At 46.3% G+C, this 232,762-nt stretch overlaps 3 protein-coding genes and 1 long non-coding RNA gene across 7 annotated transcripts; 2 read left to right on the top strand and 2 right to left on the bottom strand.

Annotated features, from left to right (window-relative positions):
• Window positions 1-23,536: 23,536 nt before the first annotated feature.
• On the bottom strand, window positions 23,537-36,538 carry EBP (EBP cholestenol delta-isomerase). Its single transcript, XM_069209546.1, has 5 exons — window positions 36,432-36,538; window positions 33,618-33,987; window positions 31,090-31,126; window positions 26,240-26,370; window positions 23,537-24,538 (listed from the first exon to the last, which is right to left on the bottom strand). The coding sequence occupies exons 2-5, from the start codon at window positions 33,934-33,936 to the stop codon at window positions 24,309-24,311; spliced, it is 717 nt and encodes a 238-aa protein (XP_069065647.1). The 5' UTR covers window positions 33,937-33,987; window positions 36,432-36,538; the 3' UTR covers window positions 23,537-24,308.
• A 29,445-nt stretch (window positions 36,539-65,983) lies between these two features.
• Window positions 65,984-142,133, top strand: PORCN (porcupine O-acyltransferase). 3 transcript variants are annotated; one of them, XM_069209542.1, is made up of 16 exons: window positions 66,006-66,118; window positions 69,743-69,871; window positions 70,461-70,702; window positions 72,720-72,912; window positions 78,084-78,127; window positions 79,108-79,289; window positions 91,707-91,837; window positions 104,081-104,098; window positions 104,234-104,248; window positions 106,182-106,307; window positions 109,362-109,462; window positions 112,917-112,993; window positions 114,891-114,954; window positions 116,801-116,886; window positions 117,503-117,613; window positions 141,186-142,133. In XM_069209542.1, exons 3-16 carry the CDS (start codon window positions 70,567-70,569, stop codon window positions 141,285-141,287), a joined length of 1,386 nt encoding a protein of 461 aa, XP_069065643.1. In that variant the 5' UTR covers window positions 66,006-66,118; window positions 69,743-69,871; window positions 70,461-70,566; the 3' UTR covers window positions 141,288-142,133. The 3 variants fall into 3 exon arrangements, with proteins under 3 accessions (XP_069065644.1, XP_069065643.1, XP_069065641.1); XM_069209540.1 differs by lacking the exon at window positions 69,743-69,871; XM_069209543.1 differs by lacking the exons at window positions 69,743-69,871; window positions 104,081-104,098; window positions 104,234-104,248 and having other exon boundaries at window positions 65,984-66,118.
• Window positions 142,134-142,786: 653 nt separating this feature from the next.
• On the bottom strand, window positions 142,787-161,157 carry LOC138260978 (uncharacterized). The gene is made up of 4 exons (XR_011199036.1): window positions 161,009-161,157; window positions 149,727-149,758; window positions 147,944-148,010; window positions 142,787-143,166 (listed from the first exon to the last, which is right to left on the bottom strand). It is a non-coding gene; the product is annotated as an uncharacterized lncRNA (long non-coding RNA).
• On the top strand, window positions 145,176-228,834 carry LOC138260977 (organic solute transporter subunit alpha-like). 2 transcript variants are annotated; one of them, XM_069209545.1, is made up of 7 exons: window positions 145,176-145,305; window positions 201,414-201,565; window positions 202,699-202,772; window positions 211,253-211,408; window positions 212,396-212,507; window positions 218,076-218,328; window positions 221,227-228,834. In XM_069209545.1, exons 1-7 carry the CDS (start codon window positions 145,290-145,292, stop codon window positions 221,787-221,789), a joined length of 1,326 nt encoding a protein of 441 aa, XP_069065646.1. In that variant the 5' UTR covers window positions 145,176-145,289; the 3' UTR covers window positions 221,790-228,834. The 2 variants fall into 2 exon arrangements, with proteins under 2 accessions (XP_069065646.1, XP_069065645.1); XM_069209544.1 differs by lacking the exon at window positions 145,176-145,305 and adding an exon at window positions 169,224-169,771.
• The last annotated feature ends 3,928 nt before the right edge of the window (window positions 228,835-232,762 follow it).

Raw genomic sequence — 232,762 nt, 5'->3', positions numbered from 1 at the left:
GCACCTGGTGTTCAAAAGTCTGTACTCTGGCATCGGATTTCTCAGCACTAGACTTATAGAACACCCCCTTAAAGCATCCATTTTAGGATATCCTAATTTCCACACTCCGCATCCCTATTTCTTATACCTGCTTCTCATCCATGAACCCTACTTCTCATCCATCATACATCAACCCTACGTCTCATTCATCATCCCTACTTCTCATCCATCCTACATCATACTTACTTCTCAGCCATCATACATCATCCCTACTTCTCATCCATCATCCCTACTTCTCACCCATCATACATCATCCCTACTTCTCATCCCTACTATTCAACCATCATCCTTACTTCTCATCCATCATCCCTACTTCTCATCCATCACACATCATCCTTACTTCTCATCCATCATCCATGCTTCTCTACCATCATCACTACTTCTCATCCATCATACTTCATCCTTACTTCTCATTCATCATCCTTACTTCTCATCCATCACCCATCATCCCTACTTCTCATCCATCACCCATATTTCTCATCCATCATACATCATCCCTACTTCTCATCCCTTATCCCTGCTTCTCATCCCTACTATTCATCCCTCATCCCTACATCTCATCCATCATACATCATCCTTACTTCTCATCCATCATCCCTACTTCTTGTCTATCATACATCATCCCTACTTCTCATCCATCATGCCTACTTCTCATCAATCATGCCTACTTCTCTTCCATCATCCCTACTTTTCATCCCTCATCCATACTTCTTTTCCATTATCCCTATTTCTCTTCCATCATTCCTACTTCTCATCCCTGCTTCTCATTCCTACTTCTCATGCATCTTCCTTCATTCCTACTTCTCATGCCTCAGCCATCATCCCTACTCCTCAATCCTCATCCGTAAGTCAAAGCCGCTGGCTTTTGGCATTTTGATTGTGGATACTCTTTGCTCAGCGGGTGATTCTCTGCGCTGCAATGGTGCATATTTTATGTTTCACCTTGGCCCTTCCTTGAGTGACCTGGATCTGTACCATTCTCTCACCCTTCACCCTTTACTGTTACACACAGCTGATGCTCTCCCTTGAGGCTTAAAGAGCTTAGTTCGAAAAGAGCCCCTATACCTCCTACTGTACTGCACCCAGGGAGGGTTGTTAAGAGGGAGCAAGAAGAAGGCAGAAGCCACATGAAAGCTCAGCCTGTTTTTGTCTCGTGAGTCCAGGAAGACCTCAAGCTGAGCCAGAGCCTAGCATGTGGCTCGAGCCTGGCCCGCGCCTTCAGTGTCTCACAAACCTCTAGTGGGATTGCTGTCTGTAGCTAGAACAGACAGGCAGGTATGAGAAGGCAGGAGACAGATCAAGAAGGAGGGATGAAGTCTGAGAGGGTAGGAGACAGCTTGATAAGGAGGAGTGAAGTGTGAGGACAGGAGACAGGTTGAGAAGGAGTGAAGTGTGAGAACACAGGAGACAGCTTGAGAAGGAGGAGTGAAGCGTGAGAGGGCAGGAGACAGCTTGAGAAGGAGAAGTGAAGTGGGAACAGGCAGGAGACAGCTTGAGAGGGCAGGAGACAGCTTGAGGAGGAGTGAAGTATGAAAATGCAGGAGACAGCTTAAGAAGGAGGAGTGAAGTGTGAGAGGGCAGGAGACAGCTTGATAAGGAGGACAGTAGTGTGAGAGGGCAGGAGACAGCTTGAGAAGGAAAAGTGAGGTGTGAGAAGGTAGGAGACAGCTTGATAAGGAGGAGAGTAGGGTGAGACGGCAGGAGACAGATTGAGAAGGATTGAAGGGTGACAGGGCAGGAGACAGTTTGAGAAGGAGAAGTGACGTGTGAGACGGCAGGAGACAGCTTGAGAAGGAGAAGTGAAGTGGGAGAAGGCAGGAGACAGCTTGAGAAGGAGAAGTGAAGTGGGAGAAGGCAGGAGACAGCTTGAGATGGAGGAATGAAGCTTGGGAGGGCAGGAGACACCTTGAGGAGGATTGAAGTGTGAGAGGGCAAGAGAGCTTGAAAAGGAGTAGTAAAGTGTGAGAACACAGGAGACAGCTTGAGAAGGAGGAGTGAAGTGTAAGAGGGCAGGAGACAGCTTGAGAAGGAGGAGTGAAGTGTAAGAGGGCAGGAGACAGCTTGATAAGGAGGAGAGTAGTGTGAGAGGGCAGGAGACAGCTTGAGAAGGAAAAGTGAGGTGTGAGAAGGTAGGAGACAGCTTGATAAGGAGGAGAGTAGGGTGAGACGGCAGGAGACAGCTTGAGAAGGATTGAAGGGTGACAGGGCAGGAGACAGTTTGAGAAGGAGAAGTGACGTGTGAGACGGCAGGAGACAGCTTGAGAAGGAGAAGTGAAGTGGGAGAAGGCAGGAGACAGCTTGAGAAGGAGAAGTGAAGTGGGAGAAGGCAGGAGACAGCTTGAGATGGAGGAATGAAGCTTGGGAGGGCAGGAGACAGCTTGAGGAGGATTGAAGTGTGAGAGGGTAAGAGAGCTTGAAAAGGAGTAGTAAAGTGTGAGAACACAGGAGACAGCTTGAGAAGGAGGAGTGAAGTGTAAGAGGGCAGGAGACAGCTTGAGAAGGAGGAGTGAAGTGTAAGAGGGCAGGAGACAGCTTGAGAAGGAGAAGTGAAGTGTGAGAAAGCAGTAGACAGCTTGAGAAGGAGTGAAGTGTGGGAGGGCAAGATACAGCTTTAGAAGGAGAACTGAAGTGTGAGAGGGCAGGAGACCGCTTGAGAAGGAGAAGTGAAATGAGAGAGGGCAGGAGAAAGCTTGAGAAGGAGGAGTGAAGTGTGAGAAGGCAGGAGACAGCTGGAGGAGTGAAGGGTGAGAGGGCAGGAGACAGCTTGAGAAGGAGAAGTGAGGGAGGGCAGGAGACAGCTTGAGAAGGAGGAGCGAAGTGTGAGAAGGCAGGAGACAGCTGGAGGAGTGAAGGGTGAGAGGGCAGGAGACAGCTTTAGAAGGAGAACTGAAGTGTGAGAGGGCAGGAGACAGCTTGAGAAGGAGGAGTGAAGTGTGAGAAAGCAGGAGACACCTTGAGAAGGAGGAGTGAAGTGTGAGAAAGCAGGAGACAGCTTGAGAAGGAATGAAGTGTGAGAAAGCAGGAGACAGCTTGAGAAGGAGGAGTGAAGTGTGAGAAAGCAGGAGACAGCTTGAGAAGGAGGAGTGAAGGGTGAGAGGGCAGGAGATAGCTCGAGAAGAAGTGAAGTGTGAGAGGGCAGGAGACAGCTTGAGAGGGAGGAGTGAAGTGTGAGAGGTCAGGCGACAGCTCGAGAATTAGGGGTGAAATGTGAGAAAGCATGAGACAGCTTGAGAAGGAGGAGTGAAGTGAGAGAGGGCCGGAAACAGCTTGAGAAGGAGAAGTGACGTGTGAGAAGGCAGGAGACAGCTTGAGAAGGAGACATGAAGTGGGAGCAGGCAGGAGACAGCTTGAGAGGGCAGGAGACAGCTTGAAAAAGAGTAGGGAAGTGTGAGAATACAAGAGACAGCTTGAGAAGGAGTGAAGTGTGGGAGGGCAGGAGACAGTTTGAGAAGGAGAAGTGAAGTGGTAGAAGGCAGGAGACAGCTTGAGAAGGAGGAGTGAAGTGTGAGAGGACAGGAGACAGCTTGAGAAGGAGGAGTGAAGCGTGAGAGGGCAGAAGGCAGCTTGAGGAGGAGGAGTGAAGGGTGAGAGGGCAGGAGACAGTTCGAGAAGGAGGAGTGAAGTGTGAGAGGGCAGAAGACATGTTGAGAAGGAGGTCTGAAGTGTGTGCGGGCAGGAGACAGCTTGAGGAGGAGGAGTGAAGTGTGAGCAGGCAGGAGACAGCTTGAGAAGGAGGAGTGAAGTATGAGAGGGCAGGAGACAGCTTGAGAGGGCAGGAGACAGCTTGAGGAGAAGTGAAGTCTGAGAGGACAGGAGACAGCTTGAGAAGGAGGAGTGAAGTGTGAGAGTGCAGGAGCCACTTTGAGAAGGAGGAGTGAAGCGTGAGAGGGCAGGAGACAGCTTGAGGGGTGAAGTCTGAGGGCAGGAGACAGCTTGAGAAGGAGGAGGTAAGTGTGAGTGGGCAGCTGACAGAGCAATAGAGACAGAGGGTAGACAGCGACAGACAGAGTGTCTGAGGCTGGAAAAAGATGGAGAGTGTAAAATATACTGATGTGAGGGAGAGGGGTGAGGGTGGAGGGAAGGTGAGATGGAGGAAGTGGTGATTGGTGAGAGCAGGAAGGCAGATGAATATTCAAAAAGGGTTGTGACAGAAGAGACGTCAGAGCCAGTTTTTGGGAAAGACAGAAGTAAGCTGATGCTGAGAGTCCCCCCAGCAGTAGAGGTGGTATTGTCCCCATAAATATCAAATGTGCCGCCATTGCTAGAATGTGCCTTTATTAGGGATATCTAAGCACTTGCATTGGCTCTGGAGGGAGGAGAGGGGACAGGGGAAGCAAGGAGGGAGTAGGAGAGAAAGCAACTGAGACAGAGGGAGTGTGCACGGAGGGAAGCAGGAGGAGAGTATGTGAGAAGCTGCATGACTAAGAAAGTAGACTGCGAAAGAAGACGTAGACAGAGACAGGCGAGAGAAGATTGCGAAGGGAGGATGAAAAGCGAGATGAAGGTGAAACGAGGAATGTGAGAAAAAAGGATACTAAACATAGGAGAGATTTAGAGTAAAGATAAATGAGAGTCAGAGAGGGAGGGAGAGAGCAAGAGGATGGGAATAAATACAGAGAGAGAGAAAGAGAGAGCAGTAAGAGGAGAGGGGAGACATAAAATGAGGGCAAGAGAGGCTCGTTGTTAGTGTTTCTATTACAGAACATGGTGTCCTGAGAGGCCCTGCTGAGTTCCTTCCTGGCTTTGAGTAGGTGAAGGTCTCTCTACATCTGAACAAGGGCTGCATCAGATAGGGTCACGTGGGATATGTAAGTATTACTCAGTACTAGAGTACCAGGGGATGCCACGTGACATGTTTAAGGTGCTCTGACTTGGCAGAGCTGCATGTCTGCTCCTGGTACTGCTGACTGATGGTGTCATCAGAGGTCAGGGCGGAGGTACATTGGCACATCTGCCCAGGCTGCTTTGATTTTGAGTCTTCTGGGTCAGAATCAGCCTGAAGATGTGATGATGGATAATGTGAGGTGGCATGGCGTTGATTATGCTAACACGAGTGGTCAGAATTAGATGGGCACCATCGAGGAGTGAAGATGGTAAATTAATCTAAACTTGCTGAAGTGTATCAGCAACAGATGGGGCAAGGAAAGCTGCTGAATGAGAATACTGCTAGCTTACACTGAGGTGGCATGGAGACCGGCATACTCCAACAGAATGGTGGGGAGAGGATGTATATGACACCAAAATGTTTAACAAGAAGGTGAACAGATCAAACACGGGTGGCTCATGTGGAAGGGGTGTGGTGGAACTTATAAGAAGGGACAATTGCAGTCTCGGTAACAAACTACAAAGTCCAGTCATGAACCAGAGATGCTGATAGTGCACTCCGGGAGACAACATCTACAAAATGAGCCTGGAAACGGTGGTGCCAATTTAGCTGGCAAAGGTTCGGAACTGATACTGATCTGTGGATGTTCATCCTAGGAACCATAGGTGTGCTACAGTTAAGTGCACCTCGATGTGACCAGAGGTGCCACTTATTGATATATAGTGAATACCGACTTTGTTATTCAGTGTTTCGCCCACACAAGTGTGCAGGACCTTACACAGCATAAAACTGTACATGACAAAGGGGGGTCATTCTGACATCGACGGTATTCTTTGAATACCGCTGATGCCATGGGCGCCAACATACCACCATGAGACGACCTTCCGCCGGCCAGATTATGGACACTGCCGGACTTCCGCTACACTTAGGGCGGAAATCCGGCAGTAGCTATGCTGGCGGACGGTGGTGTCCTGGCGGTGCTACCACCTGCACCGTCCGCCAGTAGGACGCCGGCAGCCGTATTAAGACCTTAAATACGGCCTGGTCGTGTCCTGCTGGTGGAAGGCTGCTTGCAATAGCAGCACCCCTTCCCATTCCCTCCCGGATGACCTTCTCCCTGGAACAGATTAGGTGATCGTCTGACAGGGGAGGGGGCTGGGAGGGTGGGTGGTGTTGTGTGTGAGTGTGTGGTGTCTGTGTGTGCGTATGAATGTGTGTATGCGTGTGTGAATGTGAGTGTTGTAGTGTATGCGTTGTTGTATGCGTGAGTCAATGCATGTATGAATGTTGAAGTGAGTGCGTGTCTGCATTTCAGTCTGTATGCGTGCCTGAATGCGTGTGAGTATGTATGAGTGAATGCGTGTATGGATTAGTGTGAGTATATGCGTGTCACACTAATCCAAGGTCCTGCACACTAATCCAAGGTCCTGCACACTTGTATGGGCAATACACTGAATAACAAAGTCGGTATTCACTATATATCAATATGTGGCACCTCTGGTCACATCGAGGTGCACTTAACTGTAGCAAACCTATGGTTCCCAGGATGAACATCCACAGACCAGTATCAGTTCCGAACCTTTGCCAGCTAAATTGGCACCACCGTTTCCAGGCTAATTTTGTAGATGTTGTCTCCCTGAGTGCACTATCAGCATCTCTGGTTCATGACTGGACTTTGTAGTTTGTTACAGAGACAGCAATTGTCCCTTCTTCTAAGTTCGCCTGTCTCTGTCTACCTCTTCTTTCCCAGTCTACTTTCTTAGTCATGCAGCTTCTCACATACTGTCCTCCTGTTTCCCTCCGAGTGCGTGTGTGAATAGGGGTGCGGGGGTGTGTGTGAATGGATCGGATGGGGTGGGGTGGGGGTGTATGTTTCCATCAGGGGAGGGGGAGTTTTGATGGGGGGGTTAGGTGCTTGCTGGGTGGGGATGGGGGAGCCGTCTACCTCTGACAGGGAAGGAATTCCCTGTCACTGGTAGGCCCTACTGCCATGGTTTTTGTGGCATTGCTACTGCTGCAGAAACCATGGCGGTAGGCAGGCTCATAATACTGCCGGCGGTACTCAGTAGGCCGCCAGGTCAGAGATGAACATCTCCGGCCCGGCGGTTCATACTGCCTTGGCGGTATGAGTGGTGATGTGGCAGGTTGGCAGCAGCCAACCCGCCACACTCAGAATGTGGTGGTATACACCGACAGTCTGGTGGCGGTGATACCGCCACATTAACCTTGGCGGTCAAAAGACCGCCATGGTCAAAATTAGGGCCTAAGTCTCTTTAGAGGGGTGTTTCTTACTTTGGGGCTCCAAGTGGCACCACTTGCGCTTTACTTAATTGCCCCTTCAAATTTAATGGTAAAAAAGTTCTTTGTTGTTAATAACCAGCTTGAACCGGACAGAGAAAGAGTCCCCGGCTGGATTTACATCCAGTGCTAGTTTTGCCACCTGGTCATTTTTTTACCAGCCAGGTCTACATTTTTAAGTCCAGGCAGCTAAAAGTATTGGGACGAGTAAGGGAATCGGATATTTGTGTCCTTGGGAGCTATTGCCTTATTCCAAACGTTCAGATCTTCCCATAAGGTGTACTTAGGACACTTGTAAACAGTGCACACAAGCAGCGCCTTCTACACTAGGAGAGTTGGTGTTCCAAACTATGAGCTTTCATTAAATGGGAAATTTGCTTTTTTCAACTTAGAAAGGGTCTGTAATTTCATCTGAGCGCAGAACAGGAACGTGAAAATCCATCTAGGACACATGGGCCTTTCGATGGTCATTACCTCTCAGCGCCAAACGACCCCATATTGCATATTTCCACGCTCCCTACGTAGTTGGTCTTGCCAAATTCCAATGTCTTCCAAAAAATAAAATGATAGTAAATCATATATTCCGCGTTAAAAGACGATGGTTTCACGTCTTCCGAGACTTCTCCAGGGTACGACACGCTGGTTGCCCTAACTTAGTCCAGAAGCAGCACGTGGCCTAGTCACTTCCATTATATCCGTCTACGTGTTTAATCACGATACAACACCCACTATATCATCGAATTACAATTCCATCCAATGGCCACTAGAGGGCGCTGTTGATCCACTGTGCCTCTTCAGTCAGAGCACTGCTATTTTAGGGCGATCACTTTAACTGCACCCCCCTCCCCTATCCACTTGGCAGGCTCTTCCAACACATTCACACAGCCACAATTACTCATAGATAGGGGCGCATTTGTTGTTATAGCCAGCATCAATAGCCTCTTTCTATTTCCTCACGTTATTCGAATTTGGACGGCTTTATTCAAATACATTTTTACTCTACCTCTCCATTTAATCTGTATGTTCTGTGTATTTGTACAGCACACTATCACCCGCGAGGGTATCTTGGCGCTGAGCAGGTGTGTGACCATAGCTTTGCCTATGGAAGGATGGTGATTTGAAAAGCCAAGTCTTCAGCTCCTTGCAGACTTCAAGAAGCGATGAGGAAGCCCTGATGTGGAATGGGAGGCTGATCCACCCTTAGGAGCGATGGAAGGAAGGCCCGTGCTCCTGATCTGGTTCTGTGTATGCGTGGGATGGTTACAAGTAGGAGTCCTGCGGAGCCGAGGTGTCTGGGTAGTTGATGGAAGGAAATGCGACTGTTCAGGTACGTGGGGCCAACGTTGTGTAGTGCCTTGAATGTGTGTGATGAGTTTGAAACAAGCAAATTTGTGTACTGGGAGCCCTTGTAGTTCCCTGAGGCCTGGTGCTGTGAGATGAGGTTGTCTGTGAGGTTGTCTGAGAGGTTGAGGATGAGTCTGGCTGTCAAGTTCTTGATGGTCTGTAATCTTCTAGTAAGTTGATTGGTGATCCGGCGTAAAAGGTTTTCCCATAGTCTAACCTGCTGGTGACTAGGATGTCAGTGAGAATTTTTCTAGTGTTGAGTGGGAGCCACTTGAAGATCTTCTAGGCATCTTCCATAACATATTTGCTTTCTCAAGCCAAGATTCTCCAAACATTTATTAACAATTCTCCACTATGAGAAATGGAATTGCAAACTACAAAAAAAGTCTTTGGCCCCACTTCACTAGTCCTAAGGATGTGAAATCAGTGCATGCTGAAGTTAAACTTACACAAGTGAATGCTTTCTGTCCCTTGCTATTATCCTTATTGTACTTTATTTTTTTAGTGCCAAAAATCTGGCAAATACAGTGCAAATTGGGATCATCCCCATATTTCAAAGGGGTCTAAAGAGGGGTATAGCAAAATAAATAAAAAATCCACAGGTGATAATATCGCGCTGTAGACATTCCTCTGTCAGTATAGGGAAACAGCAGGGTAACCTGTGTACTTATAGGGTGTTTGTGAGTTCCCACATATGCAGAAATCGATGAAAATCATAGGTAGAAGCGGCCAGGATGTTGAATTTTTGTTGCTGTAGGTGTATAGTTTGAATCCTTGTAAGGCCACCTGATCCTTTTATCTTTCGAAGGTGGGCACACTGAGTACCATTATACCTAGTAAAGGGAAACATCTAATTTTTACAGCATTTGGAAAAGGTAGAAGTGTGGTATGAAACACTGTACAAGAAGCATATGTTAATGAATTGCAGAAGAGGGAGAATTGGAGGGAGTCTGAAAAATGAGCCAACCACCAAATCTTTGCATTCCTGGTGTCCTACCTGACAAAATTAAAGCATACCTTTCCTTTCTAAGCATGGAAAATGCCCCGACCCCAAAACGAACCTAAGGATTGATATGGTGATATCTTATGAAAGTATGGACCAATGGCCATGTGGGTTCCTGTCGGATGACCAAAACAGCAACATGACAAACAAAAGCTGTAGTTGCAGCCTTGGTTGAATGAACCTTAAGGCCCTCAGGATGGTTCTTTTTGGCAAAGTCATAACAAGATTTGATACGAAGAATAATCTGTCATGACATGGTTTATTCATCAACTGTTTTGCCTTTCTTCGGACCAACAGCTCCAACAAAGAGCTGATTATCCACCGTGTACAAATTAGTCCTATGAATATGGAAACTAAGGGCCTGATTTGAAATCAAACCGCAGTAGCCTATCCTCTTCCTTATAAGGTTGTGGAGGAAGGAAGAACATGGGCAATGTGATGGACAGCCCGGCGCTGAAGTGTGACAGCAGTTCTGGAAGAAATTACGCAAATACCAGCATGTGAGGGAATAAGGTCGTTTATGGAGGATGGGTTGACAATGCCTGTAGTCACTTGTGCAAAATGAGGAGGTAATTGGATTGAGAAAGGTGGTCTTCAGCATTAGGGGCCGCAATGAGATATAATTACGTGAAAAGGCCACTCATCAGGAAAGTAAGGACTAAACTGAGGTCTCACTGTGGCACAATGAAGGGGGCAGGAGGAAACACGTGAAAGCACCTTTACAATGCTTCGCAAAGGGGGACTTGAACAGAGAGGGCTGATTCGGCAAAAGAAAAAAGGCTGAATAAGCAGTAGGCAACCATTAAGGGTACCCAGAGCAAAGCTTTGATGGGTCAAAGATAGCACATGCAAAATGACATCCTACAGCTTAGCCTGCATCTCCTCACACAAGGCAGTGAACTAGGCCCAAATGGCTGAGATCAGCTTTGTTTAGGGCGGCGAGCAGCCAATGGTATCCATGATCTCTGATGGAATATCAACACCTCTCAGCTGGTTACACTCAATCTTCTCACATGTAAGTGTAGATTGCTGATGTTCAGATGCAGTACTCTGCTGTATTGCTGAGATAGCTGAGCTTCTCAAAGAGGGAGCCGAAGAGGAGGGCAGAAGCTCAGGGTCCGCAGTTCAGAGTATCCGACTCTCTTGGTCCAATCTGGGGTCACCAATACCAGCTGAGCTTGGTCCTCCCTGATTTTGTTCAGGACAGCAGCATCAGCAGAAGAGGTGGAAGGGCACATAGGAGGCTGGAATCCAACTGAAGATGGAACACATCTCATAAGATACAAGAGGAGGAAACTCCAGCGTGCAGCGGGCCAGACACTGATCGTTTTTGGAGGTATTAAACAGATCTACTGAGGACATGCACCCCAGATGAAGATACCATGTGCCTCTTCCTGGTGTTAATACCACTTGTGATCATCAAGATAACACCTACTGGGTGTTTTATTTCTGATACTGTTAATAAAATAGGCAGGGAAAGCAACCCCAAGGAAGGAGCAGTATTGATATCCAAAAATATTCTAGTGTAGACTCTGCTTTTTTGCCAAATAATCCGTCCCCATCAAAGGACATGTCCACGAGTTAGGCTTAAACGTCAATGGAAATCCAAGTGGCACACATTCTTTTTTTTTTTTTTTTTTAATGAATTATTTTTTATTACCAACAAATCTCAGCATACAGTTGGAACACTTATCAATTTCACATAACTGCTTATACATAGATCACAGTAATATCAGGAAACTAGCGAACATTACATGACCACTGTACCTAAATTATCTCTTGTGCCTAGCCTTGTACCTCCTCCCCCCTCACCCCTCCCAAGAGTCTGCAGTGATGCCCGCACCTTCCCAATTATCCTACAGTTTCTCTGCATGGCACCCATTTTGACCATATTTTCTCGTATTTCTGCATACATCCCCTGCTCTTATATATCACCTGTTCCAGGTGGCACACATTCAAGCATGGAATCATGACAACGGTGGAGCTTACAGCAGAGCAATAGAATCCCTATTATCCAGGTCTGACTACAAAATATATTTAGCTTTGTTCTAGACACCCTGTGTAGGTGAAAGATGTGTATGTCTTTGAGTGAAGTAGGCAAAGCATCACTCGCTATATGCCAAAAAGTCACCAGGAGACAAACGGCACTCAAGGATAAGGTACTAAACTAGCTAATGAAAATACCCTCTAGCTTATAGGGTTTTTATTCAATTCTCTAGCTGGAGGGGCAGCTGTGCCAGGAATTTGGATAACCAGGTGCATGTCTGTGTCATCTTGCAACAGGGTGGCTCACTGGGGGGGGGGTGGAGCAAGGCTCAAACCAAGCTGCCCTGAGTAACTAAAGGCCTGATTCAGGAGCGGAGGACGGGCTACTCCGTCACAATGGTGACGGATATCCCGTCTGTCAAAATCTAAATCCCATAGGACACAATGGGATTTAGATTTCAGCGGATGGGATATCCTGTCCGCCAAGTTCTAAATTAGGCCCTAAGTCAAGGATTTGTTAAATGGCAGCGAGGGCTCTGAATTTGAAGCCTCAGGCTGCAAATTTCAGCGATTTGTCCCCAAACTGAGATTGGTCTTTGGTGATAGTGAATGACTACCTGGGGTACATCCTAGGCATTTGCAAATTGAAAGTCGGAGTTGGAAAAGCAGAGCCAATAAGTGAGCAAATGGTAGAGCCTGTGGCAAGGAAGTCAAGGCTCGGCCCGGCACGGCACGGCTTCGGAGGCAAAGAGGGACAAATTCAACATCAGAAGAGAACCCGCTGACTGAAACCCAAAGAGAGGCTCAGTGGAAGGCTGGGTGATCTGCAGCCATCTTAAAGAACTGACGCATGACTCCCTTGGAGGCTTGGATTTGCTGCAGTTGATGATGTCCCGGGTGCAAGGGCTCCAGAACTGAAATCGGATTTGAGTTGGACATCGAAGAAGGAGTTGCACCTTTGCAGTGTTGACTATCAGGCTTCTCCCTGGAGTTGGAGTGTTTAGTCGTTGAAGAGCCTCGCTTTGACTTCCTATGTTTTCTCCTTGACTTATCTCTCAACTTCGATGAGACTTACTTCAAGAGGGCGAAGGGGACCATGAACGTCCCTGCACCGTGGAGCGGGACCGACTTAGGGGGTCATTCTGACCCTGGCGGTCATCGACCGCCAGGGTCAACGACCACGGAAGCACCGCCAACAGGCTGGCGGTGCTTCCTCTGTTATTCTGACCGCGGCTGTCACTCAGCCGGGTCCGGCGGTTTCCCGCCGGATTTCCCCCGGCTGGGCTGAATCTCCATGGCGGCGCTGCTGACCCCCTTCCCGCCATCCTGTTCCTGGCGGTAAAACCCGCCAGGAACAGGATGGCAGGAACGGGTGTCGCGGGGCCCCTGGGGGCCCCTGCACTGCCCATGCCACTGGCATGGGCAGTGCAGGGGCCCCCTAACAGGGCCCCAGCAGGATTTTCACTGTCTGCTTTGCAGACAGTGAAAATCGCGACGGGTGCAACTGCACCCGTCGCACCCCTGCAACTCCGCCGGCTCCATTCCTCGTTGCAGGGCCTTTCCCGCTGGGCCGGCGGGCGCTCCTTTGGCGGCCGCCGGCCAAGCGGGAAAGCCAGAAAGGCCTCTGCGGTCTTTTGACCCGTTTCCCGCCCGGCGGGCGGTGCCCGCCGCCTGCCGGAGTCGGAATAAGGCCCTTAGTCTCTTGTGCTCGGCCACAGAGTTGGCTCTGTGATAGCTCGTGAATGCATCAGAGAGCATGTGTCACAGCACCTAGTCATGCATGGTACCAGCCTACCAAAGACAGAGGTCCTGCTGGTTTGTGAATGGCAACTGTGTGCCACACGCTGGGCACCCTGGTTATTTTTGTTTTGTTTTTAGAGGAAAAAAGTAAAAAGAGTAAAAAAAAAAAGCTATGACGAGAGAGCGGGATCCACTTGACGGTGCAGAAGAGGAACCAACATCATTATATTCCCTCTGCAGGCGTTAATGGTCATGCAGACCTGTGCATTATTGAGCTGTCAATCTAATACTGTAGGCACTTCTCTTGTGATGCTGTGGGTTTGTTACTAGTCACTGATTCTTCGTGTCTAATGATTTTCTTCCCATTTCGGTGTTTCATTCGCACTGAATACACGCTTTCCACGTTTTAGGGTTGAATTATTCTTTTTTCATGCGAATTATGTAGGTAGTTGGTCTTAAGGAAACATGGCTGTATCATGACTCAGGTTCTCTTTCCTGCAGCCCTTCTGTGAGTACGTAATTCGAGTGCACATGCTTTCCTTTGCTTTAATGCAGTGTTTATTTACATGAATGGACAAACCATTCAAGTGTTTTCATCACTGCACAGCTTCCCAGTCGGTTGCCAAAAAATCTATCTCACTACCACCAGCTAAATTTGCTCGAAGTATTGCTCACTCCGACCTGAAATTACAGACTTTGTGGTCTATTCGGCCCCAGCTTTAGTATAGCACAACTGCAGCTGACGTGGCACAGAACACTCAAATTCCCAGATTGATTGAAGACAGACCTGCGTGGCTGGTGGAAAGAATGTGTGGTTGTAGTGCGCCCTCTCTTGGAATAGCTCCGTCATCACAATTGGCGCTTGTTAAGACTTCTCAGATTGACCTGTGATTCATATCTGACTTCTGCAGGGCTGAAGGAAGAGCGTGTAAAACACGTCTGTTGTCTCCAGAGGCAGCTGTTAGCAGCCAGCGTGTAACCCAGGAGAGCTTTGCACTTTAGGACGTTATGGCTCACATTGGGGCAACCAAGGTTTTGATAAAGGCCTACCAGGTGATCTTGGCGAATCCAATCTGATGAGAGAGAAGCGAAGGCGGTTCCACAGACTATGCAAGAGCAGATGCTAAGAGGTACACCGGGCTCAACTGTGCGAGTATAAGCGCGTTCCTTGTAATGCGTGCACTGGGATGGATTCACCTCTCGGCGCAGCATTCACGAGGCACATCTGACATCGGACGGTCACCTTGAAGGAAACTCAAGGCAGGAAATGAGGGTTACTAACGACAACAGATTGAAAATACAGAATAATACTTCGGTGACATTGAGTAATAGGGATGTTCTTCACCTCTGGGTTCTGAGTGACATGAAGCAGATGATGACAGTAAAGCTCGAGATGTCTAGGTCATTCAAATCCCAGAGGTGAAAACCATCCCCGTTTTACACTTTTTTAACCATCTACAATTTTATGTTATGTATAGTCTGGCTAAATCATCAGCTACTGCAGAGGGCCAGAAGTTTTATTGGGGAGCCCTAGACAACGTGGCCTCACCTCCTATGAGTTAAAAAAAATAAAAAAATCTGACCTCTTGCCTCCCACTTCCTGGCAGAGCGTAGCTCGGCGCTCCCACATGAGCAGAAGCAAGGACGCGCGGACAGTGGCGGGCCAGCGGGCCTTGTTTTCTTGCATCTGCCGAGACCCGCGACAAGAGAAATACGGCGATTGAAGCAAACACGCTGCCTGCTTTCTCGCTCCTCCCCTCAGGACTGCAAAGACCTAAGAGGCAGAAAAAGGAGGGTAGCACCTACAACTGCCACCTTGCTCAGGCCTCTAAAGACCTGGGGGGAGGTACGGATCAAGGGGAGGACACCGAAGAAACAAATGCCTCATCCGGGGACGTTTACAGTGGGAAACAATTTTGCACGTCATGGTTGGGTCACAGCAGTGAATTCCCTGATTTCTATCTGTTATTCCTGACAAAGGCCCTCTAGGAGACCAATACTTTACTATGTAATTGTGGTGAGCATTATATCCCCAGTGTCTTCCTGCAGAACCTGCCTGCTACCAGACTTGCTAACCCAGCCAACTATCTGCAAAGCCCAGGAACCAAGAGAGTTGGAGTGTGGAAAGCACGCTGGAGGTGTGTTATATGGGCACAGATTTACAAGGCCGTCAAAAACACAGCACTCCGTCTCAATGCTTTTGGAATAAAGGTGTTGGAAATGGGTCTTTTTGCAGGGTTTCCCCTGTCTTTTTGCTTCTGACCTCCCTGTTTTTTAGCCTGTGCTGAATTTCGTTTTTGCTGCCTTTAGGGCTCTGAGCACTTTACCACTCACTACTGACCAGTGCTAAAGTAAAAGTGCTTCCTGTCTAAATTATATTGGTGATTGGTTTAGCCATGATTGGCATATTTGATTTACTACTAAGTACCTAGTATAGTGCATCAGATGTCCCTATAAATCAAATGCTACTAGTGGGCCTGCAGCACTGATTGTGCCACCCACATGAGTAGCTCTGTAAACAGGTATCAGACCTGCCACTGTAGTGTGTGTGTGTGCGGTTTTGCACTGACACTTTGACCTGGAAAGTGTACCCACATGCCAGGCCCAAACTTCTCCTTTTACTGCATGTACGTCACCCTTAAAGTAGGCCCAAGGCAGCCCCATGGGCAGAGTGCAGTGTATTTAAAAAGTAGGACATGTACTGGTGTTTTTTAATGTCCCGATAGTGAAATACTGCTAAATTTGTTTTTCAGTATTGCAAGGACTATCTCTCCCATAGGGTAACATGGGAATTGCCTTGAAATATCTTTTAAGTGTAATTTCTCATTGGTAGCAGATAGAGATATAGAGCCTGGGGTCTCTGAACTCACAATTTAAAAATACATCTTTTGGTGAAGTTGGTCTTTGCATTGTAAGTTTGAAAATGGCACATTTAGAAAGTGGTCATTTTCTTGCCTAATCATTCTGTGCCTCTGCCTGTCTGCTGATACATGTCTGGGTCAAGATGACAGTGGGCTGTCTGTGCATTCACTCTAGACAGTCACACAACAGGAGGCTGAGGTGTGCCCTGCATATCCTGGTGGCCCATCACCAGGCTGATGGGTCTTCCTGAGCTAGAGTGGTGGGAGAAGTTGAAACTTGCACCTGAATAGGGCTATGCTGTCCTCACACGAAGCAGTCTCCAACCCCCTGGTACGTATCTGGGGCCAAGGCAGGGAAAGGAAAGTTCTTGTGCACTACAAAGACTTCTCTTTGAAGTTTGCCTACTTCAAAAACAGAAATGGGTATGAGTACTAGACCTCTGACACCACATAGTGAGAATCCTTCTGGACTGAGGAAATTCTGCCAGGGAGAAGAGCATGATGCTGTTAGAGGGACTGCCTGTTGTTTTGTTGTGCTGGCCTGCTGCTTTGGTTCTGGGAGTGAAAGGATTGGACTTGGCTTTCTACATCCTGCTTCCAAAGGTTCTCTAAGGGCTTGGACTGAGCTTGACTCCTGTTTAGAAGTCTCATGGACATCAAAGACTCCATCTGCCAGTGGCTGAGCTCTTCTACTGAGAGTCCTGACTCACCAAGTGGTGCCAACTCCAGTCCTTGGGTCCTTGGTAGAGCAAGCAGGTGATTTGAATGCGAAAATTCACTCATTAACACGCTGCACCAAAAGAATCAATGCAGCACCTGTCTCACAGCTGCAGAATCGCCACAGCAGCTGTTTCATCATGGTCCCATCAACACAGCATGTCTGGATTTTCCACGCATCATCCCTGGGCATCAACTTTTCATTGATCCCGCACCGCAGTAAGGATCTGAGCTTACAAGTCTGAAAATCGGTGCATCACATTTCCTGCGAGGAAAGAATCAACGCATCACCTCCCCTGCCAGTAAGGAACCAACGAATCTCTTTGCTTTTCTAGTACCTCACCTCCCCTATGGCCAACATTGTCTTTTTTTTTTACGCATTCCTAGGTACTTTGTGCTAAAAAGATACATCTATTGATTCCTATATAAATGTGTTATCTTGACCTGTGAATGTTGATTTTTTGTTGTTTTGGTCTTGTTTTACTCAGATAAATGGCAATTTTTCTAAACTGATGTGGGTCTTTTTTGTAGTGTTGTCACTGTGTTACTGTGTGTGTGGGTACAAATACTTTACACATTGACTCTGCAATAAGCCTGACTGCTTGAGCCAGCCTACAAAGGGAGTGAGCTGGGATTATTTTAGTTGTGTGGCTCCCTTACCCTGTCTAGAGTGAGGGTCCCCACTTGGACAGGGTGCAAACCACCGTCAACTAGAGACCCCATTTCTAACAAATGGCATCACAGGCTGAGACAGAACCTCTCGCTAGGGCTCTGAGCTTCAGTTTCCGGTACTTTCATAGAAAGGCTGACCTGGATTTTCAGAGCTCAAGGTAGGATCTTAGACTGACTGCCCTTCCTCCTCCCCCCCCATAAGTTCCCAGTGGTCCCACCTAAGGCTGCAAGCTCCCACTGGTCTACCCTAGGCTGAGCGCCCCCATGAGGTCCTAATGTTTTTATCCAAGGTTGCCTGCTCTTATAAAGTCGTAGGGCTCTGTCCTAACATGCCTTCCTCCTTGAGGTCCCAGTGGTCTGCCCTAAGATGCACTCCACCATAAGATCCAATGGTCTGACCTGGAATGCTTGCCACCAGGAGAGGTCTTACTTTAAGCCCACATCCTCCTTGTCTGAAGGCTGGAGACCGTTGAATGTGTGAGGCTCTGCTCCATCCGTGTCAAAAGGCTGAAGAATGTATCATACACAGTCCTCCAATCCTTACTTGTCTGAAGGCTAAATATTGTAACATACATGGCTCTCTGATCCCTCCTTGTCTGAAGGCTGGAGATTGTTGCATGTATGAGGTTCAGCTCCTTCCTTCTCTGAAGGCTGTTAATGTAGCATGCATGCGCTAAGCTGCTACCTGGTCTGAAGGCTGGAGATAGTAGTGAGCAAGACACTTGTTTTCCTCCTTGTTTGAAGGTTGGACTTGGTAGCATGCAGGTCTCTGCTTGCTTCTCAAGACCGTTGCATGAACTGAATGTGTAAAAGCAGCGCTATACACCTACGCATGTGATTAAGTGTAGGCTGAAAGGGCTTCAAAACAGACTATGGAGATTGACAGTACAGAAATTTGAGTACACAAAAACCAACACAACAAACGTTTACAGTCACTGACTACCTTCCAGGTTTGTGGCGCACTTCCAGTGCAAACTAAGCAGAGCTAATATTTAAGGCCAAATCATATGGAGCAGACAAGTGGCAATCCATCATTGTGGTGGCTATCCATCCCATTTCAACTCAAACCCAGTCTCTGCGTTCCCCTACTTTAAATTTTTTGTTTTCACAAATTCTTTTAGCGAATGGCTCTCTCCTTCTTCCCACACTGTTTCTGGGTCTTCTTTGTCAAGGTATGTACAAGCATTTACTTACCTTTTGCCTGCTCTGATCCTGTCCAGCTGATCTTCTCTGGATCTTTTAGTCCTCGACTGGCATCCAGATCTTTCAGGTGCTCATAGTAAAAACTCCCACTGATAAGACCAGTAAGCGCCATTCAGCCACTCGTAGTACTGTTCTCACTCTTGATAATACTTCATAGTATATACATGTTACAACTTAACTTGCAGCAGGTACACAATTACATTAACTCCCCTCTCCCCAACTTTGAAAGTATCTTATTCTTCTTTGAGCCTGATTTGAAGAAGGTATTTGGACAGACAGGATCATTTTATCCTACTAGTGTTTTTGGAAACGTAATACAAGAGCTCATTGTTAAAGTACGTTTCTCTTGCTGGTAACACTGTTAATATGCTGTATTGTGCTATACCGCACCTGACTTCATCCCATTGCCTCCTGCAGAGCTCAACATGCTCTTTAGGCACCACTACCAAGGATGAACCCAGGAGGCGAAGAGACTCTTCTTTTGTTATGATAATAACAATAGAGTCCGAACGCATGGGGGGTTTGGGTAGTGCTCCCCTTTGGGACTACCTAGCTCTCCCTCATCGCCACAGATCAGTGGAAGCTGATAGGCAGGAAGTAATCAGAAAGAAGAAGTAATTTGTTGGAGCAATGCTGAAGGAGAAGATAAATACTAGGGCCAGACCTGCTGATACTAGAGTTCAATTCGAAGGCTGACAGGGCATACACTGGGGCCAATTGAAGAGACAATACCTTGGCCCAATCTCAGAGTGGGTAAGGGCCAGTGCAGACCCAATGTAGAATTTAAACACTGACATCCAAACCGAGGGCTGCCAAGAAGAAGGGCAGTTACTGGGGATAATCTCAGTGCAGATATTGAGGCCCAAACTGTACACTGTTCAAATGATAGGGCAGATCCAAGTGCCATTTTGGCCTCCAATACAGGGCAAAATCTGAGCGCCAATACAGAGGTGCAGAGAAGTCAAAAGCTACCGGAGAGCAGATAACGAACAGAGCATTTCGTGGCCAAAGCATTGGACATGTCAAGAGACATGTCCAATGCTTTGGCCAGTCCAAGAGCTAATACGGTCTCTCACATTGAGTGCAGATAAGAGACTAAGTAGTTACAGGCAATCAAATTAAAAGATTATTTTGGTGACCACTCTTAGAGTTGACAGGCAGATACCTAGGTTTTATGTAAGATGATAATACAAGAGTCTCATCCGAGGCAGATACTGCAGGTCAGTCAAGACACTTGGGCCAATCTGAGGGCATTTACATAGGAGCAGAACAGATACAAGCGCCAGTCCAAGAAATGTTATGAAGGTCCAGCCCAAAGGTGAGTTATCGAGGGATGGGGCAGATACTGGATCAATCTAAGAGCTAATACCCGCTTCTACTTCCCATGTGTTTTCTCAATAACCGTTGTATGTCTGCTTCAATTTAATGCAAACATGTCTTTGTTCTAGACAATATGCTACTTACAACACAATACTTGTCACAATAAATATATTGGCGATTATTACAGTTTCCACTTCTAATAGAAGAATCTCATTTTATGTATTAATATGTTGCACTACAAGTTTAACTGGGTTTGGGAGCAAGAATATTTCAATTTTTGTGGTTACTATATTTGACTTTTTAGTGAAGAAATACATTTACTCTGAGAACCGTTCTACTTAGCTGCAAATTTGTAACTTAGCTCTCAAGGGGAGAGCACTGCTCACCCTCTGCACTACAGACTGCTCTTCAGTCATCTACCACTGACTCGTGGTAATGATGGAGACAATTAAAGCAGTGCGTTGCACTGCTGCAAACAATATGTTAAAGAGAAATTATGTGCTAAAAAGATGCAAGGGCTTTGAAACTCTTAGATAAAAAGTGGCCAAGTTAACCCATAAATATAAAACTCAAGAACATTGTTGCACAGCCCAGGTTTAAGTTCAGGAAGCCCACTTTAGATGGTTAACTGTACACATGTTAGAGACCGCATCATTATCAACAGTCTTGTTGGCCTGAGAGGTGCACCCAAAGCGCTACCGTCATAGTGGCCAGAGGCTACTGCTTTCACCAGGAGTTAAGCACCATGGTGTCAGCATACCATGTAGTTATCAGTAGGAGTGAACAAATCCTTTTTAGGTCGAGTGTGCAAGTGCTCTGACATGTTGTAATCTATCAGTGGGTTTTTAAAAACGCCCACCGCATGTCCATCACTATCACTCGTTCATGGGCTTTCCTTTCAAAAATCCTTTGTTCTGATTGGTAAATGCTTTTTGTTTTTCCCTCCATGGGGTGGTTTTATTACCACCTTGGCCATCGACCCTGTTACATAGATAATTGCACGTTTGCCGATACGTTTGACTGTGAGTGAATTTCTTTTTCCTTTTGTGTCTCTCCTTCACGATCGCGCTCATGGTGGCCATGGCACTTTGAATTGGCTTGCTTATGTCAACTGTTTTCCTTTTCATTTTCAATTTGTGTGGCATTGCGTGTAGGCTGAGTGCATGCATTGGGTGTACGCGTCCCCGTGGATGGGATAGGATGGTACAATACAAGAAGGGTTCCATTTTGGGAGGTGGAGGCCTGCAAGTGAAACATGTAGAAGAGGTTGAGCGATACCCCCAGACAGATTTGTGTATTGCTGCATTCCTGTTAGGTGGGTTGGACACATACTGGAGAGAGGTAGAGTCAGGCTTCTCCTGTACACTTCAAAGGGTGCTCTTTGTCTAAGTGAGCGGTCACAAGGAAGGGGCCTGGGCAAATCTCAGGAAGGAGATGGGACTGATAAAAGAAACATAAAGAGTAGAGGTGGGGCCCCGGGCTAACCTTTTTATACACATATCGCTGTCACTGACATCCAGGTGTGAACTCTAGTCACTCCCATAACCTGTGTTAGAGTCAATCCTGCTGTGACAGACTGCTTTCAAGAAGAACAGAGAGCAGAGGAGTGAGCACTTCAAAAGTAGCAGACCCCCCCCCCCCCCCCCCCAACATAAACACCAAAGATTCAGACTCTAAATCACACTTGGGCCATCATTACAACCCTGGGCGGTCTTAAGACCACCAGGGTCGAGGTGGCGATTGGACCGCCGCCAATGTGGTAGTCAGACCGCCACATTACGACCGTGGCGGTAGCACAGCGGTCAGACCGCCAGCATTGCCACTGGACAGACTGGCAGTGCTGACTTTCCTAATCTGCCAGGGCAGCACTGCAAGCAGCACTGCCCTGGGGATTATGACTCCCCTCTCTGCCAGCAGTTTCAGGGCAGTAGCACCACCATGAAATGGTGGGCGGCGATGGGGTGCAAGGGGCCCCAATGGCCAGCCCTGTCACAAAGTTAATTGTCTGCCTCTGTGATGAGTGCTGGTGCACCCTGTGCACTACAACATTGCCGCCGGCACTATTACGAGCCTACAACAATGCTGTAGACCGTTTCCCGCTGGCCTAGCGGGTGGAAACTCTGTTCATAATGGGGCTGGCGGAGAGGTGGCCGCACTGGTGGCAATCTACCAGTCGGGGCTTAGGCAGCTGGACTTTTCTGTCGGCCGAAGTCATAATCGACCACTTGGTGTCTGGAAACAGACTGTAAGGAGGGGAGCTTGAGCCCCCAAAAACTGTCATCTGCCAAGCAGAGAGACAAGCTGTGTGAGGAGGGTGAGGGTTGCAAGACTGCTGCCTGAGACCAGGACTGGGGGCCAAGGCCTACTGGTTGGAGGAAACAAGGTTCAGTGAGGAGCCCTTTCAAGTGTACTCCCTTTGCGAGGTATGAGGAAACTGATGCTGCGCAGATCAGTCATTGCTCATGTGCAGGACTAAGTCGGTGACCCTCACATGCAAGAGGTGAGCCACCCAGAACTTAGCCATATGCATTACTGTGCCAATCTGGTCAGAACCTGTGCATGATGAAGAGCTGCAACCCCATATGCCAGAAGGGGACCTTTGCGAAGACTGTCGTGCTGTGAGGACTGTAGCCCTTGGGCTGTGGTGAGCCACGACCCTGTATGCCAGGAGGGGAAACCGTGAAGACTCTGCTGTACCGAGAAGGCTGGAGTCCATATACAGGGAACGTATGGTGAACCAACGTGCAAGGGGGAAGAGGGTCATCAGGAGCAAGAAGACATGCAACCTGATCTATGCTACACCCCCCAACCCCGAGAAGTGGCACCACTGTGTCAGAATCATCGCACCCCGACCCCTCGTGAGACAGACTGGATTCATACCTCACAAGGAGGAGCTTCAGAGAACCTCTGGTCACTTCAGTGTCGTGACTGCATGTGAGGAACCCTGCGCCAGCTGAGTGCAGCCTACCTGGGCTGAATGTAGTGATACTCACCTGATTCACCGGCTCCCGCTCCAAATGCCCGCAGAAGGGATGTAGTCAGGAGCGTAGGTGAAGCACATAGCAATACTCGCTCTAGTCTCAGTCATCAATTGTTTAAAAAATGTCCAGGCACTCTTACATATCCAAAAGAAATTGTTAATAACACCAATGACTTTTCCTGAGTGGGAGCTTTAATTCTCAGATATGGAAAGGCCAAATAATGAATCCTACATCCCAAACCCTTTCAAAATGCACTTTGGCCAATCCATTTAAACATGATGACTGAACCAGTTCCTTGCTTCTTGATCTCAGAAATAATGCTCAGAAGGCATTATTATGCTGTGTTTCTTGACGTCCTAAAAATCATGCCATCCAAAATATTTTTTTCTCCACCCAACTCGTTGGAAGGCACCCTAAGACATGTAATCTACTGCTGGCATGTCAAGTGGGAGTTTAGTCTGGAATGCTGGGGAGCATGTGCTCTCTAGATCACCCAAAGCAAATGAAGCGAAGACCAAGTGTTTTACCAGCACTTATGGGCAAGGAATGATCTAAAAGAAAGACAGGTTTTATTCTCAGACATACTTACTGGACAGAAAGCATGCATCCTCTTCCAGTGACAATGGATAAAATGCATGGGAAACACACTGCTCCTACATTAGGGATGATCTCTCAGGTTTGTGTCAATACTAAGCATCAGGAAAGTGAAAGTGTCCAATGGACCATCTGCAAAGAGCAATGGTCAAACACATAGGCAACCATAAAGCAAGTCTTACAGCAAAAAGACATCACAAAAGGGAGTAGTAAAACTCTTCCAGAAAACAGAGGGACCCTCTGATGGAAAGGCAAGGATGCCCCTGAGGGAAAGCCGAGTCCGCTCTCTGTCTCCCAACCATTTGTTACAGAAACTGAAGAGTTTAACAATCAAGCATTGCCCGAAATGCTTTTTCCTGATCAGTGGCATCAGGTACCCACCAGCAGGAAGCTCATGTCTTTGACCACCTTCAGCTCCTTCAGTGTACAATCTTGCATTCCACTACCCTCAGCCAAGAGGGCACCAGAGCACTTTATAATGCCAACTGCAATCATAGTAAGTTCCATGGAGGACTTTTCATTAAAAGGACCTGAGGAGTAGGAATGCTGCTGCACCTTGAACTTCAGCCTGGTGGTGCTTCCTCGTATGTGGGTTGGAGATGCCATAATTACATGAGCATGACTCGCCCTTTAAAAGCCAGTTGGCAAACCTGCCAATGCAGAGACTGGAAAGAGACTACATGCCCAGACACTCTGGGCCTGTGATGTCACTCTCACACCTGCCTTCAGTTCTTCTTCACTCTTTTGGGAGGTGCTCCAGATCCCGCATCGAGCACTCTCTGGGCCTGGCTCAGGTGACCCCAGGCATCAATAATCAAAGCCGAGGGGATGACAATCCAAAGCATGTTCATGAAGATGAAGTAAAACCAGAAGTAGATGGGGTGCCACATCTCACTGTGGCTGAAGCCTTCACGGTACTCCGTATAGAAGTACAGCACATCCCCGTACAGCTGTCCTGCGAATAGATAAGGAAGGAGTTAAAAAAAAAAAACTCTGTGCAAGCTTAACGTGCACCAATGCTGCACTCCCTTAAATGTGCGCCTTTTGAACCTTCTCCTACCTCCCAATTCTCATGTTATGGATAAACAGATAACATTACGCAACAAGCATGACGCACAGCCCTCTTACCACCACTCGTGATTCCATGAAATTACTGTTGGCCGAGGGGTATGGAGTTTGTAGATCTGTTGCCCGAGGGTCCTTCATGGACCTAACCAGGGTGTTTACCAGCCTAGAGAATGAGTTCTGAAATCATTACTGCTCCTTCTGCCACCTGAACTCCCACAGTTCACTGTATCAAGCACTCGGGTCTAGAAAATAACCTCGTGTTGGCTCAGAAATAACCATCAGATTGGACCCTAGTGACCAGCACTGCTGAGACCAAGGTCTAGTATTTATATATTCTGCGCTTTCAGGGCCATTTTATGAATGCAGACTTTGGTCTGGTCTGGTCTGGATCTCATTTTACCAAGTTCATCCATACAGGTCCAACCATCCTCATGGTACTTACCGCTGAAGAGTCACAATAGTGCTCTCTTTACTGTTAGTAACTTGCTCTGGTAAGCATTTTACGTAGCTTTTCTAAACCAGCGTACATTTTTTACACTCTTCTTTCTGATTGCATGATAGATTACAAATATTGCATCAAACCTGCATATTACACATGGTGCTCTTTTCAGCAGGATTTGTTTTCTTTTTACAGAGAATTTAGGATCCTCATTGGTAACACAACCTAGTACTGTAAATTAAACAGATACTTTAGGCCTTTTTTTAAATCTAGATTGGTGGCTCAAGCCGCTGTCAAAATATTGTTCTCCTGATGAAGACCCCAGTCTATGATTTTGAAATGGGGCCGCAATGTCAACATCTGCTCTAGTTACAAATGGTTATAATGTTGCATACGGATATGGTATCAATACAAATAATTGTTTTTCTGTAGATTGGTTTTATTGTATTTGCACCCAACATTTTGCACTTGGCTTAATGTGCTTCTTTAGTATGCAAAGGGAACAGTTCTGAAGTAAATATATTTCAGATACCTAAGCAGGATTTTTTTTCAGTAATTACGATCCTTATTAAGCCTTGTTGGATTTGATGTTCTTTAACAAATCACAAAAGATCTAACAAATTGTTAGTTAAAATTAATTCTGAGTGAGCACTTTCTTTCGTTTTACTATACACAAAGGTTGCCTCCTTGAGTTACCCTATAGACGTTAGTTTATATACCTAGAAAGTAACCATCTGTCCTACAGTTAGACTTTGAAGTCACTCAGTGCATGGACAAAAGGCATCCTCCAGACACCATCCATCATTGACAAAATCCCAGTTCTCACTAGAAGCAACACAGGGCCGAACAGAAAATTAAACTCTCCGACAACAACAACAGCAAGGCACCAGGTAATGAAACACATGAAGTCAGTCCGAGGGTGCCTTCACCTTACATCCTCTTTCACTGGACTGAACCAAGGGCTTAACAACAGACTCCCTCCAATCACAAGCCAGCACCACCTTTTTTGGTAAATCCTCCTTCCTCATTGACACTTATTATAAACATGGTGATGAGAGGCCAAGGTCTACCTCTGTGCTTCCTCTCACCTATAAAAGTAGGCCAAGCCTATACTTGAGGTAGATGGTAGCAGAGGTGACAGCTACTCACCGAGTGAGACGATCAGTTGGAGGATGAAGCGTTGAGGGTGATGCTGCAGGAAGGCTACCACCGTCCATACACTCATGGGCCCCCAAGCACAGGCAGTGATGGTTTCCATGCAGACTGTGAAATTATCCGCACTGCAGGCAAAGAAAACAGAACTGTGGTCAGAAGATACCACTCGTTAAGCAAAACAAAAAATACTGTGGATTTTGCTCTATTGCATGAGGCACAGATACACACAAGTCTCACCATCGTAAGAAGCAGATTCCATTATCTGCTATTTGAAATAAAGGCACTTCAAAGTTTCTAAACATTTAGTACTAAACCTTGCTAACCAAAAGGGATTTTCTGAACCAAAATAGTTACAGTCAAGAGCAAGAAACAAAAAGGAGGAACAGAGTAAATTGTGTGCTCTAGAGGTGTGACCATTTCCACATTTTAAATACTGAATCAAACAGTGCAATAGCGCAGGCAGTGGAATAGACAAAAATGAAATAGAACAGCAGAGATGTGAAATACTGGGGAGGGCATACTCCATAACAAGTTATATTATACATCCATTCCAGAAAATGGAGCAGGCTGCAGAAGCCGATCATAGTTTCATTTCCAGATTTTCGAGTGGTAGGTCAACCCCATTCCGCCCTCCAGCAAGTCACTCTCCCCCAGTGAAAACAACAAGGCATAACAAAAACAAGGCACGCTGGTAGGGGCAAGGCAATCCAGCCAAACCAATAAGAAAAACATGTGAAGCAGTAAGTTTGCCTTGGGAAGAACACAGGGTGACATGTGAAACGGTGGACTTCAGGAGCGAAAAGCTGAATGGTCATCCGCTACAGGCCACCAGCCTAGCTTCCTCAAATATTGTGTCAGACTAGGACCGAGGAGTCCCTTCTTGATCTCCTTAACACAGATGGGTGTTACATTGGAATACCACACAGTGTCAAACACTTAAGCCCTCATTATGAACACGGCGGTTAACACCACCATGTTCATGCTGGCGGTCGTTCTATTGACCGCCAGCTCCCTGGGACCCCGCCGGCCGTATTATAAACATTCTGCTGGGCCGGCGGGCGGAAACATTGTTTCCGCCCGCCGGCCCAGCAGAATGCCTGGCTGAGACATTGCCGGCGGCTCCACATGGAGCAGCCGGAAATGCCTCTGTGCGGCGGGTGCAGCTGCACCCGTCGCGCAGATCACTTCCCGTAAATCGGGCAGTGACCTGCGCGATGGGGCACTGCACACGGGGCCCCCGGAGCACCCCTCCCGCCAGCCTTTCCCTGTCGGATATTGATGCTGTTCACTGTCAGGCTGCCTGTCGGAGGCAGCCTTGCGGTGGAGGCGGCCCTCCCTGGCTTCATTATGTGGCGGTCTGGGCCGCCATGCCGGATGGCGGGGTTTCCTGCCTCCACCGGCATGGCGGCCAAGACCGCCAAGATCATAAGGAGGGCCTTCATTTCTATCTGACTTCAAAGATTGCAGAATCTGCTTGCTCTCGGACTATCCAGGTCTTAAATACAATGTTGCTTGCCTGAAAACACAGACCCTCTGTGCCTCAACTGACCAATTCTATTCCTTCTCCCCCGTGCTATCCGATACCATTACTCCTTGAACATGTGCTGATAACACTCAGTCTTCATCATCCCAAGAATCTGTGTCTCCTTAACAGAGTATTTGCTTTCTAGGTCACAGCTGTGGCACATGCACCACAATGTGTATGTGTACCCTTCCACTGCCTTGGCTATGAGAAATACTGTGCTTGCCCCAAATTCCCAAAGCAGATTACACTTGGAGATTTGGGCTCATTTCCCCTTGCTCTAGCAATGCATAATATATATATATATAATTATAAGTTAAATGGCATCAGCACTGGGGAAAGCAGTGCTCTTTTCCTTTGCGAATTGCAAATGAGATTAAATTGGACAACATCCCACATCTTGTCTGGCCCCCTCCATCATTAGATATTTGGGTGTATGCATAGATTACATGGCTGACAGTCTCACTGCTGGAAACCGCCTGGTGCTGGGGATTTAGATGTAGCTCCATAACGTTCTGGATACCCCCCTGCCCATCCTGGGCAGAGTCACCCTGGCCAAGATGGAGGTCATACACCTACTATTCCACTTAGTACTTTCAAAAGGTACTGAAATCAGAAATCCTTTCTTACTGGCCTCATATGAAGTGACGGCAACAGGAGGGTGGCCTATGACAAACTCAATCTGCCACCAATGGAGGAAGGACTGAGAGCTCCTGACATGTAAATCTACTATTTACCAGCACTGCTTACATTTGTGGTGAATTGCCCGGCAATATAACACCACACACACTCTTGTAACAAACTGAATCAGTCTTGTCACCTTATGGGAGGTGAGATACTGCTGGATGTCACTCATACCGGGTAGGTGCTTAATTTGAGCTGATGGGGCCACCAGCACTCTTTTTTTGGGGGGGACTGGTGCATATTTCTCCTCATAGACTTTTCTCAAGTGCCATAAATAAATCTGCCCCATATGCATTCAGGACAGACTCATCTTATACAGACCCTCTCGAAACCTAAGATCAACAGCAGCCAAGAACCTTCTGCTGCCCAGGGTCAAACGAGAACAGCACAGCTATGGAACTCCTTTCCTTTAAATCTAAAGAACTTCCCTGATTTACTGAAGTTCACGAAATCTCTTAAGTCCTGGCTCTTTACACAATAGGCTCAGGTTACTCTGTCAATCCCTCCCACCTCCTCTCTTTAAAAAGTGTCAGCACCAAGACGCCCTCGGGCATTCGAGCGCTATATTAAGCTAAAAATCAAATTAAGAAAAAAAAAAAGGAAGAAGACTGAATCATATGATGGGGGTTCATCAAAAGTGGTGCCCTTTTAGCATGGGGTCAGCCATCTTCATGACCAGGCCAGTGCACTACAGATGATCAGTGGTGTAACGAAATCTGAGGGAGCCCCCCCTGCAAAAGTACATATAGGATGCCCCCTTCCCTGGCCCACCATCTACCACTTTTGCTGAGGAGGCCCACTTAAGCAGGGCTCTCCTCCCACCCAATGCGGGGGGCTCATGTTACGCCACTGCAGCTGATTTAGATGACGCTACCCCATGAAAAGTCAAAGATAAAAAGGAGGTACTCTGCATTTCTGTGGATTCCCGAAGTATCTGGCGTCTTTATTTCCAGGGATACGACAATACTTCATTAAAAGACTTCCTAGCTCTCCTCCCCCATCCTCCACTCCCCCCACCTCCCCCTCCCCAGTTCTGCTGGCCCTGGAGAACTCGCCCAACAGATCATATTGGCAACTGGTCAGCAGTGTGCTCTAATATGCTTGAAGCTCCTGGTGACACGAAAACCAAAGAGTCCCACCTTATTTGAAGTCACTGTTCCAATATCTTTAAAGAACACATGCTAATTAAATAAAGGTGGATTATTTTTAAGGAATACACTGAGAACATAGATCTGAGGCATCACCTTGAATACAAAACACAACGGTAAATGTGATGCTGTAAAAAAAAAAAAAAGGAGGTTCAAGTAAAAAAAAAAAATAAAGGCACACAAAAAAAAAAAAAAAAAGCTTGAGTACGTATTTAAATCTGACTACCAAAGTTTTAACTTGCTTTACACATCCGATTATCTGCTTCATGTCTGTTTGACCTCTTTTCCGGAGGCTGAAACATGTGGAATACAGTGAATTTTATCAGATGGCTACATTTCGGTCTCGCAAAGAAGAAGAATTTTGTGAACAAAACTTGTGTTTTATCTTTTCACTGTAGCATCTTTTTATTTTTCTAACTTTGCCCAGTTTGACCAGCAGTGCAACCCCTCTTTCTCGAGTTGCGTACTTCACAAAAATGTCCTTGGAAAGACGGAGGTCCTGTTGGTGCATATTTGTTTTTAAAAAATTGTTGAAGTGGAAGAACCTGCTTCAACAAAGAAAACCAAACATCGAACAATCTGTGTTTTTATTATTACAAACTTAGAATTGGAAAACTAGATCGGATTTTGCAATTAAGCACATTTTTCACACTTAAAATAGTTTTGATTTATACTTTTATTAAAAAACTGAAAGTTTTAGGATTTTATTAAAAACAACGATGACTTGTAAATTACTGGGTTTTTTTTTTCATGCAACATGCACGGTACGATCCCTTGTAATTTGTTCCCTGCGCCGACTGGGCGATTTAGGCAGGCAACTAATGAAATGTAGCCACATAAAAATAATCAAAGCTATTTTTTAATGTGTACTCATCCTCGGTGGGTCATCTTTAATGCCGTATTTTGTTCCTTGTTAAAAGAGCTTGTGTGTGGCAAAGTGACATGCACGTTGTGCCTCCGGGGATCCCCTGCAGCGGCGGGGTGACACCAGGACCCACTCATGGTGCTAAGCACATGCAGATCTCAAGGACCCTAGCCAAGGCACACCGAAGAAGCTGCGACGCTTGAGTTCAGACGGGAAACAGGATGTGATCTAGTGGCCAAGCAGTCCACCTTGGAAAGTGGGTTAAAAACCCAGCCTTGGCACATGACCGAAAATTGGGCGATTCCGGCAAAGCACTTTATCATCTTAAAAGCTTAAAATGTAAGGATATAATGCACTTGTGAAATGTAACTGCATAAATGAGAGATATAAATTCTACATATTGACGCCTCCTAACACACTCTACCGCTCTCGAGCTAAGTTAACGCTATATTAAGATGTTACCATGGTGCCACATAAAAATCCACTGTAGCAAAATTGCAATAGTGCCCATGTGCCGGGTGTTCTCTGCACTCCTTAACCCTGACATGTAGACAGGTCACCATCAGACAGAGGCTCCTCGGTCCCTGGTACCCTCCCACTTACAGGCCACACAAGGCTTACTCACCTGACATATCTGCTGTCTCCTTTGGAGTACTCCTTCCCTGTGTAGAGACAAGAGTAAGAAAGCGTTACATAACCAGGTGGGACGACACCATCATAACATATGTGCATAGGGGGCTGTTTATTAAGAACATACTTCAGCCACTCGACACCTGCTGCCCCTGCAAGCATTCCGACATTTTTTTAAAACACAATCTATATTACTTTTTACAAAAGGAGAAAAACTCAGAGCAACCAAACCAGTCCTGGGGACAGCTGCGCTGCTCTGAGTATAGAATATATATTTGTAGGTTTGGATTGAAGAATAAGGTGCAGCAGATGATACAAAAGTAAAACTAGGCAAGGGGAGGACATCCTGATCATAGCTTATGCCAAGTGAAGGTTGGAAGAACCCAAGCAAAAGAAGGGCCGGAAATAGAAGTATGGCGAAAGAGAATACATGGGAGGAGATCAAACTGTTCTCCGCATTGTCTCTGAGTCTGGTAGAGAAGGTCCCCAGCAAGATGGCTTTCTTGGGTTAGAAGAGCACTCGCAAAACGCACCAGCAGTTGATTTGCTTCTATGAACATTGTAGAAATTACAAACGTTTCTTTCATGAAGGTGTCAGCAAATGGGCACTGATAGGGATTGGACTGTCCGAGCGGGTGCCTGCAAGGTTACAGTTCTTCCTTAGGGTCTCCAAGAGATTTCCTCTCCAACACCCTCCTATGATAATAATGTCACAGACCTCCTCGATGCACTCCTTCCAGCTCCTGAAGGTCACACGTTAAACCAACTTACGGACTAGTTTTCCCCCACAGCCAAGATGCTTCGTGTGATGTGGTTTCTGTACAAAGTTGGTTCGGCCTTTTAGGAGGACCTTCAGCCATCTTTTGCGCTCTGCAAATTGCTATATCTCAAGCACTTGCTGACAGCACATTTGAATGGACACAATTCTGGCAGCGCCGGGTTAGGTAGTGTGGAGAATGACTACTAAAGTGAGCCTTTATGAAAGAGTAACAATAGAATGCACGTTTTTTTTGTGGTCAGATTGGTCTGATGAGTGATTATGGTAGCGAAGGGTGCAAATGCTAGTAACACCTAGCAGGGTTGCACAACTAGCCACCAAGAGACCAAGGAAGTGTCCTAGTCGGATTTTGGTTTTATTCTAGGTATTCCAGCTCGCGGTAGAATGGTCCGTGATACGGAGTTCCAATGTACATCCCTTTTTATTCTGAAAGAAGTGGCGAGGTCTACGTGGATCTGGCTTCCACAACAGATCAGAAAGTTAACACAAGGTATTTTTAACAAAGGCTCCCTATTTAGACTGGACTGGGTTGCTGAAACTGTACAATGGCCTCCCAAAAACCACAAAGGGTCCGATTAAGCCTTGGCAGATGGGATACCCTGTCACAAATTTGACCGTTATCCCACCAGCCGTATAACAAGTTCCATTATATCCTATGGAACTTGTAAAACGTTGGGCGGGATGTCCGTCAGGTTCTGACGAGTATCCCATCCTCCAAGGACGTAATCAGGCCCAAAGACTCAGATATTGGTGACTAACCGTGTAGCAAGGTGTAGATAAAGTAAATAAATAACAAACAAAACACTTAACTTAAAGACTCTTTGCTTGCTCTCATGGGAGGCCAGGGTGAAATAAAACAGCCAGTCTAACAAGAACATCCTAAACTAAAACTAATGACCTCACACTAAAACTAACAATATGCTTACTCCCCGCAACTAGAGTCGGCTTACGTACCAGCTAGAGTCCTGAGATGGGCTGCCATTTGTACAATCTCCCATCCAAGTTTAAGTGGCAAAGGCAAAAAGACAGATTGCTCCAGTATCAACTAGACTCCTAAAGTCTCACATTTAACAGAGGCTAGAAACGAAGCTTGTTGAGAAAATACAGAAAATGCAGTATAGAAGACGCAAGCCTTCTTCCAAGGACAGCTTCCAAAGGTACAGTCAGCCACTGACACCAGAAAGAGACCGCCCTACTGCAGCCTCAGACACAAAAGCCACCACCCACGAATAGATCAGCCCATCTATCCACAACCATCTAAAAAGACCAAGGAGTCAGAAGTAAAAAACTATACTTCTCACAAGACTCTTGCATGACGGTACTGTGACAAAATGCTAACGGCAGCCACAGTGACTGAACCCCAACCCAAGTGAGCGGACTCTGCCTTTGGTGACAAATTCATCGCAGAGTTTTGTTCATTTTCCCTTCCATATTTCCCCATCATGAAACCAAGGGCAGCCTGGTATTGTGGATGCAAGAAATAGAATTGGTATGATAAGCCTGAAAACACAGAACCACTTACCAACCCTCGAGGTTTCAGGCACCTCGGGTGCAAATGCTTGTCCAACATTATATAAACAACATTTTTGGGGTGAACTGCACAGCACGATGGCCAGAGGTACTTACTCACTTCACAGCAAAAGCAATCCCATGCAGATAGTAACTCACAAACACTTCCAAGACATGGGTATCATATACTGCCCTCCCCACCACAAAACAATTTCACGACTCCAAAGTCCACTTACAGAGCTGTGAGAGGAACGACTGGTCAGCAGGAATGTCTGCGTAGTACAGGGCAAACCAACCCTCAATCACGCCGTGGATGAAGCCGCAGATGGCGAACCAACACACGGCCAAGCGTCGGATTGGGCCTAGTCCTGACACCCTGATTCGCCCACTCAGGACCCACACGGCCACCAGCAGGGCTCCCGACACCGAGAAGAGGAAAGCCAGTATCTTCCACATGGGTTGATTGTTGGGCTGGTAGCCCTCAATGTGCAGGTCACGCGGCCAGTAAGGGTGCTGAGCACCAAAGCTCTCCTCCGATCCCGCTGCAAGTACCATGGTCGCGCAAAGGGTTACTCCAATCACAGGAAAACCTCCTCAGGATCAAGGCTGCAAAAAACAAACAACAGAAATAGTCAGAGTAGATCTGAGCGACTTCCCTTTGCCCATGTCTTGCACAACTTATACATCTCAAAAACATGCAATGGCAATGCCTAAAGGCCTGGCTTCTATACAAAAGTGCTTCTTCGGTAACTGGTGGGTTTCCTCCCTCAAAAGACATCCTACATGCACTGTCAATGATCCTTGCACTCATGCATTCATTCATCCAGTTATTGGTACATTTTTACATTCATCCACTAAGTGAACCTCTCTCCCTCTTGATGTCCCTCAAGGTTGCTTTTGGGGTATCAGGCCTTTCCTCTTTACACTACTTCCCTTGGGAACATGAGCTCCTCATTGATCTCCTCCCATCAGCCCGGTGTTGACGACACTACAACACTCTGCCTCTCTCATCACCAGCCTCCGAGGGTGTAACATGAATCTGACGGCCCTCCCTTAACCTGCCAAAGAATCATCATCTAATTTCAGTCACCAAAACCTTCAGACTCAAGATGACGCCACTTCCGCCGCCAGCCACAATCTACTTCCTCGTGGTCTTTGACTAACAACTGGATCCGGCCTTGAATCTTTCATTCCAACCACAACTACTGCTGCTTGGCAGATTGGTAAAATCCACATCCACATTCCTTATCGCAGAACAAAACGCTCGCGAGGAGCCTTGTCAATAGCAGAATGACCAAGGGCCGGTGACTGCTGTTATTGGCCCGATCAGAATTAAGAGCCCACTTGTAATGAGGGTCTATGTATATAAAGCACCCTTCAAAAGCAGTAACCAGGTGCACTCAACTCACTATCTTCAACTGGCCGAAGTATTCCTCTTCGAAACTCCATCACTAGAATTCCCTCCTCCTGCCCTGCATTCCGTCTCTTCGTTCTTTCGAGGTAGACCTGAAACCTCACAGGATGAAATCTGATCCCCCGACAGACTGACTGTGTTCTTCCTTTTGCCCCTCGCCCTCTTTCCCACACTCCTGTTCACAGAAAGAAATATAAGGCTCTCAAATTTTCCCTGGGTCAGGCGTGAATAGCTCACCCAGTCCAGATCGGTCTCCATTCTCGGATTAATGGCACTTATTTTACAATAGGGTGAAGCAGACTACAGATTCCAGAATTCAAAGAGGCACGCTTGGACTGGTGAGTTACTCACACATGGGTCTGGGAGTCTTAGGAGCTCTGGAAATATGTAACTGTGCCAGAGATAATCGCCCTCACCCCACCTTAACCACCCAAAATGCTTGTATTGCTGTTTCCTGAAGTCTAAAGCATGTCTGTTAGAAAGAGTACTCAGTGGGCAAAACCCGAATGTCAACAGCTCCGCCTACAACTAAGGCAGTTATTAGTGTTCTCCATCCGAAGATAATTTACTGAACACGCTGCACTTCCAACCCCAGTTTAAGGCTGCTGCGTTAACTAGTAAGTAACAATACCCAGATCTGCAACAACTTACCCAGCAGGGAGGGTTGAAATCGGTGGTTAACTAGCAGCATGGTCCTGGAAGGGTGACAGCAATGCAAACAAGAAATACTGCTGGCCCTTTCTTGTTGCTTTTTGCACTTCTTTAATCATTAAGCAAGACCCGGCCTCCTGAACTATGAAGCAATGTCCGCCGACTTGCAGTGTCGCGGGGATGCATGCAAGCTGCCTCAAATGCAGGGGGCCGGGGGGTTCGAGGGGTTCATTCAGAAGTATGTCTGTGGGGAGTGGTCTTAAAGTAGCTTATGCAATGATTCTACAACTTATAAGTGCATGTAAAACAGGTTATAGTGACCAGGCTCAATGTATACTTAGAAAAAAAAATAAACACAGGGGTAACTCATCGTCATTCCATTAAAGTAACTCGACCATTAGTGGAAGAAAGTAGGAGATGTAATCTTAAAGCTGGTTGCACTGCTTTAAGTGGTCGCCCTGTCTTAGGTACCAGTAAATATCTGACTGCAAAGTAACTAGTTCAAGGCGGATGTAGCTGACTGGTCACTGGAGCACTAGCTTAAGTGCTGCAAATCTTGCTTTATAATGGAGCCGATACAAAGGGAGATCAAGAGATTGCCAAAGATCACTCTGGTGTGGCCAGGTATAGATCAGGATCACAGCACCATTTACTCGCTATGTTTTGATAAATATATGAAAAGTGGACTAATCAGGGGGTAGTAAGATATATATATATAAATATGCACATACAGAATTGCAATTCACGAAGTGGGGGCGGGGTTTTCTTGGCGCTATATAAGAAATGTTAGTGTTGTTCTTTCGACTGTATTCATTTTATCGAGCTATGGAGAATGAAAGGCTGAGCTGCTGGCAGGGTGGGATTCACCACATCACTAGTTTGAACCCTTCTCTGGGGGGTGTGGAGAGGAACCTCGTAGCGCCTACTCACTAGCCCTAAACCACCAAAGTCCCCTCGCGCACCACCGTCATCATAGGACACTCACCTCTGCCGCTGTCACGCGTAAAGGACTTCGGCATCCAGGCGGGAGCCGCTGATATGTGACCCGTCCACGCCCCCTCCGTGGGGACCGCCTCTTCACTACTAGGCGGCCACCTTACAAACGTACATAAAAAGAAGAACCAATAACAGTGCGGCTCGACTATTATGTATAAAAGCACAGCCAATTAAAGTACGCTCCAACTCTCTACCTCGCGGCCATTGGGTGAAGCGTCCTGGCTGTTATGACGTCTCGCCACATTTCTACCTGTCATTGCTGTTGTAGCCAATCCCAGCGAACGAAAGGCTCTCCCAAGCCCAGCCCACCTATCGCACGACTCTGGCTCCACCACCAAGATGTTCAGGGGGAACATCTGTTGGCTCTTCGCTGGGTTTTGGGTGGATCGTGGTTTCCATAGCTACGGGAATGCGGGAGGGCTGCGCCCCTCTCTGCTGACATGGCTTCTTTGTGACCTGCGCTGCAGCCATGCAACTCTTTACCTGCTCTATTAACCAATATCATGCTACAGTTACTTGTTTCCATACAAATACATCTCCGTTGCCATGCTAATTACCTGTAATGCTTTACGTAACCACAGAACATTCCTTTAAAGCCAGACCTATTGGCATTGTCAATGCTTGTTTGGATGTTTAGGGTTCCTTGCACCTTAAACCTGTATAACTTTTCCCACAAATGCGCCCTGTTTTTTCAACATTCTGGGGACTCCAAAGATACCCAGGGTTTGTATATTATCCTGGAGAGAACTGAGAAAATGGTCAAAATGCAGCTGAATTGTGTCTTTTGTGGGAAAACGGGAAATAAGTGCTTTGCAAGAAAGTGTATGATGTTTTTCCTAAAAATTGCACTAATAAAAGGTTTGCCATGCTAGGAAATCTTCCCAGCTATCAGGAACACACATAGTTGTATCAAAATCATTTTTGTCCACTATTAGCATTTGCTCTAAGAGGTAGTCAATTTCTTCTATTTTTTTGTGGTATCAACCTACTTGCAGTTTGTGGTGGAACAGTTGTGAAATCCATGGATGATGCCAGCAAGCTATACATTTCTATAAAGTAGAAAACATTTTGAACTCAGCAAGGGGTCATTTGTGTTGATCCCTTAAGGTTTTCCTAAAGAACCAAACTGTTGAAAAAAATAATGAAAATGAGTAGGGAAAAAACTGCCATTTGTGACAATGTTTTCACCTGTAATTATTGGCTACAATGGCTGATTTACAAAAGCAATATACCGTTAATTCTGATAGTCCCTTCAAGTTGCAGGTTTTTATTGGGTTTCTAGGTACTCCCGAAACTCACAATACCCAGAGCCAACATTTGAGATGTACCTTAACTATGTACCAACTACACAGCAATTAATTTGTAAAAATATATGGAAAGAAACATGGGTTGGAGAAATCCTAAACATTTCTGTAATGTACACAAGATACTAAGCTTAGGAAAAGTGGGTATTAATACACCTCTGGATTTATGGTTACCCATACTATCATATAATTTAGTGGGCATTTTGCAAAATGTCTACTTTTTGCACACTGGCTTACATTTAGAAGCCACAAATGCAGAAAAATTCAATTGAAAATAACAAATGTTCTACAATCTGGTGTTTCCACACGTCCCTCGATAAAAAGAGTATTATCCCACTTGTGTGGAAGGGCCTAGCATTTGCTATACAAAATGACAAACACGCAACATGGCAACATCACATTTCATCCAGCAAAGTCAATGTGGGTTTTACAATGTGTGTAGCTGCAGAAGTTGGAAGCTAGCTCAGCTGTCATCCAGGGAAACCTACCATACCCAGACCCTTCTGAAAACTAGACAGCCAAGGAAGTCCAGGTTTAATATGTGTGGTTCTCACAAGGTTCTTTTTTTAGACCTTGCAAACTTCAAACCTTGCCTAAACACATATTTTCTTCACATTTCTGTAAGGGAAAGTTCAAGAATCCACAAATTTCCTACCACCTAGCATTCCCACACATCTCTTGATTAAAAATAATACCACACTTATGCGGATAGGCCTAGCATTGCAACAAGAAGCAGCCCAAAACAACATGGACAGCTCACATTTTTTGCACTCAAAATCAATCCTTTTTTGCAATGTGGGTAGCTGTGAGTTTTAGGTTCGGTTCTGGCCATCACCCAGGGAAACCTACCAAACCCAGCAATTTCTGAGAACTATACATCTGTGGAGTCCAGGATTGTATGACTTGCATGGATTTCCCATTTGTTTCACCCAGAAGACCTTGCAAACTTTAAACTATGGCTAAACACACATTTCCCTCTCATTTCTGTGAGAGAAGGTTCTGGAATCTGTGGAGGGCCACACGTTTTCTACAATCCGGTGTTCCTGCATGTCACCCGATAAAAACGATACCCCAACTTGTGTGGCTGGGCCTTGTACCATGACAGGAAACACCCAAAAACGTAATGTAGAGACATTTACATTTCCTTTAAGAAAAATTACCTGATTTGACAATGCCAGTAGCAGTGGTATTTGGGCCCAGGCTCTTTTGCCACCCAGAGAAATCTACCAAACCCAGACATTTCTGAAAATTAAACTCCTGGGGGAGTCCTGGGTGGTGTGTCTTGTGTAGGTCTAACAATGTTCTCTTACCTTCAGTGCTCTGCAGACCTCAAAGTTTGCCTAAAATCACATATTTCCTAGTATTTGTATTTGCTTTTATAGGACAATCGCACAATCTGCATCCCAGGGAACTTTTTGGGGCGTGGGAATAGCCCTGGGCACAATGGACGCGCCCCTACCCCATGTTTTATTTTGTTTATATTCCCTGGTCCATAGTAGGCTTTCTGTCCCCATACCCAGTGGGGGGCAGAGTGGGGCTAAAGACCCACATCCCTCCCACAGGGGGAGCAAAATAAGGATACTGTTAGGAAGGTGGGGTGTGGCACAGGCACTTGCCCATGGGGCTCCTTCCCCTGCAAAAAACCCATGGTGTCTAGTGGAAACACCAAGTGAGTACATCCCACAGTGATCACCCAGCAGTTTTCAGAGAAAGGGAGGTTTCACTAGAAAGCTGAGTTTCCCAGCTTTTGAACAATACCTCCCTTTTGGCACAATTCCCTAGGAACATGGAGAATGGGCTGTTTCCGTCCCCTCCATGCTCCTGGAGAAACTAGGAAGCAGCTTTCTTGGTGCCAGTCCTGCCAATGATGTGATCATGTCACTGACAGGAAGGTCACAGCCCCTGGTCAGGAGCGTGAGAGGTTCATGTGCATAGATAAGCATTGGCAATTTCAATTGCTAAACAAGTATTGGGAATGCCAATTAGTTGGATTTGCAGGACTGAAGTTTTCAATTGTCTTGTGTGTGAAAGTACCATGTTTTCAGTGCAGTTTGGAGTAACACTCCTGTGTCTTATGTGTGACACCCTGAGAGCAGCTCAGAGCAACTGGGTCTAAGTTTTATTGCTAATTATAAAAAGACCTAATTTTTACAACACAAGCGCTCTTTCAATGCTAATATTTTAGTTCACATCATGTACCTCTGTGTCCCTGGATTTCTATGTATTCTCTCTTCCCGCTACTTTCACATAAGTTCTACACTCCATCCACCCAATCTGAGCTGCTCTCTGATCCATGTTTCCTGAACCAACCCCAAAAATTGTGACAGTCAGTCGTCTCTCTTCAGCAGTGTGAGGTTCTGCCACAGAGAACAGAGGAAAAGGAATGGGGTCAATTCCTCTCTTAGGCTCCTGGCTAGACCTGAGAGTTGGGCGGTGAAGGGGCCCCTCAGCTCCACGGGCCTCCCTCAGCACAGTACACTATGCAAGGCGGCAGTACGCTGGCCTGGGAGCACCTGACTGGGTCCAGGAGGGGGTGCCTCTACATGTACTTTGCAGGGTGGTCCCCTCAAGTTTTGTTATGCCACTGACCCCCATCATCAGGATGTGGCCCCCGTTCTGGTCTCTTGCAGCAAGAATTGGCCTACTGAGAATTAAGGTGCACTGCGCCCCATTAGTACCATGGAGCAAGTTAAGGGATTCATTAAGGGGAAACCGTCTAGCTGCTCCCAGTGGCAACGAAGACATCCATCACCGTGCCCACCAGGACGAAGACCACATAACACTGTGCGGGTCGCGCAGTCCACCTTGTCTGGGTGGCTGTGCGGGAACCAAAAACTAAGAGCTGTTGACTGGGCCATTTACTGCGGGATTGGTGCCAGAAAGCAACAGAAGATGCTGGATCCGTGTGAGGCTGGGTCCGGATCCAGGCTTTCTGTTGTTTATGCTATTTTCTGATGCCCGATGACCACGTGCCCAGAGAGTTGAGCTTTGTGAAAATGTGTTAATTGAGGCCTAGCACCGCGGAAGTTACATTCAGAGTATAATGTTACAATGTAACAGTTTGGACACTTAATTTAGCCCATAGCTACACCTACCATTCCAGGCATAGGAGAGTCAGGGTGAGCTAGGGTGACCAGCTTTTGACAGCCAAAAACGGGACATTTCGCAAAAAAAAAAAAAAAAAAAAAAAAAAGAAGAAGGACTAATTCAACTTGATCCAAGGGGCACAGAATATCAGCGCTCATCACTATAGAAACACAGAAGAGGCACGAGGGGAATAAATAAAAGTCGGTTTTAATACTCAGCAGCGGATGTTATGTAAATAGCTCTCTAATGACAGCCGCTAGCTAGTACTGCTTTGTAACACATAAAAACCTGCCTTCACTGAAAACCGGGACCGGACCAAAAATTGCAGAAACCTGCCAGACAGCTGTTGAAACAAACAGGACTGTCCCGGCAAATACAGGCGCCTGATCACCCTAGTGTGAGCTCATAATTGAGGTGTTTAGCAGCCAGCAGCGTAGTTTTTTGGAAGTGACTGCTTTTGTTCGTGCCTCGCCAATCCCCTAGGAGCTATGATGTGTGTGACTAAAGCATTTTAGTGCAGTGAGGCAGACACCAGTACTAACATTTCCTTAGTCTTACCCCAGATGCGTGCTACTGGACAGGATGCGTGTGTAGGAAGAGCAAAGCAACTTAGAGTGATAAAAAAGCTGTCTAATTTTGAGCAAGGGCTGACTTGGCGGAGTACATAGAGACCCTCATTACAACATTGACGGTAAGAACCGCCTACCGATGCGGCGACGGCCGCCAAAAGACCGTCGCCGCGGCTACCATCCGTCCGCCGTATTATGACCACAGCTGGATTTCCGCCAGAAGGATGGCAGAAAACCGGCTGTGGCCATGCCGGCGGATGGCGGTAAGGTGGTGCTGCTGCCAGCAGCAGCGTCACGCCAGTAGACTGCCGCCAGACATATTATGACCCATAATACGGCCTGGCGGTGTTCTGCTGGCGGACGTTGCTGCTGGCAGCAGCGCCCCGTCCCGTCTCCTGCTGGAGGACCCTGAACACAGGTAAGTGGGTGCTCCGACAGGGGAGGGGGTGGGGGGGTATTGTGTGTCTGTGTGGGGGTGTGTGTGAATGTTTGTGGGTGTGTGTATGCGGGTGTGTGTTTCGTGTTGAATGGGCATGCTTGTATGAAGGTGTGAGTGCGTGTATGTTGTGTTACATGAATGCATGTCTGCGTGTATGTATGAAAGTGTGTGCGGATGTGTGTGTGAATGGATGTATGCATGGGTGGATGCATGGGGTATGGGTGTGTGTATGCATGTGTGTGTGAAGGGGCGTGAATGTAGGGGGGTTTGGGGATGAAAGGGGGTGGGAGGACTCTGGAGAGGGGGATGGGGGTCGGGAAGACCCCTAGCAGTGACACAGAAGGCATTCCCTGTCACTGATAGTGCCTACCGCCATAATTTTCATGGCGGTAAGGAAGCCACGGAAATCATGGGGGTTCGGTGGGGTCATAATACCGCTGGCGGTACAGTGACGGCCAACGGCCTGGGGATTGCTATCTTCAGCCCGCCGGCTATTACCGCTGTGGCGGTCGGTGGGGTACATTGGCGTTTTGGCTTCAGCCAAACCACCTATGTCATAATATGATGGAAAGTACCGCCAGCCTGTTGGCAGTACTTTCCACCATATTAACGCTGACCACCAGGGTATTAATGAGGGCCATAGTGTCTATAACCAACAGCTGGAGCTAATGAGAAAGAAGGTTCGTGTATCATACGTTAATGATCTACCTAAAAAGTGCACATAGTAAAAATGCCGGGAAGCTTCAGTGAAAATAAACATCTCAGGAGTGCAGGGTGTCTTGGAAAAATGATTTAAACCTCTTCAGCTAAGATGAAGTATTATTGTATAGACAGAATATCAGAAACAAAAATATTGTGGGACAAGATACTGTGTCAAGAATATCAAGGACAAAAATATCATGGTCAGTTTCTATAGATGAGCAAAGTTTTACTATATATAACTCCACATCTATGTACTTTGATGATATATATATCTTCAAGGTACGTAGATGTGGAGTTAAGAATAGTAAATCTATACCTACCTATTTGCACGTACTTTCTCAATATTTTGGTCCTCGATATTTTTGAGACAATATTGTGGCCACACATCTGAAGAATCCATGTTTCATGATTTTTGTTCATGTTAAAATGTGTTTCGGCAGAAAATAAGCAAAATGTATAACATTTTATGTTGCTTTCATAGCATGGCAGTGAGACAGGGAAAGGCTGGTAGAACTTGTCACATTTTGAAACACACAGCTAAAGTTTTACAGATGAGTTATTGAAATGATCACTCTTGCAAAAAGTAAACATTCTTCCTTGCTTAAAAAGATTTGGTGTTTTTAAGTGCTTAAAAAACCTATTAGCGTTTTAAAGGACATTTTCTGAGGAGTCGGTAAATTGAGCAATATCAACTTTATAAAAAAAAAATAATAGTCTTTAATGCTGCATTCGAGCAGGACGAATGACAAATCTATCCATGGTGAAGCCTAAAAGTTCTTGTGTGTGGGTCAAGCAGAGAATAAGGAGGAAAACCACCAATCAGAGCAATGCATTTAAGATTGACATGAAAGCCATCTAATGTTGAGCAAGGATTGGCTGTATGCAATGCTGTAGTGGTCTTAAACAAGACCCCGCACTTATGCACACTTACTTGCTGCAGGCTACTGGTTTAAGCAGAAAATGTCTTGTGGGAGACTAGCTTGAGCAGAAATGTTCAATTGAGATACTCCAAAGTGCATTTCATGCATTTTACTCCTATTTTGCCACAATTTACCCAAAATGTTAGTGACTTATTTGGGAAAAATTGCATCTGCACATTCTACTCAGTAGGTGCATGGGTACAGTTGTTGCTACATGCAAAAAAATATTTCCATTTGGAGTGAAAATGGAAAAATGAAGGTGGCAATATATGTTTCGTCTAACCCTTAATGTGCAGGATATCTACCTACAGAAAGTCTACGGGTGTACAAGTAGGGAATAGCAGTGTATGTCTAGAAATCTACAATTTTCATAGTGTCCTGTGGGTAAACTGGGAATCAGTGGTCTCCAAACTTTTTAATGCTGACCCCCAGTTGAAAAATAAAAATCTTTGGGCCCCCCTTTAGAATTTTTCACAAATATTTTATAAAGATGGCAATGTTTAAATATGTCTAGATATATTTAAACATTGCACTTAAGTACTGTTGCCATTTTAAAAATGCAATAACATGTTTCTGCTTAAAAGAAAACACTGTTATCTGTGAAATGCTTCTTTTGGACGGAGCCTGGCGCCCCCCTGGGATCATTTGAGGCACCCCCTCAGGGGGCTCGCCCCCCTGTTTTGAAGACCCCTGATCTAGACACTGAAGTGAGGGAGACAGGGCTTCTTAAGGTATTCTGTGAGGCCTTTTGTGACTGCTGATTAATCTTCTTGAACACTGCCATTTGCTGGATGGTAGGGGTAAACGATAAGATGACAGACTCTTTAGTGAAAGGTGAGGAAGCCTTTTAGGTGAGGCCCGTCTTGTTACGTTTCATTAATTAGTCCTTCAGTGGGCTGATGACAGCCAGATGCAGAACCCTCACCCCTCCTTGTGCCTCTATTGTGGGTGTTCAAGGATAGACACCGCCCCTGTGCCGCCTGCTGTAAGAAGCATCACTGAACACAAAGGCTTGTCTGGGGAGCAGCCTGGTAAGGACACTTGATGGAGCCCCCCTAAAACTGGTTTACGTTTTAGGACTGTGGATCCACATTTCATGTCTGAATGTAGTGTATAAACGTGGAACCTAAACCACCCCACTTGCTTCTAATTCCTCCAGCACCAAGGAGGGGAGTGGTGCACAGAATACCAGAGGGCAGCTTTGAAACAATGGCTTGTGTTTGCCTGGCAGTCAGTCTCCCAGTCTGGATCTCTAGCTGGAGGAACTGTACACCTGCCCCGAAGCGCACAGAAGCCTGCATGCCTGCTGAGAGACACAGGAGCAGCAGGGTCCAGCAGGGTCCAGCAGGCCCCTTTGTAGCCATGGGGTGCCCAAATAAAGCAGAGAAAACAAGAGTGATCCAGGAGAACACTGGTGCCGGATCCCCCTCAGGAACTACAACCCCTGTGATTGTGTGATTGCCAAAGGCAAGGTCAGGATGTAATTGCATGACCGTCACAGGCCCGTGCGATGTTGCATCTGCTGAAATGCTGAAGGTCCTTGTGGGTCTGGATTTACTGAACTACTGAAGGACCATGCAGAGCTACTTCTACCAAAGACCTGAAGGCCCAATCTGAGGCTACACCTTCCATCCAGGCATCCTATATTTGGGCTACTATCTGCTTATACTGTTGCTCCAGTGCAAACTCCATCTTCTTCAGGGCTGCCAATCACTGGGCAATCTACTGCATTTGTCATATCATAGCCTCTTCATCCATGCCACTGGAGCCACAAAAGAAAAGCTAGCCAAGCGTGGTGCTGAATGTTGCCTTGTCCCTGGTGCCGAGGAAACCCACTGAAGACTGCTAGTGCACCACAGCCCTCGCAAATGTGCATAGTGATGCTCTAATTAGAAGACTTACAGGGTCATTAGGCAGGAACAGAACTGTCTAAGTCTCTCATAGGCTTAGTCCAAGGCTATAAATACAACCTGCACATGACAACATTCTATATTTATCACCCTCATGGGAGTATTAAAAAATAACATCATTACAAAATGCAAAAAGTATTTAGTTAATTAATCTATAGAATTGGCATAGTCATAAGTATCTAAATAGATCTGCAAATAGACAGACAGAGTTTGTCTTTAAAGACAAGTCCAAAGATCACTGTCTATCCTCCCAGATAGCACCATTTTTATAATGCATTAAGGAACAGGAGGCACGTTCATTTTCATAGCATGATATTACATAGAAGGGCTGGATTACAAATCTTTCATTCATGACAACCAATGAATCTATTAGTTGGTACAACACCCCTAGTAACTCCTACTTCCTAAGGCATCTTGTTGGTTAAAGCTGTACATATTTAATTAGGGAGATCAAATCATGCATTCTAAAACACAGGAATGAACTACATCGGAGCTCGGCTAAATCACCTTGGACTTGTAAAAGAAACATATTCGTCCCTCTAGTGAGAAGAACAAATATTATTATACATTTGTATTAGGACAGACTATGGCTGAGGCAGTATGTTTGTTGATTTTGTGAAATAGACTAAAGCACATTCATGTGGCATGCTCCCAGACCTAAAATAAACATGCAATTTTCTGCATTTCATGAGCTACTGTCAAGGTAGTCTGGTGCATCCTGGTTATGCTGACTGCAGCATGTCTAAATTAATCATTATTTTCTAGAAAAGTAAAACTCGTTTACGTGTGGGAGTGCTGCGGGAGCGTGAGTGGGCCCTGAAACGACCTTGAGAGAACACCTCCATCTTGCGAAGGGGTAAGACATGAGACTGGGTGCACCTTCTACTGTGGATCTTTGAACTGCACCTGAGTCTGATTCTTGCATCCTGGATGGAGGGGCATTTTAATCGTCAGACTGCAGCCTCACCCTTGCTTGCCCTCAATTTCTTTGACATCGGGGCTACGACTGCGACTACATCTGTCCGGAGGTACTGCGGCAGGCAGCCACAGGTGTGCCTAATCAGCACGCATATATCAAGCCTCTCAACACCACTCGGCGCGGGTCGCACATCCAGAACTGAGGGGCCTTTTACTTGGAGGACTACAGCCTTACCTTTGCTGGCCCCCAGTTTCTTTGTCATCAGGGCATTTCACTACTCTTGCTGTGTCTGGTGTACGACTGTGACTACAGCTGCTAGGAGGCACTGCCTCAGGTGACCACAGGTGTGCCTCATCAAGCCTATATCAAGGCTTTCAACACCTCGTGGCATTGACCGCGGCCAAGCATGTGCCCTGGTGAAATGCAGGCCCTTCTTTGCCCTTCATCAGCCAGAAGAGGCTGGGCCACCCCTCTTGGCTTCTGGTCTGATGAGCCCATATTGCACCAGTATCCCTACCTTATTTAGGGTAAGACATTTCAATAATCTTGCCTTCAGCGTCCGTCACTTTGCATGTTCTTGCTGATACAGCTTCATTCTTTTTCTTCTGCGAGCGAGGAATACTGTTCTGTTGACTACTCTGATATAGGCAAAATTGACTAAGTAGCCCCTCAATAGAAATGGGCAAGAGGAAGGCAGTAATCACCCCAAGGGGAGGGAAAAGCTACAAGAAAGCCAAAAAGTGTGTGTTCTCTGATCTAGATAATCTAATAGAGGAACTGGAGACACTTCTAGGAGACAAAATGTAATCTGCTCCAAAGGAGCTGCATGGCCAGGGAAAGATGGCAAGCTATTTGGAGTGTAAGAGACCTCCACTAGGAGCAGCACTGGGCAAAACCCTTTCTTGCCATGGGGATCATAGCCAGGACCCTCATCTTCCAACTCCTGATGATTTAAGCGACCCAGAGATGCCAGAGACTTCAGCGATTTCCCAGATCCCATGCAGTAATAGGTTTACCCCACTCAAAGCCATAGCCAGCTTGCAGTGTTTCCATGCCAAATCATCATCAAGGGATATGCAAACCCAAACATATGGGGTGGTAGAGCCCCGCTGCCCGAGTCTTCTGCAGCAAACACTCTCTTGGCTCTGCAGCTGCAATTGGAAGGGAATGACCTAAAGCAAGTGTTCCTTAGGCTTTGTGACACGTAGCACCTGCTAATCCTCTCATGCGTTGGGCCCACAGGCAGTGCAGGCTAAGCACTTTCTTTTAATGCACCTTGCAACCAAAGGAACTCTTGCCAAAAGCCAACCACTGCTCCAGAAGCTGCCGCACGACGTTTACTAAATATGGATTTGCCTCTAATCCCTCCCAGACCCACTAACCTGATAGGCTCCAGTGTTAACCTCCTGAAGAAACTCCCCCGTGGAATGTTAAACAAGCTAGGCACACAACACAGTAGCATGCACCCGAATCTGCAAACTACCAGTACTAGGCAACAGTGTTGTGTCTCGGATTTGGCTTCTGAATGATATAAGCTACCCACCTCCCAAGTGCCATCTTGTGGAACACATTTCTCCTGCTCTATTGTTATTCCAACTAGCGTGATATTCATGGTGAATGTTCCCGGGGTTGCTCCAGGCCCATGACCATCAGAATATGTCATAGACTCTCGCTGTGGTAGCGAGACTGCTGGATTTAGGGCATCAGCATCACCGCTTATGGGCGACTTAGTCACTCCCACCCCAGTTGGCAGCTGTCGGCCCAACCCTTTTGGCTTGCGAGCAGCACCTCACCTCACTCAAAAGGAAAACTGTGACTTGTAGCAGCGTATCACATGACACTCTAGTGACCTCTCAGGGAAATCGTGGTGACAAATCTTACCTCTTTCTCTCGTTAGCAAAGATCTCATACGCACACAGGCAAAGAAAGGGATGCAGGATGGTTTTCACTACATTTATTGAGAGGACTGCAATCTACGATAAAATATATGAGCTGCAATTATTAGCAAGATGAGGAATAACAGGGCCAGGACTGGGATGGTTAATGAGAACAGAATGAACAATCCCAACATATTGCAATAACAGGTGTTTAGAAATTCTACCAAAACCCTAGTGTCTAGCTTCTAGCGAAAGAATGGCAGTGATAGCCCAACCGGTCCATAATCAGTCCATGAGGTTAGCTGTAGAATAACGTGCAGCACAGACAGAAATCCAGGCTGGAACGCCCCCTCTGCTCCCGTTTGCCTACTTAGGGTTTTTATAGAGCAGTATGTTTATATTCTGCAAAGTGGCCTGATGTGGGCATGTACGGGCAGTGTTAGGCTGTGTGCGTGTTCTTGCGTGCTCTTGGGGCAGCAATACCGATCATTATCTCCCGGTAGTTTTGTACTACTCCTGTCAACCTTGGGTAAGGAACATGATGAAAATGTCGTGCCTGTTAATACTAATAACACGTTTGCAAAATAGCAGCTGATATGAAATATAAAACATTCCCGCTATATATGCATGTTTCAGGAAACCTGGAGGATTACCCATGCTTTAAGACTATGTTATAGATGCTGCCAAGTTATGGCAAAGTGAGCACCCGCATGTGGGGCTGCAGGAGCGCTGTGTACTGGGGCCAAGACCTCTATCCAAGGCTCAGTCAAAGCCATCCCATGTGTGTCCCATGACATTTTAATTTTAAGTATTGCTGTAGCTGTGGTAAAGAATTACTAGTTATCAATGTACATAATGACCTATTGGCGCAAGCAAATCCTCCCCCACCATGGTCTTTCCGAACAACGTTTTGAAGTCATCAAAAGGCAGCAACTGGGTGGTGATTTTAATGTCTGTTTTGAACCCACTTCCCTGTTGCATGATGTGTGTAAGGAGGAGGGTGACTACTGGTTGCCTCGGGAATTAATCCCCCCCCAGTTAGGCATCTTCAAAGGACGGCTCACCAGGTGATTGACGTTATTTATCCCACAGCATTAGGGCATGTAATGGGCGCTCCCATCTTGCCACGTTACGTGGTGGTTCATACAGTAGTCACCTAGAGCATCTCTTTATTAACCTTGAAGTTTGGCCAGGGAAGGTCCATTTCTTTGTTTCCCCACTTCCAAAGAGTGACCACGATCCATTAGTCCTTCTTTTGCAGGGCCCAATATCGAACTCCCTAGTATCTGCACTGGATATAGGAAATATCGATTCAGTTGTAGCAAACAATAATAGAACAGTTAGGAGGCACTCTCTTGGGGCTAGTGATGCTGTGCTGAATTCCATCAGAATTACAGTCTCTCGAACCCTTGATTTTCTTTGTTCTCCCCCCCTTAAAACTCAGCGACCTTCTAGAAGCCCATATTGTTCTTGTAGTAAGGCTTGTAAGCTCAAGTCTAATGACTGGTCCACTTTACAAAAACAAGTATAATATGGCTTGTAAGCTCAAGTCTAATGACTGGTTTGACACTAACTGTTGAGCAAGAAAATCAGCACTTCAAGAGGGGGTTAAGTTGGGAGATAGAGGAATGATTACAGATGCTAGGAACTGCTATAGATCGATACTACGGGCTGCGTAGACGGTATGGTATACGGCAATTATGGACGACCTGCTTGAGCAGGTAGAAGTAAAGATACCAAACTATTCTGGCACTTGCTAATACATAAAAGCAAACCCGATTACAAAAGATCTGATTCAACCATCTTACTCAGTGACTGGGATCTCATTCTGAGCCACTATACTCTTGCAAGGCAGAGCGCCCCTCCAAACTTCCTATGCTTTCTACCATTCCTCGTCTGAAGCACTCCAACCAATGCCTATCATTCTCGGTCACTGATACTGAATGAACCCTGAGCTCACAAAAAACTGGAAAGGCCCCCGGCCTTGATAAAATCCTGGCAGAGTTTTATCATTCAAACTATGACTTATGGGTACCTTATATTAACATCTTAAGCAATGCGATCATTCAGGGAAGCTTGATTCCGGAGACCTGGAAAGACACACAGAAATTGTACCTATTTATAAAAAGCGCTAAAGAGGTAACCCTGCCAACTACAGCCTAATTGGTTTAATAGATAATCTTCAGAAAATCTTTAGTAAGCAAGTCTTATACAAATTGACAGCCTGGATAGGGGAACATTCTGTCTTAACTGAACTCCAAACCAGTTTCCAACAAAAAGTTAGTACAGTCGATCAAGTCTTAGGTGGAAAGTGGTTTCCTTAGGCATTTATAGATCTATGTGCAACGTTTAATCTTATCCGAGAACCAAGTTGTGGGAAGCCTTGTCTGCTTTAGGGATGCTGACAGATTTATTGTCAATCATTATTAGTTTGCATACAGACAACTATGAGAGAATATGCGGGGGCCCGCAAGGAGAACTCCCCCCAAAATGAATGTCTGTAGAGGGGTGCGCCAGAGGTATTTCCTGGCCCTGAAGTTATTTCTGCTGTTTATAGATTCCCTGCTGAAAACTGACAATGATTCACCCATCCTGGCAGAGAAGATACCAGCGTTATTTTTTGCAGATAATACCCTTTTGATTTCAAAAACCTTAAGTTGATTGCAGTCCTTGGCAGATGAATTTGACCAGTTTTGCAAGCGAAGTGGCCTGGATATAAATACCTCCAGGACACAGTTTATGACTTTCAGTGTAAAGAACCCTAGCAGGTGCAGAATTACCGTGGACACCAAACCCTTGGAGCGAGTCAAGGTGTTTGATTACCTGGGTATCAGACTGCCTGAAAGAGAAGATTGGGGAGAACGAACAACCAGGAGTGTGGACTGCCTAAAGCATAGAACTACTGTTAACTAATGTTAGTACTAAGTTCTTTGCCAGCTTTAAAAACTTTCCAGTCTCCCCAGTCGTCGAGGTGTATCAAGCACAGGCCTTAAATGCAGCACTTTACGGTGCTGAATTGGGGGTCCACAGTCAAGCCGAGGGTTTACTTTTGCCAGAGAATCGTTTCATGAGAACATTGTGAAGGTCCCCACCAGCACCCCCTTATTACCCTTGCAAACGCACCTGCATCTTGAGAGGATAAGGGATAGGGCAAGACCAAAGCCTATTCTCTTCTGGCTGAGGATCTGGTCTACTGAGGAAATGTCGGCAAAGCATGTGATCGAATACACTGCTGAAATATTCTGCAGCACATTAGAAAACCCATTTCATCTTGGGTGGTCACACACATATTCATCCAATGAATGAGTCGGGCTGGGTATTTGGTACACGAATATTAAACAGCATTAAGTGTATTTAATTCAGATGCGTTCATGTTCATATTAAATAAATTATGTTGCTGATGGGTTTCTTTTAATATCACAGTTATCTATGAGGAAGGGGTGTCAGCCTGAAATCTACGGGAAGAATATGTGTTTGGGCTGCTATTATGATTTTTGCAATAAAGACTTACACAAACCATGGGTCTGCATGTATGTGTACGAATGCACACACACATGCAGCATCTTTGAATGTTTTTGTAGTAAGTTTTACAAACAGCATTTCCAGGATAGCCGCCCAGTTGTGCACAAGAATGTTTTACCGTAGGGACAGAAATGTCCCCTGCAAAGTATACCGGTGTATACCCCTTCCCTGAGTGACCCAACCACATGTGAAACTGGAATCTTATTCTATTGGCCCAGCGATGATATGTATGCTGAGGCCTAGGCTTGCCATTGTAGTTCCAAGGCCTAAAACCTGTTATGTGATTTGGAGGGTCACGACAAACATTATTCTCTTTGTTGACAGTGCTCTAATCTCCATGTCCTGAGTTGCGGGCATGAAACAACGGTGGACGCATATAATTTTTTGTGAACTGATAGAACTAAGCAGACCTTCTTCTCTGTTGCAAGGAGAGTGAGACTTATCGGCCCACTCATGTAAAGTTCTGCTTTACTGTTACACGCAAACCCTCGTGCTGACGTCCCATGTGTTTGTCAAATCCGAGGATGTATGGTATGGTTGGTAGCAGGACTTTGTGCTGTGGTGAGAGTCAGATTTCTGGGACCATTGGCATCCATTTTAGATTGACATAGCACAAGATGGGGGAGTGTTAGACTGTTCACACACAGTCCAAGTGTGGAGCCTGCATTCATTAAGCTGAAAGGAGAAGACCCAGTGTAGGAAGTTGGCTCTGTATGCACTATTTCAAAGTAAGAAATAGCATGCACAGAGTCCAAGAGTTCCCCTTAGAGGTAAGATAGTGGCAAAAAGAGATCATTCTAATGCTCTATTTTGTGGTATTGTGTTTGAGCAGTAGGCTTATCAGAGGGTAGTGTTAAGCATTTGTTGTACACACACAGGCAATAAATGAGGAACACCCACTCAAAGACAATTCCAGGCAAATAGGTTTTTATAAAGAAAAATATATTTCCTTAGTTTATTTTAAGAACCACAGGTTCAGGATTTACAGACAATACTTTAAATGAAAGGTATTTCACTCAGGTATCTTAGGAACTTTGAATCATCACAATAGCATGTACAGTTTTGACAAAAATGGCAATAAGCTACTTTAAAAGTGGACACTGCAAAATTCAACAGTTCCTGGGGGAGGTAAGTATTTGTTAAGTTTACAGGTAAGTAAAACACTTACAGGGTTCAAAGTTGGGTCCAAGGTAGCCCACCGTTGGGGGTTCAAGGCAACCCCAAAGTTACCACACCAGCAGCTCAGGGCCAGTCAGGTGCAGAGGCCAATCTGGTGCCCAAAACACATAGGCTTCCAAGGAAATAGGGGTGCCCCGGTTCCAGTCTGCCAGCAGGTAAGTACCCGCGTCCCCGGAGGGCAGACCAGGGGGGTTTTGTAGGGCACAGGGGGGGGCACAAGCAGGCACAGAAAGTACACCCTCAGCGGCACAGGGGCAGCTGGGTGCAGAATGCAAACAGGCGTCGGGTTTCAGATAGGAATCAATGGGGAGACCTGGGGGTTTCTTCAACGATGCAGGCAGGCACAGGGGGGCTCCTCGGGGTAGCCACCACCTGGGCTAGGCAGAGGGTCACCTGGGGGGTCGCTCCTCCACTGGAGTTTGGTTCCTTCAGGCCCTGGGGGCTGCGGCTGCAGTGCTGGTTCCAGGCGTCAGGTTCCTTGTTACAGGCAGTCGCAGTCAGAGGGAGCCTCTGGATTTCCTCTGCAGGCGTTGCTGTGAGGGCTCAGGGGGGTCAACTCTGGCTACTCACGGGCTCGCAGTCACCGGGGAGACCTCCCTGTAGTGTTAGTTTTCCACCGGTCGAGCCGGGGGCGTTGGGTGCAGAGTGGAAAGTCTCACACTTCCGGCGGGAAACGGGGGGTCTTTAAAGTTGCTTCTTTTGTTGCAGAAAGTTGCAGTTTCTTGAACAGGGCCGCTGTTCTCGGGAGCTTCTTGGTCCTTTAGATGCAGAGTAGTCCTCTGAGGCTTCAAAGGTCGCTGGACCCTGTTGGATGCATCGCCGTTGCAGTTTTCTTCGAAGTAGGGAGACAGGCCGGTGGGGCTGGGGCCAAAGCAGTTGTCGTCTCCGTCTTCACTGCAGGGCTTCAGGTCAGCAGTCCTTCTTCTTCTTTAGGTTGCAGGAATCTATCTTCCTCATTTCTGGGATCCCCTAAATACTGAATTTAGGGGGGTGTTTAGGTCTGGGAGGGAAGTAGCCAATGGCTATTGTCCTTGAGGGTGGCTACACCCACTTTGTGCCTACTCCCTGTGGTGAGGGGGACACATCCCTAATCCTATTGGGGGAATCCTCCTTCTACAAGATGGAGGATTTCTAAAAGTAAGAGTCGCCTCAGCTCAGGACACCTTAGGGGCTGTCCTGACTGTGGGGTGACTCCTCCTTGTTTTTCTCATTATCTCCTCCAGCCTTGCCGACAAAAGTGGGGGCAGTGGCCGGAGGGGCGGGCATCTCCTCTAGCTGGGATGCCCTGTGGCACTGTAACAAAGGGGGTGAGCCTTTGAGGCTCACCGCCAGGTGTTACAGTTCCTGCAGGGGGAGGTGAGAAGCACCTCCACCCACTACAGGCTTTGTTCCTGACAGCAGAGTGACAAAGGCACTCTCCCCATGTGGCCAGCAACATGTCTGGTGTGTGGCAGGCTGGCAAAAACTAGTCAGCCCTCACTGGAAGTCGGGTAGGTTTTCAGGGGGCATCTCTAAGATGCCCCCTGGGTGTATTTTTACAATAAAGTGCACACTGGCATCAGTGTGCATTTATTGTGCTGAGAAGTTTGATACCAAACTTCCCAGTTTTCAGTGTAGCCATTATGGTGCTGTGGAGTTCGTGTTTGACAGACTCCCAGACCATATACTCTTATGGCTACCCTGCACTTACAATGTCTAAGGTTTTGCTTAGACACTGTACGGGCATAGTGCTCATGCACATATGCCCTCACCTGTGGTATAGTGCACCCTGCCTTAGGGCTGTAAGGCCTGCTAGAGGGGTGACTTACCTATGCCATAGGCAGTGTGAGGTTGGCATGGCACTCTGAGGGGAGTGCGATGTCAACTTAGTAATTTTCTCCCCACCAGCACACACAAGCTGGCAAGCAGTGTGTATGTGCTGAGTGAGGGGTCCCCAGGGTGGCATAAGACATGCTGCAGCCCTTAGAGACCTTCCCTGGCAGCAGGGCCCTTTGTACCAGGTGTACCAGTTACAAGGGACTTACCTGGGTGCCAGGGTTGTGCCAATTGTGGAGACAAAGGTACAGTTTAGGGAAAGAACACTGGTGCTAGGGCCTGGTTAGCAGGGTCCCAGCACACTTTCAAATCATAACTTGGCATCAGCAAAGGCAAAAAGTCAGGGGGTGACCATGCCAAGGAGGCATTTCCTTACACACAGATACTGAAGTGTGGGAGGATGCAGATAGATCTCCCTTTAGAATTCTATATGGACTGCTGAGTGGTCTTTACTGAGCACTGCAATGGGTGGACGGTATTGAAGAGTGAGTGAGTCAGGAGATTGTGTTGTTAAAGGCAAGGAAGTTTCTAAGTAGGGCTTACCCATTTATCCTTTCCTGAATGCTACTTCAGGAAGGCTGATGATAGCCATATGCAGAATCGTCACACTTCATTTTGCCCATGTTTTGAATACTCTTGCCTGGAGCCAGCGTCATCACTAACACTGCGTGAGCCATCAACTTGCACAAAGGCTGTGTCTGCACTCTTGCTAAACAAAAAGACTGAAATGGAACCACCTCAAATCAGCTGCAGGACTTTGCACAGTGTATTAATGTGTATAAAGGTGAGATGCACCCCACCTCACTTTGTTCCAGTTTCGAGTTATTCTTCTCCAGGGAAGAGAGTGATCCATGAGTGTTCAAAGAGTTGCTGCGATTCGGGGTTGGTGCCAGTCTGACATCTAGTCTCCCACAGGTGAGGATACATCACCTGAAATCTGCACAACTTGCGAGAGAAGATGTGGGTCTGCCTATAACGCAGAAGTCTGTCTACCTCTCGGAAAGGGAAGGTGAGCACCTGGCTCTTTAGGAGAGACTTTTCAGGAGGAGATGCCCAGGCTTGTTCCCTGAATGTCCAGCACCCAGACGAAGCCAGCCTGTGTCAGGAATGTGTCCAGTGCAGGAGAAGCTGAGAGGGTCATTTGGCCTCCCTACATGTGCATTTGGCAAACTGTGTGAAGTAACAACTACAAGGTCCAGCATTTGAGGGACTATAAGACTATGTTTTGCACTGGACCTGTGTGTCAAAAGAGGCACAAGTGCCACTGTGACCACTACAGCAAGATACAAACTGAAATTACCGGCAGCTCCCCTTATTGTGCCAAAGAAACTTTGAAAAGCGTCACTGCTCCCTGGTAATAGCAAGGGCTTTCTTAGAGATCTTTTTGTGGGTTGGATTTCCCAATATGCTGATTTTCAACCTGGGAAAAAACGTAATCTCTTCTTAGATTAGTGAAATGTGGGAACCAGCTGGTGTTACCGGTCACTTGACTGTAGCATGCCGCTCTGAGATCAATGGTTGGTCCATAGTTTTAACAAGACCCTGAGGAACAGGATGGAGAGTCTGACAGAAATGCTCAGGAAAGAGGGGGTCGTCACCTGCCTTGCCTCTTACATCAGGATTCCACAGCATGGAGGTGGGTTGAGTCTCTTTGAAATTATTTTTGGACACCCAGTATGTGCCCAACTTATCTTAGTAAGAGAAGGTTGGGAAGGAACTTTTAAGTCATTCAAAATATATGTGGTGAACTATATGATTGCCAGGTGTCACACATTAACCAAGCAGGGTGTTCCTTGTTGTTGGAAATGGCCCTTTTTGCAGGGTTGTCCCCAAACCTTTTGCCTTCTTCCTCCTATTTTTTCAGGTCTGTTTTTACTGGTTTGTTGTCTCTGCGCACTTTAACACTGCTAATCAGTGCTAAAGTGCAAGTGCTCCCTAGGTAAGTTGTACTGTTGATTGGGTATCCATGATTGGCATATCTGATTTACTGGTAAGTCCCTAGTAAAGTGCACCAGAGGTGCCCGGGGCCTGTAAATCAAATGCTACCAGTGGGTCTGCAGTACTGATTGTGCCACCCACATAAGTAGCCCTGTCACCATGGCTCAGACCTGCCACTGCAGTGTCTGTGTGTGCAGTTTTAAACTGCCAATTCGACCTGGCAAGTGTACCCACTTGCCAGGCCCAAACCTTCCCTTTTGGTACATGTAAGGCATCCCTGTGATAGGCCCTAGGTAGCCCCATGGGCAGGGTGCAGTGTATTTAAAAGGTAGGACATGTAAAGATGTGTTTTACATGTCCTAACAGTGAAATACTGCCGAAATCGGTTTTTACTGTTGCAAGGCCTATCTCCCTCATAGGTTAACATGGGGGCTGCCTTTAAATAACTTTAAAGCGCAGATTCTCTTTGAGGGGAGATATAAATGTGGAGTTTGGGGTCTCTGAACTCACAATTTAAAAATACATCTTTTAGTGAAGTTGGTTTTTAGATTGTGAGTTTGAAAATGCCACTTTTAGAAAGTAGGCATTTTCTTGCTTAAACCATTCTGTGGCTCTGCCTGGTTGTGGATTCCCTGTCAGGGTCAATTTGATAGTTGGGCTGTTCACACCTCTCCTCTAGACAGTAACACAAAGGGAGCTGGGGTATAGCCTGCATATCTTGATGTGCCATCTGAGCTAGAGTGGAGGGAAGGGTGGTTGCTTGCACCTGAAAGGACTGTGCCTGCCCTCACACAATGCAGTCTCCAACCCCCTGGTGTGTGTCTGGGCCCTGGCCTGGAAAAGGAAGGATCTTTCAAACACTTGAGACTTTGCTTTGAAGTTTGCCAACTTCAAAGGCAGAACGGGGTATAAGAAGAAGACCCAAAACCCCAGACCTTTAGGACCTTTCTGTAATCAAGAGGAACCTGTGCAAGGAGAAGAGCTGAAGGAGGAGTACTGTCCCTTTGTTGTGTTGTTTTGCTGGACTGGCCTGCAGTTAATGCTTCTGCCTGAAAAGAGTGCAAAGGGTGAACTTTGCTGTGTGTCCTGCTTGAGAGAGTTCTCCAAGGGCTTGGAGTAGTACGTGCCTCCTGTTGGAAGTCTCAGGGACACCAAAGACTTCCGTTTCCTCTACCTACAGCACTGGGAACTGTGTGATTTGTGCTGTTCAAGAGGAGAAACCACTGCAACACCGCCAACGACGCCTCTAGCCTGCACCGTGATGTGCTGATGCCACACGGAGTCGCATTGCCCCGCTTCGCACCGCGACCCTGGTCTCACCAATACCGTCATCAGACGACTTCACTGAGCCGCTGCTCGCACCCCGACATATGGGCCTGTACTCTGGCATTGCCTGCTCACACCACAGCCTGGGCCTCCCTGACGACGCCACTCCTGCTGACAGCGCCGCCGCTGCCTGCACTGTGGCCTGTGGACACCGCTCGTGAGGTACATGAAGCACGGTCCCGTCTTGCTCCGCAGCTCCGATCCACCGACACCAGCACTATCGGCTCCAGTGTCGTCACCAGGCATCCCTGCCTGCACCACGGCCTGTGGACACCGCTCGTGAGGGTCACGAAGCAACGTCCCGTCCCGCACCACTGGCTTCAGCCTACCGACGACAGCGCTTCTGCAACGACGCCGCCGCTGCCTGCACCGAGACCTGTGTACATCTCACGTTGCACTGCCTGCCTTTACACCGCAGCCCTGGTCTCACCAACGCTGCTGGACACTATCACTGAGCCACTGCCTGCACCGTGACCTGTGGAACGATGCGATGTGTGGGCACCGCCCGTTGCATTGTCCTGCTTCGCGCCGCAGCCCCGACACCATCCACGCCAGCGCTCCTGACTTCATCAGCCCGGAGTTCGATCTGCAACGCATGTGACTTCAAGGGCCCGAAGACTGCTGCACTAACTCTGGAACCGACACCGTGACGTCAGCGATGCCGCTCTCCAGAGCTCACCGCGAGGATCACGATGCCCTACAAATCCAAGGTTCTGTGTGCGGGTCTTCCCGACACCGTAGCTGGCCTGCGACGCCACGGCTGGCCTGAACTGTTGGTTTTGTTGATTAGGATGCCGTGATAACCCCAGGTGGAGCTATTGACTTCAAGGAACTGTATTTTTGAGTAAATCATTCAGAATTCATATTTTTATTACTGTACTTTGGAATTTTTTTTATATTTGGCCTTGTTTTAAATAGATAAATATAGGCTATTTTTCTAAAACTGGTGTGGTGTCCTTTTGTAGTGTTTTCACTGTGTTACTGTGTGCTTTCACTGTGTTACTGTGTGTTATGTGCAAATGCTTTACACATTGCTTCTGAGATAAGCCTGACTGCTCATGCCAAGCTACCAAGGGGGTGAGCAGGGGTTATCTGAGCAGGTATCTCCCTCATCCTGACTAGAGTGAGGGTCCCTACATGGACAGGGTGCAAACCGACTGCCAACTAGAGACCCCATTTCTCACAATATAATAAAACAGACACAATATGTATTACAACCTGTTCGCATTTGAAGTTAATAATAATAATAACATTTCTAAAGTGCAATAGTTACTCCAAAGAAGTGTCCCAGCTCTGCATAGTCAGGAACTCTCAAGGATGGTTATGCAAGACTAAACAAAAATAGTTCTGTCTTCAGATGTTTCCAAAACAAAGCCTCTGTATCCAATTGACTAAGACAGAGAGGAGGAGAGTTCCATAACTTGGGAGCCAAAAAACTGAAGGAACTGCCCCCAAAGCCAACTTTCTTAACTCTGGGTATATGAGCCAGTAGCATCTACGGAAACTTAAGACACCTTGAAGGAGAGTATTCCTGATAATCGGGTGCAAATAACTGGCCCCTGTCTTCCTAAAGGCTCAGATGCAGAAACAGAGAGCCTTAAAGGAAAGATGTTTCTTAATCAAGGGCCAGTGCAATTCGATCAGAGCTGAGTCCATAGAAGCCCACTTGGAAAGATTGAGCAGAAGCCAGGCTGTGGAGTTCTGCACGCGCTGGAGTCTGATCAGCTGACACTGAGAGACTCCCAAGTAAAGAATGTTACAATAATCCAACAGGGAGATAACAAGTGCCTGAATCACCATTTTTTGGGCAGACTCAGCAAAAGGCGAATGGTGTCCTTCAGGGATTTTAAAATCCCAAAGCATTTACCTTCCAAGGCCGTAATTTGACTGTCAAATGTAATGTTTTCATCAACCAAAAGCCTAGGATTTTAATCCTAGGCTTTTGCAAAGGAAGGGGCCTAAGGTAGGTCGCCGCCAACTGGGAAACCAGATTGACGGTTGCTTACCAAAAATAAACACAAATGTGGATTCCAGCACCCTCTTCTGTTTTGGGGTACATATACTTTTGGTAATGTTGGTAGGTTTCCGGGCAGGCTGATGCAACCATCAAGTGAGATCTTCAGGCTCAGCAGAAAGGGGGTGGTGTTGGGTGTGCCCTAGCACTGGATGAGAACAACAACACAAAAAAGAGGGAATGGCGACCGAAGCAAGGCAGTATACACTTCTATCTTCAGTGAAAGTCCTATGGATGGTAAAGCAGGGTGCTGCCTTTGTAATGTAACTCAGTCCATCAACACTCTCCAACTACAGGCGCCTGGCTCATTTCAAAGGAAGGCTATGGAAGGGAGGAACTTCCAGACCTACCCTCAATAAACAAAGAAGCTGAGTAGGCCAGCTCCAGTCTCCATTTTGTGAGTCATCCATAGACAGGAGTTCCAGCATAGATTTCTATTCCCATACAGTCTGGTACAACACACACTATACACACACCCCGCTGCACAAACCCTGCGCAAACATGAATTCACAACCCATGTCTTATTTAAAGTCTTGCCTCAAGTGAAATGCAGGGCAGGGTTGCATGCTTTCAAGAGCCATGAAAGGCCGTTTCTGACCTAACATATGGCTCAGTCCATTTGGCCAGCACTTACTCCTATGTTATAGAAGAGAGGTAAACAGATGGGAAAGTTAATCTGCAATCTTATACTGTATCCTGACCTTGAGCCCCCACAGTGAAATCTAATCCCAGCAAACGGATGGATTTCTGGAACAACTTATGATTCTCTCCTTTCATGGCCATCAGCTACTTCAGGGATCTATCTCGACCACAATTTTAGTTCCAAGTATGTAGGGTTTAAATCTCTAAACCACTCACACTATGGTGAACCATTTTTGTTTTCAAAGGCATTCCAGTTCTGCTCCTTGAGGGATAGTCTATGGTCAACAAGCTAGGCGAGAACTGCTCAGCTTCCTTGTCCGAAGCATCTCTGTGCACAATGAACTGCTGATCTTAGTCAAGGGCTTTCTGCACAGTGGGCATTCAAATCATCAAAGGCCTTCTTAGTTCAGGCCACTTTCAGCTGTGTTTTTCCTGAAGTCAGGGTTGACTAAAGGGCTATTATAATCTAATAGTTCACCACAAAGTTTCTGCAAGTGAAAGCTCACCCCTGGGTCTGGGTGATGTAAATGTCCCAATCACACACAGCCTGTATCTTTGCATCTTAATGGCAATTCATCCTGTTCCTCACCTGCTGTCTAAGGCAAAGTACAGGGGACTAGACAACTTGACTTTTAGCTGTCTTGATGGTATGTTTGCCTCCCTGCATCTTCACCAGCCCCTGTTCCAGCTACTGCATGTGTCCTGCCATGACCTGTTGAAGACAGTAACAACAAGGAAGGCCTGGCAGTACTGTTCTAAGACTTACGATACATCGTTGAAAAGACTCTGAAAAGTGACAGAAGTGTTACTCAGTCCTCAAAGCACTACCCTAAAAGGGTAGAGAGCGAATATAGTTGAAAATGCACTCTTCTCCTTGTCAGCAGGTCCCAGGGATATCTGCCGGTAGCCACTGGTCAGAGCAAACATGCTTAGGGATTTAGCTCTACTCAAACTGCCCCCAAGCTTTCATCTTGGAGACAGGATGAGCATCCATCTGATGGTCTAGGACAAAAGTGAAAGCCCATTGACCCTTACTTAGGTAGGAACTCAGTTCCCCTTTGGCATCAAGGGTCTGCCTTTAGGCATGTTTGGGGGCTTCCACACAGGCTGAAACAGCCATCGCATTTGATCTGCAGAATGAGATGGAATGGGAGTGGTGTTGGGTCTGCCCTGGCAAACGATAAAAACAAAGACACAAAATGAGGGAGAGATTATCCCAGCCAGCCACTACACAATACTGGGCCTCTTGTACTGAACAATGTTGCAATTGCCAACCCTGTAATTCACAAAAACATAGGGTTTGTGACCACAAAGTGGCTTTTTAACATGTACTAAACCCATTTTGCGATTCAGTAAAAGCTTTCCATATTGCAAAATGTGTTCATTGATTCATTCCAAATCGCAAATAAGAGCGAGCGTGAGAGGGGCATCCACTCATATTTGAGTGTCAGTGCATTGAGACTACACGAGCAGTTATAAATCATTGATGTCTTAACAAACATGTGTCACAAACTCCCCATTCCCACTCTTTCCACGTCTAGAATTCCCAGACAGAATCGCATACCTATATGCACAAATATCTTGATTAGTATCCATGCCCTGATATCTAGCAACCCAAGCCATACTATCAGGAGCACCACAATAAACTGTGGGCCCCACACTCAAGTTGGCAGACCTTTTACCTTGATTTTGTCCAAAAACCTTGACTTGCTTACAGTATAACGCTCCTTGAACTCCTTCTGCCTGGTACAGGATAATCCACCTAAGGAGAACTAACAAAACAGGTAGTGAAGTAGCTAATATTTTCAAAGCATCATTATCCTGCACACGGAAAGACACCCTCTCAGCTACAACCTCCTAATCTCTTACCTTAAACATGGGTACCACCGCACACTTTAAAACTAGGATACATATCTTTTAGCACTCCCCTAAGTCCTTGACAGGAATGACCTATTTTTAAAAGAATTTACATACTTCCAGTGCTTAACTTGAGCCGGTGGTGTCCGGTGGGGGACTTATTTTTGAGGGCCGACACTTATTTTTCTGCATCTGTCCAAGATAGTGAAATCAGCCACATCCCTAGGCGCTCTACTGAATAGCTCTCCCACTCTTGATGGCTATTTTAAGGAAATCACTAAGGCTCTGATAGCGAGTGTGGGTTCTATTTAGTGCACCTGACAAACAATGATACCAGGGAGTACGTTATCCATCTGAAGTGATAAATAACACCTATTACAAGTTTTTGGGGAATGACAAGCGAAATCCACATGGTAAAGTAAATACTGTACGTTTCCTCTGTTAAATTTCTGCAGGACTGACCTGCTGAAATGTAATGAAGCACAAGTGGATGCGTTAAATACCTCCCACATCGTAATTCCAAACTGTGGGTACAGAATGGTTCACGCAGGGGATGGAATTAACCAACACACTCTTAATCAGGTCCTATGTGTGCTAGATTTCTTGGAAGCTCTTCCACTGAATAAGACCCAAACATTATTTCAAAGCCGCTGTACAGCCATTGCTGATATTTCACATAGGATACAAGAACTTTCTACCAACTGTAATACCTGTGTCTCGCAAAAAAACTCAAAATCATTCTCCACTCTGCAGCCAGACTGATCACTTGCGCAAGACAATTTGACAAAATTACTCTTTTTCTAAACTTCTTAAAATACTTAACCCATTATAAATCAGCTTGTGCCACGTGCAAAGCAATAGACATTAATTCCTTTCCCCTGACCTCGCACAAAAACTGGAACAGTCCGGTGAAAACCACAACCTAAAAAAAACTAAAAAAACTACACTTCTTCTCACAAAATGTGTTGCAAATAAATGCCCACCTTCTGAGGGCACATACCTAGGATGTGGAATATTTTTCCTGCTCATATTGAACTTGTTCTTTGTTGCATCTTTTGAAAACCAAACCAGAGCATCATCTACTAAACCTGCCCTAGCTTCGCTCATCTGGTTCGTGGTTACTGGTGTAGACGTACAACTGTAGAACTACCAATGTACTTGATAAATATATTAAGGCCCTCATTTCAACCTCAGCGGTCTCTGGAGGAGACCGCCGAGGTACCGCCGGGTAGAAGACCGCCAGTGTTGGCGGTCTTCCGCCAACCATATTATGACTGCTAGCAACCCTCCGCCCTTTTTTGGATGCTCCACCGTCACCGCTACGTCATTAGAACACCGCCCACCATAATAGGACTCAGTATTCGGCGTGGCGGTGTTCTGGTGACAGGATGCTGGCGGCGGAGCAGCCCCCATGGATCCCGTTCCCTCCCGGAGGATCACCGGAGCAGGTAAGGTGATCGTCCCTTAGGGGAGGGGGGTGGGGAGGTGTTGTGTGCATGCATGGGGGTGTGCATGTGAGTGTGTTGAGGGGTTGTGTGAGTGCGTGTATGCATGCGGGGGTGTAATGTGTGTGGTGGAAATGTAACTTGTATGTATGTGTGCATGTATGTCCGCATGTATGTGTGTGAGTGGTGTGAGCGTGCGTGTAGGGGAGTGTGGGGGTTTCGATGGGGGGGCGGGGTGAGGAGGGGGTTCTACTACCTTTGGGGGGTGGTAGGGGGGTCGTGGGTATTGAGGGAGGACTCAGGGGAGGGGGGAGGGGGAGACCCCAATCAGTGCCAGGGAACAAATTCCCTGGCACTGATGGTGCATACCGTCATGGATTTCGTGGCGGTTGAAAACCTCACGAAATCCATGGCGGTATGCGGGTTCCTGATACGCCCGGCAGACTAGTGACAGCCGCCGGGCTGGAGACCGTTGTCTCCAGCCTGGCAGTCATTACCGCCGTGGCGGACGGTGTGGGACATTGGCGGTTCGGCATATGCCAAACCGCCAATGTCATAATGGGGCGGTAATGACCGCCGGCCTGTTTGCGGTCTTACCGCCCTATTTGCACTGTCCACCAGGGTTGTACAGAGGGCCTAAATGTTTAAACCTTGGAAGCACCACTACTAGACGCCTTATGTCAAATTCTTATCACCATCCAGAGATTCATGTGCCGAGCAAATGTTCACTCTGTTCTTTTTAGCTGCTTATTACAAACATATTTATCTTACATAACTTGCTATTTGCACTCTTGTTCTCTATACATGTTTGGTTCATCATTGCAGACTACAAATGTATACATATCTTTTAAATACTCTAGGGCAGGGGACTTCAAACTGTGGGGCGGGCCCCCCGGGGCCTGAAATGATCCCAAAGGGGGCTCCAGGCTCTGGCCAAAAAAGCATTATGCTGTTAACAGGGCTTTGTTTTAAGCTGAAAAAAAGAATCAGTAAACCGCTCTGTAAAGGGCCATAACTAACGTGTTTTGTCATTTATATCCAAGCTCAGAGCATGTGTCATAAGGGAAGAAACTCCAAATACTCTTCAAAGCCCCCACCTCCACTTCCAATATTCACACTGGATACTTTTACACGTTAGTAAGGCCTGCCTGACCGGAGTAGTATATTCAGCATCATGTATTGGATTGCATTTTGAAAACAGCAACAGAACATGACTGCGATGTTTCAATAAGTGTAGACATATTTAAACATTGCCAATTTAATAGAATATTGGGAAAAATTCGGAGGGCTGCCCGATGATTTTTTTTTTCAAAGGGAGGGTGGGGGGGGGGGCATTAAAAGGTTTGAAGACCACTGCTCTAGGCTGCAACTAATACCAACCACAAATGCATACAGCTGGTGAGGTTATTATTTTTGGTTTTCTTCCACTTGCAGATGTTGTGCAAACTCTTTTGCAATTACCACGTAGTGTAAAGTCAACTATTTAGAAATAATTGACGCACTAGAAACAAGGCAAATATATAAACGTTTCTAATAATGAAAAACACGCTAAATGCAGAGATATGAGGACCTTGGTTTAAGGAAAGCCCTTTTAGATTGCATGCACGTCAACACTTTTCATCCAGGCGAGAAATTCCCACTTCAGTTGTAACTGTTTTCAGGCAATGTAACTTTCCTGCTCTTAAAATTTCCACCCACACCACCCCGACCCCATCCCACAAGATAAGCTATTCGAGAAACTAGCATTTTCTCCTAATGGTTGAGTGGCCACAAACATTTCCACACATCATACAGTGGGGATATGGTGACAGCAGCTCGGAGTCCCCCCCGCAGCGTGGGGTCGCCCCCCAGGCCTCGAGGTTCATCTCCGGGACAGAAGGAGGTACAGAGGGATATATCCTGGAGTGCAACATTGAATCTGGTTAAAGCTGGCCCTGGAAGCCCCACTGCCCCGGCCATTCCTGCAACACCCAGGTCCAGCACCACAGCTTCCCCCGCCTAGCCCTCCCATTGGCCACCGCTCAGCCCCGCCCATCAGCTCTTCGCGCCGCCATTGGTCGCTGCCATCTGCCACTCAAACCCCGGGGCAGGCAGCCCCTCCCGCCCCTTCCTCTCCCCCAGGCTTTCCATAGAGAGAGGAGGAACGAAGGGGAAACCCTCCCTCGTGCAAGGAGGCTGCAGCCAGGGACACCCCAGAATACCGGGGGACAGGTATAGTGCGGAGGCTCCAGCTGCACCCCGAGGGGAGGCCGGCACTCTGTCTGGGCTCATTCATTCCTTAGGTGAACCCTGGTAGTGGATTAGGGGGGTGCTTACTGCAGGGACCCCCACCCATGGCCCTCAGGGTGAGCTCGGGATAGAGCATTCCTTGTAAAGGTATTCCCCCAGTCGGGTGCCTTTTATTGGGGGTGGAGTTAAGGGCTCATTCCTTGCACGGTGGATCATGCATCCATCCATCCATTCACGCTTCCATGCATGAGAACACTGTGCGGTGCGCGGGCGGTTCGTGATGCTTTTGGGGGTGGTTGGGTCTTTCAGTGGGTATAGCACGGAGAGAGCCGGCATGGAAGATGATTCCCAGTATGGGGGTACATGGGGCCAGAACTGTTCTTAGTGCACATCTGTAGCTCACTGGTGACTCGAGCTTCTAGGTGCTGGGGGCTGTATGCAATTCACTGAAGGTTGCATGCAAAAGCTGTCACGGAGAGGTTTTTTTTTTATATTTCTGCTTGATAAAGATGCTGAATACTCGACAGGTACCAACTCGGGTGGGGGATTTCTTTTACCCCCCCCATCTAGGGTCCCAATCTACCTTACATACTGTTCTTGATGTTACTGTAAATACAGAGAAGAAGGGTTCAAGCCAGGGTCGACTGGCCTAAAGGGCAATCACGAACTACCAGAGGCCTGTTTATACTGGTGATTTAATTGCTATTACCACAAACACTGCTTGCAACAAGCTCAAATCCGTGCAGTCCCTCCCCCGTACCTTGCAAAATACCAATAAAGAGTGCATTAACAAGTTAAAAACTGCCCCGATTTGTAGTTGTCGGCCACTTCTTTAGGTATCTCATTCACTAACGGGGGACACTGTTTGTCCTGGCTTATTTTCTGTCCCAGTCCGCCCCTTTTTTAAGCTGGACTCCTTGAGGGTGGAATGGTGATTGTCGGTGGGTGGATGTGTGATTGATTCAGTATGTTTGGTTCGATACAGTTGCGTAGGAGTGAACAAAGGGTGAATGTAGAGATAGGACAGGTTCAAGTTGTGGGGCTAGCTTGAATGGATGAAGAGCCTGTATTGCACAGATGTGTGAACCAGATAGCCTCAAGGTGCTTTCTGAGCGGAAGAGAAGGAGGCACATGGGGTTCAGAGTACCTACTTTGCGTAGTGCTTGGTTTCCAAGGGCACCATCTTGCATAGCGTGCAGTCTAAGAACCTTGCATAAATCCTACCTCCTTGCCTAAAGATGATGTTACAGTAGGCGCTAGGCTAGGTGTAGTTGACAAGCATTGGACGCTTCAGTAAGGGTATAAAGAGGAAGATGAGCCAGAGAAGATGAAGAGAACAGTGAAAACAGCCAAGCACACGTTCTCAAGCGACATCTAGTTATTGTTGCATTATGGCCACCCTTACGTCTAAGGGTTTGGTGCTCGGAGTCCTGGTGACCCAAAATGAATGAGCATCTCTTCACTGATGTGTGTTTGTGTTCCACTTGTTATTGAGCAGTACTTTAGCCTTCTTTATGTTAGTTCTTACACAGTTCCTCTCTGCAGATATCTAGAAAGCGGACAGGCATATTTCCAAGAGCCGGTAATAGTTTAATTTGTTGGTAAATTGATAGAGTTGGTTCCACACCAAGTGGTCATCGATGGATTTTGACAAGAAGGTGCCAAGTTTAAACTGGTGACGTAAAGTAGCTTAAAGGACTTGAATTAAGTGATGGACAGTTCAAAACCTCTGCACCCCAGGAAGTCTGAAGATGAGTTGGTCCACTCTGTCACTTGGGGTTGAATAAAATTTGGGGATTTAGTTGTTTGTGTGATTATGTGGGTTAATTGAACGCCATACTGGATTCAGTCGAGTCATACTTTGCAGTCAGCTGTGTTGGCAGATATTTTTCAGTGTGTGGATTTGGTCTGTGTTGTATCTGGTTAAATGACTGGTTTCATGGGTTTCATTGAGTAATACAGTGAGCTGAAATGTATATTAATGGGTTGAACTCTGGATTTGGGTCTAGTTATGAAAGTATGTTGACTTGTAAGGGACTGGTTTGATTTAATAAGTGATTTGGGTTGAGTCAATATTGACACCTAGACCCATTTCTCCAGGGTGCCATGTTTCCACTCCTGGGCTTTTATATGCAAGCCTAATTTGTGGTTGAACCTGTAGTTATGCATTTCTTACACCAAACCAATTTGACTGACACACTGGATGACAACAGTTTTGAACAGAAATGGCCAGGACTGGAAATGCACTGTATGGATACCATGGAGCGAGGTGGCAATCCTAGGTATAATAGTGAAATTCGTGTGTTAAGTTTCAGTGTTTGGGTGTAGTTGTGACATGATTTGGGCAGAAATGCTAGATGCTCTCGGTTGCATTGTGGGATGTAGTAAATTGAACTGTTTGATTGGATTGAGTTGTGGTATGTATTATGGTGGGTTTGAGAATATTGCATAGTTTGTCCAAGGAGTTAGTTGAATTGTGTAGTGGGTTAATTTAACATACGAGTGCGATTGAGTTGAATTGCAGCATTAGTTTAGGAGTGTGGTTTTGTACAATTAGATGTTAAGGTGATTGGTTTCTTATGTTTTTAGATGGGTTGCCTAAATTATGGTGCGGGTGTATTGAGTTGAATTTCAATGAGGTTGTGGATAAAACTGATACATTGGGATTCATTTGAGTGGAGCTGGCATTCTTTAGAGTTTGGTATATTTGAGGTGGTAGTTGAGATCACTTGTGCGCATACAGGGACCATGGGGCCTTGCACTGAGGTAACATTGTAATCCAATAGGGCGTGGGGTTTACCAGGAGGGCACCTGGCAGTTTCTGGGAGACCGCATGTGTATGCTGTTCTCCAATTACAAATATTGGTCCCTTCCATTGCTTGTAATGGTGACCATGTTACATTCTGAAATAGGCAAATGGGGGCCTGTTGTCTTCCAGTCGGGTTTAGTATTTTAAAGTGGGGTTATGTTGCATTTTAGGGCTTGACTTGGTGCCTACATATGTGGTTCATGGTGCCTTTCAGTGGGAGCCATGCTCTTCTAGGGATTGGCCGAAGGCAACAACTGGTGTATTTGTGGTTGAAGAACAGTGTTACATTCCCGGGGAGGTGAGATGGTCATGAAGGTGTTTTCTATGGGGGAGGGGTGGGTCTAGCAGGGGTGGCTTCCACTTGGGGTATTTGTGTCTTTCAGTGGGCATCCTGTTTTGCTGTCCGAGGGTAGTCAGGCAGTTTGCCTTAAGCAAGTGGCATATTACCATCCCATGTTGAGGGTATCTTCAGATAGGTGTCAGTGTTGGGCTGTGAGCCCAAGTGGGTGGGATATGGGGTCTACTTTCCAAAGCGCCCTGTTGTTCAAGAGTGTGGGCTGTTCTTATGGAGAGCGTCTTGGGCTGAATTGAGAGACAGTTTTACTTCTATCTAAAATGTTCAGCTGTAAAAACCATGGAATGTGTGAAAGGGAGAAGTTGTTTATGCCCACAAAAATGTCAGCTTCAAGTGGGTGGTTCCTCTTAAAATAGACAAAAGCCAAAGTATCACTCCAGACATCTAAGTAAATCTGTTTGCTGTCTCCTCTTCCTGGTCTCCTGAAATCCCATTTCGCCAGATATACCGCCCTAAACGTGGGCTCCAGAAGAAACTGTGTTGGAAGAACTTTTCATGTGGATGACAAGTACGGACAGCCAGAAGAGTCTTCACTCCCAGCAAAGGCTTTCTCAGCCATTTGAGATTTCAGGTGATCTGCTCCCAGACTGATACCTACCCTTCACTTAATTGCAATCCTGCTGAATTTCTTAATAAGCAGAAATGAGTGCAGCGCATTGAACTGATCCACAAAATTCAGAAATAGAACTGGATTCCAGTTTCATCAGGAGTACCACATCCCTGTGTAACCTCCATGTAGGTTTTAAAGCAGTATTTAAAATTAGGTTTGTGAATGCTAAACTGGAACAATAAATCTGAGGTTCGTTTTTAAAGAACAAAAAAAGATTTGAACCCTCTATGAAACAACTTAAGATGGGAGGTGAAATTGACCTTGTCCTGAAGATGATAGGTGCAAGTTGAGCTGTGGATTTCTCAGACATGGTGGGACTCAGCTGCTGTATTATTGTAACACTGTGTCCTTTTGAGGTTTGTGTGGGATGTGAGTGTCAAGTTAGGGTTCTTTGTTCTACAGACTAAACATGACCCAGAATTGGTTAGAGTTGGGGAGATCTGTTCTCTCAGCAGTGCCTCCATTTGAGGTTCAGAAAGTAGGTGGCATGGTTTATTAAACACTTAATTGAGGGTAAAATATTCACTCCATGTATTCTCTTCCACCGCAGGGTTGAGGCGACTACCCATGGTTATTTGAAGGAAGACGGATCCGTCCTGCAGAGTGGCTCCTTTCTTTTCTGGCCGGGTCTGATTTGCGCAGGATCTTGAGGTGCCATGCCAGCCGTCAGCAGGAGGGACTTCTACGAGCAACTTCTCCATGGTTGCATCATACCGACGGCCCAACAGGGTTTGGAGCAGGTCTGGCTGCTGCTCCTTATCTGCCTGGGGTGCAGGGTCCTCTGGAGGCTGGGTAAGTCTGAGAAGAGCCGAGTTTTGTCTAGACAGCATCCGTCAGAATGAGGCATAGCATACTGCAGTCTCTGCCCCACACTTACTCTTTAGGGAATGATCAAATGTAGATTGCAGTGCATTCAGCTTGTCATACCACTGAGACCCAGTCTCCGAGTGCTTGTTTAGTCCTTGATCTGTCTTGTGTGAATTTATTATGCTGCGTTCTTCATGTATTAATAGTTTGTAAAGCAGCTTAGCTGGTTTACTTTTCAGTGAACAAAATTGCTCTTCATTTTGCTTCCAGTGGCTTTTGTAGTTGACATTTTGCTGCACGTGTGCTGCAAAACCGTCAAAGAAATTGCAAACTTAACAAATGTCAAATTCCCGAAGACTGCTTGCAGCCTAGACACACTCATTCCATGTGTGTACACTTTCTTGTGACAGTGCATGAGATAATGGTCCCTTAATCACAGTCCGATTCATTTCTTCTCTCCATCAGGTGCTGCTTATATATATGCACATATCATAAGATCAACAGCCTATCTCACCATGGACCATGTAATGACATTCACATCTTTGAAAGTAGTATGCGCTATCGAATGAGGCAATCTCATGCTAACAGAGCAGCAGCTAAACTCCACTCGGCAGACTTACCACTTCCATTCTTCTCTTAACAAAGCAATCCCAAAACTTACAGGATTGCATTCCAGGCCCAATTCCTTTCTTGATAAATCTGCAGTAGGTCTGGTACTAGCAGTATTGAAGTATCATTTAGGTCAAACCTAAAAAAGTGAAAAACCTGACCTTGATCATGGGTGAGGTTGATGCTTTGAAATCATACTTCTCAGAGATGAAGAGAGAGGCGGATCCATTGAAAATAGAGATGCAGAAGGGGGCAAGTCAAGTTATGAGCCTAACACAAAAGGGGTGAAAGGAGAAACTGACTAAGTGAAGAAGTAAACAAATAGTTGGTTGTGGTGGTTGTGAAAAGGGTTTGTGGACATGTTGAAGTGCACTTAAGATAATTCTGCAACATATGGAGCAAATGAATATCATACTTCTCGCGGGACGGTCACATGGCTCCAACACTGTCACAAAACCAAAAACACTTATCAGAAGTGGTGCTGATGCTTTATTCATGGTGACTGTAGGCATTTGCCTCGCAGCACCTGCGAAAGGAAGCCTCAAGAGGGTGCCAGAGTGCAACAAAAATGACTCTTGCTAGAAAATAGCGAGCACCCAAAAGGCAATTTGTCCCTTTTTCTGGGGCTTTAAAAATCCTTGCACCAGAGCAGCTCTTCAAGTTTGAGTCAAGCTGAGGTCAGATTGAGTTGGTACAGGATCTGAGTGTAGCATCTACGATACAGTTAGGTGCACCCATGGCAAATTAAGGATCATGGAGATATGTGCCCTCAAATATTTCTCTTTTATGTAGTCAAAAATACTGATGACCATGGAATACCCAGGCAAAGGATGAAAATGAAATTCTGATTGAGCTTTGCTGGTTTTATTTGAGAGAGATCTTCCTGCCCGTAGATGAATCAGGGATGCCAAAGACTGAAGTAGGCTGTGAGCTCCCTAGTGCCTCAAGTGCACATAATGTCTCCCATGCACGCCTGTTCTTGTACACACACATGAGGCATTTTCATTGTGCCCACCCACTTGTCAGTAATCTGCCTTTCTTTAGAGTTTCAAGCTCCTGCCAGGGGTGTTATTCATTGCCAAAGTGTTTATTTCCCAGTTTTGCTTGATATGAACCAGATCAATGTAGACACTATGTGGGTTAAAACAATTTAGATTGTAGTCCAAGTATCTGTTAGGACTGTCGTGATAACATGGAATTTAAGAAGAACAGAATAGTGCTCAGGTTTGTGGAGTGATTTGTTAAGGCTAGCTGGTATTGTTAAATTAAGCACTCTTGTTTTGATCCAAAAGCTAATTCAAAAGCTCTGCAAGGCAGCTGAAGTGTGAGTGCTGCAGTCAGCTGTGTGATCTGATTGGCTCCTGCCTTGTCCAATGGTTGTGTCTCCCACCAGGCCTGCCTTCCTACGTGAAGCACCTCAGCACAGTGGCTGGAGGGTTCTACAGTCTCTACCACTTCTTCCAGCTGCAGATGGTGTGGGTGGTGCTCCTGAGCCTTCTCTGCTACCTCGTCCTCTTCTTGTGCCGGCATTCCTCCAACCGCGGAGTCTTCCTCTCCGTCACCATTGTCATTTATCTGCTTATGGGGTAAGAAAAGAGATGGTACTGCAGCCGAAGGTAGAGATGAACCTTGTGTAGTTCGGAGTAATGCATCAGTGTGAATTCAGATGAGCTCACCTGGAGCATCTGGTGCTGTTCTGGCTCTAACTCCTTCTTCAATGGCAAGGAAATTCGGTTGAGTCCTGCATTAGATGAGAAAACACTGACGTGTAAGCATTGAGCGTTGTAGTGTGTGATTAAGTGTTTAAGGAGGGAACTGAATCGAGAAATAGATCAGGCATGTGTCTTCTAGTAGACATTTCCACGAGAAGAGTGCAAGCGAGTGAAGCTGAATGTGTCGGTGTAGCTCACTCCTGCAGACCTAACCACCCTGAGAAGCAGCAGACAGCCACATCATCAAGCGTGAAGGTTTTCTTTAATCTGCTTGTCAGACCCCTCTCAGGTGGTTGGGCGTGAGGGGGGCACAAGGCAGTTAGGGGCTACTGTGACCAACCGTGGTGGTTGACATACTTTTCACTGTTTTCATGGGCTCTGTGTTATTGTGGCTCTACAAACTGGGCCAACTACAGCCATTCCTGCACCTGGCTATCAGGGCAGCGAGGGACAACAATCACAGGCTTCTCAGAGATGTTTCAGCGTGAAGGGGAGTGCTTACTTTGAAACAATGGTTGCATGTTGCGTCTGCTAGTATCCATTTTTGGGTACTAGGCAATGCTTAATTTGTGCCAGTGGTTGCCGGTGGGGCCCACCGACACTCATTTTTGGGACCAGCATTTATTTTCACTTATTAGACACTGACAGAGGGTAAGAGAAGAAAAACACACAAAGGGAATGGAAGAGGATGAGAAAGATGAAAAAGCGACATAAAGGGAGAAACCAGGAACTTGGAAAAGTGAGATAATGTGTCTGGCAGTGAATTAAAAGAGGTATGAGGTGAAGTAAAGGCCATGCTGCTTAATATTTGGCAAACACTGACTGCAGGCTTCAGAGGCAAGCTTTGGGCTCCAGCATTCATTCTTTTATAAATTAGGCACTAGAACCACAACTTATATTTGATCAGACCAAGAACAAGAGAGAGAAATTCAGAAAAGGGGGAATGTATGAGAAATATAATGACTGAAAAACAGTGAAAAGGGGAGAAAGCAGGTGTGCATAAGAACATGCAGAAGTGAGATAAAGAGGTTGGGAGTATGTGGTGTGGATGAAAGAGGCCGGAGGTAGAAAGATTAGAGAGCCTTGGAATTTAACACCTCAATGTTCAGCAACACGGGCTGTGGGCTTCTGAGCAAAGTTTTGGGCTCTCCTTCTTCTTTCACAAATGTAATACTTGAATGGGCGCAAGAGCTAAGACCCCTAACAGTCAACCAACAGACACAGTACTTTACTGATTAGCCCATTGCTTGCCTTTTTTGTTAAAGAAATTACTTGAATCACACACAGAAGTATATACTACACAATTCAGTTGGATCAGCAAATTCAGGGTGGCACCACTAGTTAGAATCTCCGGGAAGCTCTGCACCCTCTTTCCCAGTACTCTGCCCCTGCCCAGTCAAGACTAGTAACTAGATTCTCTTGTGTTCTGTGTGCAGAGGCATGAGTAAGGCATAGGTCCAAATTACCTCTTTGACCCCCAGGTTAAATGGATATCTTGGTTTGATAGTTCTAACCCCAGATATTGGTTTGGGCAGAAAAACTTAGTTCCTTGACATGCATCTTCCCTGGTTTTGTCTGCAGGCTAGGGGGTGTGTTGCATTTTCAATGGTTCAGCAGATGATTGGAGGATTGGGCGCAGCCCATGTTTTCAGCTCGTTCGGCAGAATTCCTTTGGAAAAATAAGTTTAGCATGCAGGGTTATGCCTTGGCAGTACCTTGTCTTCAGCAGTTTCAGCTTTTGCAGCAGAGTATAAACTGGTCCTGAGGAAGCTGTGCATCCTTCACTTCCCAGGTCAATTTGTCAGAAGTGAGGTGTCTTCTGAAGTTGTCACTCTCAACCAGACCGTGCTCCACTTCAGTGGCAACACAGATTCTTTCTCCTCTGGCGGTGGCAGCACCTGTTTGCGGCCCACTGCGGCTGTCAGCAGGCATAATGGTAGTTGTACTTGTGAAGTGCTTTGGAGCAGTTCTCTGCAGGAACTGCATAAAGAGACCGGAAAACCCACTCATTACATGAGTCACTCCTCACTTCACTCTCTAGTCTGCTTTCTGTGGATGTTCCTCATGCCGGGACACAATGACCTTCTCTGCCTGCTCATTCTTTTGTCCCGCAGGATTAGGCATACTCCTTCCCTTTCTCAGCAGGCAGCAGACTTCCAAGGCATACTCTCAGCTCTGCCACCAGATAATGCAGACTTAAGATCATATTTCCTCTACTTTGTGAGACTGGTATCAGGCAGACCAAGCCTTTGTGAGACAGCATTCTTTCAAGTACTCTGCAGAACATTCCCTCCATTGGTCATGAAGAACTTAAAACTGTAAAAAAGTGGTGTGGTTTGGATCCCACTTTTAGGCACATTTCCCCACCAGCGGATGTAGAGCACTGTCTGTGGCGTCAGATATGGTTTCGTGTGGTTCCCTTTCAAGTGTCCTCAGGCTGCTCTGCAGACACAGTCCTTGTGTAAAGTGATATTTCTCACAGCACAGAGCAATCAGAGTGTCTCCAAGCAAGAAGTACACAAACATGGGCAAAATGAAGTGTGAGTTCTCTGCACCTGACTGTGATCAGCCTTCCTGAAGCGGTAACGAGAGACGGCGAATAGGGCAGGGCTGAACTAGAAACATCTTCACCTTGAACAACAGTATTGCAGTCTTGCCTGTCATCCCTACAATTTAGCAAATGGCAGTGCTTAATAAGAACTAAACAGTGGCCCGTCTCTAACAAAATCTTCATGGGATTTCTAAAGGTATCTATGCCTCCATGCTCCTCAGTCCAGTGTCTGGGTCTCCACCGTCCAGCCACAGGAATGCTGGCACTACACGTCCATTGTCTGAGGAAGCAATCCTTATTCTCTATCTTGTGCCTGGCTAAACCAGGGACATCAAAAAATGATCCTACTGTGTTCAGTACCCAGAGACTCACACACACAGTCCTGTTAGCATAAATGTATCACATGCTCACTATAGATACATAACCACTGGACATGCACACGGGGTGTCAGCACAAGGTTCTAGGTCTTGCATAACAGCCGAACTTTACTTGAGAGGGGTCAGTAGACCATCATGTCACTGTCAGAGAAAAATTTATGGTTATTCTACAAATCGAAAACACAGTACATTGCGGGCACCGATTTGTGTGTTACACCCGAGACAAGGACAGTAGTCCACTCTTCGTGGTGAAAGCATACTTCGTGCACCCCTTCGGGTCACAAGATCTGTTGGGTCCTCATGATATCAAGGGTAGGCCTAAATCTCTGCACCCCTGCTAGATTAGTGTGCCATCAGGGCCAAAATAAGCCAGGAAACCAGTTTCAGATGTAGTTGGACACGTCAAGCAGAGGTACATGCCCAGTTACTATGCAGATGACATTCCCTTTCCAACACTGCTTGTGTTCTAGTATCAGTGAAAAGGCCAGCATGAGCGAAGTAGACCTTGCACAGAGAAACCTTGTTCCCTTGCTCCTGCCTGTTATTTTGGATTCTGGTTGTCCCCTCAATGTATCGGGCAGCAGTTATGGGAATGTTTCTTGACTTTGTTGGATACACTGGGTCACCCATAACAAGATTTTGTGAGTTAAACTTCTAGTCTTAAACTTGGCCTTTGTAGCACCCCACAGCCAATGGAGGGACCTTTCAACACAATAGACAAGATCCAGCAGCTTCTAACCACCCAGCAAGCTTGTTGCAGTCTGTGCTACCAAAAGGGGATGCAACAAAGTAAGCCATAACCAGAGCAACTGTTTTCAAGGTCTGCAACATCGTGGTCAGCTTTGAGTCTGAAGAGCAGGATCTGTTTCACCCAAGCCGTGGAAAGAAAAGTGCCTTTACCATTGCTTCCTCCTCCATTGCGCGTTAGTATACAGGTGCACATTATGGTCACAAAACAACCTAGTGCAGGTGCCATTTGGTCTGGATTGCAAGCAGTACACGGGGCCGATTTGCACCTTATTTAGAATCTATAAATGCAGATTCACCTTCACAAATAGAATTCACACACATTAAAATCCCTTGCTAGTGGCTCAAGTAAAAACAGGCGTGAAGTCTGTTTGAACTTATCTGCTGATTAGCTCTACTGCTAAAACAGATGCAGAGGGCCCTCATTGTTCCAGGGATTCCTAGGTGTAAAGTTAAGAGTGGTGAAAGAAGCACATACATGTGCTGCAAGAGCCCAAGGACACTGTAGCCTTGTTGGGGTCCCAAAGAACATGTCAGTTTTACACACTGCTGGGGAAAAACACCTCCATGCATCACAGTTTTGAAAAGCCACTGACTTGGTATTGTGAGTGGCAGAGCAGAGTAAACAAGAAATCTTCTGGGGAAATGAGGCTAGAGGCATCCATTAGTAGAATGGGCGAGAGTGTAGACCCTCTGTGGACCCCACACCTTGCCACATATGAGGAAGGTCTGAATCTGATAGAAGCCTACCTGCCAAGAAACAAAAGAAGCTCTGGTACACAGACTGTGCAGGCCGACTACTAAAGAATGTCATAGTCCACCATATTGGATGCATGTTGACAAATCGAGCAAATTTCCTCCCCGTCTGCCGTGGCTAGGATCTTGACAATACATCTGTTGGATGATTCCAGACTCATGGCCTTGGTGAAATTCTGACATGTTATGAAACAGTAAATTATAAGCCTCTAGATTCTGTACCGAGCCATGGAATTTCTCCTGAGATAGCCAGTCCACTGCCTGTGCACATACACATCTCTGTGAACTGAAAGGGTGCAGTTCCTGTGTAACCTGACCACAAGCCTGAGCCGCACGAAAGGCCTTAGCAGATGCATTGCCAAAGGTAATTGTTGATGAGTACTTGAGATTTTTCCTGTCCTTCCCTCAACATATTTTATATTTAAAAAAACAGGAACATAAAATTATGTATGTGACGGCGGATGAGCCCAAACCTTAGGGCAAATTTTTTTTTTCTTCTTTTTTATTTATTTTAAGTTGCACTTTTCCCCAAGAGCTGGAACAAGGAGTGGTTATCCTAGCACTCCTGTTTCTTGTACTTGTTTATATTCATTAAAGGTTTTCTTTGTCTGCAGGGAGATGCACATGGTGGACACAGTCACATGGCACAAAATGAGAGGTAAGGGACAAGAATACAATAGCAGTGCTCATCTCTTCTCCTCCCTTTGAAGGTTTGTGCCCTGTCTTCAGTCGCTAGAACACAAATCATGTGGCGCAGTGCTGCCTGGTGATGTTGATTATTCTATAGACACCCCCCGCACCCTCCATTGCAGGAGTCTAACTATCTTGATGCCTCTTAGACCATCAAAGACCCATGGCAGAGCTATTGAATGTACTGCTCTTCTAGCCCTGCTTCCTTCGGTGTTCACACTTTTGGTATTTATTGACACAAAAGATGCTCTTCCACACTTCATGTTAGTGAGGCACACCAATGTCTCTATAGCTATTTGTCTCTGTTCTTCCATTTTATTATTATTTCACAGTCCTACTGAACCTCTGGCGTTCCATCTGTTTCCATTGGCCTAGTGCTTTCTCTGTTTTCATGCAGGGACGTGTCTATTCCCTGTTGCTTGTGTGCAGAGTAATGCCCGTCTAATGCCCCCATCTGTTTCCATGTAAGGATGTGCCTGTCCTCAGCTTCTATGCAGCTTTGTCTTTTTTTAATGTTTCCTTGTAAGAACATGCCTGGTTAGTGCTCTGTGTTTATGCAAGGACGTGTCCTCTATTCCTCTCTCTTTCTGTGGATAGATGTGTGTGTAGTGCTCTCTGTTTCATGGTTCTAGAGCCCCCCCGTCCCTGACATCATGACTTTGTGTTCACATTTATACAGTAGGCACAGTTTCAGGCCTCTGTTTAGATGTGGTGATGTTTGTTGTTCCTGCATTGTTCACATTGTCACCTAACCCCATATGATCCCATTAGATGGGCTGCATCCGAGGACCTGAGGTTGTCTATGTATCGATGATCTACCCACCCTAGTAAAGACTAGTCTGTACTTGTCTATCCCGCTCTGTGTGGCAGCCTCCTTTCTCACCCACTCGATGCATGTACCACCACCACCTGGAATAACCCTCCTGTCCTTTCTTTGACCCTTTGCAGGCGCGCAGATGATTGTGGCTATGAAAGCTGTGTCCCTGGGCTTTGACCTGGACAGGGGTGTGGTCCCGATCATTCCATCGCCGGTGGAGTTCATGGGATACATCTACTTTGTGGGGACGGTGATCTTCGGGCCCTGGATGTCTTTCCGCAGCTACCTTCAGGCTGTGGAGAGCAGGAAGCTGGTGAGCGTTTCACTTTTGTCCACAGAGGCTGGGTGGGTTTGTCAGTCAAGGAAAGCATGGTCGGAATTTTGTCACATTGGTCATGGAGCCCATTTGGAGTTTCGCATGTATGTACATTGGACATACAAATGCTTAGAAGGGGCACGACAACAAAAAAATCTTCAGAGGAGTGTTCTAAATGCCGCACTTTGCAAACCTGAGAGCCAGGAAGGAGGAATGGGTACCATAATCCACGCCTTGGAGCGCAGATATTCATTTTAACATATGGCTCTATAGCACAGATATCTTTCTTATACTATGTTGGGGATTGCTAGAAAAGTGTGCAAAATCATACAATAGTTTACAAACCCACAGGTTGATACTGTACATAATGCATACATTATGTTTTTAAAAACAAACATTATCTAAAAGATTAAAAGAAAAATACAAGTGTCAAAAATACTATTTAAATGAAATAGTCATCTGTGACAAAATGAGTGTCAGTGGTCACCTTGGAAAGGATGTTATTCAGATATTTTGTTTTGGAAAGGGATTTCAAGCGAGAACATGACATGATGGTTTCTTTCTTTAAAGTATTTATTCTTGCTTCTGGAGGTTCCCAGAAACAGGTTTTGCATTTTCAAGTTTTGACAGTCCTTGGCCTCTCTACTTCCCCATCTTCATTCATTCAGAACTGGGTTTTGCAAAATAAACAGTTCAATGAATGATTCTAAAGATCTCAAAGTGTCATCTCTTGAGCTGGATTACCAGAAGGAGTTGTTTTACAAGCCCTGAAGTGGTTTAAGTCGGTTTTAGTGGTACTGAAAAGGCCAATCAAGCATTTTGTGACTCTTTTGATCAGTTGAGATGGGTGATGCTTGGGAAGTTGGATTCTACAACCGGGAAACACTCAAGTATGTATGTTCTCTCCTTGCACGCGTGGAAGGACTAGCTGTCTTTTTTTCTGTAAGTGCTATTTACAGTCCTGCGTTTGTGCCATTGTTGTGACCCTCTGCTTCTTCCGTCACTATTCACAGAGGCACTCTCCTTTTTCTGTGTTTCTAGAGCGCTGAATAAATCTTCAAATATTCACCAGCAGACACCTAGTTTTCTTTTTTAAATGACCCTGCGCTCAAATTGTCCAAGAAATTGTATGCAAAAGAGCTTCACCCAACTTTATCTTCAAAAACATGTCAGATCTCTCAGAGTCTGTGTAATGAACCATGGATTTAATGGTGCGACAAGCCAGTATTCTTCAATAGAATCACAAATCCACAATTACTGCATAAAAAAGGATTTCTTCTTTACTCTCATTTTGCATTACAATTGCTCTGTTGCCAACTATGGCAGCCAGTATGCATCTTCCAGGGGCATAGGCTGTCTTATGAGTCTAGTTACATTTATATAAAAAGTTGAATTATTGTAACATTTTAACACAAATGTGCAACTTCAATATTAGGAATATTATTGTAGCCAATGTCCATGGTACCCATTTTACCAATCTTGGAAGTACTGTTAATGGAAAACTGGGGATGATGTCACTTTCTAGAAGTAGAATGAATAAGCCCCTACAGATCCTTGTAAGTTTGGTTCTGTCTTTGATTTGATCTAGGTTTGCAGTTCTGGTAGTTCTTTAGTAGAAATAACTATTTTTAGGTGTGTTAGACCTTTTGGTTCAAGTGAAGCAAATCTAGACTAGAACTCCTGGAATACTGATGCATAAAATTAAATCCAGGATGGGATCAGTGGTATCTGAGCAGCAGTCATCTGGTGACTTCAAACCAGTAAAAAAACTTTGTTTATGTTTCCAGAGGAAATAACAGCACTGCGGAGAGCTGGCTCTGTGGTCAGAGTAGAGATCGCGTATCATGAGAAGATCATACAAAGCCTTGATGTTTGTCGGTGGTAAATGGTAACAGTATTAAAGGCCAGGGATAGAGCTAAGCCTAATTAGATTTCAGCAGTCTGATTTCTAAGGGTAAAAGCAGTGCTGCATGGCCATGCATTCTGCTCAGTTCAGCTGCCTATGCAAGGAAATACCCTTTTTTCTAGAGCTCTCTTATAAAAGGGATCTTTTTAAATCCCTAAATAGACTCTTATACCATCATTGGATCCAGTAGACCACCATGCCTCACCTACTGACACAGCCGCCTCCACTGAAATACCTGCCTTCCAATTGAAATCAGGGTTCCAATGAGATCTTGCTAATCTTTAGTTTACCAAAACCTCTCCAGCTTCTGCGCTTTCTTTTACCACCTGCATGGCAGTTCTGACCAGTTTTTCACCAACGCATGGGTTAGCACCCAAAGCTCTAAACTCACCTATTGCACAACTGTCCCTTTGTCTACCTCTTTTAGCTTCTAATGAGAGATTTTGAAATGCTGGAACAGGATGGCTCAGTTCCACCGAGACGAGGGGAAGCGATTATATTCCATGCAGGCGGGAACAGGCAGAGATCTGGAACAACTCTTAAACGATGCAAACTGTTTTCCAAACAAAGCTGACATGATCGTCGTGCTCCTGCTTGATTTATTAGTGGCATTTAACACCCCAATCACCACAATTTAGTTAGGGGAATACTCAACTATGGTTTCATGTGGTTTGGCTGGAAGGTCCAGAAATACCTTTTTAAAAAGCATTGTGGAGGAAGCAATTTAACCCATCCCCTTTTGAGCACCCATTCACTCCGTTAAACCTCACTTTTGGGAAAATGCATGCTTTTCAGATTTGACCTGACTGCGCTGCAAATTTTGCCTAATAAATGACTGGACGCAGAATAAGAGAATTTTTGACCCAGGCTGTTGATCCGTGGAATCAATGTTCCCTCTAATTTTTTTCCACTGTGTGCGGCAGTGTGCGGTCTCTGTGCGCTGCAGCCAAGGATACGTGCGCCAAGAAATTGACCATTCACGCGCGCGCAGCGCATAACTAGCCAAGATCTTTGGCATTAGCCTCTCCACACCACTAAAGCAAAAAAGGGATATCATTGCTTCATGCAATAGGGCATCAAGGCAGTTTTGTGACCTGGTTGCACATCCCAAGGACATAACCTGTTAAGTGCCACCTACACCCCAGTTAGAGAAAACAGAAATCAGGAGGTTGAACCATTATGAAACTTTAATGAATACTCTCAGAGTGCTGCAGAGGTCCCCGCACATCAAATACAGCCAGTTGTACAATTGGTTAACATTTACAGTTTGATGAACACACTGCTGATGAATGCCATGATGCCCCTGCCAAGATACAGGCTGAGAAATGTTCCTACCCCACCCACTCACGGACTTTAGGAGAAGCCGCATAAGAGTTTAGACAAGCCAGGTGTCAACGTTAGATGTGTGACATGTTTGTTTTTCTCGCCGGTCCTTGCCATTTTTCCAGTGCTGATAAACTCGGTCTAAATCAACTTTCCCATTTGAGAGGTAAGCCTTTGTCCTCATCAGCATATCTAGGTGACTCTCCTCTAGTCTGTTTCTTAATTTGGACTTGATTGAGTTCATGAGGCTGAATCCTCGTTCGCAGTCTGCACTTGAAGCCTGGAAAGTTGCACAAACATCAACAAGCTGAGATACAACACTATACTGTGCAGCATTCCGCAGAGTGAAATTCACCATGTCTTGAAAGGTCCTAAACAATCCGTTTTTTATATGCGCTGCCACCTCATATTTATAATCTCTGTATTGCCGAACAATATCACCAGGGGTGTCACAATCACCCAGGACCAAGACCTTCTTTGTACATTCTCAGTCCCAAAATCAAACTGTGATTGTGTTGTTACTGTATGGAAATCAAAGCTTGTCCATTCCTTCAATTCATCTTCTGAGAACCTTCTTTCCATGTGCTCACAAAGAAGTTTAATGAAAGATAACATCGGCTCACTATCATACTCTCGGTCCTCTCTGCACAAAGCCATCAGATCTCTTAACTGTGTCGCTCCAAAAGACAGTGTCGCCCAAGTACTGTTCCTTTATTTGGGTAATTTTTGCTCTTGCATACTGTACAGCTTCAACGGTGGTCAAAGAGCTTTTCTGAAACAACTTGCACAAAGATGCAAGTTCACCCAGAATGTCATTTAGTGCTGCAAAGGAAATATGGTAGTTTGAATCCGATAGTTTTTTGTAGCAATATTTAGCAATTGGGTCATTCTCCTCAACTCTTTCATGATCAAAGTATTTGAGAGCAACCTCATAATTACGCAAGAGTGCACCAACAGCAAAATGCCTTGAAAGCCACCGCACCTCATTGAGTGGCCAAAAGGAGACCGCTTCACATTCAGTGACCAAAGCAATTTCGTCCAGCTTGGACTTTCTTAAAGGTGAGCGGGAGAACACAGTGTAGACAGTCCTCAGTAATGTTTCCATTTCCCTGATCATCAGCACTTTTTTCCAGGCATCATCAACTCCCAAATCTTCTCTGTGCGCAACACAGTGCTGCTCAACTAGATGAGGAATGGATTGTTTGAGGCGGGTAGCAACACCATTGTTCTTTCCCAGCATCACCGATGCACCATCTGATGTAAACATGACCATTTTCATAAGGTCCAGCTTATTGGCAGTGTGGAACTCTTTTACAGCTGTAGTGATAGCCTCCGCATTGCATGCACTCAGAGTTACAATTCCCCCAAACTCTGTTTTGTGCTCTGTTGATGTTACAGATCGGAACTTGAAGTAGAGGATGAGCATTTTTGTAACTGAAATATCTGTGCTCTCATCAATTATCAATGTGTGATACCGAGCACTGCGAAGTTCTGCCATGAGGTCAGAGCGTATTACGCTGTTGATGGCCTCCAAAAACTCAAAGACATAGTTCTTGCTCCTCCAGCTGTCTGGTATCTTCACATACAATGCGACGTGGTCATGGATGTCTTGAACAGATAACATTGATGTGTTCATTTTGACTGCTAGCAACACATTGTTGATGAGAATCTTTATCTCTTCAGGCAGGGATCTTTGCCGTTCAACTACTTCTAGTCTGTTTGCTCTGTCACTGGCGGTTTCCGTTAGCATGGTGCGCACTCCAAAACCCAGCCTGGCAGCAGCACTTTTATTTCTCAGTGTCACCAAAGCAGATTCATGAACTCTGCTACATAAATGGCGTTTCAAGTAGTCCAGCTTCCAGCCATCACTCCATTTCTTCCCAGTAGAAAAGTCCCCTGCGATCTTTGCTTCTGCAGATACTTTGCAAATCAGGCCTACTTCTGGATTGTATAGAAATAGCTCTCCCAGTTGTACGCAAACCTTGCTCCTGGACGTCTGTGTCTGTCTTCACAATTTCTTTCAGCCATTCTTCTTTGAACGCAAGACAGCATTTCTTCCTTTGTGGTGAAGCACTGCTTTCTGATGAAGTCACAGCTTTGCGCTTGAACATTTTGGTGGCAATCAGTCTGAGCCTACTGTGCCGCAAATCCTGCAAAAAAAAAAAGGACATTAATTAAAGTGATGAACATTATTTAAAGTTGTTTTTTATGCTATTGAATGCAATCTACCAGACAAGACTGAGCTATCTCTTGGAAAATGTAGCAAGCAATTACCTGGGCCTTTCTGTTTGATCTCACACCTGCCTGTCGATGTAACACTGTCTAAGATGTCTGCAATAGAAGAAAAAACATGGTTACAGCACATGCTTGTGTTCAAGATGTACTGCAAGGGAAAACTACTAAATATTTACCTGGTCTTTCTGCTTGTAGTCACATCTGCCTTTTCCAACCAATGTTAGAACTGTCTAAGAAGCCTGCAAAAGAACAAAAAAAAAAGGGTTTAAGAATGTTTTCATTTTATAATGTACTAGGTGCATCACAAGTGAAATCTACCAAATAATGACCAGTACTGTCTGAGATGCCTGCAGCAAAAGAAAAGATGGTTAACAGTTGGTTACATCATGTTGTCATATTATAATGTGCCAGGTGACCCAGATGGGGTACCTACCAAATAATTACCTGGTCCTTATGCTTCTACACATGTCGGTCCATTCAAATCTTTAACTTGCTCGGTCCGACAAACCTGTAATAGAAGCAAAGGTGTGGATCATGAACGGGATTTATGTAGAGACCCTTAATCCCACCTGGAACGTCTACAGATTTACCTGGTCTTCCTTGGTACTCGCACCTGCCTGTTCAAATGCAAATGCTGACTGGCTGTAATTGGAAAGAAGATATTTAGCTTAGGCTATAGGAGTTACAAAAACATTATGCATGAAAGTTCCAGAGCAATTGAGTAGTTACCTGGGCTTTCAGTTTAGATGAACTCTGGTTCCATATTATCGTCTGTTTGGAAACCTACATCATGCGTTAGCCCTTCGATGATGCAGCCTTTACAGGCCTCAAGTTATCTGCTCAGCCACCCGCTATGACTAATCGGATTTATAAGGGTGAGACATTTTTAGGCCTACTGGCTCGTTCTGGCAAGCGGACAAAAAAAAGTGTTCTGTCCATTCAGACGGTGAATGAGCAATGAAGGTGCCTTTACGTCTTGTTGTCTTGTCACATTTGCTGTGCATGATGCAGGGAGCGACGTTGCAAGAACGTTGCAACGTGCGCGCTTGCCAAAGGGGCCTGCGCGATGGGGGAAGGAAAGGTGCGCGCGCGCCTTACAGGGAACATTGCCCGCGGCCTTTAAACGCTGTTTTCATTGACTTCAATCCAGATTCAAATATGAGCATTTTCTGCAATAGGAGAGCACGACTATCGCTCTAAAAGGCTTATTTGCGCTGAGAAAGTGATAATGCATATAAACAACTATGAAGTATGACAATGATGGAAAAGTTGATAACAGCACATTTTCTACTGTTCTGAAGCATTTCCTAGCTCACTAACCATTCATTTTCAACATAAATATCACTTGCTCGCTTGTATGCTAAAGTACTCCAAATGATGTTTAAAACACTCCCCGCGGCCTTTAACCGCTGTTTTCATTGACTTCAATCCAGATTCAAATCTGAGCATGTTCTGCAATAGGAGAGCACAACAATCGCTCTAAAAGGCTTATTCGCACTGAGAAAGTGATAATGCATATAAACAACTATGAAGTATGACAATGATGGAAAAGTTGATAACAGCACATTTTCTACTGTTCTGAAGCATTTCCTAGCTCATTAACCATTAATTTTCTACATAAATATCACTTGCCTACAAATATGAGCATTTTCTGCAATAGGAGAGCACGACTATCTCTCTAAAAGGCTTATTTGAGCTGAGAAAGTGATAATACCTTACCTGCGTCGTGAAGATGTCCTTCCTGCTCGTCGGCGGCAAAGAGTGACCCTGTCCTCGCGCTGTGTCTGTTTTGTAGGCGCAGCGCGGACGTCCTCTCTGGCGCACGATGCAGGGAGCGACATTGCAAGAACGTGCGCGCTTGCCAAAGGGGCCTGCGCGCTGGGGGAAGGAAAGGTGCGCACGCGCGCACCTTACAGGGAACATTGCGTGGAATACCATCCACGAGACGTTGTAAAAGTGAAAGGTTATCCAATATGATTTAAAGACCTACATATTTTATGTGTTTACCTATCTATAGTTGTAAGAAGCTGGCTTGTGTGGTATATCAAGTCACTAGATACACCATGTGAAGAGTCCGGGGGTTTCCCATTGAGTGAACAGCGCTTGCTATGCAATCTCAAAGTTCTATTTCGAGGCAGTATGGTCGAGCAGCCTTAGGCTTAACACAGAGGAGTGCCAGGAATCCACACAATGGTCAATAAATGAGACACACGACTCAAAAAGGAGATCCACACCAATTTATAAAAATAGCAAGTATCTTTATATAAGTTTAGGCATTAAAGAAAAATCGTTCAGGTAAGTACGTTTTATAACTTCTTATCACTTTAAAATGTGGACACAGTTAAATTCTGAGTTCTGCAATGTTATCCTATAGGAGGAAAAACAAGTTATGCAAACAGGTAGAGTACAGCGACTTACAAGACCAATCTCCAGAAGTTAAGGTGAGTGGTGGACAGGGACCAAGGCAGCACAACCAGTGCACCTCTGGCGGCATAGGGTGGCCAGGTGCATGGTGCAAAACAGTGTCTGGTGGCCAATGCGTTTCAGTGGAGATCGGACACTGCATGCTCAGGCCAGGAGGCCAGTCAGGCTAAACCAACAGCGGGGCTCAGGCCTTGCGATGCTCGGGCACAGGTAGGCACCTTTGGTCCTCTTCTCCACGGCTCAGGGGTGAATGTAGCGGTTGCAGTAGAGAGTGGCGGCGTGCAGAGGCTGCATGTGTCGTCGGAGAGTCCAGGAAGGGTTATACCAAAATGGACTCGGACTATGGAGAGCTAGGGAACCTTGTTGGCACCAGTGGGCTACTTCAACTTGAGTCCGAGACAGCAGGTGCAGTGGTGACTTCAGGTGACTGGTTTTTGCAGTCCCAGAGGCTTCAGAGCCCCTTTGGAGTTTGCTGGAGAACAGGTCCACTGTTCACGGGAGGTATTGAGACTTTTTCGAAGGCAGGCAGTCCTCACAAGTTTCTGGAGTCCCAGCTTTTGACAAAGGATGCAGCCAGGCCTGCGGGGTTGGTACCAGGTCAGATGCTTCTTTTCTCTTCTTCTGCTTTTGCAGCTCTTCGGTGTCTTTGGGCCTTTTAGGACGTCAGGATCTGCTTCTCTGGTGACAGTGGCTCCCCTAAATACTGAAATACTTTCATTTGCGAGGAAAGCCAGATCTGTATACCAAGGGCGGTGAGCTTCTTTCAAGCTTCCTGTTTTGGGATGTAGATTTGCAGTCATCCTGTTGGGTGGGTGGGTGTAATGCCCCTCCCAGAGAAGGCTTTGTAGCCGACGGCCCGAGAGCAAAGGCTCTCATCCTGGGAGGTCTGACTCGTGTCTGGTGGTGGCAGGCTGACTCAGACTAGTCAGCAAGCACACCAGAGGCTGGTAGGTTTTCAGCGGGCACCTCTAAGGTGCCCTCTGGGTGCATGTATGGATAAATCCATCACTGGAATTAGAGGGGGCTTATCAATATGAGATGTTTGATAACAAACATCCCTATCTTCAGTGAAGCCATCGTGTAGCCAGGGAACTTGTAAGGACCAGTGTCCAGCACATGCATTTACAATGGCTTCCCTGCACACTTCCTATAAGAAATAGCAGGGGCATATCTCCTTTTGCAGATATGCACACATGTAATATAATGCACCCTGTATTGGGGCTCCCAGGCCTGATGTAGGGGTGACTTACATATGTTGCATACAATGTTAAGGGACATGGCACACAGGCTGTGTGCCTGTGTGCCATGTTGTGTGTTTGCTTTTGTCTGCAAAACACGCAGCCTGAAAGAGCAGCCTGTCATGTGCTTAGTGAGGGGCCCCTTAGGGTGGCACAATTCATGCTGCAGCCCTTAGGAACCCTCTTTAGTACCCCAGGTTCTATGTATCAGGGTACCATTTACTAGGGACTAAAGCATTTGCCAATTGATTAAACTACTGTTCAGTTTTGGGAAAGAGATCTGGCACTGGGAACCTGGTTAGCAGGACCCAGTGCACTTTCAGTTGACATCACATCATGTACCAGGCAAAAAGGTGGGGGGGTAACCATGTCAGAAAGAGCCACTTTCCTACAATGGTTTACAATGTTATTGGTCACATGATTCTATTGGAAAAGTTGGAACAATGGGTGGGCATAGCTGGAGTTGCTTCTTCTTGGATCAAATGTTTCCTGACCGACATCTGTAGGTTCAGGGCAGCTGAATGAGCACAATCAAGTGGTTGAAAACCGTGTCTGATGTTCTTCTAAAGCAGAACAATGGGTCTATGGAGAGATCATGGGAAAGCCAGTCTAAGTAGTTTGGTTGTCTGAGGTTTCCTGAAACTCTTGTGGTTGGGTTCATAACATCCATTTGAGCTGAAGGTGTTCCGCAGTCTAGGTTTTTGAACACTCATGGATCAACCACCAAGTTTAATTGTCTTGAAGGATTGTTGGTTAATCAGGTGGTCTAACGCTGAATTGAGGTTTTTGATGTACGCATTAAGAGGGGGCAGTTTTTTGTAGATATCAATAAAAAAGTCGACTGCTAGGTGAGCTAAATTGAGCTGTAAAATAGACAAGCTACTGCACTGAGGGTGTGGAGCACTAGTAGCATTACTGACCTCTCTGCTGGGAGCTACTCTAGTTGCCCACCACAATGTTGAAAATTGGTGTCTGGCACCTGGAGGATCCTCAGCATTGACAATAATGTAACAAAACTATGAAAGAACAATTGGTGAAATATCATGAAGACACAAGATACACTGTAGAAGCGTCTAATGCATCAGGCGAGTCGACATGGATGCACTGCTTGAGGATCCATTGCAGCAGTGCGTACCACAGCAGGATGCATCTCAGTATGGTCCATCGCAGCAGGAGGATCCATTGTAGCAGGATGTAACTCAGCAAGATACATTTCAGCAGACACCATCACAGCAGGAAGCACCATAGAAGGTCCACTACAGCAGCACGCATCAATGCAAACTCCATAGCACCGTGTTTTCACAAGTGGGACGTCCTTTCACAATAATCTCATTCATTCCAGTGACTTTGTTACTCGGGAAGAATGGTTGTTGTGATCTGCCTAGGGATTTGAAAGACTCTTTTTCGAGCCATTGCTGTGTAGGCCCCAGTTCCCCTTTGTTGACAGCAGTGGACAGGGATGGACTGTTTTACCAATCACTAGTCTTCCTCTCATGAACAATGAGAGGACTAGTGACTTACAATTAAATGATATGAGTGATTAATCATCTGCAGATGGCTGCCTTTCCAGGTAAAGAGCTCGCAAGAGGGACTACATGTCTTCAGACAGATACCCTCTAACTGTGAGACCCACTGACATATGCACTTAGGGTTGAATCTTCAGCAGTCCAACATTGGCCTGCTCAGAACTGTGCTGCTGAAACACCAGAACACTGAATGTTTTTTCAGAATTAAGATCATTGTGCATTATGTGTTTTTTTGGAACTACATGTTTTAAGTATACATATTTCATGTATCGTAGAGCACTGCGGCATCTGCAGTACTTTCATCTAATAACTTTGCAATATCAATACAATGTAAGTTGACTGCTCAATATCAGAGTCCCTCAAACAAGGTATCCTTTCAAAATATTTCATCAAATATTTTCTTCATACATGCACTAAATTTGTATAGTTTGCTTTGTGGTTTGAAGTGTAATCTTTCGATACCCTTCCCACTTAATGAATCATAGAGAGCCATTATGTCTTAGCTTTCTAGTTGGGTAAAGCAGAATACAGGAGTCAGCCAGCTGTGGCAGAAGGGTAGCAGGATTAGCATGGTGGTAGAGCTAGGTTTAAGCTGATGTCTAATTCAATCAAGAGGCCATGAAGGAATTTGCAGTTAAATGCGAGTCTGTGCCCGCTACCATAGGTCTAAGTGTACTCTCCGGAGTGAGAAGGTGCAGGCTTATAGGTTCCCCCTCTTTGAAGCAGTGCATGGTTGCATTCCTGGGGCACCTGTGCCCTTTCGGTTGTGGGTAACCCCAGAGACTCAAATGTAAATAACAAAACCAAAGTGCATTGTTGAGATCCTTGTGGCGTCACTGATGTGAATCTTAAGCACATCCTTTTCCACAAGTCTTGGTAACTCACAAGTGGGAAAAAACAAAAAGGGGTGACAGGTGGGGAAAAATAAAAAGGGGTGCATGAAACTTTAAAAAGTGGTAAAATTGACAGTTAGGAATTTATACAGTCAAAGAGCAAAGTCATGTCTTCTTAGGGCAAGGGTTAGTGATGGCCCTTCAGAATAAATTATGGAAGGATATAGGTGGGGGGGTTATAGCTATAGGGTTCAATGATCTAGTGTCCTTAAAGTTATTAAAAGTGTGACAAGGAAGTTCTAATGGCCAGGCATTTTTGGGTGGGGGGGGGGATGAGGTTTAACCAGCAGAAGAAAGGATGTTGCATTCTCACCCATGACACAGTGAGATCTCACCTGCAGTATTGTGTCCAGCTGTGGCCGTAGCTCCAGAAGGATCAATGGGATACAACCTTCAGGATAGTGATTGAGATGGTGCAAATCCTTAACCAGTGATCTGGATAGCGATGCAAGTCTTTACGGTGTAGCCCCAGTCTTGTGGCAGGATGTATCCAGACCTTCCTGCTGACCCACAATGTAGGGTTGTTTGTATTTTTGCAGTTTTCACAAATGAGTGTCATTCACCGAGGGATTTCCTGTGCTTGAATGCTGACCTGGATTAAAAGATAATATCCTCTTTTCCTTGCACTGCAGGCTCCCCTTGGAAGGAAACTTGTAAGAAATGAGCCAGGTTGCAAAGAATGCTGACCGGTGCATATGATGTGTTGCTTACAGAGAGCATCCCGTGGGTGGTCGAGCACAGGAAGAGTTCATTGGCTATATTTGTAATACTAACACATTAAGTCCAATGCTGCCCAAAGACTGTATTGTTATGAGTGACCTTGCAGCTCCAGATGGTTTTAGCACTTACGACTCTGTTTCTCTCTACAGAGCTTCTCCTGGTTCCGGAAGGTGGCTGTCAGCTTGCTAATGTGCCTGCTGTGCCTCGTAGTCTCCACCTGTGTGGCACCCTACCTCTTTCCATACTTCATTCCTGTGTACGGAGACCGCCTGCTCAGAAAGTGAGTGTTTGACACTGTACTCTCCTCACCCAATCAAGATCCCCAAACTTGTGTGGGCTAGATGTAACTCGTTTTTCCTAAATCCCTATTCTTCTTCCCCATCTAAACCAAAAGAGTTGACAACTCCTTCCCAGAGATGAGCCAATAGCGTTGAGGCGGGAACTACAATGAGCAGGCTAGCCCCTGCCCAGGAACTCCCATGAACTGGCAGCTCCTGCTTAGAGATGTGCTGGCAGCTCCTGCCCAGGAACTCCCATGAGCTGTTAGATCCCAACCAGGAACTCCCATGACCCCTTAGCTCCTCCCCCGGAACTCCCATGAGCTAGCAGCTCCTACCAAGGGACTCCCCCCAGCCGGCAGGTCCTATCTAGGAACTCCCATGACCTGGCAGCTCCTGCCCAGGGACTCCCATGAGCCGGCAGGTCCTATCTACGAACTCCCATGAGCCAGCTGCTCCTGCCCAGGGACTCCCATGAGCCGGGCAGCTCCTGCCCTGGAACTCCCATGAGCTGGCAGCTCCTACCTAGAAACTCCCATGAGCCAGCAGCTCGTGCACAGGAACTCCTGTGATCTGGTAGCTCCCACCCAGGAACTCCCATGAGCCGGCAGTTCCTGTGCAGGATCTCCCATGAGCTGGCAGCCCCTGCCCATGAACTCCCATGACCCCTTAGCTCCTCCCCAGGAACTCCCCTGAGCCAGGAGCTTGTGCCCAGTAACTCCTGTGATATGGTAGCTCCCACCTAGGAACTCCCATGAGCCGGCAGCACCTGCCCAGGAACTCCCATGACCTCTTAGCTCTTCCTCAGGAACTCCCATGAGCAAGCAGCTTGTGTCCAGGGACTCCCATGACCCTGCAGTTCCTGTGCAGGATCCCCCATGAGCCAGCAGCTCCTGCCCACGGACTCCCATGAGCGGGCAGCTCCTGCCCAGTGATGTGCCAGTAGCTCCTGCTCAAGAACTCCAGTGAGCCGACAACTCCTGCCCACTGAAGTAAAATTGTTTACTAAATGGGGTTAGTGTGATGTGATGCATGTTGATGGTGTTTCCAGTGCATAACATACGCATGTGGTCTGCCCAATAACAAAACACTTCATCTCTCATCAGCCTCATTCCTCTTCCTCTCTTCTTCCATCTCCTCACACTACATCTGGACTCTCTCCTTTTTTCAGTTGTGGCCGGATGCAGGCCTTGTAGTGATTTCACTGTGCTAACAGTCACAATCTCCGCGTTGTGTTATCTGGCCCTGAGCCTCTGCCTTCAGACAGACCTGCAGTGGGTTCATATGAAGGTTTTCTGGATTCACTTGACAGCCCAGGGATCCCAGGCTGTAAATGATTGACGATCTGCAGAAGGGTTGTGTATGACTGCACCATCGCCCCATAGCCTCCAGTAACATCTCGGTGAAGGTATCTCCTCACCTCTCCAACATCATCTGTTCTTACCGTTGCCTCAAGACCATGACCTTGCAGCATCATTACTTCTGCAGCATCATTATATTGTGCAGCATTACCTCCTAGAGAAGAGTAACAGTAATCGGTAATCTTTACCATTTTGATTTTTTACATTGATGGTGTTCTATGTATAACCTACTGGCGGTCACCACTAGGTAGTTGTAGTTAGGACCATGTTTCCATAGAAAAAGCGTTTTTTGACTTGCCTATATCTTTGGCACCGTTTGACGAATCTTCACAAAAGTTTCCCAAAAAGTGGCCCGCTGATTCTTGTTGCGCACAGGAAGTTTCGGGGTGATCCGTCAAGCGGGGACCAAGAAAAAGGGGGCTCAAAAAATGTGTGTTTTCTATGTTAAATCCCATAGGACCTGTCAACGTGTCTAAAGCCCGAACCACTGGAAGGAATTACACCAAATGTGGCAGAAAGCTAGCTGCCGGTACGCAGATTGTGCTTTTTGTTACTTGGTGTAAATCCGTTCAGTAGTTCAGGAGATATATAAGGGCAAATACATTTGTATATCTCTGGCCACGAATCTGTCGCTAAATTTGTGAATTTTACGAATACTGCAACCTGCCTAGAAAGTTGACAAGGGCTCAAGTTATAGTACCTTGGGGGAAAGTTATAGTTACTTGAAAGAACTCTAACTATAACTGCTGAATTTCTATGGTTTTGTACGAATAAATTCAGAACCTAACTATAATGTCCCTGTAATCTTTGGGTTTTTTCAGTGGGAATTTTTTTTATATATATATATATATATGGAAAATGTCACTTACCCAGTGTACATCTGTTCGTGGCATGAGACGCTGCAGATTCACATGGTGTGCGTAATCCTGCCATCTAGTGTTGGGCTTGGAGTGTTACAAGTTGTTTTTCTTCGAAGAAGTCTTTTCGAGTCACGAGACCGAGTGACTCCTCCCTTTCGGCTCCATTGCGCATGGGCGTCGACTCCATCTTAGATTGTTTTCCCCGCAGAGGGTGAGGTAGGAGTTGTGAGTATACTAGAGGTGCCCATGCAATGGAGTAGTTATGTATGTACTTAATGTCTATTAAAATAATATTTATTTATATATTTACAATTTTCATTCAACTAAAAACGGGTACAGGCTACCGGGGAGGTGGGAGCGCGCATGTGAATCTGCAGCGTCTCATGCCACAAACAGATGTACACTGGGTAAGTGACATTTTCCGTTCGGTGGTATGCGTAGCTGCAGATACACATGCTGTGCATAGACTACCAAGCATTAATCTCCCCAAAAAGCGGTGGTTTAGCCTGTAGGAGTTGAAGTTGTCTGAAATAATGTTCTTCGTACAGCCTGTCCTACTGTGGCTTGTTGCGTTGCTAACACATCTACACAGTAATGCTTAGTAAATGTATGAGGCGTAGACCAGGTGGCTGCCTTACATATTTCTGTCATAGGTATATTCCCAAGAAAAGCCACTGTGGCACCTTTCTTTCTAGTGGAATGAGCTCTTGGTGTAATAGGTAATTCTCTTTTTGCTTTAATATAGCAAGTTTGAATACATTTAACTATCCATCTGGCAATGCCTTGTTTGGATATAGGATTACCTGCATGAGGTTTTTGGAAAGCTACAAACAATTGTTTTGTTTTATGAAATTGTTGCGTTCTGTCAATGTAATACATTAGTGCTCTTTTTATGTCTAATGTATGCAAGGCTCTTTCGGCTACTGAGTCTGGTTGCGGAAAGAAGACTGGGAGTTCCACAGTTTGGTTTAGGTGGAATGGTGATATAACCTTTGGTAGGAATTTTGGATTGGTATGGAGAACCACTTTATGTTTATGTATTTGTATAAAGGGTTCTTGAATAGTAAATGCTAGTATTTCACTTACTCTTCTAAGTGATGTGATAGCTATTAGAAAGGCTACTTTCCAAGTCAGATATTGCATTTGACAAGAATGCCTGGGTTCGAATGGTGGGCCCATGAGTCGTGTTAATACAATATTAAGGTTCCACGAACGTACTGGTGGTGTCCTTGTGGGTATGATTCTTTTTAGTCCCTCCATAAATGCTTTTATGACTGGGATTCTAAAAAGTGATGTTGTATGTGTAATCTGCAGATAGGCAGATATTGCGGTGAGATGGATTTTAATGGAAGAGCATGCTAGATTTGACCTTTGTATATGTAATAAATAGCTTACAATGTCCTTTGTGGAGGCATGTAGTGGTTGAATTTGATTAGTGTGGCAGTTGCAAACAAATCTTTTCCATTTGTTTGCGTAACAATGTCTTGTTGTAGGTTTTCGCGCTTGTTTAATGACCTCCATACACTCAGGTGTAAGATTTAAATGTCCGAATTTTAAGACTTCAGGAGCCAGATTGCTAGATTGAGCGATGCTGGATTCGGGCGTCTAATCTGTTGTTTCTGTTGTGTTAACAGATCTAGTCTGTTTGGTAGTTTGATGTGGGGTACTACCAATAAGTCCAACAGTGTTGTGTACCACAGTTGGCGAGCCCAGATTGGTGCTATGAGTATTAGTTTGAGTTTGTTTTGACTTAGTTTGTTGACTAGATAAGTAATGAGTGGGAGATGGGGAAAATCGTAAGCAAATATCCCTGACCAACTGATCACATAGTGCATTGCCCTTGGACTGAGGGTGTGGGTACCTGGACGCGAGGTTTTGGCATTTTGCATTTTCTTTTTTTGCGAATAGGTCTATGTTTGGTGTTCCCCAGCATTGGAAGTGATCGTGTAGGATCTGGGGATGTATTTCCCATTCGTGAGTTTGCTGTTGATCCCGACTGAGATTGTCGGCTAACTGATTCTGAATACCAGGTATGTATTGTGCTATTAGGCAAATGTGGTTTTGAATTGCCCAATGCCAAATCTTTTGTGCTAAGAGACACAGTTGTGACGAGTGTGTCCCCCCCCTTGTTTGTTGAGATAATACATTGTTGTCATGTTGTCCGTTTTGACAAGGATGTGTTTGTGGGCTACCAGTGGTTGAAATGCTTTTAATGCTAGAAAAACCACTAGCAGTTCCAAATGATTTATGTGAAGTTGTTTTTGTTGATTGTCCCATTGACCCTGTATGCTGTGCTTGTTGAGGTGTGCTCCCCACCCCATCATGGAAGCATCTGTTGTGATAACAGCTTGAGGCACTGGGTCTTGGAATGGCCGCCCCTTGTTTAAATTTATAGGGTTCCACCATTGAAGCGAGGAGTGTGTTTGTCGGTCTATCAACACTAGATCTTGAAGTTGACCCTGTGCTTGTGTCCATTGATTTGCTAGGCACTGTTGTAAGGGCCGGGCCGCATGTGTAATCTTGCATTTGGGACAATGGCTATGCATGATGACATCATGCCTAGAAGTTTCATTACAAACCTTACTGTGTAGTGTTGCTTTGATTGTATGATTGATCTTACATTTTGGAAATATTTGTGGACTTGGAGTGGCAATTGCCCTTTGTGTGTTGAGTGTTGCTCCCAAGTATTGTTGTATTTGGGATGGTTGCAGATGTGATTTCTGGTAATTTATAGAGAACTCCAGTTTGTGTAGGGTCTGTATGACGTATTGCGTGTGAAGAAGACACTGTTGTTGAATGTTGGATTTTATTATCCACTCATCTAAATATGGGAATACGTGCATGTGCTGTCTCCTTATGTGAGCGGCTACTACTGCTAGGCATTTTGTGAATACCCTTGGGGCTGTTGTTATTCTGACCGGTAGCACTTTGAATTGATAGTTTATGCCGTGCATTACAAACCTTAAGTATTTTCTGTGGGAAGGATGGATGGGTATGTGGAAATACGCATCCTTGAGATCCAATGTTGTCATGTATTCCTCTTTTTTTAACAAGGGAACTATGTCTTGAAGTGTTACCATGTGGAAGTGATCTGATTTGATGAAGAGATTCAGTGTTCTGAGATCTAAAATAGTTCTTAACGTTTTTGTCCTTTTTTTAAATCAGGAAATATAGTGAGTAGACGCCTGTTCCTTTCTGACAATTGGGTACGAGCTCTATTGCTTGTTTTTGTAGTAGTGCTTGGACCTCTATTTGTAATAGGTCTAAGTGTTGTTGGGACAGATTGTGCGTTTTGGGTGGCACATCAGGTGGGAAATTTGTGAATTCTATGCAATAACCATGTTGGATAATTGATCGGACCCATGCGTCTGTGGTAATATGTGTCCAGTTTTGGTAATATGTGGTTAACCTCCCCCCCACTGGTGACAAGTGTTGGGGTGTTGTGACATTGAAGTCACTGTTTGGTCTGGCTTGGTTTGGTTGCTTGGAACTTTCCCCTTCCTCTTGGGAATTGTCCTCTATAGGAACCACAAAACCCTCCCCTTTGGTATTGTGCCTGGTAGGTGGGTCTGGTTTGAGAGGTGGAAGGCTCAGATGTTTTTTGCTGAAAACCTCCCCTGAATTGTGGTTTTCTAAAGGTGCCTCTGATTTGTGGGGAATAGAGAGTGCCCATGGCTTTGGCTGTGGCTTTTTTCAATTTCTCAATGGCTGTGTCAACTTCCGGCCCAAACGATTGTTCTTGATTAAATGGCATGTTCAACACCACTTGTTGAATCTCTGGCTTGAATCCAGAACTTCTCAACTGTAGGAAGTTGGCTCTGTATGCACTATTTCAAAGTAAGGAATAGTATGCACAGAGTCCAAGGGTTCCCCTTAGAGGTAAGATAGTGGCAAAAAGAGATAATACTAATGCTCTATTTTGTGGTAGTGTGGTCGAGCAGTAGGCTTATCAAAGGAGTAGTGTTAAGCATTTGTTGTACATACACACAGGCAATAAATGAGGAACACACACTCAGAGACAAATCCAGGCCAATAGGTTTTGTTATAGAAAAATATATTTTCTTAGTTTATTTTAAGAACCACAGGTTCAAATTCTACATGTAATATCTCATTTGAAAGGTATTGCAGGTAAGTACTCTAGGAACTTTGAATAATCACAATAGCATATATACTTTTTACATAAAACACAATAAGCTGTTTTAAAAGTGGACACAGTGCAATTTTCACAGTTCCTGGGGGAGGTAAAGTAATGTTAGTTCTTGCAGGTAAGTAAACACCTACGGGGTTCAAATTGGGGTCCAAGGTAGCCCACCGTTGGGGGTTCAGAGCAACCCCAAAGTCACCACACCAGCAGCTCAGGGCCAGTCAGGTGCAGAGTTCAAAGTGGTGCCCAAAACGCATAGGCTTCAATGGAGAGAAGGGGGTGCCCCGGTTCCAGTCTGCCAGCAGGTAAGTACCCGCGTCTTCGGAGGGCAGACCAGGGGGGTTTTGTAGGGCACCGGGGGGGACACAAGTCCACACAAAAAGTACACCCTCAGCAGCACGGGGGCGGCCGGGAGCAGTGTGCAAACATGCGTCGGGTTTCCAATAGGTTTCAATGAGAGACCAAGGGGTCTCTTCAGCGATGCAGGCAAGGGGGGGGCTCCTCGGGGTAGCCACCACCTGGGCGAGGGAGAGGGCCTCCTGCGGGTCACTCCTGCACTGGAGTTCCGATCCTTCAGGTGCTGGGGGCTGCGGGTGCAGGGTCTTTTCCAGCCGTCAGGATTTTAGAGTCAGGCAGTCGCGGTCAGGGGGAGCCTCGGGATTCCCTCTGCAGACGTCGCTGTGCGGGCTCAGGGGGGACAACTTTGATTACTCACAGTCTTGAAGTCGCCTGGGGGTCCTCCCTGTAGCGTTGTTTCTTCACCAGTCGAGTCGGGGTCGCCGGGTGCAGTGTTGCAAGTCTCACGCTTCTTGCGGGGATTGGAGGGGTCTTTAAATCTGCTCCTCTGGAAACAAAGTTGCAGTCTTTGTTGAACAGGGCCGCTGTCCTCGGGAGTTTCTTGGTCTTTTGGAAGCAGGGCAGTCCTCTGAGGATTCAGAGGTCGCTGGTCCTGGGGAAAGCGTAGCTGGAGCAGTTTTCTTCTGAAGGAGGGAGACAGGCCGGTAGGGCTGGGGCCAAAGCAGTTGGTGTCTTCTTCTTGTCTGAAGGGGTTTTCCAGCTCAGCAGTCCTCTTCTTCGTAAGTTGCAGGAATCTAAATTCTTAGGTTCAGGGGCGCCCTTAAAAACTAAATTTAAGGGCGTGTTTAGGTCTGGGGGGTTAGTAGCCAATGGCTACTAGCCCTGAAGGTGGGTACACCCTCTTTGTGCCTCCTCCCAAGGGGAGGGGGTCACATTCCTGTCCCTATTGGGGGAATCCTCCATCTGCAAGATGGAGGATTTCTAAAAGTTAGAGTCACTTCAGCTCAGGACACCTTAGGGGCTGTCCTGACTGGCCAGTGACTCCTCCTTGTTATTCTCATTATCTCCTCCGGCCTTGCCGCCAAAAGTGGGGCCGTGGCTGGAGGGGGCGGGCAACTCCACTAGCTGGAGTGCCCTGCGGTGATGGAACAAAGGGGGTAAGCCTTTGAGGCTCACCGCCAGGTGTTACAGCTCCTGCCTGGGGGAGGTGATAGCATCTCCACCCAGTGCAGGCTTTGTTACTGGCCACAGAGTGACAAAGGCACTCTCCCCATGTGGCCAGCAACATGTCTCGAGTGTGGCAGGCTGCTAGAACCAGTCAGCCTACACGGGTAGTTGGTTTAAGTTTCAGGGGGCACCTCCAAGGTGCCCTCTGGGGTGTAGTTTACAATAAAATGTACACTGGCATCAGATTGCATTTATTGTGCTGAGAAGTTTGATACCAAACTTCCCAGTTTTCAGTGTAGCCATTATGGTGCTGTGGAGTTCGTGTTTGACAGACTCCCAGACCATATACTCTTATGGCTACCCTGCACTTACAATGTAGGTTTGGCTTAGACACTGTAGGGGCACGGTGCTCATGCACTGGTGCCCTTACCTATGGTATAGTGCACCCTGCCTTAGGGCTGTAAGGCCTACTAGAGGGGTGACTTATCTATACTGCATAGGCAGTGTGAGGTTGGCATGGCACCCTGAGGGGAGTGCCATGTTGACTTACTCGTTTGGTCCTCACCAGCACACACAAGCTGGCAAGCAGTGTGTCTGTGCTGAGTGAGGGGTCCCCAGGGTGGCATAAGATATGCTGCAGCCCTTAGAGACCTTCTCTGGCATCAGGGCCCTTGGTAACAGGGGTACCAGTTACAAGGGACTTACCTGGATGCCAGGGTGGGCCAATTGTGGAATCAAAAGTACAGGTTAGGGAAAGAACACTGGTGCTGGGGCCTGGTTAGCAGGCCTCAGCACACTTTCAATTCAAAACATAGCATCAGCAAAGGCAAAAAGTCAGGGGGTAACCATGCCAAGGAGGCATTTCCTTACATCAACCATGCATGTCTGCGAATGGTTACAGCCGTGTTGACAGTTCGTGCTGCTGTGTCTGCCGAGTCTAGTGCGGACCTTATCTGGTTGTTAGATTTGGCCTGTCCTTCTTCCACTACTTGCTGGGCACGTTTTTGGTGTTCCTTGGGCAAGTGCTGTATGATGTGCTGCATCTCGTCCCAGTGTGCCCTGTCGTAGCGTGCAAGTAGGGCTTGCGAATTTGCAATCCGCCATTGATTGGCTGCTTGTGCTGTCACTCGCTTGCCTGCAGCGTTGAATTTTCTACTTTCTTTGTCAGGTGGTGGAGCGTCTCCTGACGATTGAGAGTTTGCTCTTATTCTTGCCGCCCCTACAACCACTGAGTCCGGTGTAAGTTGTTGTGTTATAAACACAGGATCTGTTGGGGGAGGCTTGTACTTCTTCTCAACTCTAGGCGTGATAGCCCTTCCCTTTACTGGTTCCTGGAAAACCTGTTTTGCGTGCTTGAGCATGCCCGGGAGCATTGGCAGACTCTGATATAAAGCGTGGGTGGATGCCAAAGTGTTAAACAGGAAATCATCCTCCACTGGCTCTGTGTGCATTGCTACGTTGTGGAACGTAGCTGCCCTAGATAGTACCTGCGTATATGCAGTACTGTCTTCTGGTGGTGACAGCTTTGTTGGATAACAATCCGGACTGTTATCCGATACTGGTGCATCATATAAGCCCCATGCATCAGCATCATCCTGTGTCATCCCAGTATGTGTGGGTGACTGCATTGTAGGTGTTCCCACTGGTGACAGTTGTGGTGAGTGCGGTGGGGACGGTTGTGGTGAGAACCTTGGTGGTGGGGATTTGTCTCTAACCACTTTTGCTTTAGGTTGCATTTCTGTCTCCTGAAATGCAAGTTTCCTTTTAGATTTGAGTGGAGGTAAAGTTTGTATTTTTCCAGTCTCTTTCTGGGTATGTAACCTCCTTTGTGTATGGCCCGGTTCTTCCATACCTAACTCTTGCTCAAATCTATGTCTTTCCTTGAATTGGCTGGAAAGTCCTTGCTCTTCTGTATAAGAGCTTCTTCTCGGCTCCGAAGCCGCTTTTTTCGGTACTGAGGTTTCTGTTACAGTCTTTTTTGGTTCTGAAGATATTTTCCTTACTTTCGGCGAATTGAACTCTCGATGTCGAGATCGTTTGTTGCCGGAATCTCGACCGGAGTCGGAAGTCTTCGGCAATTCTTTGGCCTTTTTCGGTGCCGATGTTTGGTCACCTTCCTTTCGGTGGGTTGAGCCATGGCCTGCTGGCGGTGGCGTCCCCATGGCCTTAAATGTTTTTGTGTGAGTTTTGGACAGGGCAGGTTTACTCACGGTTCGCTGCACCATCGAGGGTCGTTCACTTTCGGAATCGTCCGAGTCTGTCCCATGGATGGAGATGCTTTCCTCCTCTCCGACGTCGAGTTGTTCTTTCGGTTTAGACGCCATTTGAAGTCTTCTTGCGCGTCGATCCCTTAAGGTCTTTTTCGATCCAAACGCTCGGCAAGCTTCGCAAGTATCCTCCCTGTGTTAAGGTGATAAACACAGATTACAGACCCGGTGCTGGTCTGTATAAGGATACTTCGAATGACACTTAGGACAGAAGCGGAAGGGGGTACGGTCCATTAGTCTGGGATGACGGGTGTGGTCGGGCCGACCAGGCCTCGGTGAAGAGTGGAAGCCCCGAAGGTCCGCCGGTGCGCTCTTGATGTTGGTGCCGATACACTAACACTAACCCAGTACCGAACCATAACAATACTGTCGAATTTTTCAATAATTTAGCTAAATTTCCTGATTCGAAATACGGAGCGAAGAGGAACACGTCCGAATTCGATGGCGGAAAGAAAACAATCTAAGATGGAGTCGACGCCCATGTGCAATGGAGCCGAAAGGGAGGCGTCACTCGGTCTCGTGACTCGAAAAGACTTCTTCGAAGAAAAACAACTTGTAACACTACGAGCCCAACACTAGATGGCAGGATAATGCACAGCATGTGTATCTGCAGCTACAAATGCCACTGAACATATCTATATATCTATCTATCTATCTATATATATATATATATATATATATATATATATATATATATATATATATATATATTGTATTTTACCCCAATTATTACTAATGCATATTATACAGTGCTAATTGAAGGGACTAACACTAGGTTTAAGCTAAAGTTACTATATTGTTTCAGGATAAATTTTGCATTTGTTTAGATAATGACAAACTCAAAATCAGTTAGTGATCGCATTAGAGAGAGGGTCCCTTATCTGAATTTAATATAAATTATGTTAATGTAACATGTTTCTTATTGATGAGTGTGTTAGGAACAGAAAAAATAATTGGAAATGGATTTAACGAATCTAAGTTACATTCAGTTCTGATTCGACGTATAAAATAATTTAGAGTTTAGTTACCGTTAAGGATTCCATTCAGATTATGTAAATATTTTGTTTTAAATTAATAAAATAATGTAATTGATACTAAGTACCAAAAAATAAAATAATTGCTGGCACTGGAAAAGATGACCTATGAGTTACAAGGCAAAGGCAATAATGAAGAGGTGTTGAAGTAATGATAAAAATAATACCTTCCTGCTGATGAGCTAATGGAAGCTAGGATAATATAATTGAAGTTTTTGCAGGAGAGATAATGATGGTGGCAAGGTAATGGTGCTGTAGAGGTAAAGGCAGGAGAATGGATGACCTGCATCCCTCTCAGTGGTGTTTCTAGGATAAACCCATGGTCGTGTTGTTGTAGTTTCACACTGTCGCTGGCCCTGTTCACCACTTCTTGGCACCAGTACGTCTGTGACATAAATGCAGAGTTCTAGGTTGTCTGAAGTTAGCAGTCATTTTACTTTGATATAAACAGGCTATTTATTTAACGATTGGCTCAAAACTGGTGCTGTAATAGCGAGCGGTGGTAAAATGTCTGACCTCACTGGTATACTCAGCCAAGTCAGGACTTGAGCCAGTGACCTGCAGTTTACTTGTGGAGCTCTACAGCCATCTTTTAAATCTCTGAGCCATCTTGTCAGACTCCTGATGCTGCCCTGCGGCCATTGTAGCCCTCACTCAATGCATGTTCCCTCAAGCTTGACTTATTAAAAGTGCTGTGGAAATTAGACTCTCTCAGGGCTGGTAAATCCTTTTTAATAAACAAGTTTGGTGGCAAGCAAAGGGGCGCACTGGTAGTTTCTTGAATTGGCCAATAAAACAGCGGGGCTGGTGTTGATGAAACTGCCCTTGTGGCCATAGTGGCATGGTGTGTGCATCGGAGGGCTGCTTCACTGTCGGAGCCCGGGCCTCTCTGTGCGTCTTTCACTCTTGTACCAACTTAGCAGCACTACTGGACTTTCAGCAATTCACAGGAAGGCTTCTCCCTCTCACTCGTCTTCTATCTTCCCTCCTCCCTCTCATTCACTCGCCACTTCTTTCCAATTTTGTTGCCTTTCTATCTGCCAGACTCTCACTGTACTGTTTCTTGCATTCTTTCCTTTACCTGCCTTTGCACCGCTGACTCCCCCCGCCCGCAGCAAGAAACGGAAAGCCAGGTAACTGCTTCACTTTGCTGTTTCTTACTTCTAATTGCAATATTTTTTCTGTCTTTGAACTTCTGCAAGTGTCTTTTCTAATCTCGAGTGTTTTTCTTTTGTGTATCCTCTCTGCTTCTGGTGCACTGATGCTAGGGGTTCTGTGGTCAGGTGAGTGCCCACCTGCTTCTGATAGAGGCTGCCCTTAAAAGGGTGGGATGGGTGGGAAGGGTTAACAACGGGTGTTGGAGGGGAGTTGTGTGCCAGAACCAGTATTCAACAACCACTGCAGAATAAACCTAGCAGCCTTATATTTTTAGCTTTCAGCATACTAATGTAACTAATGAATAATTATCCGTGCTACTCAGTTTTTCACATTTCAATCAAAAATCTTCTAATATGTATACAACTAAATTTGTCTAAATGTCGATAACACTTAAAAGAAAGGTTTTCTGACATGCTTATCCATGTGCTATAAACACGTTATACACATTCTGTCTCAGGATTGCAATCTTCCGTGTATTTGGAGTGGTTGTTGGAAGAGGGCACTTTTAAACATGTTTTTTTCTAGGTTCTAGTATGGCCTCTCCATCTCATTGCTCATTTGTTTGTATGCAGAGCTGGAGAACAGTTTTCTTCAGCAGTGATGGTCTACAAGTGAAATTTTGGAAAATGAGCACAGATCTTTGGCATCAACTGTTGGCAGGTTCATTTATCTGAACTGACTGTGCACCTTGGCATAGAAGTTTGAAAGTACTTCATGACATGTCTGGGAGAGAACATTGACTCTTTAAGATAGGCAAGGTGTTTGCTTTTCTTGTTGGCATTGATTTTTTATTTTTTTCTGAGTTGCCTCCAAATGTTGTGTTTTCTTTGCAAGTGATTATGTTCTTCATTTTGTTCTCTTAAATGGTACAATAATCTGGAACTTTGAGAGCAGGTGGGCAAGTTTTTTTTCACTGACAAAGGTTTATTGTCTCGAGCAGGGTAATAAAGGGTCCCTTGTGGTGGGATATGAATAGAAGTCCCATGTTAAGTGAGGCAGCTGTACGCCTAGGTTTCATTGATGCTACGTTGCATTTGCTCGGTCTTGGTGGTGTTCAGAGTTGGCCAGCTCTTTCGTTCTTCATTGGATTGAACATTTAGATTGAGTGTGGGATGATGTCCACCCCAAGGCTTTCTGTTATGCTGGTGAGGTGTTGTATACTGTCTTTATGTGATGGAGTCCCATGGGTCAATCTAAACAGTGAGTCATGGAGGACCTCAATGCAAGGATTGAATTGCTGCATGTTTTATACTGAACCTTGTGGGACAACACCCATGTCAGGTCTTTTATTTTAAGTCAATTACCCTTATTTCTCTGGAGACAGTGTTGCTCACCATCTAGAAAATGGACGCAAAGTTGCCAGAAATCTGCTGCTCGGAAGATGAAAATGAATACCTAGTAAAAAAGATTTTTTAGATACCAGCTCTACTTGTGGACAGTGTCTCAAAGTTTTAGAGTCCATAAAGTTACATGCAAGTAGTGTAGCATCAGTGGCCGAAAGGTCTGTTCTTTGTGGATGCTTGGTTTAGAGTCTTCAAGATTGAGTGCTTGGGAGAAGAGGAGAAGACAATGCACCAGATGTTTTATGAAAAATAGCACCAACATTTTGTAAATAATTTGCAGGATCTTGTGAAAATCATGTAAGGGGCCTTTGTCTGTGTCAATGTAGGGACCCTGTGCAAGCATTCTTTGAAGAGCAGGTACTCTGTGCAGGGGCACATTTACGAGCATCTTAATTTTCAAGTAAGGAGTCTGGCTGTGTGGGTTGGTTTAAAAGCAGGCTTTGTAGGGCTGGTAATAGGCTTGATACTGTTTGTGCCTCACGCAGGCATGGTTTGCTGGTTAGGTTTTGTGCCTCGCTTTGTGGGTTAATTTTGCAGGCATGCCACAATCATGGCTGTATAAGAAGTTACTTATTGCCATGTGTCTTGCCAGCCTTGGGCCTACATTTCTGCAATCTGTATAGCATATGCCTGCAACACCTGCTTTCCTGTCCCTGCCGCCTGTGAATCCGTAATGTACTGTGCTTCCTGACCTACATTCTTTCCCTGTCATCAGGTGGCTGCGGGCCTATGAGAGTGCCCTCTCCTTCCACTTCAGTAACTACTTTGTGGGCTTCCTGTCGGAGGTGACGGCGACTCTGTCTGGAGCTGGTTTCACAGAGGAGAAGGAGAACCTGAAATGGTGAGGAATGAGGGGAGAGGTCAGGCGGGGATCCCCAGGGCCCCCCTAATGTACCGTACCAAGCCAACCCAAGTCTATTTAGTGTTTATATTTGTGTGGTTATAGTTATCACCCCAGCAGTTCTCCTCCTCCGGCACGTAAACCTTTGGTACCTGTAAACGTTACAGGCAGTTACTGGAAAGCGTCTGTGATAGGACAGCATATGTTACAAACAGCTAGGATGTGCTAGCGTGACAGTAAACATGGCTGATGAGATGGGAAGAAGTGCTTGAAAAATGTAGCATTACTAGAGAGGATTGAAAAGGGCAGCATCAAAGGTGACACTGAGGCAGTACTTTGTAGGAATGCAACGCAAGGTCCCAGTCCACTCTGTTCACACAGAGGATTCATCTGCTACCAACAAATTGACACCACGACTGCCGTGTCTCGCCTTGTCTCCAGCCACATTTGAGACTTCCCGTAGGAAAGATTAAGAGCCACTTAATATTACATATGGCCTGAAAACAATAATTTTGCACTGAACATTTGAACAAGCCAGTACAGGAGCTGAGTGTTGTGACTTTCTTTCTGCCCACCCTTCTCTGTCCCTGCCCACCCTTCTCTGTCCCTGCCCACCCTTCTCTCTCCCTGCCCACCCTTCTCTCTCCCTGCCCACTCTTATTGTTCCCTGCCCACCTTTCTCGTTCCCTGCCCACGCTTCTCGTTCCCTGCCCACGCTTCTCGTTCCCTGCCCACCCTTCTCGTTCCCTGCCCACCCTTCTTTCTCCCCGCCAACCCTTCTTTCTCCCCGCCAACCCTTCTTGCCCTTTGCTCTCCTTTCTCGCTCCAGAACAGGATTTCTGCTCACTGTGCATACCTATAGCTTTCTGTGCTTGCACTGGGTGCATTTCAGATATCATGGTGATTATGGTTAAGGTACTCCAGAAGCCTGCCAAAAGTGTCTTGGGGTGCTAAGTGGATTTGTGAGCTTGTGTCAATGGTTTTTATTTACCAATCCGAGATGTCTCTGTGATAAGAAATAAAACAAAAGTAGCACAAGGGGAAGCTGCAGCAGTTTCTTTCTGCCCCCCCATACCCCCTAAAAAATAAAAAGTAAAATATGTAATCAAAAAAGATGACGGGGTTTTGGGGCAACGTGGGAGCAGGTGAGGAGGAGGAGCAAAGGGATTGGGCTGGGAGAGGAGTAATTTGGCACATAACAGAGAGCAGCACAAGTGAGAAAGCAACAAGGAGCGCAGGGAGTGGCATGGGGGTGGGGAGTTAGACGGAGGAGAATACACAAAAGTATTTGCCACTTGAGGGAGATGGCAAAACAGAGTGAGGTGGGGTGATTTGGGGAGATGAGGAGCAAACAAGGGAGAAAGCTGGAAAATACATGCACTCTCATGGAGTGCTTATGCAAAAAGAAATAATTAGTGCCATGGCAGTGAACGGATAGAGGTTGGCCAAAGAAATAGTAAAGAGTCTATGCTCCAAGGGAGGGACAATTAAAAAATGGACAGGGTGAGTCAAGGTTAAACGACTGAATAAAAAGCAAGCAATTGCAAGTTACAAAAAAGTGCACCAATGGTAAGCAGTGGGCAGGCTGTAAGTCCCTGTAGGTTACTTGTAAGCCCACAGTAGGTCTTTGGCAACCCCACAACAACTTGCGCTGCCTGGTAGATTCAAATTAAAAACCTGTCCGCATTGTAGCTGTAGCGGAAACTAGGTTAGTTTCTACCTACTTAAGATATGCCTGCTAGTTTCATCCTTAATTTAAAGATTCCGTTTTCTTTTAATAGATGAGAAGAAACAGGGGAAAAATGAAAATGTACATTCATGTACTATAAAAATACCAAAGTGTGTTGGTTGGAAAAAATAAATAAGGCCCTTTGCAAAAATACTTGGTAGATAAAGGAACTGATCAGTACATTCCTTTTGTTTTCATCGTCTGTGCAGACGATGCACCTAATGGGCTGTGGTTTCCAGTTTCTGCAATGCCTAATGGGCTGTGGTTTCCAGTCTCTGCAATGCCTCTTGGAAGATCATAAATTGTACAGCTTCAGAAGCTAAAAAGGAACATCATAGTCTGTGTCACTGAACAAGAACAGTTTTCAGGTAGAGTTGGCTTTGTCAGCGTGATTAGGGCGGTTCGAGTCTGAGATTTTCTGCAAATAGGGTGGTGTACCCAACAAAAAATGACAGTGCAGCAAGCGAGTTGGGTACATCATGAATTAAATGTTTTAAGGTATTTTAGGTGAAAAAGGAAACATCTGTTTCTTTTAAACCTATAATACTGTAAAATGATATATTGGAGTATTTTCCATTGTCATAAGGGGAATTTTACCTTTGGCGGGACCTGCAAATTCTCATTCACCATAAGAGAATTTGGAAATTGTGACCACTGAAAAGTATTGTGAATTGGTCCCTTACTTTCCTGTTGACAAACACCAGAGCCACATATTTTGTAAAGTCTCTCCACCTGAGCAGTACACTCTCTTCATACAACTGAATACCACTGGAATCCTTAAAAGACTCCGCTGGAACATAGTATAGGATTAACAGCATTGTGCAGTCCGATAGCTGGCAAACTATGCCATCCAGCAGTACTAACTGCAGGCTGGTTTCCGTGGTGACAACCAAATTGCAAAGTTCTCTTCCACATGCACCCATCATCTCAGGTCACCATCGTTAAACAGCACATCATGCAGTCTAGTCTTTAATAGCAAAGACAGTAAGTCCAGATCACAGGTCATTGAGAAACCCCATTGCTATGTGGAATGGACACCCCAGGTCTGAACGTGCTATGAGACCTCACAAATTGTAGGAATATGCCATATAAATGCTGGTGCTAGTTACGTAACAATATCTTGCACACATGTGTACACGTCGATACATAAACGATACCAGCAGCATGCAGTAAAAATACAAGGACCGCTGATTCGCCCCAAAAGGCAGGGTTTAAGATACGTGAGTTTTCAGCTGGATGAAGAAACAGCCAGTCAGACAGGACTTTGATTTTCTTTGTAGATCTAAGGCTTTTGCTTTTGTTCTCTGTTGCCCTCTCTCCTCCAGGGACCTGACAGTTTCGCGCCCCCTGAACGTTGAGTTTCCACGGTCCATGGTGGAGGTGGTGACAAGTTGGAATCAGCCGATGTCCCGCTGGCTCCACTCCTGTAAGGCTGTTTCCTCTGTTACGTTTTCCAGTAGTCTTCTTATCTGCTGTGTTTTGTGCACTGGGTGGCATTGCTAAGCTTGGTATAGGATGGGCCCATAATATTCCACATTTCTCCACAGTATTTACAAAATGGAGCAGGTGTCTCAATTTATGTGATTTGTCTGTTTATGGTGGATCTTTGAGATGTAAAGAGTTCTCTGTATGTACACCCTCTTCTCTGCTTTATTAAGCCTGCCTATGGTGTACCCCATGGATCTCTTTCATTACATTATACATTGCCTATGTTTTCAGGACCTGTTTTTCAGAATCCACGGGCATGCTTCTATTCACCGTATGTCTTCATTGTCAGTGTTTCTCTGATTGATTGCATTGTCTTTTCACTGCCCTTAATGCAGCAGTGTTGTCTGTGTAGGACACAATACACAGTTTATAGCTTTTGCTTGTGTCTTTACATCTTATGGCTGTCTCTTTGCAGCATCAAGCTCTCTTAATGGTCCTAAGCCCACTGTACAGTATGACTTGGCCATAGCTGTTCACAGCCTGTAGCTTTTGATTTACACTTTATTTCAGCAGTTCTTAATTGTTTGGCCCCAGTAGACCTCCACCTTATAAAGTTATCGAAATTAGTATTTCATCAAATAAATATGCAATTGATGAAATAGTTTCATTCAAAAACAAAAAATATAGAAAAATCTAAATTTCTGTTCTATATCTTTGTTTGAAGTCTTGAGCTCTCTTAAGAATCTGTGACTCTCAGCATCATGTTGCTCTGTTTACATCATATAACCCGGTTAAAAAACATGAGCTGGGGGTCCTGCATTTGCAGTACTTGTTTAAATCGTTATCTCCAACTGTTGTACAGAGGTTTCCTTTACAGCATTGGTTCCCAACCTGTGGTCCAGGGACCCCTGGGGATCATGATCCCTCCTCAGTGGGTCCGCAACTGCTTAGAAAATTAAATAATATTAACACATTAGGTCCACAGCTTTTAGTAATGACTCAGCGGGGGTCCCCGGATTCCAGTGATGATAAAGTGGGGGTCCACAGAAGTCGAAATGTTGGAAACCACTGCTTTACAGCAGTTGTTGTCAAACCTTTTAACACCGAGCCCTCTTTGGGTTATAAAAATAATATCTTTGAATAACCTAACTTGCTAAAATGTGAAATGGTTAACTTTGTATACTGAGGGCACGTTAGAGGTTAAGAGTAAGAGGTGCCTGGGGTTAAAAAAAAACAGAAGGAAAAAAGTGATATTCCATTGTGCACAGGGGTGTGGGATTACAATTAATGTCCAGGACATGAAGTCTCAACCTTCTGCAACACAGTTCCTTTGACTGGTGGTTTACAGAGCCACAGTATGGTTCCAGGATTGTGTCCTGACCAGGCAAAATGTGTGTCCACATGTCTAAAGATGCAACTTTACTAAATGCAAGTACATGCAAAAAATGGAAGCAAGACGGGTGATTTTGTTTTGAAAACAAACATTGTACTCCAAAAATATTTGCAAGGGAAAAATATTCTTTCTGCAAGGAGGATCTCCCTTCCCACCCTGAAACAAGTTTTACTCCTGTGCTTGTCAGGAATACATTTCTGACCTTCTCTAGAGTGGGAAATCGTTGTGGAATAGTTGGTGAATACATTTAAACTTGTACCTTTAAGAGTGTATTCAAGCTTACAGGGCATTTCAGCGCTCGAACGATCACTCCCTGCCTTCCTGTGGCCCCTGTGGGTAGATCTGCTCTTGCCAAAATTTTCATGCGCGTAAATAAAATTATGAGTTAAAAATTAACTTTTATGTTTATAAGCCAAATTTAAATGTGTAGATAGTCTATAACATTTAGACTCTGACAAGACTTTGCAGAGATTATCTAGCTGTAAAGTGTAAATATTTAATCACTGATATGGCATTTAGTATGCACTCACAATTATGGTAAACAAGGGAACTGCGGAACAATGAGATGAAGTGATTCACCAAAGAGCTACGCTATATGGTCAGGTGGAGGCTGTTTGACCGGAGGCTTAGGATAGCTTCTTAATCCTTACTGGCAATCTAGACTCACCCACAAGTAGAGTCCGCGTTTATTTTGTGAGATTTTGTGAAATTTAGTGAATGTTTAAAAAAAAACATGCCAGAGGAATTCATTAGACATTTCCTCAGAACTTGAAAAAAGCAGTTATACACCCTGAACTCTGCTTCAACCAAAGCTCCTGCTGGAAAAAAAAACAAGGTCATGGAAAAAATGCATTCATTAATCTCAGCCTTGGCGATCGCTCGGGCTGCATTCCCGTCCATTGATTTTTATCCACTGCGCCACTCTTGACAGAGACCAGCTATATGCAAATCAGTTTTGGTTGCGCTCTAGTAGAAACAATCCAGGCCAAACTGCTGGGCCTTGTCCTCTGCAAACAGAAATATAAGCAACCCTGAACCCACTTCGACCTGCTTGGGCCTTGTCAGTGATCGCTTTCATTCTGTGGCACAGCGAGCATGCGACCCATGTGAGGGAGACCTGATGCACTAAGTGCATCCAGATGACTAAACAGCAAAGTGATCACATGAATGCTTGAATTAACCTCAGCCATTGTTAAGAAACTTATTGTCTATGAAATGCTTTACTGTAGTGACTTACCTCATTTAAGGAGTTTTTTAAAACTATTTAATGAATGTGAAAACTTGTAACTCTAGTATGTACCTAGTGCAAGTTAATGTACCTACCATTTTCTAGTGCCGGTCAGAGTCTACACGTGCCCAAACATTTTAGTTATAATACAACATTGTTTTCCATTTAGAGCAATATGTTAGTGCTGTTTAGTGCAGGCCACTGGCTCCAGGGTGTTTCCTATGGAAGGAATTAATTGGAATTGGCAATAAAAAAAGGAGATAAATAAAAATCCAGCTTTGACACAGTGAGAGAGGAGATAATGCATTTAGATGAGATTCAGACAATTGTACTGAGCAAGCGATGTGCCATGCCAGAGCCAGGAAGTGAGCTCCCCTCCTGATTGTATGCAGGAAGTAAAAAAATATGGATTATTCAAGCTAATGACACACTTTTTCGGCAAGAAGAATAATGGAAACAACTAGAGTGCAGTAGTTGATCTGCCGCAATAATAGACTCCTGAGATTATTGTATATCATAGCTCTATCAGGGATAGACTTAAGTCCAACAGTTATGGATCCAGCCCGCATGCTCAAACCCCAGTGAATTTAAATGCATTCCAATTATATTAATTGTAAGGACAGTTATCTTGCTTTGCTGTCCTGAAAATTTGACTAGGATCTGGCGCTCCTGGTCTTACGTCACTTCCCTACCCATCCAAAACTTCTTTCAATGTTTTTTCAACACTGCTAAGAGTACATGTTATCTCTGCGATGTGTAATGTACCTTTCAGTTACATTAAGAAAATGTTCCTCTAGAAAAATCTTCTATCACATCTTGTCTGTTTTCCAGATGTATTTAAAAATGCTCAGAACCTGGGGACATTCTCTGCGGTCATTGTGACCTACGCCGCCAGCGCGCTCCTGCATGTGAGTATTGACCACGGCACCCATCTCTGCTTTGCGCTGTTTGAGATCTCTGGGTGGTTCGTTTCGCTTATCACAAATGTCCAGTTATTTATGTAAGGCCTCTTTCATGCATTTAACCTGCTTCTAAGGGCTCCCAAGGGTTGCTGAATATGGAAACTCAAACACAGGGAGGGGAGGTCACATGTCCATGTTTGCACAGCAAAAAACAGAGTTGGAGGACGGATGGGAGGCCAGGTCTCCAAGATTCAAAGCTATATATTTAAGCAGTAGACTACACCCACAAATACAAAGATACTGAAATGTGGATGTAGGCTACATAACTACCCCATTTTCTTTTGAAACCCACCAAATGATTATCTCCATTTAATAAAGCACAAGTTAAGTGCTGGGGAAGGGCCATTGAGCACCACCAGTGAGAATATGGACATTTAGCATCATGGAGCACACTGCTGTGGAAGGGTCATGGAATACTGTGGACAATAAAGATGGGACAAGGGGCTTTGGGCACCATGGAGCAGAGTGCTGGGGGAGGGCCATTGAGCACCACCAGTGAGAATATGGACATTTAGCATCATGGAGCACACTGCTGTGGAAGGCTTATGGAATACTGTGGACAATAAAGATGGGACAAGGGGCTTTGGGCACCATGGAGCAGAGTGCTGGGGGAGGGCCTTGAGCACCACCAGTGAGAATATGGACATTTAGCATCATGGAGCACACTGCTGTGGAAGGGTCATGGAATACTGTGGACAATAAAGATGGGACAAGGGGCTTTGGGCACCATGGAACAGAGTGCTGGGGAAGGGCCATTGAGCACCACCAGTGAGAATATGGACATTTAGCATCATGGAGCACACTGCTGTGGAAGGCTTATGGAATACTGTGGACAATAAAGATGGGACAAGGGGCTTTGGGCACCATGGAGCAGAGTGCTGGGGGAGGGCCATTGAGCACCACTAGTGAGAATATGGACATTTATCATCATGGAGCACACTGCGGTGGAAGGGTCATGGAATACTGTGGACAATAAAGATGGGATAAGGGGCTTTGGGCACCATGGAGCAGAGTGCTGGGGGAGGGCCATTGAGCACCACCAGTGAGAATATGGACATTTAGCATCATGGAGCACACTGCTGTGGAAGGGTCATGGAATACTGTGGACAATAAAGATGGGACAAGGGGCTTTGGGCACCATGGAGCAGAGTGCTGGGGGAGGGCCATTGAGCACCACCAGTGAGAATATGGACATTTATCATCATGGAGCACACTGCGGTGGAAGGGTCATGGAATTCTGTGGACAATAAAGATGGGATAAGGGGCTTTGGGCACCATGGAGCCGAGTGCTGGGGGAGGGCCATTGAGCATGAGGACAATGCTGCTCAGGCTTCGGGGCACTGGGCACCACTGACTTAACATGACTGCAAAAACTTTCAAAGCAGCAGGATAATGGCTATTGGGACGTTGTGCTCTGTGACTGCGTAACCTGATATCCCACTATGGAATGTTTAATGGAGACCTGAGACACGGGTGTGGGACATTGCATAAAGTGGGTGAATGGCTTTGGTGGCTGAAACCTTTTGAGGACCTTGTTGGCCAAGGATAGGGGCATGCATTGAGTGCATTGGGTTCATGGTGTGATCTGTTGGAGCTTTCAGGGAGACCATAACCACGGGCAGGTGGTGCTGTGATACTTTACGTAGCACAGTGCGGGAGGAGTGAGCACTGAGTACAGAGCTTGTGTGTAGGATCATTACTGGCTGGAAAATGTTTAAGGATATATAATACTTTAGTGAGGGTAATGAATGCTTGACCTCGTGTAAACTTACTTGAGTACCTGCTGCAAGACTCTGCTGTTTGCACTGCTCACCCCATCTATTATTCCCTCTGTTTACTTTAGGGACTCAGCTTCCACCTGGCAGCTGTGCTGCTCTCCCTGGGGTTCATCACCTATGTGGAGCATGGTAAGAGGCTCTCCTGGTTCTTCTTTCCCAGTAAGGTTCTGTAGTCTGCACAATAAAGTCTCCAAACTGATAGATACTTTGCCTGATCCCTGCAAGCATCACATCACCACCCAGAGGACTTCACACGGTTTCATTGAGTATCCTCACTGTGCACCAGGTGAACTTCTCTGCTACACCAGTGGCTGCTGCAGCTGGTCTCCTGCTACAAAGAAACCAGATGGAGTCGCTGCCTCGTCCAGGCATTTCTGTTTATGAGAAATATTTACACTTGAATTCCCTGTTGTCCGTTTGGTAACAGGCCCACAGGGTAAGCCATACAGTGTGCTGCACAGTTGTACCACTGACATGGATAACACTGTACCCACAATAGCATTCAACACGCACCGTATCACAACAGCACGTCTAAACCAAACTCATAACTCCCAGTTAACACAGTCCCGGTAAGCCAGCAGGTGGGTATTTGAACTCCCCTTCACCAACCAATACCTCCAGCCATTTCACACATAAACATGCCTGCCTAGCTAAGAGCTCACCAAATATCCTAGTTTGCATTTAAGCAATGTTGCTACACATCCAGTTACATCCCCAAAACTTAAAACACATATAATTATTAACAACAAAACAACAAATATCCTCTGTCTGCTACTTGATACAACCCACAAACAACTCTGGTCTGCAAAGCTTTAAAACCAGGGCGTTAAGGTGCAGAACTCTATCTGTGCTGCAGGGACAAACCAGTGGGCGAGTGCATGCCACATGGATATGTACAACATCCGGTCCTGGTACCTTGAGAGGGAAGCTTGCGCTGCTGCTGTCTGCTCTTACCTGTGGTTTGTGTAGAGAGAGCTTGCACTTCTTCAACCTGTGCTATATCTACTCCACGAGAGAGAAGCCTGCATTACTGCACCTACTCCATGTAATGCTTAGCCGACTTTTCTTGTTTGAAGAACCCTTGCCCTGCTGCAGTCTGTGTTGTATTGTATATCTGGAAAGGAAATGTGCCCTGCTGTGTGTGTTGTACATGTTTCTTACATGAAGAAAAAGTACTGCTGCTACCGGTGATGCATGTACAGGGTGACCAGATGGTTCCCTGGCACTAGGGCAGCACTTTTCTAGATCTTTTCCAGTGATTATTTTCAAACAACCAGACCTGACCTCTAACCTCCAGAATGCACTGATTTGTCACATTAAAACCCAAGACTGGACATTGATGACCCTACTATATGTATCATGCGGGGTCTGGTGGCCCAGTGGATTATCCGCCGCAGGTATGTGTTTAGCCTCACAGTCACAAGGTCCAATTCCTAGCAGGTCTGCTCAGCCTTTCATCCTCCCAAAGTCAATAAAATGAGTACTGTTTAGTTGGTAACAATATGTTATTTCAGCACCAACATACCCTTTGGGGTGAATGGATGCTTTTTAAATACACGCTATGTTATGTCTGTAAGGGAAGCGTGCCGCTGAGTCGCATGCATGGTATATCCATGTTTTGCATGAGGGAAGCTAGTATGAATGAAGCTTGTGCTATAAGTAGCATGTCTTTACAGTACGCTTGTACTGTTACTACCTGTAGTGTGTGTATTATGTGTAAGACATATCCAGGGCTGTGTCTGCATGTGTTGTACTATATCTTTGTGTGAGGGATGATTGAACCGATACTGCCCATTCTACATGTGGTCCGATTGCCATGGAGAGTTGACCATTTAGCAGTCTGATAGTTTTCTAGAAGTCATGGGTTCTGCAAGCACTTGCTAGTGGGGGTTTGTGTTTTCCCTATGCCTTCATCCCCTTAGAAGCAGTAGTGTTCCATGCCTGTTGCTCATTGACTTCCCATTGGATTTTCCAGTTCTCCGCAGGAGGCTCTCGGTTATCTTCAATGCCTGTATTCTGTCCAGGCGCTGCTCCCCGGGCTGTATCCATCTTCACAAGACGGTAAGTGTCTGCTGCAAATGGGACACCTTGTAGAGCACAGCCTGCTCAAACATGGGAAGATGGGAGTGAGCTAAGGGAGGCTGCTGGATCCATGGAGAAAGAGCTAGAAGTGAAGTGATGTGTGTTGAGAGACAGGCAGCACTGAGGACCCTGAGATACACAAGGAGGCCACACAGGATGTGTTCATCCTGGGGTACATTGTCATAAAAACAGGGTGGGACCTAAAAGCCTGCCAGTACTTGGGAGTACAAGGGCATGTTCTTGCTGTCTGGAATGTAGAATGGTGGAAATAGATTGATTTGCCACATCATCTTTCAGTCTGGAGGATGGAGCTCTGGAAATGTTTGTGCGTATGTCTGGGAGTCATCCACTGTAGGGCTGGAAGTGGTCACGTGTGCAAATACCTGGTAGCGAGTGTGATGAACGCGTTCCAGTCTGGAGGAGAGCATGGAGAAAACTTTGGGTTGGTCAGGGAAGTTTAATAGGGTTGAACGTGATGTGCTAGACATGTTATGGCTTATCCAGAGCATCTGCCCTAGAGAGATACAATTTTTTTTTAATTTTTTTGTTATTTTTATACTGCTGTACCCACTTCTCCTCTTTTTTTTTTTGCCAGAATCTCTGGGTCCGAGGAGTAAATCTCTTTTTTGGAGCTCTGTCCATTTTCCATCTCACATACCTCGGCTCTCTCTTTGACGTTGACACCGATGATGTTACAGAGGAGCAGGTAAGAAGCTTGTTAATTTGTGTGAAGGATTCAGAGAGTAGTCTCAACTTTTCGTCAGTCTATCTTGAACCACTTACTCCCACAGTGCGATTTCAACAGATGCACAGAAATAAGCTGCCATCAATGAATGTGCATCACTGGGAACTTGTTTGCCTTTAAATGCTCAGCTGCCCTCATCCAGTGATTGTAAATTATACTCAGTTTCATGTCCATTCCCCTAGCTCGCCATAAAGAACTGGCCTTAAACAAGTGAAGCTTGTTGCCAAGCCACTGATGCACCTCTCAGTTTTCCATCAGTACCTTCTAAATTGCCATTTTCAAGGCCTTTAGAAATAAGGAGAAATAGAGACATAGTTAAGATAACCTCAGGCTTTGGGTGAAGGTGACATGCACATAACACAAGCTCCTTAAGTATTCCTGACTTAAGGCATGCCAGATACACACATGGACCTTTCAGTCCTAAAACCCAACAATGTCACTCTGAGGTGAAGCCAACGACGAAGGCAGTTGTAGCTCTTCTGGAGAGTGCTGCTTGGGGGGAAGGGGGCGCAGAGGGTCATTGGTCAGCATTTTTTAAAGGGAAATCTAGTAAGCTGCCATGAGCACGCTGAAACTTAAAATATGTGTTATTTTGATCAAAACTACTCTATATCTCGATCCTGGACCGAATACACAAATTTAACTTTGGGTAAATTTGAACATTGTTGCATATTTTAAGATCTAACCCTGTGTTTTTTGACTAAATTGGAAATGGATCAGATGTAAATGGAAATATTTTTTCAAATTGGTTTTATTCAATGATTACATTGTTACAACAACAACTTCCATCCCCATTCATTGAGGTCCAACATGTGTCCTTTGTTATAATCATTTAATACAGTTTACAGTGACAGTCTTGTTACAAACTTGTCTACCTATTTAGTTAATGTTCCTGTTAGTTTCTCTGGTATAAGTTCATGATGGGGTAAGTTAAGCTCCCTCAGCATCGGTTTCTTCTTTCTCACAGCAACTTTCTCCTCACTTAGCATTCCACTGTTACGCATTTAGTTAGGTGTTCCTCCAACTTCAGTGTTGTTGCTTTTTTCCATTCTCGTACAAATCTTCTTTTGGCTAATGTTAGCCTTAGCTCAACTGCTCAGGACATCGCTTGGTTGCCTTTCCCACGTGGAAAGAGCGCCGTTAGGCATATGACTGCAAAGCGAAGCCTCTTAGTGTATTTAACTTCGGTGTTACCATTATCCAGAAGCTCTGTACTCTACGGTGTATGTATGTGCTTGTGTTAATTGTGTATTTGTAGAAAGTGTAGTTCTGTTCAGGGCTGATTCTGTGCATCAGTTGAGGTTTCATGTATGTCCTGTGCAAAGAATTATATTGATTTTCAGACATTTTTGGTTACCTTTTGGCAGTTTGCGAATATCTTTTGCCAGTTCTGCGTATGTTTCTTCTCTGGGTCCCTGTCCCATGCTTCTTTCAGCCTGTCTATCTGTTTATTCTCCATGGATAAGCAAGCCCTGTATTATCTGGTGACTAATTTGTCTCCCTCTCCTGATTCTAATATTGTCTTGTTTATCTTGTAGTGAATGTCTGGTTCTTTAGGGGAGTCTGCCCAGACTTTCTGATTGGTCATTTCTGTACTGTCATATTTGAGGAACTTGGCATTGCTAATCGCCCATCTGGCATAGAGGTTTACAAATCCCTTTAATTGTCTCTTTTTGTGCATTTCTACTGGTCTCTGTGGTTGCCTGTTGCTGTCACCTTCAACTATGAATTTGGTTGGTGGGGACATAAGGCTGTGCACGATATCGATAATTGCAGTATGTTCATGTATTTGTGCCCCTTTTGTGCTACAGATGATGGACGGAATGCAGAACAAATCAAACATTCACCCCAGTCACAGATCTGGGTATAATCCATCATTTTGTTGCTTGCCATGCCATTCCAGTTTGGGCCCAGCCATATGCAAACCAGTCTTGACCCTGTACCCCATGGGAACAGTCTAGCTTGAACTGCACGATTTATGGCTGGGTGTGAGTGTTTGAAAAGTTTCAGCCCCCCATCCATCATCCTTTTGTGTTGCTAAAGTTGCCCTAAGTGAGAAGGATTTGCCCAGACATGGGGCCCGTGCTGACTGTGCCTCTGGATTCAAGCTAGCCTGGCTGATGAAGGGTGATACTCTGAAACCGGTCCCAGGATGCTTGTTTCCGTTCCAGGGAGGACCTGGCCTAGCAGTTCGGGCTGTACTGTTCCCATGGGAAACAGGGTCAAGACTGGGTCCAACCTGGGGGCGCATGGTGAGCAAGAGAACGATGGATTAAACCCAGATCTGTGACTGGGGATGAGTGTTTGAAAAGTTTCAGCACTCCCTCCATCATCCTTTTGTGTTGCTAGTATTGTATTACAGCCATGTATTATGGTCCTGTATGTATATGGGTAGTGATGTGCTCTTTTTCTGTGCTAGCAGTGGTAGGACAGTGGGGCAGTGTGGTGTATCATTGTTCTTATTAATTTAATAGTTGCATCCAGGGCTTCTTCTCTCAACCAAGTCACTATGTATTGGAGATGTGCAAATCTCTAGTTTGTTTTAAAGTCTGGAGATAACACCGCCTCACACAACAGCCTTACTATTTCTAACAATACCCCACTCTGCTTTCCCCCCCAAAATAGTGTCCTCATTAGGCTATCCTGTCTATGCAAGCAGGAGTCTGGCGTTTGTGTCAGCATATGCTGTAGCACATACTCTACTCAAACAGAACCATCATTTTGCTTAAAGTTATTTGTCCCATTAGGGGCATCGGGTATTTTAGCCACTTTTTACTGATTTTCATTACATTCTACTCACAAACTGTATCAAGATCCGCACAGTTCTTTCTACTCAGATAGTACCATGGCAAGGTTTGTACTGCCAACATCAGTCCAATGAATCGTTTCTGGTCAAGCACCCTTGGAGGGTATAAAGTAGACTTAGGTTTAGTCTAAAGTCACATGATGATCCCACTTTCCGTAATATAGTGTTCGGTGGCATGTGTAGCTGCAGATACACATGTTGTGCATAGTCCGCCGTCTGGTGTTGGGTCGGAGTGTTACAAGTTGTTTTTCTTCGAAGAAGTCTTTTCGAGTCCCGAGACCGAGGGACTCCTCCTCCTTTGTTCCATTGCGCATGGGCGTCGACTCCATGTTAGATTGTTTTTTTTCCGCCATCGGGTTCGGACGTGTTCCTTTTCGCTCCGGGTTTCGGGACGGAAAGATAGTCTTAACTACGTCGGTATTGTTTCGCTCGGTATCGGGTAAGAATAGAATCGACACCAAATCGTGAAGAGCTCCGGTAGCCCTTCGGGGTAATTTCGATCCCCCGTCGGGGCCTGGTCGGCCCGACCACGTGTTACATCGACACTGATGGAACGGACCCCGTTCCGATTCTGTCCTAAATGCCACAATAAATATCCATATACAGACCAACATTTGGTCTGTAACTTGTGCCTGTCGCCCGAGCACAAGGAAGAAATGTGTGAGGCCTGTCGTGCGTTTCGGTCCCGAAAAACGCTCTGTGACCGGCGAGCCAGAAGATTGCAGATGGCGTCCACACCGACAGGACACCGAGAGTTCGAGGGACAAGGAGAAGAAGAGGAAGCCTTCTCCATCCATGAATCGGACTCGGAGGAATTCGACGTCGAAGAAACCGTGAGTAAGACGTCGAAGCAAGCACCACACAAGAAAACAGACAAGGCCCAGGGGACGCCACTGCCAACAGGCCATGGCTCAACCCATAAAGTAGGTGACCGTCCATCGGCACCGAAAAAGGCCGAACCGGTGCCGAGATCGTCCGACTCTGGTCGAGACACAGGCACGCAGCAATCTCGGGACCGCGAAAGTGCTGCCGAAAAAGATCGACGCCGAGACAGCGGAACCGAAGCTGCTCGACGCAGAGACAGCGGCACAGAGGAAGATCGACGCCGAGAAAGCTTGACGCCGAAAAAGAAAAAATTATCCTTGGAGCCGAAAACAAGCAGAGACACAGTTTTGGTGCCAAAACGACCAGCAACCGAACCAACTGCCAGCTCATATACAGAGGAACAATCACTGTCCTCTCAAATGCGCAAACACAGATTTGAACAAGAGTTACAGACCACTGATGTAGACCACACACAAAAGCGGATCTTCATACAAAGTGGGACAGGGAAGATCAGCACTCTTCCCCCAATCAGGAGAAAAAGAAGACTCGAGTTCCAAACACAAGAACAAACACCACAAAAAATGGTGAAGAAGGTAACTCCGCCACCCTCTCCTCCACCTGTAACTCACACATCACCGGCACAGACTCCGTCACATTCACCGGCTCATACCCCCATGAGCCAAGACGACCAGGACGCTTGGGACCTATACGACGCCCCAGTATCAGACAATAGTCCTGAGTCGTACCCTACCAAGCCCTCGCCACCTGAGGACAGCACAGCGTATGCACAGGTGGTAGCTAGGGCAGCAGAGTTCCATAACGTTTCGTTACACGCAGAACCTGTCGAGGATGACTTCCTTTTCAACACCCTCTCCTCCACCCATAGCACCTACCAAAGCCTGCCTATGCTTCCAGGAATGCTAAGGCACACAAAGCAGATCTTCAAAGAACCTGTCAAGAGTAGAGCGATAACTCCAAGGGTGGAGAAAAAATATAAAGCACCGCCCACGGACCCTGCTTTTATCACCTCACAACTGCCACCAGATTCAGTCGTGGTAGGGGCAGCTCGCAAGAGAGCCAACTCGCACACATCAGGCGAGGCACCACCCCCGGATAAAGAGAGCCGCAAGTTCGACGCAGCTGGGAAAAGGGTCGCAGTACAAGCTGCAAATCAGTGGCGCATCGCGAACTCTCAGGCGCTCCTAGCGAGATATGATAGAGCCCATTGGGACGAGATGCAGCATCTCATCGAGCATCTGCCCAAAGAATTTCAAAAACGGGCAAAACAAGTGGTTGAGGAGGGACAAAACATCTCCAATAACCAAATACGCTCCTCTATGGACGCAGCGGACACAGCTGCAAGAACAATAAATACCGCAGTAACCATAAGAAGGCACGCATGGTTGCGCACATCTGGCTTTAAACCGGAAATACAGCAAGCGGTGCTCAATATGCCGTTCAATGAACAACAATTGTTTGGACCCGAAGTGGACACGGCAATTGAGAAATTGAAAAAGGACACTGACACAGCCAAGGCCATGGGTGCACTCTATTCCCCGCAGGGCAGAGGCACTTTCGGCACCTTCCGCAAAACAACTTTCAGAGGGGGGTTTCGGGGTCAAGCCACACAAGCCAGCACCTCACAATCAACACCGTCTACCTACCAGGGACAGTACCAAAGGGGAGGCTTTCGGGGCCAGTACAGAGGAGGACAATTCCCTAGAAACCGGGGAAAATTTAAAAGTCCAAAAACCCCTACAACCATACAGTGACTCACAAGTCACTCAACCCCTTCACACAACACCAGTGGGGGGAAGACTAAGTCAGTTTTACAAATCCTGGGAGGAGATAACAACAGACACTTGGGTCTTAGCAATTATCCGACATGGTTATTGCATAGAATTACTCCAACTCCCTCCAAATGTCCCACCAAAAACACAGAATATGTCAAAACAACATTTAGACCTTCTAGAACTAGAAGTTCAAGCATTACTACAAAAGGACGCAATAGAATTGGTACCATGTACACAAGTAAACACAGGAGTTTACTCACTGTACTTTCTAATACCAAAAAAGGACAAAACACTGAGACCAATCCTAGATCTCAGAACACTAAACACCTACATCAAATCAGAACACTTTCACATGGTCACGCTACAAGACGTGTTACCACTGCTAAAGCAACAAGACTACATGACAACCTTAGATCTAAAGGACGCGTATTTCCACATACCGATACATCCCTCGCACAGGAAATACCTAAGGTTCGTATTCAAGGGAATACATTACCAATTCAAAGTGTTGCCGTTCGGTATAACAACCGCACCAAGAGTATTTACAAAATGCCTAGCAGTAGTAGCTGCACACATCAGAAGGCAGCAAATACACGTATTCCCGTACCTAGACGATTGGCTAATCAAGACCAACTCCCTAACAAAGTGTTCACACCACACGGATTATGTCATACAAACCCTCTACAAACTCGGTTTCTCCATCAACTATACAAAATCTCACATTCTGCCGTGCAAAACACAGCAATACTTAGGAGCAACAATCAACACAACAAAGGGAATAGCCACTCCAAGTCCACAAAGGGTTCAAAATGTTCACAAGGTTATACAAGCCATGTATCCAACACAAAAGATACAGGCAAAGATGGTATTAAAACTCCTAGGCATGATGTCCTCATGCATAGCAATTGTCCCAAACGCAAGACTGCACATGAGGCCCTTACAACAGTGCCTAGCATCACAATGGTCACATGCACAGGGTCACTGTAGGAAGTTGGCTCTGTATGTGCTATTTCAAAGTAAGGAATAGCATGCACAGAGTCCAAGGGTTCCCCTTAGAGGTAAAATAGTGGTAAAAATAGATAATACTAATGCTCTATTTTGTGGTAGTGTGGTCGAGCAGTAGGCTTATCCAAGGAGTAGTGTTAAGCATTTGTTGTACATACACATAGACAATAAATGAGGTACACACACTCAGAGACAAATCCAGCCAATAGGTTTTTATATAGAAAAATATCTTTTCTTAGTTTATTTTAAGAACCACAGGTTCAAATTCTACAGGTAATAGCTCATTCGAAAGGTATTGCAGGTAAGTACTTTAGGAACTTCAAATCATCAAAATTGCATGTATACTTTTCAAGTTATTGACAAATAGCTGTTTTAAAAGTGGACACTTAGTGCAATTTTCACAGTTCCTAGGGGAGGTAAGTTTTGATTAGTTTTACCAGGTAAGTAAGACGCTTACAGGGTTCAGTTCTTGGTCCAAGGTAGCCCACCGTTGGGGGTTCAGAGCAACCCCAAAGTCACCACACCAGCAGCTCAGGGCCGGTCAGGTGCAGAGTTCAAAGTGGTGCCCAAAACACATAGGCTAGAATGGAGAGAAGGGGGTGCCCCGGTTCCGGTCTGTTTGCAGGTAAGTACCCGCGTCTTCGGAGGGCAGACCAGGGGGGTTTTGTAGGGCACCGGGGGGGACACGAGTCCACACAGAAATTTCACCCTCAGCGGCGCGGGGGCGGCCGGGTGCAGTGTAGAAACAAGCGTCGGGTTCGCAATGTTAGTCTATGAGAGATCTCGGGATCTCTTCAGCGCTGCAGGCAGGCAAGGGGGGGATTCCTCGGGGAAACCTCCACTTGGGCAAGGGAGAGGGACTCCTGGGGGTCACTTCTCCAGTGAAAGTCCGGTCCTTCAGGTCCTGGGGGCTGCGGGTGCAGGGTCTCTCCCAGGCGTCGGGACTTTAGGTTCAAAGAGTCGCGGTCAGGGGAAGCCTCGGGATTCCCTCTGCAGGCGGCGCTGTGGGGGCTCAGGGGGGACAGGTTTTGGTACTCACAGTATCAGAGTAGTCCTGGGGTCCCTCCTGAGGCGTCGGATCTCCACCAGTCGAGTCGGGGTCGCCGGGTGCAGTGTTGCAAGTCTCACGCTTCTTGCGGGGAGCTTGCAGGGTTCTTTAAAGCTGCTGGAAACAAAGTTGCAGCTTTTCTTGGAGCAGGTCCGCTGTCCTCGGGAGTTTCTTGTCTTTTCGAAGCAGGGGCAGTCCTCAGAGGGTGTCGAGGTCGCTGGTCCCTTCGGAAGGCGTCGCTGGAGCAGGATCTTTGGAAGGCAGGAGACAGGCCGGTGAGTTTCTGGAGCCAAGGCAGTTGTCGTCTTCTGGTCTTCCGCTGCAGGGGTTTTCAGCTGGGCAGTCCTTCTTCTTGTAGTTGCAGGAATCTAATTTTCTAGGGTTCAGGGTAGCCCTTAAATACTAAATTTAAGGGCGTGTTTAGGTCTGGGGGGTTAGTAGCCAATGGCTACTAGCCCTGAGGGTGGGTACACCCTCTTTGTGCCTCCTCCCAAGGGGAGGGGGTCACAATCCTAACCCTATTGGGGGAATCCTCCATCTGCAAGATGGAGGATTTCTAAAAGTTAGAGTCACTTCAGCTCAGGACACCTTAGGGGCTGTCCTGACTGGCCAGTGACTCCTCCTTGTTTTTCTCATTATTTTCTCCGGCCTTGCCGCCAAAAGTGGGGCCTGGCCGGAGGGGGCGGGCAACTCCACTAGCTGGAGTGTCCTGCTGGGTTGGCACAAAGGAGGTGAGCCTTTGAGGCTCACCGCCAGGTGTGACAATTCCTGCCTGGGGGAGGTGTTAGCATCTCCACCCAGCGCAGGCTTTGTTACTGGCCTCAGAGTGACAAAGGCACTCTCCCCATGGGGCCAGCAACATGTCTCGGTTTGTGGCAGGCTGCTAAAACTAGTCAGCCTACACAGATAGTCGGTTAAGTTTCAGGGGGCACCTCTAAGGTGCCCTCTGTGGTGTATTTTACCATAAAATGTACACTGGCATCAGTGTGCATTTTTTGTGCTGAGAAGTTTGATACCAAACTTCCCAGTTTTCAGTGTAGCCATTATGGTGCTGTGGAGTTCGTGTAAAACAGACTCCCAGACCATATACTCTTATGGCTACCCTGCACTTACAATGTCTAAGGTTTTGTTTAGACACTGTAGGGGCACAGTGCTCATGCACTGGTACCCTCACCTATGGTATAGTGCACCCTGCCTTAGGGCTGTAAGGCCTGCTAGAGGGGTGTCTTACCTATACTGCATAGGCAGTGAGAGGCTGGCATGGCACCCTGAGGGGAGTGCCATGTCGACTTACTCATTTTGTTCTCACTAGCACACACAGGCTTGTAAGCAGTGTGTCTGTGCTGAGTGAGGGGTCTCTAGGGTGGCATAAGACATGCTGCAGCCCTTAGAGACCTTCCTTGGCATCAGGGCCCTTGGTACTAGAAGTACCAGTTACAAGGGACTTATCTGAATGCCAGGGTGTGCCAATTGTGGATACAATGGTACATTTTAGGTGAAGGAACACTGGTGCTGGGGCCTGGTTAGCAGGGTCCCAGCACTCTTCTCAGTCAAGTCAGCATCAGTATCAGGCAAAAAGTGGGGGGTAACTGCAACAGGGAGCCATTTCTTTACACAAGCCCCCCCCAGCCCACAGGCCAGGAGACTCAGCCCAAGCTGGGAGAGTCTTCCTAGTCTGTCAGGCGAGGAAGAGTAGGAGAAATAGGCTGGTTAGTTGCAGGGCCTACTCTGCCTTACATCCTTCTGTTCAGGTCATTCCCTTTTGGGAAACTGACCTACTTCCACAGTGATAGGACCTAGTCTGAATTGCCTCTTGTCTGCCTCTTCAATGTCTCCACCCATTCTTTCTATTTTGGTCTTAGAGGTATCCACCTCTGCTAACCTTATCTTGGCCAGGGTTACCCCTAGCTTACCCAGAGAGGTTACCCAGAGCTGGAGTAACCCCACCATGACTAATAGGGTCAGGGGGCCTAACTTGCTATTTGGCATGGGGTCAGACCACCATGCTAAGGATAGTGCAGCCATAAAGGCTAACACCCAGCAGAGGCCACTGACAGCTGTCAGTGCCCAGAACCACACCTTTAGCTCTTCACCTAAAAGGGAAGGGGCTAAGTTACAGGCCTCTTTGGGTTCAGGTTGCCTGTCTGCTGTATTAGAGTGGGGGGTTACCACATCTTGTAGTAAACACCCTTCTTCCACTCTTTCTTCTGTTAGCTGAGGAGCCACCCACTCAGGTTTAACGGTTGCCTGACTAGCCAGGACTTCTTGTGGGTCAGGTTGGACTTTATCAGGGCCATTTTTGGAGTTCTCCCCTACTGGAGCAGAATCTCCTTGGCTTGCTGTAACCTTGGCTAAAGGTTGTCCACCCTTCCTACTCTGTTTTCTTTTCTTCTTCTTCTGGGGCCTGCTTGCATTTACTGCAGAGGCAGGACTTCCAGAATCCTTGGGAGAGGACTGGCACTGGACCAGTTCCTCTCTTGGGCTCTGACTAACCTCTGGGTAGTCATTTCCAAGGAGACAATCAAGGGGGAGGTCTGTACTGACTACTACCCTTCTCCAGCTAAGAGTGCCACCCACTTCTATGGGCACTAAAGCCACAGGCCTCTTAGTGACCCTGTCTAGGCTAACTCTTACCCTGGCAGTCTCACCTGGGATGTACTGGTTTGAGAGCACCAGCCTGTCATGCACAATAGTGTGACTGGCACAAGTGTCTCTCAGGGCAGTGGTTGGGATTCCATTCACCAGTAGGTGGTGGAAGTGTCTACTTCCCTCTGGAATCTCCAACTCACCTGTTGGGCCCTGTTTCCAGTTGAAGGCTATGAAGACCTCCTCATCTGAGGAGTCATCTCCCATGGCTACACTGGTTACCCCTGGAATCTTGTTCTGGGGTTTGTTTTTGGGACAAGAAGTGTCCTTGGTGTGGTGCCCAGACTGTTTACAGTTGTGGCACCATGCCTTAGTGGCATCCCAGTTCTTACCCTGGTACCCACCTTTGTTTTGGGTTGTGTCTTGGGGCCCACCCACCTGTTCTGGTTTTTGGGGGCCTACAGAGGACTCTTTTTCTTTGTTTCTAGTGTCACCCACTTTCTCCTGGGGAGTTTTTGTAACCCCTTTCTTTTGGTCACCCCCAGTGGAAGTTTTGGTTACCCTAGTCTTGACCCAGTGGTCTGCCTTCTTTCCCAATTCTTGGGGAGAAATTGGACCTAGGTCTACCAGATACTGATGCAACTTTTCATTGAAGCAGTTACTTAAAATGTGTTCTTTCATAAACAAATTATAAAGCCCAACATAGTTACACACTTCATTTCCAGTTAACCAACCATCCAGTGTTTTGACTGAGTAGTCTACAAAATCAACCCAGGTCTGGCTCGAGGATTTTTGAGCCCCCCTGAATCTAATTCTATACTCCTCAGTGGAGAATCCAAAGCCCTCAATCAGGGTACCCTTCATGAGGTCATAAGATTCTGCATCTTTTCCAGAGAGTGTGAGGAGTCTATCCCTACACTTTCCAGTGAACATTTCCCAAAGGAGAGCACCCCAGTGAGATCTGTTTACTTTTCTGGTTACACAAGCCCTCTCAAAAGCTGTGAACCATTTGGTGATGTCATCACCATCTTCATATTTTGTTACAATCCCTTTGGGGATTTTTAGGATGTCAGGAGAATCTCTGACCCTATTTAAGTTGCTGCCACCATTGATGGGACCTAGGCCCATCTCTTTTCTTTCCCTTTCTATGGCTAGGAGCTGCTTTTCCAAAGCCAATCTTTTGGCCATCCTGGCTAACTGGATGTCCTCTTCACTGGGGTTATCCTCAGTGATTTCAGAGGTGTTGGTCTCTCCTGTGAGGGAACCAGCATCTCTGACTATTATTTTTGGAGTCAGGGTTTGAGGGACCCTGTTCTCCCTAGATAGGACTGGTAGGGGGGAATTGTCCTCCAAGTCACTATCCTCTTCCTCTGAGTTGCCACCCTCAGAGGGGTTGGCCTTTTCAAACTCTGCCAAAAGCTCCTGGAGCTGTATTTTGGTAGGTTTGGGGCCCATTGTTATTTTCTTTATTTTACAGAGTGACCTTATGTAAAGAAATGGCTCCCTGTTGCAGTTACCCCCCCACTTTTTGCCTGATACTGATGCTGACTTGACTGAGAAGTGTGCTGGGACCCTGCTAACCAGGCCCCAGCACCAGTGTTCCTTCACCTAAAATGTACCATTGTATCCACAATTGGCACACCCTGGCATTCAGATAAGTCCCTTGTAACTGGTACTTCTAGTACCAAGGGCCCTGATACCAAGGAAGGTCTCTAAGGGCTGCAGCATGTCTTATGCCACCCTAGAGACCCCTCACTCAGCACAGACACACTGCTTACAAGCCTGTGTGTGCTAGTGAGAACAAAAGGAGTAAGTCGACATGGCACTCCCCTCAGGGTGCCATGCCAGCCTCTCACTGCCTATGCAGTATAGGTAAGACACCCCTCTAGCAGGCCTTACAGCCCTAAGGCAGGGTGCACTATACCATAGGTGAGGGTACCAGTGCATGGGCACTGTGCTCCTACAGTGTCTAAACAAAACCTTAGACATTGTAAGTGCAGGGTAGCCATAAGAGTATATGGTCTGGGAGTTTGTCAAACACGAACTCCACAGCACCATAATGGCTACACTGAAAACTGGGAAGTTTGGTATCAAACTTCTCAGCACAATAAATGCACACTGATGCCAGTGTACATTTTATTGTAAAACACACCACAGAGGGCACCTTAGAGGTGCCCCCTGAAACCTAACCGACTATCTGTGTAGGCTGACTAGTTTTAGCAGCCTGCCACAAACCGAGACATGTTGCTGGCCCCATGGGGAGAGTGCCTTTGTCACTCTGAGGCCAGTAACAAAGCCTGCACTGGGTGGAGATGCTAACACCTCTCCCAGGCAGGAATTGTCACACCTGGCGGTGAGCCTCAAAGGCTCACCTCCTTTGTGCCAACCCAGCAGGACACTCCAGCTAGTGGAGTTGCCCGCCCCCTCCGGCCAGGCCCCACTTTTGGCGGCAAGGCCGGAGAAAATAATGAGAATAACAAGGAGGAGTCACTGGCCAGTCAGGACAGCCCCTAAGGTGTCCTGAGCTGAGGTGACTCTAACTTTTAGAAATCCTCCATCTTGCAGATGGAGGATTCCCCCAATAGGGTTAGGATTGTGACCCCCTCCCCTTGGGAGGAGGCACAAAGAGGGTGTACCCACCCTCAGGGCTAGTAGCCATTGGCTACTAACCCCCCAGACCTAAACACGCCCTTAAACTTAGTATTTAAGGGCTACCCTGAACCCTAGAAAACTAGATTCCTGCAACAAGAAGAAGGACTGCCCAGCTGAAAACCCCTGCAGCGGAAGACCAGAAGACGACAACTGCCTTGGCTCCAGAAACTCACCGGCCTGTCTCCTGCCTTCCAAAGATCCTGCTCCAGCGACGCCTTCCGAAGGGACCAGCGACCTCGACATCCTCTGAGGACTGCCCCTGCTTCGAAAAGACAAGAAACTCCCGAGGACAGCGGACCTGCTCCAAGAAAAGCTGCAACTTTGTTTCCAGCAGCTTTAAAGAACCCTGCAAGCTCCCCGCAAGAAGCGTGAGACTTGCAACACTGCACCCGGCGACCCCGACTCGGCTGGTGGCGATCCAACACCTCAGGAGGGACCCCAGGACTACTCTGATACTGTGAGTACCAAAACCTGTCCCCCCTGAGCCCCCACAGCGCCGCCTGCAGAGGGAATCCCGAGGCTTCCCCTGACCGCGACTCTTTGAACCTAAAGTCCCGACGCCTGGGAGAGACCCTGCACCCGCAGCCCCCAGGACCTGAAGGACCGGACTTTCACTAGAGAAGTGACCCCCAGGAGTCCCTCTCCCTTGCCCAAGTGGAGGTTTCCCCGAGGAATCCCCCCCCTTGCCTGCCTGCAGCGCTGAAGAGATCCCGAGATCTCTCATAGACTAACATTGCGAACCCGACGCCTGTTCCTACACTGCACCCGGCCGCCCCCGCGCTGCTGAGGGTGAAATTTCTGTGTGGACTTGTGTCCCCCCCGGTGCCCTACAAAACCCCCCCTGGTCTGCCATCCGAAGACGCGGGTACTTACCTGCAAGCAGACCGGAACCAGGGCACCCCCTTCTCTCCATTCTAGCCTATGTGTTTTGGGCACCACTTTGAACTCTGCACCTGACCGGCCCTGAGCTGCTGGTGTGGTGACTTTGGGGTTGCTCTGAACCCCCAACGGTGGGCTACCTTGGACCAAGAACTGAACCCTGTAAGTGTCTTACTTACCTGGAAAAACTAACCAAAACTTACCTCCCCTAGGAACTGTGAAAATTGCACTAAGTGTCCACTTTTAAAACAGCTATTTGTCAATAACTTGAAAAGTATACATGCAATTTTGATGATTTGAAGTTCCTAAAGTACTTACCTGCAATACCTTTCGAATGAGCTATTACATGTAGAATTTGAACCTGTGGTTCTTAAAATAAACTAAGAAAAGATATTTTTCTATATAAAAACCTATTGGCTGGATTTGTCTCTGAGTGTGTGTACCTCATTTATTGTCTATGTGTATGTACAACAAATGCTTAACACTACTCCTTGGATAAGCCTACTGCTCGACCACACTACCACAAAATAGAGCATTAGTATTATCTATTTTTACCACTATTTTACCTCTAAGGGGAACCCTTGGACTCTGTGCATGCTATTCCTTACTTTGAAATAGCACATACAGAGCCAACTTCCTACACCTTAGCTCCCTCATCTTAAGATGGAGGTAAGGTGTGGTGTCGAGTTCCACCACAGTCACATCTGTGCTAGACATTTTGCTTCTAAAAGTTGGAATACTTTTTAAGAATCTACAACTAGTTCTAGGTTCTAATTCAAACTTTTACAAACTTTTAAACTCTAAAAGAAATGCTAAACAGGATCTAACACAAGGCCCTAGCAGGTCTTTTAAGAATTTAGAAAACTTTTCAAATTGCAAAAATCAATTTCTAATGACAATTTTGGAATTTGTCGTGTGATCAGGTATTGGCTGAGTAGTCCAGCAAATGCAAAGTCTTGTACCCCACCGCTGATCCACCAATGTAGGAAGTTGGCTCTGTATGTGCTATTTCAAAGTAAGGAATAGCATGCACAGAGTCCAAGGGTTCCCCTTAGAGGTAAAATAGTGGTAAAAATAGATAATACTAATGCTCTATTTTGTGGTAGTGTGGTCGAGCAGTAGGCTTATCCAAGGAGTAGTGTTAAGCATTTGTTGTACATACACATAGACAATAAATGAGGTACACACACTCAGAGACAAATCCAGCCAATAGGTTTTTATATAGAAAAATATCTTTTCTTAGTTTATTTTAAGAACCACAGGTTCAAATTCTACAGGTAATAGCTCATTCGAAAGGTATTGCAGGTAAGTACTTTAGGAACTTCAAATCATCAAAATTGCATGTATACTTTTCAAGTTATTGACAAATAGCTGTTTTAAAAGTGGACACTTAGTGCAATTTTCACAGTTCCTAGGGGAGGTAAGTTTTGATTAGTTTTACCAGGTAAGTAAGACGCTTACAGGGTTCAGTTCTTGGTCCAAGGTAGCCCACCGTTGGGGGTTCAGAGCAACCCCAAAGTCACCACACCAGCAGCTCAGGGCCGGTCAGGTGCAGAGTTCAAAGTGGTGCCCAAAACACATAGGCTAGAATGGAGAGAAGGGGGTGCCCCGGTTCCGGTCTGCTTGCAGGTAAGTACCCGCGTCTTCGGAGGGCAGACCAGGGGGGTTTTGTAGGGCACCGGGGGGGACACGAGTCCACACAGAAATTTCACCCTCAGCGGCGCGGGGGCGGCCGGGTGCAGTGTAGAAACAAGCGTCGGGTTCGCAATGTTAGTCTATGAGAGATCTCGGGATCTCTTCAGCGCTGCAGGCAGGCAAGGGGGGGATTCCTCGGGGAAACCTCCACTTGGGCAAGGGAGAGGGACTCCTGGGGGTCACTTCTCCAGTGAAAGTCCGGTCCTTCAGGTCCTGGGGGCTGCGGGTGCAGGGTCTCTCCCAGGCGTCGGGACTTTAGGTTCAAAGAGTCGCGGTCAGGGGAAGCCTCGGGATTCCCTCTGCAGGCGGCGCTGTGGGGGCTCAGGGGGGACAGGTTTTGGTACTCACAGTATCAGAGTAGTCCTGGGGTCCCTCCTGAGGCGTCGGATCTCCACCAGTCGAGTCGGGGTCGCCGGGTGCAGTGTTGCAAGTCTCACGCTTCTTGCGGGGAGCTTGCAGGGTTCTTTAAAGCTGCTGGAAACAAAGTTGCAGCTTTTCTTGGAGCAGGTCCGCTGTCCTCGGGAGTTTCTTGTCTTTTCGAAGCAGGGGCAGTCCTCAGAGGGTGTCGAGGTCGCTGGTCCCTTCGGAAGGCGTCGCTGGAGCAGGATCTTTGGAAGGCAGGAGACAGGCCGGTGAGTTTCTGGAGCCAAGGCAGTTGTCGTCTTCTGGTCTTCCGCTGCAGGGGTTTTCAGCTGGGCAGTCCTTCTTCTTGTAGTTGCAGGAATCTAATTTTCTAGGGTTCAGGGTAGCCCTTAAATACTAAATTTAAGGGCGTGTTTAGGTCTGGGGGGTTAGTAGCCAATGGCTACTAGCCCTGAGGGTGGGTACACCCTCTTTGTGCCTCCTCCCAAGGGGAGGGGGTCACAATCCTAACCCTATTGGGGGAATCCTCCATCTGCAAGATGGAGGATTTCTAAAAGTTAGAGTCACTTCAGCTCAGGACACCTTAGGGGCTGTCCTGACTGGCCAGTGACTCCTCCTTGTTTTTCTCATTATTTTCTCCGGCCTTGCCGCCAAAAGTGGGGCCTGGCCGGAGGGGGCGGGCAACTCCACTAGCTGGAGTGTCCTGCTGGGTTGGCACAAAGGAGGTGAGCCTTTGAGGCTCACCGCCAGGTGTGACAATTCCTGCCTGGGGGAGGTGTTAGCATCTCCACCCAGCGCAGGCTTTGTGACTGGCCTCAGAGTGACAAAGGCACTCTCCCCATGGGGCCAGCAACATGTCTCGGTTTGTGGCAGGCTGCTAAAACTAGTCAGCCTACACAGATAGTCGGTTAAGTTTCAGGGGGCACCTCTAAGGTGCCCTCTGTGGTGTATTTTACCATAAAATGTACACTGGCATCAGTGTGCATTTTTTGTGCTGAGAAGTTTGATACCAAACTTCCCAGTTTTCAGTGTAGCCATTATGGTGCTGTGGAGTTCGTGTAAAACAGACTCCCAGACCATATACTCTTATGGCTACCCTGCACTTACAATGTCTAAGGTTTTGTTTAGACACTGTAGGGGCACAGTGCTCATGCACTGGTACCCTCACCTATGGTATAGTGCACCCTGCCTTAGGGCTGTAAGGCCTGCTAGAGGGGTGTCTTACCTATACTGCATAGGCAGTGAGAGGCTGGCATGGCACCCTGAGGGGAGTGCCATGTCGACTTACTCATTTTGTTCTCACTAGCACACACAGGCTTGTAAGCAGTGTGTCTGTGCTGAGTGAGGGGTCTCTAGGGTGGCATAAGACATGCTGCAGCCCTTAGAGACCTTCCTTGGCATCAGGGCCCTTGGTACTAGAAGTACCAGTTACAAGGGACTTATCTGAATGCCAGGGTGTGCCAATTGTGGATACAATGGTACATTTTAGGTGAAGGAACACTGGTGCTGGGGCCTGGTTAGCAGGGTCCCAGCACTCTTCTCAGTCAAGTCAGCATCAGTATCAGGCAAAAAGTGGGGGGTAACTGCAACAGGGAGCCATTTCTTTACAGTCACCTTCTAGATCTGGTGTTGATAGACCGCCAAACATACATCTCGCTTCTATGGTGGAACAGTATAAATTTAAACAAAGGGTGGCCTTTACAAGACCCAGTGCCACAATACGTGATAACAACAGATGCTTCCATGACAGGGTGGGGAGCACACCTCAGTCAACACAGCATCCAAGGACAATGGGACGTACATCAAACAAAGCTGCATATAAATCACCTCGAATTGTAAGCAGTATTCCTAGCGTTGAAAGCATTTCAACCCATCATAACCCACAAATACATTCTTGTCAAAACAGACAACATGACAACAATGATTATCTAAACAAACAAGGGGGAACACACTCGACACAGCTGTGCCTCCTGGCACAAAAGATATGGCAATGGGCAATTCACAACCACATTCGCCTAATAGCACAATTCATTCCAGGGATCCAAAATCAACTAGCAGACAATCTCTCTCGAGATCACCAACAGGTCCACGAATGGGAGATTCACCCCCAAATTCTAAACACTTACTTCAAAATTTGGGGAACACCTCAAATAGACCTATTTGCAACAAAAGAGAACGCAAAATGCCAAAACTTCGCATCCAGGTACCCACACAGGCAGTCTCAAGGCAATGCTCTATGGATGAACTGGTCAGGGATATTTGCGTACGCTTTTCCCCCTCTCCCTCTCCTTCCATATCTAGTAAACAAATTAAGTCAAAACAAACTCAAACTCATACTAATAGCACCAACATGGGCAAGACAACCTTGGTACACAACACTACTAGACCTGTCAGTAGTACCCCATGTCAAGTTACCCAACAGACCAGATCTGTTAACACAACACAAACAACAGATCAGGCATCCAAACCCAGCATCGCAGAATCTAGCAATCTGGCTCCTGAGATCCTAGAATTCGGACATTTAAACCTCACCCAAGAATGTATGGAAGTCCTAAAACAAGCTAGAAGACCATCCACTAGACACTGCTACGCCAGCAAATGGAAAAGATTTGTTTGCTACTGCCATAATAATCAAGTTCAACCATTACATGCATCTCCAAAGGATGTAGTGGGATACTTACTACATTTACAGAAATCAAATCTAGCCTTCTCTTCAATAAAGATACACCTCGCAGCAATATCTGCATACCTGCAGATTACCCATTCAACTTCACTATTTAGGATACCTGTCATTAAAGCGTTTATGGAAGGCCTAAAAAGAATTATACCACCAAGAACACCACCTGTTCCTTCATGGAACCTCAACATCGTCTTAACAAGACTCATGGGCCCACCTTTTGAACCCATGCACTCTTGCGAAATGCAATTCTTAACGTGGAAGGTTGCATTTCTCATTGCCATCACATCTCTAAGAAGAGTAAGTGAAATTCAGGCGTTTACTATACAAGAACCTTTTATTCAAATACACAAAAATAAGGTAGTCCTAAGAACCAACCCTAAATTTTTACCAAAAGTTATTTCACCGTTCCACTTAAATCAAATGGTAGAACTACCAGTGTTCTCCCCACAGCCAGACTCAGTAGCTGAAAGGGCACTACATACATTAGACATCAAAAGAGCATTAATGTACTACATTGACAGAACAAAAGAAATTAGGAAAACAAAACAACTGTTTATTGCATTTCAAAAACCTCCTACAGGAAACCCAATATCAAAACAGGGTATAGCCAGATGGATAGTTGAGTGCATCCAAACCTGCTACCTTAAAGCAAAGAGAGAACTGCCCATTACACCAAGGGCACATTCAACCAGAAAGAAAGGCGCTACCATGGCCTTTCTAGGAAACATTCCAATGAACGAGATATGTAAGGCAGCCACATGGTCTATGCCTCACACATTTACTAAGCACTACTGTGTAGACGTGTTATCCGCACAACAAGCCACAGTAGGGCAAGCCGTACTAAGAACTTTATTTCAGACTACTTCCACTCCTACAGGCTGAGCCACCGCTTTTGGGGAGATAACTGCTTAATAGTCTATGCACAACATGTGTATCTGCAGCTACACATGCCACCGAACGGAAAATGTCACTTACCCAGTGTACATCTGTTCGTGGCATTAGTCGCTGCAGATTCACATGCGCCCACCCGCCTCGCCTGTAGCCGTTTGGAAGTTATCTTCAACATTTGTACATTTGTAAATATATTACTTAAACCTTAGTTGGTACATACTTATTCATTCCATTGCATGGGCACTATTACTAACATACACAACTCCTACCTCACCCTCTGCGGGGAAAATAATCTAACATGGAGTCGACGCCCATGCGCAATGGAACAAAGGAGGAGGAGTCCCTCGGTCTCGGGACTCGAAAAGACTTCTTCGAAGAAAAACAACTTGTAACACTCCGACCCAACACCAGACGGCGGACTATGCACAACATGTGAATCTGCAGCGACTAATGCCACGAACAGATGTACACTGGGTAAGTGACATTTTCCTTCTGTTCATACCAGGGTCCTTGACTGATAGTAATATGGCATATAATGATGTAATATGCGTTTTTGTGCCAGTTTTCCTGGTCTCATGTTCTAAAAAAAAAAAAAAATCACTATTTGTGCTTGTAGTTCAATTACCATTGCATAAACCTGTGGTGACAGGAGGGCACCCTTATCTCGTTCCGCTGCGTACTTTCCCACTGCCCGATATTAGTTTACCTGTTTTACTGTCATCTCTGTATATGGTAATGATAGCAGCACAAGAAGGTTTTGCCTAGTCCATATCTCCTGAATGCTTTAAACATGAGTTGTCAATCTACTGGATTGAAGGCTGTGAAAGGCAGGTTATTCTGAGGGCTGTACTTCAAGCCACATCAAGGTGGCTGCACTAAAAGGACTAAGGGGGTCATTCTTGCCGGGGCCAGGGTCGGCGGGAGCACCGCCGACAGACCGGCTGTGCCCCGCAGGGCATTCTGACCGCGGCGGTTCGGCCGCGGTCAGATGCGGGAAACCGGCGGTCTCCCGCCGGTTTCCCGCTGCCCTGCAGAATCCTCCATGGCGGCGGAGCGCGCTCCGCCGCCATGGGGATTCTGACACCCCCTCCCGCCATCCTGTTCCTGGCGGGTCTTCCGCCAGGAACAGGATGGCGGTAGGGGGTGCCGCGGGGCCCATGGGGGCCCCTGCAGTGCCCATGCCATGGCATGGGCACTGCAGGGGCCCCCGTAAGAGGGCCCCTGTAGGAAGTTGGCTCTGTATGTGCTATTTCAAAGTAAGGAATAGCATGCACAGAGTCCAAGGGTTCCCCTTAGAGGTAAAATAGTGGTAAAAAGAGATAATACTAATGCTCTATTTTGTGGTAGTGTGGTCGAGCAGTAGGCTTATCCAAGGAGTAGTGTTAAGCATTTGTTGTACATACACATAGACAATAAATGAGGTACACACACTCAGAGACAAATCCAGCCAATAGGTTTTGTTATAGAAAAATATCTTTTCTTAGTTTATTTTAAGAACCACAGGTTCAAATTTTACATGTAATAGCTCTTTTGAAAGATATTGCAGGTAAGTACTCTAGGAACTTTGAATCATTACTTTAGCAGGTATACTTTTTGCATAAAACACAATAAGCTGTTTTAAAAGTGGACACAGTGCAATTTTCACAGTTCCTGGGGGAGGTAAGTTATTGTTAGTTTTCACAGGTAAGTAAATCACTTACAGGTTTGAGTTTTTGGTCCAAGGTAGCCCACCGTTGGGGGTTCAGAGCAACCCCAAAGTTATCACACCAGCAGCTCAGGGCCGGTCAGGTGCAAAGGTCAAAGAGGTGCCCAAAACACATAGGCTATAATGGAGAGAAGGGGGTGCCCCGGTTCCAGTCTGCCAGCAGGTAAGTACCCGCGTCTTCGGAGGGCAGACCAGGGGGGTTTTGTAGGGCACCGGGGGGGACACAAAGTAGCACAGAAAGTACACCCTCAGCAGCGCGGGGGCGGCCGGGTGCAGTGTGCAAACACGCGTCGGGTTTCCTTCAGGTTTCAATGGGAGACCAGGAGGTCTCTTCAGCGGTGCAGGCAGGCAAGGGGGGGGCTCTTCGGGGTAGCCACCACCTAGGCAAGGGAGAGGGCCTCCTGGGGGTCACTCCGGCACAAAAGTTCAGTTTCTTTAGGCGCTGGGGGCTGCGGATGCAGGGTCTTTTCCAGCCGTCGGGAAATGGAGTCTAAGACAGTCGCGGTCAGGGGGAGCCTGGGGATTCCCTCTGCAGGCGTCGCTGTGGGGGCTCAGGGGGGACGACTTTGGTTACTCACAGTCGTAGAGTCGCCGGAGGGTCCTCCCTGAGCTGTTTGTTCTCCACCAGTCGAGTCGGGGTCGCCGGGTGCAGTGTTGCAAGTCTCACGCTTCTTGCGGGGAATTGCAGGGGTCTTTAAATCTGCTCCTTGTAACAAAGTTGCAGTTCTTTTGGAGCAGTGCCGCTGTCCTCGGGAGTTTCTAGTCTTTCTTGAAGCTGGGCAGTCCTCAGAGGATTCAGAGGTCGCTGGTCCCTTGGAAAGCGTCGCTGGAGCAGGTTTCTTTGGAAGGCAGGAGACAGGCCGGTAAGTCTGGAGCCAAAGCAGTTGGTGTCTTCTGTTCTTCCTCTGCAGGGGTTTTTCAGCTCAGCAGTCCTTCTTCTTCAGGTAGGTTGCAGGAATCTAGTTTCTAGGTTCAGGGAGAGCCCTTAAATACTAAATTTAAGGGCGTGTTTAGGTCTGGGGGGTTAGTAGCCAATGGCTACTAGCCCTGAGGGTGGGTACACCCTCTTTGTGCCTCCTCCCAAGGGGAGGGGGTCACATCCCTAATCCTCTTGGGGGAATCCTCCATCTGCAAGATGGAGGATTTCTAAAAGTTAGAGTCACCTCAGCTCAGGACACCTTAGGGGCTGTCCTGACTGGTCAGTGACTCCTCCTTGTTATTCTCATTATTTTCTCCGGCCTTGCCGCCGAAAGTGGGGGCCGGGGCCGGAGGGGGCGGGCAACTCCACTAGCTGGAGTGTCCTGCGGTGCTGTGACAAAGGGGTGAGCCTTTGAGGCTCACCGCCAGGTGTTACAGCTCCTGCCTGGGGGAGGTGTAGCATCTCCACCCAGTGCAGGCTTTGTTACTGGCCTCAGAGTGACAAAGGCACTCTCCCCATGGGGCCAGCAACATGTCTCTAGTGTGGCAGGCTGCTGGAACCAGTCAGCCTACACAGATAGTCGGTTAAGTTTCAGGGGGCACCTCTAAGGTGCCCTCTGTGGTGTATTTTACAATAAAATGTACACTGGCATCAGTGTGCATTTATTGTGCTGAGAAGTTTGATACCAAACTTCCCAGTTTTCAGTGTAGCCATTATGGTGCTGTGGAGTTCGTGTAAAACAGACTCCCAGACCATATACTCTTATGGCTACCCTGCACTTACAATGTCTAAGGTTTTGCTTAGACACTGTAGGGGCACAGTGCTCATGCACTGGTACCCTCACCTATGGTATAGTGCACCCTGCCTTAGGGCTGTAAGGCCTGCTAGAGGGGTGTCTTACCTATACTGCATAGGCAGTGAGAGGCTGGCATGGCACCCTGAGGGGAGTGCCATGTCGACTTACTCATTTTGTTCTCACTAGCACACACAAGCTGGTAAGCAGTGTGTCTGTGCTGGGTGAGGGGTCTCTAGGGTGGCATAATACATGCTGCAGCCCTTAGAGACCTTCCCTGGCATCAGGGCCCTTGGTACTAGAGGTACCAGTTACAAGGGACTTATCTGGATGCCAGGGTGTGCCAATTGTGGAATCAAAAGTACAGGTTAGGGAAAGAACACTGATGCTGGGGCCTGGTTAGCAGGCCTCAGCACACTTTCAATTCAAAACATAGCATCAGCAAAGGCAAAAAGTCAGGGGGTAACCATGCCAAGGAGGCATTTCCTTACAGCCCCACAAAGTATTTCAGTGTCTGCTATGCAGACACTGAAATACGCGACGGGTGCCACTGCACCCGTCGCACCTTCCCACTATGCCGGCTCCATTCGGAGCCGGCGTCCTCGTGGGAAGGTTGATTTGCCCTGGGCTGACGGGTGGCCTTTTGGCGGCCGCACGCCAGCCCAGAGCAAATCCCAAAATACCCTCAGCGGTCTTTCGACCGCGGAGCGGTATTTTGGTGGGGGAACTTCGGCGGCGGATTGGAATCACCCCCTAAGTGTCTGTTTTGGGCGTGAACATGTATTTCACTTTTAAGCATTTGTTACTTGTGATAAAGAACTAAAATGATATTTGTGTGAAAGCTGCACTTAAATTGGCACCTAAATTTTTGTTTCTTTCTCTTTTAATTGCAGGGATATGGGATGTCCCACACGGTTTACATGTGGTCTGAGCTGAGCTGGGCCAGCCACTGGGTGACCTTTGGTTGTTGGGTCTTTTACCGCCTAATAGGTTGATCCAAAGGGGTCCAGCCAAGGATCTCTCATTCTAAAGAGAGGGACTCAGTTGTTGTGGAGTTCTGGATCTGTGCTCAGCCGCACCATCCATTCTACTCCTTCCCCCTTCCACAACCCTGTTCCTTCTGAATCCACCTTGCAGACTGAATGTGAAAGGCCTGCTCATCCACCCACTGAACCTGTTTTATGGTTTTCAATAATGGCCAACCTGGGTCACGCATTCTTCTTTTAGCACAGAACTGGACTACTGCTGAAGATTTCATGCCCATGCTAACACCTGGACTTGGGTGACATCCTTTCCGACACTTGCAAAAGATTGAACAGAAGCATTACCAGCATTTATTCCAAGCGAATGCGGCTGAGGGTCTTGGGGTGGAGGTAGCGGTATATGTGGATCTGGAGGGAGAGAGATCCAACGACTAATGATTATTAACATGTGGATCATTGCAGTGAACGGGGACTGTGTGGTGGCCTGTGTTGTTTCTGTTCCTTCAAGACATACCACATTTTACTCTGTTACTGCGTGGATGTCCACACAAGACACTTGCCACCAGTCAAACCGGCCTCCGGTCAGAGTACTGTTGTTCTGAACTGTAAATACTGTTTGAGGTATATGCTCTTTACATACCACGTGTACTGTTCTGTGTGACCTCTAGCAAGCACGCCATTCCTAACGTGTCATCTCTTTGGGCCTCACATGCACCTGCCTGCGTGGGGAAGCTTCAAAGACGTTACCCATGTTGCCTGGGTGGGCAAGGGGACTTGCACAGATTTTTCAGACATTCCTCGTTTGTCCGCTTCAAAGCACAGTGAGTGCCAGAAACATTAAAGCCAGTTTTATATCAATTTCTTGGCCATTTTTCTTTTAGCCACATGAAGGCATGGACGATTGTGAGTGGTGTAAATAAAGTCCTTTTCTAAAGTAAAGTGCTGAGATGGAGCAGTGACACACTTCATTCCTTGACTTAAGTATAGTCTTATCTTCCTGTTTTTGTGATAGAAGTAAAACTGTGTTGGAGCCAAAATCTAAGTGATATTGAATAGTGTGTTGTGGCGGAAGGCACTTCATGCTGTGGCGACTACAGCCATGGTGATAGTGCCAATTTGCAGATTGGTTTAGCAGAGCATATCTGCTGCCACATAGTATACCTGTACGAAGGGTGGAGGCGAAAGAACTATATATCTGGCATATATAAATAGAGAGGTACCTGGAGCACTATGCAGGATTAGGAGCAAGTCTGGACTGAGGTTAATAGGCAGAGCCATGTGGGATTCTTAGTGCTGGAATGGCAGGTGGTGCAAAAGGACTATACTGAGGTTTTGCAGTAGAATTGCAAGGGTATCAGAACTAGAATAACGGTGCATCTTTTTTGCCTATATAATATTTATTATCAGGGAGAAAATTTGTTAGGACGTGTATGCATGGATTTGGCAGTAGATGATAACACATCCTCAAATGACCCCATTATACGGAGCAGTAAGAGTCGGTGGAGGTGGTCTCTGGCAACAAAAAAGAAACCTTTATTACATAAACATTTATTGAAAATATAGGCTCAGAAAACTTGCGGCATGTCCACAGTTGTTGCACCTACAAATAAGCAAACTAGCGACCTTGCGTGGGAGGGTCAGCACTTTGTCAGCCTCTTCCACTCATTACACACACGCGCGATGTGAGCTAGTATTGGCGGGTGCCCCTGATCAGCAGGAAGGGCCTCACCGGCGGTGGTGGACGGTGCCAAGATACGAATGACTTGCTTGTGGCGAGGTTTTCTGCAGGCTCCCGCTGCATTTCTGACATGCGGCGGCAGGACCCCAGGAGGGTCTCCAGAGCCATCTTGACAAAGGCCTGGAAGTTACTGCTTCTCTCCCTTCGGCTGTCCTGTGGAGGGTGATAGATTGAAAAAGGGACACATAAGAGTAGGAACAAGATCCAAAATGACCACTTGAATGTTGTGTGCATCAAATCATTATCTTGTTCCCGCCCCCTCTGCACATTTAAGGTGACAGTGCATCTGGGGCTAGCACTTTAAGGCTTGGTGCACTAATGGTTTTGTCTTAGAAGATGGTAAAGGTCATGTCTTGTGTCTTGGAGGGTGCCAAGGAATCACTCTTCCTTGTGTCAATAAAGGTGCTAAGGAACAAGAGTTTCTTTATGTTTTAGAGGGTGTTAAGGAAACAGTTTCTTATATCTTGAAGGGTGCTAAGGAATTGCCTTTTCTTGCAGACCACTAGTGAACTGCAGTGGTTTGTTTCGAAGGGTGCTTAGGAATTACTGTCTGCCTTAGAGTGTACTAACAATTGCAGCTGTTTGTTTTGGAGGATGTTAAGGAATAGCCATTTTTGTTTTAGAGAGTGCTAATGATTGCAGGAGTTTTTGCTAGATTGTGGTTAGGAATTGTTGGCGTATTATAGCTTCATATTAAATCTCAGGAATCACTTTTCTTGTGCTGCAGATGGTGTTTATGAATCAACAACTGCTCGAATGGAAGATGAATCCCAAATATTTTTAATGTATTTTCAAAAATGGGGTCATACCCACAGTGTATGGGCAATGCACTATGTTTGAACTGGTCAGGAATATTTGCCTATGCTTTTCTTCCTCTGCCTCGGATTCCATATGTGCTGAGAAAAATAAGGCAAACATCTGACTTTCATTCTAGTTGCGCCAACATGGCCTTGGCACTTAATCCTTTTGGAAATGTTAATCCACCCGTATGAGAAATTACCAGTGAGAACAGACCTCTTGACGGAACATCGAGGTTAGCTCAGATATCCACATTTCAATTAAATAAGCCAAGACATCTGACACCTGCAGTCCTAGAGGTGGTGTTTTATAGCTCCCTCCAAAGTGTAAGAAATCCTGTATGTGGCACTCATGCCACCTAGAACCCATTTGACCCCCTATGTGGGACCTTGCTGTGGTACTTGGAAGACTTATGGGACCTCTGTTGGAGCCACTATACTTTTGTGAAATGCAGTTCCTGTCCTGGAATGTAGCTTCTCCAGTTTGAATCACTTTGCTGGGGAGTGTTAGTGTTTTGCAAGTGCTCACAGTGGAGTAACCCTTCATACGAGTTCACAAAGAGACAGTCATCCTCCGGACAAGCTCAGGGTTTCTACCCAAGGAGATTTACCCTCCCGATGTGAACCAGAATTACCTATTTTCTTTCCATATCCTGAAACAGTGGTATAAAAGGCATTAGACACATTAGATCTCAAAAGGGTACTGATTTAGTACAGTGACTGGACAAACTCCATCTGCGAGACTAAGCAATTGTTGCTTTCTGTGAGCCTCATTTAGGAAATCCCATTTCAGAAGGTGTTTTTGCAAGATGGATAGTAACATATACACATGCTATGCTAAAACAAAACACACTGCATGCTATTTCCAAAGCACACACCACTAGAAAGAAAGGAGCAGCTCTGACCTCCTTAGGGAACGTTCCAACAGCAGATATCAGCAAAGCTGCTACATGGTAAACATACATTCACTAAGCACTACTGTGTGGATATTCCATCCCATCAGGAGGCTTTGGTTGAGCAAACTGTCTTAAGAGCTTTATTGCAGAGATCCACATCTTCTGCTCATTAGCCACTGCTTATCGAGGGAAACTGCTTTACAGTCTGTGCGTAACGTGTATCTGCAGCAGTGGTTACCTTGTATCAATGTGTAGCTTGTAGTGCTGTAGATTCACATATGCCCGCTCGCCTCCCCCGAAGCACGCAACAACTTAAGATGCAGGTTATTCATTAGACATAATGCACAGGGCACATTCCTGTCTTGCTACGTGATGGCCTACTTACTTACTTACTCACCAGCTGGGAATAACAGCCGGAGGTGCAGTCTTTGTCCTGGTGTACTGTAGGCTAAGCAAGGAGTCACAAGATATCTTGCGACTGAAGACTTCTTCGAAGAAAAGCAACTTTTAAACATCCGCGCCCAACAACAGATGGCAAGAGTACGCAGAGCGTGTGACCGTACACCGCAGCAGGCAGTAACGGATGCAGATGATTACAGGTAAGAAAGGTTTTCTTCTTTTGTTCTGGAATCAGTGAGAGTTACCACTTTGGGGTGCTCAGAAATCAGTGCAGTGTCTTGTGGTTTAAAATGTGTGGAAGTGTCGGTATTGCTTATGCCATGGATGATGGTAAGAAGGAGTGCTTTCAGGGTGTGTTGGGTGCTCAGTGATTGTGGTTTAAGGATGTTTCAGAGTGCGGTTAAATATCCTGTCCATTTCTTGGAGGCGGCTGAGCAGCCGCATTTAATGATTATTAGCGATACCCTTACTTCTCGCAGGATAATAAGATCTGCGCTACAGGCAGTGTGTTGGTGGAAATTCAGAAAGTAGGAAATGGTTCAAGAAAAGCTGGAGGACAATGAGTGATGTGGCATCTAAGATTCATTTTAACTAGGAGCAAATTGATGAACTTGCTTTGGAGAAATCTGAAGGAGCAAAAGAAAATGGGGTACTGGAGGGCTAATGGAGTTCATTGCACAGGGGAGTCAACGTTGGGCTCATTTCGTTCAGGGATTGCAAAGTTCCCTAAAGCAGGATGGAACTAGTGCCTGGAGTGCAGGGTTGTTAGTGGAAGGGTGCTGTGCTGCAGAAGACTGGAAATGGGGGGGATGAAGGGAGTGGGATGATGTTAAAGTGCAGTTGGGAGAACTGGAGAAAAGTGTGGGTGAAGTGTTGAGAGTGCCGGCATATTAGGGTGCAGTATAAATAGTGCACGAAGGTATTGTACAATGAGGGGGGAAGATGTTTGGATGCAGTGCTGCAAGCCAGGGAATTTTGGGATATATTGAGGAATGTAAAATCAAAACAGTTCTGTAGGAAGCTTTGGTGTGTTCCAGTCCTTGTGGCAACATCAACAGAAGGATAAAGAGAGTAGACAGGCCAGAGGAAAGCTACTGAGATCTAAAATGGAGATGCAAGAAATTAAATATTTGTGATCTAGAATGGTGAATGGAATTTAAGATACAGAGGGAGAAAAACACAAGAATAGCTTGTGATTAACCTATCCAAAGACCATTAAATTAATGATTGCCCGGAGAAGGCAGAGAAGCGGGGAGGGGGTTACCTTGGGACTGCGGGTTGAAGAGCTAGCATTGGCACGCTGTGCGGAGAGACGGTGGATGTTGTGGTCCAAATAAGCAGTTTAGCAAGGAAGGGAACTGTGAGGTGCAAAGTGAAATGCATACTACAATACGTCATTGCAGGTGTTTGTGTTATTGTTGTAGGAATCACTAGTGAGATGCCGCCTGCGGTAGTGTGTCCTTGTCTGGATATAGATCTCCAGAAGTATAAAGACAATTTACAGTCCAGCGAAAGCTAGTGAGGTGGTGCTGTGTCTGCAGAACAATGTTCTCAAAGAAGATGCAAGGATTAAAATGTGTGTTGTCTAGGACAGAAACTGTAGTGGCATGGAGATTTAAATACCTCACAGTATAAATTCTGTAAAGAAGCTGAGCGTGTTCAAGTGTTTGTGTAGCCATGGGACAAGAAGTTGTCCACGGTGAATCCCTCGAACTGCATGAGAGCGAGTGCACTGATGTAAAATAAGTACCAGAATTTACGGCGACTCGTGGTGGGTGAGATATCACTGAGCAAGAGCAAAGTCTGCACCAGCCCATAGATGGCCCCAGTTAAAAGGATACCATGTTGCAGCAGCCAGAAATATTGTCAGTTTATACGTGGTGATCCTGATCTGTTGCCAGGGGAGTGCCTATGGGAGTGACGGTCAGATAGATATCCAGGAGGAACGTGGGTGTTGAATTTCAAAAATCCTAGCGGCAGCTCCAGAAATCGCCTAAGTGTCCTGTCGAAAGATCTGCCCCAGTCTACTAATTTGCAAGACTACTTTCATTTTTTTCCCAAGACTACTGTTTTCATCGCACCACATGGTCCACTCTGAGGCGAGTGTGCTCATCATCCATTGGGGCCTCATCTCTGGGGCTGCGTGCTCGTTCCCCAGCAGGACCCAGCCCTCAGACTAGTGTGTTTCGTGAACCATGCTGCAAGTTGTTTCCTCTACTTGAAGTGCCTGCAGAACGACTCCTGTGAAAAGCAGGAGTATTGTATCATTGCAGGGTGTGAAAGGGTAGGGAACACCTACATAGTTTAAGAGGATGAAGGTGAAGGAAGAAAAAAAAATGGTACACACAATATTTATTCATCTGAATTCTGACTAAGTTCTTTGCATCCTGGTACCATTAAAATAAAGGACTGCTATAGATTTCCAGGATTATATTTGGAATCATTGACAAATCCCGTAAGAGTGGGGGAAAAGCAGACACAGATTTCCAAATGTTAGAACATAGGCTTTGTGGATCCGCCCTGTCCCAGATATTGCTAAACTCCCACCCTCTGCTGCAGAATGACAAAAACACAAAACAAATCTTCCACTAAAGAACTGAGTGCTTCTGTCAATAACCCGTGCTGTCCCTTGATGTCCACACTGAGGTGAAACCTGCGGTGTCTCCACAGAGTGAAGTTTCAGTTCTGTGTGTGCATGTTGCAGCATCCCTTGCCGCATTGGCTTCTGCTTCCACAAGGACATGAGGCCATCAACTGGAAAGCCTCCGCCTCACTTGATAAAGTGGTGCCCTGGTCTTCTCCTACCCAGGCCTGCAGCCCCCGACACGCAGTGCTTACCTCCCTGCTTCTTATCATCTGCCTTTTTAACTTCCTCCTCCTTCTTGGGTTGATCTTTGGGATTCTGCTGCACGAGGGAGAGAGAGAGAGTGTAAATGTTAGTACTTGTGCCTGTGCCACCATCTTGCGCCCCCCCCCCCCCCCCCCCAAGAAGGCCTTCCCAAGACCTGGGGCTCGATGACTACAGAGAACTCTGTGCACCATGGATCTGCTGTTTAATGCCCCATCATGAACATTATCACCCTAGCGTCTTAGATTTACAAGAACAAGATTGCAATGGTGGTCTCAACAGGCCGCACTTCTATTGCCATTAGCGATGTAAAACATTAAACTGATGGTAATTATAAGGTGCAAACCAATCCATATTATGGGGGTCATTATGTCCCTGGTGGTCTCCTGACCGCCAGGGCAAGGGTGTCGGTTTCACTGGGGGTGGAGACCATCACATTAATAGTGTGGCGGATTGGCCTCTGTCAACCTGCCACATCCCAACTTGTACTGCCAGGGCAGTTGGACAACCGGGCTGGAGATTAGCATCTCTAACCCAGCGATCCACAGAAGACTGCTGGTGGTATTAGGAGCCACCTTTCCACCAGGATTTCCGTGGCGGTAGTACCACCACGAAAAACCCTGGCGGAAAGGCTACCGGTGACAGGGAATTCCTTCCCTGTAAGCAGTAGACAACCCCCCCCCCACCAGCAAGCACAATTTCCATCCCCACATACATGCACACAGACACCCACATGCGCCGCGCATACACTCATTCACCAACACTGACATACACTCATTCACCTCATCATACACACATGCATACACACTTACATTCCTACGCGCATTCAACCACACATACATGCACACGCAAACAACACACACACGCACACAACACCCCTCACCGTCCCTTCCATACCGGAACCCCCACCCACCACTTAAAAAGTATAGGGCCCCCCCCCGCATACACACGCGCACAGACACCCACACACACTCTGAACACACACATTCACCAACACGCATCCATAAACACATTCACACAAACTTTTAACTCGCACTCACTTCAACACTCATACACGCATTCAAACACCCATTCACACACTCATACGCACACGCATTAAAACACCCATACTCACACGCATACACACTTACATTCACACACGAAGACAACACCCACTCACACACAACACCCCTCACCCTCCCAACCCCCTCCCCTGTCGGACGATCAACTTACCTAATCCAGGGAGGAGGTCATTCGGCAGGGAACGGGAAGGGGCGCTTCCTCCGCCGGCAGAGCCCTGCCATCAGGACACCGCCTGGCTGTATCACTGCACATAATACGGTGGGCGGTGTCCTAATGGCGGGGTGGGGCCGGTGGGTGGGACCGCTCCTGCGCCTTTGACCGCCAGCACGACTACTGCTGGATTTCCACCCTTAATGTTGAGGAAATCCAGCAGTACTTGTAATATGGTAGTCAGAAGACCGCTGAAGTCATAATGAGGGCCTATAAGTCTAGTGTCACCCAATCCACAGTCGCCACTAATGCCATCCCAGACACCTTTCCTACCATTCTCTTCCCTCTTTGTACCCAAATTCTAATTATTTAGTATAATGAGATCCGTGTGATGCTGCATTGAGGGCTGTTACATAAGATAAGCCTGAATGCCACGTGGCCTACTATCACCCCATTTCTAGCCCTAAAAGAGCCACGGAAGTTGTGCCACCCTCCGCTATTACACTTCTTTGCGATGTAATTCTACGCACTCCTAGTAGGTGCCTTCTAGACGGGACTTACCTTAGGAGGAGATTTCTTGTCTGACTTGTTACCTGAAATTGAGAGGAAAAAGGTAATTGACTTAGTGTGAGGCTCAGCTCATCAATCTAGGAAGATTTATGAGATCACAAGTAACAGTTACTCTCATGATTTGGGCCTTTATATAGTCTGGAAAATCTTGTCCACCAATGTTTCACACACTGTGTCTGTTTCATGTTCCATGCACATAATGTCCTGGGATACCTTCCTAAACTGAATCTCCAATGGAACCTTTTTCTGTTCATCCTCAATAACCATAAGTGTCTGTGCTATCTATATCACTCCTGCATGGTTCACATTGTGGCCACGTTTTTCCTAAATTTTTGGGGTAGGATGAGGTAAAAGAATTTTGTAAGCCTGTCAGTCATCAACGCCACAGGGAGTCATACAGCTGAGTTTGGAGACGGGTCGAAGGGGACGCTTAACCACATCTATGAAGCGAACATTCTTTCTATGGTCTAGGCCAAGCACTTGCTACAAACGCTCAAACTGTGACGGAAGCAATCCCAACATCGGTCCTTTCTTTATTGGTTTTCGAGGAGTTGCAAAGTCTTAATTTAAGTGTCTTTGATATGCCTGATGCTCTCACTTATGCCCTCCTGGCCAGACATGCAAAGATCAGAAAAATGGACATTGGGTGAAAAATAAAAGAGCAGGAATACATTGAGATAAAACTAATAAGAATGAGAAGTAAAAATACAGAAAAAAACATTTGAAAAGAGTTTCGTTTTAGATCGAGAATACAACATAAAATAACATGATTTCTACAAGTTATTGGAAAAGCAAGCTTTGGCTGGCGGTGGAATGTTTGACATACTTTGTGCAGTTACCCAATCCTTTAACATCTAGCTAATTACGTTTTTCAGCCTTATTCTGCCATAATACTGCTTCTAAACCAAGGACCAGACGAAATGATGTGTAAAATGTAACTGAACGTTTACCAGAATTTCTAATCTAGCATTTTTGTGACTGAAATAACCTTTTAAACACGGTCAAACTTTTTATAAAGATAGAATATTAAACTGTGACCAGTACCTAGGCTTGGCGGTACTGGAGGGTCCACACCTTTTTCTTAGATTAAACTATGTTATTTAGGGAGCAGGTAGGGAGAGAGCAGCGCTTGGATTTTTTTGGCATTATGTTTCTTAGTTATTTAGTGGCTGTTTTAAATGGGGTGTTGGTCTCAGTTTTGGTTTTTTGATAATGAATGATTGTTTTGCTGTTTTATAATTAGGGGGATCTGAGTGGCTGCTTTATGAGAACAGTATGTGCAGGGACAATGTGGAAGGGGTTTGCCTCCCACGACCATTTTAAAAGTATTGGAGGTTTTTTGTATTGTAATGTTCGATGGCATCTGTCGCTGTAGATACACATGGTATGCATGAGCTCGCCATCTGGTGTTGGGTCGGAGTGTTACAAGTTGTTTTTCTTCGAAGAAGTGTTTTCGAGTCACGGGACCGAGTGACTCCACCTTCTGTGCTCATTGCGCATGGGCGTCGACTCCATCTTCGATTGTTTTCTTTCCGCCATCGGGTTCGGACGTGTTCATGTCGCTCCGAGTTTCGGAACGGAAAGATAGCTGAAGACGGAAGATTTTCGACGGTATCGTTGCGATCCGGTTAGAGATAGACACATACGACGACGCGTTGAACATCGAAGCGCTTCGGTGCCCTTCGGGGTAGATTTCGGCACCCCGTCGGGGCCTAGTCGGCCCGACCGCGTGGAGGACAACGCCGATGGATCGGACCCCGTTTCGATTCTGCCCCGAATGCCACAACAAATATCCTTATACGGACCTGCACTCGGTCTGTAATCTGTGCCTGTCACCCGAGCACAGTGAAGAATCCTGCGAGGCCTGTCGGGCGTTCCGGTCCCGAAAAACTCTGCGCGACCGTCGAGCGAGAAGACTGCAGATGGCGTCCACGCCAAAAGAGCGTCGACAGTTCGAGACAGAAGAAGAACAGGAGGAATCCTTTTCCATCCAGGATTCAGACTCCGACGAGCTACACTCTACAAGAACTGTGAGTAAGACGTCGAGATCAAACCTTAAAAAAGGAAAGAAGGCCCAGGGGACGCCACTGCCAACCGGCCATGGCTCCACCCAAATTCTCGGTGACCAACAATCGGCACCGAAAAAGGCCCATTCAGTGTCGAGATCGTCCGACTTCGGTCGAGACACCGGCACGCAGCCTCCTCGGGACCGAGAGAGTGCTAAACAGAAGCATCGACACCGAGAGTTCGGTGTCGACACCGATCGACGCCGAGACAGTGGCGCCGAAGACCATAGAGGCCAAGAATTTTCGGCACAGAAAAAGAGGAAGGTTACCTCGGAGCCGAAAAAACAATCGACAGGGCTTTCGGAGCCGAAAAAAGCGACATCAGACCCTGTTTCTGGCTCCTATACCGAAGAGCATTCTATGTCTTCTCAACTGAAGAAACATAGATTTGAACAAGAACTGCAATCCACTGACGTGGATCACACGCAAAAGCGTATCTTTATTCAGCAGGGGACTGGGAAGATCAGTACCCTTCCACCTGTCAAACGAAAGAGAACGCTTCAGTTTACTCCTCAGCAAGAAACAACACAAAAGGTAACACCTCCTCCCTCGCCTCCACCTGTAACTCCGGCTTCGCCAACTTACACCCCGTCACATTCGCCAGCTCACACCGCCATGAGCCACGACGACCAAGATCAGGATGCGTGGGACTTGTACGACGCACCAGTGTCTGATAACAGCCCAGACACATACCCAACTAGGCCATCACCACCGGAAGACAGCACAGCCTACTCACAAGTGGTGGCTAGAGCAGCTCTATTCCATAATGTGGAACTACACTCGGAACAAGTAGAGGATGATTTTTTATTTAACACCCTCTCCTCAACCCACAGCTCCTACCAAAGCCTGCCGATGCTCCCAGGCATGCTACGCCATGCAAAGGACATTTTCAAGGAGCCAGTTAAAAGTAGGGCAGTGACGCCTAGGGTGGACAAAAAGTATAAGGCGCCTCCTACGGACCCTGTCTTCATCACCTCTCAGCTGCCACCAGACTCTGTGGTGGTAGGGGCTGCCAGAAAACGGGCAAACTCACACACTTCTGGGGATGCACCTCCCCCAGATAAAGAAAGTAGGAAGTTCGATGCAGCCGGGAAGAGGGTTGCTGTCCAAGCAGCAAACCAGTGGCGCATCGCAAATTCACAAGCGCTGCTAGCGCGATACGACAGAGCCCACTGGGATGAGATGCAGCATCTCATTGAACATCTCCCAAAAGATCTGCAAAAAAGAGCAAAACAGGTTGTTGAGGAGGGTCAAAACATTTCCAACAATCAAATACGCTCCTCCATGGATGCAGCAGACACGGCCGCAAGAACCATTAATACGTCGGTTACCATCCGTAGGCACGCATGGCTCAGAACGTCTGGATTCAAGCCAGAAATTCAGCAGGCAGTGCTTAACATGCCAGTAAACGAGAAACTTCTGTTCGGTCCGGAGGTCGACACAGCTATAGAAAAGCTCAAGAAGGACACTGACACTGCCAAGGCCATGGGCGCACTCTACTCCCCGCAGAGCAGAGGATCTTATAACACCTTCCGCAAAACACCTTTTAGAGGAGGGTTTCGGGGTCAGGCCACACAAGCTAGCACCTCACAGTCCGCACCGCCCACCTACCAGGGACAGTACAGGGGAGGTTTTCGGGGCCAGTATAGAGGGGGGCAATTTCCTAGGAATAGAGGAAGATTTCAAAGCCCCAAAAACACTACCAACAAGCAGTGACTCACACGTCACTCACCCCTCCCACACAACACCAGTGGGGGGGAGGATACATCAATATTACGAAGCATGGGACAAAATAACTACAGATACATGGGTCCTAGCAATTATCCAACATGGTTATTGCATAGAATTCATGCAATTCCCTCCAGACATACCACCAAAATCACAAAATTTATCAAAATACCATTCACAACTTCTAGAGATAGAAGTTCAAGCACTACTGCAAAAAAATGCAATAGAATTAGTACCAAGCACACAAATAAACACAGGAGTTTATTCACTGTACTTCTTGATACCAAAAAAGGACGAAACACTGAGACCAATTCTAGACCTCAGGGTAGTAAACACATTCATCAAATCAGACCACTTTCACATGGTCACACTACAAGAAGTGTTACCATTGCTCAGAAAACACGACTACATGACAACCCTAGACCTCAAGGACGCATATTTCCATATACCAATCCATCAATCACACAGGAAATATCTAAGGTTTGTATTCAAAGGAATACATTACCAATTCAAAGTATTGCCTTTTGGTTTAACAACCGCTCCAAGAGTATTCACAAAGTGCCTAGCAGTAGTCGCTGCACACATCAGAAGGCAGCAAATACATGTGTTCCCGTATCTAGACGACTGGCTAATCAAAACCAGTTCGCTCACACAATGCTCAAACCACACAAATCAAGTCATACAAACCCTCTACAATTTAGGGTTCACCGTCAACTTTGCAAAATCAAACATTCTGCCAAGCAAAGTACAGCAATATCTAGGAGCCATAATAGACACAACAAAAGGAGTAGCAACGCCAACTCCACAAAGGATCCACAATTTCAACAGGGTCATTCAACACATGTCTCCAAACCAAACAATACAAGCAAGAACAATACTACAGCTCCTAGGCATGATGTCCTCATGCATAGCCATTGTCCCAAACGCAAGACTGCACATGAGGCCCTTACAACAGTGCCTAGCCTCACAGTGGTCTCAAGCACAGGGTCACCTTCTAGATCTGGTGTTGCTAGACCGCCAAACTTACCTATCGCTTCTATGGTGGAACAGTATAAATTTAAACATAGGGCGGCCTTTCCAAGACCCAGTGCCACAGTACGTAATAACAACAGATGCTTCCATGACAGGGTGGGGAGCACATCTCAATCAACACAACATAAGAGGACAATGGAACATACATCAAACAAAACTGCATATAAATCATCTAGAATTATTAGCAGTTTTTCAAGCACTAAAAGCTTTCCAACCAATCATAACCCACAAATACATCCTTGTCAAAACAGACAACATGACAACGATGTATTATCTAAACAAACAAGGAGGAACACATTCAACGCAGTTAAGCTTGTTAGCTCAAAAAATATGGAAGTGGGCTATCCACCATCAAATTGGTCTAATAGCACAGTTTATTCCGGGGATCCAGAATCAGCTGGCAGACAATCTCTCTCGAGATCACCAGCAAGTCCACGAATGGGAAATCCACCCACAAATTCTGAACACCTACTTCACACTCTGGGGAACACCACAAATAGACTTATTTGCAACAAAAGAGAACGCAAAATGCCAAAACTTCGCGTCCAGATACCCACACAAGCAATCCCAAGGCAATGCCCTATGGATGAACTGGTCAGGAATATTTGCTTACGCTTTTCCTCCTCTCCCTCTCCTTCCTTACCTAGTAAACAAATTGAGTCAAAACAAACTCAAACTCATTTTAATAGCACCAACGTGGGCAAGACAACCCTGGTACACAACACTGCTAGATCTGTCTGTAGTACCACACATCAAACTGCCCAACAAACCAGATCTGTTAACGCAACACAACCAACAGATCAGACACCCGGACCCAGCATCGCTGAATCTAGCAATCTGGCTCCTGAAATCCTAGAATTCGGACACTTACAACTTAGCCAAGAGTGTATGGAAGTCATAAAGCAGGCCAGAAGGCCATCCACTAGACACTGCTACGCAAGTAAGTGGAAAAGATTTGTTTGGTACTGCCATCATAATCAGATACAACCACTAGAGGCAACTCCAAAACATATAGTAAATTACTTGCTCCATTTACAAAAAGCAAAGCTAGCCTTCTCTTCTATTAAAATACACCTTGCAGCAATATCTGCATACCTGCAAACTACATATTCAACTTCCTTGTATAGGATACCAGTTATCAAAGCATTCATAGAAGGGCTTAAAAGAATTATACCACCAAGAACACCACCTGTTCCTTCATGGAACCTAAACGTGGTTCTAACAAGACTCATGGGCCCACCCTTCGAACCCATGCACTCTTGCGGAATACAATTCCTCACCTGGAAAGTTGCCTTTCTCATCGCCATTACATCTCTAAGAAGAGTAAGTGAAATTCAAGCGTTCACAACACAAGAGCCTTTTATACAAATACATAAAAATAAGGTCGTCCTACGACCTAATCCAAAATTTTTACCAAAAGTTATTTCTCCATTCCATCTAAATCAAACGGTAGAATTACCAGTATTCTTCCCACAGCCAGATTCTGTGGCTGAAAGAGCACTACATACATTAGATGTCAAAAGAGCATTAATGTACTACATTGACAGAACGAAGAACATCAGAAAAACTAAACAGCTATTTATTGCATTCCAAAAACCTCATGCAGGTAACCCAATATCAAAACAAGGTATAGCCAGATGGATAGTTAAATGCATCCAAATCTGCTACCTTAAAGCAAAAAGACAACTGCCCATTACTCCCAGGGCACATTCAACAAGGAAAAAAGGTGCTTCAATGGCCTTTTTAGGAAACATCCCAATGCAAGAAATATGTAAGGCAGCCACTTGGTCTACGCCTCACACATTCACCAAACACTACTGTATAGATGTGCTATCCGCACAACAAGCTACAGTAGGTCAAGCTGTATTAAGAACTCTATTTCAGACAACTTCTACTCCTACAGGCTAAACCACCGCTTATGGGGAACTAACTGCTTACTAGTCTATGCATACCATGTGTATCTACAGCGACAGATGCCATCGAACTGAAAATGTCACTTACCCAGTGTACATCTGTTCGTGGCATCAGTCGCTGAGATTCACATGGACCCACCCACCTCCCCGGAAGCCTGTAGCAGTTCAGAAGTTACCTTCAATTTTGTACATTTGTATATATATTACTTAATCCTTTAATAGGTACATACTTACATTTTTCATTGCGCGGGCACTATTACTATAGTACAACTCCTACCTCACCCTCTGCGGGGAAAACAATCGAAGATGGAGTCGACGCCCATGCGCAATGAGCACAGAAGGTGGAGTCACTCGGTCCCGTGACTCGAAAACACTTCTTCGAAGAAAAACAACTTGTAACACTCCGACCCAACACCAGATGGCGAGCTCATGCATACCATGTGAATCTCAGCGACTGATGCCACGAACAGATGTACACTGGGTAAGTGACATTTTCATTATGTATCTTGTCGAAGATCTTACCAAAGAGTTTGATTTTTTTTTTTTTGTAAGTAATTTATTTTACTGTCGAACCGAAAGTTCCTGGCATGGTGCCCATGTGATAACCCGTTCCTGATTTTATCTTTCTGACAGACCTGTTATGTTTACTTGTACAGGAGACCCATGTCAAGAATGTCTACGTAGTTTTTGGAAGTGTTTAGCAACAGTGCTGGACTCTGGTTGAATGATAGAGGTACACTGAAATTGACACTCCTTTTAACTTTGGTGACTACTGCACCCCATAATACTACTAAAATAGTTGTAATAGTGTGGTGCGGACCTTTTTACCTGTACCACAATGGAGAGCCATCCTTTGTAACCACTGCAGGAGGCCAAGAATGGATGCCCTGATTGCATGGAGTGTGCCTAACAGTGCTGGGTCGAACAGAAATGGGTTCCAGCCCTCCCCCTTGCCTTGATTAATGTAGCCTCAAAGGTAAAGGGTGCTTCTTCTCCCATGCTGCCCTTTTGCGCCTCTTCTCTGATTCCAGTCTCCCTGTATGCATCACTGTAAAGGCAAGTTCAGCAGGAAGGTTCCTTTTGTGCCCACCTGATTGGGACCTTTTCAGTTATTGGAGTTTTAGTCTGTAGCCTAACGAGCAACACCTGAACAATGAGTGGCTCCAAGTGTAGGACCAAAAGAATGCACACTTCACACTAGGAGTTGGGCTCCCTGTTTATCCTCCACATGATGTGCTTTACTCTGCTAGGGAGAGAATATCCCAGAAAAAGGAGCTGAATTGCCAGAGGTTGTTCTGGATTCCATGGCCCTCACAGTGAGTGACAGGCCCTCTGGCTGGTTGCGGTGGAGATGTGGTGCACCCAAAAGGAAAGGTCACTTTGTAATGATTGACACCCATCGCCTACAAAGGTTTGGAGCCGACTTAGGTCAGAGTTCAACCTTGAATGACTGGATATACGCTGACCTATCTGGCTTATTCGGTGTTTACTTTTCAACTGAAGTTCTGCACGTATGTGTAGAAGAAAGCTGGGACCCCAGGTAGAAGTCTTAGCTGTCTCCACTGGATGGCGAAGGACTATAACCCTTTGACTGGGATCAAACCCCGCTGCTGTTAACTAAAGGAAGAGAAAGCAGACAAAACTTCCTGTGTGTAGTAAATCGGCCTAGCATTAAGACAGGCACTGAGTTTGCTAATCTGGAGCACATCAGTGAAGAGCTTGAAAACCATGTCTGCAGAGACCGGAGGCACGATGAACTGCTCAGCCCACCAGGCTGACACCAAAGAAGAGCTTGGGGCCCGTGTTTTCTACCGCTGCTGCACCTGCAGCTTTCCAGGTTTGCAGCTGAAGTGCAATACCTTTGTGGCTAAGCCCTCCACTACATCTGTGCGTTAGGCCTCTGCCACCTAGTCTGTAATCTCTCTCATCTAGGGAAAGAAGAGCAAGATTCCTGTGTGTCTGTGCCCCCTGCTGCATCTGCGACTTCCCAGGCTCGGCTGATGAAAAGCAGAAGCCCCTGTGCCTTCTACTACTTCTGCAAATTTGGTAACGCCATGCAAGAAGCCTGTGTGATCTCTGTGTTTGTGGGCCGCTGTATCAGTGATTTCCATTAAACGGCTGAGATGGCATACAAGGCTTGTGTGCTTTCTCTGCCGCCTTCCTCTGTGGGTCCCTAAACTGTCACCATGACTACAAGCCCTAGTCTTTTGTGCCCTAAGACTCACATATATATTCGGTGTGGTGCTCACTGTTGCTGTTTAGCTGTCTACCTAAACAAGGGTGACTGCTGCCACATCGTCACATTTCCGAATGCCTTAGAGGAGAAGCTGGTGGGCTACGTGTGTCCCCATCTGGCTGCCAACCTCTGATTTCTTTCAAAAGGCAACCATATTGCCAGAAACCTGAGCTTGACTCATACAGAGCCTTGAGCACCATGTTCTTGAGTCTGTAATTAAAGTATGTCTGCTCATCGCAAGCTAAGTAAGTTATTCAACAGTGTGTCTCTGATAAGCATAGCCCTTCACAGTGCTTGACTGTATATTTTCAGAGAATGACTTAAATTCACACGCACACTCTCCTGAAGCTGCATGAAGTCACAACTATAACTGACATCCTCACCATGCACTGCTTCTACTCTTGCATATTACCTCACTCATGACATGTTCAATGACTGCATTGGTAACATCCTTACTGACATCTAAATTGCATCATTGATAACAATGCTGTGCATGTCGAAGACACAGGCTATAGTCACTCTAGACAATCAAAAATGCAGAAGCAAAGGCCCTCGCACATCTATGGGATGTCATGCTTCATCGTCGGGCTTGCAATGTCTGACGGGCCTCCCAAAGAGGGGCTCTTTGCCAGAAGATCTTTATTGAAAAGTCATTCAAAAGTGTAGAAAAATAGGAATACATTTAGACCTATTCGTTGCAGAAAAAAAGGAGCTGGAGAGAAAAGAAAGAGTATAAAATTAGCTCGTCACCTGATCAAAAATAGATTTTATTAAGCGAAAAAGGGGCCGGTCAAGATTAAAAACCACATATAGTGAAAAGGAAATCATGATCCCTCACTCTCCGAAAAGAGTAGAGAAAGAAAATGGTCTTTAAACTACTACAAAAAAGTCAACATGTTTCGTGCCTTAACCAAGTCCAAACGGATCACTTGGCGCTTCATCAGGACTAAACAAAACAACCTTCTCCTAGACTTTCAGTGTGAACGGCACGTTATTCTATGATGATAATATAGTCTAAAAAAGGGATAAACAATGTGTGAAACATTGCTCACATCAGTTCTATATCCAATAGATAAAACTGGAAGAAACCATCCTTGACTAAGGACATGGCTCCATGGGAACAAGCAGGCCTGTAGATTATCAATGTTTCCTCTTTCTTGGAACAGTGTACTTTATGTTTTAAATATATTGTTTTGGGAGAGTGTAAACAGGACCAATTAATCTCCCAGTCCCCCCCTTTTTTTCTATAGTTATTTTAGAGCACAAGCTATAGTTACTTGAGATAACTATGTGGTAAATTTCAATGGTTTCATTAAAACGTTATGTTTTACCTGACATTTTCACCTAAATATAATGTCTCTTTAACATTTTGTGTCTGTCTGTCTGTCCATCCAAGGGCCAGAGGAAATATGACTACTTCACACCCTCCCTGATGAAACTCCAAGCGCTACTCTTGCTGATCTACACCATCCTCAAAACTAGTAACATCATCTACAACACAGCCTCTCAGCCTATCTGGCTACAAAGCTCACCATCTCTGGTTGATTTTTGGCACTATTGAAATCAGGACGGTAACAGGCTTTCTCCATCTCTACTTTTCAGAATTGTTTAGCTTTTTGGGATCCAGCATTGGGTTTAAACCCATTTCTGTCACTAACTGGAAGGAGGCTGAAAGCACAAAAAATCGTTAAAATGGGGTATATCCCAGTATATTAGCCAAAATTGTGTTAAAAATTGGGTTTAATGATTCAAGTCTGCCTATTTCTGAAAGCTGGGAAGATGGTGATTTTAGCACCACAAACCCTTTGTTGATGTCATTTTCAGGAGAAAAAAAACACAAGCCTTCTTCTGCAGCTGTTTTTTCCCATTTGTTTTAAAACACGGAAGTTTTGCTGTATTTTGGCTAATTTCTTGGTCTCCTTCAGGGGAACCCACAAACTCTAGAATCCCTAGGATGTTGGAAAAAAAAAAAACAGGACGCAAATTCGGCATGGGTAGCTTATGTGGACCAAAAGTTATGAGGACCTAAGCGCGAATTGCCCCAAATAGCCAAAAAAAAAAAAAAGTCCTGGCACCTGAGGGGGAAAAGGCCTGGCAGCGAAGGGGTTAATCCCTCAAACCAGCTCGTCTCTACGTGGCTCTGGGGTGACGCCGACGTGTGACGTCACCGGAAGCGAACCTGGCGAACGCTTTAGTATTTTATCCCTCACATGACGCCGTCCATGTCAGTGACATGGCCGCCCTGTGCAGCTCTGCTCCCCGGCTCACACGCCCAGATACACCGCGGCAGCCGCCTACCTTTCGCTCCTGGCATCTTGGCTCTCTGGGAGGGCGTCAGAGGTTAAAGGAAACGGCGGTCTAGCTGTGGGAGGCTGCCGACCCAGGCGCATTTATGTGCCCGGCCTTCCACGCACCGCCCCGAGCAGGGGCTCTTCTCGAACCCCGGCCCTGAAAGCAGGGCCTGCTCTGCAATGAGAGGGCACAGTCAGCGCTTGCTGGGGCCGGGGGCGTGTGCTGACCACCGGCCGAACCGCACAGCTGATGCCGCTCTCCGAACAATTCATTTGCCAACTCAGAGCGCTTGCAGCCCTGCTAAGAACAGTTTCTCAGCACAATTAACACAGGACTGTTTTTTTTGGGTGTTATGTTATTGAGTTGGGTGACAGTAGCCCCAGTTGTTTACAACTCCTCGAAGCGACAGCAGCGAGGTACGCAGCGCTACGTAAAAAGTACAATCTCCTTCAGCCTGCAAAAAAAGGCCTAACACAGACATTCTCAGCTATTACAATCTTCTACAAATACGTTTCTGAGTCGACAACTAATAGGAATACATTTTTTGAAAAACCGACACTGGTTAGAGGGGCTAGGCAAATATATATATATATATATATATATATCTCTATATTCTCACAAAGGTTAAAGGGCCTTTATAGTTATGTGAAAATGTCAGTTATAACATACAGTTTTAAACAAACAGGGCCACTAAAACTGACCGGTTATAGTTATCACAATTAACTAAAACTCGTGCCCTAAAGTGACTATAACTTGCTTCCTCGCCATGCAGTTTGTCATCAATTACGTCATTTCAGGCGATGCAGAACCTCATAGAACCTGTCATGAGTGATGTAATATAGGAAATTGTTAGTAGTTGGGATGGTGTCTCCCATGCCGGCCACAAGCTTCCTTCCCCCTTAACATTTATGATTGCACCTTGGGGTGGGGACCCTGGTGTATCTTTTGGGGAGGGGAGCCAAGCCCCCTTTCCCATTTTATAAGCATCAGCCTCCTTATGTCACAGGCTGAAAGGCAATGGGTGCATCTACATTCAGTAGTGTAACAAAACTAGGGGGCCCCCTTTCCCCTTGACCTGCTGCCTGTGATGGGAGCCCACCTGGAACTGTCTCCATTCAGAACTCCCTGGAAGGGGATTTTTGAAGTGCTTAAGTCTGCACATTAGGTGTCCAGAGTGTTGAGATGCCCCCACAAACCATTACCAACAACAAATAGGTAAATATACGAGAAAAAAAACAATGGCAGGGACATCAACTACACACAGTTATTAGGGTCTTTTGTCCTTACACCATTCCAGTGCCTCCACCTACACCCTCAGCCTTGTTTTGGGATAAACAAGGGAGTGTTGAGTTTCACACATACTTGCACATAAATGTTGCTTATGTAGATAAATCATTTTCTGACAGTTTTGCCTAGTTGGGGTCAGTGAATGTTTGGTTTTCAAGTGTTATGTTGCTTTCATGACGGTTGTTGCTGTCACTTAACATATACAATCTACAGGGTATGCAGGGGGGGGAGTGCGTTGTTTTTGTTCTAGTCCAGTTTTTCTGTATAATTATGCCTTAACAATGATAACCTCTGGTTATGATTTTATTTTAAAATAACAGATTTGGTTTTTTTTTACAACCTTTACTAATATCTACAAGACCAATAGTTTAGTCTCTTGCTTTGCTGGTGGTTGAAGGCTCACTGGATCTATGTTAGTTAGCGGTATTTTGGTTGAAAAACCCATAAAAGCACATATACAAATGTACACTAAATATATAATTAAAAACAACACAAGGTGCAAAACGTAAGAATAAAATAAGAAAGCATATATCGATCAATCGGTACCATCTTCAATCAAAAACAATACCCAGAGTTAACATTTGCTTGTACGAAAAATCACAACGTTCATGGAACAAGACATCAGTATTTATGCAGCCCTTACATGTCCCGTCTGAGGCATCGCTAAGACACCGCTCTAACCTCTTGTTCTTTGCGAGTAATCCAGGCTACGTGAAAAATGTTGGCTACCCGACAACCACTTCACATGTGTCTTCTTTTAATATTTTAAGAGCTGTTCCATGAGTTTTTAATGCCCAGAAGCTTAAAACATTGGAACAATCATCTTCCTCCTTGGGAGCCTATACGCCACACAGAAGAAAACAGAGTGCAAAGTTGTTTCAGGGACACTCGCTGGACAAACAGTACTTCAGATACAACTGTCCCAGGAAAGAACCCTGGATGACATCTAGTGCAGGCTCATATGCTGGGACTACCTTGTGGTCTAGAAATTGGTGAGATAAATTCCCCCTTTTACTATTATTAATTGTTTCACCCCAAAGTTATTCTTGCATCGCTCCTTTACTGACTGCCTCAAAATCTGGGAATCTTCTGTGCTATCCCAAATGCTCTCAAGTGCAAGTGATTTGGACATTTTCTTTACATAGGCTAGCCATGCAATCCTTAAGTGTCCAGCTGTGCTTAGGACTTGTCTAAGGGGGGTGGAGGGGAGGGTACTATAAGATTTAAGCACTGGCGTTGTCCACAATCTGTGGCAAAATAATAAAGGTCTCAGCTGGATTGTAAAAAAAATCGGGTACAGGCCCAGATCTTGCAACAAGGGAAGAGTTGTTGTACTAGATGGAAGATTGGTTAAATGCTTAACAAACTTACTCTCAACCACTGATAACTCATTTATAGCAGACTAATCCCAAAGCTCAGCCCTGTATATAGCTCTATTTTGTGCCTCAACCCTATATAGCTCTATTGTTGGCAATATTGCTTGTGGATTTCATTTTTGCGCCAGCTTTAGTATTGTCCTGGTCTACTGTTGCAATTTCAAGGCGCTTCTAGCTAATTGTGAGAAAAAGTCACCCCCAAATACACAGAGTATGAAACTCGCTCACCTGGCGCATTATGGGCGCATATTCTTAGTTGCACAGATTTTTAGGGATTAAACACCATGTACGTGGTCTTAATTTCATTCAACTCTAGACCACGGTCTGCTGAGAACACTAAAAAGCGATACAGAATTGCTTGCAGGCCAATTGGAGTTTTTGAGATGAGGAGGGTGTCAGCTGCAAATAACAGATTTGGGATTTTCATAGCACCAATCCTAAGGGCATTGATGTTTGGGAAGTTTAGGGTTTCTGCAAGGTCATTCATAAAAAGGGAGAAAGGGGTTGGAGCTAAATCGCAGCCCTGCCGCTCTCCCCTCTCTATTCTAAAAGTAATCGTTTTTTCCCCGTCCTCCTAAACCTCACTCAAGCTTGACATTCTTATGATTTTTTATTATTACATCTAAGATGTTTGTTGTTACTCACATATTCCCTAATACTTCCCGCAACTTACACCTAGGAACTCTCAACAAAAATGATGTAGAGGTGGCCTTTCCCTAACAAAACTGTTTTTCAGTAAATCAGGTTAAACCTAAATAATTGACCAAGGGTGCTTACTTTTGGTTGAATATCTACTTGCAAATCTGGGCTATTCTGCTGTGCCCAGTCTGATAGTTTCCCCAAGACCTGTCGACAAAAGGTTTTCTGGAGCCCATTTAATAAGCGAATCGGTCTATAGTTCCTAGGATTGTCCCGCCAACCTTTCTTGTATATCGGGACGATCTCTGCTTTGTGCCAGGATTCGGGTATTGGACCCCCTCTCGTAATTGCCATGGATAATAGATTTAAATAGGTAGCCCAGATGTCAGGTTCAGAGGCAAAAAGGTCCGAAGGGATGCAATCTGGGCCTGGAGCTTTGTCAGGAACAATTAATTGCCTCACGGGAGTCCGCATAAGTTATTACAAGAGCCGCCTATTGCCCAGATGGGTTGATCAGGGGACTTCCAGTTCTTCCTTCGCCAGTTGGCATATTATCTTTAGCTGAATACAGCTCTGCGTAGTGTTCAACCCACTTCTACTACTATGATCTCCCTAACCCCGTTCTATAGACTCTTCCCTCCTCCATCTCTCCTTTACTCATGCCAAGCCTCATCGTATTAATATAAACTCCCAATTAACACTTCAGAATTCTTCCCTTCTCTATCCCTCCATCAACCTATTCAAACCTACTAACAAACTCACATATGCTCTGCTCAAATTAACCAATACTAATACTGTATTCATATTTCCCTATACAAATCCACCACTAATTCCTCTTTGGTTCTGGAGTAGCGTGCTACTTGTTGAAAAGCGCTGCAACGTCTCGTCAGGGGTAGTAAGCGCTACATAAATACTATTCCAATACAATACAATGTAGATGTTGAAAAGCATAGGTAAGATAATTGATCCTTGAGAGACCTCTGATTTTGTGAAGTAGGGTTTGGATGAGAAAGGAGGAGAATAGATTACATTTGTTCTGTTTTGAAGGTAAGATGTGATCTCAGCTAATATGAGGACAAAACAAATACAAAATTAATAATAGAAATGCCTCCTAAGTCCAACACTGGATAGGAAAGAGGTGTGGCCCAGCCTCCTCCGGGTGAAGATGGGCCCTGTCTTCCATTGCGGTAGCACGAATGTGCTTTAACTGTGCTCAGCGCGGGAAAGCACGCGTTGCAGCCCTTTGTCTTGGGCAAGGTCTGGGGTTAGGTCTTATGGGCCTAGAAGTCCGGTCCTCCACCGCCTTCACAAACGACCTGTGCCGCGGTAGACAGAATGTGCTTTAACAGGGCACATCACAGGCAAAAGCATCCTGGGCAAGGTCTTATTGGCCAAGAAGTCAGTTCCTCCACCTCCTTCACAAATGAAAATCGCAGTACGCAAACCCCTGTGCACCTAAATCTAGAGCTGGGTAAGCCAACAAATTTCCAGGGAGAGCTGAGCCAAGGGTCTTGCTCGGGTCTTCGAACATGTGCATGAGCCAAGCCCCATGAGCATGTTTGTTTCATAGGGTGAAAATGCCTGATCTGGTGTGCGCTGTTTTAAACTCTTTATGTCTCTACAGATGTTAGCAGCCCTGTAAACGTATCTGTTGGTATAACACCAGTGCTGACCACTGTCAGCTTCCCCCACTGGATCTGTGGCCTATGGGTGGCTTTTCTAAATGCCCACTAGTCTGCATTACCCTATTTTACCATTTTGAAGGTAACTTTAAAAGAGGCCTGCTGAAAGTAAAGACAGTGGAGGCAAGACTTTGTGTGCTTATTTAGGAGTCTGCTTAACTGTGTGTTCTGTTTTGCCAGACATGTTTCCTGAGATAGCCCTACACCTGAAGGGACACAAGCATCAGTGCTGCGAGCCTTCATTTTATGTTCAGCCTGTTTCACCATTGTAAATATTTCCATTGAAACTGTAATGAAAAGACATGATAGCTTATTTAATCGTATGTTTCAGCTCAGACCTACCACATCCCTGGTGTTTGGAGTATTACTTCCCTAAGTTCTAGGGTCTAGAACGTGCCTGGTGTCTACTGTCTAGTTCATCCCCAGAGACTGCAGCCTAGCACGCCCCTTGTGTCTAGAATTTTGAAGTAGTTGTTCCCCAGTGTCTACTCTGTTGCCTCCCTATTATCTCAAGCATGAGCATTTAACTCATTCCTAGTGCCTGGAGTTGAGTGCATTGTTGATGTTTAGAGGCTTGCTTGCTTGCTTGCTCCTGGTGTCTAGCACATCCCCTGTGTCTATTGTCTTAAAGTCCCCAAAGCCTACTGTGCCTTTGGTTGTCTAGCACTTCCCTGGTGTCTAGTACGTTCCTAGTGTTTATAATTAGGGCTCCCGGTTTTATGGTATTTATTCTTTTGACATTTCTCTCTGTATTTCTCTATATATTTTGTGCCTATTTTTATCTGTACTTATCCATATTTGTTTTAGGTTTTGTGAAAAAATGAAGCTAGAGAAAGTATATTTCTACATTTATTTAACCGAAAATATGTGCATGCTTGACAAGTGTCAGTGATAAAAACGCACACAAGTGTTAAAATATACACTTAGAAGAAAACATTCAGGTTTAAGTATCAAGATTGTGCATATCCACTGTTGTTTAAGGTTCTTTACTAAAATTCCTTTATTTTTCTCCACTTACCTGTCAATCCACGCAGCTATATGCCTGGTAGTCATGATTGATGACATTTAGAATCACTCAAAAAACAACCCTATTTCCGTTTTCATCCACATTTAAAAATAAATACATATTGGAAAATAAATGGTTTTCTGTCTGTAGTTATCTGTAAAAATCAGTAAAAACAGGGAGCCTTATTTATAATGTCACTGTGCCGGCTATGTTCTTGGTCTCTAGCCTGCCCACCAATATATATTATGTAGCATCTCTGGTGTCTATTGCATCTCTAGTGTATAGTGTCCAGTACCTACTGCGCTCTTGGTGTCTTAGTAAACCCCTGGTGTCTAGTACATACCTGCTGGTGTCTTGTAGCTAGAGTCGAGATCGCTCCTGGTGCCAGGCTAGTCCCTGGTCTAGCTCATCACTCGGACAACTCGTCCGCAGCGGTTAGATCATTCCCAGTATCTAGTTTGTTTGTGTTAAGTGTTTACATTGTCCGTATACCCTGTGGGGTGCCCTTCTGGCTCACCAAGTTCTGTCTATATGAGCATTATTCCTGACCCACCTCCATTGCACACACAGCACTAGGCTTTCTTGCAACATTTGATTAGTTGACTAGGTCTTCTTTCTGTTACAGCATCCCCTGCACTGCATTAACAGTTCCATTCTGTGCACTACACTATGCACATCTCCCCGGCAGAGCCCCGAGTGTTTGGGGTGTCTAGGCTTCTTCCTGACACATCCTCCACTGTGCAAGCCAGGGACTCTGACACAGCATATTTTGTGCAGGGAGCGCTCAGCCTTTTCCCAACACATCCGTCATTCTGCGCCCCATGTAAGGAATTTTTCCTGGTGCAGCGTCATTTTTGGGTGCTAGACATTTATACTGATGCAGCCTCCATGACGTGCACGATTAGGGCTTGTGCTTGACACAGCCTCCATTGTATGCATTGAGATAGGCCTTCTTCCTGATGCAGCCTACACTGAGTACACAAGACAGGCCTTCCTCCTGGTGCAGCCTCTAGTGTATGCACCAGGTTAGGTTGTGTGTCTGATGCAACCTCCATTGTATGCACTGAGCTAAGCCTTCTTCCCGATCCAACCTCCATTGAGTGCTTCTCGCTGCAGCCTTCACTGAGTGGGACAGGCAGGTCTTAATCCTGATGCATCCTCCACTGAGTGTCCGGAGCAGGCCTTCCAGATGCAGCCTCCATTGAGTGCGCAAAGCAGGCCTTCCTGATGCAGCCTGCACTGAGTGCATAAAGCAGGCCTTCCTGATGCAGCCTGCACTGAGTGCACAAGGCAGGCATTCTCGATGCAGCCTCAACTGAGTGCACAAGGCAGGCATTCTCGATGCAGCCTCAACTGAGTGCACAAAGCAGGCCTTCCTCTTGATGCAGCCTCCATTGAATACACCAGGCAGGCCTTGTTCTTGATGCAGCCTCCATGGAGTGCACCCAGCAGGCTTTCCTCCTCTTGCATTATCCATTGAGTGCACCAGACAGGCCTTGTTCCCGATGCAACCTCCATTGGGTGCACCAGGCAGGCCTTCTTCCTGATGCAGCCTCCATTGGGTGCACCAGGCAGGCCTTCTTCCTGATGCAGCCTCCATTGGGTGTACCAGGCACGCCTTCTTCCTGATGCAGCCTCCATCGAGTGCACAGGGTACGCCTTCTTTCTGTTGCAGCCTCCGTTGAGTGCATAAGACAGGCCACCTTCCTGTTGCAGCCTCCATTGAGTGCATAAGACAGGCCATCTTCCTATTGCAGCCTCCGTTGAGTGCATAAGACAGTCCACCTTCCTGTTGCAGCCTCCATTGAGTGCATAAGACAGGCCATCTTCCTATTGCAGCCTCCGTTGAGTTCATAAGACAGGCCTTCTTCCTGTTGCAGCCTCCATTGAGTAAACCAGACAGGCCTTCTTCCTGTTGCAGAGTCCATTGAGTGCACAAGGCAGGCCTTCTTCCCTTTGCAGCCTCCATTAAGTAAACCAGACAGGCCTTCTACCTTATGCAGCCTTCATTGACTGCACAGGGCATACCTACCTCCTTACCGGGTTAGATAGTGTGCATGACACAGCCTCCATTGTACGCACCAGTCATTGTCATCCTCAGTCCGTGAGTGAGGATGGACTTGGAACCCTTACCTAGACGTTCACACCTGGTCCGGTCAATGATTAATGAGCTATTAGGAAGGGCACCTGGGCTCCACTGCCAGCAGCAGCTTTGGTGGGGGTGGAAGGGAGTGCCGGGCTTGGAAGACACTGCCTGCTTAGTTTGCAAAGAGTTAGGGAGCCACCAGGCTGTAGTGGTACAGAAGCAACGAGGGAGAGAGAAGTATACAAAGCGGATGGAAGAGAACTAGGGGAGAAGAGAGGTGGATCAAGGAAATGCCTCTTCAATCAAGGCGATAGAGGAACTCGATCTGACTGCAATCTGGTGACAGAGACCCTTGTAGAAGCAGAGCACTTGGAGGAGGAGGAGGATAGAAGCAGAGAAGAAAAGGAAAGGACAACAGAGAAGTGTAGGTGGGAGGAGAAAAGTGGCAGAAAAAAAGGAAGGGAGATGAAGGAAGGGGAAATGGAGGACACCAGAGGAGGTTAGGTGTTGAGTGCAAATCCAAGGAAGACTCCCAGGTGAAAACGTGGGAGCAAATAAGAACGGGCAAAGGAGAAGAGTTGGGATCATGGCGTACGCAAGCCAAAGCACCGTGTGAAGGGGAGACCATGGCCAAGCCATCCAACTGCTCCCTCCCAGGAGGGAACTTCCCACTGGCCTCCGAGTTCTTCCAAGGTAAGGAACCTGCATCTTCGCCTTACACGCGCGATCCCAGGCCATGGCGCCACCACTAGCCGGGCTGGTGAAGCTAAAGTGGATCCTGGTATACCGGTTTATGTAACATGTCCCTCTCCAGCAAGACTGCTTTTGATCCTTTGTAAACATGCTCTCTAGTGGAAATTCAAATTTACCAATTGCAAATGGTTTCTACTGGATCCATTTGTGGCATATGGATTTCAGGACAGTGAATTTGATGTCCGGATGACAAAAAGGTAACTTTTTCTGGTTAAAAATTTCAAGATAATCCAATGGATGCCTTTAGATACAAATAGCCAGTGTCAGGGCTCAACTGGATTGGGCTGGACTTGTTTCCTTAGGAGTTCAAGAGATGTAAAAGAAATCCAAAATGCCGGCAACTGCACCAGAAGCTCCTTGTATCTGAAATGTTCACCTGGGTTAGAAAGAGGACACTGGCACCCTCCGTCGAGGTGACGACAGGGGTCCTTTTCTGTGAACACACTGCCCCATTTAAATTTCCCACCTAATTATGTTGCACAAGTGAAATGTTTTAAAGGGAAATAAATAGCTGCTCATTTTAAATTGAATTTACGGGTGCGATTTCCTGAAGAAGGACCAGCTGTGATGGTAACTGGTCTGAACAAGGAGCCCTCACCTGCCCGAGCTCGGCCGAGAGCGGCCTGCAATGTGCTAGTTGTAAACATTGGTGCAGGGTTAAAATGGCCGCCGTATTTTGCATCATGGAAGACATCCGGAAGCCGGGCTCCTCTTGCCTGAAGTCCGCGTTGTCTTTTCCGCTGTGTGGCCTCAGGAGTCAGGGTGACCGAGGGGAGAAGGCACATAATTGCCCTCAATGGCCAGTTCAGGTCCAATGAGCCCCTTACCCTAAATGCAGGTTCACCACCCTATTAGTGGGCCCTGGAGTGCGGTCTGTGTGATGCCCAGACTCATGTGCCCGGTGCCCCAAAGACGTGCCGGATGCCCCAACTCATTTAGATGATAGTTGCTAAAGTGTTTCAAACGTGCACAGACTGAACCAGAATGAATGACTAGGCGGAGGAAATGCTGTGTGTAGTAACTGAAGGAAAGTATTTGTGCACAGTACGGTAGGAAAGTATCGGCACAATACCGGAGGAAAGTATCTGTGCACGGTAAATGAGAGAAAGTATCTGCACAATAACTTAAGGAAAGCATTCTGTGCACAGTAACTGAAGGAAAGTATCCGTGCACCGTAACTGAAAGAAAGTATCTGCACAATTACTGAAGGAAAGTATCTGTGTGCAGTAACTGAAGGAAAGGATCTGCACAATAACTGAAAGAAAGTATCTGGGCGCAGTAAATGAAGGGAAGTATCTGTGCACAGTTACTGTAGGAATGTATCTGCACAGTAATTGAAGGAAAGTATCTGCACAACAACTTAAGCAATGCATTCTGTGCACAATAACTGAAGGAAAGTTTCTGTGCACAGTACCATAAGGAAAGTATCTGCACAATAACTGAAAGAAAGTATCTGCACAATAACTTAAGCAATGCATTCTGTGCACAATAACTGAAGGAAAGTATCTGTGCACAGTACCGTAAGGAAAGTATCTGCACAATAACCGAAAGAAAGTATCTGTGCACAGTAACTTAAAGAAAGTATCTGCACAATTACTGAAGGAAAGTATCTGTGTGCAGTAACTGAAGGAAAGTATCTGTGCACATTAACTGAAGGAAAGTATCTGCACAATGACTGAAGGAAAGTATCTGTGCACAGTAACTGAAAGAAAGTATCTGTGCACAGTTACTGAAAGAAAGTATCTGCACAATACCGTAAGGAAAGCATTCTGTGCACAATAACCAAAGGAAAGTATCTGCACAGTAACTTAAGGAAAGTATCTGTGCACAGTAACTGAAAGAAAGTATCTGCACAATAACGTAAGGAAATCATTCTGTGCAAAGTAAGTGAAGGAAAGTACCTGTGCACAGTAACTGAAGGAAAGTATCTGTGCACAGTAACTGAAGGAAAGTATATGTGCACAGTAACTGAAAGAAAGTATCTGTGCACAGTAACTGAAAGAAAGTATCTGCACAATAACGTAATTCTGTGCACAATAACCAAAGGAAAGTATCTGCACAGTAACTGAAGGAAAGTATCTGTGCACAGTAACTGAAAGAAAGCATCTGCACAATAACTGAAAGAAAGTATCTGCACAATAATGTAAGGAAAGCATTCTGTGCACAATACCTCAAGAAAAGTATCTGTGCACAGTAACTGAAAGAAAATATCTGTGCACAGTAACTGAAGGAAAGTATCTGTGCACAGTAACTGAAGTAAAGTATCTGCAAAATAACTGAATGAAAACATTCTGTGCACAATAACTGAAGAAAACCATTCTGTGCACAGCAACTGGAGGAAAGCATTCTGTGCACAGTAACTGGAGAAAAGTATCTGTGCACAGTAACTGAAGGAGACCATTCTATACACAGTAACTGAAGGGAAGTATCTGTGCACAGTAACTGAAGGAAACGATCTGTGCAGAGTAACTAAAAGAAAGTATCTGTGCACAGTAACTGAAGGAAAGTATCTGTGCATAGTAACTGAAGGAGACCACTCTATGAACAGTAACTGCAGGGAAGTATCTATGCACAGTAACGGAAGGAAAGTATCTGTGTCAGTAACTGAAGGAAGGTATCTGTGCACAGTAATTGAAGGAAAGCATTCTGTGCACAGTAACTGAAGGAAAGTATCTGTGCACAGTAACTGAAAGAAAGTACCTGCACAGTAACTGAAGGAGACCATTCTATGCACAGTAACTGAAGGGAAGTATCTGTGCACAGTAACTGAAGGAAATTATCTGTGCACAGTAACTAAAAGGAAGTATCTGTGCACAGTAACTGAAGCGAAGTATCTGTGCACAGTAACTGAAGGGAAGTATCTGTGCACAGTAACTGAAGGGAAGTATCTGTGCACAGTAACTGAAGGGAAGTATCTGTGCACAGTAACTGAAGGAAAGTATCTGTGCTCAGTAACTGAAAGAAAGTACCTGCACAGTAACTGAAGGAGACCATTCTATGCACAGTAACTGAAGGGAAGTATCTGTGCACAGTAACTGAAGGAAATTATCTGTGCACAGTAACTAAAAGGAAGTATCTGTGCACAGTAACTGAAGGGAAGTATCTGTGCACAGTAACTGAAGGGAAGTATCTGTGCACAGTAACTGAAGGGAAGTATCTGTGCACAGTAACTGAAGGGAAGTATCTGTGCACAGTAACTGAAGGGAAGTATCTGTGCTCAGTAACTGAAGGAAAGTATCTGTGCACAGTAACTGAAGAAAAGCATTCTGTGCAGAGTAACTGAAGGAAAGAATCTGTACAGTAATTGAAGGAGAACATTCTATGCACAGTAACTGAAGTGAAGTATCTGAGCACAGTAACTGAGGGAAAACTTAATGTGCACAGTACATTGAGGGAAATCAATGTGCACAGTAAATGAAGGGAATCATTCCATGACAATAACTGAGTAAATGATTTCTGGGAACAGCAACTGAAGGGAACTCATTATGAACACAGTAACTGAAGGTAAGCATTGGTTTGCACAGTAACTGAGAGAAGGATTTCTGTGCACTGTAACTGAAGATACCCATTATCTGCCCAGCAAATGAAAGAAAATCAGTCTAGGGTACAGGAAGTGAGCGAATGCATTCTCTGCACAGTAACTGCTGGGAAATCATTGTGTGCACAGCAACAGAAGGCGAGTGTTCCTTGGCACAGTAACCGAGTGTTGCATTCCGTGCACAGTAACTGCTGAGAAATCATTCTGTGCACAGCAACAGGAGGCGAGTGTTCCTTGGCACAGTAACCAAGTGTTGCTTTCCGTGCACAGTAACTGCTGAGAAATCATTGTGTGCACAGCAACAGGAGGCGAGTGTTCCTTGGCACAGTAACCGAGTGTTGCATTCCGTGCACAGTAACTGCTGGGAAATCATTGTGTGCAAGGTAAACTGAAGGACAGAGTTGCATGGCAGAGTAACCGAGAAAATAATTTCAGTGCACAGTAATTAAAGGGTGGTTGTGTGCATAGCAACTGAAGCATTCTGTGAAACATCAATTGAGTGGAAAAGCATTCTGTTCAAGCGAGTGAAGGAAATCATTCTGTGTACAGTAAGTGAAGGAAAGCGTTCTATGCACAGTAAGTGAAGTAAAGCGTTCTGTGCACAGTGAGTGAAGGAAAGCGTTCTGTGCACAGTGAGTGAAGGAAAGCGTTCTGTGCACAGTGAGTGAAGGAAAGCGTTCTATGCACAGTAAGTGAAGGAAAGCGTTATGTTCATAGCGAGTGAAGGAAAGCATTCTGTGCACATGCACAGATAGGAGGGCGTTCGGGCACGGCGAGTGAATGGAATGCATTTCTTGGGTCAGTAGTTGAAGGGAATGCGTTTAGTGGAATAACTGAAGGGAAAGCATTCTGTGCACGAGAAGTGAATAGAAATCATGCCGTGCACTGTAACTTCAGGGAAGGATTTCTGTGCACAGGAATAGAATAGAAAGCACTATGTGTACAGGCACGCATAGAAATATATTCTATACACATCGAATGAATGGCCCAGTGATTGAAGGGAATACGTTAAGTGATACTATAATTGAAAGCAAAGTATTCTGTGCACAGTAAGTTAATAGAAATCATTTATTGCACAGCAACTCAAGGGGAGGATTTCTGTGCACAGTAACTTAAGGAAAGGACAGGTACGCATAGGAAGATACTCTGAACACAGTAAATGAATGAAGCGCATTTCTTGGCCAAGTTACGGAAAGGCAGGCGTTCAGTGCACAGTAACTGATGGGCAGCCACTCAGTGAAACAGTAGCTTGGTATGCACTCTGTGCACAGTATCTGACCTATTTGATGGCTTGAAATTCTATGCAGAGTGACTGATGTAACTAAAGGGGCATGCATTCGGTGGCACAGTGGATAAACCAAAAGCATTGTGTGCACAGGATCTGAAAGGAAAAACACTCCATGGAACAGAAAGTGAAGGGAAAACATTCTTCTGGGCCTCATTCTGACCCTGGCGGCCGGTGACCGCCAGGGTCACCGGCCACGGGAGCACCGCCGACAGGCTGGCGGTGCTCCGAAAGGCATCGCCGCGGTCAGAAAGGGTAAACCGGCGGTCACCCGCCGGTTTACCGCTGCCCTTCTGAATCCTCCATGGCGGCGGACCGCGCTCCGCCGCCATGGGGATTCAGACACCCCCTACCGCCATCCTGTTCATGGCGGGAAACCCGCCATGAACAGGATGGCGGTAGGGGGTGCCGCGGGGCCCCTGGGGGCCCCTGCAGTGCCCATGCCAATGGCATGGGCACTGCAGGGGCCCCCGTAAGAGGGCCCCGCAAAGTATTTCAGTGTCTGCTATGCAGACACTGAAATACGCGACGGGTGCCACTGCACCCGTCGCACCTTCCCACTACGCCGGCTCAATTCTGAGCCGGCGTCCTCGTGGGAAGGTTGATTTGCCCTGGGCTGGCGGGCGGCCTTTTGGCGGCCGCCCGCCAGCCCAGGGCAAATCTCAGAATCACCGCAGCGGTCTTTCGACCGCGGTGCGGTGTTCTGACGGGGTTACTTTGGCGGGTGGCCTCCGCCGCCCGCCAAAGTAAGAATGACCCCCTCTGTCCGCAGTGACACACGGGCCAGTGTCTTTGCCATTGGCGGGATAGTCAAGGTCGGGCAGTCTGTGGCATGGTAACTGGTGGGCAGGCATTATGTCCAAAGAAACTGATAGATATGTGTTAGGTGGCCCAGGGGAAGGTATGTGCACAGTAACTGACTGGAAGAAATTATGTGGCAAAGTAGCTGATTGGTAGGCATCATGTGAACAAAAACTAATTGGCAGGCATAGAGTGCACAGTCACTGTTAAGATGAAATTGTGTGGCACGGTAACTAAAGAGTAACTGATGTCAGTCATTATGTACACAGTAACTGATAGGATGAAAGTATGTGGCACGGTAACTAAAGAGCAGGCATTAAGAGCTAAAGAAGCATATCTGCAGGCGTTATGTAGAGTAGCTGGCGAGAATATTGGCACAGTAGCCGATGGGCACGCTTGTGAACAGTAACTGATGGACAGGCATTATGTGGCACAGTAGCAGAAGGGCAGCCATTATGTGGTACGGGAACTGATAGGTATGCATTAGGTAACACAGTAACAAAACGCAAAACGGCAGGCATTGACTGGTGCAGTAGCTCATGGGCAGGCGTTAAGTGCACAGTAACTGAAGGGTGGGAGTTATGTGGCACAATGGCTGATGGCAGGCATGTGGTGCAAAAGCAGATAGGTAGGCAATATGAGACTAACACAGGGGCAGGAATTAAGTGGCGCAGTAGCTCATGGGCAGGGATTAAGTGCACAGTAACTGATGGGTGGGAGTTATGTGGCACAGTGGCTGATAGCAAGCATTATGTGGTACAGAAGCAGGTAGGCATTATGAGACACTACCACAAGGGCAGGCATTAACTGCTGCAGTAGCTCAGGGGCAGACATTAAGGGGGTGATTCTAACCCTGGCGGTCGGTGTTAAAGCGGCGGCCAACCCGCCAACAGGCTGGCGGTAAAAAATATGGAATTCTGACCCTGGCGGGAACCGCCAACACAGACAGCCACTTTAACACTCCGCCCGCCACGGCGGTACAAACAAACAGCGCGGCGGTCACCGCCAACAGCCAGGCGGCAGACAATGTACCGCCCACACTATCACAACTCACCAATCCGCCACCTTTTCCGGGGCGGGAGCACCGCCGATAAAAACACAGCGGAAACAGACTACGAACGGGAAAACGCTCACCACTACGCACTCCAGGAGGAAGGAGGACAGCATGGAACCCGAATTAAACATCCTACCTGCTCTCGTCTACCCTCTCATCTACCACGAGTACGAAGTCCGGCGCAGACGACAACGGTGAGTACTGCACCTACGACACACGGGAGGGGGGAGGACGAAAGGTTACGGGCACACACATATGCGACCCCCCCCCCCCAACTATGTACACACCAATGCAGAGCAACAAGTCACAGTGACACCACCCAAACACCCCTGAAAAATGCTAGGACATAATCAAATTTGGAATAAATATTTATGTACCAAAAAGCTCCTGAAAATTATCGGACAACCATGAAAGGTATTCACAAGAAAACAAATGACATACACATCAGTGTATAACTGAAGTAACAAGTCCTGCACATCCTACGAATTCATCATGTCCGTGGGCCAAAGTTTTGAGAAACAAGGGCAAAGCCCACACAGGAGACCTGAGTCCTTTGGAGAGAACACTGCAGGGGCATCAGATGTAAAAACTACAGGCACCTCAGGGGGAAGGGAAGGGGGGGGCACCACAGCCACATGAGTCCACGACGCCAGATCCACGAGGAGCCACCATGCCCACTGTACCATCCTGGGGAGTGCAAAGCCACAGTCTCTCAATGTCTCTACAGTGGGTGGGCTGCCCACTGTACCATCCTGGGGAGTGCAAAGCCACAGTCTCTCAATGTCTCTACAGTGGGTGGGCTGCCCACTGTACCATCCTGGGGAGTGCCAAGCCACAGTCTCTCAATGTCTCTACAGTGGGTGGGCTGCCCACTGTACCATCCTGGGGAGTGCAAAGCCACAGTCTCTCAATGTCTCTACAGTGGGTGGGCAGCCCACTGTACCATCCTGGGGAGTGCAAAGCCACAGTCTCTCAATGTCTCTACAGTGGGTGGGCTGCCCACTGTACCATCCTGGGGAGTGCAAAGCCACAGTCCATCAGGTGGATGACAGTCTCCACTGGTCAAGGAGGAGGCATGGTGGGCACAGTGAACCATAAACAGTGATTGAGACGGCGGTGCCCAGCAGAGCGGTGCTTGAGAAGAAGGGCCCAGCGGAGCGGTGCTTGAGAAGAAGGGCCCAGCGGAGCGGTGCTTGAGATGAAGGGCCCAGCGGAGCGGTGCTTGACAGGAAGGGCCCAGCGGAGCGGTGCTTGAGACGGCGGGGCCCAGCGGAGCGGTGCTTGAGAAGAAGTGCCCAGCGGAGCGGTGCTTGAGACGGCGGTGCCCAGCGGAGCGGTGCTTGACAGGAAGGGCCCAGCGGAGCGGTGCTTGAGAAGAAGGGCCCAGCGGAGCGGTGCTTGAGACGGCGGGGCCCAGCGGAGCGGTGCTTGAGAAGAAGGGCCCAGCGGAGCGGTGCTTGAGAAGAAGGGCCCAGCGGAGCGGTGCTTGAGAAGAAGGGCCCAGCGGAGCGGTGCTTGAGAAGAAGGGCCCAGCGGAGCGGTGCTTGAGAAGAAGGGCCCAGCGGAGCGGTGCTTGAGATGAAGGGCCCAGCGGAGCGGTGCTTGACAGGAAGGGCCCAGCGGAGCGGTGCTTGAGACGGCGGGGCCCAGCGGAGCGGTGCTTGAGAAGAAGGGCCCAGCGGAGCAGTGCGTGAGACGGCGGGGCCCAGCGGAGCGGTGCTTGAGAAGAAGGGCCCAGCGGAGCGGTGCTTGAGACGGCGGGGCCCAGCGGAGCGGTGCTTGAGAAGAAGGGCCCAGCGGAGCGGTGCTTGAGATGAAGGGCCCAGCGGAGCGGTGCTTGAGAAGAAGGGCCCAGCGGAGCGGTGCTTGAGAAGAAGGGCCCAGCGGAGCGGTGCTTGAGATGAAGGGCCCAGCGGAGCGGTGTTTGAGAAGAAGGGCCCAGCGGAGTGGTGCTTGAGATGAAGGGCCCAGCGGAGCGGTGCTTGAGATGAAGGGCCCAGCGGAACGGTGCTTGACAAGAAAGGCCCAGCGGAGCGGTGCTTGAGACGGCGGGGCCCAGCGGAGTGGTGCTTGAGACGGCGCGGCCCTGTTCAGCGGTGCTCCTCTCCACGGCGGGGCCCTGTTCAGCGGTGCTCCTCTCCACGGCGGGCCCTGTTCAGCGGTGCTCTTCTCCACGGCGGGCCCTGTTCAGCGGTGCTCTTCTCCACGGCGGGCCCTGTTCAGCGGTGCCTATCTTCACGGCGGGGCCCTGTTCAGCGGTGCTCTTCTGCACGGCGGGCCCTGTTCAGCGGTGCTCTTCTGCACGGCGGGCCCTGTTCAGCGGTGCTCTTCTGCACCGCGGGCCCTGTTCAGCGGTGCTCTTCTGCCCCGCGGGCCCTGTTCAGCGGTGCTCTTCTGCCCCGCGGGCCCTGTTCAGCGGTGCTCTTCTCCACGGCGGGCCCTGTTCAGCGGTGCTCTTCTCCACGGCGGGCCCTGTTCAGCGGTGCTCTTCTGCACGGCGGGCCCTGTTCAGCGGTGCTCTTCTGCACCGCGGGCCCTGTTCAGCGGTGCTCTTCTCCACGGCGGGCCCTGTTCAGCGGTGCTCTTCTGCACCGCGGGCCCTGTTCAGCGGTGCCTATCTTCACGGCGGGCCCTGTTCAGCGGTGCCTATCTTCACGGCGGGCCCTGTTCAGTGGTGCTCTTCTGCACGGCGGGCCCTGTTCAGCGGTGCTCTTCTGCACGGCGGGCCCTGTTCAGCGGTGCTCTTCTGCACGGCGGGCCCTGTTCAGCGGTGCTCTTCTGCACGGCGGGCCCTGTTCAGCGGTGCTCTTCTCCACGGCGGGCCCTGTTCAGCGGTGCTCTTCTGCACCGCGGGCCCTGTTTAGCGGTGCTCTTCTGCACGGCGGGCCCTGTTCAGCGGTGCTCTTCTGCACCGCGGGCCCTGTTCAGCGGTGCTCTTCTCCACGGCGGGCCTTGTTCAGCGGTGCTCTTGTGCACCGCGGGCCCTGTTCAGCGGTGCTCTTCTGCACCGCGGGCCCTGTTCAGCGGTGCTCTTCTGCACCGCGGGCCCTGTTCAGCGGTGCTCTTCTGCACCGCGGGCCCTGTTCAGCGGTGCTCCTCTCCACGGCGGGCCCTGTTCAGCGGTGCTCTTCTCCACGGCGGGCCCTGTTCAGCGGTGCTCATCCAGCAGGTCAAGGGAGCCAGACCTGGCCTGGACTCCCTGCTCAGTCGCCCTCGGACCGTGACGTTTCTGGACCCTTCGGGGACGGACTCCTGGCCTCCTTAGTGTCCTCCTTCCCAGCTGGGATGTGACATGTGGGGTCCACCTTCTCCGCGCTCCTGCTGCCCTTCCGCTCCTTTGATGGGGCTCTCGGGCCCTTGCCTCCCCTAGATGGTGTGGGTGGTGAAGTGGCCGCACATTGCTCCTTGGGGGCAGCCCTGTCGGTCCTCGCACGGCGGCCCTTGTTTTTGCGGGTCCTCTTGCCGGGGGGGGGCTGGACGTGTCCTTGCTGCTGATCGATGTGTCACTGCTGGCAAAGGGTGGGCTCCAGAACCCATGCACAACAGTGACACCCGAAGCTGGGCTGGTGGTGGCTGCGGTGCTCTTGGGACTCTTTGCAGATGGAGGGGGGAGCTCATCGGAGGGAAAGAGGTCAAGATTAGCCATGAAAAGTTTTTTAGGGCCAAGGTAAAGGGTAGGAGAAGTGGAGATGGAAGTGGAGGAAGAGGAGGTGGTTGTAGGAGAGTCAGGTGTGCTGTCATTGGGTGAAGGTGCTGGTGCTGTAGGCTGTCGTGAGGTGGATGGCTGTTGGGTGGGTGGGTGCCTGCGTTTGTGTGTCTTGGAAGAGGGGGTGACAGACACAGTGGGAGAGGACACAGGGGACGTGTAAATGGCAGTGGGGGTGGTGACTGCACGAGTGTGGACTGTACTGGAGGGTGAGGTGGTGATGGAAGCACTGGCTGATGTTGGGGTGCATGCAGGTGTGAGTGTAGACGTCACAGGGAGGGAGGAGGGAGACGAGGAGGAGGGGGACACAGAGGTGGTTGTTACTGTTGGAATGTCTGCATCTGGGTGTTGCTTGGGTGAGTGTTTGTGGGATCTGTGGTGCTTGTGTTTGGATGAGCTGCTCTTGGGTGTTGAGGTGTGTGCAGGCTGGTCTGATGGTGTGGATGGGATAGGCTGAGGAACAGGAGACAGAGAAAGGCTGGAGGCAGTAAGAAGAGGGAGGCTGGAAACAGGGACAATGGCTGCCGTCAGTGCTGAGGCCAGAGCAGTGAACGCTCGTTGATGGGCAGCCTGACCCGAATGAATGCCCTCCAGGTACGCATTGCTCTGTTGCACCTCCCTTTGCACACCCTGGGTGGCATTCAAAAGGGTTGTCTGCCCAACAATGAGCGTCCTTACCAGGTCAATGAGCTCCGCACTGAGGGCAGCAGGGGCAACAGGGGCAGGGGCTGTGGTGCCTGGGGCGAAGGAGACGCGCGCCTTCCTGGGCGAACGGGCACGGAGCGAAGACTGAGGGGCTGCTGGGAGGGCGGGGCTGGAGCGCTGGGTGGCGGCTGTACCTGTAGAGGCGGGGGGCACGGATGTTGCCGCCACCGCTAGGGAGCTCCCATCCGAGGACGTGTCGCTGTCGCTGCTCTCACCAGCGGTCCCCGTCGTGGTGCTCCCCTCGCCCTTCGGATCACTGGTGCCCTCGGTGTCTGTTCCTGGGCCCACCGGGGCCTTGTGTCCTGCAGCTCCCTCGTGCTCCGATGCCAAATCTCCTCCGCCTGATGATGCTAATGCACACATGCACAAGAAGATGAAGAGAAAGGGTGGGGGAGAAAAAAGAAGACCAGGTTGAGTGCATGCAATGTCAACACCGTTGGCGGAGAGGACAGACACAGGAGCCTAATGCACTAAGCCGCGCATTCGGGGTACACTACTCAGTACTACTGACTAGGACAACAGGCCAAGAGACGTCAAACGCGCACATGGGAGATGCTGGACCTTCAATGGCTGTACTTGTCACCCTACAGAGGTGGGGGCCGGGGGCCGGGGGCACAGGGCCATGCCTAAGGGAGAGGACTACACTACAGAAAGCGCCCTGGCCTAATGTCACCCACAGCCCTCCTCCCCCACCCAGACGCCTCCACTGCGCAGAAAGATAGGAGAATGTGCTGATACTCACCCCCTTGTGTCTGCTGTGATGTCTTAAAGCGCCCATCCAATTCAGGGTAGGCCACCGCCAGGATCTGGGACATCAGGGGGGTCATGGTGCGACTGGCACCCCTCCTAGGTTGGGAGGCCATCCCCAGCAGTGTTTCTGCGGTCTTCCATGTTCCGCGGCGGATGTCCTCCCACCTCTTGCGGCAGTGGGTGCCCCGTCTGTTGTGGACCCCCAAGTTCCGGACTTCCTTGGCGATGGCACGCCAAATCTCGATCTTCTGATGGGCGCTGACCTATTTGACATGTACAGGGTGGAAAGGAGGAAATCATCAATGACCTGCATGTTAGATGTGATTGGCCCCCCCACCAACTTTGCCATATGGCACATGCTCTCATCTGTCGGGCGTTGCACTCCTCATTCGCCCCCCACCCCACCAACTTACATCCACCCCAATCCACACAGGCATAGCCCATTCCATGTGCACCCGGTGTACTCACTTGTTGGTCTGGAGGACCGTAGAGTAGCGCATACTGGGGGAGGACCCCATCCACGAGCTTCTCCAACTCTTCAGACGTGAAGGCAGGGGCCCTTTCCCCAGTCGCAGCAGCCATTGTATCTTCCAGACCGAGGTCACAGCAGCACTTGCAGTATAGGTCCTCTCCTGTGGATGATCAGGTCTCGAGTGATTAATCAAAATGGCGGTCACGCCCGCGGCGGTGCGTACCGCGACCGCCGGCGCACATCGTCATTGGCTCCTGAAACCCATAGGGTTCAATGTTAACCAATGCGGCTTTGCGCCGTGGTCTTCGACCGCCTACCGCCACGGTGTGCCCCGCCAGCGCATTGACCTCATCCCATTGTCCCACTTCACAGGTCAGGCAGCCGCCATTTCAAGGGCCTACATGGCTTAATTTTGACTGCGACACACAGGCCTAGGCCTTGCATTGCCACACATACACGCCTTTCAACCCATTGCCATTCTTTAACTGTGCAAGCTGTCTGTACGTACCTGTGGTTTGCCTGACTGTGCTCCATGTTGTCCTTCCTAGGCACCGTCCGCTGGGACTTGCGAGGAGAAGGACGAATCCTCGCGTGTACCGACCGCTGGTGGACCTGTCGACAATGGAAGAACGCCATATAATACTTCGATACAGACTTGACCGTGCCACTATCCATGAACTGTGTGCCCAGCTGGAGCCAGCCCTGATGTCCCCCATCCGCCAACCCAGAGGGATTCCCCCTCTGGTGCAGGTTTTGTCAGTCCTCCATTTTTTGGCAACTGGGTCATTCCAGACAACAGTGGCCATGTCATCTGGAATGTCTCAGCCTATGTTTTCAAAGATTTTGAGCAGAGTGTTGTCTGCCCTGATGAAACTCATGCGGAGCTACATCATTTTCCCAGAGGAGGGTGACTTGCCTACAGTGAAGGGTGATTTCTATGCCCTTGGACATATCCCCAACATCATTGGTGCCATTGATGGGACCCATGTGGCTTTGGTACCCCCAAAAGACGATGAGCAGGTGTACAGAAACAGAAAAAGTTATCATTCGATGAATGTCCAGGTGGTCTGTTTGGCTGACCAGTACATCTCCCATGTAAATGCCAAGTTCCCAGGGTCAGTGCATGACGCGTATGTGATGCAAAATAGCAGCATCCCCTATGTGATGGAGCAGCTACAGAGACAACGTGTGTGGCTAATAGGTGACTCTGGTTACCCCAACCTGCCTTGGCTACTGACCCCAGTGAGGAATCCCCGGACCAGGGCAGAGGAACGGTACAATGAGGCCCATGGGCGAACTAGGAGGATCATCGAAAGGACCTTTGGCCTCCTGAAGGCCAGGTTTAGGTGCCTGCATATGACTGGGGGATCCCTGATGTACTCACCAAAGAAGGTGTGCCACATCATCGTGGCCTGCTGTATGCTTCACAATCTGGCATTGCGACGTCAGGTTCCTTTCCTGCAGGAGGATGGTGCAGATGGTGGTGTTGAAGCAGCTGTGGAGCCTGCGGAGAGTGAAGAGGAGGAAGACTCAGAGGACGACACAGACAACAGGGACAGAGTAATAGAACAGTATTTCCAGTAGCACACAGGTAATAATCACCCATGCCATTTTACATTTCCTGAAAGCCTCCTGCATCTCAACTTTGTCGATTTCCCCCCAGACCTATAAACATGATGTTTGATTTTCCCTTCCCTTTTCTGTGCTGTATGAGCCACTGCGTGACCTCAGCTTGGTTGGCCCATGGACTAATGCTAAGTTACCTCGGTATGTGTAATTCACAATGTTAATAATACGTAATTGATATGTAATGTGTCATACATTTGTAAATAAGACAGGCTGAGTCCTGATTGATTTCAGTGCAATGTGTGATTTATTATTAGTGCATAGATATTGGTACACGATAGTGAAACAGTGATGGGTGGGGGTGGAGTAATGTCCATGGCGGAGTCCAGTTCTCAGTCTCACAGGTGCATTGTCCATATGCCTGTGGCAGGATGGAGCAGGGGCAGTTCAAGGTTTGACAGGGTGGCAATGTGGAACAGTGGGAGGACTTCAGGGGGTATGTGATGCTGGCGGGGGACTTGACATCCTACTCTGTCGGTTTTTTTGATCTCAGGCTCCTTTTGCGGGGCGGTTGTTGTTTAGCAGGAGGTGGGGTTCTGGTGGGCTGTCGTTGTGGTGGGGCCTCCTGTCCACTAGCGCCGGCGGAGGTGGTAGGCTGTTCCTGTTCCTGGCTAGTGACAGGGGCCCTGTGTGATGCCACATGGTCCCGAAACGTGTCCTCTATACGGTTCAGGGCCTGGACTATGCTCCCCATAGCGGTTGAGATGTTGCTGAGTTGGTCGCTGAACCCCATGTAGCGTTGCTCCTGCTGTGCCTGGATCTCCTGGAACCTGGCCAGTACCGTCGCCATCGTCTCTTGTGAGTGGTGGTAGGCTGCCATGATGGTGGTGAGGGCCTCTTGGAGAGTGGGTTCCCTGGGCCTCTCCTCCCCCCCCTGTCGCACAGCAGCCCTCCGAGTTGCCCTGTTTCCCTGGGCCTCTGTCCCCTGGACGGTGTGCCCACTCCCACTGCCCCCAGGTCCCTGTTGTTGTTGGGTTGGTGGGTTACCCTGGGGGCCCTGTAGTGGTAGACACACCGCTGATTGACCTGTCCTAGAGACAGAGGCATGGGCCCGCTGGGTGGGAGCTGTGCTGTTGTTCCCAGAGGGGGTTGGGTCTGCAGTGGCCTGTGTCTGGGTGAGGGGAACCGACTGCCCAGAGGTCCCCGATGGTCCGGGCTGGTCGTCAGGTTCCAGGTCGACAGAGCTGCTGTCATCACTAGGGGCCTGTTCCGGGGGTGGGATGGACATTTCTGGTCCCTCCTGACCGGTGTGTTGTCGTTCGGGTCCTGCATGGGGTAAGAGGGTATGGTTATTGTTTCTGTGTGTGCATTAGCTTGCGTTTTATGGGTGCCCTTGTCCCCCAGTGCTGGCATTCCCTTGGGGGAGGTGTTGTGAGGGTGTTTTGTGGGGGGGGTGATGGGTATGTGCAGTGGTCATGCTTAGGTGATGGGTGTCCATAGTTTGGGGGTGGCATGCAGGGGTTGGTGTTGGGTGGGTTGTGCTGGGGAGACATTCTCAGGGAGGATGTGTGATGGGGGGGTTGGGGGTGAGGGTGGGGGTTAGCATGCTGGGGGGGGGGGGCAGTGGTTGGCCTTGTACTTACCAGAGTCCATTCCTCCGTGTACTCCAGCGAGGCCATCAGGATGCAGGATGTTGAGTACCTCTTGCTCCCATGTTGTGAATTCGGGTGGAGTTGGTGGGGGTCCCCCGCCAGTCTTCTGCACTGCGATGTTGTGTCGCGAGACCATCGAGCGCACCTTCCCCCGTAGGTCGTTCCATCGTTTGCGGATGTCCTCTCGATTTCTGGGATGCTGTCCCACCGCGTTGACCCTGTCCACGATCCCCTGCCAGAGCTCCGCCTTCCTTGCTATGATGGTGTGCTGGACCTGTGAGCCGAAGAGCTGGTGTTCCACTCTTATGATCTCCTCCACCATGACCCGGAGTTCTTGGTCCGAAAAGCGTGGGTGCCTTTGTGGTGCCATGGGGTGGTGTGTATGAGGTGTGGGGTGGTGTATGTGATGATGTGTGTGTTGGTGTGTGGTGCTTTGTGCTTCTATGTGGTGTGTGTGATGTTGCGGTGTGCCTCTGTGTGTCTGGCTCTCTATTCTCTGATGTGTCTCTCTCTCCTTCGTCTCTGGTTTTTGTTGGTAGGGGTTTGTGGGTGATGTGGGTGTGTGTTTTATATGGTATTGGATGTGTGGGAGTGGTGTGTGTATGTGTTTCAGGTGTGTGCCTTTCAAATTGTCCAATGTGGTAGGGGTTTGTAAAGGTGTGTGTATTTTGACCGCGGCGGTGTGTACCGCCAATGGAATACCGCGGTTGAATGACCGCCGCGTCGATTTGCGGGTCATAATGGGATGGGCGTATTTCTGTTGGCGTGGCGGTGGAGGTTTGGTCTTCTCCAGTTTACCGCTGGCCGCTGATGTGGCGGACTGCAGTGGAGGGCGGATTTTCGGAGGTTTTGCAGTTGTGGGTCAGAATGTCCGTGGCGGCTGACCGCGGCCGCTGCGGTATTGTGGCGGCCTTCTGACCGGCGGTAAGCGGCTTTTACCGCCGAGGTCAGAATGACCCCCTAAGTGCTCAGTAATTGTTGGGCATGAATTAAGTGGCAAAGTATGTGTTGCCAGACTCCCTATTTTAAAACAGCATTCTATGCAGATTAGCCAATGTAGTCAGAAGTCAATTAGGTAATTTGGATTCGTCATTTTTCTATTTACACATTGTATATTTTAGTTTACAGTAAATTTGGCTGATAAAAAAAAAAAAGAAAAACAAATCACGTAAAAACATGTTTACAAATCAGTTAAAACATTGCATATCTTCGACCCACTGTCATATATATTTGTGGATTTATAAAGCATAACATGGAATTATGTATGTTTAGGACCACAATTTCGCCTCGATTGTCCGGGCTCTATCAGTTCATAGTTTACAGCAAATGTGCTTGCGTATAGTGTTCTGAATGGATACTTTAACATTTTATCTAAATTATGCATTGCATTGCCATGCATTCAAATCCCAAATAATGTATTTTTCAGATGTTAAAGTGAGCACCAGATATTTTGGATGCCTGAAGCAGTCTCATCCCAGATGGACTCATGTTGAAGGTCCTAGGCCAGCTGAACTCGACTAGCCAAGGTCATGGGGGCAGTGGGGGGTGGGTTAGCGGAAATCTGCAGCACGGGGGAGGACTGGCTGGGGTGGCACATTCGGATCTAGAGCAGCTGATGGGGATGCCCTGGTCTTTCAAACGCACACACCGTTCCTGAAAGAAGGCGAAGTCAGCTGGAAACCCGAGATTGGAGTTGAGACTCAGGAGTGTGGTTGTCTCTGGCACAGGTTGCAATAGGCTGAGACGTGAACACTGCCTTTTAGGAACCAGGCTCACTCCACTTCGAACGTGGACACAGAGAAGTATTCTGTGGCACACTTCCGGGTGAACAAGCATTTGGTGGCACAATACCTGATGAGCAAGCATTCCCTGAGACACTACCTGGAACACAAGCCGTCTGTAGCACACTTAGGGGTGAACAAGCATTACATGGCACACTACCTGGCGCACAAGCATTCCGTGGGTCACTACCTGGCGCACAAGCATTCCGTGGGCCACTACCTAATGCACAAGCGTTCTGTAGCACACTACGTGGTGCACAAGCATTCCGTGGGCCACTACCTGGTGCACAAGCATTCTGTAGCACACTTCCTGGTGCACAAGCATTCCGTGGGTCACTACCTGGTGCACAAGCATTCCGTGGGCCACTACCTGATGCACAAGCGTTCTTTAACACACTACCGGGTGCACAAGCATTCCGTGGGCCACTACCTGGTGCACAAGCATTCTGTAACACACTACCTGGTGCACAGGCATTCTGTAGCACACTACCTGATGAACAAGCATTACATAGCTCACTAGCTGGTGCACAAGCATTCTATAGTACACTCCCTGATGAACAAGCATTACATAGCACACTACCTGGTGCACAAGCATTCCGTGGGCCACTACCTGGTGCAGAAGCATTCTGTAACACACTACCGGGTGCACAAGCATTCCGTGGGCCACTACCTGGTGAACAAGCATTCTGTAGCACACTACCTGATGAACAAGCATTACATAGCTCACTACCTGGTGCACAGGCATTCTGTAGCACACTACCTGATGAACAAGCATTACATAGCTCACTACCTGGTGCACAAGCATTCTATAGTACACTGCCTGATGAACAATGATTACATAGCACACTACCTGGTGCACAAGCATTCTGTGGGCCACTACCTGGTGCATAAGCATTCTGTAACACACTACCGGGTGCACAAGCATTCCGTGGGCCACTACCTGGTGCACAAGCATTCCATGGGCCACTACCTGGTGCACAAGCATTCTGTAGCACACTACCTGATGAACAAGCATTACATAGCTCACTATCTGGTGCACAGGCATTCTGTAGCACACTACCTGATGAACAAGCATTACATAGCTCACTACCTGGTGCACAAGCATTCTATAGTACACTGCCTGATGAACAAGCATTACATAGCACACTACCTGGTGCACAAGCATTCCTTTGCACACTACCTGGTGCACAAGTGATCTTTATCACAGTACCTGATGAACAAGCATTCCTTTGCACACTACCTGGTGCACAAGTGATCTGTAGCACAGTACCTGATGAACAAGCATTCCTTTGCACACTACCTAGTGCACAAACATTCCTTGAGACACTACCTGGTGCACAAGCATTCCGTAGCACACTGCCTGGTGAACAAGCATTTGATGGCACAGTAGCCGGTGAACGAGCATTCTGTAGCACACTACCTGGTGAACAAGCATTGGGTGGCACACTGTCAGGTGAACAAGCATTCTCTAACACACTAGCTGGTGAACAACCATTCCATGTACACTATCTGGGGACAAGCATTTTGTAGCACACTGCCTGGTGCACAAGCATTTTATGGCACGCTACTGGTTGGACAAGCACTCTGTAGCACACAAACTGGTGAACAAGCATTCCGTGGACACTATCTGGGGACAAGCATTCCGTGGGACACTACCCGCTGAACAAGCATTCTGTAGGACACTAAATGCTGAACAAGCATTCTGTGGGACACTACCTGGGGACAAGTATTCCGTGGCACACTACCTTGTGAACAAGCATTCCACGGTACAATACACAACCTTTACGTGGCACACTACACAACCATTCCGTAGCACATTACTAGCAAACCAGCGTTCCGTGGCACACTTCCTGGTGCACAAGCATTCCGTGGGTCACTACATTCCGTGGCATTCAGTAGTACACAACTTGGTGAGCAAGCATTCCATGGCACAGTATCTTGTAGGCAGGGATTCCGTGGAACACTACCTGCGAAGAAGCATTCCTTGGTACATTACCTGGCGGACAGTGTTCCGTGGCACTGTACCTGGCAGACAAGCATTCTGTGGCACACAAAGTGGTAACCAAGCATTCTGTGGCACAGTACTTCACGATCAAGCTTTCCCTGGCACTGTACCTGGTGGGCACGAATTCCTTGGCACAGTACCTGGTGAATATACATTCCATGGCACAATACCTGGCGACCATGCATTCTGTGGCAAGGTACCTAGTGAACATGCATTCCGTGGCACAATGCATGGTGAACAGGCATTCTGATGGCACAGTACCTGGTGGACAAGCGCTCCGTGGCACTGTACATGGAGGACAAGCGTTCCTTGGCACAGTACCTGATGAACAGGCATTCTGATGAAACAGTACCTGGTGGACAAATATTCCTTGGCAAAGTACTTGTGAACAAGCATTCTTTGGTACTCTACCTGCCAGACAAGCATTCCTTGGCACAGTGCCTGCTGGACAAGTATCGTTTGGCACAATATCTGGCGAACAAGCATTCTGTGGCACTGTACCTGGTGGACAAGCATTCCTTGGCACAGTACTTGCAGAACATGGATTTCGTGGCACTGTATCTGGTGGGCAAGCATTCCGTGAACTTAGTGCCAGGTGGACAAGCGTTCCGTGGCATAGTGACTGTGGGACAGGAATTCCGTGGCACTGTGACTGAGGAGGACACATTATGTGGCACAGTGACTGAGCGGCACACAATCTGTGATCAGCACCTAACAGGGGAGCATTCTGTGCTCAGTGACCATCAGTGTGGACAAGCAGTATGCAGCACAAAACCAGCATCTTTTCTCATTCATATTCCTGCATACCCAGGGCACAGCTGGGGGTGAAGACTAATGGGCGGAGTCAACCTATGTCTAGAGGGAGAAGATGCCACCTCCTTTCATTCCAAGGAGCCCCAGACCTCGTTTTGGGGGTCACTGGTGAGTGAGAGCTTCTGCCCCTGGAAGAGAGCTGAATAACTGTGACAGCAAGGGGCTGAAAGAGAAGGACACATTGGAGTACCCCTGCAGTGTGTAAAGGCACACTCAGGCATCATGCAAGGTAATAACACACTAGTGTATCATGTAACCTAGGGTTATAAAACTGAAATATCCTGGTTAAGAGAACCCCTAGCTTTTACTAAAAGGGGAACTACAAAGGAAAGGAGAACTATGAAAACATAGACAAGAAAATGAAATAAAGACCCAAGAGGAAGAAAGAAAATAAGAAGGAATAATATATGTCCAATAAGAGAGATTTTTAAACAGTGCATGCAGATGCAACAAAAGTATAAACATAATTTGCAGCAGCAAGTGAGGTGAAATGAAGATAATATTTATTGAAGGATAATAAACGTGTAATAAATACAAATGGTATTTTCTAAGAGAGTTGTGAAACTTGTTATTGAGGAGGTTTTATAACCTTTGTTTACCACAACTCGAGTGGTGTCTGAATGTTTCTTGGTACTAGATAAGTGCATTACAGACTCCACATTGCAAACCTTTTGTTGGGTATCTTCGGAGGATGCTGTGAAGCAGGATCCAGTCAGTGGTTACAGCAAATGTTCTACTGATGACTTTTAAAGAAGGATGGGGGAAGCCGCCCTTTGTCTTTTCCCAGTCACTCCTTTCATTGGGCTGATGGCAGCCAGGTGCCCAAACCTCGCACCTCTTTGGTGTCTCAGTTGTGGGTGTGTAGGATGAAGGGGCTCCTGGGCACCTGCTGTTAGGAGCCTCCCTCTACCTAAGGGTTGTGTCTGGAGATCAGCCTGGACAGCGCACTTGAAAGAAGAACCACCCCAAGCGCGTCTACAGCTTGTGACTGTGGAACTAACCCCCTGTCTAGAAGTTGTGTACAAACGCGGGACCCAAACCACCTCACTTTGTTCCAGTTCCACGGACTTTATGGCCAAGGAAAGAGTAACTGGTGGAGTACTCCAAGGACTGATGTCCAACCAGGGCGGACATCTGCCTGGCGGCCTGTCCACCTGATGGGAGGACAGGGGCGTAATACAGGCCCCTGCAGCCTTTGCAATGCACAGGTGCCCCAACCCTCCAGGGGGGGCCTGTTCAACCCCAGGCAGACATATCTGGGGGATATATGAAACTGAGGGACCAGTCTTCACATTCTGCAGGAAGGGGCATCACCTGAAGTTGGTTTTCCTGCTGGAGGAGCTGGGTACCTGTCCTGAGGCGCCTAGATGCCAGCCTGCTGCAGCAGGGAAGGGGCCTGCTTGGCCCTGCAGAAGGAGAGAAGAAAGAGTGTGGTCCAGCAGGCGCTCAGTGGCTTTGGGCAGGAAGAATCAGACTGCACAAGTGCGATTTGGAGGGACCCTGGTGTCTGTGGAAACCCCCAGACTCATTCTGGTTTCTGGTGGGAACTACAGCACCGTGATTGCCGAATTCTTAGCATTTATTAGTGAAGGCCAGGTAGGACCTGGATCTCAGCCTTGGCTTGGCACTGGTGAAAACAGAGACAGAAAAATCATCTTTCACAGACCACAGACTTCAAAACCGAGACCACCAAAATCTCGGTTTTACAAAAATATCTTCCTGCACAAATTTTCACCGACACCAAAGGCTATTATCAACCACCTGCGTCCTAATGTGTCAGGGCTGGTGTTAGAAGAGAAAATCAACCCAGTCCTAAATGTGTGGACAGTGACTTTGGCTGTGTTTAGTAATAAATACAAGTTGGCGATTTTTGTAGGGAGCTATTTATGCAAGGTTGAGAAGTCAGTATATTGTGTACTCTAAGCAAACTATGTTTTTGCAGACTGGTTTTTCATGGATCTGGTTTTTCATGGATCTGCCTGTGTTGGTATCCCATGTGGTGCCCTAGCCCTCCTCCATTCTCCTTTTCTGGCTTGCAGGGACAGTGGTTCCCATCTGCTTGATGGGACCCTTTTCTGAGCCTCTGCCGCTTGCCCTTCTACAGCATTACCTCAGGTTTAGAGCTCGCAGTTGTGTACGGAGGAAAGGCGGAGCTTGCCATCGCCTTCTCTTTCCTTGTTCGGTGCCTCTGCGGCTGGTACATCTGACCAAGTAGCATTATACTCTCAAGGACTGCGTGGTGACGTACACCGCGGACTGGATACTGGCAGCTTTATATGCACTCACTTGCCTCCTTCACACTGATCTTGACACGTTGACGCCTTGGTGCGGCATCAGGCTTCATGTTTCGAAGCACCCCGTAGAACCTAAGGTACAGCACCAAACACTTCCCTCAGAAGAGACTCTCTAACCACGTAGGGCCTGATCTCGATATTGTTGGAGGGGTCACTCAGTCACAACAGTGATGGATATCTTGTCTGCCGATATCTAAATCCCATTATGTCCGATCCACATAGTCTTCCAGGCACACATGAAAGGTCTGGCTTACAACCAATTTGAGCATGGTTTCAACGATACAAGACCAACCTACATCCTGGCCACAGCCCAGTATATACATGTGAAATAACATTAAAAGTATTATAGCTTCCATGCAGCTAGACTACACCGGTTTCTACCATGCACACTCACACTACATCCACCAGTTAAGCCTTGCTACGCTGCTAATATGTGTGCTCCAACGTGTCCAAACCAAAACTCCACTGGCTGCAGCGTCTTAGTGTTGAGCCGCAGTGGGTGTAGTCTGCTGCCATTTTAAAGCCAGGCAAGCCCCAGTCCATCATAAATGAAATGTAACTATTTTCAGTGATATTCTCTAATGAGGAGTGTTCATGTGATTGTAAATGTGCACATCTGTCCCTGTGGTTCTTTTTTAATTCTTTTTGTTTTTTCTGTTTTTTTTTCCTCTTATGTAGTTGCCAGACTTCCTTTTCCTTTGCCACAATCCATGAGCTTGTTACTTTTCCTTCTTTCTGTGTTCAGTCCTCCATCTATATTAAAAATTGACCCTGAAGAATCCGCTTCAGTGGGAAGGGCTTGGAATGGACATGTTTAGGACTTGAAATTAAGATCAAGTGGGACCAATAAGTCAGTGGCAGTTTTAAAAAATGACACTTTTTGTGTCCAAATTGTGCATCCATAGTGTCCACATATGACATCCATTGGGTTCAAGCAGGTAACCATGTGTCTGTAATCCTTGTTTTTCCAAATACCGCTGTTTGCTTGTGGTTGGGACAAACTTGCTGTTCCTGTACTTAGTTGTGTTCTCCACTGATGGTTTGTGCCTGTAGATGGTTGTGTTCTCCACTAATGATTTGTGCCTGTAGATGGTTGTGTACTCCACTAATGATTTGTGCCTGTAGATGGTTGTGTTCTCCAATGATGACTTGTGTGCCATTCTGATTTCTGTTACTTTGTTGGGGTGCTGTGTTTTAGCTGCTACATTGGATAAGGTTGAGCTCTGTGTGAGCTGTTATCTGATTTCTTTTGTGACAATGAGGTGTTAGTGGCTCTTAATTTGTCTTCGTAGAGCTGATTTAGCCTCAGATTGCCCCATTCGTCCATCATATGATGCCCCTCTCCAGCTCAAATGCCACCATCAATACATGTGTGTCAACAAAAGCACTCCCACATTCACCCCAAGATCTTCTATGCTGGCATACTTTGCCTGTACTTACCACCGAAGCTACACCGTGCCATTGATGCAACAACCTGACTCAGCGCTTTGAGTGGAGTTGTGGAGGGTTGGAAGTACTTTGGAAGTTGCAGCATTCGTAGGCATGTGCGTCTTGCTGAATCCTGCCCAGGTCTTTGGCACAGCTAGGAATTTGGCGGGCGCTCCACCAGGTTGGGTTGGATGCTTGGGGATGATCCCAATCGGGTACCACACACCTCCGTATGTGGTGATTGAGATTACACTGCTAGAAATGTCCCGATACATGTTTTTGCCTTCAACATTTTATTTTATCTAATGCTGACAATTACCTAGAGAGATCAGAGTGCAAAATATTGGAATCTGGGCTTTTTCACTAAACTGTCATCCTGATGGCAGTGTGCCCCCTTTGATTCTGATTATTGACACCTAGATATGGTATAGTTTACTTTGTGAGCAGTAAAAATAACGAATAAGTAAATAAATACATAGAAAAAAAATGTAAAGGAAAAAACTATGAAACAAAGATGGTTCAAGGGAAGCCTTGCTGCAAACAATGTGAATTCTTTCGGGTAGACCACCTATGACAGATCTTTATACTTAAAAGGCGAGGCCTCTGACCAAACCAGTTTATTACTCTCTCCACTGGATTATCAAGTGCCCGAAGCAAAAGGCTTGCATCTCAAGGACAACAATCTCCGCCTCTGAGAAGGATCACTCTGAAAAAGTATCTGCAATCATAAAAGCAGCAGAAAGGGCTTTGCCCCAGGTCTCGATGGCCTACTGGCAGCCATTTTTAAATTCCACCCAAGTTGTTGGCCAGGCTCCTTGACCAGCAGCTCCACCAACAGTATCATCCCAGAATCCTGGCAAGGCTCAATCCTACCACTCATACTAAAGGAGGATGGCAAGTAAGGTCTAGCCATCTATACATTGATTGCTTTTCTTGACGTAGATTCAAAATATTACACTAGCGCATTACTAGAAGACTTGCGTGCCAGGCTGCTGCGCAGAAGGTAGTGTATTAGTTCCAGGCTGGTTTCATGCCTGGCTGTGGGTCAATTTATAACATCGTAGCTCTACCATTATTAATTCATAGAACTAAAATTGAAGCCAACTTTCCTGCTTCATTGACTTCAAGATAGTATGTTATGGTAACATAGAAAGGATCCTATGGTAGAAATAACTGGCCAGCTGGCACGTTCCCACAACTCTTATGCAGGCTATAACTGTACGCAAACAGCTGGATACAGGTTAAATTAGGCGCCAATACAAAACCAACAGACAAGATCTGCATCACGAAGGGCCTAAAGTAAAGCTGTGCATCGACCCCCTTGTTTTTAATGAATACATCACCAACGTAGGACCAGCTTTAACGAACCCCAGAAACCAGACAGTCCTGAAACAAAAGAGCAACCTTCTGCCCAATATGCAACACGCAGACAATACAGTTGTGCTGGATCACGCTGGCATTGGTCAAAAACATACAATTAACCCGTAGGTGAATATTGCTGCATCATCAAGTTATGAATCAACTGTGACAAGCCGAAAGTACTTACCTTTGCATGTCGCCCGGATGCCAGTCATGAATGGAAACTGCGCAGCAAGGAATTACAAAGGGCTGCAATGTAATATTTAAATACCTTGGGGTTATATTTGAGGCCAAAAGGATTGGAAAATGTGCATCTCCTATACTTGGACAATAAGATCCCTCCCCTAAAATGTGCATTCCAGAAATTATCCAAAAACCTTGCAGGGCCGTTAATCATTCCACTCTTACAAGTATTAAGAGTGAAATGCGTTAATAACTCCACTCTTACAAGTGTTAAGTGCAAATTGCCTCCAACACTTACCTATGGTCTGGACACCTTCCTGGGGCAACTTAACACCTGGCGGAACAAAACAAAGTGCACTCTCTACAGATCTCTCCTCCGACTGCCACAGTCAATGGGCCAGGAGCAAACCTGCTTGGAATTCAAGCCAGAGGAACGGCCTCTAGTCCAAAGCACTGTCATGCTCCTGGCTTAAAACTGGGTAAAGACCACTGAAATGCCCTCTGGCAAGAATTTGACACCTCCATCAATACATACAAATGCAACGCCCTGGCACACGGAAGTAACCTCCTTGTTATCACAGCTCAATGTGCACCTACCTTGGGACCAAGATCTCTCTCACCAGTGCTCCACAAAATCCTGAAACAACACATCAGCCACAGATCAACAACAAATGATATAGCTAGCTTTGACAAAAGGTGGCACTGTAGTTCAGTTCTACCAAGACACATGCCATTTCAACCTCAGGCCTTCCATTAGCTTGCCATACCATGTGATCTGAAAATACACTACCTTGGTCTCCATTTTGATTTATTCAATCTGGAAGAACTTTCACAATTGTGGAAATACAAGAGACAAAATTCTTCCTGCTATTTCTGTTGGTGTGGACACAAAGGGGGCTGATTACGAGTTTGGCATTCGGAAAACCCGACCGCCAGACCCATGGTGAGAAGACCACTGTTGAGGTGGCGGTCTCCACACCGGCCCTATTACAACTTTCCCACTGGGCTGACGGGTGAGAACCACGGTCCCCGCCCATCAGCCCAGTGGGAAAGGTGCAGCAGCATTGTTCTCGGCTCATAACTGAGCCGGCGCAATGCTGCCGCATGCGGGGTGGACGAGCACCCTTGAAATGCACACTGTATGCACAGAAGACAGTGCGCATTTCAAAGATGTTGGGCAGGGGGACCCCTTCCCTGTCCGCCCCATTGGTCAGACTGCCATGAACAGGCTGGCGGAGAACAAGGTTGAAATCAGCAGGGTGGCGCTGAGTTCAAAGCCGCCCTGGCTGTTTACAACTAGGACCAGCGTCAGCCCATCGAGATCACTGATCCTGGCGGGGACAGGTAGATTGGTGGGTCTGCCTGGTAATGTGGTGGTTGGACTGCCACAGCCAGGTCTTCGGACCGCCAGCCTCATAATAAGGCCCCAAAATCATTATGTGCTGTCAACTGGCCTATTTAACCAAATGTAAGAAGTTTCTAGTCCCAGTTCTTCATCATGCAGGGTGACCATCAGCCTCTGCTTTATCTGCTCTTAAGGCTGCCTATTAAGTGGCCATAAGAAACAACTATAAATGATCAACTCCAGTATCTGTATGACTCAAGCTAGGGTGTCATCAAGCAACTTCATGAGGAACTTCAACTGAGGAAAATATCTTTTTTTCATTTATGTAAATGATTGTTCAAATTGTTATGTTTATTTTATATGCTGACATGTTTAAATAACGATCAATAAAGTTATTCATTCATTTTACTAAAACAAATTGTAAAAAACAACAAAAATCAGTATGCACATTTCAGCAAGAAAAAATGTTGTTAGTTTACTTCTAAATTCCAGCAATCTTGGAATAGTTTGGAAAATTACCATAATGTATTCTAGGAGATTGAGGATCATTCCAAAAAAAGAGTATTTCAAGTATTTTGGATTTTTTTAACATAAGCAATACCCTAATGGTGCTGGATGTCACTGCACCCAAAACGCTCACCATCTCCTCCATATATACAAAGATTTACTGAATTGGAGTGCCTTACATATCAGATATGCCTTCTTTTGAATGGAGTGAATATCCCTCCTTGAAAATAGAGGTGCAATGATCAGATCCCCTCGCTTTTGATATCGGATAAATTGCAGTATGAAACACATCTTATAGGGGTGTAAGAGAGGACATCGCAGTTCCAACAGTCACTCCATTCCAAGAGCCCACACACGACAAAACCACAACTTGATCTGCAGTGGTGACAAAATCTTGGACAATATAAGGTTTAAATAGCTTTGAAAGATGGAGCTTGAGTTGGTGACATGAATCTGTTGATCGTGTGATCGGACCCAGTGAGGCCCAGGGGAGAGTGACCCCGCAATAACATTTCACAGGAATAGCCAGTGAAAGCAGAACTTCTTCAAAAGCCAGCTCCTGTGGCCCAAGCTTGATTGTTAAACATAACTCATACCTTTCATGAGAAGTAATTCCATCTTGAAAGTTTGAGACTCAGGCAGTCCCGTATCATCTGCATACTGGTGCATGGAAACGTGCAGCCGGTCAATGATGTCTCCCAGTGACTGCGGATGCAAACTAAAGAACACAGGTGCAGTCATGAAACATGTCTGAAATAACTTAATTCTGGGCACTGAAAGCAAATTCCCATAAAGACAGCAAATTTGTCCAGATTCCTCCCAGCAAAGCCCATCCTATCTTCAGGGGAGTGTTTGGGGTGTGACAACCCCTAAATAAATGCATTATTGGTTTGGTTGTTGTGTCTGGGGCCCTGACGCGGGTCTACTATGTCTGTGTTGGTTTTTCTCATGTCCTTATTTCACTAAAAGGTTTTAACTTGTTCATTTTTTGGATCAAGAACTTATATACAGTGACAAATTTTCTAAAAAAGTAGTACATCTTCACCCACATAAGCACTCCTTGAATTGATGCAAGTTTAATATCTTTTGGAATTCACAAACATTGGCAGTAGCAGGCTTGAATGGCTGCCCCAGGCATACTACTGGCAATCAGACACCCAAGAGGTGATGGAACTAATGCTTGCTAATAGTCTAATCACTAGCAATCACTAAGGAAAGCATTCAAACCAGTCGTTGTTTGCCCACTGTGCTTCTACAGACAGATGGCCTGATTCAGGATTTGGCACACAGAGTAGTGGAGGACTTTACTTCTGCCCTCCTGTCTTTCTTCCACCTGCCAAATTTAGAGATGTCCGCTGGCCCAGTAGACATATCTATACATTCTCAGGAAGCACTGTCATCACGGTTCCTGTGCATGTAGGAAAAATGTAACAGACATCTCCATCAAACATGACGGTCAGCCATCAAACTTTTTCCAAAGTTTTTTAATTTGTCAAAAACAAACTCCTACATACAGTAAGAGTTTGTTTTGAAAACTCAAAAATGAATGACCCCCAAAACTATGGGAGATTTCTCCAATGGTGTGGGGGTTCATTTTTTTCTTTTTTAACAGTTCCTCGCCGGCAGAATATACCTGTTGGTGATGAACACTTAAAAAGAAACCATCCAAGCATCCACTCTAAATAGAGCAGACTGTCAGATGGCTTATCTCTGACGGCTCCAACTCCATTGGGCCGCTGGAGGAAGTTTGACATCGAAAGAGAAATTCACTCAAAGTTGGGTAAGACTCAAAATAGGACCGGTGGACATCGAATTTGGTGGGCAGAGTACTTTGTCTGACAAACTCTAAATTTGGTGCAGAGGCCCACTCAAGCAAATCAGCACTGACCCTGCTCCACCTGGGGACGGTCCACCCTGAACACTGGTCACCTCACCCATCCACCCTGTGGCCCACTGCTATTTTAGTTGGTAAATTTGAGATTCACTCCTCCAAATCTTACTGATTAAGCTACGCCCTTGTCTGTCTTTCAAAATGGAATGACGATGTTATGGTCATTTGTATGAAAAGGTGCATTGAAATATAAAATATAAGGCCAGCAGACGGCCACCAATATCATCCTCTAGGCAGAGATGGTGGCCTGAAAGTAAACGAGTAGCAACCTGAGTTTTGCAGAAAGAGTTGGCGCTGTTTGGCCAGCTTGCAGCAAGGACTCCTGGACATTTACTGACGACAATTAATCTATAGCGCACTGTCCTAATACGTTCTCTAAAAATGGCAGCACTGTGCTAAGTGCTGCAAGCGTTTGATGCATCAGAGTATAACTGCATTGTCTATGCACAAGGTGACTCCAGCTAGGTTGCTAGAAGTGTTCTAGACTGTAGAGTGCATTTTATGTGTGCATGGCATCATGGACAGACTGCTGCAAGTGTTTGATTTGTCTGGATGCATGTATCATCTGTCTGCACATGGCAATCCACATTCAGTTGCTAGGAGTCTTTTAGAATGTGGAATGTACCCTACGAGTGAATTGCCTTCCTGAACATAGTGCTGCAAATGTTTATTGTGTCTAGATGCATGTAATCAGGTGTATGTTGTAGGGCCCTGAATCCATTGTGGCACATATGGGTTCCCACTCTTCAGGGGGTCACTCATGCAGCCTAACACTTATGAAAATCTGTGAAGTATAGGAGTCTCATGGGCCCCTCACCTTATTCATCAAGCGGACACAACCATTTTGAATTACACCACTGCAGGTACCATCTGTCTGTGCAGAGTAATCCAGATTAGGTCACTAGAATGTTATATGCATTTGGATATATGTATCACTGATTTGTGGACAGTGATCCTGATTAGGTTTTATACATCTGGATAGTAAAATAATAGTCAATGTGGTCATTTCCATGAGTTTCTAGAAGTGTTTGATGCTGAGAACCAATTAGGCCGTTAAATGTGTTGGATGCATAGGACGTGTGTGTTGGATGCATAGGACATGTGTGTTAGATGCATAGGATGTGTATGTTGGATGGATAGGACATTTGTGTTGGTTGCATTGGACGTGTGTGTTGGATGCATGGGATTTGTGTGTTGGATGCATAGGACATGTATGTTGGATGCACAAGACGTGTATGTTGAATGCATAGGATGTGAATGTTGGATGCATACGATGTTTGCATTATCTGTGCATGCATTTATCTGGACTAGGTACAAGAATTGGTTCATTCATCTGGGTAGAGGTGATGTGTGCACTTACTTTCCTCTATGTTGCTGAAGAGAACCCTTGTAGTTGCTGAGATGGTTGTTTACTTTTCCAGGTTCTACTTGAAAGCCCTCATACCCCACGTGATGGTGGTGTTTGAAGGCTCTATCATCCTATGTCATGGTTCTTTACTTTCCCAGGTGGGTATTGAAGGTTCTTTCCTCCGTTGTTTACTTTCTCAGATGGTTTTTTGAAGGCTGTCTCACCTTACAACATGGTTGTTTACTTTTTCAGCTTCTGTCTGAAGGCAGTGTCCTATGAGATGGTTGTTTAAATTTCCTGGTGCTACTTGAACGCCAGGTTAGCCTGTGAAATTGTTGTTTACGTTTCTAGGTGCTCTTCAAAGGCCCACTCATCCTATAAGATGGTTGTTTACGTTCCCAGGTGCTATCTGAAGACTTTCATTCTACGAGAAGGTTGTTTTCCGATCCAGATGGTATCTGAATTCTCCTTCATCCTATGTGATGTTTTTTTTATGTTTTTTATGTACTATTTCATCCCAAGCGAAGGATGTGTTTAAAGACGTTTTCATCCCATGTGATGGTTCTTTACATTCCTAGGTGGTGGGTGATTGTTCTTTCATCCATTGTTTACTTTCTCAGATGGTGTTGGAAGGCTCTCCCACCTTATTATGTTGTTGTTTACATTCCCAGGTGCTATCCCAATCCTCTTTCATCCTATGTGATGGTTGTTTACATTTCCAGAGGCTCCCTAAATGCTATTTCATCCTACAAGATGATTGTTTACATTCCCAGAGGTTCTCTAAATGCTATTCCATCCTATGAGATGGTTCTTTACGTTTCCATTTGCAACTTGAAGGTCCTCTCATACTATGTGATGGTTGGTAATTTTTCTGATGGTGTTTGGAGGTTCTTTTGTCCTATTTTATTGTTGTTCACTGCCTCAGAGAGTATTTGAAGGCTGTCTCATGCATTGAGAAGGTTATTTAAATCTCCATTTTCCCAGGTGGTGTAAGAAGGCTTTCTAAGCCTATGAGTTGGTTGTTTGGGTTTCCAGGGATATTTGAGTCTCTCTCATCCTATGCTTAAGCTCTTTTTATTCTATGCTTGATACTCCACAGTAATAAAAAATGAGCTCTGGATCTTCCTCATCCCGGCGGTGGTCGCCCTCATCCAGCTCGCCCTCTTCATGGAAGAGATGGGCTTCTTCTTCCGGAAGCTGCGTTCCTCCCGACGGACCTGCCTCTACCTCTGGATACTTGGAGTCTACCCGGTAAGAGCCCTTGCCATATCTGGGGGTCATTGTTTATCCTTCCACGGAAGCCTCCTGCACACAAAGCCCTAATACACCCCCTGTTGACCACCATTATAAGTCTATTTCGAAGTAAGGGGTTGACTCAAACCAGTTTGCTCCATTCCTGATCCCTGAGGGGGTTATCTTGTTATCCACTGACACCTTCCAGAGTTACCCAGTATCACTAGGCATACTGCTCAGAGCTGTCGGCTAAGACATTCAGGGCCAGATGTACAAGGCCCTTGTGCCACACTAGCGTCATCTTTTTTACGCTAATGTGGCGTTAAGGAGGCCATTCCCCAGCGCCATATTTACAAACTGACACAATTACAAAAAGACGCAATGCTTGCATTGCGCCACTTTGTAACACCTTGTGCCACATTATGGCTGCCCCAGGTATAATGTATGTAAGGGGGCATTCCCCAGTTAGGAGGCCCAGAAAAATGGCGCAGTGAAATCTACAAGATTTCAATGCATCATTTTTTTCATCATTTTTCGCGCGCTTCACAGGGCAGGCATTAAATTGATGGGCCTATAGTAATTTAAGGGCCTCCCTAGAGCTTTGCTGCACTAGCTCCATAATTTATGGTGCTAATGCTGCAAAGCGCCACAATAGTGACAATTATGATGCTATTGTGGAAATGACCACCATTGTGTCGTTGGGTGGGGCAGGGCCCACGCAGGAAAAGTGGTGCATTGGGACAGATGCACCACGTTCTTGTAAATCTGGGCCTCAGCATCTTTACGTTGATGATCAGTGCAGACCCCAGAGTACATGCACCAAAAAGGTTACCTGACCAATGGAACAACGGCTAAGCAGGGATTTTGATTCACCAGAAACATACTTTTGGCAAAGTCAACAGCCTGCATCGATAAAATATCTAAACGCATGCAATGCACCAGAAACGTACAACTGGCAAAATCTAAGACATCTATGAAAGTGCAGGATGGACTCCCAGTTTCCCGTCCACCATCCCCCATGATGGCCGGTAGCACATGCATGGCTTCCTATGATTTATGCAAGTACACTGTTACTGAGCCCAGTGCTCCACAGGGTACCTGCTTAAACGCAGTTTTCCTGGTAACCAGAACCTTTGCTTTGTCTCTTTCAGGTCTTCTGTGTGTCCTCCATTATCGGCATGTACGTTCCCCGTTCATCGTTCGTCTGCAACTTTGTGACTTCCATGTGAGTGGAGAATCTCGACTTGCTTTGCGCGTATTTCAGAACTTTATGAATGTTTCTGTAGATTGAATGCAAAATTGGTGAGTGCATGGCTGCCCTGATGCTGGTCAAATGAGGTCCTCAGGTCATCCCACAGTGAGGCTCACTCAGAGGCTGTATGTGAAAGGAGCTTGAGGTGTACGCCCTAAGTGTTGTGGGCTCTTCAGTGGTATCACCTCCAAGGGGGACATCCCCTGAGCCAGCCACTGAGGCTCACTCAGAGGCTGTATGTGAAAGGAGCCTGAGGTGTATGTCCCCAGTGTCCAGTACTGTTCAGTGGTATCATCTCCAAGGGGGTCATCCCACACTCAGGCTCACTCAGAGGCTGTATGTGAAAGGAGCCTGAGGTGTATGTCCCCAGTGTCCAGGGCTCTTCAGTGGTATCACCTCCAAGGGGGTCATCCCACACTGAGGCTCACTCAGAGGCTGTGTGTGAAAGGAGCCTGAGGTGTACGTCCCCAGTGTCCTGGGCACTTCAGTGGTATCACCTCCAAGAGGGTCATCCCACACTGAGGCTCACTCAGAGGCTGTATGTGTAAGGAGCCTGAGGTGTACGTCCCCCTTGTCCAGTGCTCTTGGTGGTATCACCTCCCAGGGGGTCATCCCACACTGAGACTCACTCAGAGGCTGAATGTGTAAGGAGCCTGAGGTGTACGCCCCCAGTGTCCAGTGCTCTTCAGTGGTATCACCTCCAAGGGGGTCATCCCACACTGAGGCTCACTCAGAGGCTGTATGTGAAAGGAGCCTGAGGTGTACGTCCCCAGTGTCTATGGCTCTTAACTGGTATCACCTCCCAGGGGGTCATCCCTCACTGAGGCTCACTCAGAGGCTGTATGTGAAAGGAGCCTGAGGTGTACGTCCCCAGTGTCCAGGGCTCTTCAGTGGTATCACCTCCAAGGGGGTCGTCCCACACTGAGGCTCACTCAGAGGCGGTATGTGTAAGGAGCCTGAGGTGTACGCCCCAAGTGTCCAGTGCTCTTCAGTGGTATCACCTCCAAGGGGGTCATCCAACACTGAGGCTCATTTAGAGGCTGTATGTGAAAGGAGCCTGAGGTGTACGCCCCCCAGTGCTCTTCAGTGGTATCACCTCCAAGGGGGTCATCCCACACTGAGGCTCACTCAGAGGATGTATGTGAAAGGAGCCTGAGGTGTATGTCCCCAGTGTCCAGTACTGTTCAGTGGTATCACCTCCAGGGGGGTCATTCCACACTGAGGCTCCCTCAGAGGCTGTATGTGAAAGGAACCTGAGGTGTACGTCCCCAGTGTCCGGGGCTCTTCAGTGGTATCACCTCCAAGGGGGTCATCCCACACTGAGGCTCACTCAGAGGCTGTGTGTGAAAGGAGCCTGAGGTGTACGTCCCCAGTGTCCTGGGCTCTTCAGTGGTATCACCTCCAAGAGGGTCATCCCACACTGAGGCTCACTCAGAGGCTGTATGTGTAAGGAGCCTGAGGTGTACGTCCCCAGTGTCCAGTGCTCTTGGTGGTATCACCTCCCAGGGGGTAATCCCACACTGAGACTCACTCAGAGGCTGAATGTGTAAGGAGCCTGAGGTCTACGTCCCCAGTGTCCAGTGCTCTTCAGTGGTATCACCTCCCAGGGGGTAATCCCACACTGAGGCTCACTCAGAGGCTGTGTGTGTAATGAGCCTGAGGTGTACGCCCCCAGTGTCCTGGGCTCTTCAGTGGTATCACCTCCAAGGGGGTCATCCCTCACTGAGGCTCCCTCAGAGGCTGTGTGTGAAAGGATCCTGAGGTGTACGTCCCCAGTGTCCAGTGCTCTTGGTGGTATCACCCCAAGGGGGTCATCCCACACTGAGGCTCACTCAGAGGCTGTGTGTGAAAGGAGCCTGAGGTGTACGTCCCCAGTGTCCAGGGCTCTTCAGTGGTATCACCTCCAAGGGGGTCATCCCTCACTGAGGCTCCCTCAGAGGCTGTGTGTGAAAGGATCCTGAGGTGTACGTCCCCAGTGTCCAGTGCTCTTGGTGGTATCACCTCCAAGGGGGTCATCCCTCACTGAGGCTCCCTCAGAGGCTGTATGTGAAAGGAGCCTGAGGTGTACATCCCCAGTGTCCAGGGCTCTTCAGTGGTATCACCTCCAAGGGGGTCATCCCTCACTGAGGCTCCCTCAGAGGCTGTGTGTGAAAGGATCCTGAGGTGTACGTCCCCAGTGTCCAGTGCTCTTGGTGGTATCACCTCCAAGGGGGTCATCCCTCACTGAGGCTCCCTCAGAGGCTGTATGTGAAAGGAGCCTGAGGTGTACGTCCCCAGTGTCCAGTGCTCTTGGTGGTATCACCTCCAAGGGGGTCATTCCACACTGAGGCTCACTCAGAGGCTGCATGTGAAAGGAGCCTGAGGTGTATGTCCCCAGTGTCCAGTGCTCTTCAGTGGTATCACCCCCAAGGGGGTCATTCCACACTGAGGCTCACTCAGTGGCTGTATGTGTAATGAGCCTGAGGTGTACGTCTCCAGTGTCCAGTGCTCTTCAGTGGTATCACCTCCAAGGGGCTGTTTTCTGTCAGCATTCTCAGCAGCAAGCCAAGGAGAGTGGGCGTTCAAAGGTGAATTGGCTCATGTGGTGAGCAGACACCATTAATGACCAGTGCTTGTGCTATATCCTCCTGTGTTTTACATGTTTATGTCCTACAAAAGCTTCCCAGGGAACAAAAGCAGCATTTTCTGATTGGAGTTGGGCAAAGTTTCAAACGGCTCCTCATAGTTTGGTAAAGTTTTTCTGTTTCCCAACTTCACCTGTGAAACACGTTTTTTGCAAAGAAAAAATAGTGTAAAAAGAGTGTAACTCTAAAACTGTAGTTTGTTGCTTTTTTTCTGCCACGGCGCCAGCAACCAAGTGGCAAACGTGTCTCTGTTCTTATATTTTTTTCAGCTTGTGACATTCACAAATGTTGTCAAGTTTTAAAAATAAAACCTTTCAAAGTTTTGTGAGAAAAATGTTCTTAATATAGCAGACGCCTAGTTCTGATGCTGGCATCTCAGAACCTTACACAAAGTCCTAGGATTGGGTAAAGTAGTAACAGCAAACTTTTGATTTGTTTTTGAAAAACATAGGCCATCTTGAAAACAAGATACCTTTAGAAGATTGGTACAAGTCTTATTTAACAAGCTTTCAGATGAAGAGGTCCATTCTTTGAGGCCTCTCACTCTTTGGCCATCCTAGTCACAGGGCCCTGGAGCGAGGCAGAAGGCTGGTATGATATCCTAGTCTCAGGCATGCAGTGGTCACAGGCTGAGACAGGATATCGCGGTCTCTCACAAGCATGGCTTTCCAAACATCTTTACCTTGCGGGAATGGTAGGGTATCCCACCAGCAGAGATGTTGGAGCTGATCTTCAATGTCAGGGAAATCTACACATGGTTGACTCTGCCCGTGAACAAATGGCTCATGTGGGCTACGAGCCATCTTGAAAACAGTAGAGAACGCCTTGTGTCCCAAAACCAATGCTGCAGGTTAATGGCTGCCAGAAGGCTGCCCACAGGCAACAATCACCTAACTATTTAGCCTGCATTGCAAATTCAATAGTGAAAAATAATATGTTAAGGTCTTATCTTGCCTGGCTCACAAATTATGCATCTCATTCATAGATGGTGGAAGTAGGGCTTTAAGGGGTGCTGCAGCACCTTTAAAGTAACCAGGCTGGAGTTCAGAAAGTTAATGAGCAATGAAGACACCTTTAAACTTTGATTCAATCTTGTCACATTTGCTGTGCCTTCAGAAACAGAGATCAAATGGCAGGCCGTGTGTTCTGACAAACTGCTGCTTACTTTTGTAGCATGGAGATTGGTGTTTACATTCGGTTTACTCTAACTGCAGAGTTGGAGGGTTTTGTAAAGTGAACTCTTTAAATACCTGTCAATGAACTGTACCAGTATTTGATAATATATCCGCAGTTAGGAAAGCACAAATGAAGCATGTTCTTTGGTAATTCTGAAGTGTGATGGAAAAAAGATTTTAATAGGATCAAAACAAATCAAGGCACTTGGTGATGTGCATATCATAAATAGTTGCAGAATCATTATTTCCACACATTATCATTTGTGCACTAAAACATTTTATCAGTATAGCTGCATGTGCGTACGAATTCTGCAGCACTTTAATGGAAAATGTGCTGTCTGTAAATGACAGTGTGCTACCACACCATGCTTTAGCAATATATTTGTGACAGTTTGCTCCAAAATGCACCACCGACTATGTACCATAAACAACATTTTCCTGCTGTATGGGCATTGCTTGTTGACTATACTTATTGTTTGTGTAATGCTTGGATTTTTCACAATCCTTATGACTTCATGGTAGTATCCCCCCCTCTGAACATTGTTCTAGCATTACTGATCTCATTTTTGAAATATTTAACCAAATCACACCCAGTAGATGAAAACAACTTCATGACCAGGAAAGTTGCGTTCCAGACCCAGGCTAACATGAGGATTTGCTGCTTTACAATCCACCGGTGTTTGCTAGATATTGAACACATTCTCTGGACATAGCTGACTTTCACATGCCACAGACCCCTGCTCAGTACTGCCTCTGGAAAGTTGCACTGGGTCTTGAGTCCCACCCCTGTGGAAGGTGACAAGCACTGCTTTTTGCCAAAGCACGCCTACTCAAATGAAAACATGCTCTATCCCACTTCTGTGAAAACAATCAAATCATAAAGTGATTACCAAGTTTAGAGATATTTTGAACCCGCCCTGTGTCACTTCATGGACAGAGTCTCATCGATGCACACATTAGTAATGGTAAAGGTATGTACATTGCACATCCGCAGTGTTTGTGCTTGCTGGTCCAGTCTCAGTATGTGGCCAAGTGACTCATTTAGGAAACAGTGACGCCTTGAGCGCCTCATGAAGGCCAGCCAATTCTCCAGTCAACGATGAGGTAGACAAACAGAGCTCTGCAAAGATGGGTTTAGCACCGAAGTGAAGAGTTGCCGTGAACTGATTATTGTGGCCTGTCAGGCGTGAATTTCATTCCCATAGCAGGGATGCAGTTTTGCCCCCTACAGCACTTACCAGTCAAGAGACTAGCTGCTGCTGCCTGACATCTATAATGCATGCGTGAGCAGGCCAACTGAGAAACTTTAAAAATCTGTAGTGTTCTTCACTGACCTCAGCGTCAGAGAGCTACACTACAGAACTCAGCTGGCTTCAAGACAGACAATGCCTAAACGAAACAAAGTGATGATGATTCAAGTTAGAGCTAGTGTGGTCACACTTGCATCTCCCTTTAAAGTTCTAGAGGGCCTTGGGTGCAGGCAAGAACCAAACCTCAAGCAAGTACCATTGATCTGAGTACATGACACAGGACCTAAGTGAGCTTGGGAAGGTCAGAGCTCGAATTAAGATGAATACTTTGATCTGGGGACAAAAACACCTACACTCTGAGGCTGCTCTACCGATGACAAGTGTGTTACCATAAAAGTTATGAAAAAATAGTAATATTGTTTATGTACATCAGCTGAAGGAAGAATGTCAGTGGCTGTTCCAGCTAGAACATTTTTTGTTGTACAACTTTGCAATGCAATTGTGCCAGTTTGGGAGCTCTTCTAATGCCTAGGGCATGGAACTGCTTGGACACGCGGCTGAGCCCTCTGCTGCGTCTAAGTTGAGGGGTAAGATGACATTTAATTGGGACCTCTAAAGAGGATGATTCCTTATCCACAAAGGCCCTCTGGGCCTCCACCCCAGTTGCGGGCAACACGTCTTGATATTCGGTTGAGGGGTTCCTGCTGGCCCGCGATGGAGAGCAGGTGGAGGTGCTAATTTCATTGGAGGCGCGAGCTGGCTATACGCAGTGGTCATCGGCTGTTTCTTCCCCAGTGTCTAATCACGAAGGGACAACAGGTTTGGGGCTATCTCGCTCTGTTTTCACAGACCACCTACAGAGGTAAGAAATTGGAGAATTTATTTGCAAGATAGTAGCCTCCTTAGTTTGCTTCTTGTGCAATCCTTTGTAATATTGACATGTTCGCACAAGCCAAGCTTAGAAGTGACTCGGACCCGCAGTCTGAGGTTTATTCTGACAAAACCTAACTCCGGGTCTGCTTACAAGGGAAAGGGTGGCTCTGCACAGATACCTTGGAAGACATGTAATGTTAGAGGTGTGCAGCACTCCCATCCCGTAATGGGGGATAAATTGAGCCCTTCAAATAAAAATGCTAGGTAGCTTCAATGTCAACACTTCTCAATTTTAACGTAAATTAATCCATCCTTTATAATCTATCAAATCCAAACTTTTATCCCATTATGTCCAATGTTTCATCAGTGTACATAACCATGGCTGAAATGTGTTTCTAAAAATCATTCGCTTTCTTAAGACTATAAATCTAATTCTTTTCATATCAGACCACAAATGTTTAAAATGCTTCATATGGTTTTTACAGCCTATTATAAACAATAGGGAATAACGTGCACCAGTGCTTCCAGTGCTTGATTTGGCATGCAGTGGTACCTTGTTGCTCAGTTTGGGCATGTGGACGTTTCTTCAGGTAGAACCTAGAAGTTGTCTGCACAACAATTTTGAGTGAGCAGAAGTGGGTCAGATCTCTAGTGCGAGATGCAAAAATATGTCACTTGTTGCCCATCTTGGAATGAAAGCCTTGATGCGGCGTTCTCCCTCTCTTCTCTGTACAGAGACAGGAAGTAAGGGATCTCACTCATAGTCTCCCCCAGGTGATTGCACTTTCCCCTGGACACTACACCTAATGACCAAATGCAAGACATCCAGTAACAACTCTTTCATTCTGGGATACATTTCTAATTAAGGCCAAAACACTGCAGGATCTTTCATATAAAAGCCCAGGTCTTGGGCATTTGAGATTTGTAGTCAATAATCTCCCTCGCAGAGCTGCCCTGGTGGTTACATGACCAACCCTAGGGTTCAGCCAACTTGGACATGAACTCGCCCACACAACTGGTCACACAGTGTGACTTGGAGCTGGGAATCTGGAGAGGATTTGGCATGTATGGTCTGATCACCTAACAACTGTCCAATCTTGTCTGCTAACATGACACCATCAACCACCTGCAAATGCAAGCATACACACTACTCAGAATTTTGCTGTCAGACACATTCGTGAAATACGTTTTGCCATTTAAACACCCTAGAAACACAAATACTCCAGCTGGCCACCAATTCAATTTGAGTAGCATTTCATGTTAAAATAAAATTACACTTTACTTCGTGCCCCCTTACAGAAAACAAGGTTGGAACCGATAGCCTCCAACAGTTGGTTTAAGAATTAGTGGCAGACTTTAAAGGAAAGGGTAGGGGATAGAAAAGCAGATGAAGAAAAATAGAGCTGTATTACGACAACATCCAATCTAAGAGCCATAAAAAGCAGCGATTTTCCAAAAATGAAAAAGAAAAACTGCATTGCTAAGGTCACGTACAAAACCTCAAAAATGGTTTAAGGTACACAAAATATTACCAACCAGAGCAGGAAAAGCAAAAAACACTACTCTCTGTAAAATTAGCAAAAAACCTACTCATCTTTTTTTGTTTCAAAGTAAGTCAAAAGTTAGTTTTGTCTTACTTTTGGACATCATTTACCAACCAAACATGGCACAACCTTCACCAACAACATCAGGTACATTAAGGGAAGGTCAGCTCCTGCATTCCCCAGATAGACTGAATTAAGAACTCATCCCATAGTTATGGACATTGCATCCCAGTGCCATGGCCTGAAACCAGACCCACCACAAAGACCTAGGTCACCCTACCTCAGATGTAAACATCACCATTCAGAGGGCCACTGATCCATCTCCAACCTCAGAAACAAAGCAGAAAACCTAGAAAAAGAGGTTACTACCGACCAACCTCCACAGCATCAGAGCTACTGGGCATCAAAATGATAAAGAAATACTTCAACACTCAGGTTCAAACAAAGTTTTTTACTTAAAAGGTCAACCAAAAGACACAAAGAGAATGAGGAGCCACATAGATTTCAGCATCCAACAGATTAATGGCCCCAAACTGACCCATTATAAGTCCATAGATAGGGCCAAAAGTACTGTTGGTTCACTTTTACAAGAAGAAAGTTTGACCGGGACCGAATCCGTTGATACCAAGATTATTTGTGTGTTGACAGAGCCAAACTGGCTTCAAAGAAGCAAGTATTGGAAAGATGTTAATGTTTTGGTCTTTGTAGAATTAATTTGTGAGACCATCTTCAAGATAATGCTTAGAAACCCTGTAGTTTTCATACAGTCCTTGGTATAGTTATCTTCTTGCAAGAGTGGACCACTTTGATGCTCTGTACTAAAAGATATCCCTACTTAAACATTGTTAATCAAATCCATTTCTATTTTATTTGTTAGGGTTTGAATGATGTCCTTGTCAGCCTTCTATTATTTGGTTTATATTTATCCAAGCCCTCGAGGGGTTACTGGGTTGCCCTAGTTTACTAACATCTTGTGTTCCCTTGCAGATACCACTCCATCACCCTATGGAAGTTCCTGGCACTCATCACTGATTTCTTTGGGGGCAAAGTCCAGATGCTGGAACAGCTCGAGGGGGAGCAGGTGGCCCCTAATCCATTCCCTTGCTGTTGCTGCTGCTGTCTGCCCAACATCTCAGTGAACAGGTAACCCTTGCTTTCTACCCACCTGTTAACCAGACAGTGTTGTCTCCAAGTGGATAGTGGGGCTACAAGCCTACAGCAGGAGTTTCAAACAGAAACTAGGACTACAAACACATCTGCAAAAACACAGGTTCAGATAACTAACTCAACATGACACAAATACCCATTTGCAAAATATCAGCCTGTAATATTTCAAAATCCAACCAAACTCAATTCCCACGCATTTATCAACTGAGTTCATTTGCAAATTTTGCAGATCTGGTTGCAAGTTCTTGATAGTGGATGAGGTGGAAGTCAACGTGCTTAGAGGGAGATATTTATGTAAAGTTGTGATAGTGAAAAAGTTATAGAACACCTTTTGAAACTATATATGAGTTGTATAGATTTTATATTCCTTGCTGTCAAAAGTTTGCAAAAAATACTGAAAAATAAATAAAACAAAAACTTCGAAAATTATTTCTGTTAAAAATAATGTTATTGGCCACATAACATGCTAAAAATGTGTTATCGATGCACTGTGCTTGGGGCTAGGTGGTCAGTAGGTGGGAAATATAAAAATAAAAATAAACTTATCATAAAAGCAGTACATTGAAGCATTCCTGGCTCAAACAGTTTGAGACTCCAAGTCGTGAAAAAGTTTAGAAGCATCAGTATTGTTTCTTCCAGATTTTGACCTAGATAGTGTTTCACACCAGCCCTCTTTGGTTAAGTTTACAGGGTCCCTTGAAGTTGTCCAGTTTGCTCAGGGTTATTGCGTGACCAGGGCAGAGCGAAAGTTGCGGTGAGGAGCACAGTGCAGATGTTGAGTTGGTGCAGCTGGACAACAATGCCATTGAGATGCTAAAGGTTGATCGACTCAGGTTGTTGAAGTGAACTGTGAGGTTCCTAAAATGAGAATGCCATTGGGTGAGAAGGGGATGGGAGAAGAAAAGACCCATGTAAGATCCTCGTTCTCTGCTCACAGTTGTTGTCATGTTTTGTGGTTACCAGGGTGTCCATGAGGTGGATGACCATTGCTGTGTTCCAGCTTTCTGCTGTCAGGACGATCTTGTTCTTTGTCAACCTCATCATGTGGACAGACGAGAAGTACGACTATGGAGAAGTGAGTCCCCAACCCTCTCTTCCTGTATCCTCCATCTACCTTTATTGCCTCTTTCTTCTTATATACCCTTCTGTGCCCAAAACTGGGTACCGCTTGCATTAACCCGGTGCTCTGGAATGCGGCCCAGTGTAATGACCACTGGCTGAAATTAATAAAAGCATTCAACCCATCACCTTCGTGTTTTCCTTAGAGGGATGTCTGAGGTGTGACGGGTATGCCCACACCTGGGACCTGTGCTCACTTTGACATTAGAATCAAGATACACATCACTGAGGAAGCCTAACTAGGTTGAAACAAGTCTGAGTTTGGGTTTTGGCATGGCAGTTCAGGCTGGACAGTACCTGATGGAGAGCGCCAAGACTGATGTGCATAGTATGCAAAACAAAACAATGGACTGGATTGCGGCCCAGAGTAATTACTCGTAGCTGCAGTTAATTCAAGTAAGCTACTCCTCACTTTTCTGTTTCTTCACCGCTCGTTTGTCCAAGCACTAATGTGCATCCCAGTACGCCTAACACCCAGCCTTTTATACATCTTCTTTGTTTTCTACTTTCATTTTAAATACAAATATTCATGATTACATGTTTTAAAACCATTAAACAGCACTTAAACAGTGCACTACATAAATCAGCCTAAGTTCTCCTAATTGGGTCAATCTCTCTTATTTTACTTTGTATTTTTGGAGTCAAGCCAAGCTACTGCACGCAACCCAGTCTATTATTCCGTGATCAGCAGAGGGCTGAACTGGCCATACCACGTCTCTAGCATGTTCCCGGTGGGCTGCAAGGATACTCGTGGCCCCCTGCTGTGTGAGGCTAGGTTGAACAGTTTTACTAGGGCGGATTTTAGTTTCGAGGCTATCCCTGATCAGGAGGCAAACCTGAGACTATACTCCCCTGAAGATTCACTTCTATGGAGTTAATTTACATATGGCACAGTTCGTACACGAGTAAAATAGACCTGATTCCCATAATGCTCAGTGCTTCCGAATGGATGCACGCAGAGAGTAGACATGGAATGTGCACAGAAGTACAATATGCCTGATTCATAAAACGCTAAGTTGCTCACGTGTCAGAGGAGCATCAACACTAAATACAAATTTGGTTTACACCTTCACTGTAGACGTTTCTTTAAATTCACAATCTTTATGCCCAAATCCATGCTCAACACACATTTGGGGTGGTTGGGCTAACCTGCCACCTTCCGATTGGTGGATGGTATCAGGACTGTGGTTTTTAATGGCGGCCACTGTGTGAACGCGCAGTAGGAATGCCGCCAACGCGCCAAATACAATTATGTCGAAACCCATCTGCACTAAGCTGCGCTCAGCAACCATCATTGTCAACACTCTCACAGTCCTTCAGAATTATTCAAGGGAGGCTCTGATTGCATAATTGTTGCCTCATTATGAATTAGATGACTGAGCTTCATCTCAATGATTTATACCATCCTTTAACTGCACTTAAATGTTATCCCTGATCACAATTGGCACAATCCCTTGAGTTACAAATTTGGACCAATGTTAATGTAAGTTTACTAATCGCAAGATCGGCGGTGAAAAATAGAAGTGATGAATAATTTAATTTTGGAAGAAGGTTTTACAGATCCTTTGCTTAACATAATCTGGCTGAACTAATGAATGTTTCTCCATTAAGGATGACCTTTATCCCTCCTCAGTATAAAGTCATAAGGCAAGATCTGATTTGATAGCAAAGGAGGTTAGTTCCAGTGTTCCACACTGAGGATCTTATAATGAAATGGTTTCTGTGTGCTCAATATAAGAGGATAACACATAAATCTTTTGTGTAGACACCTGAAAAGTTATGGCCTTTGGTATTATTGTATTTGCCACCCACCAAATGCCCCCCGTAGATATCTTTACCCAGTTTGACATTTTTTTATTTCCCATTATAAAACACTGTTTACGTAGCTGGGAGAATTGAGAGATTGCAATATCCGGGCTCAGATATTGTACTGTGCTGTACTGGTTTTTATAATGTGCTTTCTAAGTTCCTTGCGAGGCCTGAAACTCCTCAAAGGCATGGGCACAAAGGGAGTCTTCCTTCAGCTTGTCCTGGAAAATATGAAGACATGTAATCCGCCACATCACACAACGAGGCTGCTCTATGCAATAGGCCATACACTCTATTTGACCTTTGTGACACCTAATTGTTTGTTAGTGTTCACTCCAACTACTACTGTCTGGTCTAACTACTTAATCTTTACGTAATCAAGCTTCTCAAAAAAGTTGCTAAAGAAACAGGTGGCACAAGTAAAAGCTATAGGTCTCCGGAAAGATATAATCGCCTGAGACAATTACCAGCAATCATACTTCCAAATATTTTGGAGGAGAAGATAAAGTTAATATGAGTCAATTTATTGCTGCTTTATGTCACATCATTGTTGCTTTTTGCGGCCAAGTCCGACCCAATAAACACAAACCTCTCTAAACTCCACTATATATAAAATGTAAATGGTTTACATCTCACTTGATGGAGGAGAAGCATGCTTTTCACCCATTAGAGATCCAGCTGGAGTAAACATGACTGTCATCTTGCTGAAAGGGGATGCTTGGAGCAGATAGGGAAATTCAAACACCTGAATGTTGCGTTCACAAAACAGTATGTTTCTACAAAAATGGTGAATGCCAAAAATATATCCAAAGAAGTGTATGAGCCCTTGAAGACCTTCACCACACCTCACCTCTTGCACCGGCTCATACAGGGTCCCTACGTAAACTTCACCTGAATGGCTCTTTTACCAAAAGTTTGAGAAGATTAAACTGGAGTCTACAACGTAATTGAAAGATCTTCAGAATTATCTGATCTTCCCTAATGAACGGCTAGTACTTGTTTTTTCTAGAAAAATGAATGCTCTGATACTGGCAGACTTGGCTAAATTGATATCTATTACTACTCAATATTGAACTCAAATGATCCTTGTCCTCGTGAGTGTGTCACGGTCTGCATGTCTCTTACCACCATAGGCTGAAGAACTTGAAGGAACACCCAGTCCTTTGCTGTTTCTGGACTGGCCAAGATAGGGGCGACCCTTTCTAGTAGCCACTGTGCTGCTGACTGTAAAAGACGCCAAGGCAGACCGTACCGTCCAGAAGGAGTCAACTGTATGGATTTGTTCCGGCATTTCTTTAGGAACTCGTGGGATACCTTTTTCTTTGGCCCAAGTCTCATCCAAATATATACCGCTGGCTCCACAATCCAATAAAGCAAAAACCTGCTCTTCTTGACTTTGGGAACATTGTACCGTAACAGACAGTACAAACAGAGCGGAGATATTCTCTCTGGAGGAACATATTGAAGGTAAGTCTACTCCTCCTGTCCCCTTCCTTCTCACAGGGGGCGGGAGCTGATGTTTCCCGAAGGTCTGGAAGGACGGACAGGACACATCCAGATCAAATTACCAGCTTTTCAACAATATAGACAAAGGCCCTTTTGTCGCCTATCCTCTCTTTCTGCGTCAGATAAAGGACTACAGACTAGATCTATCTGCATGGGTTCTTCTTCTGTAGACTTATTTGCCTCAAGATGGACTTCGTCAGAACGACAGGTTGTGGAACGGGGTAATCTGGACTGATAGTGTAATCAAGTCTTTCACCTTTCCATCTTACGTTCCTGCAAGCTATACTCTATATTCAATGCTTGGTCCATCAGTTCTTTCAGAGATGTAAATTGAGTAGAATGCACCAACTCATATTTTATTTCTTCTCAAAGTCCTCGGCAAAACAGGGTTACAAAAGTGCGTTCCACCCAAGGGGTCTCAGCTGCTAGCTGTTTAAACCGGGTTATGTATTGTAATACATCCTGATTGCCTTGATGTATATCACATAATGCTTCTTCAGCAGCTGCCTCCAACCTGGGTCGCTCGAACATCTACTTAAAGAGTTTAAGAAAGGCAGGATAATTATCTAAGACAGGATCTTCAGCAGAGACCAAGGGGGTCGCCCAAGCTAGTGCGGCGCCAGGCAAGGCACTGATCAAATAACCCACCTTGGCTTTGTCAGATGAGAATTGTAAGGGTCGAAAGGCAAGGAAGACTGTCAAAGAGTCCAGAAATTCATTTACTTTATGCGGATCCCTGGAATATCGAGGTGTCGAGGTAGACACAGGAGGTATATCCACAGGTCGAGAAGACAAGGCTTGCCGTAGTGCGGTATCTCTGCCCGCAGTTGTTGTAATTCTTGAGCTTGTTGTTGCACAGTATAGAGTCTGGATGGTGCATTTTCTACAACATCATCCAGTGATAATACACTGATCTTTGTTCATATTCAGGGCAATGGGCCAGCAGTTCTCCTCTGCTGCATTTAGTTGTGGAGGCTTTTCACTGGTGGATGCATCTGAAATTTTCAGTTGAGCTCACCAACAGTCCTTGTCCTTGTCCCGTTCCAGCCCAAGCGGTGAGGAACCTTGGTACTGTGGTTGAAAGAAATTTCTCGTTCTCCCACTAGTGGCAGCAGTGTCGAAAGCTTGTGTTATTTCATCTATGAACTTCTAAGAAGAGTTTTTTCCTTTTTTCAAAGAGTAGCAGTTGTAAATGTTCTTAAACAGTACAATCTAGATTACTGGGTCCCGGGACTTCTAAAATAAAAACAATGGTGCTGCATGCACCCTGTACAGATGTAAGAGCATGTGTTCTGAAGGTTGAGAGACTACATTGACTCCCAGTTCATAAATGGTCTTATTCAAATTGTTAGTCAACGGCATCACATTTTCTCTGATGGCAAGCCGAAGTTCTTGTGGCAAACATTTGTAAAACTCTTTCTGCAGTTCAATTAGTACCAATTCTCTAAATATTTATTTACCATCCTTTACATTTCATGTGCTAAATGGGATACCAGATCTTTCAGAGACCAAGGAGAAAAAGTTTGGAAGTCAGTAGACCTGATCCTTAAAATGAAAGTGGATCACCTGAAATTCTGGAAAAAAACATAAAAACTGTCTGTAAATTAATTCACAGTCTTCTGAGGAGCGTGCTACCTCAGGTTCGGCTACAAAAACACCTTGAGACAAAATGGAGTAAATGTTTGAACTTGGAAAGGTAGAACAGAATATAATAGAATAGAATAGAAAAGAAAACAATACAACAGAATAGAATAGAATAGGTGTAAATGGGGCAGAAAGTGAAGAAGGACCATGCATTGTCAATAATATCTGTGCAGAAGGAGGTACCTTAGTTGTGGCAGTAGATAAATTAGTTAATTCAATCAAAAATATAAGTTTCTTATTTATCCAGACTAACCATACACAAGCACTAGGAAGGTAAAATAGTATTAAAACCAACTTGTATGTGGTACATGCATTATGAGACGTGAGATAAGTGTGGGTCGCAAGTTACGCACAAGTGAATGTAATATATGATGAGCTCATCCCTCCTTTTTGTGCACGCTTTTCTGAATTGGCCCCTACGTTTGTCTTCACTTGTTCACTAATTGCATTGTTGGATAATCAGCCTCTACTTCTCCTTATCTGATCCAGGTGACAACTTCTCAAAGTGTCATCTGTTAAATGCACCCATGTCCATGTGAGTGTTTGTTCATTGTGTCTCCTGCAGGTGGGCTACACTGACCCGAACACCTATGTGAATGCCATCATTGGCCTGTCCACCTTCCTGTCCTTCTATGGATACCTGCTCTTCTACAAGGCCACGCGAAGCGCCCTGCAGGGTCACAGCCTGCGCTCCAAGTTCATATGCATCATCCTGGTGCTGGTGCTGTGTGGCCTGCAGAGCGGCATCCTGGAGACCATGGGGGCTCTGGGGGCCATCCCCTGTGGCCCACCCTTCTCCGTGCAGGTCCGCTCTCAGAGTAAGTTGCTCAACAGACTCTTCTCTTCTGGTCAAAGAGTCCTCTTAGTGGAATAAGATGCAAAGACCAATCTATGTGCGTGACTAATATAGATTGTGAGAGCTCCAGTACTACATGCACTGCAGTTGGCCACCCACAAGAATGACTGCAAGATGAGCATTCACCTACTGTTTGTAAGAGATAGAAGGTCCAGTCGAAGCTTAAGGCCCACCTTAAGTATCCACATCCCACTCTGTACCTCCTCCCACCATAGTGAGGAGGCTGACCTGTTGACAAACTCATCTGCGACCCTCCGACTCTGGAAATGACCAGAGATTCACCATAGTCAAGAGATGGAATAAGTTCCACTCTAAGAGGGGGCAGGAAACAGAACACCCCATGGGGTAGAGAAGAATGGGTTTTTCTTTTAGGAAAATGATATACCTGTGAAAGTTACAAAAACATCCACAGCAAGGCTGCCTTTCTCTGTGTACAAATACATATTGGAGGAATATCTTTGTGGGAAAAAGTCACATGACATTCCCAGGATTGCGCATAGAAACCTGTGACTGTTGCAGCTTAACGAGCGGACCTGGAAACTTGTTGTGATTTTCTAAAAACTGTAAAAGTACTTAAAACCAAAAGCATAAAACTAATGTACTTTTACACTTTTTGTTTTAAATCGGTTCTTTGGACCTGGTTTACAATCTGCATTTTGCAGTATGTTCAAAGTGCTCTTCACCACCTATGTGTGGATTTTACACCTTCATAGTTACCCATACGTATGTGTGTGGATGTCTCTGTGCCGACTTAGAAGTCTCTGCTCCCCTAAGTAGACATTTTAGTAGTAAATGTGGGTGGGACACAGTGGAGGAGCTTTTAAAAGGGGAAAACCTACTCCAAAACTGGACGGGAATAGGAAGAAGTAACAGGGGTTTATCAAGAGTGAGGGAGGGCTGCCATCCATCTCCACAAGATAAAGATGACTACTCTAATTCAGGGGTGGAGACATGTAGCTTACTTGTTCGTAGTAAATTTACACTCTGAGTTTGTGAATACCGAAAAGTAGTAAACTTACACCAAGGAGTAAATTACTCAAAAGTGTAAGTTACCTTTGTGAATGAGGTCCTTAATCTTTAGACCAACTTGTTGTCCAACTACAGATCCTAATCTAGCTTCCCCTGCTTAGTTTACACACTTGAGGTTGTGGTTAGTGCAGGAAAGGGTCTGACCATTTAGCCACTCAGGCTTTTCCCAACTGAGCTGCAAAGTAGGCTGCCGCTTTCTGGGCTGGATGAGCTCCCATGATTCAGCGCTTCAAGCCACCATGACTTAATTCTAGTCTGCAGCTGACTTGCTCTTCACTGCACCTTGCATGGTTGGCTTGGATCCCACAGATAGCTTGTCCTCCCCTTCAAGGCAGGAAGAATAAGCAGTATGTAAAATGTTGCTACAGCACATGTGTGTGCATCTGGGCATAGAATTTCTCTCCTGCAGATGATAAGAGCTAGAGCACAAGACAGGTTTCACCTTCTGCATGTGCAAAATGTGGAAGCTCCATAGACAGAGGAAGGCGTTTGGGCTTTCATCTAGTTCTCAGCAGTGTCCTGAGCAACTCCAGTCTGATCACTCTGATCCACAACCTGGGCACCTTGAGCAGCACCATGGTACTGGAGGATGTCTTTTGTCACAAAGAGCAGACGTGGCCTTCATCAGCATCACTGATTGCTTCTGAAAGGCTTGCATACTTGAGGAGCATCCCTGGTAGGCTGGCAGATATGCCAAAATAGCTTTAATAGTACTGAACTGCATTTCTATAGCACTTACTACCACTAAGGAGACACTGAAGTGCCTTACACCACACAGCACACTGCTCTGGAACATAAGGTTAGTGGTTAATCCAGTGTTATTGGTTATTTTTTGTTCCTGGGTTTATTTATGTGTGCTGAACATACCATTTTATACATTCACTCTGGTTTCTTTCTGGTAGATTATATTAATAGGAGTTGGGTGTGATCCTTAGTGGGAGTGGGGTATGTGAGTTCACGCAGATGTTTGGTGGGGCTGGTTGAGGAGCTAGAGAAGATTAAGCATTGTTAGATGCAGGGGTATGAGGTTCACAAAAGGAGCAATTTTGATCTTTGAAATGAGTTGTGGGCCATATGCAGGAATACATTAATAGAGATTAAGGCAAACATGCATGTGAGCCAGAGAAACTCTGCTCAGAAAGAGGAGGCATGCAGAGTATAGAAGGGAAGGAGAGGGCCCTTTGAAAGGAATAGAAAGGAACTGTGACAATCATATGCTTATAGTAAAGACTATAAAAAGAAACAGCATTATTTGCATGGGAGGTAGATGCATTTCATCAGAACTACACTCAGGTGAACTGTCTGTCCACTGCAAGGCTACCACTAGACCACCACTTCAAGCAAGGAGAGCTGATCAGCTCAGGGGTTGCAAGCGTACAGTAAGGACTAGGTGCAACCACTGAAAGCAGATGTCTTTTGATGTTCATCCTCAAACTTGGCTTACACTGTTATTAAAAGCCAAAGAATGATCCACCTTGGATGACCCTGGTTTAGCATGGACCAAGATGGAGGGTGAAGACAACTTCTCTAGACAGTGGAAGTGCACTGCCTGCACTCCTGTGGGTGAATAGTGGAGACCCAGATCATAAAGCAAGGAGGAAGGTGATAAATCCCCCCCCCCCCCAGAAATTCAGTGACAATACTATTAGTAAAGGGCTGCTGATTAGACCTCCTGAGCACTGCCATTATCTGTCTTTATATAACACTATGTACCAGTGCAATGGATAGCAGTGGCTTGTGATTACAACACAACACAAATGCCTTTGACGGTCTGTGGTTATGCAAGCTTCTGAAACAATCTGAGTTTTAATCTGTTGTCCCTATTTTGCAGCAATATTTTATTACTCGTTGACCATGGAGATGTTTTTCATCGGCCTGTATGCACGTTACTGTTTTCGGAGGATGGAGCCCTGTGTGGAGAGAGATGGCACTGACATCCAACCAGCCCTGCCAGGCAAGAACAAGGCTTCACAGACAGAGCCAACGCACCCGTATAGCCCTCCTTGCTACCCTGAGACCGATGACCTGTGGATGGGGACAAACCCAGGCTACTTCAGCGACAGCGAAGATAGCCTGTGCCACATTGAGCACACGCCGCTCGACAAATTTGATTTTGGCTCTGTCCAGGGCATGACGAATGGAAGGTACACGGGTAGCCACTCCCCAGAGGAGCAGGGCTGGGGCAAGGGTAAAATGAGACGTCCACTTGGAAGTCCGATCCTGGAGCTGAACAATCTCGGTGTATCAAGCACATCCTCCAAGGCAGAGCAGCACCAGAAAGGAAGTAGTGAACCTGTGACATCAACAAGTGATACTACTCAGAATGGAGCCAATAACATCCAGGTCTGTGCACAGATCAACTATGTAAATGCCAATGAGGCCACAGTGGTCTAACAGGAATGGGACGCATGAGGCAACATGGTGGAGAAAAGGAACATCCTCCATGGCAGAATGAGTATGCTCTTTACCAACAAACACACTGTACTTCATTAACTGACATGCTTGATAAACACATCTCTTGCCACTTCCGCTATACTCAGCACTCATAAACCCTTTGTACACTTGGTCACCATGATCCTCTTTCGTTTCAACCGTCTCGTATTCACCACTCACAAACTACTATGGCACTCCACCAGACTCAACACTATCCTCTATGTGCTTAGCACAGAAACTCCGTCCCACAGACCACTCTTTTGGCCAAGCTTCAAAGCTCCCTTGGTATACCCTAAGCCTTATTTTCTCAATCTCTCTGGTGTTGGTAGATACCTTGGGGAAGAACCCTTACTCCTACCAGTGCCTCTCAACACAGACTTCACAAACATCTGTTACCTCCCGACTTGTAGCACTCCGTCCTCACCACTCTCACTTAGATGTTGAGCGTACACTCTCTGTACAGTCTTTGGGGACACTCCATTCCTATTTGGGTTTATCCAGTCCCATGCTCTGAATAGCAACCCTCCTTCTATTCTTGTTTATTTTTTACTAACTCAATTGGCAAAACTAGTTTCATTTTTTTGATCTTCTATGAAAGTAGTTTTGTCACTTGCATCGACTTCAGGCACACATTTCCTGGTGCAGGAGAAGTCATTAGCCTAACACTGTGCAGGAATTACCTAACAGACACCAGCAGCATGAGGTGGAAGTCTTAGATGTCAACTCTCTGTCCTTGCTACTGGACTCACTACTCGTATGTATCTAGTTTATGTGCAGGACAAAGGCTAGGAGGCTCCTGCTTAACAAATGCTGACAGATTACTACAGCCAAAGCTCTGAATAAGCCCTATCGTCCTGATGCCCAGTGAAGGCTGGATCCTACCTCGAATGTGTGATCCTGGTAGACACCGTTGATAACTTCCCGCTAATCTTCATTAAACTGATTCCACATTCCTCGTCCGAGTGCTTAATGCAGTTGTGAGGCCCTGCCTCACTGTGAGCACCTCTTTCCAAGTATCTTTCTTCCCTTTTAATTTTAAAATTACCCACCATTTTACTGTGTAAAGGTTATACCAATCACCAGGACTTCCTGCTGCCTAGCTTCAAACAGCAATGAAAATATTCGAGATGGGAGGGTGGAATGTAACTATAAGGGACGACGAATGTGGAATCGGAGAAATTAAGATCATCAGTAAGTAATCCAGACATTACCTTCTCATCCACAATCCTCATCTCATTCCTTACATAATGCACACACGCCATAGCAAATTGGCTTTTAACATGGGCATTTAAAAAAAACACAGGATATTTAGTTTAATATAAAATCACTAAGGTACATCATTTACATTCAAAAGTTTTGTACCAAATTCCAGTTTAGTCCCTTAAGATAATAGTTAATAAACAGAGACGGTCTTTCACAAGTTGCAGCAGTGGAAATGCTTGTAATAGATGCTCGGCCCCATTCCTCCCAGGGAGGCACCATTCATCTTGTGAAACTGACTTGGATTGAACCTGAAAAAGGAGACCCTGAGTTAAAATATGCAGTAGACATTACCTGCTTAATCCAGCAACTCAAGGTGGACATTGAAGATTTGAAACCTCTAATAGCTTGTTCAAAATTGATAAACCAAAAATCACATTTACTAAATTCTGCCATTCTGGTTAAAGAACTCTTAACTGGTCTAACCACATCTCATGAATGTAGTAAGATGTGTTCGGGAACTGGATTAGAAATCAAAACGGGAGGAACTACATCCTGAGCTCTGTGAAAAACTGAATTCACTTTCGGAACAAAGTTTGGACCTAACCTAAGAAGAATCTGATCATCAAAAATTTAAATTCTTAGATATGAAGAATAACACATAGAAGAATTCTGTTTCCCTAAATGCTCTTTAGTAGTGATATTTACCAAGAATACCGCCTTTAGTGACAAAAAAAAATCAACTCTGCTTTATCCCTCTGAACATTTTGAAATTAATCAAAGGCACAAGTGGGAAGTTGTACCGCCTACTGTCAATGCACCAGCCATATCATTAACAGTTTCGGCAAGTAGGGCATTCTGGTAATCTGCAAAAGGTCTACTGTTGAGTACCCAATAACCTTGAAATACCCTGAAATGAGTGTGTTGACACTGAGATTTTGAGATGAATGAAACACTCTGCTTAGAGTGTCTCCCACAACGTTGTTCCTCCCCCGAATGTGAATTGCCCATAGGCATACTTTTTTGCACTTATCAAAATATATTCAACCACTTTGTTCTGGAGCAGCAACCCCATCTCAGACTGTCTGTTCAAGTAAGACACTGTGATCGAATTGTCAATTCTTACAACTGCTGCTCCCTAAAGTTCGATAAGCTAACTACCATTTAAGCTGTTCCTACAGGGTTTTGTCATCAGGATCATGGCCTCATAGTTCTGAGAGGCGGTGTCCAGTGTTGTAGGGTATGGTGAACCACTGGACCCCCTATTCAGATGTGCTGAGGATACTACAAAGAGTTATGCTGCCTAAAAAGAAAATACAATGAGGAGCATCACATAATGTAGCTCTGAAATTACACTTCGGATAAAATAGTCCTTATTTAGCAAGAAAGGAAATACAAATCATATTGGCCTGGACTTGTAGGACTTCCTAGCTGAGTCCTGATTTCCATGTAGTAGATTAAACAGCCCGTGAATTAATTTCATCCTCCTCGCCAGTGGTAGACACACCATTTCCATAGCTGTCTGAAACCAGGCATGATGAGGACTGAAGAAGCAACTTCTGAGAGTTCAACAGAGACTCAAACTCTTTCCGGACTTGCACAGATTTCTGTATATTTTCATCTGGAAGTGAGGTATAATCAGTAAATTGTCTAGATAGATGGAGCTCAACCATCTGTTCATGTAAGATTGTTATTACTGGAGCCAATACTTCGGCGAAAGCTTTGGGATAGAACTTGAGGCTAAATGGTAATACCTGGAACAGCCAATGATCCTTCCCCACTGGAAATCTTAACATTTTTGATGTACTTTCAGAATAAGCACATGCAAGTAAATGCAAGTAAACATCCTGCAGATCTTCTGAAGACAAGAAATCCCCTTCTGCCTCTAATGCAAGCACCTGTTGAAGGGTGTTCATATCGAACTTCTTTGAGATACACATTCAAGTCCATTCAGTCTAGCAGTCAATAATTCCCTAATGATTTCTTTACTAGAATCTCCAATGATTACCACCCCTTATTCCATTCTTCTTTTGCAATGGGCATCATTGCATTTTTGTCAATCAAAAACAAGACATCTTCCTGCAAAGCTGTTAACATTTTGGAATTAATTTGAACAGGAATTGGAAGGAAACAAAAATATGGAGGATGAATTTGAAATTCCAAAGAATACCAAAACGATACCAAACTTTTTTAAAAAGATATTTGTATTCGAAATACTGCACACACATTCATATCTTGTTATTCTGTCCATGATCCTGCATTATACAAGTTGACATTTATTTAAAAAACAAATGGAACAATGAACTCCTGCCAGAGAATTGGGTAGGGAGTCATGCTGTCTATTCACTACCCTTTACAGTATAATCTGTGAGGGATAACAGACTAAGTTGACCTCCCTGTGGAGACCTCTGGATGCTGGAATAGTCTGGAGTGCAGACGCTGCTGATGACCTATACCCTCGTGAGAGGCTTTGAACCCACTGTTTTATTGTCTGGGGTGAAAGGAAGATCTATTTGATGATGGTTCATATCTCTCAAGCCCTAAACAACGCCAGGGCTTCCTATTTTTGTTATAACACCTGGATTGATCAATAGAAAGCTGTGTAGGTTTTTGATTTGCAAATCTTGTCCTCAAGCTCTTCACCAATAGGTTTATCACCTGGAAAGGGGCATCTTTAACAAACAAGCTTTCTGAAGAGTACCTATTTTTTCCAACTTCTTATATACTGTTGGCTTCTGGCACCCACCAATCCTGGTGCAGCCATTCAGGAAGCTTTAAAATTGTCATAGGTGATATCAGATAGACACTGCTTGAGTCACCACTGCAGCTAACCTGTACTACAATATGAAGAATAAAAGAAAGAAGGCCCATGAAACCTCCTACACCCCTATTTAAATAAATAATGTTTAACTATGTAGCCAGTTACCTAAACACCCACAAGCTAGAACACTGAGCTTTGTTTACTTTGGAAAGGAAACTGCAGTGTGGACTGCTGTGTGAAAGACCGAGCTCACCATGTAGAACCAGGTAAAATCTTTGCCATGGTAATAACAGAAATAGTTTGAATTGCCATTATCTGGCTGAAATGCAACAACTCACTCAATCTTTTATCACACAGGCAACAGAAAAATGACATAATCCAGACCTGGTACCCCTAATACATTTATAAATTAATTATTAGACAAGCATGTCCCTTGTTGGCTATTACAAAACAGGACCTCCCTGAGACACAAGCGGGACCTTCAAGACAAAAGCCGCACAACTCTTATCCCGCTAACCACATAGCCACAGATCAGTGCACCGCTTACTTCATGGTCAGCAATTCCTTTAATTGCGGAGTGATGCACTGCTTGCTGATGCAGCGCTCCTGTAACCTTCGGGCGCATCTTAAACAATGCATACTGTAGACCCGCGTATCGTTAATGCATGCCACCTACAAACCACAGGACTTCACCACATTGCTTAAAAAAATCAAGTTTATGCATGCCTCTCACCGTGTAGCAAGACAGTGAAGAAATATGCAAGAAAAAATACATCACAGCCTTTACATGGTAAAGGAGATGGTTCCATTGGAAGTAATAAAGGGAAGATAGGTGCTTTGAAAGAGGTGCTCACAGTGAGGCGGGGGCCTCACAACTGCATTGAGTAAGGAAATATGTGTGTATTTGGTTATTTATTTTACATTTTGTGTTTCTTGATTGCTTATTGCTAAGGTTATAGAATTCAATAGGATGTTAAACTCATAAGAAAGCTCAGCCAGAAAAATACTCTTACACATACTGACCCTGAGCAGACTATATTTTAAGTAGTGAGCATTTATGTTTACATCAATGTTACAGGCAAGTCCAGTTACATTTTCCAATTAAAACAAACAAGGTAATCTCTTACGAAGTTAGGGATACCCACTGCATGTATCAATTCATATCTAGTGCACACTTTTATGTGTTATAACAGTACCTCCAGGTCCCTGCACCCATTAAAGTATGACAACATACATTGAACTTGTAATGGATTGAGGGTATCAGGGTTTTAGGAGGAGATCTATGAGCACTGCTCTGGTCCCTGCTACAGTCAGATCCCACCCACCCTCTCCGACTAACTCTCTGGCTGGTAAAACCCACATGGTGCATCAGCACCGCAACAGTGGCACCCGCCAGGCACATTTGGACCGGGCAGTAGGGTCGGGCCAGGCACTAGAAATGCTGACAGTTTTACAAGCCAGAAGAACCTGCAAGGTGAGGTTGTTTCTACCATCCTCACTGCTGCAATGAATACCTTGAGCAGGTCGCTGGAAAATAAAGCCGAGGTGAGTGAGTGTGGGGGCAACAAAAACACTGAGCGTGATTACTGGAACTTTTGGTCCCTCTGTAGGAACTTATTAGGACATTTCACTCATCTTCTGTATTGAATGCACAAATACATCTGTTTTGTGTATATGTCAACAAAGGAGTAAGCAAAGTTCATATGTTCTCACTCGCTACGTACAACTGATTTTTCTATTTGAGGCAGACTGAACACTGTATTTTGATACGCTGCAGATAAATTCCACACGGTCTCACTTTTCCTAAAATGTGGCAACTTTGGTACTAACACAAGTTTGTTGGAGTATGAAGTGCAGCTAGAGGTCCTTGAATATCGCTTGTGTCCATCATGGAAAACTATCGTCCATCTCATCCTTGCGCTGGATAATCAATTTTTCCCCTAGAACTTCCCTTGTTACTGGTCTTGATCAGGACTAAATTTCCAACTATCCTCACTACTACCAGGAGTGCGCCTTTTGACATGCGGGGATTTCTTCAAGACCTCTTGAAGCATTGAATTCCGACACGAGTCACCTCTACCAACCCGTGCTATTACAATTTTGAGTTGTCATTTTTTATCCCTAAAGATAATTTTTTCTGTAACATTGATCCTTGATTCTGGTTCTACTGTGGGAAATAATTGTACATGGTAATGGGAATTCTTTGTATATTCGTTTATCTGATGAGGTAGAACACTGGAATGTTGGGAGGTCCATTGAAAAGAAAGGAGTGATCCGGGCTTCTAATGGCCGGTAGAAACTCGGAGCTCCAACATTCCAATGTTTGGTGTTCCCATCTGTTGCTGTGAACCAAGGTGTCATGGACCGAAGAGGTTTTAAATCCCCTCGGGCTCACTAAGGCCTTTGTTTTATTTATTAGAACATTCTGCCCCCGAGTGGCAGGATGTTAATAGCCTTATACCCTCCATAACTGGGCTATACTGGCATTAAACTCCAGCTCCCTTGTTAAAGGCCCTCGCCTTTGAATCGGGACTTTAATGGCTGGTATTTGCCCACTATGGTGGGCCATAAGGCTCTAGTGTCACTTTCAGATGTCCCTCAGATTGCTTGCTCAAGCCTCTTCAGATATATTGTGAGTATCCTTCATAAGAGTCATATCCTACATTACTGCCACACGGCACATGCCAAATTTTGAGTTTGAGTTCATCTTTAGTTTTTTGTTAAAAAAAACTTTTTTACATTGCTTTTTATGTATTTAAAACCTTGGTCAATAATAGAATAGCTACAGAATAATCGTATTTGATGTTTAAACTGCATTTAACAGGGATAATTTGCCTTGAACTCATTGGTTGGTTTCTTTCTAGTTGAAGCATTAAAGATTGTCGATGCACTAAAAAAGTAAGCTGTTGGGCGTGACATTCTCTTTGGAGACTATCGTAATGTATTTAAGTCCAGTCTTTATGAGGAATAAATAATTGGTGTAAATGATATGAGCAAGTTATTTACTTTTAGTCACGGTCATTCTGGTGGATATTCTGACCACAGATTCCTCACCTTTTGATTTCTGAAGCGTTTCAGCAATTGGTCCCGCGCGCAGACATGTGGCACTTGGGGACTCTATGGTTGCTTTGTCCCGCCTCTGGAGGTGACAGCCCAGAGGCATAAATAGACACCACCTGTAGCGGCGTTGTCAGTGACAGCTTAGAATTCAGACACTGCAGATTCTAACATATGGGTTCCCTTTGCTGTCAGAAGCCTGAACCATGAGGCTTCCCATTGCGGGGTGTTATGTCAAGAAGACCGGGCCACAGATGGCAGGCCTACGGTGCCTAGTGATGGAGTGACTCATCAGCAGTACAAGATAATGGCTCAGATCATGCTGCTGTCAGAGCTTCGCTGAAAGGAAGCAAAGGCTCTAATACTGAAGGCCCAGGTTACACAATTTCTATAAACAAAATAGCCTTAGTTTCCACAGTAAGCCACTGAATTTTCAACACTCCTAAGGGCCTAAAGACCACTACCGCAATTGAGAAGGTTTCCTTGGTGGGGATGCCCACACACAGTCTGATTCCATCTGTGATTTGGCATCAAGGCTGTTAGCATTTCTAAATACAGGCCAGCATTAGTATAGCGATAGGCTAATATTGTCTGTGTTCTCATCGTCTCCATCATGTGGAACATTCTGAAGGTTCTGTATGGCGCCTGAGCTGAATGATGCCTTAAGGCATCGAAGACACTGGATGTCAGGTAGGGACAATGCTGGGGGATCCTTCCACACCACTGGCTATACCTTAGTGATCTTGTAATGAGACAGTGGTTGAGATTTAGCAGAATGGTGCTCCTGATACAAGACTGGCTTTGGATCCAGAACTGGTATCTCCAACATGAGAGAATGCACAGGACTGTCCAGAAATGGCATGGCCTTTGGCAAAGGACTGGAAGAGTGGCTTGGTGCTGGAGTGAGTTTAGTCGAAACCCTATGGGGCAGGCAGTGCCAGGGAAGGCCCTAACAGTGGAAATCCTACTGGAGGGGGTGTGTCCAAGGCACTCCAGATGGGCCAAGGATCGTCTGAAAAAGTGGCAGCATTGCCTCCTTGAAGATCTCTACCCGCTATTAAATTCAACGATGGCCTCGGAAAATTGAGGTACATAAGCTCCAGTTGTGGAATTGAGTTGGAGTCGGATGACTGGTGCAGACTAGGACATTCTGAGTGCCAACTTCGTGATACACCCAAGGAGCAGGAGCGACTGGGAGAGGGCTCACGTCTGGACTTCTTACGTTTGTGCTGAAATTTGCCCTTTGACTTCATCTTGGTCTTACCAAAAGACGGGCACCTGCACCAGGACCGTAACTTAGAGTATAGTCAGGCTTGCGATTTGGTTTGCAGTTGGCCTGCAGCCACATTTATTAAGGAGCATTTGTACCATGGATTTGAACTGTGCTTGTCCCTGAGACATCAAAGGCAGACCATGTGGATCTGTATATGACATCTGCTTCCTGCAGGTGAGGCACAGCTTGAAGCTTATAGGTTTCAGGGAAGACCCTCTGGCAGACTGTCACTGAAGAAAGGTTTTGGAGGCCAGTGAAGATTCAACCAAAATTCTGGAATGTAGATCTGGATCTGCTTTAAAAGAAATGGAAAGAAGCATTGGCAAAGCCAATAGGTGTCACCTTGGTGAGAGATATTGGCTTTGCCAATGTTTTTTTAGACATGTTGTACAGCAGCATGGCTGCTGTTCAGCATAGCTAAAACGTTAGTGGCATAGAATGGAGTTGTGCAGAGGACACTGGAGTAGAATGGCATGGAGTGAGGTAGAGTAGCGTAGTGTGACATTGAGTGGCGTACAGTAGACTGCATAGAGTTGAGTAGAGTGGTGTAGAGTGGAATGGAGTGGAGTGGAATGGAGTGGCGTGAAGTGGGGTAGAGTGGGGTTGTGCACAGTGGGGTGGTACAGAGTGGGTGTAGAGTGGCGTGGAATACAATGGCATGGAGTAGAGTGGAATGGCATAGAGTATAGTGGCATAGAGCGGGGCATTGTGTGGAGTGGCACAGAGTGGCGTGGAGTATAGTGTCGTAGAGGGGAGTTACAGTAGAGCTCACATCGGAGGTGAAGGAGAGTGAAATGGACTAGAGTCGCGTAGAGAAGTGTGGAGTGCCACAGAGTGGCGTAGAGTGGAGTGCTGTAGACTGCCTCAGACTGGCACTATGTGGAGTGGAGTGCTGTAGAGTGGAGTGGCATAGAGTAGAGTGGTTTGGCAGAGTAGAGTAAAGTAGAGTGGATTGGAGCGAGGTTGGGTGGAGAGAAGTACAATGAAGTGACAGAGTGGAATGGTGTAGAGTAGTACAGTTGTGGGTGAAAGTAATTTAAATAAGAAGCTGTATTCCTGTGTTAAACCATCCAGGAATTACACCAAAACACTTACAAAATTTAAAAAACGTAGTGCTTTGCAAAAAGACGAGGAAGAACAAAAGGCGAGAAAGAACACATTCTTGATCCAGCTTCCAAGGAGGAGCTAACACAAGAATGGAAGGGAAGCCTACAGGAACTAAGTAACTGAAAGATTGCAAATGAGAATAACAACGACAGCAACTAATGATTTGTTGTGGGCGTGTTGGGAACCCACTGAATTATAAACAATACGTCTAGCAGCACAGCTCATGTGCTGTGCAGGCAAGACCTGAAAAGGACCTGACATCAGCATGCAGGGGTGGTGCCTATACACGACTTAGCTCTGTGACTTTCACAGGCAGGAAAAAGCCACTGTAGAGTCCAAAGTTGCTACCCGCTGGCATGTGGGAGCAATTGCTGAAAAGTTTACAGATCTAGTGTGACACCTGCAGGGAATCAAAATGCGAGGAATCTGTTTTTAAATGGAATTATTCGACAGCAGCCTCCACACTGGTTCCAAACCGTAGGGTTGTAATATTGCATGCACTGATGTCGCTTGCACCATTGACAGTTGCTATGAAGTGTCCGATTAATCACAAGCACAGATTGATAGTGATTTTTCAATTGAAATTCAGAATTTTGGTAAAGATAGTGTAAAATAGTTCTATGCCCACCCCTCCTTTGAGGCCAGGGATGGATGAATGAACTTGTGGAGTAGAGAACACCACTTACATATTGTTCCCTTTGTCTACTTTCTTCTGATACAAATAATTGAATTAGTACAATTATAGATACAAGAAGTTGCGCTTGAGCTACGACTTTGAATATGATTTAAACTGTCCAAGAAAATAACAAAATGAAAGATATAGCGCAAGGATTTACCAAGAGGCTTTGTCTCTGCAACAGGAGGCACAGCCAGGGTTGCCCAAAAAGAGTGGTTAATATAATGAAAAAATAGGTACTCCTTCCAGAATGATGTGAAAGAGAAGAAGTTCGAGTCGCCTACACCTACATGCCTACTTTGACTTGGAACTTTAACTCTCCAAGGTTTTCAGAAAATACAGTTGTCTTTAAAATGTTTTTCATCGCTATTGAATGATTGAACAGATCCATAAGATTAGGTAAATTGAAAGGTCTCGATTTTGAGTGTCTCCTTACCTTCTGGCCTCTGGGCAAACAGCTGTTTTTGCAGGGGTCACAATACAGGTTGTTCAGCAAAGTTGACACCCTCTAGATTTCCTCCCCCTTTTTATCTCAGCAGATCGATGGTCCCAAAATGTAACTTGGAAAAAGATCTGGCAAATCTTGGGACAAGCAGATCTTGGTGCAGGAAGCACCAGAATTAGTACTGCTTACCCATTTTTATGGTAGATTCAAGATTAGTGGTACATACCTTACATGGTGAATCCTGAACCCCGTGGTATCGGATTTCAGCAGGTACGATAAATAGCACATCTCGGGGGCACTCATAATCGAGGTCTAAATCATAAAACTGACATCTCCATACTGAACAGTTATGATGTGTAACATCATCTTTAAAGTAATGTTTTTATTAAGGTTGATTTTCCACATTCGGCATCCT

The sequence above is a fragment of the Pleurodeles waltl genome, chromosome 10, assembly GCF_031143425.1.
Source record: "Pleurodeles waltl isolate 20211129_DDA chromosome 10, aPleWal1.hap1.20221129, whole genome shotgun sequence".
NCBI classification, from domain to species: Eukaryota; Metazoa; Chordata; class Amphibia; order Caudata; family Salamandridae; genus Pleurodeles; species Pleurodeles waltl.
The sequence above is the reverse complement of the archived record's forward strand: the minus strand, read 5'-3'. Positions and strand labels throughout refer to the sequence as shown.

Bases quoted from the DNA above. Each gene is read 5' to 3' on its own strand.
- EBP (XM_069209546.1), bottom strand. From the start codon at position 33,936: ATGGTACTTGCAGCGGGATCGGAGGAGAGCTTTGGTGCTCAGCACCCT. The intron at 26,371-31,089 runs GTGAGTAAGCCT...CTTTGCCTGCAG, and splicing joins GGAGACAGCAGATATGTCAG to TGCGGATAATTTCACAGTCT. The intron at 24,539-26,239 runs GTGAGTAGCTGT...ATCTATTCGCAG, and splicing joins CCAACTGATCGTCTCACTCG to GACAGCTGTACGGGGATGTG.
- PORCN (XM_069209540.1), top strand. From the start codon at position 70,567: ATGCCAGCCGTCAGCAGGAGGGACTTCTACGAGCAACTTCTCCATGGT. The intron at 72,913-78,083 runs GTAAGAAAAGAG...CTTTGTCTGCAG, and splicing joins GTCATTTATCTGCTTATGGG to GGAGATGCACATGGTGGACA. The intron at 116,887-117,502 runs GTAAGTGTCTGC...TTTTTTTGCCAG, and splicing joins GTATCCATCTTCACAAGACG to AATCTCTGGGTCCGAGGAGT.
- LOC138260977 (XM_069209544.1), top strand. From the start codon at position 169,705: ATGGCCAAGCCATCCAACTGCTCCCTCCCAGGAGGGAACTTCCCACTG. The intron at 201,566-202,698 runs GTAAGAGCCCTT...TGTCTCTTTCAG, and splicing joins GGATACTTGGAGTCTACCCG to GTCTTCTGTGTGTCCTCCAT. The intron at 202,773-211,252 runs GTGAGTGGAGAA...GTTCCCTTGCAG, and splicing joins TGCAACTTTGTGACTTCCAT to ATACCACTCCATCACCCTAT.